General features: G+C 54.0%; 2 protein-coding genes and 3 long non-coding RNA genes across 6 annotated transcripts; 3 read left to right on the top strand and 2 right to left on the bottom strand.

The window, feature by feature from the left end:
* Window positions 1–15,843: 15,843 nt before the first annotated feature.
* Window positions 15,844–120,923, bottom strand: NUP210 (nucleoporin 210). The gene is made up of 40 exons (XM_082414049.1): window positions 120,678–120,923; window positions 104,165–104,301; window positions 102,691–102,822; window positions 95,909–96,005; window positions 92,964–93,114; window positions 89,601–89,733; window positions 84,745–84,903; window positions 84,115–84,183; window positions 82,449–82,555; window positions 81,367–81,507; window positions 80,338–80,475; window positions 79,242–79,397; window positions 77,535–77,733; window positions 69,184–69,329; window positions 61,361–61,582; window positions 59,180–59,353; window positions 53,758–53,950; window positions 53,143–53,249; window positions 52,397–52,501; window positions 52,210–52,311; window positions 43,993–44,121; window positions 42,234–42,361; window positions 42,000–42,135; window positions 40,640–40,702; window positions 40,278–40,457; window positions 37,637–37,717; window positions 36,461–36,592; window positions 35,132–35,290; window positions 32,300–32,391; window positions 30,540–30,714; window positions 29,000–29,175; window positions 26,849–27,069; window positions 25,517–25,653; window positions 23,071–23,194; window positions 21,993–22,139; window positions 20,144–20,394; window positions 18,831–19,047; window positions 18,526–18,621; window positions 18,361–18,444; window positions 15,844–17,177 (listed from the first exon to the last, which is right to left on the bottom strand). Exons 1-40 carry the CDS (start codon window positions 120,848–120,850, stop codon window positions 17,077–17,079), a joined length of 5,670 nt encoding a protein of 1,889 aa, XP_082270175.1. The 5' UTR covers window positions 120,851–120,923; the 3' UTR covers window positions 15,844–17,076.
* Window positions 120,924–123,143: 2,220 nt separating this feature from the next.
* On the top strand, window positions 123,144–135,478 carry LOC309638291. Its single transcript, XR_014251055.1, has 3 exons — window positions 123,144–123,224; window positions 132,311–132,421; window positions 132,985–135,478. It is a non-coding gene; the product is annotated as an uncharacterized lncRNA (long non-coding RNA).
* LOC309638284 lies at window positions 123,560–162,959 on the bottom strand. Of its 2 annotated transcripts, XR_014251046.1 has the most exons (5): window positions 158,086–162,959; window positions 151,131–151,279; window positions 135,851–135,947; window positions 127,149–127,209; window positions 123,560–123,897 (listed from the first exon to the last, which is right to left on the bottom strand). It is a non-coding gene; the product is annotated as an uncharacterized lncRNA (long non-coding RNA). The 2 variants fall into 2 exon arrangements; XR_014251047.1 differs by lacking the exon at window positions 127,149–127,209.
* On the top strand, window positions 138,148–141,810 carry LOC309638287. The gene is made up of 4 exons (XR_014251051.1): window positions 138,148–138,439; window positions 140,974–140,999; window positions 141,287–141,339; window positions 141,691–141,810. It is a non-coding gene; the product is annotated as an uncharacterized lncRNA (long non-coding RNA).
* Window positions 162,960–176,145: 13,186 nt separating the features above from the next.
* On the top strand, window positions 176,146–190,750 carry HDAC11 (histone deacetylase 11). Its single transcript, XM_082414266.1, has 10 exons — window positions 176,146–176,266; window positions 177,236–177,384; window positions 179,697–179,797; window positions 184,912–185,028; window positions 186,013–186,055; window positions 186,311–186,387; window positions 187,421–187,483; window positions 187,727–187,823; window positions 188,681–188,859; window positions 189,063–190,750. Coding segments are annotated over exons 1-10 (1,044 nt in total). The 5' UTR covers window positions 176,146–176,264; the 3' UTR covers window positions 189,279–190,750.
* The last annotated feature ends 32,646 nt before the right edge of the window (window positions 190,751–223,396 follow it).

The raw sequence follows: 223,396 nt of genomic DNA, 5'->3' as shown, positions 1-223,396 counted from the left end.
ATTTGATGAGATCCTTGTTTCTAGAATACATAAAGAACTTTTACAACTCAATAATTTAAAATGACAACCCAATGTAAAATGGGCAAAGGATGTGAATAGACATTTCTCAAAAATATAATAAGTACATGAAAAGATGCTTGACACCATTAGTGATCAGGGAAATACAAATCAAAACCAAAATGAGATACCACTTTACACCCACTAGGTTAGCTAAAATTTAAAATACAGAAAATAATAAGTGTTGGCGAGGATGTAGAGAAATGGGACCCTCATACACTGCTGGTGGGAATCTAAAGTGGTGTAGCTGCTTTGGAAAATAGTCTGGCAGTACCTCAAACATTTAAGCATTTATACCATATGACCCAGAAATTCCACCCCTAGGTATATAGACAAGAGAATTGAAAACATACAGCCTCACAAAAACTTGTACACAAATGTCATAACAGCATTATTTATAAGAGCTAAAAAGAGGAAACAACCCAATGTCCATCAATTGATCAATGGATAGACACAATGTGGTCTATGCACACAATAAATATTCTTTGGTAATAAAAAAGAATAAAATGCTGCCACCTGCCACAACATGGATGAAACTTGAAAACATGCTAAGCGGAATAAATCAGTCACAAAAGACCACATATTGTAGGATTCCATTTACATGAAATGGCCAGAATAGGCAAATCTATAGAGACAGAAAGTAGATTAGTGGTAGCCTAGGGCGGGGGGTGGGTGAGTAGTAGGTAGGTGAAGATTTCTTTATGGGGTAATGAAAACGTTCTGAAACTGATTGTAAAACACTGTGAATGTACTGAAAATCATTGAATCGTACACTTTTAAAGGGAGAATTGTGTAGTATGTTAATTATCTCACTGAAGCTATTCAAAAAAAGAAAATACACACACCATATCTGCTAGAATGGCTTCAATTAAGGAGTCTGACCATTCTTCCCATGTCTCCATTGGGGCTCATCTGAAGCGGGTAGGAGGCGAGGAGTTGGGTAACCAGCTTCTTCAGACTAAGCATGCAGCCCACCCAGGAGCTCCTGACTGGCTGGGGCCTCCACGTAACTGCCGGGGAAGCCTTGCCTGCCTCTCACTTCAGTACTCCTGTCTGTAACCTCCAGCCAAAGGCCTAGCCCAGAGAAGTGAAGATCCCTGTGGTCTTGTTGAAGGAGTAACCGTGACCTTGAATTCCAGGTTCTGTGTGTGGCTCCTCCCCACCCTGCCCCACTTCCCATGATTATTCCACAAAGCCTCACCCTGAAGTGAAGGCTGCTTTCATGCCCTATCAGAGAGGGCGCAGAGGAGAAAAGGGTGAAGGCACAGCTGCATGGCCCCTCATCCTGGGCATCTGGGTCCCCGCCTCTCCACTCCACCCCTCTCTGTACTTTCTTGCCTTGGACACACCACATGCTCCCACACCTCTGCACTTTTGTACACGCTGTTCCTTCTTCCAGACACTCCTTCCCCACATTCCCCAGACTGACAAACTCCTATGCATCCTTCAAAACCCAATCCAAGTGGCACCTCCCTCCAGGAGCCCTCCCTGACTCCCTCAGCCCATGTGGGGGCTCATTTTAGCTCTCGAGGCTCTTCTTCCTGCTATGTTTAAAAGATGGTCTTCAGTTTGGTGGGGCTGTGGAAAAACAAGCACTAACTCTCAGTCACAGCTGGGGTGACAATGGCACATGCTCCTCAGAAGACAAGTGGGGAATTGAACTGTCTCACATGCACACACCCTTCCAAGCTTAGGAATTTATTCCACAATAAACCCACTCACTGGCTCAAAGCAATCGTGGAAAATCCATCCTGTGGAAAATCTGCAGCCTTAGCAGAGGTTGGCCTCTATGGACCGACAAGGATGATCTTCAGGAAAAAGGAAGTGATGAAAGTCAGGCACAGAACAGAAGCTGTGGGCTGCTCCTAGCAGTGTGAAAATATGAAGGAACATGCAGAATCGTGCACTTGAATTTGTACAGACTATTTCCAGAAGGATGTGCTCCAGATAATGCTAAAGGTGGGTGCCTCTGGATTTTTTATACTTCCTCATGTATGTTTTACCTTTTATATAATAACAGTATCCTAGGGGTGGAAAGAAGACTGACTCTATAGCCTTTTATAAAGTTCAGATATTGTTTTCCTTTTCATGGATGTATTACCTTTTCAAAATAGAGCCATAATAATAAGTGCATTGAAAGGGAACAAATAATCTCCAGGTATCCTATTCTCTTTGCACGTCTCCCTCTCACCCCGCCCGGATTCTGATTGATCCCTGAACCTCCACTCCCATGAACTGCCACCAAGAAGAGCTCAGGAAGCATCTGAGGAATGAGTGACTGAGTGGGGCAGCCCCCCACCCCCAGAATCAGCACAGCTGTCCTCCCCAGAGCCTGTGGGCAGGAAGGTGCCCACCCAGGGCTCTGTGGGGCTCCCAGGCATCCTGAACCCTCAATTGTAGGAAGCAGGGGCCAGATGACAATGGGGGGCTCTCCCCTCCCCCTGCACATGCTCACCTCTACCTCTGTCTTCACGCTCCAGCTCACCCAGATCTTTGTTGAGGAAGTGCAGACAAGTGGTGGCAAGTTCAGAAAGACAGACAAAAAAAGGTGGAAAGAGCCAGGACTTAGAAATCCTGCTTGGCCACCAACTTGCTAATAAGCCCTGGACCACCATCTTCAGCTCTTGAGCTTCACTTAACTTTTCTGTAAATGGAAAGACTAATCCTCCTTTCCAGGCTGCTCTAAGGATAAATTAAGGTCATATATGGAAACATGGAGAAAGTGCCTGGCACGGGGTAGGTGTACATGACCTCATCCTACCTTTCCCCGACCCCCTGATCCCTGCCTCAGGGATTTATCAGCATTCACAAAGACCAAGTTGGAACACAGACACTGTTAAACAATAAACATTATTAGAAAATGAACTATGTGTGTTAAAAATATAAAATCAGTCACTAAAAAAACAGAGATAGAAGGTATAGTTTTCAAAGCAGTTTGGTGGGGGGGGGAAATGGAATAAAGATAATTTGATCAATTTAAAAATGAAACACAATGAAATCATGATGAATTAAAATTAAAATAAGATGGCCAAGTAAGTCTAAACAGATCAACAGTACAATAAAAGTTAATGTCTTCCACTCTCCTATCAAAAGGCAGAGACTCAGACAGGATTCTCATAATGCCGAGAGGCGTGTGTTTAGGAGAGTTAAGGAATCTCAAGAGCTCCCTGGGGGTTGGAGTCCCTGCTGGCCATCTCCCACCCACCTCACCTGTCCTGATGCTCCACACTGCTAATCCTCAGAGCTGGCCATCAGGCCCTTCTCTCTCTGGATGGCTGAGGAGCACTGTGTGGTCACACTAGCTAAGGCTGGTTGGTGATTGCAGTCACCTTATCAATCACCTTGTTTCTGCAAATCAGGAAGGTCCTCATTCCTCAACTGTCCCACGTTTTAGGAGCAGGTAACTGGTCCTAAACTTGTCCTACAACATTGCTGCTTTCAGTGACTCTCAGAGCAGCTGCACACAACCCACCACAGAACTGAAGCACTCACCACATCTCTCATCTGCAGTGCCAGGCTCCTGGAGCCTATGTGCACAGAACATAATATCAGGATTCAGGCCTGTTCTAAGTGCCTTTGGTCCACTGTCTGCTGGACCTATAGGGAAGACGTTGACCTGCCCTTGAAAGAAGCAGAAGACTATCAGAATAAGGAATCTTCAGAGTTAGATCCTTAGCACTGGAGCTTGTCTAGGTTAGCAATCCTTATTACAAATGGGAAGGCCCAGAGAGGGGGACTGATTTGTCTGAGGATGCACAGCATGTTAATTGCAGTCCACCCCAATGGAACCCCAAGTTTGGTCATTCAAATGCTGCCTTCATGATGGCCATCATTAAAAAGTCTACAAATGATAAATGCTGGAGAGGGTGTCGAGAAAAGGGAACCCTCTTACACTGTTTGTGGGAATGTAAATTGGTGCAGCCACTATGGAAAACAGTATGATGGTTCTTCAAAAAACTAAAAATAGAGTTGCCATATGATCTAGCAATCCCACTCCTGGGCATATATCCAGACAAAACTATAATTCAGAAATATACATGCACCCCTATTTCATAGCAGCACTATTCACAATAGCCAAGACATGGAAACAACCTAAGTGTCCAGCAACAGATGAGTGGATAAAGAAGATTTGGTACATATATACAATGGAATATTACTCAGCCATCAAAAAGAATGAAATAATGCCATCTGCAGCAACACAGATGGACCTAGAGATTATCATACTAAGCAAAGTAAGTCAGAAAGAGAAAGACAAATACTATATGATATCACTTACATATGGAATCTAAAATACAACACAAATGAACATATCTAAGAAACAGAAACAGACTCACAGACATAAAGAACAAACTTACGGTTGCCAAGGTGGGGAGGGGAGGGAAGGATTGGGAGTTTGGGATTAGCAGATGCAAACTATTATATATAGAATGGATAAACAACAGGGTCCTACTGTGTAGCACAGGGAACTATATTCAACTATATCCTGTGGAAAAGAATATGAAAAAGAATATGTGTATGTATAACTGAATCACTTTGCTGTACAGCAGAAATTAACATAACACTGTGAATCAACTAAAAATGCTGCCTTCATGAATTTTGCCCTTACTGAGTACACGCTAAACATGTATTTGATTTTTTCTTTACTTTGTTGAACAAAAATATTTTTAGGGGCTTCCCCGGTGGCGCAGTGGCTGAGAATCTGCCTGCTAATGCAGGGGACACGGGTTCGAGCCCTGGTCTGGGAGGATCCCACATGCCGCGGAGCAACTGGGCCCGTGAGCCACAACTACTGAGCCTGCGCGTCTGGAGCCTGTGCTCCGCAACAAGAGAGGCCACGATGGTGAGAGGCCCACGCACCGCGATGAAGAGTGGCCCCCGCTTGCCGCAACTAGAGAAAGCCCTCGCACAGAAACGAAGACCCAACACAGCCAAAAATAAATAAATTTTTTAAAAAAAGTACTGATTTGCATAAAGAAATTTAAGCTCTTGTCTTTGCGATTATCTTAAAAAAAAATTTTAGTTTAAGTTTTCTTATCAAATATATTTAGCCTGAAATGAAACTTTGTATCACTTGCCATAATTATAAGGTCATCCATAAAGTAAAACAGAACGGAAAAAAACAGAAGTTCTAGCTAGAAATTGTTGCCATTCTACACTGTGAGTGTGGGGCCTGTTCCTTCTCGATTAGCAAGTGCTAGAGGGGCATTGAAGACCCATGTGCAGGTGGCCAAGTGCTTCTCCTTCCTATAATCAGGATTGAAGGGAAATGGACCTCTCTGCCCTGTCACCTCATGATGTTTAATGCTCTTTGGCCCACATCTCCTCAAACAGCCTTGGGGACTTTGTCCCCACAGCGTTGTCCTAACGTCCCAGCCTCTGCCTTTTCATCTGTAAAATGGGGATAAGAACATCTGCTGATGTTGGAGGCCGTGGAATTCAACGTCCCTCTGAGGGAATGCAGCTATTATCACTCCGCGGTCTCTGTAGGAACGGGGGTGGGGGGCTCTAACAGTCCTCCTCGTGGGAGGAGCAGGCCCAGTGGGGGTCACCTCATCCAACCTTCCCCTTTTACAGACCGGGTGCCTGAGGCCCTGAGACAAGGCCGCCCCTTTAGCTGCTGGGGCAGAGCTTCGGCAGCCAGGAGCCTGTCAGGGGCCCAGGAATGTGTTTGAGATGGGGTAGAGGAGGGAGGCAAAAGACACACTGACACGTCAAAATGAATAAATGTTTAATTAAATGTCCACAGAACAGAACATCAGTCAACTAGTCAATTGCATCTTGACTCAGCGCCATATAGTTATATATAAATTCTATTTAATGAGGCATGTGGGTGCTTTTTAATCTGTCTGCTGTGACACGGTGTGGATGTGCCCACACAGGGCCTAGCAGGAGGCTTAAAATAGCCCTGCCAGGAAAAGGAGGGGGTTGCCAAAGAGCCCTCATTCGTTCATTCATTCATTCATTCATTCTTTCAGCAAGCACTGAGTCTGTGGGGCCAGCAGAGGCCAAGTGAGGGGCCCTGATTCTCCCTCTGGGATCCTGTCCTGAACTTAATTCTCCATCCGTCCCCCCGAGGCTCGGAGGGAGCAGGGCAGGCCTGATGTCACAATTCACCCAGTTAGCCGCGGGGCAGGAGAAGCACGCAGACCTCCCGCCGGGCCTCTGCGGGGAGCGGGCAGGCCCGCATCCCCCTGGACCCTCTCCCGGCTCCCCATGAATATGTACACAGCTGACCCTGGCCTCCCCCTTCCAGAAGTCTGCAAGGAAGCCCATTACAGATTCGTGGGGCACTGGCTGCATCTCCGATGAGGAGAACATGATTGTTCTAATTTTAACATCACTCCCTACTACCTAGACCACCTCCCCTCCCTGTCATTCCTGTGAGGGAGGTTTTCACCTCCCGGGAGCTCGACGCAGCCCCAGCTCTCTTGTCTGTTACTTGGGATGAGTCATCTTTTGGAGAATTCTCCATGACGTGGGTGGCTTGAACCACTTGTTCCGGGGTCCCTGACAGACACTTCCCCCATTAAGCTAAAACGCCCACCCATTTAGCACCTGGAGCAGGATGGAAGCTGGAGGCCACGGCCCTGTTAACCGTGACCCTGAGAACGAAATCCAGCCACCTCCCCAGGCCAGCCAAGCCCCCGCCTGCTTGCTGACTCATCTCCCCCAACTTCCCCCCTCCAGCCTAGGATTGCCAGGTAAAATAGAGGTTCCCAGTTAAATTGGCATTTCAAATAAACAACAAATGATTTTTTTTAGTATAAGTATGTCCCATGCATCATTTGGGACATACTTATACTAAAAAATCCTCTGCTGTTTACCTGAAATTCTAATTGCAGACATTTAACTGGGTGCCCTATTATTTTTATTTGCTAAAACCTGGCCACCCTTCTCCAGCCACATTGCCCCCGTGCTGTTCCACAGTCAGACCCAAAGCACTCCCACCTCAGGGCCTTTGCACACGCTGTTCCTTTGGCCTGGCATGCTCCTACTGCCCCATCTTTGCTGATTCCTTGGCTCTGAGATCTCAACTCAAATATCACTGCAGAAACGTCTTCCCTGACCACCAAACTGATTCAGGGTCCCCTCCACCATGCCATCATCCTCTCTCCTACCATCTTGCTTCTCATGGCACTTAGCACTATCTCTGCAACCGGGTTATCTATTTATACGTTTTCCGTGTCCCCCACTACAGTGCCAACTCCATGAGAGAAGCCGAGCCTGCCAGGCAGAAGGCCAGGCACATGCATGTCTGTTGGATGTTGCTGAATATTTACAAACGCCCCTGCAGGAGAGGTTTCACACTGCCCACAGTGCAACTGAGGAAGTTGAGGATGGGAGCAGTGGACCACCCATCCTTGGTCTCTGGCTGGCCCTTTATATGCCAAGAACTCTTCCCAGTACTTTCCATTAATTAAGTCATTTAATCTCACATCAGCCCAAATGATGGAAGCACCATCATTGCCTCCATTTCCCAGGTAAGGAAACTGAGGCACAGAGAGGTTCATCAACTAACTCATGGTCACACAGCACATGAGAAGCAGAGTCAGAATTTGAACCCAGGCCTCCTGGCTCCAGAGCCTGCACATAGAAAACAGTGGCCTGGTCCAGCCCTTAACTTCACTTGCTTAAGTGTTTACAACAGACCTCCAGAAACCCTGCCCCAGACACATAACCTCAACATTCTCCTGACCTCTGCTACACACCTCCCTGCTACCGCCACTGCCCGCCCAGCAAACACACACACACACACACACACACACACACACACACACACAACTCCTTGTCCTCTCCCTGGTCATCTTTGCAAGTGCTGTTCCCTCTTTTTGGGAACCCTTCCCTCTTTCTCTTGTCCACCAGAAAAAGCTGTTACTATTCCACCAAGATGCCTGAGCAAGTGTCCCCTCTTCCAGGCAGCCCTCCCTGACCATCCCCTCCCCTACACTTGGCTGGGCCTCCTCCGAGCTCCCTCAGGACTGCTCCCGCTCTGGCCCTGGTCTAAGCCTGGGCTGTCTCCGCATGGGACATGAGGTCCGGGAGTGCAGGGAGGGGTCGGAAGCCTCCCGGGGCCCTGCGGCCAGTGCAGCCTGGGTTTAGAGGGTGAGTGAAGTTCAGGATTGCGAGGATCATCCCTCCCATCAGCAGGGAACCTCAACTGCTTTTGTCATTTCTGTCCTCAGCAGGACTTTGGTCCCCATCCCTGGCTGTGCCAGGCCGACTGCAGTGGACTCCACTGGGACAGAGAGGGCCACAGTCAGGGCGGCTGGTTCAGGGAGCGGCTTCCAGAAATTAAAACCCGGTTGGGATTTTCGCTCAACAACTCTTACAACCCACCCAGAGAAAAGCACATAATGCCATTTGCAGCAACATGGGTGGATCTAGAAATTATCATACTAAGTGAAGTAAGTCAGATTGAGAAAGACAGATATCATATGATATCACTTCTGTGGAATCTAAAAAAAATGAGACAAATGAACTTATTTACAAAACAAAAACAGACTCACAGGGTTAGAAAGCAAACTTGTGGTTACCAAAGGGGAAGTATGGGGAGGGAGGGATAAATTAGGAGGTTGGGATTAACATACACACACTACTATATATAAAATAGAATACCAACAAGGACCTACTGTATAGCACAGGGAACTCTACTCAACATTCTGCAATAACCTGTATGGGAAAAGAATCTGAAAAAGAATAGATATGTATAACTGAATCACTTTGCTGTACACCTGAAACTTATACAACATTGTAAATCGACTATACTCCAATATAAAATAAAAATTAAGAAAAAAAATCTTGGGAAGAAAGAACAGCAAATTGAAAACGGAGTTGGCAATCAGCAGAGGGGCTACAGGTGATGTTTCTTTTCTCGTCTATATTTTCTACTTCAATTAACTCCGATTACTCTGTAATTAGAAAAGTGCACACAAGTCACCTGGGGGTCTTGCTGAAATGCAGGTCCTGATCCAGCAGGTCTGGGGCGGAGTCTGAGAGTCTGCATTTCTAACAGGCTCCCAGGTGGCGCCCACACTGTTGATCCAGGAGGACCAGAGTTTGAGTAGCACGGCTGTAGGGTGTTGTAGGGAGAAGGAGGGGGAGGAGGAGGATAAGGAGAGGGAGTCGGAGGGGGAGGGGGGAGTGAAAGGAGGAGTGGGAGGGGGGAGGGGTGCAGGGGGCGAAGAGGAAGAAGAGAAATTGCAGAAGAGGTGAGACTTCTGCCCTGAGGTGGGGAGCCAGGCAGGGGGAGAAGGGAGAAGAGACAAACAGAAGGGCAGACCGGCGCAGGGGCTGATGGGAGCAATCCCCAAGGCCCCAGCGGACCCAATGAGGCTCAGATGTTCCGAATCAGTCAGGAAAGCGGGGCCTGAGTGTCCTGCCCTTCAGAGCCTCGCAGCGGCGCGCTGCTTAAAGCGGGCCGCCCAGCCCCACTCAGCTGTGGCCTCTGAGGTTTAGTCTCTCTCCTGCCAAGAGCAGGGCAGCCCCCGGGGGCGGCAGCTGTGCTCCCTGAGGCTGTGGATCCAGCGGGCGGGGAGGTGGGGCCGGGTGTTGGGTCTGTTCCCCTCCTGGACCCGCAGCCTTTTGGAGCTGGGGCACCTGATCAGAACCGAGGGGAAGCTGAGGCCCAGAGGGGGGAGGGGACTGGCTGGAGAGTCTGGGCCGGAAGCAGAAGCCGGGGGAGCCTGGTTAAAGGACCAAGGGGCAGAGGTGAGGTGAGTGCACGTGTTTTCCCCAAATAGAGCCTGTCAGCTCGCCTTGGACGGAGCAGTCATCCTATCGGCTGCCCTGAAGGGCTTCCAGTCACACAGACACCTACCACTGGAGTGACCCTCTGAGCCAGTCTCTGGCCATGGCACACTCCTGCTCTGGCACCCTCCATGGCTCCCCATTGCCTACAGGGGAAGTTTCACAGCTTTTCGTGTGCTCCCTCATAGTATTAGGGAAAAACTCTATCCCCCACCACCCTTTCTAAGTTGACATCTGTTGTATACTTTTATCAGTAGGAAGTAGAACATATGAAACAATTTACAGGGTGAAATACAATGAGGATTAACCATAATTAGAATATTTTATGACAGGACTTAATAAAATAGGTTTTAATTATCAAATTAAATAACCTACTCCGACTCTGAAATTATGTGAAATTTTACTGAAAATGGGTTTTAATGTAGTTTGAAAAGTGAGAAACCTAAAAGAAAGTCCAGTTAGATTGGGAAGAAGTAACTTTGCTGACTTCTCCTCTCTGGGTGTCCTGAACTCAGAACATCTCAGCCCAGTCACGTGTGCCCCTGGAGAATGTTACAGGGCCGGGGGCGGGTGGGGGGTGGTGGAGGACAGGAAGCCTGGTTTGAATATACTGACCCCGGTCACCCCAAATCAATATTTCCCCACATCCCCTAGCTTGGGAGCCAAGAGCTTTTTATACCCAGAACAACATGCCATAACTCTATCCCAAATGGGTGAGGACTGGAATCCAGGCCACTATCTGTTCCTCCCCACAGGAGGCTAGAAGTGTCTGACCTTAGGCTCAAACTGGCCCCTCTTCCTAGACGCCCATTGTTCCCGCCCTGGTTCTGACTCGCCTCCTCCCGGGAGCCTCCTCCAACCCTCCAACACACCAAGGTCCCTTTCCCCACCTGTAGAAGGTGCTCTGAGCCTTGTCTGTCTCTCTGCCCCTCCACAGAGAAGCCCCATCTGACTCATCACTCTGCCTTCCGCCCTGCCAGCTCCTTGGGAAGCAGGGCGTTGATAAAGGCTGCCAACAGCCCCTGGAGGTGGTAACAGCATCTCAACCTTCCTGGCGTAGGGAACAAAATTACCGACTTGACAGCCGACACGAATCTGTCTCCGACTGGGGTGCCCAAGAAACAGCCCTTGATCATCTTCCTTTGATTTAGACCATGAGCGCCCATTCCCCTTCCCACATGGATGGTGAATGTCATTTCAGTGGTTCCTGAAAACTTAACAAACTGATTACAGTTACACACTTAAATTTCCTACCTTTGCCCATCAATCTCCTCACCCTGGACCCCTGGACCCTGTGGGCAGTGGGGGCAGGTAGCTGGGGCTGCAACATTTGCCTACTTCTTCTTCATTTTAAGATGCTTCCGCCCCAAATCTATACTTCTGAAGGAAAAAAAAAAGATACATTCTAACATACACAGCATCTTTTAGCCACTCCCTCTGCATCCGGTTGCCAGAGAAAAGATGATACATTCACATCTTTGGTTGTAGGTGAGCTAAAACTAGTCCTTTCCTGCCTCTAAAATGAGGGGCTTGGAGTAGATTAGGGAGGACGATGGGACTCGTCTCCTCTGTCAACACCAGCTGACTGGCTGTGGCTGCCCGGATGCTGGATTGTAGGGAATCTGAGGCAGAGTCCTGCTTGAGCAGGAAAGAGTGCTAGGAGCGATTAGTAATGTCTGCCAGGGTCATAGGAAGGGACCGGGAAAACACACGAGCCAGAATTTTACCAGTTATGAAGAAATTCAGAGATTGAAAACTGGTGGCCTGAGGGCAGGTTCCTTCGGCCCACACAAGTTTTTTTTTTTTTTAATATTTTTTAAACTTTAATTTTATTACCATTATTTGTAAGGTGGAAGGTTTTACTGCTCCCCAAAGGATTTCTGGAGTCTCTAGAAAACTAGAAGAATGGGCCTCACTGGGCTTTGTTCCCACCTGGCAGCTGGAGCTCAGTGGGTGAGGCCACGCACTCAGGTCGCCAGCGTCCACCCCCAGCCCCTCGCATTCGGGGGCCGCCTGCCCGGCCCATCATCGACATTTGTGAGCCTGGACCTGATTGTTGATTTGCTTCAGTTGGCCGGGTGAGCAGTGACAGGGACTCCTGGGGAATGTGTCATGGCCCCCAAGAGAGTGAGGACAACTGTCGCCAATCACCAGGGAGAAGAAGGCAGAAGAGTTCATATTTACTGAGCACCAAATGTTTGCTCACCACCAGGCTGGGGGTTTTAATACAGGAGCTCATTCAGTCCACACGGCACACCTACGGAGGAGGTAGTGTGATAATTACCACTCTGCAGACGGGGAAACTGAGGCTCAGAGAGGTGACAGGAAGTACTCAAGGTCAAGGTCCCCTGGCTGGATAGTGGCAGAGGCAGGAGATCTACCCGGTGCCTGGGCCTGGGGAAACTGAGGCTCAGAGAGGCGACAGGAAGTACTCAAGGTCAAGGTCCCCTGGCTGGATAGTGGCAGAGGCAGGAGATCTACCCGGTGCCTGGGCCTTGTCCACCAGGCTCTGGGCTGCTGCCCTTGGCCTCCCGATGTAGCCCTCTGTGGAGAAGGACCGAGAGAGGGAGCTGCCACTTGCCCTGGAGCCATTACACCTTGCAGCTGTGGAGCAATGGGAAATTGGGATTCCACTTTCCTGGTTCTTATCAATTGTCTTTATTTGCCTTCAGTAAATACTCCCCACATGAAAGTGGTCACCTGATGAGTCTGCTAATGAAATCTTCCATGGAAGTTTATGCGCTAATTACACACAACATAAAACTTAACAGGGCTTCCCTGGTGGCACAGTGGTTGAGAGTCTGCCTGCCAATGCAGGGGACACGGGTTCGAGCCCTGGTCTGGGAAGATCCCACATGCCGCGGAGCAACTAAGCCCGTGAGCCACAACTACTGAGCCTGCGCGTCTGGAGCCTGTGCTCCGCAACAAGAGAGGCCGCGATAGTGAGAGGCCCGTGCACCGCGATGAAGAGTGGCCCCCGCTTGCCGCAACTGGAGAAAGCCCTCATGCAGAAACGAAGACCCAACACAGCCAAAAATAAATAATAAATAAAATAAATAAATAAATGTAAAATTATTAAAAAAAAAAAAAACTTAACAAAATAATAGACAATCACCAAACCCACGGTCCCGGGCTTTGTTTTCTTCCTTTCTGTCTCTTTAACTGAGACTGCTCACTTTATGTTATGTTGAAATTGTGGATCTAGACAGGATCCTTGAGAATTAATCACAGGGTGAAAGGCCCACGCCATTGACTAATGCGTCCTCATGACCTGTGTCACTGCTCTGGGGAGGCGGGGGCGGTGGCGGGGGACAACCTTGACCTTCAGGGCCGGGGCCTGGTGTGCTATTCAGGGGTGGCCCCTGCTAGTCCCTTCCTGTCTCTGGGCCTCAGTTTTCCCGTCTGTATGATGTATGATGAGGGAGTTGAACAATAAGAAAAAAGATAACCCATGATTGCTTTGTGTTAATGACCTTGACTCTTTTTTTAAATAAATTTATTTATTTAATGACCTTGACTCTTGACCCCTCCGTTCACATCTGTGGCTTTGCAGCTCCTCCCAGCCAAGGCAGACTATTCCTGAGCCTTGATTCTAGATTCAGACTCGTGACTTGTTTTGTTCAAGGGACTGGAGAGCACAGGCTAGCACGCCCGTCCCAGCCCAGCCCCTGGGGGGCTGTGTATTCCCTCCTGCTCTCTCGCTCCTGGCTGTCACCATGAGCAGGACGTGTCTCACCCAGCCCACTGGGGTGACAACAGGATGAGAGCAGCAGCCCGAGGGTGAGGTTGACTGGGCCCCTCCCAAGAGGGAGGAAACCGGGGCCTCTGAGGTGTCAGGCTCTGAGCGCCAGGCGCCATTCCAGCCTCTGCCAGGGCCACCGGAAAGCCCTGTCCAGCGGGATGGGCCAAAGGGGCAGCCCCGGGCAGGGCCCAGGAGAGAACAGACTGAAGGCAAGGGGCCACGAGGCTGCAGCCATGTCAATCAGACTCTGTGACAAGTGGCAGAAACCTGCCCTGATGGGCTCAGCCAGAAGGGAATCCATGCCACGCTTTGTATCAGTCACCTACTGCTGCAACAACACTGCCTAACAAACTGTCCCCAAAGTCAGTGGTTCGTAACTATCATCGTTTACTCTCAAGGTCACAAGTCTGCAGGTCAGTTGGTCTGGGATGGGCAGATTTGTCTCAGGTCCCTCTTAGATGTCTCTCCTGGGGCCAGCAGCTACCTGGGTTTCCTTGTTATTCTGTCAATGGCAGAAGCACAAGGAGGGTGAGCAGAGACTGGTGAGGCCTCTTTAAGCCCAGGCTCTGAACTGACGTGCGGTCACTTCCACCCACTTTCCGTTGGCCAAAGCAAGTCACGTAACCATGGCGCCCCCTCCATGGGGGGAATGCAACCAGCCTCTGGGGGAGGCACTGGGAGGCTGAGGGCGGGGATGAGCACGCAGCCCACCTGCCACCTCTTCCCCCGGAGCCACTCGGGGTGGCAGGCAGGCCAGAGGCAGACGGGGGAACGCTGCAGCGCAGGGAGGGAACACGCTTCCGCGCTAGCCCCAGACGGTGGGCCTGCACCCCTGGCCACCTCATCTCTAAACCCCATGCCTTTCCCACCCACCTGGATGCCCAGGTTCTGGGCTGTCTCGTAGCTGGTATTTCAGACCTCGAGATGTAACATTTCCAGTATGCCCGCCCCGCCACCAACACACACACAGAAAAACAGGGGGAGGCAGAGAGAGAGACACAGAGTTTTTTTTGGCCAAACTTAGGAATTCTAGAGGAAAAAAAAATCTATATGCAATACTATAATTTTAGCGCTAAATGGTGCTAAAAGCATTTTTTGGCACCCTTTACAGAGTGAAAGTTGCTTGGTTAGTTTGGGAACAGAAAGCTGAAGCACGTCCCTGGGTTTTGTGAACGCCCTCGCCTCTGGCCGGGTCTGGTTGTTTCTAGCAGCACGTGCTTTAAGATGCCGGTGACGTCTGGGGAGAAGACAGCCCAGAACTCTTGCCCGTGTGCCTGGGCGTCAGGGGAGGCCTTCCCGGGTTGGGGTGCAGGCTGGTCACGATGACGGCCCAGCGACTCTGGTGGCCCGACCGTCCTTGCCAGGCAGAACCCCACCGGGTCTGCTGAGCTGGCGATGATGGGATGGGAGGTGAACAGGGCAACCCTGCCTTCAGGGCACCGTTTCACCAGCTGCCTGGGCCACACCCGCTCTGTTCTGGCCCCCAAAGGTAGCCACACGTTGGCTTCCAGCAGCACAAAGGGCTGGGAAATGCAAAATTTGCATGGAAATTCTGGCTGCTCTTTGCCCAGCTCCCAGTCAGGGGATCAGACTCCGAGGAGGCTGGCAAGTGATGTCGGGGACAACTGGTCTCCACCAGCAGCACCTCTGGGTGGCCTGCGACCTTGGGTGGCTACCTGTCTCTAAGCCTCCGTTCCCACCCCTGTGACACGTGATGCCAGGCCCTGCCCCATGGGGCACTCAGGGTGACCCCGCATGAGTGCCCCGTGAAGGCCACAGGCAGGGCCTGGGGCTGGGAGGGCCAACCCTGAGGGGCACAGGGTTGGGGGCCGGGGGCCGCAGAGGAGGGGCTGCCAGCAAGGCAGGGCCAGTTAACTAATGGGGCTGGTGTCCGGCTGTAGAGGCCGGGCAGAGCGCTGGTGACCTGGGGACATGGTCTCGGGGGTGGGGTGGTGGAGCCAGAGCTGCAGAGAGAAGGGGACGGCTGGAGAGGGAGGGGAGCCGAGAGGCCGTCTAGGTGACCCCAGGGATGTGTGGGCAGGGCTGCCACGTCCTCCGACAGGGAAGGCCTGTCTGGGGGCCTTGAGCAGGCAGCTGTGGGCAGACACCACGGCCACCCGCCCTGGTTGCCTGCCGGTCCCTCAGGGGTGGGAGGGAGGCTGGGCTGTTCAGCCAGAGAAGAGAGGCTGGCAGGACACAGACCTGCTCCCCAAATGCACACAACGGCAAGCAATGTCACCAGGCCTGGGTCACTTCTGGGCAGGACGCCTGTGATTCCGGCAACAATCACGCTCATCTTAAGAAATTATATAGAGCTTTATTAAATAAACCAAGTAGAAATGCGCCTATTTACATCCAAGTTGCCAGTTTGAGCTCAAGTAATATGCAAGGCACAATTCTTCCCGTCTCCAGCTTTAAAAAAATAAACCGCGTGGCCCAGTCCCAAAGGGCTGAGGCGGATTCACATGTGCAGCTCGGGGCCCACGCCTGCCGGGCTCCGGGCCTTCCTGGGGGCGGCACGGCACCCCGGCCTCAGCAGGGGCCGCGTCCTGGAGGTCTCAGCTGCTGTGTGGACGAGGGCTGGGAAGGAGGGCGTTTTCCGAGTCGCCCCCTCCCCGGCCCGTCCTGGGAGCTGCCTGGAGGGAGGCCGTCCCGAGGGGCGGCAGAGGCAGAGGCTCAGATCCGCGAGGTGCTTTGTACAGAGGGAGGGACAGAGAACACGGGTCTGTGCGTGGGCGGAACAGCGCAACACAAGGAAAGTCCCTGTCTCCAGGCCAAGGACATTTCCCAGCTCCGATTCCGAAGTCCCTGTGCTGATAGCGAAGCCAGGACGGAGAGGATGAGCCGGACCCCCCGGGGCCGAGGCCAAGTACACCGCTCGGGAAACAAAGCACCACAGAGGACGGCCATCCACTCACAGTGGCCCGAGGGGGGCAGGAGGCCCAGCTCCCAGCTCCCCGGCGTCTCAGGCGCCCCCGAGGCTGAGCCGGGCGCCCTGGCCCCGGTCCTGAGGCTCCTTGGGCAGGGACGGGGCGGCCCCGGTCACTCGTGTCTGTTCGCTGCAATCATATCCCAGCAGCAGCCCGACGAGGCGAAAAGTCCAGTTTCCATAGAGAGAACCCACACAAGTAAAAAATCCAATAAAAAGTCCTTTCCCTGAGACCACTGCTGTCACAGCATCTACAGACCCCTTCTCCACAGACGCCCACCGGCTCCAGGTCCTGAGAAGGGAGCGATTTTAGAGACCAAGAAACTAAAAGCCAAAGTGTACGTCGTCCCAAAACCCCAGACAACCAGGTTGAGGAATGAGCCAAGGTCTTTGCCTTTGCAAGACTCTCAGCAGAACAAGACAACAACAACAAAAACCCCCAGACAACAAACTTAAACTCCTACTTATAAGAACAAGCTCGTGAGCGTGGCCTAAACTACAGTTACAGGAAGAGGGGCGGCGGCGGCCAGGCTTGCTCCAGGCTGGACCCAGCAGGCCCGGCCCCGGGGTGGTGGAGGCACGGGGGTCCTGGCCCTGCTGACTAGTGGGAGGGGTACACCCGGCTCCACAGCCCCGAGGGAGGGCTGGCTCTGCGAGCAGGAAGCAGCGCGTTGAAAGGCGTTGGCGATGAGGCAGGAACATCTAGGGCGGGAAGAGAGCCCCGGTGAGCAAGGAGCCAAAGGGAGACCTCTACGTTCCTCACACCCCGCAGGGCCTACGCCAGACAACGGCTCCGAGGGGCTGCTGCCTAGCTACGCCCCCAGCTCCCGGGCCAGCGCACGAGGCCCACAGGGGCCCGCTGAGCTGTGCACGCAGCGGCCTGGACCGTGACCCTGACCTCCCGGCGCGCACGGCCTGCCAGGTCCCCGGATCCCACGGCCGCGTCCCGTCCACGGGGCACACGGGGAGCGGGCCTGTCCATCTGGGCAGAGAAAGCTGCACAAACAGACTCCAACGTGTGTGAAGGGTCTGGAGTGCTCAGGAGGCAACGCGAAGCCCCCGGCGTGGCTCCAACAAACCAGGGAGGGGTGTGCTGCGGGATGCAGTTAGCAAGGCGAGCGCCCACTGCAAGGACAGCTAGATGATGAATCGGAGTCGACGTGGGGAAGCGAGCTGCCGAGCAGTCCACGGCTTCCCCTGGGCGTCGCAGGCCTGAGAGACGGCTGTGATTCTAGGGGTCCAGGATGCATGCAGGATCTTGTTACCCCAGGAACACCAGTCTATATACACAGTTGTGTCCTCTTTCAAAAAACTCACAGAGCCCTTGAAGCCAGGCCATGCCCCCATCGGGCAGTAGACACCCCCTCAAGGATTCCTTGTGGAGGGGAGAGAACCCTTGAATGGGAATCCGGAGACCCAGGGCTGCCATGTACAGCTGTGCAGGTTGGGCACTGCACAGCCTCAGGGGACACCACCCACAGAGAGAGGAGCCCCCTGGGGTTTTGCAGGGTCACCAGGGCTTCAGGACCACCAGAGGCAGGGGGACCATTAACAGCAATGAGTCCAGCAATGCTTCTCCATCTGAGAAGCACCTCGCCGGGACCTCCCAGAACCCTCATCTCTGAGTCAGCCCGTCCAGCCCCGGCTGAGAGCCCTTCGCGGTAGCCCCAGCGGGTGGGACCCTGGCCCCCCACGCACACCCGCAGAGACAGGGCTCCCTGGCACCAGCCCCTCCGGGACCCGCATCCGCCGGCTCCCGTTCCCCCACCAGCTCCCAGGCCTGCCCTCTGGGCCTCACACCCCAGCTGCAGCTCACGCCCAGGGCCAGGCCTTCTGAGACCTGGGGATCCTACCCCTCCGCCCGCTCCACAGGGTGGCCACTCACAGTGTGGGCTGTGCCGAGGGCTGGCTCGCGGCGAGAGGGCCGGTGGCGTGGCGGGCTCCTGGGGCGTGCAGACCGCGTGGTAGGCTGCGAGACGCATGGGTGGTTAGGGTGGGGGTGGGGACGGGGGAGCAATCGCGGGGTGGGGACACGGCACGCCCGCCTCACCTATGATCGTGACCGCGGTCCCGGCCAGCAGGGCAAACAGCGTGAAGAACATGACCTGGTAGGAGTCCAGGATGTGCTGGAAGAGGCCGGCGCCGTCTGTGGTCCAAGGAAAGAGAGTTACCAAACCGTCCGCGGAGCCCCTCACGTCGTGTGCGTGCTCAGAGGGTGAGGGGCCCCGGGTGAGAGACACATACTGCATTTCTGCTCCTGCAGCCTTCAGACCCCCGGTTCCACTCCCAGCTGGACCACTCCGCCCGTCCCTTCTGCCAGGTCCCTCCCAGCGGGTGTCCCGTCCCATAACTCACGAGCACCAGGTCCCCGGCGATCCATCACGAAGGCCACGGTGACGGGGATGGTGATGGCCTGGTTAGTGGTGGGGCTGGAGAAGGTCAGGGTGGTGGACAGAGGCCCCTGGCTGCCGGCCGTGGGGTCCGAGATGCCAACTGTGTAGGTGACGAAGCTGGGCAGCCCCAGAGACTTCTCCTTCACGAAGGCCAGCACGGCCGGGGACCCTGACTTCACCTGGGACAGACGTCAGGGCTGAGGGGCACAGCCCACGTCTGCCTGACACACACGAGCTGCCCTCCTGGGCCCGCGGGCCGATGGCGGGGACCCTGCCAGTTCCCGCTTCCCAGGCAGGTGAGGAGGCCTGGGCACTTCTAACTGCCAGGCGTGCAATCCGCAAACTCAGGGGAGCACGCTCTCTATGCTGGGGCATTTTCAGGGGAAGGACAAATCAATATCACGGAATTCTAATCAAGAGCTCCTTAAAAAAAATGCTGCAATGCGTGAGCGATCACCAAACTCCAGCTTCCCAAGGGAGCAGCCAGGAGCTCTGTCCATGGCCCGTGGCCAGCAGCGCAGCCTGGGGCCCAGCAGGTGCGCCACCACCAATAGTGACTTCATCCCTGTGTCACCGTGAGGACATGCAGCTACATTTGCCGCAGCGAGACCAGAGAAGGAGCCGGCGGAGACACCAGCGAGCCCTTTGCACATCACCCCGACCTCCTCCCAGCCTGCCGGGCCGCAGGACCGGTGTCCTGCACCGCCACTCAACGGACGGGGAAACCCAGGCCCAGAGATGGGGACACCATCGTCCCCAGGTGTGCGGCGTCAGTGGATCAGCGATAGGTTAGAGGTTAGAGCTTTTCTTCCTGCCCCTCGTCAGCGTGCCCTCCTGCCCTGAATTCACTCATGGACACGTGACACGTTCGCTGAGCGGATGCCATGTGTCAGGCGGGCCCTGTACTCAGCGCCTCCCCCCGTACGGCACTTCCAGCTGGGGAAGACCGGGAGCAATCACGACCGTTCACACGGTTATACGGGCCGACAGACAGCAGCAGTGCTACGGGGAAAAGGGTAAAGGGACTTAATTTTTAAAATTTTTTGGTTTTTTAATTTTGTGCCATGCAGCTTGCAGGATTTAAGTTCCCTGACCAGGGACTGAACGAGTGCCCTCAGCAGTGAAAGTGCAGAGTCCTAACCACTGGACCACCAGGGAATTCCCTTAAAAATTTTAATTTTAAAGAGAGGTGGTCCAGGATTTCCACACCCCAGCTGGTCCTCCCTGCCTCTTGGTCCCCTCTGAGGCCTTGGCTCCTGCCTGGTCACCACTCACCTCCAGGTTCTCCAGAACTTCCATGGCACCAAAGACCTTGACCTCGGAGCTGGTGTAGTGGTTGCTCAAAAGGATTTCAGCCTGGTCGGTGTAAAGGCCTGGGCTGAAGGGCACCTCGGCCCCGACCTGCTCTCCGGAGAAGTGGCTGCCTGGGAGGGAGGGGGTGACCAGCAGTGCTGTCCTCTTCAGGCTCAGGTGCCTCAGCTGCTTGTCTGTAAGCCTGAGCATTGTCACCGAGCAGAGGTACCGGCCTGTGGAGACAAGGGCGTTATTCCACCTCGTCTCCTCTCCACCTAGGCCCTGATGCTAATCCTGCTCCCTGGAGGACTCCTATTCATCCTGCAGAGCCCAGGTGAGGCATGCCCTCCTCCGGGGGCCTCCTGGGAAGTCCCTCTTCAGTGCCCCTGCCCACCTTGGACACCCTTTCTGTGACCAGCTCTCCCCCTCTCTGCCTCAGAACCCTCTGTTCATGGATTCCCCCGGGGCAGGGGTGCCTGGTCCAGCTCTGCATTTCAGGGCCCGGCCAGCCTGGCTCAGAACAGGGGTGAGGGAATGGTGAACAGATACCACGACCCAACACTGGCCGTACGGGAGTGGGGCTGAGCCCCAGTGCCGCTGACGCCCCAGGTGCGGCAGGAGGTTCTGTGGAGGCCTGGCTGGGACTATTCAGGGTCCGAGCCTGACCCACAGTAGGTAAAAGAGCTGAGTGAACACCGTTGAGTGGTGCCTTGGAAAGCTCCAGACCCAGGGATCAGGATACCTGGGTTGGGGTCCCTCCCGTGCTCCCACCAGCCAGGTGCCTCTAGGTGAGTCCCTTCCATTCCTCCTCTCTCCCCACCACCAGCCAGGAGCCCCCAGGTGAGTCGGCGTCCTTGCTGACTCTGTTTCCCTTGTCAAGTGGGGGTAACACTGCAGCCCTTGCGGGGCTGTGCTGGTGAATCCACGGAGCCCGGGACCACCAAGTGCCTACTCTGTGCTAAGCCCCGAGCTCGGGTCTTGCACACAGTGTGCCCTCAGGACACACCGCCGCCTGGGTGCTGAGGATGCTTTTGTGCTGCTGCCGGAGGGACAGAGACGCAGAGTGAGCCCGGGAGAGGAGGGCCTCGCCTGGCCCCTGGCAGCTGCAGGCTGGTGGCAGCGGATTCCTAGAAAGAACTGAGCAACAAGCCAAATGGTCATCCCCAGACCCTGTCACGACACCACTGACAGCCTCGTTGCTCGAGCACGGGACTCGGCGTCTCGGCACGTGCGTGAGCTGGGCACCGTGCAAGCCCATCCCAGGGACTGTCCTGAGCGCTCACGGCACCCTGTGAGGGGTGGCCCTCCTCTTAGAGTGACCTGGCAACACTCAGGTCACTCCACTCGGCCAGCACGCCGCTCTAGCCCGTGGCGCCGGCTGCCAGTTCCACGGCTCTGGTTACCAGTTCCGTGGAGCGGTTACACTCCAGAGACGCCCACGCCCTCGACTGCCGGTTGAATAAAGGCCCTTCCATCCCTCTCAGAGCCCCGTCGTGCCAGCAGAGCAGGGCACCGCCCTTCCCATTTCACAAGGGAAGCAGCCTCCTCGCCTGCAGGCTCTGAGCCTAGAAGAGCAGGAAAGGCCTGGAACCAGGTTCCCAGCTCTGAACCGAGTCCTTTCCGCCAGGTGTAGGTGGCTGCTGAGAGCAGCTGGGAATGCCAACCCCTGCCGGCGGCCGCAGGGAACCACAGGCCGGGGTGACGGCATCGGTCCCCAGGCTGGGCTCCTGACAGATATCGCCCCCTGGACAGACGGCCATCGTGAGCCAAATGAACCGCAGGCAAGCCCGCCAGGCAGGTCAGTGTGCACTTCCAAACCCCGCAGACTCACCCAGGGCAGCGTCAAACTCCGGTTCTACGGTGAAAACCTCACGGGCTGGGAAGTCGAAGATGTCTTGCTTGAACTGTAGCTGGCAGCCGAGGAGGGATTCTGGGTGCAGGGCTGCGATGCTCTCCACCTGGCCGGGGGAGCACTCACCTGGGGACGGGAGGGGGTGAGAAGGCCGCGCACCCAGGCCCCCGAGGCCCCCACCTGCACAGCCCCAGCACGAGGACATGCGAGCAGGCCACGTGGAGGCTGGCCGGCCCGAGAACCGGACCTGTGCCCACACTGCTCCTGATGATGCCGCAGCTTATAAAAGCTGAGGACAAATTACTCATTATGCGGGAACGGGGGGCATCCTGAAGCATGGGCAATTTCAGCATTTTTTCAGAGCCCGCATCCAGGGGCACGGCAGCGGGTCAAGCCCGCCGGTGCATGTCGTCTGCTCCTGTCAGCAGGGAAAACGGGCAATTTATCCCTGGACATCAGGAGGGCACTAGTTCCCCACTAATACCCCGAGCATCGTTCGGGCAACGGCACCGTGCTGTCCACTTGCACTGGAGCAGGGAGAGAGGTGACCACGAGGCAGTAGAGGTGCGTCAGAACGACGACAGTGGTATTGAATTCTACCAGTTAAGTGGTTTTTAAAAAACAGCCTGTATTGATGCATTTATTTCTGGCAGCTGCTGTCCAGGGCTGTCACGGGCAGGGGATGAGGTCGAACGTTCTATGCGTGACTTGGGAGAGGTAATTATGAAAATCAAAATCAGCGGCGAGGCCTGCTAAGCCACATTTTCTGGGATGAATGGTGGCTTTCTCTACTTGGGTGCCCTCGGGCTGACGTTGCATCTCCAGCCCAGAAACAGGCAGTTTCGCGGCACTGGGCTTTCAGGAAGATCCCTTCACTGCTTCTGCCTGTGGAGGACTCGAATTTCTAAACAGCTGGAAGGGGCGGGCCAGCGGGGGCTAAATGCCCTCCTCGGAGTCAGTGAGTTTGAGTAGGAAGAGCAGCAAAAGCCCATCAGAAGGGCCCGAGGCCCCTAGCCTGGCAGGGCCCACGCGGGACACCCGACCCCTCACTCCTTACCTCTCAGGTTAGCGCTCCGGTCTCCCATGGTGACCATCACTTTGGAGGCCGCAAGCTCCTGGAAGCCGGTCTGGACGGGGCGGGCGTACCGGGCCACGATCCTCTGTGGGACGCTGACCACTATCTGGAGGGGAAGCCGAGGCAGGCCCTTGAGCGCTGACCGTGCAGGCCCACCGCCTGGGACGCAGGTACTGCCCTTCCCGCGGTACAGGGGACAGGACTGAGGCTCCGGGGCTACGTGACCTGCTCGGACGGGGCAGAGCTGGACTAGACCCCAGGCTGGCCTGACTCTCCCCAGAGCCGGCTGCCCCAGCAGCGGGGCAGGGCAACACCAGGCCTGAATGCAAGCAGCAGTCGAGGTGGGCTGCAGACTTTGGCTCCCCTGACAGTTATGACTGCGTCTCTGTACATCAACTGGGTTACTAAATCTTTCAGCAAAGAGAGAAGGATCCACTTTACTTCACTGCCATTTATTCAGAATAAATCAGCCTGACCAAAAGGCAGACCCACACGGCCCGGTGGTGGCGGCCGAGGCTCATCTCCCCAAGTTATCTCCCGGCTCACCCCTCCCATCTAAGCACTGAGCACCTTCCTGAGGCAGGACGAGCCTTCCTAGGCCGGGTACCCCTTCCACCCTCCTGCAGGGCCAACACTCCGCCCTGCAGGCCCAGCTGCGGGCCACCGCCTCCCGGTGGAAGGCCGTCTCCGGCTCTAGGCAGGCGCCGAGCACTTCGTGCCCCCCACGGGCCTGCTTCCACCAGCACGTGAGCCCCTCGAGAGCAGGGACGGGGTCTCACTCCTCCCCAGGCTCCCGCAGACCCCGCAGCCATGGCCAACGCTGAGCTGGAGGGCCGGCCCATCACCCTCTAGACTGACCGCAGTCACCTGCGCCCCTGCCCGGGTCCTTCCCGCCACCCCCAGGGCTTCAGACCCATGTCTGTGCTGCAGGCACCCCACCCTCCCCCACCCTCCGCAGTCTCCAGCTTTGGGCCCTGGAGCTCCAGACACACCGGCCCAGCTGCGTCACCACCAGCCCCACCTGGAGGAGCTACAACCACCTCAAACTCCCCATCATCCTCCCCCCACACTGGCGCCTCCATCTGCGCTCCCCTCCCTGCAAAGGGCCATCCTCCCCCTCGTCGCCCCAGCCAGACCTGGAGACTCATCCCCAAGGCCTCCCTCTCCCAAGCCCCGCTTCCAAACAGTCACCAAGCTCTGATGACCCTCCCTCCTGAGTCTCTCCAAACCCACCCTTAGTTTCGGTCTCCCCAGGGGTGCCAGTGAGGGCCCATCCTCTGTCTCCCAGCTGCCACCCTGCAGCTATGCCCCCTCCCTCAGGCTCTTAGACTCAGCCAGCCACCAGGCAATCTTTCCAAACATACTTCTGATCTATATCACTCTTTGCCTTAAAAAAACCTCTGATGAATCCCTACTGTGTCTGGCGTCAGTTTCAACATCTTCACCCCAAACAGCAGCAGCAGCAGCTCATACCCACGGAGCACACGCTCTGTGCCGAGTACCATTCTAAGGGCTTCGCACACATTAATGATTCATTTAATCCACACAACAATGTTAGCCCCATTTTACCAGTAAGAAAACTGAGGCACAGAGAGGTCAAGTAACTTACCCAAGGTCACACAGCCTCTCAGTGGCCCAGCTGGGATTTGAACCCAGGCAGCCTGGCCCCAGAGCTTAACCACTGTCGTGATCTGATCGCAAAGCTAGCCTCTGCTCCCACACACCCCGGGTTCCAGCCCCAGGGCTGGCTCTCGAACCCTGCCCACCTTTCCCGTGCGGTGCCCTCCTCTGCCAGCTCCCCCAGCCCTGCCCGACCACCCTCCGGGGCTTCTTGGGGCGGGGGGGCACTGCTTTATTTGTCTCAAGGTGCCTCTATCTGCACTGGGCTCGCCCACACCGCAGGGTCACAGCACTAAACACACCCGCTATTAGGTTAAACTGCTGGATTCCACAGGGCACACGCTGCTCTAAAAATGAGACACGTGGAACGCAGCCAGACTCTGTTCATTGATTCATTCTCGGGTGGAGATAAACAGAAGAGAGAGCGGTTCTGTTCACCTCCAGAAAGACTCAAAAGGTGACTTGCTGGGGGAGTTTAACTTTGCCGGTGACGCCAAATCGCTAAGCGGGACCACCTATGGCCGTGACTCCCGGGGGACGCCCACGTAGACAGTCCTGCCCCCAGGGCTCAGCCGAAGGGCGTGGGCGCGGGGATCACCCCCAGGAGGCCGCCTCCGTCCTCCCACCACTGTGGACGAGGCAGCCGGCAGCCTGGGAGGGGGAACCTGCCCGCACCAGGCTCACGACTCCCCATCCGCCTGCCTCCTGAGGTGCTGGAGCTTCCTTCCTAAACAAACGGGGATCAGTCAGTACGGAATCTGAGGCTTCCACCCCGAGAGGCTCGGCCACGTGGGCCCCAAAGCCCCACCTCCTTGTAGGTCTTCAGGTGCCCGGCGAGCTCGTAGTAAACGGTCACAGATCCCGCTTCCAGGGCCACGGCCACGCCCGTCTTGGGGTCGACATGGAGGACGCTGCGGGCTGATGAGCTCCAGGTCCCGGGGACGCCTAGGAGGGGAAGCTGCATGTGACACCTCTGTCCCATGACTGACGCTCCAGCCGCCCCGTCTCACCTGGGTCACCTGGGCAGTGTCCTCCCCGCCCCCAGCCCCACGCTCCACTGCCCACCGCTCGGCTCCTGTCTGCGACCACAACGCATCCCTGCCGGGAATCTCTTGGTCGTTTCCCGCCCTGGGATGACCCGGGCGCTGGCCCCCCAGGGCCGGCCCACTGCATGTCTCCCCACGGCACCGCCCCCGCCCGCCCACCCTGCTCAGCACTCGCCTTTGAACAAACAAGGCGGGTGGCAGACACTGAGCTGTCACTAGACAGCAGTCCTCAGGGAAGAGCCAATCTCATCACATGATAAACACAATGAAAGGATTCAACAACCACATTCTATTTGTGGCAAATAATATGTGCTTTTCTTTCAAGGCAGCGTGTAACTTCCTTTTACAATGAGTTTAATTAGGTTTAAAACAAGGGAGCCAATTAGGAAAAAAATTAGGTAAATGATTGCACGTGAGGCTCGTGGATGCACGGGTGGCGCGGACAGTCGCCCCACCGCCTAGCGGCTTCCTTGGCTGAAGTTCCCTTCTAGAGGCACCTGCCAATGCAGCAGCCCCGCCAAGAAGCTCATCAACGCCGAACAGTCAGGGACTTCCCTGGTGGTCCAGCAGTTAAGACACCGCACTTCCAGAGCAGGGGTCACGGGACCAGGGCAACTATGATCCCACGTGCCGTGCGGCGCGGCCAAAACCACAACCAAACAAAACACCGAACAGTCAGTCCCTCAGCCGCACCAGCCACGTTTCCAGGGTCCCGTGGCTCGTGGCTATGGGGGTAGACAGTTTCCACAAGGGTGGAAAACCCTTAGGGCAGGGGGGGCAAGCTTCTCTGTAGAGCGCCAGATTGTAAGTCTTTGGGGCTGTGTGGGCCCGAGGGTCTCTGATGCCACCACTCAGCCCAGCAGATGCAGCGTGAAAACGGCCACTGATGACACGGAGATGGAGGGGTGTGGCCGAGCACCAGTAACAGCCTGTTGCAGAAAGAGACGGCAGGAGGCTCTGGCCGGGGCAGCAGTTTTCCGATGCCCGCTCTAGAACATCACCAAGCTCCACGTGTACACCTGTCACAGCGGGCTGAGAGCCCCGTCCCACCTCCCAACCACAGAGATGGTTCCCTCGGCCAGAATCTCTCGTACCTTCCAGGCTGACCAGAACCGTGGCCAGACAGAGGACGTCCCCCACCACCACTGCTCCGGACAGCTCGGGGGAGATGGCCTGCAGGACAGGCAGCGGGACGAAGTCAGAGAGGCCGCCGTGCGCCGCGTCCCACGCTCTGAGCAGTGTCAGGCCCACGCTGACCGCGCGGACCACGCAGGTGTTGTTGGTGGCGCCCTTCCCGATCTGCACAAACTCGTCCCTGGGCACGGGAGACGTGGCTCTCAGTCTCGGGAGAGGCCCCAGCTCTGAGGGAGGAGCCAGCGAAGGGGCCCCGCACCTGCCCACTGCGCCCTGAGGTCACCCGGGTGAGGGACCCGCAGGCCACACCGGCCGGATTCACCCACCACCCGGGTGGGGCGGGGGGACCCACAGCCCAGACAGGATGGCCAGCGTCACCATCCCCCCAGAGGAAAGTGATGTACCCCCTGCTCCCATCCCTTCCCAGCAGGGAACCAGGACACTTGGGGAGGCACAGGCTGCCTTCTGCCATGTTACTGGGACCAGTGACATCGCCCCTGCCCGCTTCCTCATCTGCCAAGTGGGGCTGACAATGTACCCACGTCACAGGCTTGACGTGAGCAGCAAACCCGGTCAGCAGCTGGAGAGGGCTTAGGCCAGCATCCGGCACAAGGGCACACGGGGGGCACTCAGTGACGGCAGCCCCCGCGGGGCCGGAGGGACGGCTGGGCTGGGCAGGGGGAGGGTCAGGGTCTCTGCTCCGTTGCCTCCCTCCCCACACCCCCAAGCCCTGACCGCTCTCTTGGAGAGAGGCCCGTGTGACTTCTGCAGGGGAGCAGGGGAGCTGGACATGGGGCTCCGTTCCCTCCAGGGCAGCCTGCACCCCAGACCGGCAGATGCCCTGCTGTGTGCACAGAGCGCCATGGCATGCCAGAGGCCCTGGCGACCACAGCCTCAGTTGGTGGCCCCGGGGACTAGGCCACGTTCTCCACGTGACAGTGTGGACACAGCGGCCTGGAAGGGTGACCCGCCCAAGCTCACGGGCCCCATAAAGGGCCGAGCCTGGCTTGAACAGGGCCCAACTCCAAACCCCACTCTCCCAGGGCCCGGCCCTGGGGTGTTCAGCCACAGGGGACACATCTGCTCCAGGGCCCATGGGAAGCCCAAGCTGCAATGGTCACCAACACCGGGACATGAACTTCTGCGCCCAAAGAGGACCCTCTGGAGCGCTACTCCTTCCTCTTAGGTCTGAGGCTCCTCTCTCCTGCTCTTAGCTTGGTCTGCGTCCCCCAGGACAATGGCTCCTAACCCTTAGAATCACCTGAAGGCACTGTTACAGCCCAGATTGTTGGGCCCTGAAAATGTGCATTTCTAAGTGTCCCAGGCGGTGGTAATGATGCTGGTCTGGGGACCACACTTTGAGAACCGCTGCTCCGGTGGACTCAGACATGTGGGCAGGTCTAGCCTGAGGCCACAGCTCTCTTTCCTGGAGACCACCCCCTCTCTCCTCACATTAGGCCTGAGGCTGCATTTGTATTTCAGAAGCGTCAGCCAAGAAGAACTGCCCTTGGAGCCCAATGGGACCTGGTATTCAAACCCCACTTCCTGGCTGTGTGGCCCTGGACAAGTGGCTTGACCTCTCTGGGCCTCTACAAACAGGTGACAGCGAGGAGTCGGCGAGACGGCACGCAGAAGGGCCTGAGCGTTGCAAGGTGTGTGACTTCTCTGACCAGCTTTTGTAATGGGTATAACTGGGCTCTGCATCCACTGACCACAGGGCCAGGCCAGCGGCCAGGGCTGTATGCATCTCCCCTGCAGCCCAGCCTTCACGGCTGCACAAAATCTTATTACAAACCTTCCAACCACAAGCCCCAACATCTGGGTTTTGCTTCCTGCCCACCGGGGACACCTCTGCTGAATGATTTCGTGCCTTCTGGTAATAAAGACTCTCGGCCACGCCTCCCCTTGCTCCTGATGCCTGGCTGAGCCTGGTGCTTCCCCCGTGGCCCTGCGAGCAAGGCGCACACCCTGCTCTTGGGAACCATGAGTAACAAACTCTCCTCTCAGTGGCGCTGGCCTCTCCGCGTGGTCATCAGTCACCTGCGTGAATCAGATCTGGGTCTGATCGAGACGTGACTTCATGTGGGGAACGAGGGGGGCCCACCCGCTACCTGTTAGTTGCAAAGTTGAGGACAGAGTTGTGAGCATGGAAGACGTCTCCGGAGTTGTCGTGGAAGTGGACGGTGAAAGTCACGGTCACTCCCAGGGGCAGGGCCGCCAGAGCCTCCTTGTTCTGGGTGTGCAGAGCGGGGCTCATGGAGATCCTCAGGTAGGAAACAGGGGACACCTGGGGACAGGGAGCAGGTGCAGTGACAACTGTGCCAGGAACACTTCCCTGAAGAGCCCCCTCCCGAAGACGGACGCCTGCCCCTGGCCAGCCCCCATCTCAGGAGGCATGGGGGCTGGACCGACTTGGGGTCATGGAAAGAGCGGTCCAGCCCGCGACGTTGGCCCCCCCACCTGCACGGCAGCCGGCCTCGCTCTCAGGAAACCCAACCCGCAAGAGTCAAAAGCCATGACTGTGAAAAATTAGATTATTCTTCATGTTGCAAAAATATCCTCTGGGCTTTGACCGCTCAGCTCCTTTGGAGGACCTGGCTCTCCAGGCATTTAAAGTAGAAACAATGCCCGCTCGGACTGCAGAGGCAGCGTTGCCTGGGGGCCTCCGTACGCTACAGAGCTGCCAGGAGCGGGTGCCCCAGTTAAAGGGGAGACGGGAAAAGGAGGGGATGATGGGTTTCGGGAGCCCCAGAACGCAAGCTCTTTAGAGAGCAGACTTGGTTCTCTGACTCCAGGTAAAATCCATCCTGGCCAAAAAGCCAGCCCCCAAAACACCCAATTTCTTTGACGAAGGTCAGTGGTGCAGTGACCGGCACACAGCTGGTGCTCAACGCTATTTGTTGACACAGGATGGGCGGTCAGTCACTTTCACTTACTCGAAAACTAGGGTGGAGGGTTCCCTGTTAGACACCCATCTTGAAACAAAAAGATGTTAATAAGGAAATAGGCCCACGACCCAAGCAAAATCTAAATATTACAGTGGTCGTGTGTTTTCTCTGTCACTGAGGATCAGTTGTGCAAAGAAAACTCTGCTCAGGATAAACCCCAGGACCCGACCCGGGGACGTCCAAGGAGAAAGTCCCGTCTCTGAGGAGCACAGAATGGCAAGGGGACACGGGAGTGCTGGCTGGGACTGGAGGACACCAACCCGGGCCAGGCCGACGTGGGCTAGAACCCAGAGCCTGACTCTCAATTACCGTGTGACACTCTGAGTCTTGGTCTCCTTGCCTGTAAGGCGGGTCACCTCATCCTACGAGGTGCCGTCTGTAACGTAATGGCTTCTGGGTCAAGAGCCAGCACACACATTCAATGCTGACTGGTCAGGACACCGGAGTGCCAGTCCCAGAAAACCATGGACCTCTCTGGGCCTCAGTTTCCCCATCTATGAGACGAGGTCATTGCCATCAATCATCTCCAAGGATCTTCGGCTCCGACCCCCAGAAGATGCTGCAGCTTCTCACCTAGGGCCTTTAATAAACTCTTCCAGACAATTTCTTGGCTGGAAGGTGAGTATATTCACTTATACACCTGCAAGGGGAAAACAGTACTGCTGATTTTATTACTCCAAAAAGGAGGCGGACGTGATCCTACCTTGACAGCCACGATGATGGTCTGGTTGGCCCCAAAAGCCTCTTGGGCAGTCACTTCAACCGTGGATGTCCCGATTATGGACCCCGACACCAGGGAGCCTTTCTCATCAACGTGCACGATGGGAACCTTCTCAGGTCCGTCCAGGACACGATAGCTCAGAGAGGCGGCGCCATCCCTTCGGAAAACAAACCAGACCAGTGTTCACAGACAGCAGGAGTGTCACAGCAAGGGGCCCGGGGTTCGGGAGAGCCACTGCTCCCGGGAGAAGAGGCCCAATCTCAGCCCCGCCGTGCACCAGGCCCCCGTGCACAGCCTGCTGCAGCTCTTCAGTTGCCAACAGGAAACCTAATTTGGAAAACCAAGGGTTCCAAGGAGAGCGGCACCTTCCACGAGCCGGTCAGTGGGAGGGAAGGATGCGGGAGCTGAGGGTCCCATCAGCAGCACAGATACTTGCTGTCAAAGACCCTTCCATGGTAAACTGTCTTCAGTTTGCTGAAATAAGGCAGCCTGGTGCAGCGGGAAGAGGGTGGGGCTTAGAGCCGGATGGAGCTCAAAGGCAGACCCAACAGCCCGCTAACAACTGTGCATCTTTAGGCACGTGTGTCCCCTCTCTCGGCCTCGGCTTCCTCAACTGTGAAATGGGAGTTATGGCCCTGCCCTGTCCTATTTCCAAGGGCCAGTAACTGGATAAAAATGGGCCACTTGCTAAGAATGTGGTTTGGAAAACTACTGATAATATGCACTGAGGAGGAGACAAATTATGCAGTATTTTATGCTCTTTTACATATTCATTGATGTTATAAGGAAAGAAAGGAAGGAAAAGCCTCCCAGGCCTGGCCCCCTCTCACCCTCTCTCTGTGCCGCCGCCCCACAAACCCTCTGCAGATGACTTTAAGCATATGTCATTGCTTCTGCCTCAAATTTCTCCCCCCTCATCAACTCCAGCCTCTTAACCTCCTATGCATCCTTTAAGTCCCAGCTCCAGCATCTCCACTGGGGGTGTGCCTCCCCGAATCCTCGCATGGAAGGCCTTCCTTTGGGCTGTGGCTTCAACATTGTACCTCGTTTCATTACAGCCCTTCTCTCTACACTGCCCTCTTTCCCACTGGACTCCTCAAGGGCACGGCTGTCACCCACCTCTGACTTAGAGCCCTGCACGGAGCCGGGAGGTGACACTTTTGGCTGCGTGTCCCCCACGTGTGTGTGTTTCTCCAGTGGTCCTTACAATGCCCAACTTTGCACCCGCAGTTCACACACAAGGCATCACTACCCAAAGCATCGTCTTAGAATGCCGGGCAGGAGGCAGGTTTGCAGGCAGGCTTCAAAACCCCGCTTCTCTGCGTTCATGCATGTCCCCACCACCCAGCAGGGGCCGAGATCCACATTTTCACGAGCCCCCAGGTGACGCCCCAGCTCCTAGACTACACCGAACAGCAAGTCTTAAAGACACAGGGGCATTTGAGAAATTGAACACCTCCAAGCTGGCACTTTTCCCCCTTTGAAGCAGTGGATGTCCGCAGAAAGCATGAGAGGTTCTGGGCCACAGGGAGAAGAGGGACCCACGGGGAGATGCTGCAGACGGGCAGGGGACGTCCCCGGTGACGGGGAGGAGGGCAGAGGTGGCACCGGCTTCCAGCGCGACACCAGGAGGGAGGTGCAGCTCGCCCGAGGCACCCACGGCTCCTGACGACTTTGGCAAACGAGCCGTCGGATGTGAGCACAGCTTCGCAACCTGGACGAAGCCGCGTTGAGTGACGTACCTGTTTGTCTGGAGCTTGACAAATGAGTTGGGTGACATTAACACGTGTTCTGCTTCTATTTCGGGGTTCAGCAGCCGCAGCTTTTCAAACACCTGGAAGAGAGGGTGAGTTTTGTTTCCTGTGATCCCTGGAACCACGTCCAGGGTCTGCTTGTCTCCCAGGGGTGAGAGAGCCCGGTGCCAGCACCTGTTACGCAGCTGGTGATGCGGTGGCGAGGGCTGAGCTTCAAGAGGCCGAAGGCACGATGAGGAGGAGCAGGTGCGCTGGTAAAGCCCCTGGGGCCGCTTCACGGAAGCACGGGCCGCCCCCGAGCTCTCGGGACATATGTGTGTGGGAGGCGGCAGAGTGACAGGGCCCAGGGTCCTGCTCGGTCATGCTGCCAGGGCTGAGCCTGGAGAAAGCTCTAAATTCCCCTCAGAGACACACGCTGCTCCTTACGTGCCCCTCCCAGATGCACCCGCTCAGCCCCGCCTCTCACCCTCTATCCTGCCAGGCTCCGGCAGGATCCGCACAGAACTGGCACGGGGCGCCTGGAGACCTCAGGCCAGCAGCCGATAAACCCGATGATGTCGGATGGACTCTAATCCTGCCACGGAGGCAGCCCTTCCCGGGGGCTCCAGACCCCTCTCGGCACGCAGCCTGACGCGCCCAGCACCCTTCAGGCACCTATCTCCAGGGACCCTCAGGCCATCCGAGCCTAGATGCCAAGCACAGCTTTGGCTCCCCGCTGGCTTCTGATCCGATCAGACCAGCTGGACGCTCCTAAGGGCCTGTGTCTAAAATCATCTGAACTGACAGATGATTTTCCAAGAGGAGACTGGCCTGACTCCCCTCCCTCCGAGCACCGCCATGTCCTGACCATACACTCAACCTCGATTTCCTCATCTGTAAAAAGGGTCTAGAAGTAATCATCCTTGCCACGCTTGTCTCACAGAGCTGGGGGATGCGTGCGACACCATGGAGTGGCAGTGCTTCCTAACAGGGCACGGGGCACGGCCTTGGGAGCCAGACCGGGTTCTGGAGTCACGTGAGCACTCCCGCCAGGCAGGCGGCATCCAGAGTGAAGCTGCCTCACTGATTCCGTATCTCGCAGGAAATACACGGACAGACAGATCCCCTCCCACTTTTCTTAGGCATGGACCTCTGTGGTCCCTCTAGAGATGGAGATGAAGGTACAAGGGGGACCTTCCTCTCCTGTTATGTGACCGGCAGAAAAGCACCATTGCCAGCACCACGGGGAACGGCCTCGGTGCCAGGGAGACGACGGGGGCTGGGGGGGCCTGTGATACTGGGGGGCACCTCTCTATCAATGGGAGGCTGGCCCTTATCTCTTGCTGGTTTTGCCGTGTGGCATCATGCCATGTATTCATACTGGGCTTTTAGACAAAATCCTCCTATTTTTAAATGTTGGCAACAAATAAAAATTGTTTCAAAGCACTGAATGAGCCAAATGAAACACCTCTGTGGGCTGGATCCAGCGTCTCTAAGTTTCCGATGTGCTCAAAACCCATCTGCTGTCAGCCAGGGACACCGAGGCACAGAGGTGTTAGATGACCTGACCGAGGTCACGGAATTTGGCAGCTGCAAAGCCCTGTCTTTAATTTCAGGATAGGTATCAGAACTTGCTTCGTTTTGTTTTCAGCTAGGAAGAGCAAGTATTTGTGTGTTTCTATGTGTGTATTTGTCTGTGTCTGTGTGTCTATGTGTGTGTGTGTATGTGTGCGTGTCTGTGTCTGTGTGTTTGTGTGTGTGTGTGTGCGCCTGTGTGTTTGTGTATGTGTCTGTGTGTGTGTATGTGTCTGTGTTTGTGTGTATGTGTGTGTGCCTGTGTGTGCATGTGCAGGCAGGGGTGAAAGGGGTTGGCAGACAGGTGTTTCTCTCTTTGAAATCTGCTTCTTTGCCCCTAATGAGGTATGTGCCTGGTTTAGAAATGGTTTGCTCCTTCCTGAAGAGGGAGCTTGAACCCATTTCTTTTCTCATGATACTTAGGGGCTGCTATCAGTTTTTCTTTGCAATTTAGGGGAACCCAGACATTACTGAGTCCCAGATTAGCAGGATGGGGTCCCTGAAGCTAAAAATGCTCTTCATTGTTTTTACAGAGGGGCCCAGAGGGGGCAGGGGTGGTAGAGAGAGACGTGGGTCGAGCCCTGGGCTGGACAGGGGTGGCTGGGCTCTGGTCCTGCCTGGTCCGAGTCCTGCTGGGTGCCCCCTCGAGGGGCTCTGAGCAGGCCGCCTCCCGTCCTGAGGCTCGGTTTCCATCAGTGAACGATGGGTCGCACCCTCTGACTTCCAGGGCACATCCCTCGAGGCCTTTCAGGACCCTCTGCCGCCTGCTCCCTGGGACCTGCAGGGGCACTTCACCTCCGGGGCTGCGGGCTCATCTAGGGCAGCCATGCCTGCAGCTCCTGCCCTGCAGGCTTTGTGGGAGCCGGCCTGGGAAGTGGGGAGACTGTGTCTGCTTCTGCTAAGCACACCTCATGTTTGTGAAATATACGGACAACTAAATGAATGCCCGGCTCAGACAATTTTCCAGCCTTTTTCCCCCAGAAGGCACCCCAGGCTCTGAGCTCAGAACTATCTGCTATTCTGGGAGCACATCAGGCTACTTCAGACCTTCAGCCCTGTGCACATGCCAGGCCCCCCTATCCTGAAACGTCCCCCTCTCTGTGAAGCCCTGGGTCACCCCATCTCAGGCTCCCACAGCACCTCATACCCCCAGCCCCAGCCCCCAGCCCCCTGACATGTGCCCACACGGCCCCCTGGGAGGAGCAGGGCTGCTGGGTTGGCCTTTGCTCTCCCGCTAACGGTGGCTTCTGCCCACCTGTCCTTTACCTGGATTTGGATCTCGTCAGAGAGCTCTTTGGCGAGGCCCAGCAGCTGCCCGGCTGTGGGGTCCAGGGCCTTGACCACCACCCTCAGCCCGGTGCGGCCCTTCACCCGGCCGTGCACGTTCATGGCAAAGTTGTACTGCGACGGCAGCCGGAGCGATGCCTGCGACAGATGTCAAAAGTGTCCCCAGAGGGCAGAGCCGGACAGGAGCCCCAGACTCCCTGCACTGCCTGCCTGCTCTCACCCTGCTGCCTTCCCGCCCCGTCAGGACCTGCTAACTGGGGGCTGCAGCCCGTGGCCACCCCAGCACGAGTGCTGCGATTCACGTTGTTCACAGGGGCCTGTGGAAGAGGCTAGGCCAACCCGCGTTCTCACACAGGACTTCTCAGAGCCTTGACCGTGCGGGGGGTCAGACGAAGCACCAAGAAGATGTTGGACTTGGGGTGTTCCCCCCCAGAGCCCCCGTCGCGGGCTATCTGTGAAAAAGTCACACGTCCCGGTACCACGGGAACAGTCTGGGGACAGGACTCTGGTCCCACAGGGTCGGGGGGAGGCCCTCGTCCTGCACTAGATGAGCTTCAGGCAGCCTCCAGGAGACCCCCATCCCATGCCCGGCCCCCTCCCCCCCTGTCCACGGATAAGACAAGAAGAAACCCCCAGCACCAACCCCACTCGGGTCCTGGGTGACCAAGGCCCACCCGGGGTGGCAGCCTGTAGTCACCAGGGCCGGCACCCGGCCCATAGCCCACTGGCTGGGCGACCCCGGGCGCGTCCCCCCTCCTCACGCATGGGCTCCAGCTCATACAAACGGGGGCAGCACGTTCTCTCCCGCTGAGACTTAGGGAGGGGCCGTGGACCCCCTAGGGAGGCCTAAGGGGAGAGGGGTGGGGTCCTGGGATAAACCTGGAGAAAACCCCAGGGCTGCCAGGCGTCATCTCGGAAAGGGGGTCAGAAGCTACAGACTGGGGACCCCGACCAGGACCCCGAGACGTTCTGGAACTTCTGTGACGTCCCCACCAGGCTGTCGTTTTTGCTGCCTTCCGCTAGCGGGTCACTAAGCCCCTGTGCAGCGCGGCTGGTCGGCAAGAATGTGCTTAAAATGAAAAGGCTGCGGACTGTCCTGGGAACCGCGAGGGGGGAGCTGGGCGGCCGGGTTCCTGGACACGAGCAAGACTGAGAGGCCGGGAGGGACACCGGGGAGGGAGAGTGTGGCCGCAGCCTTGGGAGGAGTCGGGGAGCCGCGAGAGGGCGTGAAGCGCAGACACGTGGTGAGAACCCTCCCACCCCAACACCGTCTGGTGTGGAGTCGGGGGACGCCGGGAGGGTGGGTACCTCGTGGTGCCGCCCCCAGACGTCCAGGATGTCTCGCTTGGTGACAGACCAGTGGAAGGTCAGGCCCGGCACGGCATTGCCGAAGGAGAAAGGGTTCTGGTTGTTGGTGATCCCGGTGACGTAGACAGGCATCTGTGGGGAGAAGCCAGGCCCGTGACCGCCGGGGTCCAGCGGCCGGAGCCCCACCCCCCGGACGCTCCGGGGCACTGCCTGAGCTGCTGCCCATCGCCGGGTGCTTCCCCGTCCCCACGGGGCAACGGGAGCCGCACCCAATTCCTTCCTAACCAGCGGCAGGCGCAGCACAGGTCCCGGGAGGCCTGAGGAAACAGCAAAGGACCAAGCAGAACACAGCGCCAGCCCCGCCCCTCCCGTCCTTCTTGAGCCGCGGGCTGTCGCAGCTCGGCCGGGAGACCCCATTCCTAAATGACCGCCTCGAGCTCTGGGACACCTGCAGCGCCCCCAGCCCCCGCCGCAGAGCTTACCCTGCTCCCCTCTTTCTCAGTCTAGCGGGGGTCCCTGCTCACGAGGGGTGGACTCACTCTCCTACAACCTGAATCGACCGCGTGCCGACCAGAGGGAGCACGTGGAGGTGATGCAGCGAAAGGCAGGGACGGACCTGAGCCAGGCTGGGGTCGGCGCCCCGTCCCGCCGCGTACTAGCTGTGCAGACGCCCGAAGCCTGCCACGTGCGCACCTCCTCTTCTGTGACACGGACGTGACCCCGGAGCTACCTCTCGGGGCTGTTCTGTGCACCGTGTGGACTAATACACAGAAAGCACCGAGAAAGGTACGCACCGTCCAAACACTGGCTCCTGCGAGGTGCCAGGTGCTATTCTAGGTGCGGGAAGGCGACAGACTGGTGGAGACACAGGCATCACCTGCTGACGGCACCCACACGGGGCGACAGGCGTAAGCGCCGTGTGTAAGAGGAGATGGCGCCGTTGGGGAGGATGGCAGGGAGGCTTTGGGCTGCAGCAGGAAAGGCAGGGGAGTGAAGCTGGACCCCCGGGTAAACAGGGTCCAGCAGGTGAAGGGCATGGAGAACTGTCCCAGCAGAGGGAAGAGCGTCCGGCCAGCAGCCCCAAGCTCATCCTGAAGCAGATCTCAGGGCCTGACCCCTGCCAAGAGGCTGCTCCGAGAGCTCAGCCAGGAGGGCCTGGAGAGGTTCCCGCCTCACCTGGGTCCCCGTCCTCATCCGAGTGATGGGGGCGCGGATCCTCACAGCCTGGAGCAGCAAGACCTCCACCTCCACGAGATCCTAGGAAAAGGGCTTTGGGGCTCAGGCTGACTGTGGGTAGGGGCTATGCGCTACTGACGGGAGTTTCGGGAAGGGACACCCCTCCCCAAGGAAGGAGGCTCCTGCCAAGGCCAGCTTAGAGTCACGTGGCCAGAAGGCACCCATGATGTTCCTCTTCCCTAGGAGGCCTGGCTTTGTGGGTGGCTCGCCCCACGTGGACGCGGCTGCTGCCTCTTCCCTGCCCCTGGGGGTGCCAGCCTGGTCCTCTGAGCCTACAGACCTGTCCGATCCAGGTGCTCCAGGTCAGCACTGCAGAGACTCAGGGACACTGACCAGGGACTGTTCCTCTCTAGGCCAGGCAGCCCTCACAGGACAGGTCTCCAGACCTCCCAACCCCAAATCCAGCCTGTCTGTCTCTGAGCAGAGTACCGGGACAAATGCAGGAGCCAGGGAGAGTGTGATTAGAATAGACTTTATATCCTCCTTCATTCTGAATTCTATACTCCTGTTAATTTGGCCAAAGACTAACTCTACTGGCTTCTTTGTAGTGCTGCTGACACACGCTGAACCTAGGCTACTAAAACCCTTAAGCCCTTTTTACAGACACTCAGGTGAGCCCATCTCCTGTGCCTTGTGACCTGGGCTAACTCCTGGCACATAGTAGGTGCCCAACTAGCATCCCTTCCCTTCCTTCTCTTCATCCTTCTCACTGCTGTCTTCTCTTGCTAGTCCTGGACTATTCCTCGGCTTTGGGAGCTGATTCTTAGGGTGAGCTGAATTGCACAGATGGAACCGTGAGCTTCCGACCAGAGTCGCATACCCTTCTGGGACACGCGGACCTCAGGGCCTCAGGCTGAGCCCCCGCCTGCCTGGGCTCAAGGAGACGCCTTTCAGATGGCGCTGGCGGTGCAGCCTTTCCATCTACCAAGCGGCACCGCGGCCTTCCCCCGGCCCCTCCCAGCCTGCCCGATGGGAGACGCAGAGAGGTGGCCCAGTGAGGTCCGCCTAGAGAGGAGGGTGGCCAGGAGGGACTGCATGGCCTTGTGTCCTCCGGACCAATCTCCAGCCGGTTGCTGTGTCAGCCACGCGGGCCCCCAGGAGGAGAAAAACAAGCCCGTTCCTGAGGCCGCAACCCTTTCTTTAGAGTGAAACAAAGCAGGGCCTCCTTGGTCCTTAATTTTACTCTCACATGCCCAGTGTTTTCTTGTCTTTATAAAATAGATAGGTAAACTTGAAGTATCCACCCAGTGATTCAAAAGGACTTTGCGGCGTAAGCGGGATACTTGGAGAGAGAGTGGAACTGCTGGGAAAGGAGTAAATCGATGCACTCAGTGTCGGGTCAAAGTCAGCCCCACCCGCTCCAGGGGGGTCCCAGCGCCCAGAGCTGTGTGTTCAGGTGCTCCTAACTCAGCGGTGCTCCTGGACCACCGTCAGGGGCCCAGTTCCCGTCGCCAGTCACACCACCCAGGACAAAACGCCCTCTTCGAGCCGGGGTTCCAGCATGGCCTGACCACCAAGCTGATGCTCCTGCAAGTCACAGCAGGCCAAGGGCACGGGGCAGAATCCAAGCACCCTGAGCTCTTCTCAGGAGGGGGGCATGCTCTGCCCTGTCCTTCCCAGAGGCCCACGGAAGTGCCTGCCCCTGGGGAAGACAGAAGCGATCAGACTTAGAGACCCCTGCTTTCACCTGCTTGGAGTCAGTGCCACCGATATGGGGCAGGGGGACCCTCCTGGGGGAGGCTTCCCCTGAGTCGGCCTCCAGCATCTCTGCTGGCCCAGGAAATTGGTCAGGAAATGTCCCCCACTCCAGCAGGGAGGCGGGGGAGATGACTTTACTTCTAGCTGAGCAAAGATACTGGCGGATGACTCAGGCTTTCTTTCTCTCCTGGAAATATAAATCCAGGTCTGAGACACTACTGGTGTCCAGTTACCCTCGTGCACAGCAGCCAAGTCAGCACATGCCTCCAAAAACATACACCATAACCCAACAAGTGTGTCAGAGCCTAGAGCAGCCCAACTCTGCTAGGAGAACATCTCCAAGCCCAGCTGGAAGAGAAGACCTGAAGGCGGGAGGGCTCTGATGCTGGCGATACGAGGTCCGGTCCTAGAGCAGCCGTGTGGCGGCCGTGGGCCGCTAGCCCGTCCCTCGGGCCCATCACCTGCACACGGGCAGAGCAGAGGGTCCGGAGAGGACTCGGGGAGGCACGTAAAGCAGAGTGTGCTGTCACAACGGCTACTGTCAGCCTGCACTGGAATGTCCCCAGGGCGTGGGGCTTGGGGACCCTGCCCCTTAAGGAGCAGCTGGGGAGCCTCAGTCAGGAGGAGGGCAACCTCGGGGGTGCGAGTGCAGGGCTGGCCCTGGTGGGGGTAGGTGACAGGCAGGGGCTTGGGCTCAGAGGGCAGAAGCAAGACCCTGGGAGAGGGTGGCCCTTGGCAAGAGCCCCAGCCCAGCAGGCAGGGCTTCCTCCCAGCCCAGGTCACCAACCCCGCCAGCTGCCTGGGGAGCGGTGAGCCTCACCCCAGAGGCTGTGTCCAGGGCGGCTTCGGAAGGTGCCCGCCGCGGTGCAGCCCACGCGCTTACCTGCGACACGACGACGAGCCTGCCGCTCTCGGCATCCACGGCCTGCACGACCCCCGACACGGCGCCGTGGCCCACGGCGAGGCCTCGCACCAGCCCGGCGCCGCCCACCAGCGCCACGCTCTCGTTGCTGATGGAGAAGAGGATGTTGGACTGAGGCTGGGGGCCGCCCTCGGAGGTGATCTGGAGGGAGAAGAGCAGCGCCCGTCAGCCCGTCCCCCGGCCGGCCCACGCCTCACCCTCAGGGGCAAGGGTGCCAACACCCCAGCACTCTCCACAGCCCGTTCTGAAGCCCCAGGCAGGGGACACGGCCAGAGCCCGGCCGCGAGTGGGGGTGGGGCGAGGGCATAGCCTTTGGTTCCTACCTGCATCGTGGCCCCGATAATCAGCGTCACCTTCCTGGGTATCAACCTAAACGGGGGAAAGACCTGGGTGTGGAGACACAAGGGAGAAAGGGGCCCGTTGTGTTCCAAGCTCCTGTAGCCGGACACAATCACATTCAATTCCAGAGAAGCACGGTGCACAGACATCACTCCTCTGAAGGGGGCGCCGGCGAGCTCCTGGGGTCCCGGCCAACCCTGGGGGAGCCCGAGCAGTCCCCACGAGACCTCATCCCACCCCTGGGCCCGAGGATCTGCGGTTCTCAGGGCCGTGACCTGCTCCTGTGGAAGCCACCTGGGAACTGTAGAAATGCCCGCTCCCTGGCCTGCCCCGGACCTGCCAGTCAGAGGTGGGGTCCTGCGATGTGTTTCAACAAGTCCCCACGAGATCTGACACACGTCCAAGCTTCCAACCCACTGCTTTCGAGATTTCCCCAACTCCTCCTTGGAAGGTTGCCTCTTCCACTAAATGTCTCCAGATTTCTACTGACTAATTGCCTTAGAATAGTTCTCTACTACGACGGCCTCAACGTTTTCCAGAGGAGGAAAGCGGGATTCGAGGGGCAGGGACGAGGATGTCCCCGTCTCTGCAGCAGGGCAAAGCCCCCATGTCCTCCTCCTGTACCCCTACAACCCCTGCTCTGCCCTAAGGTGTGCCAGTCGGCCCGGGGCTGCCTTGTGCGTGAGGAGTGGTCTCCGTAGGGCTGTGCCATTTATAGGCAGACAGGACTTTCTTCCCAGCAGGAGAAGAAAGGTGCACTGCCATCTAGAAGCACCGATCGCATCTGCCAACACCAAGCCCACCGGCCCTATGTGGCCGAGACGGTGGAGGAGGGGGCAGGACCAGTGTAGTGCTGCCGAAGAATAAACCTGGACACGACTTCCTGGCCCTGGCGGCTGTGGGGCTCCCGTCACAGCTGAGACGGTGCCGGGGCCCTGGAGCTCCCGCACCCGGAACTGCTGCTCCCAGAGTTCCCTCGAGGAGCGCACCGCCTCTAAGGCCCCGACTGTCAACGGGCACCTCTGCACACGCGCGCAGACCCGTCCGCACTCCTCCCCAGCCACCCCCTTGCTGTGCGGCAGTCGCTCCCCTCCCCTGAGCCACGCCACGCCCCCTCCGTCCCGGAGAGAGTGAAGTCACCCAGCCCCCTCCCTCCTGTGGCCCCAGGTCCCCGGGAGCAGTGAAGGCCCTCTTTTCATCAGAGGACACAGTAGGGCAGATTAATACGGCCCCTCCACGTGGCTTCCTGGGCTGCCCCTAAAACACCCAGCCTATCACAAAAAAGCCCCAACATGCGACAGGGGCTGGGCCGAGGCCATGAAGCATGAAGAGGAACAGCTTTACCTCAATCTGCTGTGGGGCTGAGTTGATTCTCTGTCCGGCCTTATCGGTCACGGTTGCGGTGAGACTGGTCTGGCCAATGGCCACGCCGTGGACGCGGAACACGGCGGTGTAGTCGTCTGGGGCCTCGTCGAGGGCCCTGGAACAGAGGGAGGGGCTGGGACTTCTCCCCCTGACAGACCTGTCGGCAATGCCCTGAGATGCCCTCCTCTGACCCCTGATCCTGCAAGGACTCACGCCAGCGTGACGATCTGGGAGGCTGCCCGGAGCTTCAGGTCCATGAAGGCCAAGTACTTGGCCAGGAAAGGCTTCTTGTGGAAGTCCAGCACGCGAACATATGCCTTGACCGTCTTCCCAATCTCCACCTACATCAAGGGGGACAGAGACTCAGGGGTGGCCTCCGAATGACCAATGCCACCACCTGGGGTACCCTACGGATCTCTGCAAAAGCATCAACAACCTCAAACCCACAGACGCAAGTTGACCTTCAGACTACCAGCCCATCAACAAACGAAAATCGGTTACGTGCTTTCTGTATTCAAGAGGCCTCGGGGATACTTCGATGAATAAATGACACATCCCACTCTGAGAGAACTAACAATCTTAGGCGGGGGGGATAAATTAGAAGTATAGGATTAACAGATACACACTACTATGTATAAAGCAGATAAACAACTGGATTTACTGTATAGCACAGGGGCTATATTCAGTATCTTATAATCACCTATAACGGAAAAGAATCTGAAAAAGAATATATGTATGTATAACTGAATCACTTTGCTGTACACCAGAAACTAACACAACATTGTAAATCAACTATACTCCAATAAAAAGAAAGACCTGACAATCTAGTTAGAGAGATAATCCATAGCTTAGAATAGCAACAGGCAAACAGTGGGGGTTTAATAAGCGCTCACTGACCCAAGAGTTCATACCTGGCACATAATACACATAGTGAAAACTTTGGGAAACATGAGTCAGAAATGCTTAGTGAAAGAACTCAAGTCTGGAAGCAAATCACCAGAGGAAATGAGATCAGAGGAGGACTACCTGAGGCTAAGAGAGTACTGACTTTTTTTTTTTTTTTTAAAAGACCTTTTTTTTTAAAGGAATTCCTTTATTTTTTTAATTATTATTTATTTATTTATTTATTTATTTTTGGCTGTGTTGGGTCTTCGTTTCTGTGCAAGGGCTTTCTCTAGTTGCGGCAAGCGGGGGCCACTCTTCATCGCGGTGCGCGGGCCTCTCACTATCGTGGCCTCTCTTGTTGCGGAGCACAAGCTCCAGATGCACAGGCTCAGTAGTTGTGGCTCACGGGACCAGTTGCTCCTTGGCATGTGGGATCTTCCCAGACCAGGGCTCGAACCCGTGTCCCCTGCATTAGCAGGCAGATTCTCAACCACTGCGCCACCAGGGAAGCCTGAGAGTACTGACTTTTAAGGAGTCCAAGTTGCTTGAAGGTCCCCCTTTAACTACCAACTATTCTCTCCCCCCAGGAAGACAGGACTCTGACAGCATCCCTCTTTAAGCCTCACTGCAGTTACTTCAAGTATTTAGAGTAATATAAAATCCCTCTTTACGTTAAAGAAAAGCCTAGATCTATTACGTATTCATTTTGCAAGAGGACTTGGCATTAGTACATCTTATTCATTTGCCACTGAAATTTCTGAGAATCCAAAACGTACATACTGGGGAGAAAATTCACATTCAGCAATGCATGTACCGGGCTGGTTAGTAACTTGCACCAGTCAGAGGACAGGAATTCCGAAGCTGGAGCTAACGTGGGAACAACTTCCAGCGGGATTTACAGCCAGGTTTTACAGGTGTCAACTGAGATGAAGACGGATACCCTCGGAGGCCACTCTGCACTGAGCCCAGAATGCTGGGCGAAATAGCACTGCGAGCTGCAGGTGGACACGAGGAAAACACCCCCTGAACCCCCATCGTTCTCCTGGCTTCCGCAGGGAGGGAGCCATATCGGGAAGTTGACACTGACCTTGTCCACCACGCGGATGTACAGCTCCTGAATGTCCGAGACATAAACGTCAGCCTTGGCCGGGGCCGGGAAGGCTAAGCACAAGTCGTGGATCATGATGGTTGAGGTGCCCGGGAGCAAAGGGCGTACCTGCAAGGTCGGAGGTGGGTGTGGTTACACAGCTGCTCACGGCAGCAGCCTATCGCCCGTGGGACAATGTCTCTCAGAGACCGGGGACCAGGGCTTGGAAAACCCTAATGTTGCCCTGCCCACCCCTCATCATGAGCACCCACTGCCAGCCAGGGGAGGGGCTTGGGATGTAAAATGTTAGTGCCAGGATAGATTTCAGAGAGCCTTTATTTCAACTTTGCACAATTTACAGAGAAGAAAATGGAAGCTGCTTCAAGGTGGGGGTGGTCAGAGCTTGGCGGAGTGAGGACTCACGCCCAGGATTCCATATCTCCTGTCCAGGCCACCTGCCCCTGCAGCTCCCATAAGAGAAGAGCATCCCATGGGGTCTCCTGTGAAACTGCAAGTCAGGGGCTGGTAGAGTGTGAGACCACTGCTTTCCAAATGAAGCTCTCACTGAGAAATCCTAATCTGAACCCACAGACTCTCAGAACCTGGGAACGGGCCGAGGAGGCCACCAAGTCTTCAGTGAGAGCTCTCTGAATCTTGCCCATCCCCACATTCACCTCTGCCTCTGCTGTGTTTGCAGTAGAGCCCTCATAAAATGTTCGGAGTGCAGGAATTCATCTAAGCTCCTGTTTTCCACGCTTTCACTGCCAAAGGCCCCCTTTAAGTCTTCTCTCTCTACCTCCTTCCAGGGATCCCACCTTCAGAAGAGTCTCTCCCTAGACAAACTGCATCATCACCACTCTCTCATGTTGGGGATGGACTCACAGTAATTTGTCATATTGCTTAGGCGTGCATCTCAACTGAGTGGTCTTGGGGGCTGGGCAGGTGGAGGCATGTCATGGAGCTAGTGGGTGGGCCCCACAGCTGCCTCCCATCTCTACCTGGCCCTGGCTTTGCTGCCTGAGATTTGTGGTCTTATATTCACTGGGGTTGGGAGATGGGCGGTGGGTACAGTGAACTGCTCAGTGTTGGCAAAGCTACAGTTTCAATATCAAGAACCTGTGGGGGAAAAACGTCAGGAGACAACCAAATACTATCCCATTGCACCCAGGTTAGAAGCCTTCAAAGGCTGCCCAGAGTAAGCCCACATCCTTAACACATCCTATAAGAACCTGGCACGATCTGGCCCCTGCCCAGGGCTCTGGTTTCACCACAAAACACCCTCCCCCAGGGCCATCACACTCCAGCCAGCTGGCGCCTGTCTACCCGCCTCAGGGCTGCACAGTCCACCTTTGAGATCTGGGGGCTTGTCCTCCTCCTGTGTCCACCTGCTGGCTCCCACTCACCCTCAGTCCCACTCAAGTGTCCCTCCTCGGTAAAGTCTCCCCTGATCCGGAAGGTCGGGACCTCCGCTCCTCTGCTCTCTTCTCCTGCTGCAGCTGTACCACTCTTCACTCCAACTCGATGCAGACCTGCCTGTGTGTCCTCCCCCCAGGCTGTCTTCTCCCCCAATGCAGCCTCAGGACCGAGCCTCACACCTGGCCGAGACTCGGCCCCCGCCCAGCGTGTCGAGTACACTGAGATCCAGGGTCACAGCTCCAAGTCGCCGGTTAACGTAAGGAGACCCGCACTTCCACCAGCTCAGCTTCAATCCTGGCTTTGTCAAGGCTTGGGAATTTTTGGAAAAAGGGGTCTGCAAACCCCAGGTACCGTCATCTATTTGGGAAGTGCTGATTCTGGTCCACATCCTTCAGTGAACACATGGGGAGACAGGCCCACCCAGCGTGGGAACCCAGCCTTGAAGGGGCGGCACCGGGGAGGGAACACGGTGCCCGAGCCCCCAGTTTAGGGCTTCTTCTCCCACACTCAGCCACTTCCCAGAGCTGGATGCCACCAGCAGCCAGAAAGGAACCGTCGGACAGGGGAGGCGGCAGGGGCTGGCAGCTTGAGAACCCTGCCAGCAGCTCTGGGCTCACAGGCACGTCCACAGACGAAGGGCGCCCAGGGTACTTCACACAAGGACCCAAGTCGCTTAATAAAGATTCCAGAGTGGAAATCACGCTGGCGCTCCGAACAACAGCTGTGTAGTTTGACCCAGGGCCACGCCAGCCTGGTATCAAATACGCCGAGGACTGGGGGCTGGAGGCCACAGGGCTCCAGTTTTGCAGAGGACGATTCACTTGGCCTATTGCACATCCCCCAGAGAGAACCCATTTAAAAATCACAGGGAGAAGCGAGAGCTCTAATCTGATCCTCCTGCAAAAGTTGCCGCTGTCAGGAGCGGCACGTCCTTCATGACGCAGAGAAATGACGCGCTCGCTGTACCGACAGGGCCAGACCCGTGCGGGGGGTACACGGAGGCGTTTTCTCTTCTTCTTTTTCTCTCCTTCAAAAGAGCCACTTTGCGCATTTTAAACGAAGACAAAAATGACGGTGGGGAAATTGATTCCTTTTCCACTTGATTTCCCAGCAGCTGGACGTCCAGGCGCCTTCCGGATGATGGAGCGGAAGACGGCGTCAGGCTGCCACCCACCAAAGGGCCACGTGGCCCGTCCGCACATCAGCTCCTGCCAGCCCACTGGACGATGAACAGCGCTTTAAGGGCATGCCCACCCGTCACTCCAGAGACAAACCACTGGAGGAAGCGAGGGGACGTGCCGGCCAGCAGATGGCACAGGGGTGGGGGTGGCGGGGGAGGGATCCTGTCCCCTCCCCGACCGTGTATCTGTCACCACCCCCCCCTTCTCCAGGCTCCAGACCCACTTGCTTCCTGACGGACGTGTGGGGGACGCATGTGCAGGAGGGGAGGTGGGTAAACCCACGCCCAGCATGAATTCTCGTTCCCAAGGGGTAAAGGTGCCCACTGAGAGCCCAGGAGAAGTCCTGTCATCTCTTTGGAGACCGGAACGCGTTATTGTGCATTAAGATGCCATGTGTGGAGCCAGGGGCCGCTCTGCTCGCGCCGTCCACCTGCGCCCGCCAGGCCCCGAGGGGCCGCCGCGTCATCACGGCCCCTCGCTTCCCAGGGCCCATCACACTTCACACTTGTTCCCTGACAGGTGGCACCTATAGAAGAGCAAGGACCCTGAGGATATTTCTGAACATCGCTGGCACCATCCACTTCCATTTCCCACGCGTGCCCGTCGATGTCTCGTGGTGGCCAGGCCGTGCCATGCGAGAGGGTGGGGATCCGTGCCCCCGGCAGACGTGGACGCCCTTGAGGCTGGTGGGGGATGACCAGGGTCACACTGAGATGAGAAACTTCATCCAAGGGCCCCAGCCAGCCCGGAGGCTTCCCGCAGGCGAACACACCGCAGGCGGGACACACCCGAGTTCACGCCCCACGGCTACCACTTACCACCTGCCCCAACCCAAGGAAGGACCCCCTTCTGATGCACCTCCTCAGAGGTACAACATCACCGTGACCAGCCGCACATCCCAGGACCCAGAGAGGCCCTGTCTGACTGCTCCCCGCTGAATCCCTGGAGCCTGGGCCAGGCCTGGCACGTGATGGGCACCCACCTTTGCAGGGGGTTTTGCGTTAATGAAAGGCGTGAGGGCTCAGCACACGCTAGGTTGCTTCCCAGCCGCCGCTCTTATAATCACACAGCTTCTGCGTGGAGGGCTTATTTTGAAATGTAAAGAACTGGTGAGAAGAAAGAAACCCTGATTTTAAATCAGGTAAACACTCCCATGTGTAAACTAGCCAAGAAGGAAAGAGAGGTGCATTGCAGAGGGTTTGGGTCTGTGGGAGCGTGCACAGCCCTGGGTGCATGGTGTGGGCATAATCACCCCACCACAGCCCCGGTGCGTGAGCGCCAGACTCCCTTCCAGAGACGCTTGGAAGCCGACACACACCCACCAGCCATTCTTGCCTCCGAATGGGTATCAGTAGGAAAGAAACAATTCTCTCTGAGCTAATTGAAGAAATGTTGTGGGCTTCCTTGTCTCTGTGATTAAGGGAAATGAGAATGCTGCTAATTAGCAGCTGGAAAATGCCATAGAAATGTGTAAACGTCCTTCAGAAACAGCCCTCCGAAAAGCTGCGAGGAGCTGTCATCGGCCGTCAACACTCCGTGAAAAATCCCTCCCGCACTTTACAGAAGAGGCAAAGGGAACCAGAACCCGATTCCACCTGGAGCCGCAGTGGTCTCTGCACGGGCCTGAGGTGGGGGGAAGCAGAGACCCTGGCGGCCAAGGCGCCTCCAGGATACCTTCTGGGCAAACGCGACCCTGGTGGATCGGGCACTGAACGTCAGGCACAGCTGGCGCGTCCTGAACTCGGTGCCAGACACGTCCTGGGGTCGTGTCTGCAGTGGGGCACTTAGCCCCACTCAACAAGAGCCACGGAGGATGACACATGAGGGCGAAGGCCAGTCCTACAACCTGGAGAGAGAACTGCTATAGCTCTTTGGGACCATCTGTAACTGGGGATGTCAGGCTTGTCTTGGCGGGGAGAAGCCTAGAGTCTGTTGCTGACAGGGACTGCGCATTGTAGGACATTGCTAGACTGAGCAGGGGTTCGTAGGTTTAAGGAAACCTGACTCTGACGCTGGAATCCCATCTTGAGTCAGACAAGCATGCCAGCCTCTGTTTGAATGCCTCCAGAGATGGGGAGCTCACTACCTGAAGTGGCAGCCTGGTCCATCACAGACTCTCAGAACCTCTTGTTCTTGGAAGAAGGGTCTCTCTCTGGCCACAGGGCTGCCCTCAGGGCTCACTCAAAACGTGTGGTGCAAGGTAAATGTGAGTAAAAAGGTGCCCAAGTTTTGTTGGCACTGCACACATTTTTCTGAACTTGAAATTTCCCTCTTTTATATAACAGGGGAGTTATTTTTAATCTCCAGAGATAAAGCAAAAAAAGGCATATTTCAAGCAGTTGGAATCATTTACAATTTGAGGTTTTCCCTTTAATGTTAAGGATTTGACAGCGAACACTTACTTACATGGAAGAGGAATGGCCAGGGAATTATGCTTTCTTTTATAGAGGGAATATAAGTGCCTGGGGGAGAGCTTCCTACCATCTCAGGCATCCAGCTGCCCCCAAGCTCCCTCTAACGACACACATTTGTCCACAGGTGCCGAGAGATGGCCTTTTCTTGCTCTGATCTATGGCGATAAACCCAAGAGGTCCCAACATCTGTAATTCTGCCCCTGAGAAAAACAGGAATGTTATGACACGCTTCCTCGCCCTTCACCGAGGGGCTGCACTGTGAGAAAGCATCCTTCCAACAAGACAGCTAAAGACCAAAGTCGCCCACTGGAGGAAGGTAAGAAAATGTCAGGAAAACAAAATAAAAAGAAAACTAGATCATCCTAGAAAGACACATGCTACCAAAACTGACTCAAAAAGAAATAAACAATCTGGATAGACATGTAAGAAGTGAAGAGTTTGGGCTTCCCTGGTGGCACAGTGGTTGAGAGTCTGCTTGCCAATGCAGGGGACACGGGTTCGAGCCCTGGTCTGGGAAGATCCCACGTGCCGCGGAGCGGCTGGGCCCGTGAGCCACAACTACTGAGCCTGCGCGTCTGGAGCCTGTGCTCCGCAACAAGAGGGGCAGCGATAGTGAGAGGCCTGCGCACCGCAATGAGGAGTGGCCCCCACTTGCCACAACTGGAGAAAGCCCTCGCACAGAAACGAAGACCCAACACAGCCATAAATAAATAAATAAACAAATACTTATTAAAAAAATAAAAAGGGGCTTCCCTGGTGGCGCAGTGGTTGAGAATCTGCCTGCTAATGCAGGGGACACGGGTTCGAGCCCTGGTCTGGGAGGATCCCACATGCCTCAGAGCGGCTGGGCCCATGAGCCACAATTACTGAGCCTGTGCGTCTGGAGCTTGTGCTCCGAAACAAGAGAGGCCATGATAGTGAGAGGCCCACGCACCGCGATGAAGAGTGGCCCCCACTTGCCACAACTGGAGAGAGCCCTCGCGCAGAAACGAAGACCCAACACAGCCATGAGTAAATAAATAAATAAATAAATTTTAAAAAAAAATAAAAAATAAAAAAATAAAAAGTAAAAGTCTATAAAAAAAAAATAAAAAAAAAAAAAAAAAAAAGAAGTGAAGAGTTTGAATTCATATCAAAAACTACCATGAGGAAAGCCCGTGACCAGATGGCTTCACTGGTTAATTCTACCAAACATTCAAGAGTTACTGTTACCAATTCTACCCAGACTCTTCCAAAAATTAGAAGAGGGAACATTTCTAAGTCTTTCTATGAGGGTGATATCACCCTGATACCCAAACCAGACAAAGACATCACAAAAAAGAAAATCACAAACCAAAATATCTCAGGAATATGAACATAAACTCAACAAAATACCAGCAAACTTTAACCAGTTACACGTAAAAAGAATTATATATCATGAGCAAGTAGCGTTTATCCCAGAATGCAAGGTTGGTTTAATATCTGAAAGCCAATTAATGTAACACATCATATCAACGAATAAAAAACAAACAAAAAAAAGATTATTTTAAGAGACACAGGAAAAGCGTTTGACAAAATCCAATACCCTTTCCTGTGTATGTGTGTGTAGGAATAGGGAGGTGATTACTAAGGTATTTGGGGGTTTTTTGAGGTGATAAGAAACCTAAAACTAACTGTGGTGATGGTTGCATGTATCTAATGAATACACTAAAAACCACTGAATTGTGACATTAAATGGGTGAATTGTATGGTATGTGAAAGATACCTCAATAAAACTGATATTAAAAATAATAAAAGTTGGCGAGGGTGTGGGGCAGCTGTCCCTTAGCCACAGTCTCTGCCGTCTAGTTTACCGCAGTCCCCACCACGCCCTATTACCTCCGACGCCGAAGTTAAGCATCTGGTGCCAGTTAGCCCAGCTCTTCCCAGTATGTTCCTCACACCCTGCTCATTTGCTTCACTTACTCTACACCTGTCCCACTTCAGAGACAACTCGTGTTGTGGCCACTGTATCAAGGCAGTCAACAGATGCAAAAAAAAAGTCAGAGAAAGGGACGAGTGGAGAGTTATGGCTGGAAACCCTGCAGAGAGTGAGGTGACATACTCCTGATTCCCGGCTAGAACACACATTTACTGCACAACCATGGGCAAGGCAGCCGGGCTGTACTTTTGAAAGGAGACTGTGGGACCAGGTCTCTGTGAAGGCTAAGTCCCTGGAATGTGCATTTTGTGCTCTCACCAGTGGTGAGGGCTCCCCCGCACGGACGGGCAGTGCTGAAAGCAAGCGCGGGCGGCAGGATGGCAGGATGGCTCTCCCCTGGCTTCCCTGGCTGCACCACAGGAACCCCCACCATGCGTCAAGCACGGAGTGCCCCAGCCTCTCTCGAGTCCGGGACAGAGTCTCGCTCTGTGCTGGGATGACTGGAAAACTCCTCCAACACCTGGAAACCAGCCTTCACCAGGGGAAAGCAGGTCTTAGGCTCTGAGCAACCCAAAGGCCACAGCAGAGCTGCAATTTCAGGACACTGCATGGGTGTCACTGTCTCTCGGTTCTTGGCTGCCTGCAATTGCGACTCACAGCAGTGGTTTGACACACTCAGCGGTCAGAGTTTCCTTTTAAAGAAAGTTCAGTTTTCACGACAGCATAATAACTCACTGTGCCAATATGCAGACATTTAGGACGTTGGTGTCTGTTTGCCTTTACTCTTTGTCATAATTATAGGGCGATTCTTTAAAAATAAAAAAAATTAAACAACCTAAATGCTCTACAAAGAGAGAATGGCTGAGTACAAATGACTGTGAGAAAATAATCAGCCAGCCTACATAGCAACACGGAGGAAAAAAAAACCTTAGAATAAAAGCACTGAAAAGAGCAGAATGCTCGATTCCTCCACACCATGGGCACAGCTAGGGGGAGGGTCAGGAAAGGAACACGGAGAAGCAGAAAAGGCTGCTATGTCTTTTACAGCAATTTCCTTATGGCTCTTGTAGCGGCACTTATGAAATAACATTTTCCTCTGAAGTGAAAGGAAACCATCAGGTAACTACAGTGTGGGTAGTTTGTGGAGATGGAATACAAACTACAAAGGTAGCTCGTGAGTTTCACAAACAGTGAATCAGATAATCTGAACACTCTGCTCAGCACACCAGCCGAGACTGAGTGCCAGCTTCTGCAACAGTCCGTTCACTAAAACGAAGAGGAAGGCGGGGGCAGGGCCCACACTCACCGTGGCGATGCCCCGGGCTTCCTGATAGGCCACGCTGACCACATCTGCGCTGCTGGTGTTGAGGAAGAAGTAGCCAGAGCCTTCTCGGATGTGCAGCTCTGCCTGTGAGGAGGGGCCGGGCTGGCGTCAGAGGCCTGGGGTCCCCCAGGGGTCACGCCCAGGCAGTGGAGCGGGGGAGAGGCTGTACCTGCACGCCCGGGTGGTTGTAGATGGCCACCTCTTCCGGACTGACCCTCACGTCCTCCACCAGCATGAGTTCGATGGAGGCCGACACGGGCACGAGGGGATGGTGCTGAAGGGGCAACGCCAGCACTGTCAGATCCAGGGGGGGCTGGGGGCCATCTCAGGCCAGCCCACGGCCTCCCCTGGAAGAGCAGGACGAGCGGCCCCAGGGGCTGGCGCCACCCTCCCCACCCCGGGACCTCGTTATGTCGGGGACACGAGCCCAGTAACACCCATCGCGCTTTGAGACCACAGCCCTGCGAGGCCTCCCGGAGTCCTGCCCAGGTGGGCGCCCCATCCCACCTGCCAGGCTCCCGGGGTGGACGCCTCACACGCACCCCAGGAAAGCGGGACGGCGTTGCAGGCAGTGGGAGCTGCGGGCTCAGGGGACGGGGCTGAACCAGCTGCGCACACTCAGCTGGGGCCGTAAGTCGGGCCGCGGCGCGGAAGGCCTGAGGGCCCCCGAGGCGTGCGCCAGAGACGGCACGTGGCGAGGCCCCTCTGCCTTTCAGCTGGATCCCCCCGTTGCCTGCGTGCAGGGTGTGCAGCGGGGGAGACTGAGGCAGGGAGCCCCGTGAGGAGGCACCCCTGATCAGGGAGGGGGGTGGTGACTGCGGTGCAGCCCAGTGAGGGGCTCGGGACGCTGGGACGCCGGGCACAGCACAGGAGAAGCAGGAGGGCTCCCCGCCCCCCCAGGGCCCTGGTCAGTACCGGCTGCTTCACTCTGGCCACGTCCAGGTGGGACTGCTGGTAGCCAGTGGCGGTGGCAGAGATGGCCGTGGTGCCCGAGGCCTGGTGAACTGAAATGGCCTGCAAACCTGAGCGCAGGAGAGAAACCGGCGTCGGGTTTGGACCCCGTTGCTGTATCTGTGAGGCGGCCCCTCCTTCCCTCTGTCTAATTTGTAGCTTTAAATCTCCCACAGCCCTAAAAATAGGTGATGGGCTTTGTTTACACTGTGTGCACCGTAAGAGTTAACGGGCCCTGAGCAAGGTTCCCGGGGCAGCTCAGAGGAGCTGGAGGAGACGGCTCAGCTCCCGGCCGTCGAGGGGTCTGTGATGGCAGCGTCACAGGGTCTCGGCGCCAGGCTGGTCTGTGTACAACCTGGGGTTTGAGACTCAGCCGCCGTGTGCCCTGAGCTGTTTCCCCAGCTCCCACACAGAGAGGTCGTTCCTACGTCACAGACGTGTGAGGATTAAAGGAGAGTCCTGAAGCTCCCTGAGCTTTAGTCCTGGACAGAGGGGGGTCCCAGCCCTCCACCCACAGCTGCCGGCCCCTCTCGGCACGCGGCCTGTCTGTCTGGGGCCACCGCTCACCACCCGGCTCACCGTGCAACTTCTTTTGGCCGCTCCCATCGTCCCGGGACACCAGCTGCAAGGGCGGGTCCAGCTCGACGCTGGCCAGCGACGGCCTGGTGGACTCCCACTGGACGGTCAGCGAGCTGAAATTGTCGAACCTGCGGCCCTGCTGGTCGTAGGCGGCCAGGTCCAGCAGGGGGTTGCGATGGCTGGAGACCGGGACCTGCAAGAAGCCGAGGTTACCCGACATGGCTGCGCCCCGGACTGGGCGGGGCCGCCCCTGACCACACGGTGCAGCAGACCTGCCGGCTGCCTCGTAAGCTCGTAGGGGTCCCGGTGAGCCAGTGGGGGGCAGGTTGCTAACGGATGGTCACTACTGCCTGCCAGCAAGGTGCCCCCCAGCCCTATGCAACCTGGCCTCCTGCTCCAGTCCGTGGTCCTCAACGGGGGCCTTGGCGGGGTCTGGAAGCATTTTTGGTTGTCACACTGCAGGGGGCGCAACTGGCATCTAGTGCGTAGAGGTTGGGGTGCTGCTGAACACCCCAGGGTGCACTGGGCAGCCCCCCAAGAAGGGAGGACCTGGCCCCAGATGTCAGCAGTGCCGAGGCTGGGGGACCCCGCCCTCGGCTGCCCCACCCGAGCCAGGCTGCCCTCCTCCACTCAGCCCTCCCCTCTCCAAATCCTGCCACCTGCCCCCGCCCCATGCCCACCTCAGCCGCTCCAGGACGCCCCTCCTCGTGGTTTAACAGGAACGCCAATTACACCCCAAAACGTTCCAGAGCCACTGGGGTGGCAAAGCTTTCAGAGCCGAGATCTCACCTGGCCTTGACCACCCCGGTGATGGGGGCCGCCATCCACCCACTGGGGGTGAGGACGGGTCCCGGGGAAGGGAAGGGACAGAGGTCCTCGGCGGCGGCTGAGCAGCAGGCCCTTAGGATGCCACTCCAAAAGCCCACCTCCTGCTGCTCCGGCCGCGCCCCTGAGCAGCTCTGCTCCTCAGAGCCCGAGGGGGATCGGCCTCCTTCCCCCAGACCTTGGCTCACCCCGCCCTCCCGGCCCGAATGGACGCCCGGGTCCCACAGCTTGGACTGAAACGCGCCTCCGCCCAGGCGAGCCACCCACTTTCTGGAGTTTCTCCACGTGAAGTGGGAATTGCACGAGATCCTCCTTCCAGGGCTCTGTTTTAAACAAGGGTCGCGTGAGAGCACTTTAAGGGGCCTGGCTCGTGTCACTAACGTGTCACTCAGGCAGGAGCCTGAGCTCAGCAGTAACCACACTTCACCAGGCACGGGTCCCGGAGGAAGCACTGGGCTTCTCTGGCCCTTGCAGTCAGGAGTGAGGGCATCACTTGCTTCGGCCAGTGAAATGTGACACGCGACTCGTGACAGTTCCGGGGGCAGAAGCTTGAATGGTCAGAACATGATCTGCCAGCTCTCCTTCTCTGCCCACGTTCAACTTGCCCACGCTCCACCGCCCAAGACTTGGAAGGAAGATAACGACGAAGCGGGGCCCCCAGCCAGCTGTGCGGCACACACTGCGCGAGCGAGAAGTGAGCCCTTACTGTGCAGGGGTCTCGGTACTGCCGCCGAGCCCACCTGGCCCGCCTGGTGCAGTCAGCAAACTCCCACCTCCCTCGCCCCCGGAGAACTCTGGACCAAAGCAGGTCCCAAATTCTAAATGCAGGTCAGCACGATCACCTGGGGATGCAAAGGAGTTTACAACCATTGTGGACGCGAGTCGGGAGCTGTGACTGTGGGCGGGGAGAACAAGGTGCGTATTCTAGAGGCCCCACTCTGTCCCCCAGATGCGACCCGGGGTGGAAAACTAACGTTCTTCCCTTCCTCCTCCTCCCCGGGGCGGGGCGGGGGTGGGGGGGGGACATGAACAAAGCATCAGTCATGCTCGCAGGTTCACTGGTCCTGCCAATGGCAAGAGCATCATACCCAAACAGGGAGCCTGAGGCTCAGAGATGTTAAGTTGCTTGCCCAAGGTCACACAGGTTTAGGCGTGGAACTCTCTGGTCTGATTTTAAAGCCCACAGGCCTCGCCAGACGCCGTGCAGCCTCTCCCCAGCACACGAGTCAGGCGGCAGCTCCATTCAAGCCCCAGCCTGTCACCTTCTGGCAGTGAGTTGCACGGCGCATGCCCAGCTCAGAGGACTGGGGTCAGGCCAGAGTGCAGTCCCACTTTGTCACTCCGACAGGTCAACCCCGTTTTACTGTCTGGCCTCACCAATGACCGACACTGCAAACACGTCCTGGGCAGCCTCTGGCTTTGGAGACGTATAAAGTGAAACTGATTTGTACCAGGATGTGTGGCAGGGATATATCTTTCTCAGGGTCCCCTGGTGAGACCATAAATCTCAGGGGCCACGCCTGACTGGCTTGCGGCTCTGGAATCCCAGGACGGATGGATCACGAGGCAATTCTGTGTTTGAGCAAAGATCTACGACACACGAGAGCCAATTCAGAGCCGCGCTCGCTGCCTGACCGACATCTTTCAGCCAAGAGACAACCCTGGGCTGACCCCGAGGTCACAGCCGACAGACGGCCAGACTCGGCTCCTTCAGCGAGTGGCCAATGTTTAAGCACAGCAAAGAGGCACATGGATCTGACTGCTTTTTCCTTTGAAATTGAGAAGGTTTGGCCAGCCTGGGGTTGAACAGGCTGGAGCTGAGGGGGCTTTGGAGGGGCACCCGCTGTTCAGGCCTGACCGTCCCCCCCGGCCCTGTCCTCAGCACCAGGCCCGTGAGCCTGCAGAATAAGGGCAGGGGGCGGGGGGGCTGGGGAGGGGTCCCTGGATCACTCATCCATCCACCATTCACTGAGCTCCCACCACGAGCTGCGCCCTGAGAGAGAGACTCACAGAGATGAAAATGAGTACAGGCACAGCTCGGAGATGTTGCGCTTCGCAGATCCCTCGTTTTCACAACCTGAAGGTTCGTGGCAATCCTGTGTCGAGCGATTCTGTCAGTGCCATTTTCCCAACAGCATTTGTTCACTTTATGTCTCTAGGTCACGTTCTGGTAATTCTCGCAATAGTTCAGACCTTTTCATCATTATTATATGTACTTGTTAGGGCGTCTGTGATCAGGGACCTTTGAAGTTACTGCCACGACTCACTGAAGGCTCAGAGGACGGTTAGCATTTTTTAGCCATAAAGGCCTTTTTAATTAAGGTCTGTACATTGTTTCTTTAGCCATAACACTATTGCACACTTAATAGACTATAGGATAATATAAATGTAGCTTTTATACGCCCTGGGAAACCAAAAAGTTCCTGAGACTTGTTTTATTGCAATATTTGCACTGTACTGCAGGGTCTGGAACCGAACCCACGCTGTCTCCGAGGTCTGCCTGTGCATAAATTCTACAGCATTAGTTGATGTTAGGTGCTTGGGGGCGGGGATCGGGAAAAGGGAACCACGTAGGAAATGCTGAGTGGGGACTTTCAGATAAGGTCTAAGGCTGAGGAAGGCCCCCCCGAGAAGGTAACGTGTGAATAAAGGGCTGCGGGTTCAGGAGGGAAACAATTCCAGCCAGGGGACAGCAAGCCAGACCATGGGACTGTCCCAGCGTCCGAGCACTGATCACGGGGGGACGGTGACGGGCGGTCTCAAGACCTGCAGGTCCCACTCTGACTCCCTATGTCCAGTCCCGTTTATCCCCCGCAGTAACTCTGGGTGTCACCGTCATCACTCAAAGGAGGCAGCTGCACAGCGGGTGGGATTCAGGCCGGGCCTGAATCCGGCTCCCCGGCGCACACACGGTGGACCCAGCAAGCCGGGTCTTCCAAGCATCCAGACATATATGATGTCTTTCTTTCCACAAGGGATAATTTGCTGAGTACATAAAAGTGACTTAAAATGTAAAACTTTCAGGGCATTCATCTCAACAGCCCCCAAAGTCTTTTCCTGAACACACACAGATTTTCGCCTTAGGGAAGACGGTCAGCCGCTCCGTGACATGCACACTCAGGCCTGGGATGGGGAGGATGCGGCACCATGGCAACGAGCCTGCGGACGGGCCCTGGGCTCTGAGCCCGGGTCTCCGTCCGCAGGAGGACGCTCCCTGCAGGCCCGCGGGGCAGGGGAGAGGGCCCTGAGCTGCACACAAAGACTCCTCACTTTAACCAGTGCCGTCGAGGCCCCAGTCCTCACGGGACCAGCGGAGGGGCTCACATGCCTCAGGGCTGAGGGGTCAGTGAAGCCCCCCCACGATCGCCAGAGCAGCGGGAGAAAAAGCTGCACTAAGCTCGCAAGGACAGGAGGCCCAGAGGCACGGGCCAGATGGTGGGCTTGTTCCCAAGTCCCAGGCCCTGGAGTCTGGCACCTCCCCTAGAGTTTCAGAGGGATGCATCTTGAACAAACAGCAGTGGGAGCCGACTCCCAATCTTGCTGCCCCAGGCATGCAGCTGGACACGCCCTGGGGCTGACTGCAGGCTGGGGCTGGGAGAGAAGCAACTGCAGGGCGGCTGAGGAGGCACCAGACTTGCAGCTGGACAGACGTAGGTTCTGCCTGCGGGTCCAGCCCTCAGGGACGAGGAACAAGGCACACACGGCGGTTCTGATCACTGTGTGGGCAGCAGGGATGCAGAGACCCTGGGCTGGCCCCGGGGCCTTTGCACTTGCTGTTCCACCTGCCTGGGGCACCCTGAGCTTGGCGCCTCTTGGCTGGTACCCCGAGCGCGGGCGTGAGCCCGTGTGCCCTCCTCACAGGGGCCCTTCCCTATAGTCTGAGGTCCCCTGTCTCCACAGGGCTTCCCACCCTCCCATCCACCACGTCTGCTGTGGGCCTCCTGTCGGCTCCGAGGCCCGAGCCTCGCCTACCCTGGGTACTCTGCGTTCCAGAACCTGACGTGTGCCCGGCACAGGGGATGAGATCCAACAAACGTATGCTGAGGGATGAGAAGACTGGCTCCCTTCCGAGAAGGGCCGCAGCCGGCCAGCAGGGTGTGTGCATGCCTGACCCTGACCAGGGGGCTTCCAAATCCTCCACGTCCAGCCATCTGGTCTCGAGGGTCTCAGGGGTGGAGGCTGGACTGCTGTCACCTCACATCCCCCTGCTGTCAGGGACCCCAGCGACTTTCTTCCCTCTGCCTGCAGTGACCTTGGAAACACAGCGCCATCCCCCGCAGCGTGGAAAAGGCTATGGCCAGCCACTCCCTCTGCAACCCCTGCCTTGAGACAAGAACCCCACCTTAACAGCCTCGAGTCACAAAGGAAAGCGACGAGATCTGTACAGACGGCCAAGTGCCCGCGCAGAGAGGCGGCAGAGTCCGGGCGCTGCCACCAGCAGCTGTGACGCAGGGGATGCCCCACCCCTCCAGGTCCCGGGCCCCACGTGTCACACGCAGACAAGTGCCCACCGGACACGGCGAGTGTAGTAGGGCTGAGGGGGCAGCACCAGGCGTCGCCTGGCCCACCCACGCCGCCTCCCCAGAAGGCCACTCACCACCTGCTTGTTCTGCTGCAGCAGCGGGCAGGACAGGTCCAGCTGGGGGCTGGCGTAGACGGGCGTCAGGGTGAGCCTGGAGGGCGGCGCACACACGAACTTCACCACAGCGGGCTCCAGCGCCGGGAAGGGGTTCGTGAGGCTGGGCCTGTTCCCCACCGTGAGGGCGATGACCTGTCGGAGCAGAAGCAGCTGTCAGACACCCCAAGTCTGAGCCCCTGCTCCACTGGGAGCCCCCGGGGCTCAGGGAGCTCCTCTGCAGAACGGGGGTGGTGGTGACGCCCACATCCCAAGCGGGTTACAATGGTCCAGCGACACACGCCCAGGAGAGGGCTCCCTCAACATGCAAGAGACCTTCCGACAGGGGCCCCGGCGCCCTCTACTAACAGAACAGAACCACTGCCTGCTCCTGGGCCCGAGGAGGAGGTGGGTCGGGGGGACACCGTGCAGCTTCTCCCGGGACGCTATGAAGACCCCAAGGCTGACTAGCAAACTGACAAGCTTGTGGGTTTTGAATGAGGAATACATAGTGACTTGCAGATACCCATCACAACGAGGGGCAGGCGCTGGAGAGTGTGTCTGATGGACTGAGCCCCTTGGGGAGGGACCAGCTACGGGGTACGGAGGGCGGGGCCAGAGAGCAGGTGCTGGAGCCACAGCCCCGCCCTCCTTCTGGCTCTTAGAGAAGTTCAGTTGGAGGCTGCAAAGACGGAAATTAAAGGTGCAAGAAAAGACACGGAGATTTATGTTTGCTCTCAGAGCTGGGACCTCAGAAATCAAGCCCGGCCCGCGTTTTACGAGCAACACGGCTCACGGCTGGTCCTGAGGGAGCGGCCCCCGGCCCCTCAGTGACACTCACTTTCACAGGCCAGAACAGTCCGGTCCAGAAGCCCCTCAGCCTTCCTGACCACGAGGCAGGACAGAGGGCAGTGTCCTCGCTGACCCCCAACACCCCAGGAAGCGACCCCAGAGCACCAGGGTAGGGGGCCCTCGGGGTGACCTTGTTGAGGGTCCAACCCCTACCATCCGAGGGGGACACAGATGACTGAGCCAAGCCAGGGATAAGAAGCTTCTCTACGTTCATTTTTGACTAAGTTTATTCTTGTTGTGGTATTTATTATGATGTGTTTATTTTTCTTATTCTTCAATTGATTTTGTAAAAAAAAAAAAAAACCAATGAAGCCAGTGGAAGTGGGCCTCTCACTGTGCATCTTTTCCACTCACACCAAGCCAGTCTCGGTGTGGCCGGCTTCATGAGGGTGCCTGGGGGTCGTGAGTAAGTGTGTGTGTGTGTGTGTGTGTGTGTGTGTGTAACTGACATGCTTTGTACTAGTAAATAAACACAGAAAGGTGTTCTTCACTTCCCAAAAGAAATGGGCTCTCTCCTATCTTTCTTGATTCATGCTGGCCTCCTCACCCCTTGCTTTCTGTTTCCTGGCACCCTGGGAATGGAGGGTTACACCCCTACTATAACCAGACAAGTGTGCAGCCCTGAGCCTGGGACTGCCAGGCACAGGGGAACGGAGGGGCAAGCTGATGCTCTATCCAGCCGATGCCGGCCCTGCAGGGACCACAGGTGCATTGTGCTCAGTCCACCCAGGTTAATTTTTTTGGTTTTCAGCATTAAAAAAAAAAATCAGGACACTTCATACACCTGAAGTTAATATAATATTATAAATCAACTATATTTCAATCTAAAAAAAAGGTTTCACAGAAAAAAATATTGGGATTCTCGGCTCATCCTGAAACACCGAAAAGATCTGCCCACCCTGGGTCTGCAGTCTCACTCATTTATAATATTGATACTTGCCTGACCCTGGAGGCCTCCGACTTTGCGAGCCCGATCTCATCCCACCCGGACTTGACAGTGGGGAGTGCTGACGCCCTGGAGCAAGAGGAGATCGCCCCCGGTGTGGAAAGAGAGGCAGGACTGGCCAGCGTGTAGCACGGTCCCAACTGCCGCACCCCGCTAGGCCCAGATGGTGCTCACTCAACCACCCCACCACCCTGATCCTCAGTCTGCCTGTCTGTGAAATGGGTACAACAGCCACAGCTGTCTCTCAGGGTTGCCTCGAGGAGTTAGATAAAATAATGCTGCGAGGCACAGCGGGGTACTCAGGGGACGTGACTTTCCATCTCTCGCTCTGGGTAAGGTGGGTCTGGGGGTGGCCGCCCGCTTACCTGCTCGCCCAAGATCTGGCAGGTCACGAGGATCCAGTGTTGCTGGTGATTCCGGGCGGCAGGGGGCCCAAAGAGAGCCAGACTGACGCTGTCCATGTCCTCAGAGGTGATGTTGCGGAAGAACTTGGAAGGTTCCAGGACCCAGGGTCTGGGACCCCCCTCGAAGAGCATCTCCTTTGAGGAGCCGAGGGTCACCAAGGCGACAGAGGAGGGGTCCACAGCCTGTGGGAGAAAAGAGGGGAAGGGTCAACGTCTCCCTGGGAGATGCGAGCCTGCCAGGGCTGGGGGGGGCTCACTCTCTGATCCTTGCTTTACTTGGTGCTCGATGTCCTGCCAGGAAATTATCTGTTTGGGCGTCTGTCTCCCCAACTGGCCTATAGGCTCATTAAAGGCAAGGCGTGTCTGTTTCCTCTTGTATCTGCAGTGTGATCTCAACCACATGAGAAATGAAAGACTGTACAGACAAACTGAAATATTTTTAAAAGAGTAAATTACAACTACACTGTGATACTATTTCTCTGCCATCTGATTAGCAAAAATCCAAAAGTCTGAGCACACACACTGCTGGTGAGTCTGTAGGGAAACACGCACTCTTTTATAAAATTAATTAACTTGTTTTTTGAGATACAACTGACATATAACATTTTATTAGTTTCATTAGTACAACATAGTGTTTTGATATTGGTATATATTGCAAAATGATCACCACAATAAGTCTAGTTAACATCTGTCACCACACAAAGTTACAATTTTTTTTTTCTTGTGATGAGAACTTTTAAGATCTATTCTCTCAGCAATTTTCAAAAACAGTATTATTGAGAAACGTGTTCTATCCCGCTGGGGAGACAGGAAAATGGCACAACCCCAACAGAGGGAAATTTGGCAATATCTACTAAAATGACAGTCATATTTATCCCTTGTCCAAGCAACATTCCTTCTAGGAATGGACTCCAAAGATATGCCTTCATAAATATATAAAATATACGCACAGAGCTACGCATTACAGTATTATCTTTAAGAGCAAAAGCTTGGAAACAGCACAAACACCCATCAGCAGGGGCCTAGTTAGGTAAACTGTGGTCTATCCATACGATGGAATGTCAAACAAAGATGTTCCCGTGTGGATGTGGAGAGATTTGCAGGTTATTTTCTTTATTTTCGAAGCAAAGAAGCAAGGTGCAGAACAGGATATCTAGCATACTACCTTTGAGTAAGAGAGGAATGGGCAGGGCATAAGAACATATAACCATTCTTGCTGACTTTTGCAAAAAGAGACACTGAAACTGTAAAATGGAAACTAATCAAAATAGTTTTTGACAAGAGGCAGGGAAGGGATGGAAGTGAGGCTTCTGGGTGTACTTTGAATACAGGTTTAACTTGGGAACCACATAAACAACTTAGACAAAAAATAAGGTTAAAAAAAGCAAACCCTAAAACTGAGAAGAAATGGAAACAAATGATTCTACCTGTGACAGGATGATCATCTCAATGCTGAGAAGACCAAACCTGCATCAATCCCCTCTTCTTGGACTAACTGACCTTAACCTCTTGTGATTCCCAATATCTTTTAGGCCAAGAGTTGCAAACACCTGTTAGCCCCAAGGTCCAACTCTGATTGGCTGGTAAGGGCTATGGGGGTGGGGATCTGTGCTCCTGAGGCTGAAGCAGTGCTTGGCAATAAAGGCAGCCAGGATTGATTAGCAATGTCTGCAGTGGGCACAGACAGGCACACACAGAAGCCGTGCCTGCATTAGACCAGAGTCCACAAAGGCAGAGTGACTTCTCGTTCAGAATCGCCAGTGTCCTAGGCACGTGGAGGTTACCAGGAACCCACATCAAGTAAGTCCTTGACAGCTTAATGCCCAGAACACACAGAATACTTGACTGTTACCTCCAGGCCCGCCTCCCCCAAGCCCTACTCACCTGGACCCCTTAAAGCCCTGTGAGTGTTCGTGCAGATCAGGGTACAGCGACCCGTCTCAGACCCTCTGCAGCAGAGACCCTGTGGGGATGTCATGAGCCTGGGCTGAGCCAAAGCCTCCCCCACCCAGCCAGTGCCAGCCTCCCCTGTTCCCTCCATTTTGGCCCACCATGTTTGCCAGCCCGCTGCTGTGGTCATCTCTGCTGACCTGCTCATCAGACCCCTGATGCTCTGCTCAGCTCTTTCCATGCTCTCACCCCATGGGGGCTGCTTCCCCCAATTGCCAACAGCCTGAAGCCCTTGCAGGTACAGACTGATAACCTCTCAGCTGTCACCGCAGTCCCGGACCTGGAGCAGTGCCCCAGCCGGCTGCACCTCCGTATGGAGAGGGAATGTCACTGCATGACAGCCTTAAGATGTCACATACCCTTGAGGATGGAGGCGGGTCGGGGCAAGGTGATGATCTGCCGAGGCCTGTGGGGCTCAGGTCTCCTTGGTTGGGTGCTAAACCCTTAGTAAAGAAAGGGCATCACTTGTCAGTGAGAATTCTGTCCTTTTGACTTCTTTTTTTGCAATATGAATAATTTTCTGAATTTGCTGTCAGTTAGTTCTCCGGGCTTCCCTCCCTGAACACGTGTGCACAGGTGTGTACACACACACAATTCCAAGGAGCCCCCCACAGACTCTACCTTGCTACATGCCCACCAAAGAAACCATCAACAGGGCCCTTTTCCTGCACGTGATGAGGGCCTTTGGCCCTTCCCCCCAGACCACCCCTCCCTCCTCAAGACAGCTGCCCGGCCTGCTTCCATGCTTCACTCAGGCCTCTGCGCAAACCTCCTCCTCAGGGAGGCCTTCTTGGATCCCCTGTCCAAGGCAGGACCTCCTGTCACCTGTTACCTCCCTTCCCAGCTGGACCGCCCTTGTCACCACCTGCCATCACTTCCTGTGTGTTCTTAAGTGCATTTGCTTCTCTGTCCCCACAGCTAGAATGAAGCTGTCACTCAGCTGTGTGACCTTAAGCAGGTTAATGTCTATAAGGCTCAGTTTCCCATCCTATAAAATGGGTACAATGAGAATCCCTGCCTCATGGGTTATCGCAGATTCAAGGGGGCATGAATGGGAGCCCTGAACACACGTGTAGCATATGCTCAGTAAATGGCCCCCACTACTGTCAACTGTCACCCCCATTTTGCAGATGGAAAGAGTGAAGCCCAGCAAGTGGAAGCAACTCGTCCAAGTTCACCCAGCTGGTGGGCCCGGGTCTGTTCCGACTCCAGATGCCCTGCTCTCATCCACCTCATCACCACAACCGGAACAACTCTGCTGTGGACAAATCAGGTCACTGTAAACCTTGCAGCAGGATTTTTTTCCTGACCAGCCCAATAGGAAAGACTGTGCAAAAGTACCACATGTCCTATAATTAAAGCTGGAGAATGATCAATTATCACCTTGCTGTGTAATTCTCTTCCCATCCAGGCATAAAAGTGTCACCGAACCCTGTGCCAGGGAGATAGTTAATAATCAGCATGGCTAATGAAGGACACTGGTAAATCGTACCAGGGGTGTCAACACGCAGATACCAGAACAGGCCAAGCAGGAGAGGAGGGGCCCCGCATCGCAGTCGAGACCTTCTCTCTCAGGGACTCAATTTCCTGGTTTGCAAAACAGGAGGGCGTCTGGTCATCAAGAGGCCCTTAGCACCAGCAGTCTGCGTTTCCAGGAGATGGACTTACCTGCCTCAGTCCAGGATCCAGAGAAAAGGAGAGGAGAGGGGAGGGGAGGGGAGGGGCAGTTGGAGGTGACAGTCTCCCCCGCCGCCCTGGCACCTGGCTGACCCAGAGGCTCCAGGGTACACAGCCCACGCTGACATCACCGGGATGAAGGAGCCAGGCGGGGACCCCAGACCCTGGCACTCCAGGCTCCCAAAGGGTAACCCGCAGATGGGGTGACAGTGTACCCCAAACTGCTGCAGCCAACCGGGCTGAAGAGGAAGTGGGGTGTTGGCCGTGAAGGGAGTTAGGGAACCGGCAAGACAGCCCCCCTCTGTCTGCGGGCCAATTAGACAGAAGAGGTTACAGGTAAGTCGGGCCAGGGGGTGGGGTGGGGGGCTGACAAGGGGCACCTGGAAGATCTGGGGAGGGTCTTTCTTCTGCTAGTGGGGGGCGTCCTTACAATGTGCTTCCAAGACACGGCCACTCACCCTCCCCGCCAGCAGCAGGGGTCTCATGGGTGTGGCTGTCCTTCCCTGACCTCACCCGCTGCCCACTGCTGCATGAGAACATCCAGCTCCTAACGCATCTAAACCCTCTCTCGACCTGACCCAGGGAGCCCCACAGTCTCATGCCCCACCCCGAGATACACACACTCCTTCCGGTGCCCCACCAGCCGAGCTTCCTGCCTTCACACTCTCCTTCTGCTTCTGCGTTCATAGGTGACCTGTGCCCAGGGGACTCCTCGTTACCTCTACTACGCTCACTGTGTTTGTCTGCACGTCTGCATTCCTCACAGATGGGCCGCCTCCCAGGGCACAGAGGGTGAGCTATTCCCCTAGATCTGTCTCCCCACCCTGAGCCTTGTACTAACAAAGCACCAGGGACTGCCTGCAGAGTGAACTGGCAAGCACAGGCTGGAAAAGAACTCTTAGCTGCCTTTCCAGTTTCCACACTCCTCTCTTCCTCAGAGAAAGAACTTCCATTTTATTAGGGTGGTAAATTGCCCAGCTGAAATGATTCCCGTCTCTTACAGCTAGCTGTGGCCGGCAGATTAAGTTCCGGCCAATGAGGTGCAGGTGGAAGCTGCTCTTTTAAACTTCTGACAAGGCTACTACAGGAAACTAACTCGGCTGAGAGATGAGCTCTTTCCCCTTCTGGCTATATGGAATGCAGATGTGATAGCTGCAGCTCCAGCAGCCACTTTAGAGCATGAGGCAACTTTGAGGATGAAATCCACATATTAGGATGATGAAGTAGAAAGACAGAAACCTGGGTCCCTGATGACTACACAGCTGCCACACTAGACCTGTGTGAAACCTCTCATGTGAAAGAGGAATAAACTCTGTATTCATTAAGCCACTGTTATTTTGGGTTTTGTTACTTGCAAATACACCTAATCTTAATAGATATCAAGGCACAAGAAAGATGAGAGAAGAGACACATATCCTGTTCTTTTCCCTATAATTTCTCCAGTCAGGAAGCCACCTTTATTGGAGACATGTCCACCTTATCTTCATCCTTACATCCCAGCTTGGGACAGTGAGCTCGGGGGTTGGCCCCTGATGCTCCACCAAACACCCAGATAATCGGACCACGTGGTCATCTGGACAAGCACCCAGGAGGGGTCCTGAAGAACCTCCTACCCAGGCTCCGTCACACGGCTGGCTGTGGCAGGGCCTCCCCAGGATGACCGCTGCCATCTTAGGGATTTTAGTTTTCTCTCAGCCCTGCTCCCTGAGCCCTCTCACCTCCAGGGTCCTGATCAGTGAGAGGATCTTGACCTTTCAACTTTATGCTGCCATCTTTCCTTCCTCTACGCTCCCTATCACCCTTTCAACCCTTTACTTTTTCCATGGCATGCATATACAAAATACATTACTTATTAGTTTATTTACTGTCTGTCTCTACCTCTGTCTCTGCTACAATGTCAGTTCATGAGGAAAAGGATTTCTGTGTGGTTTTTTGCACTGTTGTATCCCTAAGGTGTAGAGCAGGGACCGGCACCTATGAGTAGGTATTCATATGTATTTTGGTTTGGGGGATCAGGAGACCTTGGATTCAGCCCTAGCTAGGTAACCCTGGACACATTTCCCCACTCACTCCTTCTACATGAAACAACTCTTCTCAAAAAATTAAAAACAGACCTACCACATGACCCAGCAATTCCCATAAATACTTATGGGCATTTATCCAAAGGAAAGAAAAACACTTACTTTAAAGGAAATCTGTACCCCATGTTCATAGCAGCGTGATTTACAATAGCCAAGATATGGAAACAACTTAAATGCCCATCAATGGATGAATGAATAAAGAATATGTGACAGGGCTTCCCTGGTGGCGCAGTGGTTGAGAATCTGCCTGCCAATGCAGGGGACACGGGTTCGAGCCCTGGTCTGGGAAGATCCCACATGCCGCGGAGCAACTGGGCCCGTGAGCCACAACTACTGAGCCTGAGCGTCTGGAGCCTCTGCTCCGCAACAAGAGAGGCCGCGATAGTGAGAGGCCCGCGCACCGCGATGAAGAGTGGCCCCCACTCGCCACAACTGGAGAAAGCCCTCACACAGAAACGAAGACCCAACACAGCCAAAAATAAAAATAATAAATAAATAATAAATTAAAAATTAAAAAAAAAAAAAGAATATGTGACATATATATATGTAGATATACAGATATAGATATAATGAAATATTATTCACCCATAAAAAGAAGGAAATTCTGCCATTTGCAACAACATGGATGGACCTTGAGGGTATCACACTAAGTGAAATAAACCAAGACAGAGAAAGACAAATATCTTATGATCTCACTTATAAATGCAATCTAGAAACAAAAAAAAAAACAGAAACCACAAACTCATAGGAACAGAGAACAGACTGGTGGTTGCCAGAGGCAGGAACTGGGGGCAAAACGGGTGAAAGTGGTCAAAAAGTACAAACTTCCAATTACAAAATAAGTAAGTCCTGGGGATGTGAGGTACAGCATGGCGACCATAGCTAGTAACACTGTGCTACGTATTTGAAAGCTGCTAAGAGGGTAGATCTTAAAAGTTCTCATCACACGCACAAAAAATTTGTAACAATGTGTGGTGATGGCTGTTAACTAGACTTACTGTGGTGATCGTTTCACAATAGATACAAATACTGAATCACTATGTTGTACTAAGGAAACTAACACAATGTTATATGTCAATTATATCTCAATAAAAAATCCAAAACAACCCTTGGTTGTCGTCTGCTCTGTATCAGGCAGTATGCCCAGGGCTAGGGGTGCAGCGATGAAGAATTCTTATGTCACTGAGCTTGCTTCTAATGGCTAACGGGGAGAAGAAAATGCATCCCAAATCAAGGGGACCAGAGCCATCCTAGAGGCTGGGACTGGTGCCCGGGAAATGCAAGTGCTGACTGGCCCAGCCTGGGAGGCCCGCCCCACAGAAGGGGCAGACCCACGCTCCCCGGGCCTCCCGAGTGAGGCTGCCTGGCCTCACCCTGGAGGAAGGGCTAGGTCTCCCTTGTTCACACAGTAACAGCTAACCCTTACTGAGCGCTCAATACCTCCTAGGCATGGTTCTCAGCCCACTTGGTTCGTTAGCTCAGCTCATCCTCACCACAACCCTGGGAGGCAGGTGCTGTATTAGCCCCATTTACAGGCAGGGAAACTGAGGCCCAGGGAAATTACATCAGCCAAAGTCACAGAGTTGGTGTTGGACCTGGATTAAACTCGGGAGTTGGTGTCAAACAAAGGCAGCATGGTCTGAGTAGGAACACGCTAAATGCCTTCTGCACGGATACGCACGGGGGACCCAGACGCTGATGGTTACCTGGCATCAGGTGAGTGGCACGTCCAGACCTGACCCAGGGCCCCGAGGCCCCAGAATCTGCACCACGTGCCAGGGCCATTGTCCCCACCCCAGGGTTCTGTGGAGACCCTGCAGGGTGACTCTGTACTGGACCAGGAGCCCCTCTGTCCCGATCCCTGTGGGAATCATTTCATCCACAGAGATGTCGGCACTCACTGTCTGCCATCAGGGAGGCCCTGCTCCTGCTACATACTCCTGATTTCAGCTTGACAATCACCTCTGTAGCTGTCCCCAAAGCTATTCTGAACAATCAATGTTTTAACACACATTCACCAGGGCAGATGGATAATTTGCACCAGGGAAGGAGGGGAGGGCAGGGCCTGGGGCTCACCTTGAGGGGCAGGTAGGCGGCAATGGTGATGCGGGCGCTCAGGTGGATGTGGCCGTGCTTGTAGCTCACAAGGAGCGCGGTATAGCCCTGGGCCTCTGCCCTCACCGTGACACCGCTGCAGTGCTCAGTCCCCGGCCGCAGCCTCCCTGCAAGAAGAGAACCACGAGGTTACTGAGGCCTTGCCTCTGCCGGGAACGACAGGACAGGCTGACCGCCCTCTTCCCTTCTGGGCTTGAAACGAATCTTTTTAACTTACCATTTTAAAGTATAATTCCCATACCAAAAAGCACATGACACATTGTAAGCACACAACTCATCATTTTCCCCCCACAAGCTGAACACGCCCTGTTTCCAGGACCAGGATCAAGAAACGGTATGACCTGCACACTACCGCTGGAACCTCCTGCAGACCCTGCTGGTCAGGAGCCCCTCCCCAGAGGAAAAGCACTGTTCACTGCCTTCTAAGAGCACAGCTGAATTCTGCTGGCTCTGGACTCCATATGAAGGGAACCGCCTTGGTACTTGCCCTCTTCGGCTCAACACTGGCGCTGAGATTCCACCTTATGTTTCGCACGCTGTAGCTCTTCCATTCACATGTGTGCGTTATGCTGCTGTGCGGACAGCGGTTTCTCCACGCTGCAGGGACCATGCGGGGCTGCGATGCGTCACGCTGCTGTGCGCGTGTGTGCGAGTTTCTTTGGGGACGTATTCACCTCTTCGGAGGGGTGCACCCCGAGGAGTGGGAGCGCAGATAATGGGTGTGTGAGCTCAGCTTCCCTCATTATCGTCAATTATCTTTCCCCAAATGGCTGATGGACTTACGCTGCCTCTAGTGGCTGTGAAACATCCCTGCCAATCCTTGGTAAATATTTTCCGTCTTTTATTAATTAAAAAAAATTCTGGTAAAATACACATGACCATAAACTTTTACCATGGTAACAATGTTTCCAGTTCAGTGGCATTAGGTACATTCACACTATTGTGAACCAGCACCACCACCCATCTCTAGACCGCTCTTCATCTTGCAAAACTGAAACTCTGAACCCATTAAATATAACTTCCCAACCCTCACCCCCTCCAGCTCCTGGCAACCACCATTCTACTGTCTGTCTATATGAATTAATGCTGCTATAAACATGGACATACAAATATTTCATCAAGATTCTGCTTGTAATTATTTTGGGTATATGCCCAGAAATGGGATTGCTGGATCATATGGTGGTTTACTGTTTTTTTCTTTATTTTTTTGGCTGCATCGGGTCTTAGTTTTCGCACACGGGATCTTCGCTGAGGCGTGCAGGATTTTTCATTGAGGCATGGAAGCTTCTCTCTAGTTGTGGCGTGTGGGCTTCTCTCTCTAGTTGTGGCACGTGGGTTTTCTCTCTCTAGTTGTGGCACCGGGCTCCAGGGCACATGGGCTCTGTAGTTTGCGGCATGCGGGCTCTTTCATTGAGGCCCGCGAGCTCAGTAGTTGCAGCACGTGGGCTTAGTTGCCCCAGGGCACGTGGGGTCTTAGTTCCCCGACCAGGGATCGAACTTGCATCACCTGCGTTGGAAGGCGGATTCTTTACCACTGGACCACCAGGGAAGTCCCCCATGTTTAATTTTTTCATGACCCTCCATACTGTTTTCCACAGTGGCTGCACCATATTACATTCCCACCAACAGAGCACAAGGGTTTTAATATCTCCACATCCTCACCAACACTTGTTGTTTTTCTTTCTTTTTGGTAGGAGTCATCCTAAAGGGGTTTAGGTGGTATCTCACTGTGGTCTTAATTTGAATTTATATCATGATTAGAGATGCTGAATTTATATCATGATTAGAGATGATCTCTTCATATACTGGTTGGCCGTTTGTATATCATCTTTAGAGCAATGTCTATTCAAGTCCTTCATCCATTTTTTTCATTAGGTTGTTTTATTATTGTCAACTTGTAGGAGTTCTTTATATATTCTATAAATTTATTTATTTATTTATTTTTGGCTGCGTTGGGTCTTTGCTGCTGCGCACAGGCTTTCTCTAGTTGCGGCGAGTGGGGGCTACTCTTCGTTGTGGTGCGCGGGCTTCTCCTTGCGGTGGCTTCTCTTGTTGCGAAGCACCGGCTCTAGACGCCTGGGCTTCAGTAGTTGTGGCACACGGGCTCAGTAGTTGTGGCACACGGGCTTAGTTGCTCCGCGGTATGTGGGATCTTCCCGGACCAGGGATCAAACCCGTGTCCCCTGCATTGGCAGGCGGATTGTTAACCACTGCGCCACCAGGGAAGTCCCATAAATTCTAGATATGAACCCCATATCAGACATATGATTTGCAAATATTTTCTCCCTTCCATAGGTTGCCTTTTATTTTTAAGACTTTTTTAGTGCAGTTTTAGGTTCACAGAAAAATTAAGAGAAAGGCACAGAGATGTCCTATGTACTCCCTACCCTCATATATACATAGCCTCCCCCATTATCAACATCCTCTCCCAAAGTGGTACACTTGTTACAACTGATGCTCCTACACTGACACACCACAATCACTGGAAGTCCACAGTTCATATTAGGGCTCCCTCTTGGTGTTGTGCATACTATGCGTTTTCACAAATGTGCAAGGACATATATCCGTCATTACAGTATCACACAGAGTATTTTCTGGGCTCTCTATTCTATTCCATCGGTCTGTAAGTCTGTGCAAATGCCACTCTGTTTTGATTACTGTAACTTGTAATAAGTCCTGAAAATGGGAAGAAGAATGAGATCTCCAAGTTTGTTCTTTTTTCAGCACTGTTTTTGCTATTGCGGATCCTTTGAGATTCTGTATGAATGCTATTTTTCTGAATTCATTTTACACCTAAGAGTTTTTTTGGTGGAATCTTTAGGGTTTTCACATATAAGATCATGTTATTTGCAAACAGATAAGTTTACATCTTCCTTTCCAATTTTGGGTCTTTCATTTCCTTTTCTTGCTTAATAGCTCTGGCTAGGACGTCCAGTATTATGTTGAAGTGGTGATAGCAGGCAACCTTGTCTTGTTCCTGATCTTAGGGTAAAAGCTTTCAGCCATTCACCATGGAGCATGATGTTAGCTGTGGGTTTTTCTTATATGGCTTTTATTACGTTCATGTAGTTTCCTTCTATTCCCAGTTTGTAGGTTGATTTTACCATAAAAATGCTTTGAGATTTGTCAACTGATTTTTCTGCATCAATTGAGATAATCATGCGGTTTTCTGCCTACATTCTGTTAATGTGGTGTATCACATCAGTTTTAGACTACTGAAACAATGCATTCCAGGAATAAATCCCACCTGGTCATGGTGTTTAATCCTTTTAATATGTTGCTGAATGCAGTTTGCTAGTATTTTGTTGAGGATTTGTCCATCCATGTGCATAAGGGATATTGGTCTGTACTTTTCTTGTAGTATCTTTGTCTGGCTTTGGTATCAGGATAATGCTAGCTTCACAGAATGAGTTAGGATGTGTTCCCTCTAATGTTTTAGAAGAAGGATAAGTGTTAGTTCTTTAATTCACCTGTGAAGCCATCAGGTCCAAGGATTTTCTTTGTCAGGAAGCTTTTGATTACTGATCCAGTCACCTTGCTAGTAATGAGTCTATTCAGATTTTCTATTTCTTTGTGACTTGGTCTAGGCAGGTTTTGTATTTCTAGGAATTTGTCGTGTTATCCAGGTTATCCAATTCGTTAGGGTACAATTATTCATAATCCTTTTTATTTCTCCACAGTCAGTGATAATGTCTCCACGTTCACTTCTATTTTAATAGTTTGTCTCCTCTTTTTTTCTTAGTCTAGCTAACAGTCTGCCAACCTTGCTAATCTTTCCAAAGCACCAACTTTGGGTTTTGTTGATTTTCTTTATTGCTTTCCTAGTCTCTATTTTATCTCTGCTCCAATCTTTATTGTCAGCTTCCTTCTGCTAGCTTTGGGTTTAATTTGTTCTTTTTTTAGTTTTCTAAGTTGCACAAAGTGAGGTTATTGATTTGAGATCTTGTTTTTCAGTGTAAGCATTTATAGCTATAAATTATCCTCTTAGCACTGTTTTGCTGTGTCCCTAAGTTTGGTATGTCCTGTTTTGTTTTCCTTCATCTCCAAGTAATTTCTAATTCCCCTTGTGATTTCTTTGACAAAATTGTTCTTTATGAGTATGTTATGTAATTTCCACAAATCTGTGAATTTTCCACTTTTCCTCTGTTACTGATTTCTAACGTCCTGCCATTGTGGTTGGAGAAGATACCTTGTATGACATCTATCTTTTAAAATCTACTAAGACATAAATTGTACTCTAACACGTGGTCTGTCCTGGAGAAGGCCCCATGTGCACTTGTGTGTTGTGTTGGTGGGTAGGGTTGCATGTGTCTTAGATCTGATTGGTTCATTGTGTTGTTCAAGTCCTCTACTTCCTCGCTCATCTTCTGTCTGGTTGTTCTACCCATCCCTGATGGTGAGCAAAAACCATTAGAGGACAAACCTTATTGTGTATTGGTCGTTAAGGAAAATACTATGTATTCGACATAATAACAAAAATAATAAAGATACTTATCTTATCGTCTCTTATGCAACAGAGCATTTTCCTATAGTGTCATGATGTCAGCTGACTTGTAATATTATTTTGAGACCAGAGTTTAAGGTAAAGGAATTCAACATTTCAAGTGTTGATATTATAAGCTCTTTAAAAGCCAAAATTATTACACATTTTCAAACTAGAAATGAAAAGGCACTGAATTATCCTACAGTTTTAATTTCAAATAAAGTATATATCAATCTCTAATAACCCACATAAACAAAAAGCTCTTTACGTCCTTTTATTTTAAGAGTAAAGGGGTCTTGAGACCAATCAGTGAGAAAACCACTGTAGTTTATCCCCATCTGTGACTGGTCCATTTCTTGCTCTGATCTCATAAGGTGCCACTGTGATGTATTCACAGAAAACCTATAGAAGTCCCTGCTGGGCCCAGGTTTTGGGTCTTTATAGCCCAGGAAGCTGCCTTTGGTGACCTGATGGCCTTGGACCCACAGTTGGCTTGTTTTTTCCTTTTTACCCCCATTTTGTTTATTTGTTCTTTTTTCTCTACTCTTTTATTTTTCTTTATTTTCTTTGTTCTTTTTCTCATTTTATCTGAATTTTTTTTTTGTATTTTTAGTACAGCTGGTATCGTTAGAATTGTTGGTATAGTTACTGTAGTTGGTATTTATTAGCACAGTAAGTATAGTTAGTGTTGTTGGTTAATATCGTCAGTTAGTGTAGTTAGCAGGTCACCATGGTGCAGGGCCTCTCTGAGGCCTCCCTGCTGACAAGGAGGCTCATATTGACTATTCCAGGCTCCTCAGGACCACTGGCCAAGGTAGCTTTGCCAAGGTGACATTGGCCCAGATGGCCATCAGGGTCATTAAGGAAAATCAGCAGAGCTCCTCCAGCCTCCAGGCACTTTACCATGAAGTCCACAGCATGAAGGTTTTAAATCATCCAACATCATAAAGTTATCCGAGGTGACTGACCGGAGGAGACCTATTGGACCATTTACAGGACCACAGCCGCAGGACAGACGGAGGCCCGGGGCACATGGGCAGCTGGTCTCCGCCCTGCAGCGTGGCCACCAGGAGGGGATCGAGCCTGGGACCTGAACCAGGATACCTCCTCTCTGAGGATGAGATGGACACGACAGCTGCAGACTTGGGCCCCAGCGTGAGTTCACGGGCAGAGGAGCCTCGCGTCCCCACGCGGCTGTACGGGGAGAACGTGGGCGGCCTGAAGAGGGCCAGGAGTCAGGGCAGAGGCCAGAGAGCCCCCCAGTCCCCCGGCCAGCCTGGAGGCGAGGACCACCACCTCCAGCCCAGCCCTGCGGCGGGGCCCAGGGCCTCCCCTCCACCCACAGCGCCAGCTGCCACACTGGAGCCTCAGAGAAAACCACACGCCCCCAGGGCAGGACCCTCCTGGGCACCCTGATGCTGGGACCCCAGCCTCGCCCTCTGGCAGCGGGTGGCTGGGAGATTCTCAAACTTTATCAGAAAGCATCTATGTTTCAGGCTACTGGGCAAGAAGCGTCACAGCGAAGTAAGCCCAATGTGACCCCTTTTGGACGGCCGAGGAAGGGCAGACCGCCCTCCCTGAATTTAAATGCAGAGCAAGAGGACGTGGAGCCGGGAGCCTGGCGACGCTCCTGGGGCCACGTGGGGCCACGTGGGATGCATTGTGCTGCCCTGAGCACGTGTGGCGTTTCTTTGGGGTACGTATTTCAGCATTTCTGTCGGGTGTGTCCCAAGGAGCGCAGGATTTCACCTCCGGTCCTTAGCACCTATGTTCAGCTTTCGTCACTTCTGCCAACTAGCCTCCCCAAAATGGCTGTGTCGAGTCACACTGCTACTCACAGCTGCACTACATCCCTGCCAATACTTGGTATTTTCCACCTGTTTAAGGAAAGCCATTCTGGTGGAATTGTATAGTTTTCTTTCCAAACATTTAGAAAGAAATCATGCTGTGAAGCTCCGCAAGCCTGTCCCCTAGATTCTGCAGCTAACATTTGTTTCTGTTTCCTCTGCTGCATATCTATCCACCACTTCCCATCCATCAGTCCATCCCACTTTTTTATGCCTCGAAAAGTGAGCCGTGGGACTTCCCTGGCAGTCCAGTGGTTATGACTTCGCCTTCCAATGCAGGGGGTGCGGGTTCGATCCTTGGTTGGGGAGCTAAGATCCCACGTGTCTCATGGCCAAAAAACCAAAACATAAAACAGAAGCAATATTGTAACAAACTGAATAAAGACTTTAAAAATGGTCCACATCAAAAAAATCTTAAAGAAAAAACAAAAAAGGGAGCCGCAGGCATCAGTACACTTCATCCTAAACGCTGTCGCACACACATAATTATCTGCAGGTCAGCATTTCTTTAGGGTTCTTTTTCTCTTAAGGTCAAATTTACACAGGTGAAACGCACAGATCTGGAGCAGAGCACGCCGGGAATTCTGACAAATGCAGAGCTGGGACCCAGGACTGTGGAACCCAAACCCTGTCCATTATCCTTTATTCCTGGGACCCCCTGGCTGCAGCCTGTGGACGCCCCTCCAGGACGCGCGTCGGGGGCAGTGCAAGCAGCGGGCTCCTCTCCTGCCATCGGTGGGCCTCTCTCTCCCACGCTGATGTTTGCTTCCACCCTAAATGATGGCCTCACTGGGGACACAGTTCATAAAGCCCGGTTTCTCCCGGCCAGTCAGAGAGGATGCAGCAGCACCTCCAGGGAAGGATGTGAATGCGGTGATGTCCAGGGACGTTCTGTGACGGCCGAGCAGCTTCACGCTCAGACGGCTCCGTGAGTGCCAACAACCACGGCGGCGGCATGGAAAGCCGCTCGGTCCCACAGGCGAGCCTACAGACACCTCTGCTGTCAAGCTTCCTAAACTCTGCCAGCGTCACGTGGTCACTCCTCTGCTCCAAAACCAGCCGTGGCCCCCACTTCTGGCCCCTGAGGTCCACGCCCCCCCAAGCCCCCCGTGATTCCGGATTCGACAGGTTCTGCCACGCCAGGCCACTGTGCGCACACACGCCTCACGGGCGTGCCCGCAAACGCTGCTCCCCGTCCACTCTAACCCTGCCCAGAGCGTACTCACCATCAGTCCTTGGTTTTTGTCATCTGCGATCGGAGGGCACTCCCTGTGTTGACTCCCCTGGGAGGCCCTGTTTCCCGGGGGACTAAGTCTCCAGGGTCAGTGTCAAGACACACCCAGCTCCATATCCCTTGCGGCTCAGGGACCTCATGGGACCTTGGGCAGCGTGACGCAGCCTCAGTCTCTTCGTCCGACACGTGACCCAAGCACAGCCCCTCCTCCCATGGTGGCTGTGACGCCTGGTGAGGTCACGCACGCCAAGTGCACACGCCACGCCCGGCAGGGTTGACACCCCCTAAGACGGAGGCTGAGCACAGCTGCCACCGTCACCACCGATATCACTGCCCAGCCCTGCAGGGGGTGCCTGGCTTCGATGGCCCTGGAGGGATGGACCGTGCAGTCACTAAGGTGTTATAATTCTGTAACTCGTCAGAACCCCTACTGACAGTGTATTCCGAGCACCTATCACATTCCGGGCACTGTGACGGGCATGGTGACATGCGCCCCTACTTCGGATGACGCCCGTTTTAGAGATGTGGAAACTGAGGCTCAGAAAGCCGAGTGACATGCGGTCACATGGCAGTAAGATCCAGACCAGACCACTGTTGATGGTGGACAAGGGGACGAATGCCATTTCTCAGGCTATGACCCTGCTGCTGGTTCAGCCCCTGAATTAGGAATCTGGGGCAGCCCACGCTGAGAACCCAGGCCGTCGGCCCCGACCCTGCCGTCCGGCGGCCGCTCACAGCGCTGCTTTACCTGGGAGCGGCTGGAACACGCCCTGGTTCTCCATCTCCACCGCCAAGTCGAAGTGGGAGCAGTCGCTCAGCGTGACCACCTCGTCAGCCCCACCGGGCATGAGGCCGTGGATCCTCAGGGGCAGCTCCAGGCTCTGGCCCGTGCTGGCCTCCACAGGGCACGGGGCGAACTCCATGCCGCTGGGCTCGATCACGTACACCTGGAGGACAGGGGCGTGCACGGTGGGCAGGCTCCTCGGAGGACGAACAGCCGCTGCTCCGCTCTCCTGATACCCTGTGTATGAGCACTGAGGACCCATCGGTGAGAAGCCTGAGCTTGGGGGACACGATGGTGTGTGCTGGGGGCGGGGAGACCTTCAGGACAGAGCCGTCAGGGAAGGCCTCCCTGGGAAGGTGCTGTAGGAGCTCAGACCTGGGAGCCATGTCAGAGGCAGCCAGACGAAGGTCTGGGAGGACGAGACGGTCCGTGCAAAGGTCCTGAGGCACATACGGCTCAGCGCGTTGGAGGGACATAAAGAAGGTGAGTGTGCAGGGTGAGAGAGGCGTCACCAGCAACAACAACACTAATACTTACACCACACAAAACTTCTCACACGCCAGGCCCTGTTCCAAGAACAGAATGAACTCATCCCATCCTCTCAGCCTCCTTGTTAAGAAGGTTCTGTTACCAACCTGTCTGCCTGATGAGGAACCTGGCACGGGAGGTTAAGAGCCTGCCCGGCTGGAGCACGGTGGTGTCTGGACCAGGCAGGCGGCCCTGGAAGCCAGGTTCTGACCACTACACACGCTCAGGAACTGTCCTCAGGCTCCGGGCTGAGCAGCCAGGTGAGAGGGGCACATTTACTGCGATAAAGAAGCTTGGGGGCAAGGGAGGGGGCAACCTGGTCACAGATTATCCAAATACTTGACAATTGTGCTGCAGCTAAGGGGTCTCAGTTACAACCCTCCTTACACGAGTTAGATGGGTCTTTAGGTAGGTGTGTGTGGATCGAAGTAAAAAGAGGAGAAAAACCTATACGTCAGTGTCCCAAACAGTGTAGGAGAAGGTTGGGGATGGACGCACTACATATGGAGCTTTCATTTCAGCCCTAAATGAGGTAATAAAACAGGCTGAGATCAGGGTCAGGCGGTCAGGAAAGAGCTGGGGTCCGGAGGCCACCAGGTGGGGCTGGCAGAGGCTCGGCTGCAGGTGGCCACTCCCACCTTCGGCCTTTGCTCAGTTGGTCCCATGTCACTTGGGACGAACACCAGGTATAGGGGTCCCGTGCAGGGACTCCCGACTTGGACCTGAACAGGAGTCAGAGGAAAGGACTGGGGCCAGTCTCTTGGAGTCTGGGCACTTTCCCTTCACTGTGAATTTACAACCCAACGCCCAGTGGCCCTTCCAACTTGGAGATTCATAGCTTTCAGGTTGGGGAAATCTTCTAGAATGACTCCTTTGAATACCTCGTGTCTCTGTGTCCTCTGGTCTCCCTTCCAGAGACCCGGCTGGTCCCATCCCTGCCTGGTGTGGGATGGGACAACCATCTCCCTGAATTGGCTGTGAGCTCAGGGGCAGGGCTGGACCTGACACCCGATGCCCTCACCACCACCACCAAAGCCGAGTGCAAGACCGAGGGCGAAAGGGTGTTTCTGAATTAAGCCTGAGGCTGGTTAAGACGGTGGCTGCAGACCCCCTGCCCGCGGCTGTCCTGGCCCAAGGTCTCACCTTCATCTCACCAAAATGTAGCGGGTTCTGCACATCATGTGCCTGGATCACACTGAGTCCAGTGTCACTGCCTGTGGTCATCACGCCCTTGACGGTGACCGTGGCAACCAGAGAGCTCGAGGAAGACCAGCTGAAGTTCCCACTCCCACCAAGGGCCTGGGGAGGGAAATATCATCAGGTCAGCCCACCTGCCTGTTCCTTGGTCCCTCTCTCTCTCACACGCAGTCGGCATTGCGCCACCACATGGTCACATGTGGCATCAGCCAACGTCTGGCTGGCACTGCCTCTGCCCCTCGCTCTCCCCATCCTGTCTCTTTCCGGTCCTCATATTCTGGGGACCTTGTGGCTGACACAAGCGTATACATATGCCCATGACAGTGGCCCCAGGACCCAGGGGCACCTCCCGAGCTCAGGCTGGAATGGGAAGACCCGCGCCCCAGAGCCGGGTACAGGACTCGGCTTCCCTGCCCCCTCCTGACATAGACCCCTGCCCGCTCCGAGTCATCTGCCGCGAAGTCAAGGACAGCCCAGAGGCTTTCAGACGAGGGGCCAAGAAGGTGACACACCTGAGTGAAGAGGCAGTGGATCCCAGTACACACACAGGACACCTGTCCTCACTGCCGTGAGACAGCAAGGACTGATGGGACGGGGCAGGCCACATGGGCTCTAGCCCCGACGAGCATCGGGCCCTGCCACTAACACCAGGTGGGCACGTGAACGTCAAAGACCAAGAACACCTTATATGTGACAGAGTTGGAGACGCCTTCCCCTCGAATTCCAAATTTTTCTCTAAAGATCTTTACACTGCTTCCGGAAAACAATAATTTTTTTACAAAAAGAAACACATGTGGAAGTTAAATGCGTGTTCAGAACTTTTTTTATCACGCTTTCTTTACTATTTTTCAAGGTTTTTTCCTAATTACCAAAATACACTGCTGTGATAGAAACCTCAGAAAATACAGAAAACATAAAGACTCTGATTTTGAATTCTCTCCTGACCACTAGAAGGTAATTATAACAGAAACAGAATGGACATAAAGTCCCAACCCCATGGAAACACCCAAAGGAATGCACCCAGACGGGGTCTCACGGTTACCTTTATCGTGTACTGGTAGGCGCCCGTCTTTGGTTGCCAGGGAAACGTCAAGATGCTTGGATAGAGGGTGATGGGGACGTGGATTTCCACCTCCTGCTGGTTCCACACAGGCACCCGCAACGTGTGGACACCTCCGTCCTGCAAGGGGGTGAGAGTGCCGTATGCCACCATGACAACCAGGTCAGCACTCAAGCAGGCCCCCGCCCCTCCCTGGGGACTGGTCCCCAGGGTAGACTTTTCAGTTGTGGGGGAGTGGGAAGGAGGATGCCAGGTACCCTGCGGCCTTCTCCATCTCCATGGAGACGGCTTTTGGTGGCTCTGTAACTGCCACTCAAATAAACGCTGCTTGACTGCATCCTCACAGCACCCCTGACGGGACGGATGTGGTTATCCCCACCTTACGGATGGGGAAATCTAGTCACGCGGCATGAAAGCAACTCGCCCAAAACCCCCAGAACAGAAGTGGTCACTTTGGTAGGAATCTCTGCCTGGCTCACAGGCCATTTCTGCCGCTGCCAGGTCCGGGAGAGGTTTGTGTGGGGTAGGAAGATAAGAACACCCACGCCAAGCTTCCAATCAGTAAAATCTGCTCCCACCGAAACTGACTGGCCTTTTAAATACAGGGGGAAATTTAAAAACTTTGAAGGATCCAAGCAGCCAAAACAGCCAAAGAGATGCTCGTGGGCCCTGGTCAGTGCACGGCTGGACACACGGGCCCAACACTGCTCCCAGCGAGGGTTTCTAGCCCCAGTCCCAGAGGTGCAGGCTCACTTTTACAGGGGCCAGCAAAGGGCAGAGGAAGAGGGGCTCTGGCCCAGCACAGGGACAGGGGACAGGGAAAGGCCAAACACCCTACCCCAGACACCACTGTGAGCCCAGACCAGGAGGGACCCCCCGCCCCGTGGTGCCCACGACAGCAGTGCACTCTTGGGGCCCCAACTCCCCCGGGCTCATGTCCAGCCTGGTTTGACATTTCCGTCTGCGAAGGTCCCGGGGTGGCAGGGGGGGCCGAGGGAGGCGCCAACTTGCCTGGTCCACCACGGAGGTGAGGGCGGCCTCGATGGCCGTCTGGCCCCTCTTTGTCGCCCTGACATGATGGTACGACCCGTTCTGGGAAGAAGCCAGAACCTCAAAGAACTCCGCAGGGAGCATGGTTTCAATGTGGATGTTCTGGAAAGTGAGGCAGGAAGGTGAGAGGAGCTTCCGGGACAACTCAGGAAAGAAGCTGTGTGGCCCCAAAACAGCAGCCAGGCCAGGCTGATGAACTACACAAAGCCCTGGATCTGAGCTCTGAGTGTTCTGGCCTCTGATCCCTCCCAGGCTGCCCTCCCCTCGTGACCCGAGGACCTGGCGCTCGCGAGCCCGAAGGCTACTGTCGGCTCTCAGACCCTGCGGTCCCAACAAGAAAACCACCAAACACAAAAAAGGACATCAAAAGCCCTTAGAGCTAATTTCACCCAAAATGGTGATCGACCGAGTCTTTGTCTAGTAACACAAGGAAGGCAGTGGCTTCTGCAGAGAGGCTGAAGGGGAACCTCGCCCCCTCCTTGAAACCTCAGACCCCATAAGGAAGGTCTGGAGATTCTCCTGATCCTGGGAATTTCTCACAAAGGACCAAACACGGCCGAGACTTCTTTCCACCTGCCCATTTGTGATGTTCTTTCCATAGCCAGGAAGCTACTGAGCTCGGCCTCAGTCAAGGGGCCTTCTGGACACGTTGCAGGTATTCCTGGCCCTGAGGCTCTGCAGGGCAGGGAAGGATGGACTCTCAGTGCTGTGAGGTCCCCGGGCTAATGAGAGGGGCAGGAGGGCAGCGGGCAGACGCCACCTCCGCGGCACTGCCTTTGTGACCCTGCTACCCGCGGCCTCCTCTCCCAGCTCCAGCCCTGTAGGAAGCGGGGCCTCTGGTGCAGACTCACAGGCTTACAGGCTCTTGAGACGCCCGAGGGGTCCCACGACAGTGTCTTCCATGGACACAGCAGCACCGCTAGGAAGCACCCCAACTCAGCCTGCCTGCTCAGGGCCCCCTGTGTTTGGGGGCTGCTCGCTGGGCAGCTGCTCAGGAGATGCACCCCACCCCCCAACTCCATCAGGCCCGAAGCGGGACTCACATCCGACAGGTAGACCTTGTTGCCGGACTTGTCAAGCACTTCGACGGTGATTTCGTACAGGCGGCCGGTCTCGAGCACCCACCTGCCACCAGGGTAGACTGTGAACCCTACGAAACAGGGAGGTGCAGAGCCTCAGCGCTGAGGCCACAGGGACCTGTGGCTGAGGGAGAGGATGGCACCAGGCCTGGTCAGCACCGGGGCCCCAAGGCCGCTCCTCTGCACTCCTCCGGGGAGGAACCAGCTGTGCGTGACGGTGAGATCCAATGCCCACATCAGGCCTGAGCCCTCAGAACCTGAGCTGACCTCAGATGCACCAGGACCAAACATTCCCCACTGGCTGCTCCAGGGCCCATTCAAACTTGACCCTGTCCACGGTGGCTCTGACCCACAGTGAGCCTACACTCTGAACCCACAGTAGGTCTACACTCTGAGTCCACTGTGAGTCTGTGCTCTGAATCTATGGTAGATCCATGCTCTGAATCCACAGTGAGTCTGCACTCTGAACCCACAGTAGATCTACGCTCTGAGTGCACAGTAGGTCTACACCCTGAATCCATAGTGAGTCTATAGCCTGAATCCACAGAGAGCCTACACCCTGAATCCACTGTGAGTCTACACTCTGAATCCACAGTGAGTCTACACCCTGAATCCACAGTAGGTCTACACTCTGAGCGCTCTCCCTGTGAGCCGGCCCTGCCCTCCCAGGCCTCCAGCTCTGTTCCCACACTCGATGCCGCCAGCTGCTGGCTGACCCCTGCAACGCCACGTGCTTCCCACCTCCAAGCCATCGCCTGAGCTGTGCCTCTGCCAGGATAATGAACCCGCACAAGAGCAGCTTCTGAGAAAACGCCTGCCTCAGGTACCATCTCCCAGAAGCCCTTCTGCTGCACTCACGTTTACTAACTCTTTACCACTGTCCTGTCACCGTCTGTTTGCAGTGGTCTCTCCCTGCAAAACCAAGCACAAGGCCCCCACTTCCCTCCTCCAGACTCCAGTGCCCCGCACGTGCCAGACAGACAGAAGGTACCAAGGATTCCGAGCGGATGGAGCTCCCAAGACACACAGGGCCACCTGCCCGAGGTCACCACATGCCAGCGTGCGTCTCACCCAACAGCAGCCTCACTCAGCAGCCAACAAGAGGACCAGGGGCCGCTGGGCATCAGCCAACAGCTCTCTCACTTGAACCACCTCAGGGCGCCCAACAGGTGAGGCGGCTTAGGCCCAGGTAACACGTGCGTCCAGACATCTTTCCAGGGGGCGTCTCTACAGCAGCTCCTGGGCCCTGGCTGTGCCCCTGCAGGTCCTCCGTGGCTGTGGACTCCTCCCCTCCTCTCTCGGCCTCAAGCCTCCCCCTCTTTTCCGCCAAGGCATCTTCCAAACGTCCATAGCCATGGTGAGGTCTGGGCAGAGCCCTCCCCCACTCTACCCTATCCTGTTTCTCTCCCTGCAGAGCTGGCCACCAGCCGACCTTGGTCTACCCTCTGCTTATTCTGTGCACAGACAGGGGAAGGGCTGGGGGGGCAGCCCCGGGAAAGGCAGGGTGGCACTGATGTCCCGGGCCTCCCCGCTGGCAGAGCTGGCCAGAGTGAAGCATTTCCTGGGGGGCTACTTTTATTTGACTTTTTAACTCCTGCAATCACAAACGACCCAGGATGCCCACACTCACCCAGGTACCCGGGTTCCACCACGTAGATGGTGCTATTGGGTAACCGGGAAGCGCCCTGCATGCGGATACCTGGATTCTGAATTAAGGAACAAATAAACCAGCTGGCAGGTGTCGGCTTGGCTCCCGTGGCTTCGTTATCATCAACATCACGTGGGGAAAAGAGGGGATGGGAAGGTCCCCGCCTGAGGCCACGCGCAGCACAGCCTTTTGCAGAATCAGCGGCCACAGGGCACTTCCTCCACTCCAAAAGGGGGCCCTCCGCAAGGACCCTGGAGACCACCCGGGGCATGCGAACAAGTTGGGGACACATGACAACCCACACGCTGGTGTGGAAACAGCCTCGGCCAGGCCCCTCAGATGAGACCAGAGAAGGTTCCAGAGGCGGGGTTGGGGCTCCTCTCCGGCCACCATCCCTCACCTCAAAACCTCTCCAGCAAGTCTCCCCAGAGGTGAGTGATTGCGCTCAGCTGGGGTGCGATTTTGGTCCTTTCTGATTTTCAGACCTTGAGGGAAAACGGGGCTATTTTTAGCCTCGCCAAGCTTTCAGGGAGAAAAGTGACTTGACTTCCAAACAGCACGTCTCCTGTGCAGGACACGCAGATGCGTGCGCGCTGCCCGGGAAAAGGATACTCCTGTGGCCGAGGACCAGGTTGCTCTGTCCCAGCTGCACCGCGGTGACCAACGATGTGTCCTGGGCCAAGACCGCCACGGGCCGGCCCGGGTCTCCCTCGGGGCCCCAGACGTTGTTCTGAAGCTGTAGCTCGTACTGATCGGAGGGCATTGAGAGTTCTGGCCACCCAGAAACAAAGAAGAACCAAGCGGGGAGAGAGAGCAAAGACAGGAAATGTTAAAAGTCAATGTCACCTCCCTCCCCCACCCCAATCCCTGGACCCTGCTGTCAGTACAGCTGCTTGATTTTTTTTTTTTTTTTTTGCTTAATTTTTTTTCAGTGCTTTAAATTTTAATATTATTCTCCATGCCTGTGGACAAAGCTGACACTCTCCATGGATTTTCAGAGGCAATCACTTTTTTGTGGATGCCATGAGCAGCTTTTTTTTTTTTTTTAAATTAAGCACAGCCTGTGACTCAAACTGCCAGCTGCTGGCAGGATACCAACATCAGACCCTTTTCTGTTCATCACGGAAGCAAGTGAACTCTGCTTCTGCAGGGAGGGGCCCAGGGTGGGGCTCACTGGACCTAGGGGTCCTCTGGGGGATTCCAAATAACCCACTCACTGTGCCTGCGTATGTGGCCCCGTTCCAGCCCTCTTGCATGAGAGAGGGACAGGATGCAGGGACCACAGACAGCTTCCCTGCTCAGCACTGGGTCCCAGGCAGGGGCTGCCATGGGAGGCGCCCAGGACAAGGACCCTGGAGGAGTTTCAGCTAGAACATCCTTCAAAACTCCCAGGAATTCTGAAAGGTGGGGGGGTCAACTTGCCCATCTCTTGTCCTAGGGTATCTGTTGTGTGTTCCAGTAAGTCCCCAAGAATTTGCCCTGGAACAGAGGGTTCTCAAAGTGTGTTCCCCGGACCATCAGCATCACCTGGGAAACTGCAAATAACTGGCCCCATCCCAGACCTGCTGAACCAAACTCGGGGGATGGGGGAGGAGGGGTGCGGGGGGGCAGCCAGCGCTCTGCGTTTGCACAGGCCCTGCAGGGGATTCTGACTCTTGCTGCAACTGAGAAGCCCCTCCAGTCCACACAACCCACTTCCTGGTCTCTAATGGGGAAGCCCAGCCATGCTGGGCTGAGACTCTTGTAGACGATGTACCCAGTGATCAGAGCACAGCAGCAGTGCATCAAGGATACACGTCATAATAAAATAATAAGGTAACGCCACTGCTCAGAGAGCGGCATTGCTCGGTGCTGCTTCAGGAGGCACTAGCGTCCTCCCTTGTTTAACATTCTGCAAATGAAAAAGGCCCTTCTAGGAAGTAAATAGACCGACTCTGGACGGATCTTGCACCACATGATGTAACCCTATTTACAAAGCCCGAAGGCGATGAAGAGGAGGGCTCGTCTGGCGGACCCCTTCGACACCTCTTGTATTGCAGGACCTCACTACTTCTCAGAGGCACTGAACAAGGAAGCCTTTGAGGACGTGAAAGGTCCCCGTCTGTCCACAGGCAGAGGAAGGCTGCTCCTGGGGCCCCAATCCAGCCCTGCCATCACCCGCTGAGGGTAACGGGTCACCCTGTAGGCTGCCCTCCCATGGCCAGGAGGCCCACGTTCTCCTAGGAGACCCGGTCTCTGACCCCTCCCGACCCTGGCTGACCCCCCAGATGTGCTTCTGATTGTCAGAACCCGCCACTCCCACCCCATGCAGGGTCCGGGGAGGACCATGGAGCTCCGGGGGCGGTGGGTCCGAGCCCAAGATGACAAGGAGCCCACTGCCCTGCCTCCGAGCCCAGCCCATCAGGCAGCCCAGCATGCACTCGCTCCGGGAGGCCACGGCTCAGGGTGCGATGGGTCCTTTACCAGCTGAGTCTTGGACGCAGGAACCCCTGTCCCACACCCGTCCTTTTTCCAACCTCAGCACAATTTATCCCAGTAATTTCCAGCATTCCCGTCACCCGGGTTCTTTTCAGACATCGATTCCCTCAGCCAGCTCGTCCTCCCCACATCTTGTTCTGTCTTATAGGTTGGTTACTGGGCCGGGTGCATCTGCAACGCCAGCACCAGGCACCAAGGAGCGAGGGGAGAAGGCTGTGCCCCCTCTCCGTGCTGGGAACGCTGCCCATGGCCTCACAGACACCCCTCCTCCAGGCCCCTCTCTTCCCTCGCCTGCCCCACTGGCGGGGGTGTCTGCAGGTCATCACTGGAGCTCCAGGCGGGAGGAACCCGGGCAGCCCCCTGACCACTGCAGCCCCCCAGCAGTGCCCACAGTACAGAGCAGGGACTCTGTAAACGGGCCCGAGAGAAAGGAAGCCACTACTTAACGGAAGGCAGGCAGACGTCGGGAAATAAAAATATGGAAGGCAAGAAGCAACATTACATTTTTAAGGAAGAAAGACTGAAAGAAAATATGAAGAACTAATTTGGGGTAACTGCCCTCTCACCTGTAATTCTCTGAACCTTCTGCGGGATGCCGTGCAAGACAGGGGCTTGCCAAAATTCATGTTCCCTGCAATGATGTCACCCCCTGACTTTCCTGTCTAGCAGCCAGTTAAAAATGACAGTGATGTGAATTGTATCTCAATTTTAAAAAAAACAAAAAAAACAACACAACCCATCAAAACAAATGCACAGTGAACTTCCACCCGGATGTCTTGTTCTCGGTGGACCTTTGCTGGCCCCTCCCCCATCTGTGCCCCCAGAGCATCTGTCTGGAATCCACTCCAGCCCTGTGGCACCCGATACCATCAGTCACGTAGGTGTGTTTATTTTTGGAGGCGCTTTCCATCTCATTATCACACAGATGCAAGAGAGGCAGCTTAACTACTTCCTGTCCGGGGGTATCTTTCATGTGCCCCATTCTTTGACTTCTACTGTAGGTCAGGGAGCAAACCCCGAAGTTCTCTGGGTGTCTTGGGATGTGCTGTCCATCTAGGCCATGCACCGAAGGGTGAGCTCTGCATCCCTCTTTATTAAATCCCCTCTAACCTCCCTGGTGGGGGCACAGCTCCCCGCCCTCATCTGCCCTCACAAAGGGGCCACCCGCCCTGCCCTGGGAGAACAGAAAGCCCTTCTTGTGCTCCTCTGGGGCCCAGGACCACTCGACCCTGCAGGAGTGATTAAGGCCAAGGACCCGACAGCTTTGTGACTATCAGGCATTCTGTGCCTCAGTTTCTTCGTCCGTAAAACAGGGTATTAATGAAATCCACCTCACAGAGTTGCTGGGTCATAATGTGAAAGGCACAACACTTAGGAAACGCTCACGACGGTCAGATGTTCCAGGCTGTCTCCATCAGGCCACAATGTGTTCGAGACAGTGCTCCGGTGGAGAGGGCATTTCTGAGAGGCCCCTGTGGGTGCCCTCTGGCCTTTCAACTCGTCTCCACTGCGTTCCGCCTGAGGACGCAGGGACAGGGTCCTGAAAACTCCACCGCTGAGCCATCTCCCCTTTAAGAGTCTCAGAAAGCCACACCCAGGTCCGTTCCTTTGCTTTTAGACTCTGCTTCCCTAAAGTCTTCGGTGCACGCCAGGCTCTGGCCAGGACCCCCAGCCCAGCTTCGTACACAACCCGCCTGCATGTTGACAGGTGCAAAAGAGCCGGACGCTGCACGCCCAGCACACGGGGACGCCTGGGACCCCCAGTCTACTGCCCTTCAGCAGGGCACCCCGTGTGGGAGAGAACCGGGCCTCGGGGCAGGAGGGGCCTGTCTTCGGCTCTGAGGCCTCCCCCGGGCTGCAGCGCCCTGCCACACAGTAATGACTGACCAGACCCACTGCCCTCAGACTTTCAGACCCAACTATGGACCAAGCCCAGGCTGCTCGGATGCTGAAGCACCTACACGCTTCTTAACTGATGCCCTGTATTACAGACAGAGCAGCCAGCAACCTGGGGGAAGCACCTGCCCAGACATGCGTCCAAGCGCTCGGGCCTAGAATGGGACACTCTTGTACCCGAGATACTAGATGACCTGTGCTCTGACCAAGAAATGTGTGTAAACTAAACAAAAAGATGATAACGATAATAATCCTTAGGAGGCTTGGTGCTGCATTAAGAACACTCACCACTGAAAATGCATCACATGTGCACGGCACTTTAGAATTTCCAGAAAAAATCCACGTCCATTAATTCATTCTGCCCTCAGCACAGGCAGAAAGGCCTCAAGGGCTCCAATAGAGAAACTGAGGCACAAAAGGGAGCAGTGTCTTGCCAAGGCTGCCCAGCAGTCAGAGGCAGACCCACTGGCAAAACCCAGTCCAACGTGAAGCTCATGGCTTCGGACATTCTTAAAGGGATTATAAACCCAAAAAGATGGAAAGCAGGGTCTCGAAGAGATATTTACACACCTATGTTCATAGTAGCACTATTTACAACAGCCAAGAGGTGGAAGCAAACCAAGTGTCCATCAGTGGCTGAGGGTCTAAAACGTGGTCTATACAGACGATGGAATGTTATTTGGCCATGAAAAGGAAGGACATTCTGACACCTGCTACAGCATGGATGAACCTTGAGGACATTCTGCTCAGTGAAATAAGCCAGACACAAAAGGACAAATATTACATGATTCCACTTATACGAGGTCCCGAGAACAGTCAGATTCATAGGAACAGAAAGTACAAGGGTGGTTGTCAGGGTCTGGGGAAGGGGGATGGGGAGTCAGTGTTTTATGGGCACAGGGTTTCAGTTTGGGAACATGAGAAAATTCTGGCGATGGATGGTGGTGATGGTTGCACGAAATGTGAATGTAATCAACGTCACTAAAATTAACACTTAAAAATAGTTAAAATGGTAAATTGTATATTATGCCTATTTCACCACGATAAAAAAGGGGAGCCGTTGCCATGAGTACCAAGCTGAGCTGGTGACCCACCTGTAATCTTTCCTTGCCTGATCTTCTGCACCTTGTAGCGGATGGATGTCCCCACCATGAGGTAGACGTCATAAGCTGGGTTCAGAAGGATGTTCTCCAAAATCAGCAGCCTGACCTCCGCGGGGCGGACGTTCTTAGCATGAGGAAGAGAGAAAAGGTGAGGTGGGCCCGGAGTAGGGGTCAGTGTGAGCAAGAGAAAGGTCTTTAGAACTTTTCAGTCTGTTCATGTGGGCACAGAGAGGTTAGGGTGAGAACACAAGGCAGCACCTTTGGACACCCCAGAACCCCAGGGGAGCCCTGTGGTACAGCAGGCAGCCATTTAGAGGTCATTGCCAAAGTATACCGAGCACATCACTTTACAGTATGTAGGTTGTAGCTCAATTTTAAATAGTAAGAAGTAAACAGAAAGAAAAGCGAGGAGCCAGGAGTGATGGCTATGGATACAGAGGCCACTAGGGGCCCAGGGGCTCCACCCACAAAAGCCCCAAAGGCTCGTGCTGGGGGCCGTACTCCTGCGTCCCACAGGACCGTGACGATTGGAGAGACTATTCTTGGCGGGACACCACCCTAGGGCACTGCACAGACAGCAGACGGACACACGCCGGGCTTTCTGAGAAAGAGGCTTATCTGCCTGTGCAGAGGGGCCCACAGACGGCTCTCAGGAACGGGGGCGGCAAGGGCACCGTCACAGCCCCTCTCCTCACTTGAGCGCGCCTGTTTCTTACAGAAAGGAGTATATACCCCCCTCTGGTGCACTGATTCTGGCAGCTGCTGCCAGAGAATGTGTCTCCATGCCCGTGTCTGGTGCCCAGCCGTGGGCTCTTGGGTCCCACAGGACCGCAACCAACGGAGAAAGAGTTCTTAATCAGCTACCAGCCCCAGGGCACAGCAGAGAAACCCGATCTTTCTGGAAAGAGGCCCATTAGCTAATCATCACGGCTGCACCTGAGGGGCGGCTTCTAGTTAAACACACATCTAAAGGCTGACAGTAAACCCTTCCTGAGGCCTTGGGGGTTGGGGAGACATACCTTCATGCCCTCCCTCTGCCCCACTCCAGAGCACCGGCATCTCTAGGAGGGTGGCTCTTATACGTGTCTAGGACCCCAGCTCTTACACCTGGTGCCCTGGGTTTCGTGGCTGCCGCCCAGGGGATGCCCCTGGATCACCTGGCCCTGGGGGCCCTTGCGCACCACAGGACCGTCAAATCAGAGACAGTGCTTGGGCTACGACCCCCGACACTGCACACACAGCTGACTGACACCCCCCCCAGCCATCAGGTGGAAGAGGCCTACCTGCAGGAAAGAGGCTTTGGCCTGGAGGGCAGGCTTCAGGGTTGTCATGTGTAGGGTCTACGGAGGGGCTCTCGGGGAACGTAGGCTGGGGACATTATCTTTGTACCCCCCCACTGCCTCACTACAGCTCATGCCGTCTCCCAGAAAGGAGCCTGCACCCTTGTCTGGAGCCCCGATTCTTGTGACTGCCGCCCAGGAGACACCCCCAGATCCCCTGGCTCTGGGGGCCAGGGAGGCTCTGCTCGCAACCCCAGAGGACTGTACATATGTGTGTCCTTTAAAAGCTGTCGTCTGGGGACTTCCCTGGTGGTCCAGTGGTAAAGAATCCACCTTCCAATGCAGGGGACGCGGGTTCGATCCCTGGTCAGGGAACTAAGATCCCACATGCCGCAGGGCAACTAAGCCTGTGTGCCTCAACTAGAGAGCCTGTGTGCCCAAAGTACAGAGCCCACGTGCTCTGAAACCCGCGCGCCACAACTAGAGAAGAGAAAACCCGCACGCCACAACGAGAGAGAAGCCTCTGCGCTGCAACGAAGACCCGACGTGGCCCAAAAATAAATAAATAAATAATAAGTTAAAATCTAAAAAAAAAAAAATTAATTAGAAAAAAAAAAAGCTGTTGTCTGAGAGTCTGGCTTCTAACCAGTCTGGATCTGGATCTAGGTGCTGACTGAGCTCCTCCCCTTCGGGACAGAGAAAGACAAATAACATATGGTCTCGCTTACATGTGGAATCTAAAAAACACAACAAAACACCCAAGCTCACAGACGCAGAGAACAGATTAGTGGTTGCCAAAAAGGGGGTGGGCAAAATGGGTGAAGAGGGTCAAAAAGTACCCACTTCCAGTTATAAAATAAATAAGGCCTGGGATGTCCTGTATAGCATGGGGACTATAATTAACATAACTGTATTGCACATTTGAAAGTTGCTAACGGCATAGGTCTTAAAAGTTGCCATCACAAAAAAAATATACTCTGTAACTACATATAGTGACAAATGTTAACTAGACTTATTATGATCATTCTGCAATATATACAAATATAGAATCATTATGTTGTACACCTGAAACTACTATAATGTTGTATGTCAACTATACCTCAACAGAAAAAACCCAATAAGTTAAATAGTATCTCTGATACATTAAAAAGAAAAAACCACCACACAGAGCACCTACCTTGGGCCGGGCTCTGAGGTGGGTGCTTTCCACAGGCAGGACAAGGCCGCCTTTGCAGCTCAGCGGGGGCCCGGTCCCAGCCCAACCCTGTGCCCCCATGGGGCCCAGGACACAAGGAGACAAACTTCCCAAATACTAACTGTAATCCCAGGCACGTTGCAGGACTGCCCCGGACGTGGCTGCCTCATGTTTCCAAAACCCTCCAGGATTCCCAAACTACGGCTAAACCGCTGAAGAGAGCGAATTCTCATCTGTCACTTTAGAAGTTAATCAGCAGATGTACCGCAAACTTCCTGCATGGGCTCCAGGAAGCAGGCAAACAAGAGGAAGACCCCAGGTCTGCAGCTCAAAAGGAGGCCCAGGCAGGGCAGACCTGAGCCCACAAGAACCAGGAAGGAACCAGGCCTTGGCTAAACCCACTTCTCGCTGTCCTTTCTGCCCCTGCCCCACCTCTACTCCCAAAATGGGGCTTTGATGGAGAAGCAGGTGCTGGTGAGGCCAGAAGACGTGGCGGGGGGGTGGTCCGGAGTCCGAGCCCTCCACACGTGGGACCAGGCAACCAGTGTCAGGGCTCAAGGTGGGGCACAGGGTGAAATGGTTGGAGGACCCTGGGACTTCCAAATGCTCGGATGTGTCTCTACAGCAGGACTGGGGAGCTCACTGAAGATAAGCTAGTTGATGCCAACCCCACTGCTTCCGGACCTCCCTGGAAATTGAGGCGAGAAGATGCCTTGTGACTGCAGAGGTGGCGGCTCTGGTGCCCCGGCCACCTGTTCCTAAGCCGTGGCTCACACCAGACACCGTTCGCGGTAGGGCATCTCCTCTCTGCTACTAAATATGTGAGGGAACCAGTCGTCCAGATCCCGCCCTGGAGCGCAGGTGCCCACGTGCGCCCACCTTGTACACGGCCTCCTGGATGCGTGCCTTCAGCTTGGAACTCCCCGTCTTCATCCCGGACACCAAGATGGTGTCCCCCTGCTTGGCCGCCTTCTCCATCTCTGAGATGTAGGAGGGAGGGATGTACGTGGACTCCAAAAAAGTCAGGATGCTGGAAAAGGAACGTGCGGTCAGACCTGATGCGTGGAACCCAGGAACCTCACACACTCACTCTCCGAAGCTCCTCTGCGTGGTGCCAGACCCCGTGTAAGTGGTGCTGACCTAGTCGGTGCTGCCTAGAAACCTGTCCCTGAAATGTCCTACATCAGAATTGCCAACGTCCCTGTGAAACAGGCAGATTCTTGGCCCCGGCCCGGCCCTTGGTCTGCACGAAACGTGGGGATCTGCATTTTATAAAAACCCCAATGTGATTATGATAAAAGGCAGGCACTGAAATTTGAAGACCGCCCACTTAGTCGAAATGTTTTGGTCTCACAGACATGAAAGGTGAGGCTCACGGAAGCTGAGAGCAGGCCCAGGACCACAGGCCCAGCCAGGGCTCTCCAGGGCTCCCCACGCGTCCCAGCCCCCTTCCTTGGCCAGCTCCTGCATCTGGGAAATGGTTCAATGACCACGCCCTCAAGTGTTCGGAATAGGGAATCACATCAAGTCCTACCTTCCCTGGGGTTAGGCTGTGGGGAGAAGGGAGGGGTGGGACCCCCAGAGCACGGGCTGGTAAGCGGGGCCAGCCTGAGTCTCTCCCTGGCAGCCTGCGGTTTACAGATAAGCCCCCCGTTCCACCCGAATGAGAGCAGTCAGTTGGACACGCTTTCATTCTCCCCAAGATCTGCCGGGTGCTATACTACGCAGTGATTTATTTCCTTGCCCAGTTTTACGAGGTGTCACACGCTGTATTTTATGAAAATCCAGGACACTCTGGTTCCAGCACCCCTTAGCACCTTGGACTTCGGTCAGCATTCGGCTTACGTACTGGGTGCTTGGAAGCTCTGGGGGCCGTCAGGGCAGGAAACAAGCCTGGTGGCGCGAAGCGGGGCAGGCAACCAGCATCCCCTGAACATCTAGTATGTGCCGGGCCCAGAGAGGGGCCCTCACCCCCGTCAACGTGCTCGCCCACCCTGCCACCCTCAGAGGTGGGCACAGTGACACCTCCATCTGCTGCAGGAGGAAGCTGGTGCTCAGGTGGTCACAGTCTTTGATGACGGCCACAGGCAGGACATCACAAGGCCAGGACCGGAATGCAGGTCTCTTGGACCTAAAGCCCACATTCCCGGCTTACTGAGACCCCAGAAATTCCACAGCTCAACCAGAGACAGGGGCTGACAGCCCAGCCCCCAAAGAGCTCTGACCCAGGAGGGCAGCCCGGCTTGCGCAGCGTCAGGGCATGAGGGTGCCCGCCGTGGAAATGGCCGTGAGCTGAGTCTGGATGTGTCCTGGAACCCTGAGCTGGACTTCTGAAGGTGTAAACAAAAGGCCAGACTTGTAACTCCCCACAAAGTACTTATCAGTTGCAAGGGAGTAAGAAAGTGACTTCAGAGCAGGGCACCTGGCAGACCCCACCCTACCCAAGTGATGACAGCGAACAAAATCATTGATGGACCAACAAAATCACGATACGACGCAAGGAGAATACGGAACCTCGCCTCTGTGATGTTCCTGCAAAGATGCAGAACTCTGGGTCTAATCAGGAGGAAAGTCAGATAAACCCGAAATGGGGGAAGGTCTGTAAAATAACTGGACTACCGTCTTCATGAGTGCAACGTCCCAAAAGTCAGAGAAGGACCGAGAAACTCTCCCACACGTACGGAGACTAGGAGAGACAGGACAACATGCGGCAGGTGACCCTGGGGGGCATGTTCTGCTACAAAGGATACAATTGGGATAAACTGGCAAAACTGGAATGAGGTCTGGTGACTGCGGGCATCAGTGTTAATTCCCTAACTGTGATGACCGTCTTGTCGATGTGCAGGAAAACGTCCTCAGAGGTAGTAAATGCACATTAAAATAACTGGGGGTTACGGGCACCAGGGTGGCACTTGCTCTCAGATGGTTCGGGGAATCCACTTTCTGTACTACGCTTGCAACTTTTCTGTAGGCTAAAAATTGCTGCAAAGTTTTTAAAAAAATAAGTCTTCCTCCCCCAAAAGGGACTATACTCTTTAACATTTTTACAATACAGCATGAGGCAATGCAGCATAGCAGGGGATATTAGCCCAGACCTTGGGTCTGCACCAGCACTGGCCAGCAGAACCTTCTGTGATGGAAATGCTCCACGTCTGCCCTGTCCAGTGTGTGGTAACACCAGCCACACAGCTAACGAGCCCTTGACACGTGGCCAGTGCACCAAGGATCTGAATTTTCCACTGTACCTTGTCTAAATTTAAACAGCCAGGATAGGGCTCATGGCTACCACACTGCACTGTGAGAATCTATACAGATCTGAGTTCAAGTTCCAGCTCCTCCCCTTACCAACCTAAGGCACGTGGACAGTGTTACAGAAGCCACACGGCTGTTGGGGGGACCGGCTGAGTCAAGATGGGTAACGAGTCCGTCTCACAAGGAGTCCGCCTGCAGGCCCACCTCCACCCCCGTGCTGGGGAAGGCAGCCTCCTGCGCCTGGAAGAGGTCACTGCAGGAAGGTCACCCCAGCCGGAACTGTCTCCCCGTTAGCTCACCCCCAGTGGGGCCGCACCCCACCCCTCGCCTGCACCCCGGGACAGCTCCCATTGTCTGGGACAAGCTTTCTCTTCTGCAGTTGGACAGCCCAGCCTCCTCGACGGAGTCCCACAGAACACACCCCCGTCGGCTGCACAAGCAGCAAGGTTCCTGCACAACCGTGTGAGCCGAGGGGGACGAGGACGGGGATGATGATGATGGAAGCCCCCAGCCCACACGGAGCCGAGCGACAACCCCCTTCCCGCCTCCCTTCCAAGGCAGGCGCCTCTTACCGGAGCGCATTGTGGGTGTCTGAGTACCCGTTGGCCTCTGTGTCCTTCACGATCATCCAGTCAAAGACCAGCCCGGCCAGGGTGCTGAACGTGTTTCCTGTAGGAGCAGGAGGAGAGGGGTGCACCCGAGTTAACCCCCCGGGGCCAGGGGGCGGGGAGATGCACCAGCCCCTGCAGAGCAGGTGGCACTGCCTGCAGCCTCCAGCCTCCATTCAGCAGGGAGGGAGGGAGGGGAAACGAGGCTTAAAGGATCAGGGTCACGTGACCGTGAGGGCTGAGCCGGCGTGAGCCCCGGCCTCTCGGGGGGAACCGTGTCCTTCCCGCTGTACCTCCTGCCTATGCCCACCCATCACCCCTCACGTGGGTAAGTGCTTTATAGTTTAGATGGTGGTTCCTGAGACTGTCACTCACTCCCCCTCACCACCTCCCTGTGCTGGGAAAGGAACCCAGGCCATCTGGCTTCATGTGCCCATCCTTGTCCCTCGGCCGAGATGCTGAGACCCCAAGTCCCGGGTGGAGGAGGTGGACGCTCGCACAGCCGGCCTCGGCTCTGAAGCCCTGGCTGCCGTCCGCGTGCCTTGGACCAGACGCCAGAACACGTGGAGCCTGGCACGTGACTGGCCGACCGTTCCCGGAGGAGCAGGACTCAGGGTGGGTCTGAAACCCTCCGTAAACACCTTCTCAGGGTAAGTGCAACACCTGGTGCTACGCAGACACCCGGGAACAGGGCGGGAGATGAAAACTGGGGGCTCAAAGGCCTGATCTGCTAGAACTATGGTTTGTTTTTTCCCCAGGTGATGTTGATTTTACGTTTTTTAACTGCCTCCCACCATTTCAAATTAAGAAATGCAGTATACTATATATCCAACTTCCACGTTCAAAAGTCTGAAGACCCAGCTGCCTGGGCCCTGCTCCCTCTGGTGACAAGAGGCTGGCTCAGCCTCTCCAGCTGGTTTGCCCCACTCCCCACCACACCCTATCGCCCACACCCACTCCACCTCCATCATCTACATTCCTGCCTGGCCAGCTCCCAAAACAGAGCATCTGGGGCCTAGGGAAGCTCTTTCTTCAGTGCAAAGGGCAGAGCATTTAGAGTCAGGCCACACCCCACCTCTGAGGTCTCAGGGCTGTTGAGAAGATCGAAAGGAGAAAGTGCCCCCAGCGAGGTGCCTGGGGGGTGCCAGCCAGCTCAGGGGCAAGTACGGTTCACCACGGCCTTCTGAGGACGAGGAGACCGAGGCTGGGGGAGGCCTCCTTGGGTCTCTTAACCTGGAAAATGGCGACAGGAAACCCTGTGTTCATCCACTTCAGTGGTTACGCTTGGAGCTCTGCTTTTCAGGGTCAGAATCCCTGCATCTCTGTCACGTTCGGATGTGAGGGGAGGGATGAATGTGGGATCATTCCTGGAGCAGAAAGCATCCTTGGGCTTCCAGAAGTTTCAGCCACATGGGCAGGCGCGCCTGCAGGACCAGCTGCCTAATTTGCAGGGCTCTAGGCAAATGAAAACTTGGGGCTCCTCATTCCAAAAGCGCAGGGAAAGCACCAGAAGGAGGCAGGTCAGACTTGGGAGAGTTGGAAGGAGACAGAGAAAGCCCCAGGCATGGGGCTGGCTGAGGGGGTGCGCCACTGGGCGGGTAGGGATCCTCTAGGGTGAGTGCAGACCCTTAGAGGTACCCAGAGGCCCGGCCCTGCAATTTGGGGTACACACGGATGTGCCAGCTACAGGGGTCCCCTCCTGCCGGCCACTGGACCAACACACTGTGTCCTAGCTGAGCAGGCTCTGTGGAAACTGAGTCAGGCATCTCTCCTTCCCGCCCTGCTGATGCCCACGCTAAGCCCCTGTAGCCTGTGCATGGATATGCTAGGAAACCAGATGAGGGTGGGTGAGAGGCTCACTCGGGCCAAAATGCAGCCTCTAGAATGGACGTGCCCTGGGACAGGGATGGCCTCTGCCACGCTCCACCCCGACATACCCTGGGGACACGGGCCCATCCCAGGCCCCCGCTGTGGATGGAAGGTGGCCGTAGTCACAGGACAAGGATGGGGAGGGAGAGGACAGGCAGGACCCAGGACACCAGGGGACAGGGCACAGGTGGCCAGGAACCCAGCCCAGGAGGCAGGGAGGTGGTAGGGAAGCAGGATCTCAAATCACTGAAGCTCCAAGTCCCATCAGACCCCACTCACAAAACACGAGTACAAAAATAAATTTATTAAAATTTCAAGACGGCAACAGTGGAGCATGAAACCAAGCCTGGGGACCTTTAGAGCACGAGGCCCTGTGTGAAGCTGGCCCTGACGTCTGGGGGACAAAATAAAACCACAGGAGATGGCATATGACCTGACTACAACTCCCAGAGCAGACAGTGAGCAAGGGCACCTTCCAGGAGAACAGGCTCCAAGACCCACACATTCAGCAGGAATTTGCAGGCTTGGAGGTAGGGGCAGTTCAAGAAGCTTCTGCCTAGAGTTTTGCCTTGTCTGTTTGAAAAGCAGCTATTATGTACCCCTGAAACTAACACAACATTGCTAATCAACTATACTCCAATATAAAGTAAAAAATTTTTAAAAGCAGCTATTAGACCTACTGTGTGCCAAGTGCTCATATTAACAAGGAAATCCCAGGGCCCAGTCTCCGGAGGCTGCACCCCCTGTCCTGGTCCCAGGAGGGAAGCCGGAAAACATTAAGCAATTCAACTTAACAGACATTTGCTGGATGCCCGCTGGGCCCAAAGTCCAGTGTCAAACAAAGAATGAAGTGATCCCAATTCTGCCCAAGTGCGGAGCCTGACAAAGAGTAAAAAGTGCCCGTGCCCCAAGGCTGGGCCTGCGAATCACTGAGGGATTTCAAGGAGGGACACACTCCACCTTGGGAGAGCCCTGGAGGAGAAAATATCAGAGGGGATGCCCAGAGGGGCTGCGCTTCGGAAGGCAGAGATCCGAAGTGGGAGTGGAAGGTGCTCTGAGTGGGAGGTGAGGCGGGGCATTTGGGGGACCGGAGCCGCCCAGCACTGCCCGGGCACCAGGTACATGCGGGCTGGGAGAGAACTCTTAAAACATTAACTCGAGGCAGGAACCCTGCAGATGGCCTCAGGCCAATAAAGTAGACTCCAGCCCCTGGTGCAGACCACGGTGCCCAGGAAAAATGCAGCAGTTGGAGACAGGCAGCATGGCCTAGTGGACAAGAGTCCCAGCCCCTGCTCTGCTGCCCACGGGCTGCATGACCCTGGGTGAGTCACTGAAGCTCTCTAGGCCTCAGCTTCCTTGTCTGTACAATGGGCTAATGTATAATTACCATCCACCCTCGTGGGGTAAAAGACTGCACTTAGGGCTGGGCACCTAACAATGTTTGCTGAGCCACAAGCAGGGTAAAAACCAAACAGGCACCAACCTAGATAAGGTACATCCCTTCTGAGACTGTGGGGCCCTCCAAGGTTATGAAGGTCAAGTTCATCTTTACAAAGAAGACTGACCAGTAGGGAGGATACAGGCTCAGGACAAAGGAAGAGGGGATTTCTAAGGAACTAGTCCAAGTGCTTCTGGGTGGGGACACCCTCATAGTGAACAGGGAGGCAGGGAGTGAACCACCTGGCACCACAAAGGTGGGCCTTGATCTGGGCTCTTCCTGAAAGGCCAGTGTATGCAGGCCTGGGTGAGCCGGGGTTCCCCCCGGAAGTGGCCACATGCACCACCAAAACCTTAGGAGTGGGAGGAGTGTGAAACGTGATCCCCTAGGGCCACGGGGCACCTGTCCCACACAGGAAGGCCGGGCAGCCACCTTCCATGCCTGACACGTCCACCAGCTGCCCAAGGGGAAAAACCAAAGTGACTTAAAAACGAATAAACTATAAAAAAAAAAAAAAAAAAAAAGATGGAGAATAACAAGTGTTGGTGAGGATTTGGAGAAACCGGAACACTCATGCATCGCATCGCTGGTGGGGATGTGAAACGGCACAGCCACTGTGGAAACACTCTCCGGCTGTTCCTCAGAAAGGTACATATAGAGTTGCCCTTTGACTCAGCATTTCCACTCCTGGGTGTAGACCCAGGGGAAATGAAAGCCTATGTCCACAAAAAGACTCGAACCCATGTTCACAGCAGCACTACTCACAGCAGCCCGAAGGTGGCATCAACCCAACTGTCCATCAACTGATGGATGGATAAACAAATGTGGTCCATCCATACACTGGAACATCACTCAGCCACGAAAAGGAACGAAGCACCGCCACAGGCTACAACATGGGTGAACCCTGACAACACGCTCAGTGAAAGATGGCAGACACCAAAGACCACACACTGTATGATTCATTCATATGAAATGTCCAGAATAGGCAAACCTATATGCACAGAGAGTAGATGAGTGGCTGCCAGGGGCCGGAAAGAGGACAGCGCAAGAACTGACTGCTAATGGGTGTGGGGTTTCATTTTGTAGTGATGAAAATGTTCTAAAATTAGACAGTGGTGACGGTTGCACAACTTTGTGAATATACTTTTAAAATAAACCACTGAACTGTACACTTTAGATGGGTAAATTTCATGGTATATAAATCTCGATAAAAATAAACAAAACTTGGGTCGTGGGGAGGGGATAGATTGGGAGTTTGGGATTGACATGTACACACTACTATATATAGAGTAGATAATCAACAAGGACCTACTGTACAGCACAGGGAATTCTGCTCAATACTCTCTAATAACCTATATGGGGCAAGAATTTGAAAAAGAATAGATACATGTATAACTGAACCACTTTGCTGTACACCTGAAACTAACACAGCATTGTAAATCAACTATACTCCAATATAAAATAAAAATTTTTTTAAATAAACAAAACTTTCTTTTTTAAGTGACAAGACAGGAAATAGACCAGAGAGGTTAAGAGCAGGGCTTGGCACACTACGGCCCTTGGGCCAGATCTAGCGCCCACGAGTTTTTGTGAATAAAGTTTTATTAGAACAGCTACGCCCATTCATTCCACACTGTCTGTGACTGTTTTAGAGCCACGCTGACAGAACTGAGTACTTGCTGCAGAGACCGTCTGGCCGGCAAAGCCTAAAACAATTCCTAGCCAGCCCATCACGGAAAACACGCGCTGACTCCTGGCTGAGAGTGGACTCGGGACCCAGCCAGGCCGGAGCTCAGATTCTGGCTCTGCTGCGTACGAAGGACTAGCATGTGTGTGTGCCTGGTCTGTGTGTGTCTGTGTGTGCACGTGTGTTCTCTCTCAGTCTCCGCTCCTGGAAGTGAAACGAGTCAGGACAGGTGAGGCGCCCAGAGACACCTGGCTCCAGTAAGCAGCATATGACCCCCGTCACCGCGTCGGGCAGGCGAGCTCCCATCAGCCCGCTGCACAAACCCCTCCTCGGTGCCCTCTGCCTCAAGACCACACCTGACACAAGGCCCCTTTACATCCTGCATCCCTTGGCCTCTCCAATTTCAGTCTCAAGGATGAAACAGGGTCCCCGCCTGGCAGACCCCACATCCCTCAAGGCTCAGTCAAACATCCCGCCTTCTAAGAAACTGTTCTGACCCCTGACCTCCAAGCCCCCTGGAGTTGCTCCCCCACCCAGTGGTCCCTTCACACTTTGCACCCAACGTGATTACAAACCGCACCTGCCGGGATGCATGTGGGGCCTGATCTACACGTGGACCCCCCGGCCTGAGATACTAGGGGCAGAGGCCCAGTGTGCCCGCCCCACACCACAGCAGTACCCCAGGACATGGCAGACCCAGAAGGCAGAAGACACTCCATGGCCACCCAGCGCACTGAGCGCCCACCACACACCAGGCGGGGCTGACCCTTCACACTCACTCACCAGGTCCTCGTGACCAGGTAAGAATCATTATGGCAGTTTCACAGATCAGAGGGGAGTTCAGAGAAGCTGGGCAGCTTATCCGATGAATGCATACAGAGAGGAAGGAAGGCTCGGACAGATGCTTCGAAACACTGATTCTGTCCCCAAGGGACATTTGGCGATGGCTGGAGAGATTCTTGGTTGTCACAGCTCAGTGGGTGCTACTGGCGTCCGGTGCACAGAGGCCAGGGATGCTGGCAAACACCCTAAAATGTACTGGACAGTCCCTACCACAAAGACTTACCCACCCAAACGTCAATCCTGCCTAGACTGAGAAACCCTGATCTATAACAATGTTATTAAGAAGCCGGGGCAGGGGGGCTAGAGTGGTCAGGGGAGATTTCAAAGACAAGGTGAGTCCTGGCTTGGACGTGAAGTTTTAGAAGATCCTTCGTCTGGAAGATGCCTTTTGCCTGACCTACTTTCTTCAACAAGAACCTTAACCTACAAATTTTCCCTTCGTTCCTTGACCGAGAGGTCAGGCTACAGCCAAGACGGTCTGCCAACCAGCAGAACAGACCTTCTACAAAGAATCCCAGCCCAGAACAAGCCAACGTTCTGCTACGAAGTGAAGGAAGGTACGTGGGGCCAGAGGCATAGACGCGCTCTCTTCCACACCCACACCCACACACAAGCGCGCATGCGTAGGCTGCAGTCTGGATCAGGAAGCCAGCCCCAGACCTCAGAGCCTCTGTTGTTCACAGCAGTGACCCCGTCAGCCCCTCCCAGCTGTGCACAGGCACGGAGCTGGCCTCCAGGCCCTGTGGAGAAGTGGCCGTGGCCTCGCTGCCACCGCGGGCCTGGCATCCACTTAGAAGTCGTCCTGACCTCTTCCACGTTGCCCCCCTGGCCGGAGCAGCCCCACTTGGGGGAGAGCAGGCCGCACACGAGGAGAGGAAGAAACAGAGCCCGCCAGGCCGGTGGCCTCACCTTCCGAGTCCAGGGCCTGGATCTTAAGCTCCAGCGGGGAGTCCTCCAGGTAGAGCTCGCGGGTGGTGGAGACGATCTGAATGCCGTGGATGAGGTCCACGATGGCGTCGCAGCGCAGGACCTGGCCGGTGGCTGCAGGGGCGGGAACACAGGGTCAGCCGGAGGGCCGCCACCCCACCTCCAGCGCCTCATAGGTTGGGTGGTCTTATTCTTTGGCAAAGACAAGGGAAACCAACAATCCCCCCCACACACACAAAAAACGGGGCTGGAAGAACCGAGTCGACCCTCAGGAGCTCCACGAGGCCCGAGAGTCAGCACGGACGTCCAGGAAGTAAGGGCCTTCCAGACACTTTCATTGCCCATCTTGTACTTTTCCACCGCGAGCGCCAGCGTTTAAAGCTGTGTGCAAAACACTCTTCCTAGAATTCCTAGTTTTGTTCAGAGTGTAACCACTGAGCTAAACGACAAGGGTTCTGGTATGATGAGTTAGCACCCCAAAGAACGATGCTTTTCTGAATGCCTGTCCCTACCCTGAGATTAGCAATTACACCCGGAATCTGTGTGTTTGTGTGTGTCTGTGTTTACACTGCAGTTTTTGCACAAGACTATCAACTACACTATAGTATAAAAAAAGTGTGCACGTCTACACAGATTTTTTACCTGCTCCATCAATAAGACACATAAATGGCATTACCTGGAGAATCCTCTAATGTAAAAAATAACAGCCTGTGACACAAACTCATTCTGACCATTCTCCAGGCACCATATAACTACTTGTACACCCTTAACTTTGTGAGAAAGCCATTCAGCCCCAGTTATCAAAAACCTTAAAAATATTCATAGGCTGTGACCCAGTAAAGCTGGGAATCTATCCTTGGCAGGAAATAACCTGAAAGAACCCAAAATTGTTCCCCGAATAAAACTATTTATTTTCCTATGTAACACTGAAACAAACATCTGAAAACAATCTGAATGCCTCATATAAGGGAATGCTTATAGCACAACCTCTGGTTAAGAATGTTATTCGGCCATTAAAAATAATTCTATAATAAAATGGGAAACTTTTCATACCATGTTAGGTGGGGGAAAAGCGTGACAGAAAATTCATTGTTTTCTAAGCATCTTACGACCATAATATGGCAAATGAAACATGGGGAAGTGAAACATTGCACAACTTTCTTCGTTTTGAATCAACGCCCATTAAGAGTTATTTTGGTAGCAAATAATAACTTAGAAATGAAAGCCGGCCTCCATGGGAGGGAAAGCAGGACAAGGTGCTGGCAGGGGGGGACCAGGGCTCATGTTGCTTGCTCAGCGTCCCCCCAGCTCCATGGGCGTCCTCAGACCCAACGAGAGAAGGGAAAGCGTGGCCGTGGGCTCTTCCGTCCCTGTGGCCCAAGGTCTCAGCGGGGCGTTTGCAGCCCCTCGGCCCCCATCCCCGTCAGGGGCCGCGCGGGGCCCTGGGAGGCCTTACTGACGTCCTCCGCGAAGACGATGCTGGTCAGGCGAGAGGGCTGGGACAGGCGGGCCTGCACCACGGCCTTCCGGGAGCACTGCTGCTCGCCCAGGCCCAGCGGCTCGATGCTGGCCACCTCCGGCCGGGTCGATGACCTGCGGCGAGAAGAAGAGAATTCACCCTCCGGAGCCACGGGAGGAGAGGTGGGGCTGGGACCAGGAGCCAGAGCCGCAGCCCCCATCTGTCCCAGACTCGCAGGACGGAGGGGCCAGGCTCCACCAGCTTCAAACCCAGAGGAGACAGGCGGCCGAGGCCCCTCTAGTAGGAGCAGGACATCCTGAGGGCGTGGACCTCCCCTCCCACCTCACCCCCACCCCGGCCCTGAACATATCACACAGGCAGAGAGTCACTGCTCGGGACACTGGAAAACACCTCCACGTTCAACAGTCACCTGCCAGGACTATTCCACGGAACTGGAAATAACTATTGGTGGACAGAGTGCCTACGGTCCCTGGGGAGGAGGAGAGGCCAGGTACCTGCTGACCTCTAGGCCGGACCTGGCACACGGCAGCCTCCCAGACGGTCACCTCCATCCCCAACAGGCCCTACAAACCCAGAGCTCACCGACGGGAACCTTGGCAACAGGCACATGGCCCAGCGCACGGGGCCGAGGTTACAGGGAAGGTGGGCGGAAGGGCAGGTAAACACACACAGAGACGGAGCTGTAAAATCCGTGAGATGACTTCCCACGGACACTCGGGCCTTGGAATAAACAGCTGCAGGGAAAGCATGACGGACAGGCACCCAGGGTCAGAGCACGGTTTCTCATCTGAGACCGGGGATAACAGCAGTTCCCAGGGGAATGAAATGGGACAAGTCGGGAGGAGCAGAGCGGACACTGCATTGTTGCGTGAGCGCGGACCACTAGCGTCACTGTAGACGGAGCTGGGGAGGGTCTCTGAGGGAGGCCCCTACTCAACACCATGCAGAGGTCTGGAGCTTCAGGGAGGGCCCTGGGGTGGGAGCAGCCGGCGAGCTCCAAGAACAGAGGCCGGTGCCATCTGGGCCCTGGGATATGGGGGTGCAGAGGTCAAGAAGATGGGGTGCTGAGGTCAAGGAGATGGGGTGCTGAGGTCAAGGAGATGGGGTGCCGAGGTCAAGGAGATGGGGTGTGAGGTCAAGGAGATGGGGTGCTGAGGTCAAGGAGATGGGGTGCTGAGGTCAAGGAGGTGGGGTGTTGAGGTCAAGGAGATGGGATGCTGAGGTCAAGAAGACGGGGTGCTGAGGTCAAGGAGGTGGGGTGCTGAGGTCAAGGAGATGGGGTGCTGAGGTCAAAGAGATGGGATGCTGAGGTCAAGGAGACGGGGTGCTGAGGTCAAGGAGATGGGGTGCTGAGGTCAAGGAGATGGGGTGCTGAGGTCAAGGAGATGGGGTGCTGAGGTCAAGGAGATGGGGTGCTGAGACTGGGGAGACATTGGAGGCCGCAGTAAGGAGCTTAGATTTATTCTGAGGGCGATTCCCACTTTTCAGAGCAGAGAGTCAGGGCTGCCTTCAGTGAGCTCTGGGCGGGGAGGCCCCAGGGAAGGGCATCCGAGGTTCCTAGGGCTGCACTCAGCGCGGTGCCCAGCACAGAGCGGGCACTCCCGAGTCACGGCTGCCATCCCCTCCCTTTGCTTTAACTCCCCGGAGCATCAACGTTCTCGGTTATTCAGAAGGAAACTTGTGAAAACAGCCTGGTGTTAAAAAGCAATGGTGCGAAACACACCCAGACAGACATCTCCAAGTCAACGCAAGTATCCCCGGGGCCAGGCAGGCACAGCAGCCTCTCCAAACTCACTAAGGATGCTTGGATGGCACAGACACCACGGGCACATGCTGAGTGCACCGACACCTCTACTCTGAGAATAAACTCACCCACAGTTGAGGAAAGAAATCTAACCCACCAGGGAAATGCACTTGTGGTCCCTGCACTGAGAGATTTTCTCTGAGAAAAGAGCATTTCAGAGACCAAGGGAGACAACAAAGGGGACAGGAACACACGCCTAGACAAGGAGGTGCGAACAGGTCCCCGGGCACACCCTGGCACCACACCACTCAATGGCAGCAGCTTTGTTGCTCCAAGATGATTTTGAAGGGCATCAGACCTCCCCACTCATGCACACACGTGCACACAGACAAACAAAACTGTCATGGAAACAAGAACAAAACAGAAAATGCACACAGATCAGAGCAGACTGAGGAGACAAACGTGATGGAGGATCCTGGCTTGGACCCAGGAACAGAAAAGGAACCTCAGTGGATAAACTGATGAAATCCAAGGAGTCTTGAGTTTAGTTAAGTCATGTACCAGTCAGTATTAATGTTTTTCCTTTTCTCAATATTCATGGTTTTGAAGGATGCTGACTTCAGGGGAAGCTGGGTGAAGGGTACACAGGAACTCTCTGTATTATCTTTGCAACTTTCCTATAAATCTAAAATTATTCCAAATTAAAAAAAAATTTTTTTTAAATGACAGGGTGTGTGAAGGATGAATAATCCGAGCACAGAGGATTTTTAAGGCCGTGAAACCATTCTGTGTGATACTCCAACGATGATACAAGTCATTACACATTTGTCTACACTCGTAGAATCAATGCCAACCATGAACCGTTACATGAAATATGGGCTTTGGGTGATAATAATGTGTCCACGTAAGTTCATCAACTGTAACTAATGCACCATCTGGTAGGGGATGTTGATGGTGGGGGACGCTGAGGGTGGGCTATACAGCAAATCGCTGTCATTTCGGCTCAATTTTTTAACAAATCTAAAACTGCTCTAAAAAATAAAGTCTTTTTTAAAAATAAGACCATTCATCGTTCGTTCCTGCTTCTACCTTTGAGAAACGGTGTGGCGTGTCTTATTCGGTGGCCCCTGGGTTCCCTGGGGATCTGGGCTCCCGTCTGGGCTGTAAATCTGCCCTCACGGAACCCCAGGCTCCTCAAGAACGGAACAGGGATGACAAGCTCTTCTCTCACTCCCTCAGGGCAGTGAATTAATCTCGGACACAGTCCCAATAAAGAAATCAATGCAGATAAGAGCAGGCTGCCCTCGTTCAAGTTGGAGAGGCCTGAAGTCCTCCTCCAGTGCCCAGGCCCTCCACGGGCGGCCCCAAAATGCCCACAGGCCGGGAGCACCTCCACCCCTCACGTGATGCCTTCAGGGCTGCAGGGCTCTGATAAGCCGCCCCATCCAATAGAAACACACAGCAAATCACACTTAAAATTTCCTCATTGCCTTATTAAAAAGCAACAGGTGAAATCAATTTCACAGGCTTTATTTTTTTTAGATCAGTTTCAGGTTCACGGCAAAATTCAGTGGAGAGTGTGGAGAGTTCCCATACATCCTCTACCTCCACACACGCAGCCGCCCCGCCGTCCACATCCCCCCCCGATGGCGCTTCTGTCACAGCTGAGGAACCCACACTGAATCATCATCATCACCCAGGGTCCACGGTTCACACGCGGGCTCACTCTTGGGGCTGCACATTCCACGGGTTGGGACAAATGTATGAGGACGTGTGATCACCATTATAGTATCATCAGAGTACTTTCCCTGCCCTGCGCTCGGCTGACTCATCCTTTTTTTTAAGTCCATATTAAAAAGCCATATGAGGGACTTCCCTGGCGGTCCGGCGGTTAGGACTCCACGCTTTCACTGCAGGGGGCACAGGTTCGATCCCTGGTCGAAGTTAATTCTAATGACACGTATTACTTAACCCAACACAGCCCAAACATCATCTTTCCGACACGTGGCCCCGGCTGCCCTTCAGGTGCTCAGTCAGGTGCGGTGAGTGGCCCCGGGTCGGGCCTTCAAGTGCAGAGCCAGGCGGTCAGGCGGCCCCAGGGACGACGTCTAATCCTTGCCATGGACTGAGTGCTCCCAGCAGCTCTTAAGAAAAGTCCCTCCTCTTCACACTTAGGGCAGGTACGAGGGCAGATCCTGCAGCCTGGAGATGAGACAGAGCAGCCAGAGCAGCTGCCCACCCCACCCTCAGACCTGCAACAAGGTCCAGCCAGCAGACGGGGGGCTCCCACGCAGGGGGTGCAGCTCTGCTGTGGCACCGGCCTGCAGGCCCACGCCCACCCACCTCGGCTAAGCTCAGGGCAAGGGAGCTGGCGTCCATCCTCACGGGGTAGCTGGGGGGCTGCAAAACGCCCCCCACTCTGCCCCTCACCCCGCTCCAGGACCCCGCATCTGAAGCTGGAGGGTCCATCCCGACGACCTACAAAGGGTTTAAGACAGTCTAGGGTGGTGTTTCCGCGCCCAGCAGAGGGTTAGTTTCAGTTATCTGACTCCTTCTGGAGCATTCGGAGGCCCGTGTGCTTTGGCTGTGCCTTTAAGAGGCACAAGACAGAGACCCAGCAGTGACCTGCCCCTGGGCCTGGTGTCGGGTGTCGCTGCCGGGATGGTGCTGGCCAGTGGCATATGGGGTGAAAAAGCACATTTGAAGGTGCTTGCCAGGGATTATATAGGGAAAGGGACACATGGTACTCAAACTCAGAATGGGGACTGTGGGGGGCCGGGGGGGGGTGAAAACGGAGAGCGGGCAGCACAGGGGGCAGCAGCTTTACCTGTAACCTTGTATTTCTTACCAAAAAAAGCCAGACTGGAGGCAACTACGCCAACTGTTAACAAGAGCTAATTCTGATGGTAGAAATATGGGGTATTCATTGTTATTCTCTGTTCTTTTCTGTATCATTCTAACTTCTAAAAAGAAGTATTTCCCCTCTAACATTGCATGTAACTTAGAGAAGGATTGCTCTGCCCTCGTTTTACAGGTGAGTAAACTGAGACTCAAAAGGACGAGGGGACTGGTTTAGGGCCACTCCGAGGGTCAGGGTCAGACACAGGTGTTCCAAGCCCAAATTTGGAATTTGGAAAGTTTTCTGCCATTTGGAAATTTGGGAATTTGGAAAATTTGGAAATTTGGAAAGTTTTCTTCCATTCGAATCACCTCTTGGCCCCTCAGAAGTACTGTCTCTGCATCTCAGAGCTCTCAGAAAACCTGAGCAGCCCCAGAGACGGACGCTGTCTCTCCCCTGGGCTGGGAAGGGAAGAGCTGCCACACGTGCAATTCTAGAATGTTCTGCCTCCAGGATCTGGCAAGAGAAGGACAACCTTCGTCACGGAGGGAGGATGGGTAATTCTTCACAGAAGCGATGCTTAATCACCCTGCACCTCAAGCCAGGCAGAGAGCGCCGGACATAAGGGATGACAGGCAGGAGAAGGTCCCGTCTGGCAAACGCAGAGACACCCAGAGACTGTTATTAAAATATGGAAGTGTGCTGGGGGAGTGTGGCGGTTAATTTTACGTGTCAACCTGGTCGGGCCACGAGGTGCCCAGCTACTGGGTCAGACATTATTCTGGGTGTGTCTGAGGGTGTTTTGGGATGAGATTAACATTTAAACCAGTAGACTGGGTAAAGGAGATTGCCCTCCCCAGTGTTGGCAGGCCTCACCCAATCAGTTAAGGCCTGAATAGAACAAAAAGACTGACCCATCTGTAAATGAGAGGGAGTTCCTCCTGCCTGATAGCCTTCAGAGGTGTGTATACACACACACACACATACACACATATTGTTTCTCTGGAGAACCCTGACCAGTACAGGGTGGGCAAAGAAGATAACGAAAGAAACTATCTACCATGTGTTAAGCCCAGAGCTAAATACTTCTGTCCATCAGATTACTTAATCCTCCAGTAGGCCTATATGGGAAAACGAAACCGAGGCTCAGAGAGGTTGAGTAATTCCCCAAAGCCACACAGCTGTACGTGGCAGGGCCAGTGGTCACAGCCAGGTCTGTGTGACTCCAGATCAGACAATCCTCCCACTACACGAGTGCTTTCCCCAGGGTACGGAGCACACAACACCAGAGAGCAGTGAGGCACCGATGAACTATTTTTAAATTGACTCTTTATGTCATTTAATCACTACACATTCATTTTTAACTGTTTCAGGAAAAACAAACGTATCAAACTTAGGAGCTCCTAAATGTTAATACTGAAGAGGATGTCCCATGTTCAAAAAAGGAGTCATTTTGAAGGAAACGGTAAGTTTTCGTACACGTGGTACACTAAAAAGGCAGCACTCTGACAGTGGCATGAAGCGGCTGCAGCTCGGGAAGGAGACACAGCATTCCCAGGACAGCTGTGAGGGGCGGGGTCTGTCCATCAGCTGCCATTCTCCAGTGTTTCCCTAAAACAAGGACAGAGCAGCCTCTCACACTGATAGCTGGAGCTCTCAGAACCAGTCTGTGCCCACACTGGTTGGGGTGGACCCACGTGAGGAACGGAGGGAAGGGGGGAGAAGGCACGTGGGCCGCGTCAGCTCCCTCAGCCTAACCCTCGCGGGCTCTGGGCTCATGGCCCAGGCGGCAGGACGGGTCCAGGGAGCAGGGCTCAGAGAAGGCGGGGTCTGCACAGAGCTGACAGTTGAGAGGCCCACCCAGAAACCAGCTCCGACGGCCAGGTCACTTGGACACAGCATCACGTTCTGCCAAAGAAGCAGGTCCGGGCTCAATGGCTTTTCTGCCGAAAGGGCCTTCCTCTGTCTCCGGTTTAAACGAACGGCCGCTGCTCAGAAAGGATGAGAGCTGCTCCAGCTTGCACACCTGGTCATTCTGTGCATCTCAGCTGGTGGTCAGCACGCTTGCCCACCCTCCCCACTCATGGACTCGCCCTAAGGCCCACTGGAGGAGCTTCAGGGGCCTCCCTGGGTCCCTGGTGCAGGCAGTGATGGTGACATGGCCTCACTCTCTGCTGAGAAGGTGAAGGCCTAGGGCAGCAGGGTGCTGCCACTCGCCAGCTGTGTGACATTGAGCGAACAGTTCCACCTCAATTCTCTGTGCCTCTGTTTCCTCAGCTGTACAATGGCAATAAAAGTGGTACCTGCTGCAAAGGGTTGGGGCGGATTAGATAGGATGACAGATGTAAAGCTCTTACTGCAGGGTGTCACACAGAGTAAGCTCTCAAACTCAGGCACCAGGAGGAGGTGCCTAAACGAAGGGCTTCTGGCCCTGAGGTGTTCGGCGAGCTTCTGACCATAAGAACTTTGTTTTTTAAAGAAAGTAAGAAAACGTGGGCCCTTCTAGATTGTGATCATTCATGTGTGACCTGTCCATCCCCTTCCCTGAATGAAGCCTAACCCTGATCCCTGCTGGTGGGGCCCTACCCCCAACCGCAGACATCCTCAGAGCCACAAGCAAAGATTCAGGCCCGAAGTAGGGTTCAGCACCGGCAAGAGCCTGAAGCTTCTGACTTCAAGTCTAACCTCTGCTCCGAAGTTCTCCCTCCGCCAGCTTCCCCCCCATCCCTCCACTTCTCGTGTCCCTCCCACCACCTCTTGTGCGGCCCGGCCTTGAGGGCTCATGGGAAATGGTAACTCTTCCACGGACCCATCCCTGATCCTCCTCAGCCTCCACTCAGCTCCCACAGCTGGTCCTCCTTGGGGTCCCTAATGCACCCATTCATTCATTCATTCATTGAATCCATATTTATTGGGTGATGTGCAACACTCCAGGTACCGTTCTAGGTGCTGGCGACACAACAAAGTACAAAATACACATTAATCCCCACCTTCACGGAGTTTACGTTTTAGTGGGAGGAGAACAAGAATAGACAAAATGAGCGAGTGAAGGTGGGATCTCAGACAACAATGCTATGGAAAAATAGAAGGCAGGGGAGGGAAAGGCTGTAGTTTCCAACTGGATGGTGAAGGGAGACTCCCTCAGAGGGGGCATGTGAGAAGGAGGGGCAGACACGGGATCCCTGAATATCTGGGAGAAGGGCATTTGGGCAAAAGCACCAGCCAGTGCAAAGGCCCCGAGACCATGGCTGGCGTGATCCTTCTCCCTGTCCGACCCCCTCGGAGACTGAGTGTGAGGACAGCGCCCGTGGCGTGCTCATTTCTTGCCCTCACTGCACCCAGCATAAGACTCTGGTGCAAGTTTTTGTAGATGCCCCTTATCAGGTCATGGATTCTCTTCTACTCCGAACTTGCTGCAGATTTCTATCATGCATGACTGTTGAATGCTCTGCACCTATTGAGACCATTATATGGCTTTTCTTCTTCATTTTGTTGATAGAAGAATTAATTGTTTATTGTTGATCAAGCAATTACATTGATTGGTTCGTGTTAAACCAATCTTGCATTCCTGAGATCCACCCCAGTTGGTCATAATACAATACCCTTTTTATATTTTTCTGGATTTGATGTGCTGCTATTTTGTTAAGGAATTTTGTACTCTGCGTCTGTGAATTTCTTTTTCTTATAACGTTTGAGCCTGGTTTGCAATCAGTGTAATGTTGGCCTCATAAAAAGGAGCTAGGAAATGACTGTTCTTCCTGCCTTTCCTGAAAGAGTTTATGAAGGATTTGTACTATTTCCTCCTTAAACGTTTCATAGAATTTACAAGTGAGGCCACCTGGGCTTGGAGTTTTCTTTATGAGAAGGTCTGTAATTATAAACTTAATTTTACCAAACGTCCTAAGTGGACCGAGAGGCACCAAGGGCCCTATGCCTGGGAACCCTTCCCCAAGTCCTGCACAGGATGTGGGGAGCCTGCGGTTCAGTGCTGGTGGGCACGTTGCTTCCTCTCTTCTCGAACTGCTCACCCACATCCCAGCGAGACCCCCTCCCAGATCACAGCAGCTCCCGACAAGGGCCCCAGGTGAGCAAACCCAGGGTATATATATTGCCCCGCCCCCACGCGCGCGCACGCACACACACACACGCACACACACACACACACACACACACACACACACACACAGAGAGCTGGGCAAACAGGAAGCGAGGCAAACGTGCACACATGGGTGTCATTCCTGCAGGGGACCCGTGTTGGGTTTTGGCTGCCCAGACTCCATTCCCCCTCCTCAGTAACAGCACCCAGCTTTTCTGGGGGTGCTGCTCTCCTCCACCCTCAGACCATGAGGCTCCAGGGCACCCATGCTCCTTGGACCCTGGGAGGCAGGTGGCCGGGGCCTGGCCGATCGGCTGTGCATCCCCCTGGATGGAGGTGTTCAGACCCAGCGTGCAAGGCTTGACAAGGGCTGCAGGGCTGGACCCGTCCTCTTGCTACCCCAGGGGGCACCCGGCTGAGGCCCGAGACCAGGCCCTGCTGGCATCACTGAGCCCTGTGTGCAGCCTGAAATAAACTCTGCCAAAACAACATCCCTGCTTTATTTAAACTATTTTGGTTTGAGTTTCCTGTCACATGCAGGAAAGTCAGGAGAGTTGAGACAAATGAAACCCCCTGACTGAATTCTTCAAGACTTGTTGCCTTATTTCATTCAAACTACTGGTACTATATTTTTTAAAAAAGAAAAAAAAAATTGTCATTTATTATGTGCTTACTATGTGTCAGGCTCGGAATAAAACATATCACAAATGTTCTATTTGCCTCCAAACACTCCTATTGAAACCCCTCATTTGATACACAAGGAAACCCCTGCATGGATGTGAAGTAACCTGCCCAGGGTTACATTCCTGGAAAACACCTCAGTCGGGCCTGGCTCTAGACCCCTGGTCCAGACACCACCTCCACCCCTTGTGGTGAATGCACCCAGGTTGTTCAGATCAGAGCTAAAGGCCTCCACCTACCTGGGGCTGCCCGTGGGAGGGCCCAGGCTGCCGGACCTCAGTGAGAAATGGCTCCATCTCCTCCTCAATCACCCCCTACCCCACAGGCATCCTTAATACTGCTTCCTAATGTGTCATCAACTTCCCTAAAATCCTACTGAACCTGGGTAAAACAGCCATTGATGAGAAGGTCTGGCACACTTCCTGTGCATCCCAGGACTGAGCTGAGTCTGTGACCTGGTTTTGAATGTGGTTCTGCCGGTGAGCGGCTCTGAGGCTCCTGGTCTCGGTTCCCCATGTGTGCAGTGGCTGATCATTCTTGGCAGACAGGTGTTTTGTTTTGTTTTTAGCACTGAGTGGGGAATAACATGCAAAGTATGCAAAGGAGTTAGCAGAAAAACTGGTTCTGCTGTTTGGTTCCCTCTGCCATCCCCACCTGCAACATTCCAAGTCCCTGCCTCTGGACCTGGGTCTCTGGCCACCCACCGGGGCAGCTACCTGGACACCTGCACCTTCCGCCCTTCCCGGCCCCCCATCTGGTTACATCCAAGTAACCCTCGTATCTTTTTCTTACTTTTTTCTTTTATTTGTTTTTTAATTTTTTTTAAGATTTTTTTTTTTATGTGGACCTTTTTAAAGTCTTTATTGAATTTGTTACAATACTGCTTCTGTTTTATGTTTGGGTTTTTTGGCTGCGAGGCATGTGGGATCCTAGCTCCCCGACCAGGGATCAAACCCGCACCCCCTGCATTGGAAGGTGAAGTCTTAACCACTGGACCACCAGGGAAGTCCATTACATTTTTCTTTTAAATTGATTCTTCCTTATTGAAAAAGTACTTTATTTATTTATTTATTTCTTGGCCGTGCCCCGCGGCATGTGGGATCTTGGTTCCCCGACCAGGGATTGAACCCGCGTCCCCTGCAGTGAAAGTGCCCCATCTTATCCACTGAACCGCCAGGGAAGTCCTGAAACAATACTTTAAAAGGAAACTTTATATCACTAGTGTAAATAGAAAGCCTACACCATTTGCCATCCATCTGAGGTAACCATAAAAACAAAAAAGAATCGAAACAATGTTACTGCATTAGGGGGTGGGGTGGGGGACACTGTCACCCCCAAAAAAGAAACAGGCAGATATTACAGGGTATTAGGAAAAGCAGAAGGTGGATGTAGGGGCAGGGGGAGGGGGAGGGGTTACCGTGTAATGGGGACAGAGTTTCAGTTTGGGAAGCTGAAAAAGTTCTGGAGATCATGGTCGTGATGGTTATATAACAGTGTGAGTGCCCTGATGCCACTGAACTGGACACCTAAAAATGCTTAATGTTATGATATATACATTTTACCGAATTTTTTTTAAAAAGAAAAATTGGAAACAACATGTTGGCACCAGAAATGAATTTTTATCTTGAGGGTGTCTAATGGGACAGGGGAACCCGAGGACAGGGAGGGTCAGGACAGAAAGCCACAGTGGAAAAAGGAGAAGTGACGGTTGTCAAGTGACGGTTGCAAAGAAGGGGTGAGTGGGGGCAGAGGAAGACACAGCCCTCCCTCCACCCACCTCCAGGTCCATCCTTCCCCGCCCCCCACGACAGAGGCAGGGCCTGCAGGGCGGAAGCCAGCTCAAGGGGCAGAGCAGGCTTGGGTGGCGGGGGTGGCACCCACAAGGGAAGCAGGAAGAAAACCACCTACGGAAGCAGGTCCACTGAGTAAACACACTTGCTGTCACCTCCTTCTGTGGGTCTGGGTGGGGGGACCTGACCAGCCCTGGGGGAACCAGGGCTGCAACAGCCCGTGGGTCTGGTGCAGAAGGGAGAGTCAGGCCCAGGCCACCCTGCCCAACTCCTGACCCTACAACCCCCTTTCCATCTCCTGTCCAGAAAGGCACTCCACCCCTGCGGTCATCGCAGCAGGCCATTCTCCCAGACTTACTATCATATGAAACACAGCCATTGACTTCATCTTGGATTATTAATTAACTCCCACAGTCAACTACAAACGCCATGAAAGCAGGGCCTCACCTGCTCGTTCACCATCCAAGCCCCAGGACCTGGCTCATCGCAAGAGTCACAGATATCCATCACGTAGCTGGTGAGTCCCCAGCCCTTACCTCTGAGACACCCCCCTGCTGATCAGGGCTCATGCCCCGGCATCAGCGGGACAGCCCTTCACAGTGAGCACTGTCCTGGGCACTGCAGTGGCTCTGGCATCTCTGCCCAAACCTCAAACCGCCAGAAATATGAGCCCCAGCTGAGAGGTCTACGGTCCCAAGGCCCCCGCAGAGGAAAGAGGAGGGAGGTTTGATCCTGGTGTGTGAGGAGACACAGGGCCCACAGACAGGCTGTAAAGGGCGAACGCTCTAGACCCAGAGGAACAGAGGACAGCTTTGGGGTCAGGGAGGGCCAAATGATGGGCCTCTGGTTAAGTTAAAGCCACTTTTTCAGTAGGGCTTCCACACTGCAAAATATTTACATCCGTTTCTGAGCCTGCCGCTCCAATCTCCCTCGGGTGCTACTGCCTCACCTGCCCAGCCTCCAGCACCTGCCCGCCTCTGCCCCGCAGGCTCTCAGCAGAAGGCAGCCGGGCTGGATGCGTTTCCAACCTGGCTCCTTGGGCGCGCAGAGGGGTTTCCGGAGGCCACACCCCTCTCCCCGACTGCCTGGCAGAGGGCTGCAGGGTGACCCACGGCTGCCTCCTGCTGGGGGTGAGCGGGGGGACCCTGGGACATGCACCGCCTCAGGCCTCCCACAGTCACAGATGGGGGCTCTCTCTGCCCACTGACTCTCCAAGGGTCACCTGACCCGCCTGGCACACGGCACGCTCCACGGATGAGCCCCACGCTACGGGGCCCAGGCAGCAGACAGCGCTCCCTCTGGCCTCCCAGAGAATACTTCCGCCCTCGGCTGAGAGGCGCCTGGGCCGTGGACCATGGTGAGAGCGTGCACCTGGGCTCGGACCAAGCCTGGCCAACACAGCAGGCAGCTCCCAGGCGCTCAGAGGGCGAGGCATCCGGGCCCAGCTCAGTACAGTGGGCGCTGTGGACACCCTGCCAGATGCTCTCTACCAGGCAGGTCCACCCGCCCCCGCCCCAGCTGCAGGCGGGCTGCGCAGCTCACACTTTACACCTGCGACCTTATTCAGTCCAACACCCTTGGCCAATAGGTGCTTTGCCCAGAGGCCTGGGAGGCTGCACACACCCCCTTCCCCCGGAGCAGCCAGTGGCTGACTTACAGGGGGTGAAAAAATGCAAAAGCCTGGTCTCCGGCTGGCCTCAAGGGAGGACAACCTGCAGTGCAATTCAACTCCAGAGGGTCACGAGGACCAGCACAAGGCTGGACTTTGCCTGTGACCACATCCTCGCTCTCTCCCCTCCCCTACCTCGCTTCCCAGCAGAGTGCCCTCTCAGTAAACCACACCCTGCCTTGGGCTCTACTTCTGGGAAGCCTACCTAAGACACTGACTTCCTCCAAGACAGGGCAGCCCCCTGGAGAATCCAGAACACCCTGGACTTCCAACTTCAACCACAGGGAAAAGAATCAACGGATGATGGAACATCTACCCAGCAGCATGGTGCTCAGACACTGAAAACTTAAGATCACGAAGCAACATAGAAAAACAGCTGGGCTTTAACATTTGCTGGTGGTTGGTAGAGAAGGAAGTTCCCAAGTGACCTGAATACCAAGTTTGAGCTTCGGGGGCGAGGGGGGAAATAAGTGATCAAAAGGAAAACAAAATGGTGACTGACTGTGTTACACTCAAAGGATTATGGGAGACTTCCCTGGTGGTCCAGTGGTCAAGAGTCTATGCTTCCAATGCAGTGGGCGTGGGTGTGATCCCTGGTCGGGGAACTAAGATCCCACATGCCACTCGGCCAAAAAAAAAAAAAAAAAGAAAAAGAAAAAGGATTATGGGATACTTCTCTTTTTCTCCCTTTTCCCAACTTTCTCTCTCGTGTCATTTATATAAAGGATGCCTTAAAAAGAAGCTAATGAAAGATGCTTTGGAGCCCTTTCAATAACATGAAATATCAAAAAAGAATCAGGAGTTTGCCACATAACCAGCAATCCCTCAGTGTGACTGGAGGGGTTCAATCAGGTCTGGCCAATTCGCCAGAGGCTGCAAACCCCTGAAAGAGGTGGAACAGGGGGCACGGTCCCAAACTCAAGACCATCACTACTTATACGCGTCCCCCAGAGCACTGCCCTCTCTGAGGCTCCGACTGAAATGTGAACAGTTTTAACCTGATGCTCTCTACAGTTCCCCTGACCTTAAAATTGCCTGATTATTTGATGCTATAAAATCAAGAAACAGGAAAAGTAGACTTAAAGCCCCTGGGGCTCAGGCACGCAGTGATTCCAGTAAAGTGGGAGCTTGGCCGAAAAGTCAAAGGATGAGCAAAAATTCCCGCAAGGTCCAGAAAGGTTTTCATTTTCTCTGTTCTTCACCTCACAGACTTCACAATGAACTCCTTGGGTGAAGGGGCTATTTTCCTCCCAGGTATAGATGAATGCAGATAGAAAGCTTGCCTTCAGGCCCACTCTTAAACCTCCAGAGGGGGGCTTCCCTGGTGGCGGAGTGGTTGAGAATCTGCCTGCCAATGCAGGGGACACAGGTGCGAGCCCGGGTCTGGGAAGATTCCACATGCCGCGGAGCAACTAGGCCCGTGAGCCACAACTACTGAGCCTGCGCGTCTGGAGCCTGTGCTCCGCAACAAGAGATGCCGCGATAGTGAAAGGCCCGGGCACCGCGATGAAGACTGGCCCCCGCTCGCCGCAACTAGAGAAAGCCCTCGCACAGAAACGAAGACCCAAACACAGACAAAAATAAATAAATAATTAAAAAAAAAAAAAAAAAAAAAAAACTCCAGAGGGGACTCTTCAAAAACTAAAGCAATACCTGACTGAACTAGGAAGAGAAAACTAAAAATAAGGAAAACATTTCCAATGCTTGACCGACAGAAGCTTTTCCTGTGAAGTGAAGGGGAAAATCATAACCACCAAACACCTCCAAGACCCTTAAGGTAAGCAATTACACATTTGCAATAAAAGCTATGGATCAGATTCAAAACAAGTTATAAGACACTGAGCATCCCTCTGATGCCTCCGTGAGCAGGAATGTTTTTTCCCTTCCTCCTCAGAAACTGTACAAGTAAATTAAAACCCACCAGCTCTTCTCAGAAAAGAAAACGCAGTTAGGAAAAAAAAAAAAAAAGTTGTTACTTCAGAAACAAAAAACACAGCTCTAGAATCTCAGAGGAAGTAGCATACAAATACACCCAAACGGATTCATTTGAAGCCAGCTGTTTTTAATAGCCAGCTTCCTCTTTCTTGCCCCCCATATCAAGAGAACAACTTCAACCAGAGAAGGAACACGATCACCTGCAAAGTGTGGACTAACAGGTGACCTCCCCACGCCAGACAGGGCCCTGGACAGGGATGAAGAAAAGTTAAAGATGTGATATCAAGCCAGAAATACGACCCTCCAGAGGAGGCAGGCGCTAAACCCAAAATGCATTTGTCTGACGTGGCCTGTCCTTACTTCAGGAGGTGACCTTCAGAACACAAATAGGTACTAGTCATGCACATAAGCTAGAAGGTAGTCTGAGCTCCGGCACCAGGCTCGCGGATGTGCACGGATGACTATGCAAACAGACTTAACGCACGCTGGACTCTCTGTACTGTGATCACACGCTGTTACACTGTCTAGCCTTGAAACAGGGAACCAAAGGGAGGAGCAAGGGTGTAGCACGTGGCGGGGGGCACCCCTTCCTTTTCATCTCCAGCAAGGTGGCGGGGAGCTGTGGTAGGGCCTTGGTCACACCCAGCACCGCCTGCACCCTGCTAGGCTGCTAGGAATGAACCTGCTCGGGGCGGAGCCCCGAGGCCGCTTCAGGCTGCTGCTTCTCCATCTGAAGGATGGAAGAAGGGCTGGACCACATCACCCAGCTACCGTGAAGTGGGGCGGACCTCTAGTTTCATTAGTTCCTGGGGTTCCCAGATCACATCCCCCACAAAAGGTGCAGAACTCCTGAGTCCCCCCAGGAAGCTAGGGATCAAGGCAACCCTGCTCTGTGGGCAACCTGGGGTGAACCACCAACCATTCCCTTGCATCTCTCATCTGTAAAACAGGTGCATCATCTGTTAAACACCTAGGGTTTCCTCCGAAAGACCTTTCATCAAAGGTTTACGTTCCTCCCAAAGACGCTGAACGACTGATTCGACTCCACACACACCTTCCCCACTTCTCCACAAGCCTAATTCCCACACCAGTCCGGCGCCAGGGATGAGTCCCGGTCACCAAGCTCCGGAAAGCGGCGTCCCCAGCCTAGGGCTCTGCAGGGCCCTGACCACCTCTCCCGGAGCCTGGACGAGAAAGGCGTGCGACCACGTGGACGCGCATCCTGGACCAGCAGCGCCGGTGCGACCCTCTCCCTCCGGCAGAAGGTCCCTCCGGAAGCCCCGGGCCGGGCAGGCCTTCGCGGACCCTCCGCCGCGCCAGCCGCACGCCCTCCGCCAGTCCCGCCGACAGCAGGGCTCCCGCCCGCACCACCTCCCCGGCGGGCCCCCTCCCGCCAGAGCGCGCGGAGGCCTGGGCGCCGCCATGCGCAGTGGGGGCGACCCACGCGCACGCCGCCGGGTCACGCGCAACCAGCCGCCAGGCCAGTGGCCGCCCGGCCGCCGAACCGGCGCCTGGGAGCGCGCGCCGGCGCACCTGCTGCGCGGGCCTGCTGGGGGCGCGCGGCTCCCGGCCTCCTGGCGCCGGCCCGGCCCGAAGGCCGCGCGCCGCAGGCCCCGCCGGACCCGCACGGGGCCGCGGCCTCCTCCCCGCGCCCGCGCGCCTGCAGCGCGCCAGCCCGGCCGCCCGCGCCCGAGGCTTGCCTCCCGCCCCGGCCCCGCGCCTGGCCGCGCCTCACCAGCGGTAGCACCCCTCCGAGGCCTCCAGCGTGAAGTTCACGCGCGTGGCCCGCGTGAAGGGCAGCAGCACCTTGGGGATGTTGAGCTTGGCCGCCGGCGCGCTGGGGCCCAGCGCCAGCAGCCCCGAGAGCGCGAGCAGCAGCGGCCGCAGCCCCCGGCCCCGTGCCGCCATCCTCGCCGCGCTTCACCTCCCGCGACCCGGAGCCCGGCCGCACGCGCACGCGCGCGCGCTCCCCTCGCGCCCGGCCGGCAGGTGATAAGCGCGGGAGGGAGAGAGGGGGCGGGGCGAGGGCCGAGGCCTCGGGCCCCTTCCTGGGCCCCGGCGGGACCTGAGCGCGGGAACTGAGGGGGCCGGGTCCCACCCCCGGCCCCCGGCCCTGCGGGGCGGAGGGAGGGGCTGGGGAGCGCACCCGTGGCCACGCGGGCCTGGGTGAGTGGGATGGGGCGCGCGCCCGAGTCACCGTGGGCGGGGGAGAAGGGATGAGGCGCCCTGCGGCGGTGGCGCCCCTCGACCACGCGGGAAGCCCTGCACGGTTTTCTGGCCTCCACACTCGTACCCCTGGTTTCAAACTCTTGGTTTCAAACTCTCGGGCGGCACTGCACGCGGATGTGGAGCCTCTCAGCCGTCCCGCAGCCATTCTTTCGGCCCTGTTCAGCGTCTCTGGCCAATGACCCTGGCCAGGGCCCAACAAACAAGTCCGCCAGGCTCCCGAGACCTTGAGCTCAGACCATCAACACACAAAGGAACAGGCCCCCAGGAAATCTGGAATGCGGAGCGCATCCTGGCCCAGGCATCCAGAAGAGGGGCCCAGTTCCGCAAGGGCAAGCGACCTGCTGAAGCCCTGGGGGCCCTGTGGGTGCCCCCTCCCCCTTCAGCCTCCTCCAAGCCTTGCCAGGGAGGCGTCATGGTCCCCAGTTCTCCAGGAGGAAACAGGGTGAGTTGGCCTGAAGACCACGCAGCCACGAAGGGCAACACTGAGGCTCTCAGATCCCAAAGTCCTTCTTCTCTGCGCTGCACCCACTGTCTTCCGGAAGCCGTGAGGAGGTTACCCAAAGGGCAGATTTAAGGCCAGAGCTGCCAGAGCACATCCTACCCCTCCACCGCCCCCACCAGCGAGAGAGGGGGGGGGAACGTTCAGCGTCACTGAATTGTGCGTGCAGAAATCTTAAATCTTAAATTCACTTTACAGGTTGTGCCCTAGGTTTGTAGTAGTCTTTGTCACGAATTACAGGAGGGGGTGAGCTCTGCAGGTACCCGGTGCACCAGTGCCTTTAAGATGTTAATCTGCTGCGGGGAAGGCCCAGCCTAGTGGGAAGTCAGGAAGAGGCGGGGTAAGTGCACAGGGGCCCAGCCTGTGTGAAGGGTCCCGGAAGTGTGCCCTGGATTGTAACCGGATAGGCAAATGGATGCCTCTGCCTGATGAGGGAGGGAGAAGCTGAATTTCAATCAGGCTGGGAAAGGCTTCTTGGAGGAGGTGACCCCTGGGCTGGGCATAGACACCTCACTAGGCTTCAGAGAGGCCCAGATGGTCTGAGCGTGCCCCTCAGGGGTCATCCAGCTTTTGGATGGTGAGCAGGGGTGTTTGGGGGTCACCCTCAAAGCCTAAAGGCCCCAAACCAGAGACCTCTTGGAGCTGGGCTCTTCCCTGGGTGGGGAAATTCCAATGGGTTCTCTTGTCTAAAGAAACAAGAGTTGTATGGACAAAGCAGCCTCAGAGCAGGTTATCTGTGAGGAATTTTTAGTGTTCTTGTTTGCATGTTTTATTGATTCATTTTTTAGTAAATAACAGATGGTTTAAGCTAAAAAAGGCTCAAAAGGGCTCACAGTAAAAGTGACACCCCCTTACTGCCCCTCACCCAGTACCCTTCCCAGAGCAACCAGTGTTTTCTGCTTGTGTATACTTCCAGACAGATTTTATGCATATACAAGCAGATACCTGTGTGTATACAGTTAAAATTCATGATATAACTTATCATGTTCCAATTATGCCCACTTAAATTGGCAAACCAGGAGCCTTGCCCAGCAGGTGAATAAATACAAAGGACTAGGCAGGGTATCAGGGATCTTAGGCCCATCTGGCCTATTAGGCTCATGAGTCCCTATGGCCCCATCATTCCAGATCTTCTGATTATTGAGAAGAAATCAGTAATGTGGATTTGTAGATGAAACAGCTCAATTGTAAATGAATGCAATTGATTTATTAAAAACAAACATCCACACTCTTGGCCATTTATCCCAGGAAAATGAAAACGTATGTTTACACAAAAGCCCATACATAAAATGTTCAAAGCAGCTTTATTCATAATAACCCAAAACTGAAAACAGCATAGAGGTCCTTCCACAGGTGATGGTTGAACAGACTGGGTGCATCCACACCATGGAATGCTACTCGGCAATAAAGGAACAAACTGCTGACACACTGGACAACTCAAATCTGCAGGAAATTATGCTGAGTGGAAAAAAAGCCAATCGCAAAAGGTTACATACGGCATAATTCCATTCATACAACGTTCTTGAAAAGCAATGTTATAGAACTGGAGAACAGGTGAGTGATTGACAGGGGGTGAGGGCCAGACGGGGTAGGGGTGGGGGGTGATGTGGCTATAAAAGGACAACATGTGAAATCTTTGTGCAGCTGGAAATGTTCTATGTCTTGACTGTGTCTATGGTAAATCCTGGTTGCAGTGTTTTCCTATGGGGTTTTTTGTTGTTTAATTGAAGTATAGTTGATTTACAATGTTGTGTTAATTTCAGGTGTACAGCAAAGTGGTTCATTTATATATATATTTTTTCAGGTTCTATTCCATTGTAGGTTATTACAAGATATTGAATATAGTTCCCTGTGTGTCCTATAGTTTTGCAAGCAGTCACCATTGGGGGAAACTGGGAAAAGGGTGCATGAGTCTCTCTGTATGTCTTAAATATGTCTCTATGTCTTTTTTTTTTTTTTTTAAAGAATCAATTTTATTTATTTATTTGTATTTGGCTGCGTTGGGTCTTTGTTGCTGCGCACCGGCTTTCTCTAGTTGCGGAGAGCGGGGGCTACTCTTCGTTGCGGTGTGCGGGCTTCTCAGTTGTGGCGCATGGGCTTAGTTGCGTGGGACCTTCCCGGACCAGGGCTCGAACCCGTGTCCGCTGCATTGGCAGGCAGATTCTCAAACACTGCGCCACCAGGGAAGCCCTCTATGTCTTAAAACTGCATGTGAATCTACAGTTATCTAAAAAGAAAAAAGTTTAATTACACAACCAAAAAAGCAAACATACAAACAGGCCTAACAAAGTAATCCTGGTGGACACAGCTTGCTGACCACCTGTATGCTTAATTTAAGGCAGTCAGGAAATTTCCCTAGCAAAAAACTACGAATGGGAAGCAACAAAATGATGGATAGAACATTTTCCCATTTAAGATGTTTCCCTTTATATTGTCCTTAACTCTGTCCCCCCTCCCGTTTTCACTTGCCAGTGAACCTGGTAAGGGACCATGTCAGGGCCCCGGGGTCCATGCAGCACCCTCCTTCCCTGCCTTTGGGCACCTTCTCTGGGTATCAAGTGCTTTATCTGAGATTCAAGGAGACAGTGGGCATGGCCTGAGAAGGCCATGCTGCCGCAGGCATAGAGACCCTCAGGGATGAAGGGACCCCAGATTCGTCTACCTGATAAATAAAATGAGATAGGAAAATGACTTCTATCGGTGACTTCCATGCTCGGCATTTCCTACCACTCGGAAAAACCTTACAGTATCTGAGTACCATCTGTGCTGTTATTTCCTATTTGTCTTTAAATCAAAGTGTTTACATATATTTAAAAAGGAAACTTTGTCACTCTCTTAAGTAGAAAAACAGTATCTGTTGCCAAAATAGAAGTAGCCATAAAATAAATACAACGAAACAAAGGGATGCCATTAAGTTACAAGGAGACACTGTTTCCTGCCAAAGGCTCAGAGCCCAAGGCCTGTTCTCACCATTCAGCGGGAGAGGACCAAGCACTGGATGATAGGGGCCTTTCTTCTTGAGCGAATAAGGGTTGAGAAGGAATTTCAAAGGCAAGGAACTATTCCTAGTGGCATGTTGTCATATTAGAACCTATCTACCATCTTTTTGCGACAAATATACTTTTAAAATTGTGCAGTGGAGAAGCTCAAGCATTCACAGTAGTTGATAGAATAGTATAATGAAGCCCCAGGCATGACCATCCAGTCCCGTGACCATGCACCTGCAGCCAACCCCAGCCCTCACCTGTATCATTTTGCAACAAATCTGAGACATCCTATCTCTAAAAGATAAGGACCGTTTTAGATGTACACTCTAACCACAATACTATTATCGCATCTAAAATATGAACAGTAATTCCTCAGTCATAAAATATCCAGAGTTCAAACTTCCAACTGTCTCATAAACATCATAGCTTTTTTTTCACAGTTTGTATTTTCAGAATCAGGATCCACGTAAGGTTCACACACTGCAATGGCTTGAAATGAGCTTTTAATGTCCAGGTTCCCCCTTCAGCACTCTTTCCCTCCTGGCATTGTCTGTGTTGCCCCTTTCTGCTGGAGTAAAAGTTTTTCTTTAGCGCACCCTCACTCACACCCACCCACCCAGTGGTTTCCCTGCTGCACAAGGCTGCAGCCACCTTCTGGTCACGGTCCCTGGGGACTGAGGAAAGGGGTTCCCTCTGTGGGCCTTCAGCACTGTCTCCGGGCTGGAAACCTCGACGTTTGGGGAAATAAAAGATAAGAAAAAGTCTGGGAGCATTGGAACAGTTTCAGCCCTGGCAGAATGCTTTCCAAAACTTCATCTTGTGTAAGATAATGGCGCCATTTAATTACAGAAATCGCTGCTTTTTATCAATGCGCAGACATGCTGCCTGCTCACAGGATCTAGCTTCTATCTGTGCTTTTACTCTCACTCAGGACGGTTTTCTTCCACTTGCCACGTCCATCCTCTGCCGGAGTCAGGGACTGCTTTGGCCAGTTAGCTGCCCCTGGACCACTGAACCCCTCACCCTCACCCACCTACTCCCTTCGTCCCCAAAGGCATCGCTATGGGACAGTGGCTGCAGGATAAGCTGATTGCAGCTTCATACCATCAGGCCCCCTTAGAAGTTCTGGCACGTGTGTTATCCCAGCCGGCTAAGCCTGACACCAGCAGCCCTGGAGGGACACACAGGAGTCCTCAGACATCACTAGGCCACCAGAACTGGAGGAGGGTACGTCCCACCCCTGGCTCCCCAAATGGGCCCCCCCACCTCCCCGCCAGGTAGCTCACACTGGTGCCAGAGGCGTCCACACGACGCAGCACACGCACCCCTGGCCCACCCTCCAGAGCCTCCCAGATGCCTTTGGCAGAAGAGTCCAAACTCCTTCCATGGTCCTCAGGCCCTTCCTGGTGTCCCGACTTCCCACACAGCATCACCTCTTCCTCCTACCTCCCAGGCCCTCTCCTCCAGTCTGGACACACCTGGCTATTTCATACCTCCAGTGTCGTACCTAGCTCATCAAACCCCTTAGGGAGGAAGATTTAATACTCCTTTATAAGAAAAAATTATTTCCTGTAATAAACATTAAATGAGGGAGTTCCCTGGCGGTCCAGTGGTCAGGACTGGGCGCTTTCACTGCCATGGGCCTGGGTTCAATGTTCAATCCCTGGTGGGGGAACTAAGATCCCACAAGCCATGTGGTGTGGCAAAAAAAAAACAAAAACAAAAAAAACAATAATCGCTGGGAAAAAATAACTTTTTAAAACTTGTTTGAGCTTTGTATATACAAGCAAGCCAGCAAAAGCAAGTTTTTAATAAAAAATAAATATTACTTAATAGCCAAAAAGGGAAAGGTAATAGATTAATAATTTTAATGACATTAATGTATTTTTAAAAAACTTATACTGACATATTGGCCTGTTGCAATAATAAATAATATCAGAGTGTACTGGTCCATTTAATAAATGAGAATAGCAACAAAAAAGAAATTTTTATTCTTAATCTAATATGAAAATTCAGTAAAATAGTTCAAGTAGAAGGTAAGATTTGCACTTAAGCAACAAAAATATTACCCCTTACAGTTTTCACTCTGTTTCACTGTCTTAAAATTTAAACCAGGTAAGAATCATAAGTGGGTTCATAGGATGGCTGAATAACAATAACACGAGTTGTTTTCTCTGTCTTGACAATCACGGTGCCATCATTGATCATTTCGAATCTACTGTTTAGGCACAGAAATGTGTACCGTGGTGGGGGCTGGAGACAAGAACTGTGTCTGACGCAAATTCACAGGATTCCAAAAGTTACTCTGGAAACAAACACAAATCCATATGTATGGGGCCGACTGTGTAACTAAGAGTTTTCAGAATTAACATCCATGTAGAGTACATTGTGTGTTAAAGCATACATTTTTAAAGTGTGTAATTTTAATGTTTATATGTTATTAAAATTCAACAGTGCACAGGCAACCAAAGTAAAAATAGATAAATACTACCACATCAAACTTCAAAACTTCTATGCATCAAAGGATGCAATCAATAGAGTTAGAAGGCCACCTGTGGAACGGGAGAAAACATTTGCAAGTCACATATCTGATAAGGGGCTAATATCCAAATATAGAAAGAACTCCTACAACTCCACGACACCAATATAAATAACCCGATTTAAAAAAAAAAAAATGGGCAAAGGACTTGAACAGATTTCTCCAAAGAAGATATACAAATGGCCAATAGGTACATGAAAAGATGTTCCACATCATAATCATTAGGGAAATGCAAATGATTTTTGCATGAGATTTCATCTCATCTCACACCCATCATGATGGCTACTATTTTTTTTAAAAAAAGGCAAAACCAGAAAACATGTTATGAAGATGTGGAGAAATAGGATCCCTTGTGCACTGTTGGTGGGAATGTAAAATGGTGCAGCCACTATGGAAAACAGTATGGAGGTTCCTCAAAAAAATATATAATTACCATATGATCCAGTAATTCCACTTACGGAACCCAAACAATTGAAAGCAGAGTCTCAAAGAGATATGTTCATAGCAGCACTGTTCACAACAGACAAAAGATAGAAGCAACCCAAGCATCCATCAACAGATGAATGGATAAACAAAATGCGATGTATACACACAATGGAATATTATTCAGCCTTGAAGAAGGGAGTACTGACACATGATACAATATGGATGAACCTTGAGGATATTATGCTCAGTGAAATAAGCCAGTCACAAAAAGACAAATGGAAAAAAATTCCACTTATATGAGGTCCCTAGAGCAGTCAGATTCATAGAGACAGAAAGTCAGACGGTAGCTGGGAAGGGGAGCAGAATATGCCACCCCAAAGCGTGCCACTCTCACATGTGGATCGTTCTGAACTGAAGACGGTCATGGCCCAAAAGACTCAGGAAGAGCTGTGTACCTCCCTTAACTGCCTAAAAGAATTAGAAGGCATGGTCCGGGAAGAGAGCTGCCACCAGAGATAACCACAGAGTGTGGGCTGGCGTGGTGAGCTGGGCGTTTGGCAGGGCCTGACCCTGTCTTCCTGCAGGGCCTGACAAACCTGTGTTCACCAAGCACTTGCTCTTCCCAGCTTCCTGTGACCTGTCGTCCTCCCCCTGGAGCCCCAGAGCCCTAGCCCTTCACCTTAGCTCAGCCGGCACACAAGCCTCCATTGCCTGACTGTCTTGGGACCTCTCATGTCTATGTGAGGCTCCCATAAGTACGACAATAAATTTGTTTTTCTCCTGTTAACCTGTCATATGTCAATTTAATGAATAGACCAGCCAAAAGAACCTAGAAGGGTAGAGGAAAAATATTCCTCCCCTACAGTTGCCAAGGGCTAGGGGAGGGGGAATGAGAGGTGGTATTTAACGGGTATGGGGTTTCTGTTTTGCAAGATGAAATGCCTGGAGATTGATTGTAAAATAATGTTAATATATGTAACACTAATGACAGGGAAGTCTACTCAATGCTCTGTGGTGACCTAAATGGGAAGGAAATCCAAGGAAGAGGGGATATATGTATATGTGTGGCTGATTCACTTTGCCATACAGCAGAAACTAACACAACATTGTAAAGCAACTATACTCCAATTTAAATATATATATATATATATATATACACACACATACTTAATGCTAATGAACTGAACATTTAAAAATGATTAAGATGGTAAACTTTATGTTATGTGAATTTTACCACAGTTAAAAAAAATAAAAAAATTTTAAAAACCCCTTAACAGTAGCCACAGCAATTCTTTAGAACTTAAACCTACAGAAGTTTGCAGGGATTTGTTATTTTATCCCTGTGTGCTAAATAATAAATACACAGTGTGTATTTTATCACTGACATTATTTAATACTGCCTGTGTGTGATGGGCATAAAAACCAGACAAGCTTCAGTCCATCTTGTTACTGTTTTCAAAATCTCTGTGGACAATGCACCCTCATGCTGCAGGCGGCCCCCCTGCCCACCTTGGGCACAGCTGGCTTTGAGGCCTTTAACAAATGCTGGTCAGAGGCTGGCTCTGCTCCCTACTGGCTGCGTGGCCCTGAGAAGTTAGTTAGTTACACCTTCATTGATAACATGGAGCTCCTCATGGTATCTAAGGCACAAAGATTCCATTAATAACACATGTAGCATTAGGACAGTGCTTAGCACAGTAAGTGGTCAAGTATTCACTCCACAAGGAGGCCCTACTAACCATCGGACAAAAAACACTACCCAGATTTCTTTAATTTGAATTGTTTCCCAATATTTAAAAATCAGGCTATTTTATATAAAATCTAGATTTATAATTTCTTTCAAAACATCTGAAGTGCTGGCAACACTGGGCTTATATTTCCACACGGCAATGACATGCTGGAGATGAGTGGCAGCCACTTTTAAAAGAAGGATTCGTGACCTCCCCTGTTTGCCACAGTTCCCACCACTCCCTTTTGTACACCCCAGCCAGCTTTACAGTATACATAAAAAAAAATTCACACCCAAGAAACCAATACACGTTAGGAAACTCATTTCACGCACAGCTTCGCCAATGCAGTGATCAAGAGGGATTTTGTTGGGCTTCCCTGGTGGCGCAGTGGCTGAGAATCTGCCTGCCAATGCAGGGGACACGGGTTCGAGCCCTGGTCTGGGAAGATCCCACATGCCGCAGAGCAACTGGGCCCGTGAGCCACAACTACTGAGCCTGCGCGTCTGGAGCCTGTGCTCCACAACAAGAGAGGCCACGACAGTGAGAGGCCCACGCACCGCGATGAAGAGTGGTCCCCACTTGCAACTAGAGAAAGCCCTCGCACAGAAACGAAGACCCAACACAGCCATAAATAAATAAATAAATAAATATTTAAAAAAAAAAAGAGGGATTTTGTTTTTTCCATAACTTCACATATGTTCACTGAAGGGGGAGCCACAGTTATTCTGTCAACCTTGCAGCAGCCCTCAGATTGTCTGCCCTCCACCTGAGACGCCTGTCAGAGGGAGGGCGACTTTGTGATGCTCCAGTCTCCCTGCCCACGGAGCAGGCTTACTTAATCATTTACCGATCAGCCAGGTAAGTTTAGCTAAACTGTTGACAATATCACAACATTTGCATCACAAAGGTACACATTAGACTGTGACGAACTGTAATGTCGTTAAGTCATAACCTGACTTGACTGGATAATTTAGGTTTTGTGGTTTTGCACCCATAAGAAACTTAAATGAACTCAAGATTTAATTAACTGGGGGGAGGGTGTCTTTCCTGCCATTTTTATCCTGTGGGCCCTGAATGCTTCTTGTAGGATTGAGAAAGGCAGTGTCCGGAGGGAAACTAATAATAAAATTGACACAAGACACATGAACAGGAGAAAAGAAATAAATTTTAATTCGTGCTCATAGAGGTTTCATAGAAATTTATGAAACCTAGAAATTCATGAACCTTAGGTCCCTTAGGTTCATAGGGACCTAAGAAGTGGCCAAAGCAAGCAGCTTTTATATTTTTTAGACAAAGAAACAATAAATTTGAGAGGAATTGACAGGAAAAAGAAACTTAGGCTTTGGGTACTTAATTAGGGAAGACTCTAAACAGGGTTTGGGTTTGGGGTGGTAAAATTAAAGAAGTAACAGGTTGTTTGTATAGACTCACGGCCCTGAATTCCCTGTTTCTGGCAATAAGGGTGTCCTTCTACCTCCAAGTGCAGAGAGTGGACCTTTCACATGAGAGATTTATTTCCTGCTTTCAGGAAGACAGGAGGGTCACAGTGCCCCTCTTGTATCAGCTATCTCTTAAGTAACTTTAATTCAAAATAGTTACTATGCCATTAAGGCATATTTGGGGGTGGCCTGCCCTGGGTCCCAACAGCAGAAATCATCTTTATTTGAGATTTCTTACTTTCTCTCCTACCATTATTATCTCATGGAAAAAAGATAAGTTTGTGACACTAAATCCAACTTCTCTTCACTTCATTAGAACAAAAGACCCTCCTATCAGCCAGGGAGTCCCAAGGGATTTAAGAGCTCTGTGTAAGGATCCAGGGTTAAGGACCAAATATTAGAACTAATGATGCTCCTAGTACTTTTATCATTTAGGAAATTAAAAGGGCTTTAGGAGCTCTATGCCACGAACTGGGGGCAGAGACCAATTACGCATTTCCTATTATTTCATAGTAGGCAAGTAAAACCAACCCCATTTCACAGATCTGGAAACTGAGCAAGGCCAGTGGCTTCTAAAAGGTCACATGATCACTTGGTTGGTAGAATAACACTAAAAACCCAGTTCTCCTGACATCCAGTCCAGTGCTAAGGATATTTCTAATGACATGTGGGGTTTTTTTGTTGTTTTTTGAAAAATATTTATTTATTTATTTTGGCTGCACTGGGTCTTAGTTGTGGCATGCGAGATCTTCATTGCGGCATGCGGGATCTTTAGCTGTGGCATGCGAGATCTTCATTGCGGCATGCGGGATCTTTAGCTGTGGCATGCGGAATCTTTTTTTTTTTTTTTCAGTTGCAGCATGCGGGCTCTTAGTTGTGTGGCGTGTGGGATCTAGTTCCCTGACCAGGGATTGAACCCGGGCCCTCTGCATTGAGAGCACGGAGTCTTAACCACTGGACCACCAGGAAATTCCTGACATGTTTTTTTAAAAATGAGAATTATTTTCCTGTTTCTTTCTTACTTTGAGTGTGAGGTGTCCATGAGAACAGGAACTGGACCCATCTGTGTTATCTCTTCCACACTAATTAGTCTCAGTTTGATTTTGCTCAGGTCAGTTCAGGGACACCCCAAAATGAGGATATTAGTCATTAAAAGAGATTTAAAAGGAGCTGCTGCGAAGTGCTCTGTTGTTTTCCAATGCCAATTTTCATCCCTGAGGTGGGATGAGACGTTCGCCTGGCACAGAACTGTGTGTGTCTTTCAGCAAAAATGGGCTGCATTTGGATGCTAAAGAGTTGACATCCTGAGAAACTTGGGCTTCAAATATCAGGTTCTTTTCTTCCTGGGCAGAAGAAAATGACACCCTGCCTGCACCTCAGCTGTTAGCTTTCCAGATGCCATTGTCAACTGTGATCTTTCCATCCTCACTAAATATCAAACCACAAGACACAGGAATTGGGAAAGTGTTTTCAAGAGACCCAGCAAATGCACGCTTTTATGCTCACTCTCATCTTACAGGCGAGGACACTGAGACCCAGAGACGCAGAGTGAGGTGCCCCATGACGCCACTGTGTCTGACCGAGACCTTGGCCCCAGTGCATGTTCCTGTATTTGGGGGCTGCGATCGAGGTGAGGTTAGAACGCTCCACACACCCAAGGACAAGAGCATTTTGTTAGTTGGTTTAATTATTTCTCTTTTAAAAAATCTGATCTTGTTTATTTATGTATTTATATTTTTTATTGAAGTATAGTTGATTTACAATGTTTCAGGTGTATAGCAAAGTGGCTCACATAGATATATATATATATATATCTCTTCAGATTCTTTTCCATTATATGTTTTATAAGATATTGAATATAGTTCCCTGTGCTATACAGTAGGATCTTGTTGGTTATTTTATACATAGTAATTATTTCTTTTCAGTCAGGGAAATGCACCACGTTCCTGCTTAAAATAGCTTCATGGTCTTTAGACCAATGATCGGAAAATTGTGAATAATAATCATTTTTTAAAGAAACACGATAGATTAGGCAGAACATGCTAGCTTCTCGAAAAGTGTCCGTGGAATCCTGGTTCGAACATGAATGATAGGTTTTGACTGTGAGCAGAGACAAGCTATAGCACCTCCAGGGATGAAGGATTCATCACCACCTAAGCCGGCTGCTTCCTCCTCCTGCCCCACTCAATCCAGGATCTGCCTTCCCACAGCTTCCCTCCATCCTTCGACCTAAACTCTCCCCTCAGGAGCACCGCTGAGGATGACGCTGACACGGTCCTCGCCCCACTGCTTGTCCTCTACACCCCTGACACAGGCCTGCGGGACGAGGGGACGCCGAGACACAGCTCAGCTTGAGGGTGAGGCCCCGACGCCACTCCGAGCCTGGCGGTCTGCACCCCAGTCCTGGATCCTCCACTACGGCCTTGGCCAAGTCACCTCGACTTCCTTTCTGTCCTGAGGGAGCTGATTGTGCACCTTTATTCCTTCCTGACACAACTGCTTAGAGTTGTATTAATCAGGGTTCTCCAGAGAACCAGAATAGGATGTTCATGCATGTGTACGTTTCAAGAGATTTATTTATTTATTTACGTATTTATTTATTCATTTATTTTTAAAGACTTTTTTTGATGTGGACCATTTTTTTTTTTAATTCTTTATTGAATTTGTTACAATATTGCTTCTGTCTTATGTTTTGGTTTTCTGGCCACGAGGCATATGGGATCTTAGTTCCCCCATCAGGGATCGAACTCGCACCCCCTGCATTGGAAGGCAAAGTCTTAACCACTGGACCGCCTGGGAAGTCCCTCAAGAGATTTATTATAAGGAATGATTCACATGGTTAATGAGGCTTACAAATCCCAACATGTGTGGTCTGCAAGCCGGAGACCCAGGAGGGCCAATGCTGTGGTCCAGCCCAAGTCCGAAGGCCTGAGAACCGGCAGAACCAATGGGGTAAGTTCCAGCCCAAGGGCAGGAGAGGACCCAAGTCTCAGCTCAGCACTCAGGCCAAGGAAATTCCCTCTTACTCAGCCTTTTTGTTCTATTCGGGTCTTCAGCTGACTGGACCGCATTAGGGAGGGCAATTCACTTTACTCAGTCTACCGATTCAGGCGTTAATCTCATCCACAAACACCCTCACGCAGAGACCCAGGACGTTGTTTGACCAAATGTCTGGGCGCCCCCGGGACCCAGTCAAGCTGACACATAAAAACTAACCATGATAAGAGCTACTAATTTCCCACAAGCACTGGTTTCTGGGCTTCCCACAAATTATGAACTGCTGTGTTTTCACTCTCATCCAGTTGAAAATATTTTGAAACTTCCCCTGTTACTTTGTTTTTTATTCATTGCTTATTTAAAAGTAGGTGGTTTGATTTTCAAATATTTTTGAGATTTTCTGGATAGCTTTTTAATTTTCTTTTTCATCACAGTAAATACACATAACAGATATTATCTTCTTAACCATCTTTAAGTGTACAGTTCAGTGGCATAAGTACATTCACATTGTTGTGCAACAATCACCCCCATCCATCTCTAGAACTCTTTTCATTTTCCAAAACTGAAACTCTGTCCCCAACAAACACTAACTCCCCATTCCTCTCTCCCTGAGCACCTGGCAACCACCTTTCTACTTTCTGTCTCTATGAATTTGACTGCTCTAGGTACCACATATAGGTGGAATTATACAGTATTTGTCTTTTTGTGACTGCCTATTTCACTGAGCATAATGTCCTCAAGGTTCATCCATGTTGTCGCATGCATCAGAATTTCCTTCCTTTTTAAGGCTGAACAATATTCCGTTGTCTGCAGAGACCACATTTTGTTTATCTGTCATCTGTTGCTGGACACCTGGGTTACTTCTAACTTTTAGCTATTGCAAAGAGTACTACTGGCACACAGGTGTAAAACTATCTCTTGAAACCCTGCTTTCAATTGCTTTGGATGTATACTCAGAAGTGGAATTGCTGGATATAGTAATTCTATGTTAAATTTTTTGAGGAACTGTCATAATGTTTTCCCCAGAGGTTGCATCATTTTACATTCACACCAGCAATGTATGAGGGTCCAATTTCTCTACATCCTTGCCAACACTTGTTATTTTCTGGGTTTTTAAAAATAGTATCTACCCTAATGGGTGTGAAAAAGAGCTTATCTTTATTAATACCTAATTTAACATGATTTTTGAGAGTTATTTTATGGTCCAGCATGTGGACTATATGCAATGTATATTTCATGACTACTTGAATAGAATGTGTATTCGGCAAGCGTTCAGTCTATAAATATCAATTAGGACAGTTTGTTGACAGTGTTGCTTAAATATTCTATATCCTTACTCATGTTTCATGTACTTTTTTGTCTACTGAAAGGAGGTGTTAACATATTCAATATTATATGCTAATAAGTTTCACAACCTAGAAGAAAGTAACAAATTCCTTGAAAATCACAACTCAGTGAAATGGATACAAAAAGAAATAAAAAATCTGAAAAAAAAATCTGAATGATCGCTTAACTGTTAAAAAAAATTAAATTGTAATAAAGAACTTTCCCACAAACAAAGATCCAGGTCAAGATGGCTTCTCTGGGGAAGGTAGATCAAACATTTATAGAAGAAATAATTCTAATTTACACCATCTCTTCCGGAACATAGAGGAGGTGAAAATGTTCCCTACTCTTTTTAGTGGGCCAACATAACAGATCAATATCCCTTTCAAACACAAAAATTATTAAGAAAATATTGGACGATAGTTATAAAGCAGAAACCAACACACCATTGTAAAGCAATTATACTCCAATAAAGATGTTAAAAAAATATATTGGAAAATAGAATCCAGTAATATATAAAAATATAACACATCATGACCAAGAAGTACTTATCCCAGGATTGTGAGTTTGGTTTCGCATTCAAAACTCAATCAGTATATATCATCACATTAATGACCATCTCATTAAGGCAGAAAAAGCATTTGAGAACATTCAACAGCCGCTCATGGTAACAGCTTTCAATGAAGTAGGAAGAAAACTAATAAAATGCATCTATGAAATACACATAGTTACCAACCTGCATAATAGTGAAACGTGGAAAGCTTTCCTTCATATCAGCAACCAGGCAAGGATGTCTAAACTCACCACGTCGATTCAACATTGTATTGGAAGTTCTATCCAGTGAAGCAAAGTAAGGGGAAAAAATAGAACATATTGGAGATTTCCCTGGTGGTGCAGTGGATAACACTCTATGCTACCTATAGAAACATGGATGAATTTTAAAATATGCTGAGTCAGGAGGGCAGCAAGGAGGGTGGGAAAGAACTCCAAGTGAGGGAGGGTGAGAGGAAGACTGAGTGAGGAAGGTAAGAGGCAGCCCAAGTGAGGGAGGGTGAGAGGGAGCATGAGTGAGGGAGGTGGAGAGGGAGGCTGAGTGAGGGAGGGTGACAGGGAGCCTAGGTGAGGGAGGGTGAGAGAGAGGTCACAATGAGGGAGGGTGAGAGGGAGCCTGAGTGAGAGAGGTTGTGAGGGAGCCTGAGTGAGGGAGGGTGAGTAGGAGCCTGAGTGACAGACATTGTGAGGGAGCCTGAGTGAGAGAGGTTGTGAGGAAGTCTGAGTGAAGGACGGTGAGTGGGAGCCTGAGTGACAGACGTTGTGAGGGAGCCTGAGTGAGAGAGCTTAGGAGGGAGCCGGAGTGAAAGAGGGTGAGTGGGACCCTGAGTGAGGGGGGTGAGAGCGAGCCTGAGTGAGAGAGGGTGAGGAAGAGGTCACAGAGAGGGTGAGAGCAAGGTCACAATGAGGGAAGGTGAGAGGGAGGCTGAGTGAGAGAGGTTGTGATGGAGCCTGAGTGTGAGAGGTTGTGATTGAGCCTGAGTGAGAGAGCTTGTGAGGGAGCCTGAGTGAGAGAGGTTGTGAGGGAGCCTGAGTGAGAGAGGATGTGAGGGAACCTGAGTGAGAGAGGTTGTGAGGGAGCCTGAGTGAGGGAGGGTGAGAGGGAGGTCACAATAGGGACTGTGAGAGAGAGCCTGAGTGAGAGAGATTGTGAGGGAGTCTCAGAGAGAGAGGTTGTCAGGGAGCCTCAGGGAGAGAGGTTGTGAGGGAGACTGAGTGAGAGAGGTTGTCAGGGAGCCTCAGGGAGAGAGGGTGAGAGTAAGGTCACAGAGAGAGTGAGAGCAAGGTCACAATGAGGGAGAGTGAGAGGGAGCCTGAGTGAGATAGGATGTGAGGGAGTCTCAGTGACAGAGGCTGTGAGGGAGGCTAAGCGAGAGAGGTTGTGAGTGAGCCAGAGTGAGAGAGGTTGTGAGGGAGCCGGAGTTAGAGAGGTTCTGAGGGAGCCTGAGTGATAGAGGTTGTGAGGGAGCCTGAGTGAGAGAGGTTGTGAAGGAGCCTGAGTGAGAGAGGTTGAGAGGGAGCCTAAGCGAGAGAGGTTGTGAGGGTGTCTGAGTGAGAGAGCTTGTGAGGGAGCGTGAGCGAAAGAGGGTGAGTGGAACCCTGAGTGAGGGGGGTGAGAGCGAGCCTGAGTGAGAGAGGGTGAGAAAGAGGTCACACAGAGGGTGAGAGCAAGGTCACAATGAGGGAAGGTGAGAGGGAGGCTGAATGAGAAAGGTTGTGATGGAGCCTGAGTGTGAGAGGTTGTGATTGAGCCTGAGTGAGAGAGGTTGTGAGGGAGCCCAAGTGAGAGAGGTTGTGAGGGAGCCCGAGTGAGAGAGGCTGTGAGGGAGTCTGAGTGAGAGAGGTTATGAGGGAGCCTGAGTGACGGAGGATGAGAGCTAGGTCACGATATAGAGGGTGAGAGGGAGCCTGAGTGAGAGAGGTTGTGAGGGAGCCTGAGTGAGACAGGTTGTGAGGGCGAGTGAGAGAGGTTGTGAGGGAGCCCGAGATAGAGAGGTTGTTCGGGTGCCTGAGTGAGAGAGGGTGAGAGTGAGGTCACATTGAGGGACGGTGCGAGGGAGCCTGCATGAGAGAGGTTGTGAGGGAGTCTGAGTGAGAGAGGTTATGAGGGAGCCTGAGTGACAGAGGATGAGAGCTAGGTCACAATATAGAGGGTGAGAGGGAGCCTGAGTGAGAGAGGTTGTCAGGGATCTTGAGTGAGAGAGGTTGTGAGGGAGCCTGAGTGAGGGAGGTTGTGAGCGAACCAGAGTGACAGAGGTTGTGAGGGAGCCTGAGTGAGGAAGTTTGTGAGGGAGCCTGAGTGAGAGAGGGTGAGAGCGGGGTCACAATGAGGGAGGTTGAGAGGGAGCTTGAGTGAGAGAGGTTGTGAGGGAGTCTGAGTGAAAGAGGTAGTGAGAGAGCCTGAGTGAGAGAGGGTAAGAGTGAGGTCACAGCGAGTGAGAGTGAGGTCACAATGAGAGAGGGTGAGAGGGAGCCTGAGTGAGAGAGGTTGTGAGGGAGTCTGAGTCAGAGATGTTGTGAGGGAGCCTGAGTGAGGCAGCATGAGAGCGAGGTCACAGTAGGGAGGGTGAGAGGGAGCCTGAGTGAGAGAGGTTGTGAGGGAGTCTGAGTCAGAGAGGTTGTGAGGGAGCCTGAGTGAGGGAGAGTGTGTTGGAGTCTGAGTGAGAGAGGTTGTGAGGGTGCCTGAGTGAGAGAGGTTGTGAGGGAGCCTGAGTGAGAGAGTTTGTGAGGGAGCCTGAGTGAGGGAGGGTGAGTGGGAGCCTGAGTGAGAGAGGTTGTGAGGAAGTCTGAGTGAGGGAGGGTGAGTGGGAGCCTGAGTGACAGACGTTGTAAGGGAGCCTAAGTGAGAGAGGGTGAGAAAGAGATCACAGAGAGGGTGACAGCAAGGTCAGAATGAGGGAAGTTGAGAAGGAGGCTGAGTGAGAGAGGTTGTGATGGAGCCTGAGTGTGAGAGTTTGTGATTGAGCCTGAGTGAGAGAGTTTGTGAGGGAGTCTGAGTGAAAGAGGTAGTGAGGGAGCCTGAGTGAGAGAGGGTAAGAGTGAGGTCACAGAGAGAGTGAGAGTGAGGTCACAATTAGAGAGGGTGAGAGGGAGCCTGAGTGACAGAGGTTGTGAGGGAGTCTGAGGGAGACAGCTTGTGAGCGAGCCCCAGTGAGGGACGGTGAAAGCGAGGTCACAATAGGGAAGGTGAGAGGGAGCCTCAGTGAGAGAGGTTGTGAGGGATCTTGAGTGAGAGAGGTTGTAAGGTAGCCTGAGTGAGAGAGGTTGTGAGGGAGCCCAAGTGAGAGAGGTTGTCCGGGTGCCTAAGTGAGAGAGGGTGAGAGTGATGTCACAGGGAGGGTGAGAGCGAGGTCAGAAAGAGGGAGGGTGAGAGGGAGCCTGAGTGAGAGAGGTTGTGAGGGAGCCTGAGTGAGCGAGGTTGTGAGGGAGCCTGAGTGAGGGAGGGTGTGTTGGAGTCTGAGAGAGAGAGGTTGTGAGGGAGCCCGAGTGAGATAGGGTGAGAGTGAGGTCACAGTGAGAGAGGGTGAGAGGGAGCTTGAGTGAGAGAGGTTGTGAGGTTGCCCAAGTGAGAGAGGTTGTCCGGTTGCCTGAATGAGAGAGGGTGAGAGTGATGTCACAGGGAGGGTAAGAGCGAGGTCAGAAAGACGGAGGGTGAGAGGGAGCCTGAGTGAGAGAGGTTCTGAGGGAGACTGAGTGAGAGAGGGTGAGAGTGAAGTCACAATGAGGGAGGGTGACAGGGAGGCTGAGTGAGAGAGGTTGTAAGGGAGCCTGAGTGAGAGAGGTTCTGAGGGAGCCTGAGTGAGAGAGGGTGAGAAAGAGATCACAGAGAGGGTGACAGCAAGGTCAGAATGAGGGAAGTTGAGAGGGAGGCTGAGTGAGAGAGGTTGTGATGGAGCCTGAGTGTGAGAGTTTGTGACTGAGCCTGAGTGAGAGAGTTTGTGAGGGAGTCTGAGTGACAGAGGTTGTGAGGGAGCCTGAGTGAGGGAAGGTGAGAGGGAGGTCACAATAGGGACTGTGAGAGAGAGACTGAGTGAGAGAGGTTCTGACGGAGTCTCAGTGAGAGAGGTTGTAAGGGAGCCTGAGTGAGGGAGGTTGTCAGGGAGCCTCAGGGAGAGAGGGTGAGAGCGAGGTCACAATGAGGGAGGGTGAGAGGGAGCCTGAGAGAGGGTGTGAGGGAGCCTGAGTGAGAGAGGGTGAGAGTTAGGTCAAAATGAGAGAGGGCGAGAGGGAGCCTGAGTGAGAGAGGTTGTGAGGGAGCCTGAGTGAGGTAGGGTGAGTGGGAGCCTGAGGGAGAGAGGTTGTGAGGGAGCCTGAGGTAGGGACGGTGAGAGGGAGTCTGAGTGAGAGAGGTTGTGAGGGAGCCTGAGTGACAGAGGTTGTGAGGGAGCCTGAGTGAGAGAGGTTGTGAGGGAGCCTGAGTGAGGGAGGGTGAAAGCGAGGTCACAATAGGGAAGGTGAGAGGGAGACTGAGTGAGAGAGTTTGTGAGGGAGCCTGAGTGAGAGAGGTTGTAAGATAGCCTGAGTAAGAGAGGTTGTGAGGGAGCCCAAGTGAGAGAGGTTGTCCGGGTGCCTAAGTGAGAGAGGGTGAGAGTGATGTCACAGGGAGGGTGAGAGCGAGGTCAGAAAGAGGGAGGGTGAGAGGGAGCCTGAGTGAGAGAGGTTGTGAGGGAGCCTGAGTGAGCGAGGTTGTGAGGGAGCCTGAGTGAGCGAGGTTGTGAGGGAGCCTGAGTGAGGGAGGGTGTGTTGGAGTCTGAGAGAGAAAGGTTGTGAGGGAGCCCGAGTGAGAGAGGGTGAGAGTGAGGTCACAGTGAGAGAGGGTGAGAGGGAGCTTGAGTGAGAGAGGTTGTGAGGTTGCCCAAGTGAGAGAGGTTGTCCGGTTGCCTGAGTGAGAGAGGGTGAGAATGATGTCACAGGGAGGGTGAGAGCGAGGTCAGAAAGAGGGAGGGTGAGAGGGAGCCTGAGTGAGAGAGGTTGTGAGGGAGACTGAGTGAGAGAGGTTTTGAGGGAGCCTGAGTGCGAGAGGGTGAGAGTGAAGTCACAATGAAGGAGGGTGACAGGGAGGCTGAGTGAGAGAGGTTGTGAGGGAGCCTGAATGAGAGAGGTTGTGAGGAAGTCTGAGTGAGGGAGGTTGAGTGGGAGCCTGAGTGAGAGAGGTTGTGAGGGAGCCTGAGTGAGAGAGGGTGAGAAAGAGATCACAGAGAGGGTGACAGCAAGGTCAGAATGAGGGAAGTTGAGAGGGAGGCTGAGTGAGAGAGGTTGTGATGGAGCCTGAGTGTGAGAGTTTGTGATTGAGCCTGAGTGAGAGAGGTTGTGAGGGAGTCTGAGTGAGAGAGGTTGTGAGGGAGCCTGAGTGAGGGAAGGTGAGAGGGAGGTCACAATAGGCACTGTGAGAGAGAGCCTGAGTGAGAGAGGTTCTGAGGGAGTCTCAGTGAGAGAGGTTGTCAGGGAGCCTCAGGGAGACAGGGTGAGAGCGAGGTCACAATGAGGGAGAATGAGAGGGAGCCTGAGTTAGTAGTTTGTGAGGCAGCCCGAGTGAGAAAGGTTGTCAGGGAGCCTGAGTGAGAGAGGGTGAGAGTGAGGTCACAATGAGAGAGGGTGAGAGGGAGCCTGAGTGAGAGAGGTTGTGAGGGAGTCTGAGTGATAGAGGTTGTGAGGGAGCCTGATTGAGGGAGGGTGAAAGCGAGGTTGAGAGGGAGCTTGAGTGAGAGAGGTTGTGAGGGAGGCTGAGTGAGGGAGGGTGAGTGGGAGCCTGAGTGAGAGAGGTTGTGAGGGAGCTTGAGTGAGAGAGGTTGTGAAGGAGCCTGAGTGAGGGAGGTTGTAAGGGAGCCTGAGTGAGAGAGGTGGTGAGGGAGCCCAAGTGACAGAGGTTGTCCGGGTGCCTTAGTGAGAGAGGGTGAGAATGAGGTCACACAGAGGGTGAGAGAGGGTGAGAGGGAGCCTGAGTGAGAGAGGTCGTGAGGGAGTCTCAGTGATAGGGGGTGTGAGAGAGCCTGAGAGAGAGGTTGTGAAGTCACAATAGGGAAGGTGAGAGAGAGCCTGAGTGAGAGAGATTGTGAGGGAGCCTGAGTGAGAGAGGTTTTGAGGGAGCCTGAGTGAGAGAGGTTGTGAGGGAGCCTGAGTAAGAGAGGGTGAGAAAGAGGTCACAATGAGAGAGGGTGAGAGGGACCCTGAGTGACAGGGGGTTGAGGGAGCCTGAGTGAGGGAGGGTGAAAGCGAGGTCACAATAGGGATGGTGAGAGGGAGCCTGAGTGAGAGAGGTCGTGAGGGACCCTGAGTGAGAGAGGCCGTGAGGGAGCCTGAGTGAGGGAGGGTGAGAAAGAGGTCACAGAGAGGGTGAGAGCAAGGTCACAATGAGGGAAGTTGAGAGGGAGGCTGAGTGAGACAGGTTCTGATGGAGCCTGACTGTGAGAGTTTGTGATTCAGCCTGAGAGAGAGAGGTTGTGAGGGAGCCTGAGTGAGGGAGGGTGAGAAAGAGGTCACAGAGAGGGTGAGAGCAATGTCACAATGAGGGAAGTTGAGAGGGAGGCTGAGTGAGACAGGTTCTGATGGAGCCTGAGTGTGAGAGTTTGTGATTGAGCCTGAGTGAGAGAGGCTGTCAGGGAGCCTCAGGGAGAGAGGCTGAGAGCGAGGTCACAATGAGGGAGGGTGAGAGGGAGCCTGAGAGAGGTTGTGAGGGAGGCTGAGCGAGAGAGGTTGTGAGGGAGTCTGAATGAGAGACGTTGTGAGTGAGCCTGAGTGAGAGATGTTGTGAGGGAGCCTGAGTGAGGCAGCGTGAGAGCGAGGTCACAATAGGGAGAGTGAGAGGGAGCCTGAGTGAGAGAGGTTGTGAGGGAGTCTGAGTCAGAGAGGTTGTGAGGGAGCCTGAGTGAGGGAGAGTGTGTTGGAGTCTGAGTGAGAGAGGTTGTGAGGGTGCCTGAGTGAGAGAGGTTGTGAGGGAGCCTGAGTGAGAGAGGTTGTGAGGGAGCCTGAGTGAGGGAGGGTGAGTGGGAGCCTGAGTGAGAGAGGTTGTGAGGAAGTCTGAGTGAGGGAGGGTGAGTGGGAGCCTGAGTGACAGACGTTGTAAGGGAGCCTAAATGAGAGAGGGTGAGAAAGAGATCACAGAGAGGGTGACAGCAAGGTCAGAATGAGGGAAGTTGAGAAGGAGGCTGAGTGAGAGAGGTTGTGATGGAGCCTGAGTGTGAGAGTTTGTGATTGAGCCTGAGTGAGAGAGTTTGTGAGGGAGTCTGAGTGAAAGAGGTAGTGAGGGAGCCTGAGTGAGAGAGGGTAAGAGTGAGGTCACAGAGAGAGTGAGAGTGAGGTCACAATTAGAGAGGGTGAGAGGGAGCCTGAGTGACAGAGGTTGTGAGGGAGTCTGAGGGAGACAGCTTGTGAACGAGCCCCAGTGAGGGACGGTGAAAGCGAGGTCACAATAGGGAAGGTGAGAGGGAGCCTCAGTGAGAGAGGTTGTGAGGGAGCCTGAGTGAGAGAGGTTGTAAGGTAGCCTGAGTGAGAGAGGTTGTGAGGGAGCCCAAGTGAGAGAGGTCGTCCGGGTGCCTAAGTGAGAGAGGGTGAGAGTGATGTCACAGGGAGGGTGAGAGCGAGGTCAGAAAGAGGGAGGGTGAGAGGGAGCCTGAGTGAGAGAGGTTGTGAGGGAGCCTGAGTGAGCGAGGTTGTGAGGGAGCCTGAGTGAGGGAGGGTGTGTTGGAGTCTGAGAGAGAGAGGTTGTGAGGGAGCCCAAGTGAGAGAGGTTGTCCGGTTGCCTGAGTGAGAGAGGGTGAGAGTGATGTCACAGGGAGGGTGAGAGCGAGGTCAGAAAGAGGGAGGGTGAGAGGGAGCCTGAGTGAGAGAGGTTGTGAGGGAGACTGAGTGAGAGAGGTTTTGAGGGAGCCTGAGTGCGAGAGGGTGAGAGTGAAGTCACAATGAGGGAGGGTGACAGGGAGGCTGAGTGAGAGAGGTTGTGAGGGAGCCTGAGTGAGAGAGGTTCTGAGGGAGACTGAGTGAGAGAGGGTGAGAGTGAAGTCACAATGAGGGAGGGTGACAGGGAGGCTGAGTGAGAGAGGTTGTGAGGGAGTCTGAGTGAGAGAGGTTGTGAGGGAGCCTGAATGAGAGAGGTTCTGAGGGAGTCTGAATGAGATAGGTTGTGAGGGAGCGTGAGTGATGGAGGGTGAGTGGGAGCCTGAGTGACAGACGTTGTAAGGGAGCCTGAGTGAGAGAGGTTCTGAGGGAGCCTGAGTGAGAGAGGGTGAGAAAGAGATCACAGAGAGGGTGACAGCAAGGTCAGAATGAAGGAAGTTGAGAGGGAGGCTGAGTGAGAGAGGTTGTGATGGAGCCTGAGTGAGAGACGTTGTGACGGAGTCTCAGTGAGAGAGGTTGTATGGGAGCCTGAGTGAGGGAGGTTGTCAGGGAGCCTCAGGGAGAGAGGGTGAGAGCGAGGTCACAATGAGGGAGGGTGAGAGGGAGCCTGAGAGAGGGTGTGAGGGAGCCTGAGTGAGAGAGGTTGTGAAGGAGCCTGAGTGAGGGAGGTGAGTGGGAGCCTGAGTTAGTAGTTTGTGAGGGAGCCCGAGTGAGAGAGGTTGTGAGGGAGCCTGAGTGAGGGAGGGTGAGAGCGAGGTCACAATGAGGGAGTTTGAGAGGGAGCTTGAGTGAGAGAGGTTGTGAGGGACGCTGAGTGAGGGAGGGTGAGTGGGAGCCTGAGTGAGAGAAGTTGTGAGGGAGCTTGAGTGAGAGAGGTTGTGAGGGAGCTTGAGTGAGAGAGGTTGTGAGGGAGCCTGAGTGAGGGAGGGTGAGTGGGAGCCTGAGCGAGAGAGGTTGTGAGGGAGCCTGAGGTAGGGACAGTGAGAGGGAGTCTGAGTGAGAGAGGTTGTGAGGGAGCCTGAGTGACAGAGGTTGTGAGGGAGCCTGAGTGAGAGAGGTTGTGAGGGAGCCTGAGTGAGGGAGGGTGAGAGCGAGGTCACAATGAGGGAGGTTGAGAGGGAGCTTGAGTGAGAGAGGTTGTGAGGGAGTCTGAGTGAAAGAGGTAGTGAGGGAGCCTGAGTGAGAGAGGGTAAGAGTGAGGTCACAGAGAGAGTGAGAGTGAGGTCACAATTAGAGAGGGTGAGAGGGAGCCTGAGTGAGAGAGGTTGTGAGGGAGTCTGAGGGAGACAGCTTGTGAGCGAGCCCGAGTGAGGGACGGTGAAAGCGAGGTCACAATAGGGAAGGTGAGAGGGAGCCTCAATGAGAGAGGTTGTGAGGGAGCCTGAGTGAGAGAGGTTGTAAGGTAGCCTGAGTGAGAGAGGTTGTGAGGGAGCCCAAATGAGAGAGGTTGTCCGGGTGCCTAAGTGAGAGAGGGTGAGAGTGATGTCACAGAGAGAGTGAGAGCGAGGTCACAATGAGAGAGTGTGAGAGGGAGCCTGTGTGAGAGAGGTTGTGAGGGAGACTGAGTGAGAGAGGTGTTGAGGGAGCCTGAGTGCGAGAGGGTGAGAGTGAAGTCACAATGAGGGAGGGTGACAGTGAGGCTGAGTGAGAGAGGTTGTGAGGGAGCCTGAGTGAGGGAGGGTGAGTGGGAGCCTGAGGGAGAGAAGTTGTGAGGGAGCCTGAGGTAGGGACGGTGAGAGGGAGTCTGAGTGAGAGAGGTTTTGAGGGAGCCTGAGTGGCAGAGGTTGTGAGGGAGCCTGAGTTGGAGAGGTTGTGAGGGTGCCTTAGTGAGAGAGGTTGTGAGCGAACCAGAGTGAGAGAGGTTGTGAGGGAGCCTGAGTGAGAGAGGTTGTAAGGGAGCCTGAGCGAGAGAGGTGGTGAGGGAGCCTGAGTGAGCGAGGTTGTGAGGGACCCTGAGTGAGAGAGGGTGAGAAAGAGATCACAGAGAGGGTGACAGCAAGGTCAGAATGAGGGAAGTTGAGAGGGAGGCTGAGTGAGAGAGGCTCTGAGGGAGTCTCAGTGAGAGAGGTTGTCAGGGAGCCTCAGGGACACAGGGCGAGAGCGAGGTCACAATGAGGGAGGGTGAGATGGAGCCTGAGAGAGGGTGTGAGGGAGCCTGAGTGAGAGAGGTTGTGAGGGAGCCTGAGTGAGGGAGGGTGAGAGCGAGGTCACAAGGAGGGAGGTTGAGAGGGAGCTTGAGTGAGAGAGGTTGTGAGGGAGGTTGAGTGAGGGAGGGTGAGTGGGAGCCTGAGTGAGAGAAGTTTTGAGGGAGCTTGAGTGAGAGAGGTTGTGAGGGAGCTTGAGTGAGAGAGGTTGTGAGGGAGCCTGAGTGAGGGAGGGTGAGTGGGAGTCTGAGGGAGAGAGGTTGTGAGGGAGCCAGAGTGAGAGAGGTTGTGAGGGAGCCTGAGTGAGGGAGGGTGAAAGCGAGGTCACAATAGGGAAGGTGAGAGGGAGCCTGAGTGAGAGATTTTGTGAGGGAGCCTGAGTGAGGGAGGGTGAGAGCGAGGTCACAATGAGGGAGGTTGAGAGGGAGCTTGAGTGAGAGAGGTTGTGAGGGAGTCTGAGTGAAAGAGGTAGTGAGGGAGCCTGAGTGAGAGAGGGTAAGAGTGAGGTCACAGAGAGAGTGAGAGTGAGGTCACAATTAGAGAGGGTGAGAGGGAGCCTGAGTGACAGAGGTTGTGAGGGAGTCTGAGGGAGACAGCTTGTGAGCGAGCCCGAGTGAGGGACGGTGAAAGCGAGGTCACAATAGGGAAGGTGAGAGGGAGCCTCAGTGAGAGAGGTTGTGAGGGAGCCTGAGTGAGAGAGGTTGTAAGGTAGCCTGAGTGAGAGAGGTTGTGAGGGAGCCCAAGTGAGAGAGGTTGTCCGGGTGCCTAAGTGAGAGAGGGTGAGAGTGATGTCACAGGGAGGGTGAGAGCGAGGTCAGAAAGAGGGAGGGTGAGAGGGAGCCTGAGTGAGAGAGGTTGTGAGGGAGCCTGAGTGAGGGAGGGTGTGTTGGAGTCTGAGAGAGAGAGGTTGTGAGGGAGCCCGAGTGAGAGAGGGTGAGAGTGAGGTCACAGTGAGAGAGGGTGAGAGGGAGCTTGAGTGAGAGAGGTTGTGAGGTTGCCCAAGTGAGAGAGGTTGTCCGGTTGCCTGAGTGAGAGAGGGTGAGAGTGATGTCACAGGGAGGGTGAGAGCGAGGTCAGAAAGAGGGAGGGTGAGAGGGAGCCTGAGTGAGAGAGGTTGTGAGGGAGACTGAGTGAGAGAGGGTGAGAGTGAAGTCACAATGAGGGAGGGTGACAGGGAGGCTGAGTGAGAGAGGTTGTGAGGGAGTCTGAGTGAGAGAGGTTGTGAGGGAGCCTGAATGAGAGAGGTTCTGAGAGAGTCTGAATGAGAGAGGTTGTGAGGGAGCGTGAGTGATGGAGGGTGAGTGGGAGCCTGAGTGACAGACGTTGTAAGGGAGCCTGAGTGAGAGAGGTTGTGAGGGAGCCTGAGTGAGAGAGGGTGAGAAAGAGATCACAGAGAGGGTGACAGCAAGGTCAGAATGAGGGAAGTTGAGAGGGAGGCTGAGTGAGAGAGGTTGTGATGGAGCCTGAGTGAGAGAGTTTGTGAGGTAGCCTGAGTGAGAGAGATTGTGAGGGAGTCTGAGTGAGAGAGGTTGTGAGGGAGCCTGAGTGAGGGAAGGTGAGAGGGAGGTCACAATAGGGACTGTGAGAGAGAGCCTGAGTGAGAGAGGTTCTGACGGAGTCTCAGTGAGAGAGGTTGTAAGGGAGCCTGAGTAAGAGAGGTTGTCAGGGAGCCTCAGGGAGACAGGGTGAGAGCGAGGTCACAATGAGAGAGGGTGAGAGGGAGCCTGAGAGAGGTTGTGAGGGAGCCTGAGTGAGAGAGGTTGTGAAGGAGCCTGAGTGAGGGAGGTGAGTGGGAGCCTGAGTTAGTAGTTTGTGAGGGAGCCCGAGTGAGAGAGGTTGTGCGGGAGCCTGATTGAGGGAGGGTGAAAGCGAGGTCACAATGAGGGAGGTTGAGAGGGAGCTTGAGTGAGAGAGGTTGTGAGGGAGCTTGAGTGAGAGAGGTTGTGAAGGAGCCTGAGTGAGGGAGGGTGAGTGGGAGCCTGAGGGAGAGAGGTTGTGAGGGAGCCTAAGTGAGAGAGGTTGTAAGGGAGCCTGAGTGAGAGAGGTGGTGAGGGAGCCCAAGTGACAGAGGTTGTCCGGGTGCCTTAGTGAGAGAGGGTGAGAATGAGGTCACACAGAGGGTGAGAGAGGGTGAGAGGGAGCCTGAGTGACAGGGGGTTGAGGGAGCCTGAGTGAGGGAGGGTGAAAGCGAGGTCACAATAGGGATGGTGAGAGGGAGCCTGAGTGAGAGAGGTCGTGAGGGACCCTGAGTAAGAGAGGCCGTGAGGGAGCCTGAGTGAGGGAGGGTGAGAAAGAGGTCACAGAGAGGGTGAGAGCAAGGTCACAATGAGGGAAGTTGAGAGGGAGGCCGAGTGAGACAGGTTCTGATGGAGCCTGAGTGTGAGAGTTTGTGATTCAGCCTGAGAGAGAGAGGTTGTCAGGGAGCCTCAGGAAGAGAGGGTGAGAGCGAGGTCACAATGAGGGAGGGTGAGAGGGAGCCTGAGAGAGGTTGTGAGGGAGGCTGAGCGAGAGAGGTTGTGAGGGAGTCTGAATGAGAGAGGTTGTGAGTGAGCCTGAGTGAGAGATGTTGTAAGGGAGCCTGAGTGAGAGAGGTTGTGAGGGAGTCTGAGTCAGAGAGGTTGTGAGGGAGCCTGAGTGAGGGAGAGTGTGTTGGAGTCTGAGTGAGAGAGGTTGTGAGGGTGCCTGAGTGAGAGAGGTTGTGAGGGAGCCTGAGTGAGAGAGGTTGTGAGGGAGCCTGAATGAGGGAGGGTGAGAGGGAGCCTGAGTGAGAGAGGTTGTGATGGAGCCTGAGAGAGAGAGGTTGTGAGGGAGCCTGAGTGAGAGAGGTTGTGAGGGAGCCTGAGTGAGGGAGGGTGAGTGGGAGCCTGAGTGAGAGAGGTTGTGAGGAAGTCTGAGTGAGGGAGGGTGAGTGGGAGCCTGAGTGACAGACGTTGTAAGGGAGCCTGAGTGAGAGAGGTTGTGAGGGAGCCTGAGTGAGGGAGGGTGAGAGCGAGGTCACAATGAGGGAGGTTGAGAGGGAGCAAGGTCAGAATGAGGGAAGTTGAGAAGGAGGCTGAGTGAGAGAGGTTGTGATGGAGCCTGAGTGTGAGACTTTGTGATTGAGCCTGAGTGAGAGAGTTTGTGAGGGAGTCTGAGTGAGAGAGGTTGTGAGGGAGCCTGAGTGAGGGAAGGTGAGAGGGAGGTCACAATAGGGACTGTGAGAGAGAGCCTGAGTGAGAGAGGTTCTGACGGAGTCTCAGTGAGAGAGGTTGTAAGGGAGCCTGAGTGAGGGAGGTTGTCAGGGAGCCTCAGGGAGAGAGGGTGAGAGCGAGGTCACAATGAGGGAGGGTGAGAGGGAGCCTGAGAGAGGGTGTGAGGGAACCTGAGTGAGAGAGGTTGTGAAGGAGCCTGAGTGAGGGAGGTGAGTGGGAGCCTGAGTTAGGAGTTTGTGAGGGAGCCCGAGTGAGAAAGGTTGTCAGGGAGCCTGAGTGAGAGAGGGTGAGAGTGAGGTCAAAATGAGAGAGGGCGAGAGGGAGCCTGAGTGAGAGAGGTTGTGAGGGAGCCTGAGTGAGAGAGGGTGAGTGCGAGGTCACAATGAGGGAGGTTGAGAGGGAGCGTGAGTGGGAGCCTGAGTGAGAGAAGTTGTGAGGTAGCTTGAGTGAGAGAGGTTGTGAGGGAGCTTGAGTGAGAGAGGTTGTGAGGGAGCCTGAGTGAGGGAGGGTGAGTGGGAGCCTGAGGGAGAGAGGTTGTGAGGGAGCCTGAGGTAGGGACGGTGAGAGGGAGTCTGAGTGAGAGAGGTTGTGAGGGAGCCTGAGTGACAGAGGTTGTGAGGGAGCCTGAGTGAGGGAGGGTGAAAGCGAGGTCACAATAGGGAAGGTGAGAGGGAGCCTGAGTGAGAGAGTTTGTGAGGGAGCCTGAGTGAGGGAGGGTGAGAGCGAGGTCACAATGAGGGAGGTTGAGAGGGAGCTTGAGTGAGAGAGGTTGTGAGGGAGTCTGAGTGAAAGAGGTTGTGAGGGAGCCTGAGTGAGAGAGGGTAAGAGTGAGGTCACAGAGAGAGTGAGAGTGAGGTCACAAGTAGAGAGGGTGAGAGGGAGCCTCAGTGAGAGAGGTTGTGAGGGAGCCTGAGTGACAGAGGTTGTAAGGTAGCCTCAGTGAGAGAGGGTGAGAGTGATGTCACAGGGAGGGTGAGAGCGAGGTCAGAAAGAGGGAGGGTGAGAGGGATCCTGAGTGAGCGAGGTTGTGAGGGAGCCTGAGTGAGGGAGGGTGTGTTGGAGTCTGAGTGAGAGACGTTGTGAGGTAGCCCGAGTGAGAGAGGGTGAGAGTGAGGTCACAGAGAGAGTGAGAGCGAGTTCACAATTAGAGAGTGGGAGAGGGAGCCTGTGTGAGAGAGGTTGTGATAGAGTCTGAGTGATAGGGGGTGTGAGGGAGCCTGAGTGAGGGAGGGTGAAAGCGAGATTACAATAGGGAAGGTGACCCTGAATGAGAGAGGTCGTGAGGGAGCCTGAGTGAGAGAGGTTGTGAGGGAGCCTGAGTGAGAGAGGTTGTGAGGGAGCCTGAGTGAGAGAGTTTGTGAGGGAGACTGAGTGAGAGAGGTTTTGAGGGAGCCTGAGTGCGAGAGGGTGAGAGTGAAGTCACAGTGAGGGAGGGTGACAGGGAGCCTGAGTGAGGAAGGGTGAGAGGGAGCCCGAGTGAGAGAGGTTGTGAGGGAGCCCGCGTGAGAGAGGTTGTTAGGGTGCCTGAGTGAGAGAGAGTGAGAGTGATGTCACAGGGAGGGTGAGAGCGAGGTCAGAAAGAGGGAGGGTGAGAGGGAGCCTGAGTGAGAGAGGTTGTGAGGGAGCCTGAGTGAGGGAGGGTGTGTTGGAGTCTGAGTGAGAGAGGTTGTGAGGGAGCCCGAGTGAGAGAGGGTGAGAGTGAGGTCACAGAGAGGGTGAGAGCGATGTCACAATGAGGGTGGGTGAGAGGGAGCCTGAGTGAGAGAGGTTGTGAGGGAGCAGGAATGATAGAGTTTTTCACGGAGCCTGAGTGAGGGAGGGTTAGAGTGAGGTGACAGAGAGGGTGAGAGCGAGGTCACAATGAGGGCGGGTGAGAGGGAGCCTGAGTGAGAGAGGTTGTGAGGGAGCCTGAGTGAGAGAGGTTGTGAGGGAACCTGAGTGAGAGAAGTTGTGAGGGAGCCTGAGTGAGAGAGGTTGTGAGGGAGCCTGAGTGAGAAAGTTTGTGAGGGAGCCTGAGTGAGGGAGGTTGAGTGGGAGCCTGAGTGAGAGAGGTTGTGAGGGAGGCTGAATGAGAGAGGTTGTGAGGGAGCCTGAGTGAGAGAGGTTGTGAGGCAGCCTGAGTGAGGGAACGTGAGTGGGAGCCTGAGTGAGGGACCTGTAAAAAGAAAAAAGAAAGCAAAGCAAAGAAATAAACAAAATGTTAAAAAAAACAAATCTGAATTAAAGAAGTCAGACAGAAAGGGAGGTACACTGATGACTGCAAATATATACAAAGATGTAGACAATGAAAACTTACCTATCGTAACAGAAAACACATCAGTGGGTGTCTGGGTGTGGGTTTCAGGAGAAGGGCCAAGGGTGCAATAGGGAGGAATCACAAAGGGGTATCAGGAAAGCTTTGGCGGTGATGGATACTTCAGTACCTTGATTGTAGTCTTGGTTTTCCTGATGTACATAATTGAAATTTTATTAAATTATACACTTGAAATATGTGCAGTTATTGTAAGTCACTTACACACCAAAGCCATTTTTATAAGTGAAAAGAAAATTCAGGTAGGCAAAACTGAGAGAAAATATTCAGAATACGTAGGTTCTGGCAAGGGAATTGTTTCCAGAATATCTGGAATATAAAAACAATTCAACAAATTAATACTAAAAAGACGAAGAGTCCAATAAAAAAAAGTTCGTAGGGCTTCCCTGGTGGCGCAGTGGTTGAGAATCCGCCTGCCAATGCAGGGGACACAGGTTCGAGCCCTCGTCTGGGAAGATCCCACTTGCCGCGGAGCAACTACGCCCGTGAGCCACAATTACTGAGCCTGCACGTCTGGAGCCTGTGCTCCGCAACAAGAGAGGCCGTGACAGTGAGAGGCCCACGCACCGCGATGAAAAGTGGCCTCCGCTTGCCACAACTAGAGAAAGCCCTCGCACAGAAACGAAGACCCAACACAACCATAAATAAATAAATAAATAAATAAATTTTTAAAAAATCTGTTAAAAGAAAAAAAAAGTAATTAAAAATGAAAAGACATTTCATAAAAGATACACAAATGGCCAATAAGTATATGATAAAGAGTCCACTGTCATTAGTCATCAGGAAATACAAGCAAATACCATAGTGAAACAGCACTTCCCACCCACTAGAACAGCTGATCCAAAGGAAAGTGACAATCCCAATGTTCCCAGGGCTATGGATCTACAGAATTCTCATCTGTTGCTGGTGGGAGTTTGAAACGGTACAATGGCTTCCAAGAGTTGTTTGGCAGTTTCTTATAAAATGAAACTAACTCTATGATCCAGCAATTCCAGCTAGCTATTACCCAATTAAAGTGATATGTCCACACACACACAAAAATTTTGTATGCAAACGTTCATAGGAGCCATACTTATCATAGCTCCGGACTGGAAGTAACCTAAATGCCCATCAGCAGTAGGACTCATAACCAAATTGTGGTGTATTCATAAAGTGGGTGCCAGTCAGCAGTAAAATAGAACAAACTTGCGCTGCACATGAAGATGGAAACAAATGCTATAGGCATAATGTTGAATGAATGAAGCCAGAGACAAAAACAATATCCAAAATATATAAAGAACTCATACAACTCAATAGCAAAAACCCCCCCAACTAATCCAACTTAAAAAGGGGCAAAATACCTAAGACATTTTTCCAAAGAAGATATACGAATGGCCAATAAGTATATGAAAAATGCTCAACTTTACTGGTCATTAGGGAAACGCAAAGCAAAACCACAAGATACCACCTCACACCTGTTAGGATGGCCATCATCAAAAAGACAAGGAATGAGAAGCACTGGCCAGGATGTGGAGAAAACAGAACCCTTGTGCACTGCTGGTGAGAGTGTAAAGTGGTGCAGCCACTATGAAAAACAGTATGGAGGTTCCTAAAAAAATTAAAAATAGAACTGCCATATGATCCAGTAATTCCTCTTCTGGGAATAGATCCAAAGGAAATGAGAACACTGACTTGAAAATATATCTGCACCCGCACATTCATAGCAGCATTATTTCCAGTAGCCAAGATATGAAAGCAACCTAAGTGTCCATAGATGGATGAATGGATAAAGAAAATGTGGTATATACATATATATAAATGATGGAATATTGTTCACCCATATAAAAGAGGAAATCCTGCCATTTGTGACAACATGGATGGACCTTGCAGGCATTATACTAAGTGAAATAAGTCAGAAAGATAAATACCACATGATCTCACTTATATGTGGAATCTACAACAAAACAAGAACTTACAGAAAAAGAGATCAGATTTGTGGTTATCACAGGTTGTGGTGTGGGGGAGGTGAAATTGGAGGAAGGTGGTCAAAAGATACAAACTTATGGTTATAAGATAAATAACTACTAGGGATGTAACATACAGCATTATCACTACAGCGACCACAGCTCTATGGTGTATAGGAAAGTTATTAGGAGAATAAAACATGAGTCCTCTTTATAAGAAGAAAACATTTTTTTCCATTTCTTTTTACTGTATGTATATGAGAGGATGGATGTTAGCTAAACTTATTGTGCTAATCATGTCGCAATCCATGTAAGTCAAACCTTTATGCTGCACACCTGAAGCTCATCCGTGACACATGTCAATTATATCCCAATAAAACTGGGGTGGGGGTAAAGATTGGGATTCCAAGAGAGTCATTCCACATCTATCTCCTAGATTCCAGATAAGAGTAGGTCTGCTTTCTTCCAGGAATTAGGTGAGAGTTTCACCTGCTCTGTCCCAGATCAGGAGAGTCCATGGAACGTGGGGAATGAAACCCTGGGGCAGGCGCTGGGGCCTGATGTACCTGTGAGCAGTTGTTTCACACCTAGCCACCGCCAAACTCCGTGGCTCAGAAAACCATCACTTATTGTTGCTCATGGCTCTGTGGGTCAGTGTGGTGGTTCTGAGCTGAGCCAGGCCTGGCGGATCCTAGCCGTAGCCCACGGGCAGCTCAGCCGGGCTGGCAGGTCTAGGATGGCCTCACATGTGCCTGGCAGCTGGCCAGCTGCTGGCTGGGACGGCGACAGGAGTCACTGGGCCACGGGTCTGTCACCCTCCATCAGAGCAGCCTAGGCTCCTTCACACGGCAGCTGGGCTTCTTTCAGTGACAGAGGGGAAGCGTGAGGGGCCTCTGGGGCCGAGGCTCGTTACTGGTGCAGCCTTGCTCCAGTGGCGGTATAACCATCAAAGCAAGGGGTAAACCACAGACTCTGCCTCTTGATGGGAAGATCTGCCACATCACCTTGCAACGGGCAGGGATATTAGAGAAATGCACATCAAAACACCACGAGATACCACCTCACACCCACCAGGATGGCTGCAATCAAAGCAACAGAAAACAACAAGTGTTGGCCAGGACATGGAGACATCTGAACCCTTGTGCACTGCTGGTAGGAATGTGAAATGGTGCAGCTGCTGAGGACAACAGGATGGCGGTTCCTCAAAAAGTTAAGAATGGGGCCTCCCTGGTGGCGCAGTGGTTGAGAGTCCACCTGCCAATGCAGGGGACACGGGTTTGAGCCCTGGTCTGGGAAGATCCCACATGCCGCGGAGCAACTCAGCCCGCGTGCCACAACTACTGAAGCCCGCGTGCCTAGAGCCCGTGCTCTGCAACAAGAGAAGCCACCGCAATAAGAAGCCCCCGCACCACAATGAAGAGTAGCCCCCGCTCGCCACAACTAGAGAAAGCCCCACGCGTAGCAGTGAAGACCCAATGCAGCCAAAAATAAAATTAAAAAAAAAAAAAAAAAAAGTTAAGAATAGAATTAACATGATCCAGCAATTCCACTTCTGGGGATATATAGAAAACAATTGAAAGCAGTGTCTTAAAGAGCTATCTGTATATTCATGTTCACAGCAGCAGTCTTCCCAAAAGCCAAAAGGTGGAAACAACACAAGTGTCCATTGACGGATTAATGGATAAGCAAAATGTGGCCTGTACATACCGTGGAATATCATTCAACCTTAAAACGGGAGGAATTTCTTCCTGACACACGTAACACCACAGATGAACCTCGAGGACCCTATGCTAAGCGAAAGAAGCCAGTCGCAAAAGGGCAAACATTGTATGATTCCACTCATATGAGGTCTCTGGAGTAGCCAGATCCCTAGGGACAGGCAGTAGGATGGTGGGGGCCAGGGGCTGGGGGAGGGGGATGGGGAGGTGTCGTTTACTGAGGACAGTTTCAGTTTTGCAAGGTGAAGAGTTCTGGAGGCTGGTTACTCAACGATACGAAGGTACTTAACACCACTAAACTGTACAATTAAAAACAGTTAAGATGGTCAACTTTATGTTATGTGTATTTACCAAAATGAAAAAAAAAAAGGTACAGATATTGAGACTAGTGGAGGAGTGGGACTAATTTTGTAAAAGATCCACCACACTTGGGTTCTAAGCTGTCGGACCTTCCCAGGTTACCTCTCTGAGGTTACCTCTGAGGCTGAACTTGCTGGGGCCCAGGGCAGGCTGTCCCCAAATATGCCTCAATGGCATATTGATTATTTTAAATTAAAGTTACTTGAGAAATGGCCGAGGCAAGAGGGACACTTTGACCCTCCTCTCTGTCTCCCCGAAAGCAGGAAGTAAATCTCCCATGTGGAAGGTGCCCTCCCTATACCAGGACAAAGACATCCTTATTGCCAGATGCAGGAAATTCAGGGCCAAGAAGCCTGTATAAACAAACCCCATTACTTTTTTACTAATTTACTACCCAAGCCCAAACTTAGCTTACATTCCTGACTAGTTAAGCACCCAAACGTGTTTCTTTGTCCTGTCAATTCCTCTCAAATGTATTGTTTCTTTGTCTAAAAAGTATAATAGCTGCCTGCTTTTATGGAGGTCCCATTTCTATGACACCTCCATACGTACAAACGAAACTTCTTTCTTTTCCTCCTGTTAATCTGCCTTGTGTCAATTTTATTATTAGTCCAGCCACAAGAACTCAAGAAGGATAGAGGAGAAATTTCCCCTCCCCGACAAACTTCCTTCTGTGATCTTTATTTCCATTTCACAGAGGTGTGCATGAGACAGCTGAAGGCCTTGCTCCAAGATTAGAAAGCTGGCCTTGGCCTTCCTCTTGGTCATGTGGTCCTTCAGCTGCCTCGGAACGGCAGCTATGGGCATTTGGGGCCACCTCTCACAGTCGGCAAGGGACTTTCTCCCCCGCATTTTAAGAATTCTCTTCCCCAGCCCTCATCTTGCCTGTCTCCTGCTCATCACTCTGGTCCCAGCTCAGACATCACCTCCGCCCTGCCCACTCCAGACAAAGCGGCCCCCCTGACTCGATCTTCACCTGTCACCCCACCCCGTCTCATCTTTCCCACAGCAGAAATGGCTTATTTACATATTTTCTTAGTGTCTTTTGTGTGTCTCTCCCACCTAGAATATACGTTCCTTGAGGGCAGGAGGCAGTCTGGTTTCTTGTTGGTATTGCTCATTTCTGTATCCCCAGTAGCTAGGATATGCTCACAGAGTATTTGTGGAATGAAGGAATTTGATCCTCAAAGTCCTATGAGATAGGGATAACCATCTTCATTTAATAGACGAGAAAACTGAGTCTCAGAGAGGCCAAGTAACTTCCAAGAATCACACAACAGGGAGCTGAAGAATCTGGGGCTGAAGGACAGACCACTCGATACCCTATCTTGTGACTACCATAGTGCAGGAATTTCAGTCTCTGGCTCTTGGTGGGGAGGGGATACATTACCAATAAACCAGTCCCACAAATCCAGAGGAGTGGGAAGGGTGTGATTCACTTGCAGCCACGCAAGAGCTGGTGGAACACTGCACAGGAGCATGCCCTGACCCTCAGAGACCTGTAGGGCTTCCTCTTGTTCCCCACTCCTGTGCTGTGTTACACCCGGTAAGTCACTGCCCTTCTCTGGGCCTCAGTTCCTCTACCTGTACAATGCGGAGCCAAGGGAAGGAGGGGACAGTGTCTGGAAATGCTCTGCTAGGTCCATTTCAGATGCCCCATGTTCTTTTGCCTTTCCTGGTGACCTGCTTACCTGTGAGTGAGCAATACCTGAGGTACAAATCACTTCCTGTCTGGAAGCTCGCCTCCTTGATCCCAAGGCAAGGCTGCACCCCGTGGCTCCCTGGGCCTCAGAGAGTAGAAACAGGATGTGTCCTGAGGATTTGGGGCAAACTCTACCCTGAAGGGAACTGGTCCCTTCCTATTCACTCTTGTAAAGTCTAAAGCAGAGAGGTGAAGGATTGATCACTCTGACCAGGGGGTGGGGGTGAGGGCAGTGCAAAGAGACCAGTCTGGTCGGGAGGGCCTGCCCTTCTTGAGTGTGGCAATACCTACTCTGGCTCACTTAATCCAAAAGTGGGGCTTATTGAAGGATACTAGGGGCTCCAGGATGACTGGGAGCCTGGAGAAAAAGGCTGGCAATATGGGCCAGAACCCAGGGTGCTAGTGGTAGGGGGTCGGGCAGCAGGATCTTTAGCAGAGGTGCTGCTGCAGGAGCAGGAATGGGCCACTCTGCATGTCCCCATTTCAGGACAGTCAGTATGGCCTCCAACTGTAACCGACAAGGACCCTAAGGGACCTTCCCAAAACAGGCCCCCAACCGTGTCCTCTGCCTGCCTCTTTTCTGTAGGAAAACTTCAGTCTCCTAGGTGTTCCCCGAGTTCCAAAGAGTACATTTAATCAGAGAAGTGAGAAAATGCAGAAAGAAAGGAAAACAGTCAAACAAGACAAAATAATAACAGTTCAGCCATTAAACAAAGTCAAGGACCTTTAGTTCCTCCTCAAGGGCTATAGATACTATTCTGAGCCATGTCCTTTGAGCTGTTTTGCAGACACTGAAACCCCCACCAGGTGGAAGAAATTAACTGTATGCTGCCCACAAGCCCACAGACCCCAGACCGGTTGGAATCAGAAGATTGATGATGTTGACTCTTGGTTACCTCATCACCTACCAGTCAGAAGAATGTCCATGAGCTGATCACACACCCCACAACATACCTCCCTCACTTCATCTTTAAAAACCTTTTCCTGAAAGCCTTTGAGGAATTTGGGCCTTTTAAGCATTGGTTACCTTGACTCCTTGCTTGGCGCCTGCAGTAAACGCTGTGATTTCCTTCACCACAACCCCGTGTCAGCAGATCGGCTTTACTGCGCTCAGGCCAGCGGACCCACGTTTGCTTCAGTAGCACGATCATTCATGACCGTGGCTCCCCGCTTTAGGATCCAACCCTGGGTAACAGCAGTGGGTTGGCCAAACCTACCTCACAAGCCTCTCCACACTCCCCTGGCTGGGCTGGTGAAGGAGGACGTTATGGACGCTGCAGGTTGATGCTCCCCTCTGGGCTGAGACGCTGTTTCTCTGGCTGTCAGAACGCTTGCCTGCTGGCAGCTCATCTGGGCTCCTCCCTCATAGCCTGTCCTGGGTGGAAGTGGGGGGCGGTGCTTCACCCAAAGCGAATGCAGCACATCCAGTGACCACACCCAATGACAGGAACGGCAGGGTGTTTACAAAGGCCCGCTGTGTGTCCTTTCCCACCAGCCGCTTCAACTTGGCTCATCTCTGAAGGGGCATCTCCGCTCCAGAGCTCCTTCCATCACGAGCTCCTCCATCCCCGCATCCCCTGAGGCCTTTCTGCAACTGTGTAGCAGTTAAGTTGCTTGCTTTGCCCAGTCCTGCTTCCCTTAGTCCAAGACCCCCTCCCCCCTGTTGAGACTGGCTCCCTGGGAACCCAACCTGCAACGGAGAGGGTGGCTCTCCATCCTCTGACCTTGGCTGCTCTATATACTGCCACCAAAGGTCCACTCCACAGGGGCTCCTGGGCCACTCAGCTTTCCCTGCCCTCCTAACAGAAGCCACGCACTTTAGTAGCGCCCCGGATACCCAGCTAAACACATTTCCCACTCTCGTGCAGCTGCAGTCATGTGACTAAGTTGTGGCCAATAGGACGTAAGCACAATCATGTAAGTCACTCCTGGCCAATAGGATGTAAGCAGAATCATGTGAGTCACTCCTGGCCAATAGGATGTAAGCAGAATCATGTGAGTCACTCCTGGCCAATAGGATGTAAGCAGTCCCATGAGCCGCTCTTGTCCGGTAGCATAAAAGCAGAGTCACAGGAGCAGCTTTTGGGGTGAGGTCTTAGGAGGAAGCCATTTGCCCTTCCCTTCCTATTTAGCTGCTTATGGAAAGGGGGCAGAGGGCAGGCCGGTGGAAGCTGGGGCAGTTGTTTTAGACCCAAGAAGCCGTGAACAGGAGATGGCAGAGCAACATCCTGGATTATTCCAGAGTTGGATTACCTGTCGTGGGCCACCCACACTGACTTTTATGAGAGAGAGAAATAAAATTCTAGCTGACTTAAGCTTGCTGTTATTTCTGGTTTTAGCAGCTAAGCTTTTAAACCAATCAATTCAAAGGATTCTATAAAAGGAAGAATGGGTATTGAAAGGACAGTAAATAAAAGGGAGGGTTCTAATACACTGACAATACAGATGGGGTCCTTAGAGGGCGTCATCTCTTTGCCATTCCCAAGTCTCAAGTTTCCCTCCCCCTGCACAAAGTTCCAGCACAACCAAGGCTTCCTGAGAAACTGACCCATGATTAGAGGGAATTCAGGAGTATTGATCAGCTTGGCGGTCCTGGATGAATGCTGAGGCTGGGAAACAAATTGGAATTAATTGTCTTAGATGCACCTGGCCTAGTTTCCCCTTTCCATTTTAAGTGGGAGGTCATTAAGCCTTATCCAATAATCAAGCCCAGGATTCTGCAATCATAGCTGCAGACCTAGGAGCAAACCAGAAAAGCAAAAAAGAAACCTCAGGAAGGGACTGTGCCTAAAGGGAGAAAAGTTCGTTGAAAAGACAATTTAACAACAAAATTAATGGTAACTTGTGCTTTATTTAGAAGCTTGGGGGTACAAATAAAGTCCACCTCTAATTTTTCAAATTAAAAGAGATTTGAGCCTGCACATACTAGGTAAGTTGTTTATCTTCCTGAATTTTTGGAGAACTTTGAGGAATTAGTCCAGCAATTCAAAGGAACTCTTGAAAGAGAGCTGGATCCAGCCTCTAGCAGGGCGCGATTTGGTTGGGATTACTTCCGTCCTGCCACATGCTGTTTCTGTGGAGCACCAGGCCTGTGCAGCCTGGCCGTGGGCCAGTGTTCTCACTGTTCTGGCACAGTGCTGTCCCACACCGTTGAAGGCTTGGATTCACAACTCATATTCAGCCATTGTCCCCAAATCATGCCCACCATGCCAGAGTTCCTAGTTTGGGTACAATATATGCTTCCCTCCCCCTACACAACTAGGCCTGGTGTTGAGCCCCAGTCAGAATGCCCCAGTGGTGATTTCTCCGTTGGCGGCTCTACCTGTCTGTTCTTGCAAGGTGTCTTCGTTCAGGAACACCCCAATCTGTCAGACAGGTTTACTATAGTGGAATCTCAAAAGAGAATGGGCTGGGATCTTGCTTAGTTTGTGCCCAAGAGGTAATTTGGTCCCAATGCAAAATTTCTTAACTTTTCCCCAGCCACCAGCTTTGATAGCTAGTGGAGCCCATTATAATCTCCTTCTCCCAAGGTCTTGGGTGCCCCTCCACACTTGCTTTTTGGATAAACTAAGTCAATAACTTAGTTAAGTAGACTAAGGTAAACTAAGAGGAGCCACTTATAATTCTTCTCTAAATAATAACAATTTACTCTAAAGTGACTTTTTGAGTTCATCTAGACAGAGAAATGAAATATAACTTCTAAAAAGCAACTCCTCTTACTTCAAAACAGAACCCACACCCTAAGTTCCTGTAGTTGGACACCTGCGGCACAAAGTAAATGACCACCCATCATCACAGCGCCCATCACAACCGGCAAAAGTGATGTCTGTGTGCTCTCTTCCTGTCCTTGACGCCACACGCGGACTTATCTTTACAGAGCTGCTCAGGTATCTGGGCCAGGAGAGAACCAGCAAGGCAGAAAGCGAGATTCCACTGTACTGACGTTCCAGAGTGAGTCCTGTGGCAGCGACTACAGCAACAAGGCTGTGGATGGGACTTGCCAGCTCGTCCTCTCTCTGCCTGGTGTTAGCCTGCAGGACGGGGCCCCTTGGACTAAGTCAGCCCCCAGGGCCCTAGATCCACTGGTTTGGAGGAGGAGACTCAAGGAAGATAAAGGGACTCCTGCCTTCTGTGGACATCAGGTTCTAGAGCCCGCACACAAGACTCAAATGCATTATAGTCAATTTACGCTTGAAAATTCCTTAAAACACCTGAAATTAACAGAAGTTAAGGCCTTGGGAAGTTCCAAAGCTCATAATTAACTTTTTTCTCTTTTCAATTTGGCCTGGCTTGCCTCGGGACAGTGGAGACCAAGGTCTAATTTGAATGGGGTGGGAACTACAGAAGGCTTAGGGGTTAAAAGAGCTGTCTCTCTCAGGACGGATTTGTTGTAAGTTCAATGTGCCTATGATATAACTCCTGAGTGTAAATGGTAACATGGGGTATAGTGGTCATGGAGGTAGTGTGTCATTTAACCTCACAATAGCTCTGTGAGGTGGATATTATTATTTTCCATCCACCCTTTATAGATGTGGAAACTGAAAGTCAGAGATGGCCCATGTGTAGCCTCAGGGCTTGAAAATGGCCACTTGGTGACCCCTCCTCAGTCCCGTTGGCTCATCAGATATGCCTGGACGGCTCTAACCCCAGAGCAAGTGCAGCACAGGCTCAGGCTGGAGCCCTGTTACCCAAAACATCACAGAATACTCTTTGCTCCTGGTTCAGACTGAGGGCTGTGGCAGGCTGTCAGAGTGAGGTCAGTGCCAGTTAGGTGGATGGAAATCGGGGACATGTCTCTGAGGGGCAGCGCTTTGCTTTGCTCTTGTAGATATTCCATCTGTGAAAGATGGGGGTGAACAGAGCAGAAAGGCATGTCGGGCAGAGGAAGAGGAAGAGGCTGGGAAGCAGAGCCTGCTTCCTGGGGATTAGAGAGTGTGGCCGCAGTGTCAAGTGGGTGGGGTATTCCGGGCTAGAGAGTTGCGGGCGCCAAGTCAGGGGGAGCCTTGAGTGCCGCCATGAGGGGTGAGCTTGGGGGGTGGGGGGGCCTGGGAGATGGCCCACCCCCAAAAGCCCTGCTCAGGTTGCCCAGAGATTGTGGCTGCTGGATCCCAAACACAGGGAGAAGGTGCCACCATGCGAAACATCAGTGCAGTGGGCACTTGATGTATATGAACCCCACAGGAGTCCACCAGAAACACCTCGCTGAGCCACTGGGTGGATTTTGTCTTCATTTGAAACCTCTCTCCGTGCATCTTAGCAGACTGGGGCAGTGTGTCTGTGCGTGGCAGGGACAGAAAATCCAGCTCACACAGGCACAAAGGGAGCTTAGGGCAGCTGGTCGTACGGGCACTGACCTGGCTCTGGGCCCGGCTCAAACCCTCTGGGCCTTGTCCCCGCAGCTGCCCCGCTTTGCTGCCCGATGAGGACGAGTTGGCCTCCCTCTCAGCCAGGCTCTTACGAGTTGCCCCAAAGATGGTCCCCAGCGCTCCTGATGTAGATTCTTTTTCCGTTAACTTGGCAGCCTCAGGGGAGAAACTGCCTTTTCCGAGAGTTCCAGGAACAATCTCAGGAAGGGTTTTCATTGGTCCAGCTCAAGTCACATGTCCTTGACCACGTGAATTAAATGCCCACCCCTGGAGAGCCCATTGGATGGGGGAGGGGTGGGGAGGACGGGTTCCCCAAATAGAAGAGATGAGCCCTTTTTTTATAAAGGCCACTTCCTTACCCCTCATTTTTTTATTGTGGTAAAATACACATAACACAATTTACCATTTTAACCATTTTTAGGTATACAATTCAGTGGTATTATGAATATTTACATTGTTGTGCAACCATACTACTATCTCCAGAAGTTTCTCATCATCCCAACCCAAAACCCTGTACCCATTAAATAATAATTCTTCATTCTCCCTTCCCCCAGCCCCTGGTAACCACCATACTATCTTCTCTCTCTATGAATTTTAGTGCTCTCGGGACCTCATATAGGTGGGATCTTACGGTATTTGTCCTCTCGTGTCTGGTTAATTTCACTTAGTACAATGACTTCAAGGTTCATCCATGTTGTAGCATGAGTCAGAATCTCCTTCCCTTTTTTTTTTATAAATTTATATATTTATTTTTGGCTGCATTGGGTCTTCATTGCTGCACATGAGCTTTCTCTAGTTGTGGCGAGCCGGGGCTACTCTTCGTTGCGGTGCGTGGGCTTCTCATTGTGGTGGCTTCTCTTGTTGCAGAGCACGGGCTCTAGGCATGCGGGCTTCAGTAGTAGTGGCTCATGCGCTCTAGAGCACAGACTCAGTAGTTGTGGCACACGGGCTTAGTTGCTCTGCGGCATGTGGGATCTTCCCAGACCAGGGATCGAATCCGTGTCCCCTGCATTGGCAGGCAGATTCTTAACCACTGTGCCACCAGGGAAGCCCTCCTTCCCTTTTAAGACTGATCAATATTCCATTGTATGGATGGACCACATTTTGTGTATCCACTAGCCCATCTTTGGACATTTGGATTGCTTCCACCTTTTGGCTATGGTGAGCAATGCTGCTAGAAACATTGGTGTCCAAATATCTCTTTGAGACCCTGCTTCTAATTCTCTGGGGTGTACACCCAGAAGTGGAACTGGTTTAATATTTTGAGGAACTGCCCTAATGTTTTCCACAGTGGCTGCACCACCTTACATTCCCACCAACAAACAGTACATAAGGCTTCCAATTTTCTGTGTGTGTGTGTGTGTGTGTGTGTGTGTGTGTGTTTCATAGCATTCCTAATGAGTGTGAAATTGTATCTCATAGTAGTTCTGATTTCCATTTTTCTAATGATTAGTGATGTTGAACATCTTTTCATGTGTTTATTGGCCATCTGCATATCCTCTTTGGAGAATATCTATTCAAGTCTTTTGCCATTTTTGAATAGCATTGTTTGGTTTTTTGTTATTGGGTTATAGGAGTTCTTTATATATTCTGGATAGGAATCCACTACCAATATGTAATTTGCAAATATTTTCTCCCATACTCTGGGTGACTGAGATGGGTCCTTTTAACAAGAGGGGGTGTTGGGCAGGCAATTCCACTGACATCCACCCTATTGGTCTAGATTTCTGGAAGGTGGGAATTAGTCTGCTCTTCCGTCACAGCAGAGGCACATCCAAGGCCCAAGGGAAAGATGGGAAAGATTCCACTCAAATTGATTAATTCGATCACTTTGGATTAGTCAGATCCCATCCCAAATGGGAATTTGAAAGCTCAGTGTGTTCAAGGAATTATCCCCACTCTTTCTGGAATCAAGCCCAAGTGTGACTCTTTCCTGAGACTGCACAGATTATTTTTTTCCTCAAGTGTCTAATTTCTTATCAGTTCATAGCAGTCATAATTCAGATTCACGATGGAATTTCCCTGTATGGAAGGATTCTGTGAAAAATAGATAGTCTCAGGCTTTCCTTTGTTTATACAAATGTCTTCCCAATTGTACTGTTATCTCTGTTTCTCATATTTGGTAGAGTGTGTTACATACAGTAGCTTCTTTTTTTTTTAAATTGAAATAGTAGCTTCTTAATAAATGTTCAAGATTGCAGCACATTTTATAGTCTGTAAAGGGGTTTTAATTAATGTCCTTTAATTTATGTGCTGACATCAGTCCTGAGAGAGAACCAACCAGAGATTAACCTGTCCATTTTATAATTCAGAAAACCGAGACTCAGAGAAGTGAAGTGACTTGCCCAAGATCACACAGGAATGGGTGGCAGATATGGGCTTTACACCCAGGCCTGCATTACCCCCAGTCTCTGCTCTGACTGCTGCATCAGGCTGCCTCCAGAGAGCAGAATGGAACAGAATTTTTCATCTGGAGTAGAGTTCTCAGATAAAATACAAGATACCTAGTTAAATTTGAATTTCAGATAAACAACCAAAAAATTTTTGTATAAGTATGTCCCATATTGCATGGATGCACTTAAAAAAACTCTTTGCTGTTTACTGAAATTCAAATGTGAATGAGCATCTTGCATTATTATTTGCTAAACCTGGTAACCCTAATTTGGGAGACACCTTAAGTGGCCCCTGAGGCCCAGAGAGGGACAGACGTTTGCTCAAGAGCACACGGGGGTTAGTGGCAAACCCAGGATTGAGGCCAGTCTGCCTGTTCTCAGGTCCTGCCCCTCGCGGTGAGGTTGCCAAGTGCTCTCAAGTCCCGGGAGCAGGGGTGATGGTGAGAATAGCTGCTCCCTCTCTGAAGGATGCCTGCACGACCCATCACCTGCCCAGCTGTCCTACCCACCAGGCAAAACCAGGAAGCAAATCCCAGCGCAGAGAGATGAGATGAGATGAGAAGAGGGAGGTCGCACCGGTTTAGAGAAGATGGTGTTGACTGAGATTTCCAGGCGGGGAGCACAGTCTGCTCAGGAAGCGGCTGCTTACGCAGGAGACTCCAATTAAGAAGCAATCTGAGTGTTTGCAGCAAACCCTCGCCCCAGCCAGTGCAGCAGAGAGACCCGGGGGCCGCTCTTGCCTCCTGCTCAAACAAGGGACCTCGGCAAGGTATTTCTCCCCTCTCGGCTCCGCTTTCTGGGCTGTGAAGTGACAGGGTTATGCTGGTTGCTATTTACGGACCCTGTTGGTCCCCAGATGGGCAATTCCAAGGCAGTGGGAAGGTTGTTTCCCTCCAACACTAGACCTTTCTTCCCAGCGTTCTAAGTGTTTTTTTTCCCCTCTCCATTCCACCTAAGGCCATTATTCTCTTGTTTGTAGTGGATTCAAATGCTAGTCTGTAAACCCAGGTGTGCAAGAATTGTACCTTTCTTTAAGTTGCGGAGCAGCTAAGCCCGTGTGCCACAACTACTGAGCCTGCGCGCCTAGAGCCCGTGCTCCGCAACAAGAGAAGCCACCGCAATGAGAAGCCAGTGCACGGCAACGAAGAGTAGCCCCCGCTCGCTGCAACTAAAGAAAGCCCGTGTGCAGCAACAAACACCCAACACAGACAAAAATTAAAAAAAAAAAAAGTTTAAAAGATTATATACGATCCAATCTCATATATTCAAAAAAGTGGGGAATGGTAACAGTGGTTGAGTTTAGATGGTAGAACTATAGCAGATTTTATTTCATTTATATATGTTTCTGGATTTTCCATATTTTGTACAATGAGCACAAATAATTTTTATTATCTGAAAAAAAAACCCTTATTTTTATCTATCAGTGTAGGTATCTGTCTGCAGCCGGGAAAACATCAACTACTGAGATGGAACTTAATTCAGGCAATTGGTTACTCAGGTGATGGGGCAGTTGGGAGGGGAAAAGGTGACAGTGAGGTAAAGCACTGATTAGCCCAGCGGGAAGCCACTGTCATTCCTATAGGGCAAAGGGAGGCACTGAGTATTCAGTGGTACCCAGGAGCTGGCCCTGCCTGACAGGAGATAGAACCATGGAGGAGCCTTCCTGGTAGAAGCTGGGACCCAGAGGAAAAAGGGGAGCTGAAGCCACAGAGGGGAGCCCCCTACCACTGTCAGAGATGTCACAGGAAGCGGAGAAGGAGAAACATGCTGGCTTCTCTCTGCCTCGCTTCTGCTTCCGTGCCGCACCACTGCTGACCATTGGCCGAATGCAAAGCTGGAGGGCAAGAGAAGGGTAGAGATGGATGTGAGCGCACATGAGCAGTTGACCAACATAGGGTAACTGGTTTTCATGTAGCAGAGGTCAGTGGTCATTTATAAACTTGGGTTCCACTTAGTTTTGCTTGGTTAGGAAATACATTCCCTTGGTGGCAAGCTTAGGGCCAGCATTTAACCAGGAGCGATGAGCCGGAAGTAGAGGATACACATCACATTACGATCCGTAAAGCTCCGTGCCCAGCAGCCCTGGCTGCGTGTGGACCAGCCAGGTGGCAGGTTCCCCATCTTCGGCAGGAGCCTGTGCCACGTGGTCCCCACTTGCTTTCAGGCTGCCAGAGGGGCGTTAGCTGTGACGTGTATGCACTTGTAGGAGTGGGACTGCTTAGCTAGTAATCTCCCCATTAAAGCCAGAGTCTCTTTTAATCTCCATTAAAGCCAGCACATGGATGAGCTAAGAGCAGGTATAAGAAGACAGCATACATACTGGAAAGGAAGCCCAAGATAACGAGAGGAAAATGCCTTTACACAATAAGGAAACTCAGTAAGTTCACAAAATTAAGATATAAAAAGTCAATACTGGGCTTCCCTGGTGGCGCAGTGGTTGAGAATCTGCCTGCCAATGCAGGGGACACAGGTTCGAGCTCTGGTCTGGGAAGATCCCACATGCCGCGGAGCAACTAGGCCCGTGAGCCACAGCTGCTGAGCCTGCGTGTCTAGAGCCTGTGCTCCGCAACAAGAGAGGCCGCGATAGTGAGAGGCCCGCGCACCGCGATGAAGGGTGGCCCCCGCTTGCCGCAACTAGAGAAAGCCCTCGCACAGAAACGAAGACCCAACACAGCCAAAAATAAATAATAAATAAATTAATTAATTAAAAAAAAAAACAATACTTTCCCTATAAGTAGCTTGTCAGCAGAAAGTATAATAGAAGAAAAGTTTCTGCTCACAAAACAACGCTTAGGAGTCGATGGGGTGAGGAGTGTGCAGGACAGACCTTTGCAGTAAGACTCCGCGGGGGCGTGACAGGAGCCACAGGGAGACACGCTATGGTGACGCTGTCCATTCTCGCGTCCAGCACACACGAAAACGGGTGCACACTGCTCTCCCCAAGCCCCCCACCCTCCCCCCGGAGACTCACCTTCCCAGGGGCCCAGGAACTCGTTTCATATCTTCTTGCCTGTCCCCAGATCTCCCCTTCCTCCTGCTCCGCATACCCCTAGCGGATGCCGTGTCCACACTGTTCAGAGGACACAGAGGCCAGCACTGCCCGTGTCCTCCCCCTGCCCGCATACTGGGCCCCCCGGCCGTACCGCCTCCTCCACGCAGGCTTCCACCCCTGCCCTCTGGCACCTGTTGCATCAGCAGCTTCCCCATCTCTCCTGAGCATCCCTTTTGCCTTAATAGTTTCATCTCGCAAAGCCTTCCCCTTGGCCCCGCATCTCCTCCACCTACTTCTCCGTCTCACAGCAATCTCCTTCAAACAGTGATCTGCACTGACCGTTCCCACCGCCTCCCCTACCATTCTCCTCTCAGCCCTCTCCAGTTCGGCTCTTATTGTCTCCATAACCAAAAGGCTCTCAACACCAGTGGCTACTGCCCCGGCGTCATCCTCAGTGACAGCCGTCCCTCCTTCAGGAGGTATTCTCTTCTCCAGGCTTCTGTGCCACCCCTGCCCCTCCCCACCTCCATTCCAGCTCTCCCACCTCACTCCCTCTTCCTCCTGCAGCCTCAGCTCAAATGCCACCTCCTCCAAGAAGCTTTCCTGGACTCCACTCACATATTTATTATCTGTCCCTTCTCCTAGGTGGTAAGGCCTTTGAAGGTGGGGATTCTTATCTTTCTCATTCACTGCTGTATCCTCACTGCCTACAACAATGCCTGGCACATAGTAGGTGCTCAGTAAATATCTGTTGGCTGAAGATTAGATCAGTGTGGCTCAAATGAGGGTAACAGGCTTTTTTCCCACGCCGAATTGACAAAATGATAATAAGGTTCATCTGGAAAACTACATCTGTGAAGAATGGCCAAAATAATTCTGAAAAAGAAGAATAGTGACAGGGGCCAACCCTAAAAAGACACACTCTGGTAGAAAAGAAGTAGCTAGATAGCTCAGTGGAGCGCTACTGAGTGGTGGTTCTAGCCCTGGCTTCCCGTTAGAATTGCCTAAAGTGTTTCTAAAAAACAAATGAAAAAAAACAATACCTGGGCCCTATTCCCAGAGATTCTAACCCAACAGGGTGGCAACTGGATATTGGTGTTTTCTTCCTTTAAAAAATTTTTAGATTTACAAATTTTTAATTTTGTATTTTCTTAAATGCCTCCAGAGGATTCTGTTATGTAGCCAGTATTGAGAACAACTGGGTTGGCGAGTCCCGGAGCGGGTTTGGCCCACAGGAACACGTAATTTATGGTAAAGTGGCATTTCAAATTGGTGGCAACAAGAAAGCTTCTTCAGTTAGAGATGCTGAGATAATTACTTGATCGTTTGGGAAGACCAGTGGATCTTTACTCCTGGCACCAAAATAAATCCCATATGGATCAAAGTCTTAAATGTTACAAAATAAGAGGGAGGGGAAGGAAAAATCCATGAAGGTTCTTGGAGAAGTTATGAATAAGTTTACAATCATGGTGGGAAAGACCTTCCAAAGCTGGTTATAAGCCTAAAGAGAAAAAGTAAGTTTAAAAACATAAAAACAGTTGATTTCTGAATGTCACAAAATATGGTAAATGAAGTCAAAAGACGAATGAAGAACTAGAAAAATCTGTTTAGAACATGCGTGCCAGACAATGGACTACATTTTCTTGATTAACAAAGAACTCAAATCAGTAGTATGATTCTGACACCAATTATAATTCTGCCCACCAATTACACTGTGTGCGTTCTTTTCCCCACACCAAGCAATTCTGTGACACCAGCTGGGTGTCCTACAATTCAGTTCTGACGCGTCTACCCAGAGGTAGTGTCAGATCCCACAGGTTAAGGGCTCAGTCCTACAAGGCTGTCCCCTCACCCCACTTCAGATGCCGGTCACATGTTCAGGTGCCCCCCACCTCCGTGCTTCTGACCAACAAGGCTGTATATCTGAGGTTTCACATCCGCCTCTTTGGGTTTGATTAATTTGGCTCATGGAACTCAGGAAAAGTTTTCTTACTAGATCACCAGTTTACTATAAAAGGATATAATTCAGGAACAGCAAGGTGGAGGAGATGCACGGGGCAAGGTATGTGGGAAGGGGCGGAGCTTCCCTCTCCAGGAGTCCACTCTTCCTGAATCGCCCCAAGTTCACGAACCAGGAAGTTCCTGAACCAGGAAGTTCCCGAACCAGGAAGTTCCCTGAACCCGGTCCTTTTGTGTTTTTATGGAGGCTTCATTACACAGGCATGAATAATTAAATCATTGGCCATTGGTGATTGAACTCAACCTCCAGCCCCTCTCCCCTCCCTGGAGGTGGTGGGGGGCTGGGACTGAAAGTTCCAACCCTCTAATCAAGGGGTTGGCTCCCCTGGCAACCAGCGCCCGCCCCCTTAGGGGCTGTCCCAAAGCCACATCATTAACATAACAAAAGACACCTTTAAGGCTCAAGTCAGGAAATTCCAAGGGTTTTTGATGAAGACCAACTATATCTTTATTATAAATCACAATATCACAAATAGGAAACATACAAACAACCCAACAGTAAAATAAGCAATGGATTTAAACAGGCAATTCATGAAGATGTTCAGCTTCACTCAGAATTAAAAGGAATGCTTATTAGAACCACACTGAGGCCTAAGTGTCTACCCAAGAGAAATGAAATCACGTGTGCACACAAAAACTTGAACCTTAATGTGCCTAGCAACATTATTCCCAAAAGCCAAGAGGTGGAAACAACCCAAATGTCTATCACCTGGTAAATGGATAAACAAAATGTGGTCTATCCATATAATGGAATATTATCCTGTCATAAAAAGGAATGAAGTACTGAGACCTGCTACGACATGGATGAACCTTGACAACATTATGCTGAGTGAAATGAGTCAGACACAAAAATCCATATATTATATGATTTCATTTTTATGAAACGTCCAGAATAGGCCCATCTATAGATGTAGAAAGTGGATTAATGGTTGCCTGGGGCTGGGGGAAATGGGGAAATGGGGCAGTGTCTGTTAGTGGTTACAGAGGGGTTTTTTTTGGGGGGGATAAAAATGTTCTAAAATTGAATATGCTGATGGTTGCACAACACTAAATATACTAAAATGATTAAATTGTGCACTTTAAATGGGTGAATTGTTTAGCATGTGAATTATATCTCAATAAAGCTGTTAAAAAAACACTGAGGGATGACTTTTCACTCCCCAGATTGGCAAAATTAATGAGTGTAGGGAGACAGACTCTCTCTTGCATTGTTGATAAAAGTGGAAATTGGTGCCACCTTTTTGAAGAACATTTTGGCAATCTCTGCCAGAATTAAAAACGCACAGACCTTTCTTCCCAGGGTTTCTACTTCTAACTGACCCTGTGGAAATTCCGTACATCCAGGTACACCAAGGAGCTGCTGTTGGGGCTTTGTAACAGCAAAGAAACTGTAAATAAACACGCAGAGACAGAGAATGCAATCCTACAATGGGAATAAAGTACAACCATTAAAAAGAAGGTAGAGATCAGGCTGTGTTGATCTGGAGAGCTCGGCAGAGATATAGTTTAGGTGCAAAACTTGCAAGGTACAAAATAGTGGGCAGAGTGTGATCCTCTGTTAATCAGTAAAAACGCTGCTATACCAAAGTATTCAGGAAGGAAATGCAAAGAGCGATCATCTCCAGGGAGAGGGACCGTGATAGAAAAGATTTTAGTTTGTATTTTATTATCTTTTTGGAACTGTTTACATTTTCTACATGTGCGTGTACATTGACTTTATTTTTTAAATGCCGCTGGGATTATCTGTGCGGTGGCATTACAAGCCATTTTCATTTTCTTTATTTTTTTCTATATTGAAAAAGAAAATCTTGTGAAATCTCTTGCATTCCAGACAAATGTGTGATGGTTCTGTGTGTGTGTGTGTGTGTGTGTGTGTGTGTGTGTTTGTGAGAGATGTACAGATGTTCCCCACAAGGACCCGCATAGAACTCACGCCCTCCCTCTCTGGGCCTGTTTGCCATCCTCAGGGGAAGGGCTGGGACAGGTGGGCTGGGGGGGTCCACTTCACTGAGAGCGGGAACCTCTCTCCAGAGGCAGCTCCCATCCCCTCCTCGTCCTGCCCATCTGGTGAAGCCAGCTCATATGGGGGAGGTGAGCTGGGAGTTGGGGTCGAGAGGATGCTCTCTTGGTGTGAAGCAGCTGGGCCGAAGCCCGCTTTCCAAGTGAGGGTTGCAGGGATCTCTGAAGCCGGTGCCCACAGGGGCCCAGCCCCTGCTAGCCACCTGGTCCGGGCACCTGTGTCTGTGCTCCCACATGTGTCTATGGGCTTACTCGTCTGTGTCTGACGCATGTGTTAGAAGTCGCTTTACTGTCAAACTCCAGGGCCCTCACTGACACAGGCCCCTTCCAAGGTCTGTCTCTCATCTGTATTCATAGTTTGAGTCTCCTTTTTTGGAAAAACTTCTCCCTCCCCCAATGAATAAACATCAGGCCCAACAAAACCTGAATCTGCCCCTGACATATTTATATCGTGCTATCACACATCTATGTCTCTTGTCTCCCTCCCTCCCTCCTGCCCTCCGTCCTTCCTTTGTTCCTTCAAGATCTGTGTTCCAGGAACATCCCGCTCTGGGGCAGAGGCACCTCGATGAAGAGGACATCAGGGATCCACAGGGGCACGCTGAGGGGCATCCCACCTTCATCCTGGGACAATCCGGAAAACTGGTACTGGAAGAACGGAAGAATTGGCCGGGGTGGAGGGTCGCGGGCTGGGCGTGGTGGACCGCGCTGTGGGCGCGTGTGCGTTCGTTGTGTGTATCTGAGTGTGATGCGGTGGGTGTTTGCCTGTGGCTGTGGGGTGTGTGTCCCTCCATGTGTGCGGCTGAGGGACACCCCGAGTGCCTGTGCGCTGTTTGTTGCCGGCCTCCCGGGCCCTCGAGTGACAGAGACTAGGCAGCTGTGGGCTGAGATGCCATGGCCGTGGAGTGAGTTCCCTCAGGGCCAGTCTTCCCTTGCGGAGCAAACTGCCGCTAGGAGCCCAGAGATGGGAGCGATGATTTCATCCCACCCAGGACGTCCAAACATCCCTGCTGGTCTCGAAAGGTCCTGCCAACCTGTCTGTCTGAGGCTGAGGCCCGAGGCTCTACCAGATGCGCCACCTGGTCAGCTCTTGGACCAGCTCTTTGATTTGGGGTACGGTTTGGATGGTAGGCAGAGGTGGCCAAGCTGAGTTTCCGGTTTTCATGGTGACAGGCCCTGTGAGTGCTCTGGGTCAACAGTACTGGGGACAGGGTCGATTTTCAAGTCTAACTCACTCCTGTTATAGAGTTGGCTCAGAAAGGGCTGCAGAAATCTCCAAGGTCACCTAGAACACCAGTGGTTATTCTCCGCTTATCCCCATCCCCCAGATCCACTTGCTACAGCTTTCCACTCTGCTTTGTGTCCCCTAATGAAGCTGACCTCTGTGGACATCATCACCTGGGCTTCCTTGGCTAGGCTCCAAGTTGGCTTCAACCAATGGGAGGCACCAAAGGAAGATAGCCAATGGGACCTAGCCAATGGGAGGCACCAGTGGGAGACAGCCAATGGGAAGCATCAGTGGGCATCTGAGGGTGGGAGGAGAGAAAAGTTGGGGTATTTTCCCTACCAACCCCCAGTTTTGGCAGTGGCTGAATCTCTCTAAATGCTGATCTTCTCAGAGGATCCTTGACTCATACCTGCAGCTCTCACTTCTTCCAGAAAACCCCTCCTTCCCCACTCTCTTCAGGTTTAGGGGATGAAGGCTCCCCACTGTTGCCAGCCCAAGGACTGTACCATCCCCTGTTGATTCTCCTACACGCCCCCCAAACACACACTTCAGATAAATCAGCCCTTCATTAAACTGTTTTCAATAAACCACTGAGTGGGTCCTCTCTTTTCTGCTGAGACCCTGCCTAGTACTTACAGTTTCACCTTGTGGCAGGAATAAAATATACACTCCCCTTTTTCTGTTTCTTGAATACAAGCTCCTTCTGGCATCCATGCCTCTGCACTTGCAGTTTCCTTTGCTTGTTTAAAAAATCATCTCTTCATCAATAAACAAATAGCAAAACACATTTTACACACTTGGCAGTGCTTTGGCCCTGATTCAGGGTTTAACGAATACTAGCTAATATAATTGTTGTTATTGTTGCTGTGGTGTTAAATATGGACAAAATTGCCAAAGTACAGCAGTGGAATGGAAAGAGGGGTGCTTAGGTGAACTTAAAGGGCATGGTTTTAAAACCGTGTCAATTTAACTAGTATTAACTAATACTGAAATATTGGGTCTGTGCCAATTATTACTCACCTTTGGTACATTTCTACAGTTCATGTTGTCCTTTGTATGACTGTATTGTTCAAAAGAAGTGTTATGTTTTGCGGGCTCCTTATTCATTTTCAGTTGAAATATACTCCAAGACTTCATGAAAGGGGGGAAATAATATAATTGTTCGATAATTCCGGGTCTCGTTTTGTCGCACTGACATTTAAAATAAGATATACATGGTTAAAAAGTGAAAAATAATCATCTCTTCCAAGGGGCCTTCCTAATCACTGTCTAAATCAGGGGCCCCGTTATTCTCACTCACCACCGCACCTTGTGCCTTTCACAACACTTCTCGACACTTTGTAATCATGATTATTTGTTTCCTGGGTAGGTTAAGATTTGTCTCTCCCCCTAACCTGTGAGCTTGACAAAACCTTTTAGATCTTGCCTGCTGGGTTCGCTGCTTTGTCCCAGTGTGGTGTGTTGGTGAGCAGATAGACCAGGATTCTGTAACAAAGAGGCCCCCAAACACTCAGCACGAATAACATAGTTTATTTCTCCCAGAAGTAATAGCGTGTGTAGGTGGTCCAGGCTGGCACGGAGGTTTGAAGGTGTTCTCAAGCCCCAGGGCTCCTCAGAACGCCTCTCTCCTCAGCCACACAGGATACAACTTAAAAAACCCTCTTCCCCAGAGCAATCCCACTCGTTTTGACCTCAGCTCCCCCATCCAGTCTGCCGCAGATCTTTGTTCTCTCAACAAGAGGTTCATCCATGTGACTTCCCAAACCACAGAGCAAGCTCCTGAGATGAAGTCAGCCTCTCTCAATGGCACAGGACCACTGTGTGCACTTCCTCCCTTGTTGTTATTAAATATTAACTTTTTCTTTCTGTGGCTATAGTTTATCTGTCCACATCCCTGACCTTTGGCAAATTACTTCATCCTGTGCCCCAGTTTCCTCATCTGTAAAATGGGGATAACCATAGTTATAACTATGGATAACCATAGTTCCACTCCTAGGGGTGCTGTAAGGATCAAATGAGCATGAAGCTTCTAGAACTGAACCTAACACAAGCTATGTGCTATTTAAATAATAATTAGCATGATTATCTCTTTGGATTCTCTCAGCCTCCCCATGGGTGGAGGGGCAGGCATCACTTCATTTTCAGACACAGAAATGAAGGACCAGAGAGCCGAAGCCAGTTACCCAAGGCCACAGCGCTGGCAGGCAGGTGGCGGTCTGGGTTTAATCCAGACCTGAACCTCAGTTACCTCATGATAAAATTAGGGTGATGATGGTAACCCTCGTAGGATTAGGTTGTGAGAATCCAGGGTCATCATGCAATCAGGTGGTGGGCACATGGAGGGCACTGTTCAAACGTCTGTGCCCTTCCCCTTCATGGTGCCCCCTCACCTCCACCCCCGTCACACCGACACCCTCACGCAGCCGCCAGGGATCTCAGCTGCCCTGCTCCTGGCAGCCCTGGGGTCAGCTGCTTCTGTTTGGTGGGCGAGGCAGCTGGGCCGACAGAGAAGCCCATTGTCTCTGTCCTCTGGGGCTCTATTGTTGGGGCCTCCTCCCAGGATCCAGCCGCAAGACACTCTCAGCTGTCACCCGGCTCCTCTTGGCTTCCCGGTGCGGGGGAGGGGGGAGTGTGCAGATAAACAACTGTACCCTGAAGACTGGATCACCAGTCTGGTTCTACTGATAAGGTCACTGAGGCTCAGAGAGCCTAAAGAACTGTGTGGAGAGCGCTGGTCTCATGTCAGAGCCGCCAGATGGGGCTGGGCAGTGGGGGGGAGTGGGTGGCCTCAAGTCAGTGTGGTCATGTGTCCCATTAGGTCGGAGATGGCAGGGCCAGAACACACGGCCCCCACTCTCCCATTTTACTCGTGGAAACAGAGACCCCAGAGCCCGGACGCTTGCCCAAGGCCACACAGCGACTCCGCCTCGGAGTCTGCCGGGAAGCCCGGCGTCCCTAACACCCAGGATGTCCAAGCCTTGGGACCGCCCAGAAAGGCCCGCCGGTCGGGGGCGGGTCATAGCCTGGCCCCACCCCTGGGGCGGGGCGATACCTCCCGTTCCAACTCTGGGACGAGCGGCCCTCCCCATAAGGGGCGCGGCTTCCGAGCCGGGCGAGATCTCACTGGGTGTTAGTCTGAGGAAGGGGGGACTTCGCGCTTGAAGGGCGTTGGGGGGCGTGGCCTCCCTCCCGCAGAGGCGCTCTGTGCGGGACTCCAGACCTCTGTGACGCAGGCGCGTGTGGGGCGGGGCGGAGCCGAGCCTTCGGAGCTCCGCCCCCAGTGGAGGCGGCCGAGGCCGGGGGCGTGTCCTGGGCGGGGCCGCGCCCCGGCCCGCCCGGTCGCGGAGTGGTGGCAGCGCTGGGAGGGCCCGGCCCCGGCATGTGAGTGCGGCGGTGGCGGGATTGGGGGCGCGGGATGGGGCGCCGGGCCAAGCCCCGGGGGTTCCTGGGAGTCCCGGTGGGCGGGAGCACCAGTGCGCGGGCGGCCGGGCGAGCCCGCCAGATGCGGGCCCACGTATGGCGGGCGAGGGGCGCTCGGGCCTCTTCTGCCCAGGCCGGCCCCGCGTGCCGGACCAGCCCAGCGCCGCTAATCTGCGGCCCACGGGACGGGCGCCGGCGCGGGGCGCCGTCCCGGCGGGGGCTCGCTACAAGCGCAGGTCTGACGTCTGCTCTCGGGCCCCACAAGCTAAGCGGAGGCCCCCGCAGTGGCAGCCGGGTTTCTGTTCCCTGTGCGGCAGCTGCGGAGGTGTGATGGGGGTCAGCTGCGCGGCGGGGCTCGAGGTGACCCCATTCCCGGCTCCGGGTTGGGTCGCAGCCTGCGTGAGCCCCGACCTGCTGTTTCTGGGAACTGTCACCTCGGCTCTCAGGGAAAGGGCGCTTTCTGTGCTCAGTTGTTAAATGCGTTATCTCATTCCTCTCAACAGCCACACATTTTACAGTTGAGGAAAGCGAGGCCTAAGGCCACAGAGCTGTTGATGTAATTGTTATCATGTGGAGGTGAGGTGCCGAGGCCTTACAGCCAGACACACCTGGGTTCACATCTGCTGTTCCACAGACCCGTGTGACCTTGGGCGCACCTGGTTCCCTCCCCGAGACTCCGGTGGGATGGTGGTGCCTACCCCCCAGGGCTGCTGTGAGGATTGGGTTGAATGGTTCAGGGAGCTCAGTAAGGAGCCGCTATTATTACTGTTGTTGCTGTTGGTAAGTGGCCCTTTTTCTGCCACCGAGGGAGCTGGTGGTACTGGGTCAGGGCTGTCTGCTCAATCCAAGCCTGCTGGCGCAGAAGGGGAAGCTGCTTCCCACAGTGAGGCTGTTCCTGTTTGTGCATGTCTGTCCCTGTGCCCATGGAAGGCCACACCCAACCCAGCTGTACCAGCATGTGCCGGAGTCACGCTGGCCCATCGTGTACTCGCCGCGCTACAACATAACCTTCCTGGGCCTGGAGAAGCTGCACCCCTTTGATGCAGGAAAATGGGGCAAAGTGATCAGCTTCCTAAAAGGTATGGAAGGCCCCACTCGGACCCTACGTCTGCTTTCTCCAGCCCACCTGCCACCACCTGCTGCTCTTTCCCTGACACAAGCTTCAGGCCCTCCCACCTCCAGTGTCAGCCCTGAGACAGCCTCCTACCCGTGCTGTCAAAAGGATCTCTCCAACACAGGCTTCTCAGCATGCTATGCCCCCGTATCACACCTTCACTGGCTCCCCATCGCTGTGGACCTAAGTCCTGTCTCTGCCCCTGGAGACCCAGTAGAAGGGGAGCTGATGCTTGGAGGAATGCATTGTCCAGAGCCCACAAGCTCCGAGAGTCCGGGAAGTGGACGACCTTTGCTCCAACCTCACGGATTACAAATGAAGGAACTTGGGGCCCAGAGGGTTAGAAAATGTGCCCAAAGGCACACAGCTATCGAGTGGGAGAACGGGGCCTGGACCTCAGAGCCCCAGGCTCGTCCGCTTCATGGCTCGTCCCCTGAGCGGCGTGGTGCCCTGGGGAGCACGTTGTTTCAACTGTGGTTTGTGATCTAGGGGTCTGGATCATGTGGAAAATTCAGGCATCACCGTAGGCTGGTGAAAAAAAATAATCTAGTTCCCTGTATTGTGGGTTCTTTAACTGAGGGAAGTAGGAAATATTACCTGAAATGTTACCTGGCATAGGATGAAGCATTGCATATCTTTAAATCGCACAATCCCTCTGATGACACCCTGGGGGAAGTTTCACTTTGGGGCTAGCCCGTCTTTAACACCTAAGCCCATCTCCCTTTTTTAACAAATCTAGAGCGAGCCTCAGGCTCTGCACCTTGCAGAAAATAGAGTCAAATTAGAGATTAATAACACTGTTATTTGTTTTTGTATTTTTTGTTTTTATTTTTGGTTAACTTCTGTTTATGGCAAGTGATACTGTTTTTCCACTTGCAATAGTGACCAGAGTGCGTATTCAAAGAAAAATATTAAGTAGAAAAGAGTACAAGTGGTGTGCAGCCATGGCAAGAGCTCTGGTGAGGTGAGCGGAGGAGCCATCCTGCCTCTCCCCTGGCTGTTCTCATGCCTTCCTGGATGTGGTCCTTTACGCTCTGCTTCCAGTGGTCCTGAGTCTTTCTGTCCATTGCCCCTTCTTGGGCTCCTGTGTCACCCAGTAGCGCAACATGAGGGTTCCTTGTCCCCCTCACTCTGAGCTGACCATTTTCCTGAGTTCCCTCTTAGGGTGTGGGTGGAAAGGAGCCAGGGCCCCATGGTGAAGGGCCTTGGGTACCGCCAAGAAAAGAGCTGGTCCCTTGCCGGAAGGCAGTGGGGAGCCATGGAATGTTTGGGGCGGGGGGGATACCTGCTATATGTGGAGCTCTTTGTGAGAAATGTATGGAACTAGTTGGTTTCTACCAAGGTTGGTTTCTAAGAGTGACATATTAGCACAGGTCCCCTAGATTCTGACCTTGTACTTCGATTTCTCTAGAACCAGAACATCATGGTCCTGTTGTCACTGTGCCCTAGAGCACCTCCTCCTCTCTGCCTTATTTCTTCTGTTGCAAAAGGGAGCAAGTCTTGTCTTGTGTATGTGTATGTGGTAATGAAATAACACGGTTTTTCCCAAACATCAGTCGTTTGCAAACCACTCTTGGGACCTTGCCATCGCCTCATACCACCTGTTCCATTATTTACTTCATAGTTTTTATTGACTTAGCCTTTGTTTTAAGAAACTTAAATAAGCCTGTTTTAAAAGGAAACGTTATGTCATCTAAATGGAAAAAGCCAGTTTCATTTGCCATAAATAGAAGGTCATGGTAAAAAATAAATGCAATGAAAACAAGTGTTATTTCAGCTCAGGCAGCTTACTGTTGCAGCGGACTGTGAAACTGATTGCTCCTTTTGGGGGGTTAAAGAAAGGGAGATGAGCAAGGGTCAGGCAGGTGTTAAAGAGAAGCCCCCCGTATACCAAACCCCCCATGATGTCATCCCAAGGTGGAGGGAGAATCGATCAGAAGAGCTTTTTCTCACCTTGAGAGTCAGCGTTAATGACCCGTGTGCCACCTGCCTCTAAAAGGTGTCCAATCACACCTGAGCTCGCCTCCCGGCTGTCAGTGGCCCGGGAAACACGAGGCTCGCTGTGCACAATGTCCGATGTCCCCTGGCCTGAGGGCCTGGCCGCTGTCCCCACTGGCCTGAGAGGTGGCTCGTTCTCAGACCGCCCACAAGCCAGCAGGGCCCACCTTGTCCTGGGGCAGGGCTGCCAGAGGTCAAGTCTGCAGCCTGTGGGAGGGGCTGGGGCTGGGCCTGGCCTGGAGGCGGCAGGGATGCATGGGGCCCGCTTTGTGGTTTCAGAAGAGAAGCTTCTATCAGACAGCATGCTGGTGGAGGCACGGGAGGCCTCGGACGAAGACCTGCTGGTGGTGCACACAAGACGCTATCTCAACGAGCTGAAGGTACAGGGCCTGGGGGCTGCCGGCCAGAAGGAGGGGCTGGAGGAGGGGGCCGCTCAGCCCGGGGATGCACAGCCTCAAGGGGCTCCATTCCTGTCCCTATGCGGGGGAGCATGTGAGTCTGTGATCCCCGACAGGAGAGAAGTGTCCTCGAAAGGCAGAGCTAGGCTCCTGCAGGGGGTAGTGAGCTCCCCATCCTTGGGAGTATGAAAGGGATGGCCACTTGGTGGGGATTGAACCTTCATTGGGGTTTTGGGCTTCTGCATCAGTGACTTTCAGTCTGTGCTATGTGGACAGGCCTCAAAGACCCCTGCTGGGGTGATGGGTAGGGGGGCCCCAGTCCCTTGTCCCCATTCAACCAAAGCTATTCCACTTTGGCCTGTTTTTACCTTGGGCTAAAGTATAAGATGCTGTTTCAAGGGCTTCTGCAGCTAAAGACGTGTTGGAAACTGTTGGGCTGAAAACGAGTTCTTACGCCCCAGGGCCCAGCAGGGAACGTAAACAAGTGGTGGGTGGTGTTTGGGACCACTGGAGCTCCTGCCCTTCCCCAGCTGGTGGCTGCCGCCCAGCCTCCACCGTGGGCCCAGCTTCCAAGCAGAAGCCAGAAGTCCAGATCATTAAGTGACAGTTCCTGATTTCTTAATGTAGCAACTCACTGGAAGATTTTTGAATCCCACCTGCAGACCACCTGGGGTCTGCCCGTGGTGACCCACTTCTAGAGGAGCTGCTTGGCTCTCGTCAGTGTGGTTCTGAGGCTAGAGGCGTTCAGTCAGTCCCCTGTGTGGGAGAAGAGGGCAGGCTGGGCTCGGGGTGGCATCAGAACCTGGTGCGTCAGGGATGCCACAGGTTCTCTGTCCCCAAGGGCGTGGAGTCCTGACCCCGGACCGCTAGGCTTCCCAGCAGGACTCATCTTAGACTCAGAGCTAGAGTGGGCGCCAGAGGTCCCCAGGCTCCTCCCTCACAGGTGGAAACACCTAGGCCCAGAAAGAGGCCACACCTACTCAAGGTCACCTGGGAAGTCCAGCAGGCCCGGGGGAGACCCCAGGCAGGGCATCCGGTCAGGTGTTCTGGGTTCCTGGCCACGGCAGCTGCCCCCCGTCCTCCTCCACGTGGCCCGAGCTGTGAGAATACTAGATGGATCCGTGACAGTGTGAGCTCATGAAAGATTACCAGGAAGAGGTTGAAACCTGGCTCCCGGGAGAGCGAGGTGTGCGAGGCCTTGGCACGAAGCCCAGCACTTGGCTGCTCTGGTTTCCCAGGGCCCGGACATGCGTGGTCACAGCCCACAGCCCAGCAGCTGGGTCAGGAGGACATGCCTGCCAGAGTCCAGAGGGTGAGGGTGGGGGCAGGGAGAGACCAGAACAGAGTGGCGCCAGGCTGGAGCCAGTGCCAGGATAACGCTGGGGATGGGGGATGGGCTCCGGGGCTCCATCCGTTTGAAGGGCTTTTCAGGGAACGGTGTGGGACTGACTGCATGCCTGGCCTTGGGACCCCAGAAGCCTGAAGTCAGCTTACTATGTGATAAGCAGTAATGCAAACAAGTAGAGCCCCAAATAGAAAATTAAGGTCAAGGACAGGAGGAGATTTCAGATATGCCAACATAAGCAAGATGCTATGGTTGTGCCATGTATTTAGAGCTCCCTGGCAGCCAGAGCAAAAGGAGAAACATGATGATTTCCTCATGACCTACTAAGGTGAAGTATTCAGTCATGCAGCACATCTATATTGAATACTGACTGTGTACTGGGTGCAAAAAAAAAAAAAAAAAAGAATAAGCAAGGTTCCCTGCTCCCATGGATTTGTATTTCATTTTAGAAGACTGAAAATAAAGAAGTAACCGTTTCAGAGAGCACCAAGGGCTATGAAGGGAAAAAAAGAGGGTAATTAGGCAGAGGTATGCTCATTTAGCTTGAGCAGTCAGGGAGGGCCTCACAGAGGAGGTGAGGTGTGAGCAGAGATCAAAGAATGAGGAGTAGGTGATACTCATGTGGGGTCTTAAAAGAAGAATGTTGCAGACTCTCAGGCCTGGAGCGGGAGGGGGCTTGGCCTCCCGAAGGGGAGAGGGTTGCTTGAGTGGCCGGGTTGAAGGGAATGAAACGCTGAGGTTGCACGTGATGTGGTCAGGGAGGCCAGCAGCCCTGGTGCACAGGCCCTGCAGGCCTCAGGGGGAGTTTGGATTTTGTTCCAGGTGTCACAGGAGACTGATGTGGGCTCATGTGCCCCAGACGCTCAGGTGAGACCCATGCACGTTCCAGGCATTGTCTGGCGTCTAGGGGCTGCTCTCGGGAACAGCCCCCTGGCCCCCAATGTCCACGACGTTTCTTTCCTCTTTTCTCTGCTGCAGGACCCCCAGGGCTGCTTCTCAGCGGTCCTGTGTGTGCCCCGCCCGTACTGCCCCATACCCGTGTTCCGGGCTCATGCCTGGCCCTGCACTGGTGTGGCCTTCAATGCTTAATACACCGGACATTGAAGGAGGTGCAGTGGCCTGATGTTTGCCAGATGACGTCCATTCAGGGAAACAAGTGTTTATTGAGCGCCTGCTGTGTGCAAGGCCCAGAGTCGGCCCCACTGAGGGTGGGGTTTGGGTCGGGCCAGGGCCAGGCTCCTGCCTTGTGCTGACCCTGTGACAGTTTGCTGTGGGGCGCCGGGTGGTGGGACGCAGACCCGACATGTAGTCCCTGTGTACCCTGCGCTGGGCAGTGCTCGGGACACCTTTATGTAGCGAGTGGTTAGAGCACCAGGCTCTGCTCTGGGTGCAGAGTGACGGCAGAACAGAAGAGACTGAATCCCTCTCTTGATGGGACGGAGTTGGTGTGTTAAAAGGCGCTCAGTGCCTTGCGGAAAGGGCAGAGGGAAAGGGGGTGGGGAGGACCGCCCTTCAAAACAGGAGGCCGGGGGTCTCACTGCCATGTGACCGTGGACTGAGGGCCCCGAGGGAGTGGGCTCGGTGGGCGTCTGGGGGTAGGGCATTCCGAGCAGAAGTATCAGCGAGTGCAAAGGCCCTGAGGCAGGAGTGTCTCCAGTGTGTTCCAGTAGCAGCGAGGAAGAAGCGACTGGATCGGAGGGATGGGAGGGAGACGGTAAGAGGTGGGGTCAGAAAATGATCGGGGCCAGACCACAGAGGGCCTGTGGTCGCTGTGGCTTTGCTCTGAAGGAGGTGGGAGCCCAGGAGTGTTTCAAGCAGTGGGACGTGATCTGACCTAGGTTTTAACAGGATTGCTTGGCAGCTGTGATGGGAATGGTTGAGACCAGTCTGTCAGAACAAAAGCAGGGAGCCTGGGAGGGAGCAGGTGGTGGCAATGATCCTGGTGAGAGAGCCCGGCCTCTCAGATGAGGCTGGAAGCAGCTGTGGCCTGGGGGGGACGTGGCAGAACTTGGGGTTTATTATGAAGTTGGAACAATAGGATTTTCTTTTGTTCAGATTGGGTGTGGGGTCTGCAAGCCAAGGAAGCCAAGGATGTCCCAGAAATTGTGGCTGGAGCCCCAGGGAGTCTGGGCACAACTTGGGCCTCGTTGTTGCCCTCACGGCGCCCGGCGTCTGGGGGAGAAGAGACACAGGCCCCGGTGTGTGCCACGGAGCACCCGGGGGGCAAGCCTCAGAGAGTCCCAGGGAAATGGGACGCCCGGGGTTACAGGATCAGCTTCTCCATTTCTGCAGAGAAAAAAAAAGGCCATTGGGATTTTGGCAGGGATTGTGCATCTGTAGATGAATTAGGAGAGAACTGACATCTTCACAATGTTAGGTCTTCCAGACCATGAACACAAGATGTCTTTCCACTTATTTAGATCTTCTTTAAGTTCTTTCAGTGGCGTTTTGTAGTTTTCCGTGTATGAGTCTTATACCTGCTTGGTAAATTTATTCTTTTCGAAGATGTAAATGAAATTGCTTTCTTAATTTCTGTCTGGGGCTATGGCTTCCTTTTCTTTCATTCTCTGTCCCCTGCTGGCTTGCTGAGGGTGGGAGGGGGGCAGCGACTCGGTGTTTTCCTTCAGGGGCTCGTTGCTCACTTACTCGTAGCGAACAGTGGTTCCCTGCCTCACGTGTGCCGGACTGGTGCTGGGTGATGGGCTTGGCGGGACAGACGGGTGGAGCTGGCCGTCTTCCCCTCTCTGGGTCTGCCCCCTACCACACACGCATACACATGAAGGCATGTGCATATGCACACCTATGCACGCGTGCGCGAACACACACACACACACACACACACACACACACACACACACACACACACACACACACACACACACACACACACACACACACACACACACACACACACGTCTTGCATCTGTCCAGCCAGACCATGTTCTCCCTCTCCCCAGCAAGGCTGTCCCATTGCATATCAGCGCCTCTCCGCTAGGCTGCTATGTGTCCGTGAGGCCAGGAGTAGTGCCATCTTGGGACCTGCAGCCTAGCACGCGCTTAGTAAATATCTACCAAGTGCCGGGGCCCCTCCAGGGCTCTGCTCGGGGTCAGTGGAGAGCAGGGTCTGGACCTCGGGCGTTCCCAGGGCTCGGGAGGTTATAGGGAAGGCTGTGTCCTTATCTTGGTGCAGATGCCTTCTGGGTGCCCCAGACCCTCCTGCCTCAGCAGTGGAGGATGAGGACATCCAGCCCCATTTGAAGGGATGACTGATTCCCAGTGGCTGGAGAGGCTGCGCTGTGCCTGGGGAGCAGGAGCCCTGGGCGTCCAGTCCTGGCTCTGTCAGTGACTCCCTGTGACCTTGGAAGGAAAGATCCTCCCCTCAACCCCCCGCCTCTCCGGGGCCTCGGTGCCCCTCTGTGCAGTGGGCGGGCTGGGCCATTTCTGGGTGGGCTCCGTGGTGACCTGGAGTCCCCTGCAGCTCTCCTTCTGGGCACAAGAGGGCAGCCGAGGGCCTTGGAGCACGAGGACCGAGGGCTGACTTAGCTTTAGGGAGAGTGCGGTTGAGAGCATCTCTGTACTGAGCCCAAAGCTCAGCCACGGTGGGAGCTCCCATTTCTCACCCAAGGAGCTGCACTCGCCCGGAGTCCCCCACCCGCCACCCCGAAGCTGGCCCAGGGGAATCTGCTTCCCCGCTGCTGCCTCTGGGCTCACCGTGCAGTGGGAGGCCAATGGCCCGCATCTCTTTCCACAGTGGTCCTTTGCTGTCGCAACCATCACAGAAATCCCCCCTGTCATCTTCCTGCCCAACTTCCTGGTACAGAGGAAGGTGCTGAAGCCCCTCCGGACCCAGACTGGAGGAACCATAATGGTAGGTGGGGAGCTGGCGGGGGGAGCAGCGGCTGGGCTGGGCCCTCCACCCCAGGCTCCTTCCCACCCTGGGTCTTTGCCCACCCTGGGCTCTCCATCTAGAATGCCTCGTGCTGCTGAGTAGTTGAGCAAAATCCTAAATATTCCTCAAGGCAGCAACAAGAACTCTTTCTTCCAAAGCCTCTCCTGTCTGGCTGGGACATTAGAATTCACTGTTCTGCCCCCAAGACCACCTGTTAGAGTTACCGTATTTGCTGGTGTATAAGATGTATCCTCACCCCCCAGAGAGTATGTCCTAAAACTGTGACTCTGAGCTACTCAAATTTCAGATGGAAACAAACCCCTATGACGTCAGCGATGGATGGTGCCCCTCCCCCCCATCGTGGGTGTGACAATCACAAACACTTGCAGCAAAACTGGGTTTCACATTCTGTGTGTAGTTTTCTCTAAAATTAGCCACAGACTGCTGAGTTGATTGGAGGCAGAGGAGCTGAAATGATTTAAATGTACAATGATCTAACCCAGACATGGATCAATACCTGTTGACCCCTATAGTTTTCTTTTTAGCTTTGCAAATTTGTGCATTTTGAAAGTTTATTAGAATATTACTGCCCACCCCAAAATTATGATTTCCTACAGGATTTCAGTATTAAGGCGACAGTATTTCCAGGACCAAAAATTTGTCCATTTTCCCTTCAAAAGCTGCCTGAGAATCCTTGTCAGCTCACGTTCCATCCTAAGAACTGAACTTTGATTTCCTCCAGTTTCCTCAGCAAATTGCACAGGGGCTTACGCACTGCATGTCTCATAAGCCAGCCACTTCGGGGTTTGCTGGGGGTGGGTGGGTGCTTCCCGTATCCCACCTCCCAGCTCATCCCCACCTTGGAGCTGGCTGGAAATGGTGTTTATGGGGTGAGTGATTCAATGACTATGTAAGTGAAGGAACTGGCCGCCCGCACCCCTCATCCTGTGCTTGTTTCCAAAGGCGGGGAAGCTGGCCATGGAGCGAGGCTGGGCCATCAACGTAGGTGAGTGCCCCGTGGCCTGGCCTGGGTCCTGGGGGCAGCAGCTCTGGTGCCACTGTGGACAGGGCTGGCCATGTGGCAAAGCTGCCTCCCGACCCGGGGATGGTGACGTGCCCAGGCGGGGTCAGCTGGCTTAGGCAGCCTGGAGTCCGGAGCCGTCCCTGGGAGCTGGGCGGGGAGGGGGCACCGGGAGGAAGGTGGGAGGGGGGTGTCTGGGCCTTGAGCCTGGCCCTGGCAACAGCTCGGCTGTCCTCGCAGGCGGCGGCTTCCACCACTGCTCCAGCGACCGGGGCGGGGGCTTCTGCGCCTACGCAGACATCGCGCTCGCCATCAAGGTGTGCCCGGGAGCATGGGGGGGTCGCCTCCGAGAGCCTCCCTAGAATCCCCCAATCTGGTGTGCTCGCCCCGCATTGTAGAGAAGGGAGCTGAGGCCCAGAGGGACGGGAGCTCGCCCGGGTCCCTCAGCCGGGCTGGGACCCAAACCCGGATCTGACACTTGCTTTTTCGTGTTGCCTGAGATGGTCCAGAGGAGACAGCCTTCAACAGTGGCAGGGGACCGGAGGGGAACAACTTCCATGTCAATATTAAATTATGAGAAGAGTGAGGCCGAGATAGAAATAATGACCCTGATGGTGGTGACGACGGCTGGCATTTACCGCGGGCCCGGCCCTGTGGCCGCCTCCGTCCTCCAGGGCCCGCCCCTGCATCCTCACGTTTTACAGATGAGGAGACAGGGAAACGGGCCCAGAGGGGCGAGGGCACAGCCTGAAGGGGCAGAGCCGGCAGCGGTCTCCACCTCTGTCAGACCGCAGCGCTGCCTCAGCACCCGCGCCTGGCCTCCTGCTGGGGGTCGCCATGGGCCCCGTGGCTCCTGTCCCCACGGGGACTAATGGGGAGGAGGGACAAGTCAGCACACCCTGGTCATTCGGAGAGGGGGACGCAAGGAGACCTTCTTGGAGGGTGGGGGAGGGGAAGGAGGGCTTCTCAGAGGAGGAGGCTTTAGGGCTGGGCCTTGTAGGAAGGCAGAGATGGCAGAATGAAGTTCCAGGCACAGCCTTGGGGGGGGTTCCCCGCTCTGCACCGCACGCATTTCCCCGGGAATCCTGAGCTGTCGCTGAGGGCCAGCCCTCTTAACGTCCTCACCTCTGGCCCTTCAGGGCACAGCACGTGCCCCTCCAGGGAGCCTTCCCTGAATACGCACACAGGCTTCTCCGGAGCCACACAGCTCCCCAGGGCTCTGCCCGGTGGCCTGTTCTCCCATCAGCATGTACAGGCTTCGGCCCACCCCCTCGCTAACTGGGAGCCCCTGCAGGGCTGTGTCCTCTGGCCTGTGTGGTCCTTACCTCTCCCCTCTCCCGCCCTGGGCAGTTTCTGTTTGAGCGAGTGGAGGGTGTCTCCAGAGCCACCATCGTTGATCTCGATGCCCATCAGGTGAGTGCCTGGTGGGGCCTGGGGTCTCACAGGCCCGCCCCCCAGGCCACCTCCCTGCACCCCCCAGCTGCCTCTGATGCGCAACACCGTGCTGTGGGCTCCCCTCCCCCAGGAACATCCCCCGAGCCCCAGGCTGGGCCTCTGCTGCCCGCACCCAGGCACGTGGGGTGTTTCCTGGGGTGTGGTTGGGGGTGCCTTGCCCGGGGCATCTGCCTGTGAGTGGCTTCCATGTGTTCCCCACAGGGCAACGGGCACGAGCGGGACTTCATGGGCGACAAGCGCGTGTACATCATGGACGTCTACAACCGCCACATCTACCCCGGGGACCGCTTTGCCAAGCGTAAGCTGCCCTGTCCCTCAGCCCCAGGGCCTCTTGCTTGGATGGGGCTCTCTCCGGGGCATTTCCTACATGCTGGGGACTGCAGAGGTCTCTTCATTTATTTATCCTCAGCATCCCTGTGAGGGGGAGACTGACGAGGAAACGGAGACCTAAAAAGGTCACTTGCCCCACCCAAGACCACATATACCTGCCCAATAAACACTGTGAGTCCTTCTATTGGGGTAACCACCAGAAGACTAAAGTAGACTTTTCTCCTAGGTATGCAGCTGTCTGGTCAAAAACAGGGAAGGCCAAAAAAGAAAAAAGAAGGAAAAATATATAAATAGAAAATATAAAATAAGACGGCAGAAATCAGTTCAAATATAATAGTTACTAAGTAAATGCAGGTGGATTAAACTCATTAATTAAAAGGCAGAGACTCTCAGATGAGCTTTGGAAACACAGGGACCTGCCCACCCTGTGGGGAGGGGACATTTATGCAGTAAGTGCCGGCGGGTCTGCTGTGGGTACATCAGCCACTTTGTGGCCCCAGGGACCCGTTTCTGAACTGAATGTCAAATGTTCTGGATTTGGACCTGAGGGCATATGGGGTGTCCGTGCATCCAGGCAAGGGCTTACGGAGACAGTGGGCTCAGACACCCGACATGGGTCCCTGAATCCCCAGGGCAGTGTTTCATCTGTGATCCCCCTTCTTTCCTTTGGGTCCCCCTTGCAGCTCGTGTGCTCTTTTTAGCTTAGCTTTGGGTGAATGAGAGGTTGAGCACTGGGGAGTCAGATGGGGAAATGGGCCGTCCTCGCCTTCCCCAGCCTCAGGTTCCCGTCTCTGCACATTGGGGCTATTGCTGTCTCCCTTGCAGAGGCCATCAGGCGGAAGGTGGAGCTGGAGTGGGGCACGGAAGATGATGAGTACCTGAGGAGGGTGGAGAGGAACCTGGAGAAAGCCCTCCAGGAGCATCAGCCCGACGTGGTGGTGTACAACGCAGGCACTGACGTCCTTGAGGGGGACCGCCTCGGGGGGCTGTCCATCAGTCCGCAGGTACCTCCTGACCCTGGGGCAGGGGAGGGTCCAGGGACGCAGCAGCGGCAGGGAAGGTGGGCAGCACTGGTGCTTCTCTTGAAGCCAGAGGAGAAGGGCAAAAGCAGCAGCAGTCTGGAACAGGGTTAGACCTGCAGCAGGACTTTCCAGTACCCTGAGGATCTGGGCCTGCCTGAGCCAGCCTTCCCCATCCCCCACACCAGGGTGTCGTGAAGCGGGATGAGCTGGTGTTCCGGATGGTCCGAGGCCACCAGGTGCCCATCCTCATGGTGACCTCGGGCGGGTACCAGAAGCGTACAGCCCGCATCATTGCCGACTCCATCCTTAATTTGTATGGCCAGGGGCTCATCGGGCCCCAGTCAGCCAACGTCTCAGCACAGAACTCAGACACACCCCTGCTGCCCCTGGAGGTGCCCTGACCACACTGCCCTCTGAGTGGCTCCCTGCCTGCCGCCCACCCGCCCGCCCGCCCACCTGCTCCTCAGTGCTTCTCCTTTTCCAAATGAGGGGGGGGATCTCACACGCAGCTGCACTCTCCCCACTGGGTGTCGCGGTCTCCGGGCCCTTCTGTGGGTGGGGGCAGAGGGCAGGGCCTGAGTCCCAGCAAGACCCACACGGTCACGGTCACGGCCTGACCAGGCCCTGAGGAGGTGACAGTTCTCCTAGGAGGGAGGAGGGCAGTTGAAGCTCCCAGGTGCAGGGCGGGCCCCCAGGGGTGTGGTGTTCTGGTTTTCAAAACAGTGTGACCGTTTCAGACCAAGGAAGCTTCCATCTCTTCCACAGTTGGGCCCCCTCCCTCCTCTTCTGCACCCTCTCTTCCTCCCTACAGGGGTGGGAGACCTGAGAGGGGGCTGGAGCCAGGCCTCTGGGGTCCCTGGATTCCCAGCCAGCAGGCAGGGGCCCTGGTCCTGGATGTGAGGGGGCAGCAGGGAAGGGGATGCAGGGGGGTTTTCCCGTCTGACTTCTCCTTCAGTGAAGCGAGGGCTGGACCTGCTGTCCCAGAGCCCCTCCCTGGTGGGGAGGGGAGGGGAGGCCTGCGGAGCCCTAGAGCCCTGCTTCAGCAGCATCTTGCCCGTCTGGGAGAGCGCCGGCTTTGGGGGAAAGAACGCTTGGCTCAGGGGCAGGCCTTAGCTCTGGAGGCTTGAGGGACAGAGGAAGGTGAGGCCTGGACCAGGTAATTGGGGAGGGACAGGTGGCCAAGCTGGGTCCCGCAGGCCCCGAGGCCCAGGTGGGGACTGAGGCGCTGGCGAGGCCAGGCTGGCGTTGCTGGAGGGGAGCAGAGGGTCTCCATCCTGGCCTGCAGGTTGTACGGGTAGGGGGCTGGGGCGGGGCCCCGGCGGGGGCTGCAGCCTCCACTGGGCTCATCCAAAATGCCAGGCCCTGACCTTGTTGTCAGCTCTACTCTGAAGGGGATGCTCGGGACCCCCCAGGAAGCTGGGGGTTGGGGGGAGCGTCCACTGCTCCATTGCCTGGGTGTGTTCTTAGTGGTCAAAGTGGGTGGGGAGGGAAAGAGGGCCGTCCCTGATCAACCCCCCCACGGGACTTGTGCTCATTGCCATCTGGGGGTCTCCTGAATTCTCCCACCTTCTCCCTCACACCCCCCTCGCCACTCCCTCTGCTGGAGGGGGCGGGGCAGGAAGGGTTCCAAGATCACCAAGTGTCAAAGACGCTGAACTCCCGGACCAGACCCGAGGCACTAATTATGGCTTGGACGCCCCACCCGCCCCACCCCGTCCCTGCCCCGCCCCTGCCCTTGGTCTCTGCATCGGACTCGAGGCACCTAACTCCCCTTCACCTCCGACACGGCCTGCAGCCTTGGGGGGCAGGTGGCGATGGGCTTGTCCCCACGGAGCCTCTGCTCCAGAGAACCATAAAGGCTCTTTTGATCCGACCTGGCTGCCGTGTGGTTTTTTTTATTGTAATTAATTAATTAATTTTATTTTTGGCTGCCTTGGGTCTTCGTTGCTGCGCGTGGGCTTTCTCTACTTGCGGCGAGCGGGGGCTGCTCTTCATTGCGGTGCATGGGCTTCTCATTGCGGTGGCTTCTCTTGTTGCGGAGCACGGGCTGTAGACGTGCGGGCTTCAGTAGTTGTGGCCCTCAGGCTCTAGAACGCAGGCTCAGTAGTTGTGACGCACGGGCTTAGTTGCTCCGCGGCATGTGGGATCTTCCCGGACCAGGGCTCGAACCCGTGTCCCCTGCACTGGCAGGCGGATTCTTAACCACTGCGCCACCAGGGAAGCCTTGCCGTGTGTTCTTGACATGAAGAATCCACACCTCCTAAGGATTAAAGGAAATAAAGATTGAAAGTTCACACAGCAAGAGGCCTGGCGTGGGGTAGCTGCCTGATAAACGCTAGTGTTTTGGTCCATGCACAGAGTCCCATGGAGAAGGTCATTATGCCCATTTTACAGATGAGGGCGCTGACACTCGGCGGGGAGTTTGCTTCAGGCCACACGTCTCGTGAATGGTAGAGCCAAGTTTGACGTCAGCTCTGCCGGGTTCCAAAGTACGCGTTCTCAGCCGCGTCAGCTCTGCCGGGTTCCAAAGTACGCGTTCTCAGCCGCGTCAGCTCTGCCGGGTTCCAAAGTACGCGTTCTCAGCCGCGTCAGCTCTGCCGGGTTCCAAAGTACGCGTTCTCAGCCGCGTCAGCTCTGCCGGGTTCCAAAGTACGCGTTCTCAGCCGCGTCAGCTCTGCCGGGTTCCAAAGTACGCGTTCTCAGCCGCGTCAGCTCTGGCGGGTTCCAAAGTACGCGTTCTCAGCCGCGTCAGCTCTGGCGGGTTCCAAAGTACGCGTTCTCAGCCGCGTCAGCTCTGCCGGGTTCCAAAGTACGCGTTCTCAGCCGCGTCAGCTCTGGCGGGTTCCAGAGTACGCGTTCTCAGCCGCGTCAGCTCTGCCGGGTTCCAGAGTACGCGTTCTCAGCCGCGTCAGCTCTGCCGGGTTCCAGAGTACGCGTTCTCAGCCGCGTCAGCTCTGCCGGGTTCCAGAGTACGCGTTCTCAGCCGCGTCAGCTCTGGCGGGTTCCAGAGTACGCGTTCTCAGCCGCGTCAGCTCTGGCGGGTTCCAGAGTACGCGTTCTCAGCCGCGTCAGCTCTGGCGGGTTCCAGAGTACGCGTTCTCAGCCGCGTCAGCTCTGGCGGGTTCCAGAGTACGCGTTCTCAGCCGCGTCAGCTCTGGCGGGTTCCAGAGTACGCGTTCTCAGCCGCGTCAGCTCTGGCGGGTTCCAGAGTACGCGTTCTCAGCCGCGTCAGCTCTGCCGGGTTCCAGAGTACGCGTTCTCAGCCGCGTCAGCTCTGGCGGGTTCCAGAGTACGCGTTCTCAGCCGCGTCAGCTCTGCCGGGTTCCAGAGTACGCGTTCTCAGCCGCGTCAGCTCTGCCGGGTTCCAGAGTACGCGTTCTCAGCCGCGTCAGCTCTGCCGGGTTCCAGAGTACGCGTTCTCAGCCGCGTCAGCTCTGCCGGGTTCCAGAGTACGCGTTCTCAGCCGCGTCAGCTCTGCCGGGTTCCAGAGTACGCGTTCTCAGCCGCGTCAGCTCTGCCGGGTTCCAGAGTACGCGTTCTCAGCCGCGTCAGCTCTGCCGGGTTCCAGAGTACGCGTTCTCAGCCGCGTCAGCTCTGCCGGGTTCCAGAGTACGCGTTCTCAGCCGCGTCAGCTCTGCCGGGTTCCAGAGTACGCGTTCTCAGCCGCGTCAGCTCTGCCGGGTTCCAGAGTACGCGTTCTCAGCCGCGTCAGCTCTGCCGGGTTCCAGAGTACGCGTTCTCAGCCGCGTCAGCTCTGCCGGGTTCCAGAGTACGCGTTCTCAGCCGCGTCAGCTCTGCCGGGTTCCAGAGTACGCGTTCTCAGCCGCGTCAGCTCTGGCGGGTTCCAGAGTACGCGTTCTCAGCCGCGTCAGCTCTGCCGGGTTCCAGAGTACGCGTTCTCAGCCGCGTCAGCTCTGCCGGGTTCCAGAGTACGCGTTCTCAGCCGCGTCAGCTCTGCCGGGTTCCAGAGTACGCGTTCTCAGCCGCGTCAGCTCTGCCGGGTTCCAGAGTACGCGTTCTCAGCCGCGTCAGCTCTGGCGGGTTCCAGAGTACGCGTTCTCAGCCGCGTCAGCTCTGCCGGGTTCCAGAGTACGCGTTCTCAGCCGCGTCAGCTCTGCCGGGTTCCAGAGTACGCGTTCTCAGCCGCGTCAGCTCTGGCAAGGGTGCAGGGGGAGGCGGGTGCTCTCCAGAGCGGGGTTCGGGGCGGGGAGGGGAGGCGTGGCAGGGCAGGCTGGGCTGGGCTCTGCCCAGTGTAGGGGGCAGCTGGGGGCCCTGGCGGGGTGGTGGGTGTGGGGGGGGGTCTTCCAGCCCTGGGCTGGGAGCACAGGTGGGGAGGGGCTGGGTGGGGGCAGGGTTGGGGCAGGTGGGGAGCAGGACCTTGTCCTCAGCCTGGCAGGGTGACCAGGGCACCCCCAGGGTTAGTGGCACAGCCTGGGTGGGGAATGGGCGGTTCCACGAGGGTCAGTGCTGGGGCAAGGGCAGGAGATGAAGACATCGGGGTGGTGGGCGGGTGTCCAGGTGGGCCCTGTGCTAGGTGTGAGGGGGGTGAAGGCTGGCACGGCCCCGTCATCTCTGTTTTCCAGAGGCAGACACCGAGGCACGGGGGGTGGTTGGTTCCTTGCTCAGAGCACACAGCTGGGAGGTGGAGGAGCAGGATTCCAGCCAAGGCCTTGGTTCCAGAACCCGCAGCTCTTTCCTCCTCCGTAATATGGGCCTTTAAGGATACCATAGTCACCTGGAGGGTGGGCCCAGGACTAAACACCTAGGATGTGGCGAGTGCCCAGGGGGTGTTAGCAATGAGGGTGGTTCTCCTGTAGGGCAGAGAGAAGAGCCAAGGCGAGTTCCGGTGAGGTGTTGAGGATCTGTTCTTAAGGTCTGTGCACTTTGTTCTCTTTGCAAATTATTCTCCAAGTTATCAAAACCCAGGGCGCACACTCCAAGCCCTGGCCGTCCGGGCGGGTGCTGCAGCCCAGGGTGAGACTGGGGCCAGGCTGGGAGCTCTGGGGTCAGACACGTGCTCCGGGGAGAACCTCCAAAAAGGAGCCCGCCTGGGCCAGCCCGATCCTGGCGGGTGTGGGGTTTCTGCAACGGGCAGCTCCAGAGCCTCCTGAACGTCTGAGCTCAGATGAGGCCCCTTCCCCCCACCACGTGCTGGGGAGCATGCTGGGGAGTGGGCAGACCTGGGACCCCAAGCCCGCCACGTGGGGAGGCCTGCAGGGCCTGGGCCTGGGTGTGGGGCCTTGGGCAAGTGACAGCCTCTCAGAGCCTCCTTCCTCAGCCCTCCTGGCGGGTCACATCCTGAGCCTGCAAGGCTGAGCAGGGGTGTCGGGTGACCCTGGAGGCAGCTCAGAACCTGGCACCGCGAGAGTGCTGTGTGATCGCGGCCGTCCCCCTCCTCCTCCAGGCCCCGCACTGTGCCTGGCGCTGGCGGGCGCCTGCTAGGCCTAGGAGAAGGGGGTGCCCTCGCGGAGTCATAGCCCTGTTCTCTGCCGGGGGGCCGGTGGCGGGCTGTCAGGCAGCACTGGGGCAGCAGTGTCCCCGCACCTACCCCCTCCTGAGGCTGGTGGGGGCAGAGGCAGGAACGAATGTACCCAGCCTGATGCCTGGGGCATAAACAAAGGCGGGGGCGTTGCCAGGGCCCCCCAGCCTAGCAGGACTCCTGGGCAGAGCTGAAGGAGATGTAGGACGCCTCCCTGGCTCCTCGGCCAAATGCTTGGGGTTTAGGGCGAGGAAATCCTCCAAGGCCGCCTGCCCTTGAGTTGGTTTCATTCAGCTCAGCCAACACTGGCTGGGGACGCTCCTCTCTGAGCCCAGGGCCAACACGGGGAAGCTCGGTGCCACCCTGGGAGCGATGTTGTCCCGTGATCGTTAGCCAGGCTGCAGGGGGCAGTGGTTAATCCACGCCTCACTGGACTGGCCTTGAGTCCTACCTCCTGCCGTTTCTAGCTGGGTGACTTTACCTCTCCGTGCCTTAATGTACTCATCTGTAAAGTGGGATGATACCCCAAATGGGGATGACTGTCATGAGAATTAAATGAGTTAATATTTCTGAAGTGCTTAGAGCAGTCCCAGCATGGAGCATACACTCTGTACAAGTTACCCATCATCGTCATCATTACCGTTTTACAGATGATGAGATCGAGGCTCAGAGACGTCAAGTGACTTGCCCGAGGTCACACAGTCAGGCAATGGAAAAGCCAGGGAAGGGACCCAAGGCCCCCTGACTGTAGAACGAGTGCCCTTTTCCCACAACCAGACCCTCTGGCAAAGGTTTGCAATGAGAGCATCTTGGGGGACATGGCATCCCCCCGCCCACCTGGACCTCTCAGCCGTTCCCTGGTTCACGCCCTTACCAGCAATCCCGGGAGAGGCAGGTGTCAGACCCCGATGTCCAGATGAGATGGGACCCCAAAGGGAAGGCAGCCCTCCTGGGTCCTGCAGTGTGGTGTCAGGGCCAGGCTGAGGTACATGTGACGGTTTTAAGTGGCTGTCTGCTCAGGCGGCTTCCGCGTCCTGCCCCAGGGCCGCCTGTTCACCTCTCGTGCAGATGGCACCCAGAGGCCACCTCGTGCATGGCAGCTGGACAGTGGGTGGGGCGCACTGCAGGAGAGGGAAGGCTGTCCTCGCGGAGGGCCCGCTGGGATCCTGGCTCGGTGCTGGTGGTCACCACCGTCAATTTATCAATGGGGAAAGTGAGGCCCAGGGAGGGCTATTAAGGAGCCTGACACCCCTGGCGGCCAACTGGTACCAGAGCCCAGCCTCCTGGCTTCCTCCCATGGGGGGGCCAAGCATCGCTTCCGCCACCACCCCGGGCGTTTTCCTCTGCACCCCTTGTTGCCACCAGGGTCAAGGCACAGTTGACAGGGCAAGTGGGAGTCCTGAGCTCTGCCAGGATGGCGGGGGGCCTCTGGAGAAAGGATGTGGACTTTGGGGTTGGCCAGCCTTGGTTTGAACCTGCTCTGCCGCTGGCTTGTGAGTGACCCTGGGCAGGTGTGTCCCCGCTCAGAAGCTGGCCCTCCCTCTGCAGAGGCCTGTGTGAGGTGACGGAAGTGGGCTGGCCTATACTTTCTGGGTCACTTGAGGGCAGAATTAGGGTCCAGAGGGTGAGTGTGGGATGCATCCTTCTGGCTTGCTCCCCACCCTCTCGCTGCACAGACAGAAACGGAGACCCGGAGAGACGGGGACCTCGCCGCATGTGGGAGCTCACCCATCGGGAGGCGGTGTACATGGTGGTCGGATCCTGGCTTTTCCGCCACCTGTGCGGCCCTGAGGAAGGCAGTCATCTCCCTGAGCCCCGATCTTCCCCCCATAAGGTGCCCTGGCATCAGCAGGTGCTTAGTTAACATTAGCTAATGATGTCATTCAGGTGGGAACGAGGCAGGATGTTCTCAGAGCTGGGGCATCCGAAGATCATCTCATGGCCGGGACACAATGCAGCCTCTGGGTTCACGGCACGGTTCTTGCACAGGCGTGTGTTCAACCGCTTTGTTCTCAACACAACTGTGTCTGTGGAGGAGGAAAGGGGCGCAGGGAGGGTGGGTCTCCACCCGGATACGGCCCCTGCCCAACCCAGAGCCTGGGCCCAGCATGCTGCAGGTACCCCACCTTTGGGTGCCCCATGGCCATGACCTCCCCTCCCAGGGGGTGTGCTAGCGAGGGCTGGTCGGGGATCCAGCTAGGCGGCTGCTGGGACTTCCCACCCCTTTCTGACTCTGAGCGTGAGATTCTCGGCAGGTTCCCTGGCCTTGGAGGTGCTGGGAAGGGTCACATCCGAGGGGCGCTCCTGCGGGGCCGGGAGGAGTGGGCAGGGCCCGGCCAGAGACTCCTCCCTGCGGGGACCCCCGAGCCAGTGCTTGCAGCCCGCCGGTCGTCGCGGTAACCGATACCCAGGCGGCCAGACGGAGTTATGGTGTGTGGCTGGGAGGCTATTTTGTCTAATATGTTAAAAGGCCTTTGGAAATTCCTGGAGCCCATCTGGTCCTAGTTACACCACAATATTGCTGTCTCTTTAGCTCGCAGACAAGGCAACACTTTTATTTCTCCTTTCGGAGCTCAGGAATGTGCCGAAAACACAGGCCGGCAAACGCCCATCTGGTTCCCGAGGTCCTCGATCACGTGAGGACCCATCATCCTTTTAAAGGCCGCGGCTCCTTCCCCAGGAGTCCTGAGATGCCGTGGGGGGCTAAGGCCTTGGAGGGGGGTGCCTGGCTGGGTGATGTGCCCCCGGCCTCTGTGCTTCCTCGCCCGTGCAGCAGAGACAGGAGCTCCTGGAGGGGGGCACACTAGCCTGGCATGTGGTGGGTACCTAGTCAGCACCGGTTTCCCAATCAGCTCCATGAACCCGAGAAAGTTCCTTAACCCATCCAAGCGCCAGTAGCCTCTGTCGAACGGGGTCTGCAGCTCTGAGGGATGTCGATAATCATTCCTGACTCACCTGGCACCTCCGCCCACCCACAGCCATCCCCAGAACCAGAGGAGAAACAAATGCAGAGCCTCTGCATCTAAAACATCCATGTGGAGTCCAGGCCGGGCCACTCGTGCTCTTCTTCCCGGGGTGCTGGTCCCTGTGGGTCCGTCGGGGCTCCTGCTGCGGCAGCGTCCGGAGGCTGGTGTGGCCGCTCGGCGCCCTCGCTGACACACGGCCCTCCCGCCTGGCCTGGCTCACGCTTAGCTGCTGCCCCGGACAATTGTTTAGAGCCGCTGGCACCCTCCTCCCTTCCTGGAGGAACTCCCACCCCTCAGTCCCAGCCTGTAACAGGCACGGTCCCCTGCCCACCCTCAGCCCAGCCCCCGCTGCCCCAAGAGTAGAATGCGATTCAAGGTCAATCATCCTAGAGGGCTGCGCCTCCCCGCCCTCAGAACTTGGATGTGTCCACGGACTTGCTTCATGAACGGTGAGCTCAGTGGCTTGTGTGTCTCCCAGGGGGAAGCTTTCCCAGCCAGTGGGCGTTTCTCCGAGTGCCTCCCCTTGGCTGCAGCAATGGCGCGAGCACATTCTGAGCCGTGGCATCTGTCAGTCTGGGTTTCTGAAAGCCCCCGGTGAGCAGAGCCCCCAGGCAGACGGGGGCAGACATTCAGTGTGAGCGAGAAATGAACTGAGGTTTTACACAGCGTGTTGCACAGCACAACCTTGACGGTTCTGACTGATACCCATCCCCTTCCCCTAACCACGGGGATGGTTCAGTGATGCAGTGTGACTCCAGCTGGACCAGAGTCTTTACCTAGATTTTTAAATTTGGGGGCAGGAAGGGAAGGGACCTTGTCTCACGAGTTACAGAGCAGCCCTACTTCAATCACAAAGATAAAGCCTGTCTAAGGTACAAGAGAGTGAAATGGAGGGAGAAAAAGATAAAACATGATGGAGAAAGAGGGAATCCTGGTGGCGTCAAGACAGGGCTGCCATGGACAGCTGTACAAGTTGTGCACTGCACAACTCTGAAGTGTCCTGTTCGCACAGTAATCAGGGTAGACGTGTGTATTTATCAGGACAGTTTTCCAGCAGGTGGCAGTAGAGTGCCTCAAGGAAGTGGAACCGTGCTCTACTTGGCACAGAACTGTTGTCCAGGATGGCAGCCTTGCAGTGTCATGTCCCCAAGTTCAGTCCTGGAGTCCCCAGAGCATCCGGAGCTCGAGCAGGACTTGGTGGCATTTGTTCTCGTGATGAACTCCCTTTGTCGTTAAGAGTCTTTGACTGTCCAGTCGTTGACCAGCAAGATGCATCAAGCTTATTAGCCGCTTTCCAAGCAAACCCTAGGTGCTTCTAGAAGTAACAGTCCAACAATAAGAGAGGAGACAGAACAACCATTAAAAGCAGACACAAGAACAGCATCAACAAAATATCAGTTTGGGGCCTTTCGTGTGGGCGTGAGTAACCATCCCTCTCTCCACAAGCACCCAGTTTCTTGCTCTGCTGTGCTGAGGCCTGAACATGGTTGGCGTGGTCGTTTTTCTTTAGGAGCACAGAGGAGACATTGTGTGGGCTTCCCTTCCTCTTGGATGGTTAAGTATAACTGTGTTGTTGCTTAAAAGGATAGACCAGAATTATCTGGAGAGGGCACACGTGTGTGTGGCTTAAGCTAGACAAATAACGTATCATTGTGAAAGGATGGTGTTGGCCGAGGTTCAGCCCCCCAGCTGTCCCCCGCACTGGAGGGTCTGCCCAGCGGCCAGCGCCCTGACCCCACTCTGCCCGGCTCAGGAGAGCTCACGACTCGAAATGCCGGGAGTTTCCAGGAAAGGTTTGGGGAAGGCTGGGGGCTCTGGCGTCGGACCATCTGGGGTGGCGTCTTGGCGTGGCCTTTTCCAGCTAGATGACTCCAGGCAAGCGCTCCCCGCTTCGGAGCCGCAGTTGCCACTTCTCAAGAGGCGGGAAGCTGACACCCACCTGCCGGGTCGTCGGGAGGGTCAGGTGGGCATGGAAGCACCCTGGCACCTAGAGGGTGCTCAGTGCACGGACTGGCACAGGGCGTGCTGGCAAGCCGCTTCACTGCTTGGAGCCTCGGTTTCCTTATCCGTCAAATGCAACTTCGCAGGGTGTGAGGAGCAGTCGGGCCCTTTCTGCTTCCGTTCTCTGTGCTCCCTGCCGGACAGCAAGCGGTCAGGGATGGGGTCTGCCCCCCAGCACCATCCCCAGAACAGGGCCAGCTGGCACGTAGTAGGTGCTCCGTAAGCACTCCATCCGTGTTCCGGTGGCGAGGGGGACTGGCTGGTGCCCGTCAGGGTGGTCTGCGCCCTGCAGGCTGGGGGTGTGGACAGGCCAGGAGCAGTCTCTGCCAGGCAAGCCTAGAGACCACCTCCCCATCCCGCGTCTGCGGGGGGAGCCCAACACCCCCTCTGAATCCTGAGCAAGCGCCCCATCACTTGCCCATCCCCAGCCCCTGCCCAGGTCCTTCCCAGGTCTCTCCGTCAGGGCAGCTTGGCATCTGTGGGACATGGAGGAGGGAGCCCTGGGCCCCTCCGGCAGCCCCGGGCCAACACCACAATTGTTTTTCCACCTGGAGCTTCCAAGGAGCTGCTGGCAGCCAAGCTGGGGGGCTCAGGGTGAGACGCTGGTGGGCATGGGAGGAGCCAAGCTTCACCCTCTCCATCCACAGGGGTAAAGTGGATGGTGCTGGTTGGCACTTTCCTTTGATCTTGGGTGAGTGACTTAACCTCCCTGGTCTCAATTTCATCCGTAAAATGGGGATAACATCAGTGCCTACCTCTCAGCCTTGCTGTCGGCCCACGCAAAGCACTTAGAATAACGCCTGGCACAGAATGAATACTCCAGAAATGCGTTGCCTTGATTATTATGATTGTAAGTCATCGTTCTTGCAGGTTCTAGTTTTACGGTGAAGCAGTTCTGTCCGGCCTCGAGCCTCAGTGGACCCGGCGCGTAGGGAAGCTGTGAGGCGATAGACACGGGGTAGGTGGAAGCCCCTTCCCCCCTCCTGCTCCCCTTCCCCTTCTGTCTTCCTTCTTCCTTCTTTTAGCCTGGGAGCTGCCCCGAGAGGCAGGGGACAGCTCCGTTGGCCGTAGAAACGGTGGACCTATGGCCCCGGATATTGCCATGTCCCGGCCCCCTTTGTGCAGAATTAAAAACTGAGGCTGCGGTGGGGACAGGGCCGCCGCCGAGCAGATGTGAGGTCCAGCATAGCTGAGGTGTGGTCAGTCAGGTCCCTTGGGCCCGGCTGTGAGAACAAGCTGTCCCTACCCGCCTGGCCGCCGTCCCTCGCTGTTGTTTGGAGGAGACGGCAGTCGTCAGCCCCCGGCGCCCCCCTGTCCCTTGGCTCCCCTGGCTCCTTGGCCTGGGACAGCCCGTGGCTGACAGAGTCGTGCCCTGGGTGGCCAGCGGTAGGCCTGGTGCTCTCTGGCCCTCCATTCCCTGCTTCCACCCGAAAACTAGGGGATGTAGCTGTCGGTCTCCGCGTGCCCTTCCCACTCCAGGCCTGGGGGCCAGCGGACGGGGGCGCAGCGGGGCGGGGCACGGCCCCGGGAGCCACCTCCTGATGGCATGTGAGAGGCAGAAATGGCCGTTGCCCTTTTAGGGAAGAAGATGCCCAGGTGCGCATCCGGGGGTGGGGACACCTCCCCCAGGGTCCCTGCCTGCCCTCCTCCTCCACCCCCTCCTCCCACCCTGACCCGTCTGGGTCTGGGCTGAGCGGCAGCCCCTCGGCTGTGGAAGGACCACGTAGCCCAGAATGGGACCGGGGCCCTCGGGAAGCGGAGGGGAGGGGAGATTTATAACATTGGCCTGGGGAGCTTGTCCCGGGCCAGATGGATCCTGGGGACGGGCTGGGCCCACGTGGGGCCTTGTTACTGTCTGCTGGAACCAGCAGGGGCAGCAGGGCCCAGCCTTCGGGGCAGCAGGAAAATGGAGGCAGGAGCCCAGTTATAGGACCTGATGAACATGACCCAGCAGGGAGACAGCTACTAAGTGGGCACTCAGGCCCCAGGGTCATGGTCAGGGCAGGGCCCACAGCCCTACCTGCTAATGGGAGAGAGGCTGCTGTCCCCTGCCTCCCTGGTCAGGAAGGCCCGGGCCCCAGGCAGGGAGAGGCCGGCTTGAGGAGCGTTGAGGAGACAGGGCCCTGGTGCTAATCCTGCCTGGGCTGCTTCCCGGCCGTGTGACCTTGGCCAGGGCCCTTCTCCCCTCTGAGTCCCCACTCCTCTTCCACAAAGCGGGGAAGTAATGCCCCCAACGTGTGTAACTTGGCCCTCGTGTGTACCAACAGCCCGCGAGCAATTGGTGCTCTGTGCCTCTGGCCACCTCCATCCCCCTTCTCTGTCTGGGGGGGCTGAGGATGCAGGTGTGGGTAGCGTGGGCACCGGCTCTGGTTCCCAAGGCCCTGGGAACCTCCAGGCCAGCCCTCGGCTGCCTCTCCCTGACGACGCCAGCCCAGAGACAGATCCTCTGCCCGTGGGAACTTGGGTCCATCCCAGGAACGGGAGGGCAGGGGTCTACCAAGCTCTCTTGGGCCTGGGACGGAGAGTGGGCACTGCCCGCTAGGTCCAGCGCCAGGGGCTGCCGGCCAGGGTCTAGAGCAAACAGCGGTGCTCCCCACTGAGGGCTGGAAAGGGGAGCCGGGGAAGCCTGCAGGCTGTGAGCAAATACCTCCCCAAAGGATGCTTGCAGCAGGGCTGACTCGGGGAGCTCCCTGTGGCAGCTGGACACGTGGCCTGGGGGGGCGGGAAGGGGAGCAGCTGCTGAGAGTTAGGGGAGGACGTCTAGCCGGGCTTGGCAGATGGGGTGCGGAGCCAGGGAGCCGGAACCAGGCTTCCAGGCCTGGGGCCAGGACTCCTGGGGTCAGATCTCTGTCCCTGGGAGGGCTGGCAGGAGCCAGCGGGCCCAGCCTGTGTGGCCCCGCAGAGCAGCTGTAGACCTCAGCATGCCTTTGAGTGTGTTGCAAGAAGGTGGCGCTTCAGCAGACACAGCAGGCATGCTCAGGCTTGGTGGGGGGCACGGCTCCCCGTGCCCCGGTGCCCTGGCATCACTAGACACAGCAGCCCTGGTCATCCTCAGAGCTGGTGCTTCCCTTCCCCAAGGCTGGTCCTGGAGGGGCAACCTCTTTGGTGGGGAAGCTGGATCACGGTGCCCCCACCGAACTTGACCTCGAGTCCCTTCCCCCCTCACCCATGACTCCAGGCCTTGGGGTGGGCTGGGGGTGACCTTTCTCTGACGCCCTGACCCCAGTGTGCTGGGGTCCTTCCCCAGGGTCCTGCACCAGGGCTGGTCCGTTTAGAAAACCCTGTGAAGACTTAGGCACCACCAGAGGGAAGTGAGTCCCCAGAGTGAGACCACGGTGGTCACCGTGTGTGACCAAAGAGATGCCCGGCTGCCCCCACAGATACCCGCAGGCTCAGGCTCAGGCTGGCTCCCTCCTGCAGGTGCGTCTTCGCCCCACGCCCTGGGGCGCTGCGGAAGCCCCGTCGCACCTGGCCCGCAGCTCCCCTCCCCACCCCAGGCAGCGCCAGGCTGGGACAGGGCGGCCCTCCCTCCACGGCACCCCAGGGAGGAGCTCCCTGAGGAGTGTGCCCCCTCCGCAGCCTGAGCGTCCCGGAGATGTGGGGAGATCTCCCTGACCCTTCTGGGCCTCTGTTTCCCCGACTCCAGCTCCAGCCAGGCTGTCCCTGGATGGATGGAGGCGATTCCGAGGTCAGGGCCAGGGAAAGATGAGGCAGGGGACGGTGGCCAGCTGCCCAGGTGGGGACAGTGCTGGGCCCCCCTCAGGGAGGCCCCCGCCCTCTGAGCATTCCGTCCTGCCCAGACGGCTCCACAGGGAAGGTATCCACCCAGAGATAACGCTGCCTGAGCCCAGGCCAAAATCTTTAATGGGGCAGGCAGTGTGCCTGCTGGCACACTGTGACCAGTGCCAGAAGCTGGCAGTGTGACCAGGGACACCTGGGTGGCCACCAGTTGGACGATCCCCTAGCAGACCCGGTGGCAGCACCCCTTCCTGACAGCCCCGCAGGACCCTGGGCTGTGGTGGTCTCCGGGTGAGGGCAGACTCGTCCTGGGGTCGGAAGCTCAGGGAGCCTCGCGGTGGGCACCTGGGGTGGTGGTTATACCGTGCTCTCTACTTCTGCTGGAAATTTGAGGTAGTAAAAAGTCATGAAGCACATCCTAAAGAATAGCAAAGTGCTTTGTCCATTGTGGTGTGAAATTTCTCACTTTGAATCTTCAGCCCCGGACTATTTTATTTATGACAATGTAGGGAAGTATTCTGCCTTCACGTGGGTGTAGACGGGCCCTATGGTTTACAGTTTCGTGCAAATAAATGTGTGCCCCAAAGTGGAAACAGCTCAAATGTCCATCCATGGATGAACGCGGACACTAAACGTGGTCTATCCACACAGCAGAATGTTATTTGGCCATAACAAGGCCCAGAGCGCTGGCCCCTGTTACACTGTGGCCGGATCTGGAATGGCATATGGGAATACGCCAGTATTAAACAATGAAGTGTTTTGTATTGAAAACTATAAAAAAAAAAAATAAAAAAAAAATCATGGTTTCAGAGTCAGTGTGCCTGTAGCCCCAAGTGTGAGATGTCTTCTCTGAGCCTCAGTTTCCTCGCCTATAAAATGTGGGTAATAATAGCGCTTTCTCACTGAGTGCTCGTGAAGTGATTGGGGCAGTGTGAGCCGGTTAGTGAGAGCTGCCCGGCCCCCCTGCAGCCCCACCCTGAGTTCTGGGCCCTGCTGGCTTGAGGCGGCAAGAGGGGGCTCTGCTCTGGGACCCCTGGGTCCCCTCCTGCCTCCTTCTTGTACAGCTGTGTGCCCTTGGGTGGTTGTGCCTCTGGAAGGTCAGTTTCCCTGTCTGTGAAATGGGAATGAAGCCAGCAAGGCTCTCCTCTTCTTCCTCATGTCACCTCCTCGGGGAGGCCCTCCCTAGCTTCTGTTTTAAAAACAGCAACCAGTCTGTCCTTGTCCTTCTTCCCTGATGGATTTTTTTTTTTACCTACCACTTTCGGACATGTTACCTATTTATTTGTTCATTTATTCTTTTTTACTGTCTCTCTCCTCTTTCTGTGTCTGGCTCCATGAGGGTCTAGAACAGTGCCTGGCAGTCTACTTAGTAAATATCTCAGGGGTGTTGAATGAACCCCGTGTACTATTGGCTAATACAGGAAGCCGGCATATTCCTGCCTCAGGGCCTTTGCACGTGCATTCTTTCCCTAAATATGCACGCAGCTTACTCCATCGTTTTATTTGGTTTTTTGCTTAAATGTTACCTTCTCAGAGGGGCCTGACTCCCTGCTAAATATTCACCCTCCAGCAGGTGCCAGCTCTTCCTGCATTTCTCCTGCTGCCCGAGTCACCGTCGGACACACTGTCTTGTCCAGTGGTCTCTTCCACTAAGCCGTCAGCTCCATGAGAGCGGAGAATGTGACTTGTCGATTGCTGGGTCCCCAGTGCCTGGAGCAGTGACGGGCACAGAGTCAGTGCTCAGGAAGTATGTGTTGAATTAATATTACTTATTTCCTATACATGTACGGAAACCCATAGAAATATGTCTGAATGTCTATGCAGCAGAGTCGTGGCCATGGGTCCCTCTGGGCAGTGAGGAGAAGCCGTGATGGTCAATCCTGCCTCTTAAGGAGACATCAGCCTCCTCTGTGGTGTGTTAGGGAGCACTGCCTAAGTGCCAGGCACTGGTGGAGGGGCTAAGAGTCCATGCTAACGCAGAGGTTCTCAAAGTGTGGTCCGCACAGCCCTGGCCATCCCCACGACTCTCTTAGAAGATCCACAAGGTCAAAACTACCTTCCTAACAATCCTAAGATATCATTTGCCCTTTTCTCTTGCTGATATTTGCACTGCTGATGCAAAAGATGGCGGGTCCAGCATGGATCAGGGCCACAGCACAGCTGCAGTAGTGGTCTTTGCTCTTCACCACCGTGCCCGTGCGCTATGTCCTTGCGAAAGCGAGGACATAACTAACTGTATTGCTCTTGAGTGCGCATCTTTTTCCTATTCCGTGTGAAGACACGGGAAGCACACAGAAAGCATCCCCAAGTATGAAGGTTGTCTCAGGGAAAAGCACGTGTAGGACTATTTGAGTTGCCAGCTCAACCACTTGCCTTTTTATGGAAAGGAAAACTGAAAGAAAAACACGGGTTATTCAGACTTGGGCATCTGACAGACATATTCTTGAAAGTGAAGTGAGCTGTCACTTCAAGGGAAGCAGCTGACGGTAATCGTTGCCAGTGATAAAATTTGAGCTAGAAAATTAGAATATGGGAAAACTTCCATGTGCACTAGAAACCAAAACTTTAAGCCTTTCCTGATGAGATAGGCAGTGTTATCAACAAATGTGAAGTTTAGTAGCTAGTTAATGAAATATGTAAACATTAGGAAGACCAGGAAACCTGTATTTCTCAAATGACCAATGCAGGTTGTTATTAATACAAAATCTTGTGTAAATAAAAGACCCATTCAAAGTGCAAGGTAGACCAATGGATTTTTGTGTAACCAAGTATGAAAAGTTCATTCATATGTCTTCAGATTCCATGTAGCAACTGAAGTTTAAGAAATTACCATTTGTTGAGTTTTGGTGTGAAAGCAAAGACAATTATTCACAGCAATCTGAAAAGGCTATTAGAATACTCCTCCCTTTGCTGACTACATTATCTGTGTGAGGTCAGGTATTCCTCACGTCATCCAACCAGAATCACATGTCACAGTAAACTGAACGCAGAAGCAGGTAACAGAACCCAGCTATCTTCAATTAAGCCAAACATTAAAGAGATTTGCAAAAGTGCAAAACAATGCCACTTTTCTTATTAATTTCTTTTGTTTTGCAAAATGGAGCTCTTTTTCATAAAAATCTTATTTCTTGTTTTTTAAAAATAAATATTTCCATTTTAGTTTCTAATACAGTAAATATCAGTGTTTATAATCCCATAAACATAAGCTCTTTGAGGTTTTCAATAATTGTTAAGAGTATAAAGGAGAGGGTTGCCAGATAAAATGCAAGTATGTCCAATATTTGAGACACACTTATACTAAAAAAATTGCTTGTCATTTATCTGAAATTCAAATTGAACTGGGCATTCTGTATTTTTATTTATGTACTAAACCTGGCAACCCTAGTAAAGGATCCAGAAAGGAAACTATTTGAGGCCCACTGGGTTACACACCTGTAGGTGTTACACCGGGTAAGAACGCAGAGAGGGAGGGAGAGCCTGCTTGCTCAGGTGACCAGGGCCGCGGTGACACCAGGGCTCAGACACAGGGCTCCACAGACGCCAGGGCCCGGGGTCCAGGCAGGCTCGGGGGTGGGAGACACAGTGAGGAGCAGGGGACACATGGGGACAGCGGGGACTCCCACTGCCCTGAGATCCGTTTCGGGAGTTAGAACATCTCTTTGTCCGGGAAGCGGGGCTCAGACTTGTGCAGCTGGTGTGTGGCCATCAGGAGCGGCCCCCTTGGGTGTGACACCAAAGCCCACGTTTGACCTTTCTAGCATTTTCCGCAGCTGCAACACAAGGGCTGGCCTGCACAGGGCCTGGCAGTGGTAGATGCTAGGCAGGAAACCTCCTTCCTCCCTGGCCTCAGGGAAGGCTGAGATGGGGGGCCAGGGGCAAGGGCAGCAGAACAAAGGCCTTTTGTGCGTAGGAGGGATTCTGGCTGGCCCCGTCTGCACGTGGGATTAGGGTCATCAGCCTGGCAGAGCAGGCATGGGTTGATCCAGGCTGCCTGCTGGGCGCGGCATCCCTGCTGCTGTGGGGCTTGGCTGCTGGGTCACGTCTCTGCAGCGGTGGGCTCACGGCCATCTGGGCTGGGAAAACGAGAGCCAGAGAGAGAGAGCCTGACAAGTATCTTTCTGGGGTAACAGGGCAGAGCCGGAAATGTCCGCAACCTCAGAGATTACCCCCCGGGCCAGCCCTGCCACTACTCAGATCAGAGGCCTGGTGGTCGCTCCAGGTGGGACACAGTCAGGGCGAGGACCCTGTTGATCTGATGCCCACCGGGTGGGCGCAGCAAATAAGACAAAGGCTCCAGCCACAGGGCCCGCGTGGTGGCCCCAGGGCGAGGCCTGGGGAGCAGGACCCTTTCTCACAGCTGGCGACTTCCCGGGGCCGTGTGGACCGGGGGGAACAGCCCCCCATGCCCCTGACAGCGAACATGGGGGCCTCGCCTGTACATGATTTGAATCAATAATAAAGGCAGTCTGCTTTTTATTATCACCATGCGCCAAAACGTCTAAAAAGAGGTCAAGGATAAAATACTTCACTGTGCTCAACCACTGCTGTGATCCGGTTGTTTTAATAACATAGATGCGTGCTTCAGATGTGCGGATTTTGACGACGTATCTTTTCATAAGCATTATGTCGTATGTGGAATTTAATTGAAGTCCCCGTGATCCAGTCGCCCCAGCACCTGTGGATTCAGCTCTAGGCATGTGTTTGGGGGGTGAGTTGGTGACGGCTCAGAGTACTCAGGTCACTGACAGGGCATTTGGTGTCTCTACTGCCTGTGGTGCCACCTACTCCTGTGTTTAGGCAGTGATTGGAAATAATCGGTGACTGCACAGTGAGTTTAAAGATGGAAAAGCAGAACTTGAGTTACTTTTGTTCTTTCTATGTGACCACATGGAGCTTTTACTTGGGTTTAAAATCTAAAAACAGTGGGGAAAAAAATGCAGACTCTGAGAGAAATGCTTTCACTTGGTGGGTGCATGGTTTTTTTTTTGTTTTTTTTAAAATTTTTGGCTGTGTTGGGTCTTTGTTGCCGCATGCGGGCTTCCTCTAGTTGCAGCAAGCAGGGGCTACTCTTCGTTGCGTTGCGTGGGCTTCTCATTGCTGTGTCTTCTCTTGTTGCGGAGCATGGGCTCTAGGGTACGTGGGCTTCAGTAGTTGCAGTGCTTGCGGGCTCTAGAGCGCAGGCTCAGGAGTTGTGGCGCACAGGCTTAGTTGCTCCGCGGTATGTGGGATCTTCCCGGACCAGGGCTCGAACCCGTGTCCCCTGCATTGGCAGGCGGATTCTTAACCACTGCGCCACCAGGGAAGTCCTGGGTGCATGTTTTTGTCCAGACATAAAATATTTCCATTTCATGATTAAAAGTGGGGTCTTGAACAGATCTGCACACCCATGTTCACAGCAGTAGTCTTCACAATAGCCAAAGGTGGACTGGCTTGGACACCCCAGGGTTGATTCATTTATTCATATAAATGGATAAACAAAATGTGGTCTGTACATATAATGGAATATTATTTGGGCATAAAAGAAAGGAGATTCTGACACCTGCTGCAACATGGATGAGCCTTGAGGACATTATGCTCAGTGAAATAAGCCAGTCACAAAAGGACAAATAGCATATGATTCCACTTATATGAGGCCCCTAGAGCAGTCAAATCCGTAGAGACAGAAAGGAGGATGGGGCGTGTATGTGTGTGTGGACCAGGGAGTGGGGGAGGGAGAGTTAGTGTTAAATGGGGACAGAGCTTCAGTTTGAGAAGATAAGAAAGTTCTGGAGATGGATGGTGGTGATGGCTGCACAACAATGTGAATGTTCTTAATGCCACTGAACTGTACTCTTAACAATAGTTTAGATGGTAAATTCTATGTTATGTGTATTTTACTACAATTATGTGTTATGTATAAATGACTACAATTTAAAGACGGTGGCCGTGATATTCACGTGGGGAGGGGAAAGGCAGGCCAGGGAGGCTGGCATGGTGGCACCAGGGCCAGTGCTGACTGTTCCCAAAGCCCTGGGGCAGCTAGCTCTGCACCAAGGCAAGGGCTCTGCACAGCCCACGGGGTACTTAGTCCACCAGATGGGGACCCAGTGCTGTTGTACGACATCAGCACAGCGATGGGCCCGGCCCGGGAGGTGCTGAGGGACGCTGTTGTCTGGAAGAGCGATTGGTGTTGAGATGAGACTGGACACTAGGCATGGGCTCGTCCAGCCCTGCCTTCAGTCTTCTGCAGAAGTGGAATTGATATATTTACACACTTTATCAGGTTACTCGCCACCCCAGTCTGTGCGAAGACGTTGACTTCATTAAGCACTTTTTGCTGTGCCCATTGAGATGATGGAATGGCCTTTTGCGTCTCTGGTGACCCGGCCCACCTGCCCTCCAGGTGAAGCCAGGCTCCCGAATGGGCCGTGCTTGCACGTGATGCCTTCCCTCTGTAGAGGCGGCTGGATTTGGTTTGTTGGTCTTTGTTCAGCATTTTTGCATCTGTGTCTCTGGATGAGACTGGCCTGTGCTTGTCCTTCCTTGTACTTGGGGGAGTCTTCTATTTTTCAGCTCCCCCTGCCCCGCTACGCTCTCACCAGCTCAGCCGTCTAAGCTGGACGGGGCCCCAAGACCGAGGGCCAGGTCGTCATTGGGGGTGCAACTTCCTGGGTCTGCGTAGACCTGAGCCCATCTGTACAGCCTGGGGGGTTCGGGGGGGGGTCCTGATGTGTGAGGCTGGTGGCCGCTGGCAAAGTCATCAAGCGGGCGGGGACCCCCTCAGTCTGCGTGGCAGGTGGGGGCTTGACTTGGTGGATGGGGTCTCCTGCAGCTGGGCCGCAACCTGGTGCCCCATGAAACCCCCGTCTCTTCCTTCACAAGGCCCAGCTTCCTAATTCACTGCCACCGGTTCACTGAGCAGCCTGCACTCCTGGGGGGACAAAGCAGAAGGTTCTTTTCCTTCCATCCGTGCTGCCCCCAGCTCTGCTGGCTGGCTGTTCCATGATCTCTACCTCCGGCAGATCCCAGAGGGCTCAGCCAGGGAAAGTCGGGTTCCGGCCACTGCAAATCTCCTCCCCTTTTTCCCCTCCCGGGTTGGATGTGGTCTGTGGCCCGGGACGTGGTGGGAGGGTGCGGCCGGCCTTCCACTGCTCCCCGCCCTCCTCTGCATCCAGCCTGCGGAGGTGGGGGGTTGCAGGGAGGAGGCCGGCGTCCAAGTCTGCTGTCCTCTCTCTGCTGGTCTCTGTAGCCTCCTGGGCTGCACTGAGCGGCTGTCAGTGTCCCCAGTGTGGCCTCCATCTCCACCATCACATTCACGGCACATGTGATTCTTCCAAAAGCGGTTAGGGAGAGGCCCCCTCTGCGGAGAGGCCTGACCTGGGGCACCTGGGCACAGCTGGACTCTTTCCCATCTGCGCGGTTCCTGCCCCAGCAGGGCCCCCTGCTGCTGTAGTCCCCCCATTGCCAGGTGTCCCTCTAGGGTGGGAAACAGACAAGACAGCCCACGCCAGGCCCCTTTATTGTGGTGACCATCGGGCACCAGCGGACAGTCCCTGCAGCCGCTGTCTGCCCTGCCCGCTCTCTCCTGCCCTCCTCTCCCCTGCACACGCAGGCGCAGGATACAGGGCCGCCGGGCCTCTGCAGGACGTGACATCCAAACTGAGAGTGAGGGGCCTGTGTCCTTGCAGATCCACCTGATCTCCCGGAGATTTGGCTTCTGGGGGAGGGAAAGTTCGGCTTATGTCCTGTAAGAACAGTGCACAGCCCTGATGGTTGTTGAATGCCCCCCCAGCGCCCCACGTCCTCCTGGTCGGCTACAGATTCAGATGGGTGGGTGGGGCGTGAGGGGTTCCTGGGGGGGGGTGGCCGGAGCTGCAGGCTTCTGACTCTCTTTAGAACGTGGGCTTTGGGACTTCCCTGGGGGGTCCAGTGGTTAGGACTCAGCGCTCTCACTGCCGAGGGCCTGGGTGCGATCCCTGGTCGGGGAACGAAGATCCCACAAGCCGTGTGGTGCAGCGCCCCCCAGAAAAGAAAATATGTAAGAAAACCATAATCTGAAACTCTCATAGAATGTGGGCTTCGGGGGGCTTCTTTGTCCTTAGCTTTGGGTCCTGGCCACTAGTTCCTGGAAAAGCAAAAGTCTCTTTCAACACCCTGGGCTACTGACAGGCTCAGATAAGGCGGTGACTCAGCCCCGACCCCACAGGGTGTCCTGATTAGATCTGAGGCTGCCTTCCCTCCTCTAGATCCCCAGATAGGGATAATCCCTCCATCACTCCCTCTTGCTCTGACATCTAAGGACACAAGGAGCAAGGATTCGGGTACAAGTAGTGACCCCAGAAAGCACAGTGAGGGTGGAGGCAAGAGAAGGAGGAAAGTCACCAGCAGGGGGCGTGTTCATTAGCGATTCACCACCGGGACAACTGGGGCCCAAGCCAGCTGGGGACCCTGAAGGGCCTGTGCAGCGCACCCCTCAGAACTGCCCTGGTGGGGGCCGAGGAAACCAGGCGTTTGCCCAGCCATCCTGCCCCTCGCTGGCCGAGGTTAACTCCGTGGCACTCGGGTGGCCCTGCGCACGTGGGCCAGGTGCACCCCTGCGACCAGAAGCCACGTGTGAGCAGGGCTGACCACGGGGGCTGCGGTGACCTCCCACATGGGCTGAAGGGCGGCGGGCGGGGCACGGACGTTGTCTGCCACTGGACCACTCTGCTACCCTCTGGACACCTAAGCAAAACACACATAAACAGACCTGGGGGGACATCGCAGCTCACCGCAGTCCCGTCTTTGGGTAACTTCTCATGCCCCCGGCATAAGTGTGGGCGTGCTGGATTTTCACAGATCACACAGACTCATGCAACTGGCCCCCAGATCAAGAATCAGAACCTGAGCAGACCCCCGAAAGTCCCCTCTGTGCCCCCTCCCAGTCCCAACCACCCTGAGGGTACCCGCTCCCAACTTCTAGCCACACAGATTAGTTTTGCCTGTTGCAGAAGTTGGTAAAAACCGGCCTCCTCTGTGCGTGATCGTTCGCGCCTGACTTCTTGGGCTGAGTTAGTGAGGGATGTCCGTGTTGTAGTGCGTGACCGGGAATTGTTTGCTTTCACTGCGATACCATCTGCAGCTGTGTGGACACACCCTGACTCGCTTGTCCATCCCCGCTGTGGTGGGCATTCGAGTGACTTCCAGTTTGGGGAACTACGGGCAGTGCTGCTGGGGATCTTCTCGTCGGGCCGCTGGAGGACGCCCGCTCACCTCCTCTGGAGGAGAGTTTCCGGGTTATCCAAGTTCAAGTGTTCAGCTTTAGCCAATTCTACCAAACAGTTTTCTGAGATGATCGTACTGTGTGAAGCTCCCAGCAGCGGCGGACACGAATTCCAGCTGCTGTTCCTCCCTGCCCACACTGGAGACTTCCATCCTCTTCCTTCCACAGACCTAGTGGGCGTGAGGCTCGTTCGCACGCACCGTGCCCTTCTGCTCCCCCACGAGCCTCTAGCACACTTCACAGACGACAGGACAGAGGCCCAGAGAGGGAGTCCCTTGCCCCACGTCACACAGCGTGCGGGAGGCGGGATGGGACTTGAGCCAGGCTCTCCGCGGGAGGCCTTCTGCTGGCAGGCGGCGGGTGGAGGGGCCGTGGGTGGACGCTCCGCAGATTTCCTGACACCAAGTGGTGAGTGGGACGGAGACGCGCTCCTCCCCTTGAAGCTGTGCAGCAGGCCGGGTGACGACAGCCGCCCCTGCCTGTCCTCTGATCTGCCGAGGAGAGGCTGTGCTGCACCCCGTCTTCTCAGGGCAGGGTCAGGGGAGGTTGGGTGGGGGACGCCCCTGCCCTGGCTGCTGAGAGCACCGGAGGACACCATGCTGTGACCCCGGGCAGGGAGCCTCTGGGCGGTGCAGCGACGCTCGGTCCAGCCTCTGCCCCTGCTGGCAGAGTCTGAGGGCCCGTGACCGTGACCTCCAAGCCTCTCAAGTTCCTCATCTGTTAAACGGGACTGGTGGCGGCGCCTGCCTGGAGGGCTGGTGTGAGCCCTGCACGAGCCAAGGGAGGAACATGCTTCGACCGGCACTCTCGGGCCCACGGGAGACTCAGATGGCAGGGCCCGGAGGCTGAGCGGGACGCTGGGATGCTGCCTGCCCGCCACCCCCTTCTCCCACATGTTGGCATGTGGCTTTGTTCAGCTGCAGCCAAGCTGTTGAAAGAGTCCAGAACACGGCCCCTCTGTTCGGTCCCACATCTGCCCACTCCCTTGGCCTGAAATGGTGGGTCAGACCTCAGGCTGGCCACCCAGGGCATGATCTCTGATGGGAAGAAGGCTAGGGCTCCCCTCTGTGAGACGGGGACACAGAGAGGGCTTAGTCCGGCAGGACCAGAACCCAGCTCCCAGACTCCCAGTCCAGTGCTCCCCCCTCCCCCACCCTAACGTCGGCTCCTAGTGGTCCCTGGGTCCCTCCCAGGGTCTGTGTCTGGGCCGCCACTTTTCTTAAACAAGCCCATGCTGCCCCTATCCATCCCTGTCTTCCACAGAGAGTTGTGTTGATCTGGCTCTATGCAGCCACATTCCCACTTACGAGGAACATAAGTGTGAGCGAAACAGTCATACTCTTGACCGTCAGGGAGTTTGCAGTCCAGTGGCAAAGGCTGATGAGACTGCTGACAATTATGGCACAGGAGCAGTGCCCGGAGACAGAGCACACAGGCACTGTGGCCCCACAGTCTGGGTTGGGGTGGGGAGAAGCCAGGAGGGCTCCCTGGAGGAAGTGATGTTTCAGCTGAGACCTGAAGGCTGAGAAAGAAGCAGGCAGGCAAGGATGTGGGGCCAGTGGGGAGAGGGAGGGTGTTTCTGGCAGGTGCCACATCACGAGCAGGAGCTGGGAGGTTGCAGAGAGAAGGGTGTGGGCAAGCAAGTGGAAGAAGCCCTGTAGGCATGGAGGGGAAGGGACACTGTGAGAGGAGAGTCAGAAACACTCTGCTCCTATTGAGGCTAGACGCAGATCAGAGCCCAACCACTGTAGGGCCTTGCCGGCCTGGCCTCCGGGCGTAGGCTTTGCTCCATGGCCCCTGGGAAGCCCCAGAAGGGCTTAAAGGCAGGGAGTCACGTGGCCAGACTGTGCTTTAGAAATCAGTGATTGCCAAGAAGAAAACAATATCTTCGGGGGCAAAAGGCATGAGCAGAAATTTCACTGAAGAGGAAACGCAGATGGCTGGCAAACACACGTCAAGATGCTCATCCTCATTAGTAACAAGGGACATGTAAATTAAAACCACACTGAGATACCATTTCACACCTACTACATGGGCTAACGTTAACAGGGTTGGCAGCAGCTGGCGGGAGCGCATGTTGGTACAAACACGCGGAAACAGCAGTTTGGCTTGAGCTGGTGAACTTGAAAATGTGCACACCCGTGACCCAGCGCTGCCTCTCCTGGACCCTGGCCCTAGAGGACTAGGACAAATGTCACGGGAAGACTGGTGCGAGAGCAGTCAGATTAGCATCACTTGTAATAGGGAAAATCAGACAGCAGCCTAAATATCGATAGACAGGAGATTCACCCAGTGTGTTAGGGGCAGTGGAATATTACACAGCACTGAAAGGAAATGCAAACCAGCTGCAGACTGACATGGGTGCGCTCATCAATGCAAATAGGAACATTTACAGGGTGTTTGTTTAGGTCAAGTCCAAATACAGCCCAAACGACATAACAGTTTAGGGATGTACCCAGAGGTAGTCACCCTTTTAAGGAAAACTGGAGAGATGCTGCAACTGGGGAGGGGCCTGGGAGAGGACTTCTGGATCTGGAAGGCCCTGTCTTTCACAATCGCCCCTTCTGGCATTTTCACAAAATGGGAATCAGCCACTGGGCTCATGTCACATTCTCTCCTGCTGGCTTAACATTTTTGCAATGGGTGTAACCTGCTTGTTTTATTATTAGTCACCAGCCACAGGCGACAGCATTCCTATCAGGCCCACGTTGCTTCCACGGTGGTGCCGTGGCCTCTGGTACCCAGCCTAGCAGGAGTCAATGACTGTGTGAGATCCGGGAATCTCTGGGCTCTCATTGGCTGGACTGGCTCAGGGCTTCCTCGGCTGAGAGCCAATCACTGATGAGCTTGATGAAGTCCCCGTATGTCTGTTGGGGCTTTTACAGAGAACATGCTTTAAGAATGTGTGCTATTATCTGACAGTATCTGAGTTGAAAGTAGAAAAAAATCAACTTCAAATCCAAGAATGCAAATTTACCCGCCCTGTCGGGGTCATTCATGGATTCCTCTCCGGCATCTGGCAATGGACCCCACTTTCCAATTAGAGGTTCACCACCCCCAGCCAGGCTTTTGGGAGAGCATATGACCTGGGCTGAGCCAATCAGCACAGCCCATTCCTCTGGGGGCAGTGATTGGTCCAGGCCTGAGCATCTGACTTAAACCCCTCCAACTGGAGAGAACCTTACCACCAGTGGAGTATTGCTTCATTTTGTCTGGACTTGAAGGGTTGTGGGCCAGAGCTGCTGGGAATTTTGGTCACCAGGAGAGGTGCTTTTGGTGGAAAATGGAGGAGAGGGGAGGAGAGCTCAGAGACAAGGGGGGAGAAACTTGTTCCTGGAGACATTTGAGTACGTGGATCCAGCTATGCTTGAAGTCCTCCCTTTTTTGGCTTACGCCTCTTTGAGTCAAGTGTTCTGTGACTTGCAGCAGGAAGTCCAGACCGGCACCCTCCCCCAGCTCATCAGTGACACCTCCCGAGCCAGAAACCCAGGAGTCACCCCTGCCCCTCTCTCTCCCCGGCTCCCAGCATCACACCAGCCTGTGTGGTCTCTCTCCTCAGTACCTCTGCAATCCTACCACGTCCTCACGTCACCACCCTCACCCGAACTCCATCATCTCCCACCTGGACTCTAGTACCAGCCTCCTCAGCACTTCCCACTAAAATCCTCCAGCAGCTCCCCACAGCTCTCAGAATAAACACCGAATGCTTCCGATAGCCCACTGGGCCTCGTCAAATCCTGTCCTTCCACAGCCCTTCCTTCAAAAGAGTCCTCAGCTTTGTGTGCTCAGCCGGCAGCCGAGGGGCACTGCGGGCCGTGTGTATGGGCAGTTCAATAGTCACCCCAAATAACTACTTCCAGCCTGGGTCACATCACCTGAGGTCTAAAGGTTGGAACGTGGAAGGTGAAACTTCTCTCTAGGCTGCACAGAGAGCCCCGGGGTCCTGAGCTCAGCCTCTGGCCCAGCCTTGGGAGAGGGACAGGCTGAGTGGGCCACAGGGTGCTGGCCTTGGTCAGTGTGGAAAATAGTCGCCTTGGGGCTCTGACTGAGGGGGAGCAGGGAGGTCTGCAGTTACCAGAGGGCAGGGCCGGAACCCAAGAAGGAGTCGCCTCTCTGTGCGAGGAAGACTTTTCTCTCCACACCTAATAGCCCAGTTTCTGGCTCCTTCTTCCAGGTTCAGCTGGGGCAGGAGGATCCAGGCTCGTCCACTCAGGGAAGGGTGTTCTGGGCCCTGTCCCCTGGCATCGCTATGGCCAAGTGCGGCCCAGGGGTCTCAGAGTTGGATCAGGAAACACAGAGCCTGCTGGGCCGTGGCTCTGGACTGGGAGGCCTAGATTGAAGGGCTTGGGACCCTGGGGTGGGAGTGGGCACGGGGCTCACACAAGCTGCCTGGTGGGACAGAGAGAGCCTGGATTTGGACCCAAGCTCAGCTCTGAATCTCAGCGGTGTGGTGGAGAGAGCTGCAAGAGACATGGTCGTACCAGAGCTTCATAAAGTGTATGACACCATGACTACTTTAGTTAACTGTCTTTACCATTATTCCAGAAAGCTTCAGCCAGGACGAGGGGGCCCTCAGCCACTTTGCTGCTGGGGGGATACTGGGTCTTGCTGGAGTGATCCTGCATTTGTAGCCACTGTGCTCCGTTGCTGGCTGGGGGGCAGCTCAGATGGAGGGGGTGGGCGGTCACCTGCTCTGCTTAGAGCAGGAGATCTGAGTGATGCGTTCCCATGGCCGCCACGAGCGTCATTACCCTAAACTCCTTGGCACCCAAGGACTGGTCGGGTGGAGTCCTGTCAGGTAACTGGAGGTCATTTGGAGCCTCAGAGGCCAAGGTTCATTATTTAGAGATGTGTTTCCCCTCCCCACATTCCTAGAAGGGGAGGCTTCCAGGAATTATCGGAAATTCCTGTCCCTCAACAAGGCATTGTGCTAAGGGTCCAGCCACCAACTCTGTGGACCCGGGTAACCAGAGGACTTGGGGTTAGATTAAAGGGTAACAATGAATGAAGGATGGATGAATGAATGAACAAAAAAGAGCTGGAAGAAAACATAGGTAGCTTACTACGTCTATCTTAGAATGGAGAAAGCCTTTCTAAGCACAAAGGAAAATACTGGAAAGTTTTTCTACATCAAACTTTACAAGTTCTACATGTAAAAAATATATATATACAGAAACAAAGTTAAAACAGAGGTGTCTGCTGTATGTACTTGGCAGACAAAGGGCCAGCACTACTACTATACAGAGAAGTCTTAAAAATTATTAAGATGAACCCCTCAAGAATGAAAGTGAATGAAGGACATGTACATGGAGTTCTCAGAAGACACACAAATGGCTGGTAAACATTTACAAAGGCAATCAGCTTCAAACAACAGGACAACATCTTCCCCTGGCAGACATATCATAAGCATTTACAAATGTACACACCCTTCGACCTTGCAACTTCTGTGAGGTGGACAAATGTCCCAAGATACAGATTCAAGAATATTCTTCAAATCATTTTTCATGATAAAAAAATTGGAAATGATCAGTGGAGGATCAGATCAACTGTGGTTATAGCAGATAGTGGAATACTGGGCAGCTCTTGACAGTGATTGTGTAGATACATGTTTTGTTGTAGAAAATGGCCACAATATATCACATAAAAATGTAGCAGAAAAAGTGTTCATTAGAATTTGATCGTGGGTATACATATATACATTCATTCGTGCAACTACTTATATGTATAAAACAAAAGAGGTTGGAAGAGGTTCTCTTGTGAAGGTGGATTTGCTGGTGTTGAATGTTTTATTATGTGTGTTTCCTAACTTGTTTATTAAAATCAGAATCAGCCTCTCCCATTTCACAGATGGGAAAACTGAGGCTTGGAGTAAGCAAGAAACCTGCTGGGACCAGGCCTCCCGTCTCTGGGCTGCTCCAGTAGGGAAACGGCTCTGAGACCCTTCAGCCTAGTTTTCCAGCCCGCTAGGGAGGTCCCAGCCCCTGAACGGAGTGCCCCTGGCTTCCTTGCTCTCCCCACTGCCAGGAGAGCTGGCCTGATTGCAAGGCTGGGCCAAGTCTTGTCTAGGGTGGCCAGAACTTTTCAGAAGTGCCAGAAATTTCATCACACCAGGCGGAGGGATGGGCGAGGGTGAGTCACGAATGAGCTAGGCCACAGGAGGTAGGGGCTGACCATTCCCAGATGGGAGGCGTTAGGCTGGGCAGCTTTCCTGGAATGAGCTGACAGCTTGGGAAAGTGTGAGTGAGAGAAAAATTGTAATGGCTTCCCCCACCTCCTCTCTCTGCATACCCCACTCCACGTGCATCAGCCCCTCCAGCCACTCTGCCAGGGGGGCGCCCGGTCCCTGTTCATACCCTTGGGGATGGGGAACCCACTGCCTGACTGCAAGGTGCTTCCCTCCTGCCTCGGGAAGGGCAGGGAGAGCATGTGAACTTGAGTCAGACTGCTCTGGGCTGGGGCCCTAGCTATGCTACCGAGCCTCAGTTTCTTTGTCTGTGAGATGGGGGTAATAATATCTAGTCCCTCTAGGATTGTTTTGAGGATCGAATGAATTAATCAGTGTAGGGTGCCTATTAAAGTGTATGATGAACAGATACGAGTTTATTTTTCCTTTTTTTCAGGCAAAGCATCCTTGGGGATCATAAAAAACTGATCTCTGATGGCTCAGGGATCCAAAGGGATCCTGATGGCTAACTAACCCGGCGTCCAAAGTGGGCCTGGGAAATGCCGGTAGGTAATGTCGCCACAGTGAAACTCAGGCTATTAGCCAAGGCTCTTGGGTGCAAGCAATAAAAGCCCAATTTAGATTGGCTGAAGCCCCAAAGGGAATTTAGTGGCCCCTGGAACTGAAAGGGGTGGGCTGGCTTCAGGCCTTACAGACTCACAGCTTACTGCATTTGAGAGCTCATTTCTCTTTTAGGTGAAGGTCCGGGCCAGGTACAGTGGCTCCATGATGCTCAGGGATGCCTTCCACCCAAGTGTGACTTCCACCTGGTAGTCGAGGCGGTGCTGCAGCTCCGTGCCCACCCCAGGCCGTCGCTTCAGCCAGCAGGAAGCAGAAAGGGAGGGAGGGGCCACACCACTTTTGCTCCCATTCAGTGGTTCAAATTTTCACTGTCCTACCTGGGTGCTGGAGAGGCTGGGAATGTAGTCTTTAGCCAGGCAGCCGTGGGTCTGTGTCACGTTTCTATAGTTCTGTTTCTTACATGAAGAGTGGGGGATGGCTGGTCACGTCTGCCCCGGGTGGCCCAGCATCCAGAGGGGATGGGAAGGCCAGGAGGTGGGGAAGTTTTCAGTGCACGATCAGCTTTTCATTGGGTTGAAAAGTAGGAGGCCGGGGCTACGGACAGGAGCGTGCGTGGGGTGGGCGAAGAGGCTGGAGAGGTGGGTGGAGTCCAGACCAGAGAGGACCTGAATTGCGTTCCCAGGACTGCCTGTGTGCCCACAGATCTGAGCTCCATTCACGCCACCTGCCAGCTGTTGCCCTCGGCCACCCCTTGGGCCTGGGGTGTGTCTACTGCGGCCCACACCTGGGGGCAGGGCCAGCACAGACCCTGGGACTCAGGGCCGTCTGAGCAGGGGATGCCAGGGCCTGGCACGAGGCATCGTGGGCTCCAGGTGGGAGGGACTCAGTTGGAAGAAGGGTAGAGGGAGGCTGGGCTTTCCACACTTGGCAGCATCTCCAGGCAACTGGGGCTTAAAAAATACTGATGCCCAGCTGCATCCTCTGTAGACTCAGCTTGACCTGTTCTGGAGTCGGGTGTAGATGTCCCCGGGTGATTCTAGAAGACGGACTTGTCCTACAGCTGAGGTCTGGGTGGTGCTGCCCTGGGGCTTGTTGGGCAGAAGTCTGACAGGCAGTGCCACCCCTGGGTGAGGAGCGCCTCTGTCTGAAAATCACTGCCCATCCACTCTGAAAATCTGTCCCGTAGTTATGGACTATTCTCGAGTCTGGCTGGGCCCAGACACTCACTTTCCGTGCTGCCCAGCCATGGTGGCTACATCGGATGCTGAATGTGTGGCCAGAGCGATGATGGAGCCGGCCCAGTACAGAGCTCACCCCTGGACAAAGGGGGGCCCCTTGGCCCCCAGAAGCAGCAGCAGGCCAAGTCCTGGCAGGGAGGTCAGGCCCACCATTCAAGGAGCTAGCTGCCCCCATGCTGCCGGCACCCAGGTGTGCAGGGAGATGGGGGCACCATGCTGGCTCAGGGTGGTCTAGGTCGTGTGCCATTAGGAACAACAGACATTTAACTGAGGGCTCATCACCTGCCAGACCCGCTCTAAGCATCTCCAAAACAATCATAGGAGACAGGAAATATTTTATAGATGAGTCCACTGAGGGCAGAGGGCTAAAGCCACCGTGAACATCACACAGGGGCACGTGGCTTTAAACCAACCATTTGGCTACAGAGCCCCTGCGTCTAAACCCTACGCTACTGTCGTGTGGGTTATTATTATTGTCACTCTCATTTCTCAGATGCCGGAAGAGGCACAGTGACCTCCTCCTGGCTACCCAGCGAGGATGCAGACCCAGGAAGCCCGGCGGGCCTCCTCCGCTCCACCCGGGCTGGCTGGGGGTGCAGGTGGGCCCCGCACCCGCCAGCCCTGGCGCCTCGATGCCCGGGAGGCTGCCGAGATGTCACCGATGTAACCCGGCTGCCCACCCTGAGCATTCTGTCTTGGCCTTATCGGCCCGGAACTCCCTCCAACCGTGTCTTGGCCGGGCCCCCGGCCCCAAATTCCTGGTGGGTGATGTGCACTCCATCTGCGATAACAGCTCTGGCAGGGCTCCGAGGGGGCGGCTGCCTTGGTGCATCTCCAGCTCAGATAACAGGGAAGTATCTCCACTTTCTCTCCTGGAAAGCTGGCCAGGCCTTGGGGGCGGGCTGGAAGGTGAGGCCAAATCTCGGCTTGGACACCTGGGGCAGGAAGGGAGCGCACTGGAGGGCAGAGAGTTGCCCAGGCTCATGTGAGGCAAACCCTGGTGCCTTCCACAAGTCATGACAGGAGGAAGGATTCAATCTACCGCTCACTCAGTCATCAGATGCTTACTGAGCTCGCCCCTGGGGCCAAGCCCTGTTCAAAGCACTCTTGGATTTCAGTTCAGTTAATCTTCCCAACAATCCCACCAGATTGGCCCTGATGTCATTCAGCTCATTTTACAGTTGAGGCAATCAAGACCCAGGGAAGTCAAGCAACTTGCCCAAGGTCACACAGCTGGTGGGTGGTGGTGGAGTTCTTACCAGGCTATCTTACCTACAGTCACTTATAAATGAATTTTAAAAAGGCCGCTAGTGACAAGTACTCTGAGGAGTAGAGAGGGGAGAGAGTGACCGAGGGAGGGGCAGTTGCTATCTCTGCTGGGGTCTCAGGGAGGGCTCTCTGGGGTGGTGACATTGCACCTGTATCTAATCAAGGATGAGCCAGCCATGGGGACCTGGGGGAAGGGCATTCCAGGCAGAGGGAACAGCAAGTGCAGAGGCCCCGAGGGAGAACAAGCTCCAGTGGGGAAAAGGGCCCGGAGAGGAAGGGCCTGGCACGGTTACACAGAAAGCCGGGGTAGCCTGGCCCCAGGCTCTCAGTGCAGGCTTTGCCCCTCCGTCTCATCGTGGCTCCTCCGCGGCCAGCCCTGTCTGAGCCCCTGGGCACTTTGTGGCTTCACCGCCTCCCAGCTGTGTGACCCCAGGCAGGTGGCTTCCCCTCTCTTTGCTTTTGCTCTTCGCTGCCTCACCCCAGTCCTGGGCTCCGGAGGCCCCCGGCATGGGGGTGGGGCACACTCTGGGCCCACGGCTGCTGCTCTTATGTGAGGTGGCAGCCGCTGGGCCATGTGTCTCCTGGCAGGGATGGAAGGGGCTCCCAGAGGTCCTGGGCTAGGCCTCAGGTCCTGGAGAATGTGGCCCCAGGACTGCGGGAGACACAGAGACTAAGGACAGAGTCGGAGGGAAATGCAGAGACCAAGGACAGAGTAAGACAGAGAGACAGACTGCCGTCAAAACTGAGATGGAGACCCAGAGGGAGACACAGAGCAGGAGAGACAGGGTGGGTGAAGAGTGAGACGCTCCAGAGAGACAGGGAGACATGGGCCATCTGAAGCAGACACCGAGAGCTACAAAGAGATGTCGATTCACAGCAGCAAAGAGAGATCAAGACGGAGTGGCTAAGAGATAACAAGAGAAAAAGTTGTGAGTGCGCTAAATGCCCCTGAATTGTACACTTTCAATGGTGAATTTTACACTATGTGAATTTTACTACATTAAGAAGAGAGAGACAGAAGGTGGCAAAGAGAGAGACAGAGATGGAAGGACAGAGTCCTGGGATCCCGACTCTCTTGGGACCCTAAGATGGTGGTGGGGAAGGGACCGGGGTGTGGGTCCCTGTGCCAGAGTCCAGGCTTGCAGGGCCCAGTGGGTTTGGGGCCAGTCCCCCTTTCACCGGGTCTGCTCTGGTGCCAAATGTTTGCCCTGGTCTGGCAGTGCCTGATTTTGCTTGTGTGGGTTTTGGGATGGGGTTCTGAGCCCTTGGCCTGCAGAAAGCATCTGGGAGGTAGCCTGTTCCCTGTAGGTCCTCTTACCAGGCACAGGCTCCAAGGCTGCCAAACCTGGTGAGTGGGGACCCGACGATGACCCATCCTGCCTCTGCTCTGGGGGTGAGAGTTACGGTACTTAACGTTTTGAGCTGAGAGCCTGGACTGTTCACTGCCCGTTGGGCCCTGTGCCGAGGGCACAACATGGGGTTCTCCATGGCTCCCCACCAACAGCCCAGGGTTAATCTGCCCAAGAGATGAGGAGGCTGGGCTCAGAGAGGTCAAGGGCCTTGGTTGAGGTCACACAGTGGCCACAGGCAGATGTGGAGGTTAAGGAAAGGACAAACCTAGGCTGGAGGCTGGGACCCGGTGCCAGCAGGCCGGGGTTTGGGGGAGGGATGTGGGAGCCCCCCGGGCAGGCAGCATGGGGATGGGAGGCGGCCAAGCTGGGATTCCCTCAGGCCAATGTTACTCCTAAGCCCCTCAGGCCCTCCGAACGTGGCCGGCCCCATCTTCCCGGCGGGGACACTGAGGCCCAGGCTGGCTGAGGTTCCGGGCCAAAGAACGCTGAG

Source organism: Balaenoptera physalus (genome assembly GCF_965194825.1).
Source record: "Balaenoptera physalus genome assembly, chromosome: 11".
In the NCBI taxonomy this organism is placed as follows: domain Eukaryota; kingdom Metazoa; phylum Chordata; class Mammalia; order Artiodactyla; family Balaenopteridae; genus Balaenoptera; species Balaenoptera physalus.
Note: the sequence above shows the minus strand (reverse complement) of the source record. Positions and strands in the feature narration are given on the sequence as shown.

Excerpts from the sequence above, each read along its gene's own strand:
- HDAC11 (XM_082414266.1), top strand. Across the intron at positions 177,385-179,696 it reads AGTGATCAGCTTCCTAAAAG|AAGAGAAGCTTCTATCAGAC; the intron begins GTATGGAAGGCC and ends TTGTGGTTTCAG. Across the intron at positions 179,798-184,911 it reads GCTATCTCAACGAGCTGAAG|TGGTCCTTTGCTGTCGCAAC; the intron begins GTACAGGGCCTG and ends CTCTTTCCACAG.
- NUP210 (XM_082414049.1), bottom strand. The coding sequence starts at position 120,850 with ATGGCGGCACGGGGCCGGGGGCTGCGGCCGCTGCTGCTCGCGCTCTCG. Across the intron at positions 93,115-95,908 it reads GACACCCACAATGCGCTCCG|CATCCTGACTTTTTTGGAGT; the intron begins GTAAGAGGCGCC and ends TTCCTTTTCCAG. Across the intron at positions 40,703-41,999 it reads CAGCCCCACAGCAGATTGAG|GTCTTTCCCCCGTTTAGGTT; the intron begins GTAAAGCTGTTC and ends CTCCACACCCAG.